The sequence below is a fragment of the Lucilia sericata genome, unplaced genomic scaffold, assembly GCF_015586225.1.
Source record: "Lucilia sericata isolate MDLA Ls3-8-SP2 unplaced genomic scaffold, ASM1558622v1 Contig000005F_arrow, whole genome shotgun sequence".
Lineage (NCBI taxonomy): Eukaryota > Metazoa > Arthropoda > Insecta > Diptera > Calliphoridae > Lucilia > Lucilia sericata.
Genome location: NW_023994046.1, coordinates 443,115 through 683,805, shown reverse-complemented (window position 1 = coordinate 683,805; position 240,691 = coordinate 443,115). Strand labels below are relative to the sequence as shown.

At 29.0% G+C, this 240,691-nt stretch overlaps 4 protein-coding genes and 4 non-coding genes across 16 annotated transcripts; 3 read left to right on the top strand and 5 right to left on the bottom strand.

Annotated features, from left to right (window-relative positions):
• Window positions 1-37,199: 37,199 nt before the first annotated feature.
• On the top strand, window positions 37,200-37,271 carry Trnac-gca. Its single transcript has one exon. It is a non-coding gene; the product is annotated as a tRNA-Cys (tRNA).
• Window positions 37,272-39,067: 1,796 nt separating this feature from the next.
• Window positions 39,068-57,401, bottom strand: LOC119601159. Of its 4 annotated transcripts, XR_005231183.1 has the most exons (4): window positions 51,355-51,495; window positions 39,362-40,149; window positions 39,229-39,293; window positions 39,068-39,171 (listed from the first exon to the last, which is right to left on the bottom strand). XR_005231183.1 is itself a non-coding variant. In XM_037951925.1 (3 exons), exon 2 carries the CDS (start codon window positions 40,143-40,145, stop codon window positions 39,387-39,389), a length of 759 nt encoding a protein of 252 aa, XP_037807853.1. In that variant the 5' UTR covers window positions 40,146-40,149; window positions 56,851-57,401; the 3' UTR covers window positions 39,162-39,293; window positions 39,362-39,386. The 4 variants fall into 4 exon arrangements, 3 of the variants coding, with proteins under 3 accessions (XP_037807853.1, XP_037807845.1, XP_037807858.1); XM_037951925.1 differs by lacking the exon at window positions 51,355-51,495 and adding an exon at window positions 56,851-57,401 and having other exon boundaries at window positions 39,162-39,293; XM_037951917.1 differs by having other exon boundaries at window positions 39,162-39,293.
• Window positions 41,080-41,153, bottom strand: Trnai-aau. The gene has a single exon. It is a non-coding gene; the product is annotated as a tRNA-Ile (tRNA).
• On the bottom strand, window positions 41,938-42,011 carry Trnai-aau. The gene has a single exon. It is a non-coding gene; the product is annotated as a tRNA-Ile (tRNA).
• Trnai-aau lies at window positions 42,309-42,382 on the bottom strand. Its single transcript has one exon. It is a non-coding gene; the product is annotated as a tRNA-Ile (tRNA).
• On the top strand, window positions 45,229-62,817 carry LOC119601251 (brain mitochondrial carrier protein 1-like). Its single transcript, XM_037952077.1, has 8 exons — window positions 45,229-45,531; window positions 58,788-59,299; window positions 59,367-59,499; window positions 59,559-59,876; window positions 61,665-61,848; window positions 61,913-62,150; window positions 62,303-62,435; window positions 62,490-62,817. The coding sequence occupies exons 2-8, from the start codon at window positions 58,884-58,886 to the stop codon at window positions 62,811-62,813; spliced, it is 1,746 nt and encodes a 581-aa protein (XP_037808005.1). The 5' UTR covers window positions 45,229-45,531; window positions 58,788-58,883; the 3' UTR covers window positions 62,814-62,817.
• A 1,584-nt stretch (window positions 62,818-64,401) lies between these two features.
• Window positions 64,402-68,806, bottom strand: LOC119600570 (histone-lysine N-methyltransferase PR-Set7). Of its 2 annotated transcripts, none has more exons than XM_037950889.1 (3): window positions 68,499-68,806; window positions 67,678-68,340; window positions 64,402-67,284 (listed from the first exon to the last, which is right to left on the bottom strand). In XM_037950889.1, exons 2-3 carry the CDS (start codon window positions 67,958-67,960, stop codon window positions 65,219-65,221), a joined length of 2,349 nt encoding a protein of 782 aa, XP_037806817.1. In that variant the 5' UTR covers window positions 67,961-68,340; window positions 68,499-68,806; the 3' UTR covers window positions 64,402-65,218. The 2 variants fall into 2 exon arrangements, with proteins under 2 accessions (XP_037806817.1, XP_037806824.1); XM_037950896.1 differs by having other exon boundaries at window positions 68,464-68,800.
• A 4,193-nt stretch (window positions 68,807-72,999) lies between these two features.
• LOC119600553 (disintegrin and metalloproteinase domain-containing protein 10) lies at window positions 73,000-235,375 on the top strand. Of its 5 annotated transcripts, none has more exons than XM_037950870.1 (13): window positions 73,000-73,787; window positions 92,925-93,490; window positions 166,549-166,732; window positions 180,324-180,445; window positions 207,779-208,152; window positions 211,068-212,145; window positions 215,128-215,268; window positions 218,908-219,032; window positions 227,653-227,781; window positions 229,505-230,223; window positions 230,617-230,782; window positions 231,159-231,228; window positions 231,600-232,085. In XM_037950870.1, exons 2-13 carry the CDS (start codon window positions 93,409-93,411, stop codon window positions 231,803-231,805), a joined length of 3,396 nt encoding a protein of 1,131 aa, XP_037806798.1. In that variant the 5' UTR covers window positions 73,000-73,787; window positions 92,925-93,408; the 3' UTR covers window positions 231,806-232,085. The 5 variants fall into 5 exon arrangements, with proteins under 5 accessions (XP_037806798.1, XP_037806789.1, XP_037806806.1 ...); XM_037950841.1 differs by lacking the exon at window positions 231,159-231,228 and having other exon boundaries at window positions 73,014-73,202; window positions 73,410-73,787; window positions 231,600-234,101; XM_037950861.1 differs by lacking the exon at window positions 231,159-231,228 and having other exon boundaries at window positions 231,600-235,375.
• The last annotated feature ends 5,316 nt before the right edge of the window (window positions 235,376-240,691 follow it).

Sequence of the window (240,691 nt, the reverse complement as noted above, 5' to 3'; positions counted from 1 at the left end):
TAAAACAATAATAAAACTCAAAACCTAAATACAATTACGTGAGACAGTGGCAGCAGCAACTGAGATCCAACTGTCAACAACAAAAAGGAAAACAACAAAAACATTTGCAAGGTTGCATGTTTTATACAAATTGTTGCTTTTATTATTCTATCAAATGGCAACCGACCACTAGTGAAAATGGCCAGAAAAAGTGACAGAGGGCAGCGACAACAACGATGAACAATGTTGACAATGATAAAAACGATGACGATGATGATGACAATGTTTGCCTTTAAGGCAACTATAACCTCACCACAGCAGTTAAATACACACTGACATTATTGACATTTTCCCCATTTTCACACTCATTCTTATTGTTATATGTCGAAAAAATAAAACGAGAAAGAAAGAAGAAACTTTTTTTTTTGACACAATAACTGCGTCAAAATGTTATTTAGCAAATTGCTGCTCCTTTTTTCGTAACTTTTTTTCGTATTTGTTTGTGTAATAACGAGCATGTCTCCGTTTCTTTTCATGAGTTTCATTATTTTCATTTTCTGTGTAAAAGTTGTTACGAGAGTAATCTGAGGAGCTTTTACTAAATATATTGATTGGATTTTCAAGCATTTTTATCTTTAATAGCTTTCAAAGTGAACGAAGGAAACAGCCCTCGTATGTTTGTTTTCAGTTCTGAATCACTGCACTTACAATCGCACGTTAAACAAACACAACTTGTCCACGTATTCCCCGAACTTTGACAAAAATTGGCACACCAAATGTAAAGTAAGAAAGTAAGATGTTTTTTTTTTTTTATATGTCACATATAAAATGATGTGACCTTTTTGTGGGTAATTGAACACGACAGCAAAACACAAACAAGTACGGCAACAACAATACTGTTGTTCACTCCTCAATTATCCTTTTACAAACAACACAACGGCATCGATAAGAGATCCATGTACAAAGTCAACAAACAAACTTACACAACCAAAAAAAGTCAAATGTTTATATTTGCAATAATTATTTGTAAAAAATGCTAAAATTTATTATATTGAGACATCAGCAGCAAAACTTTACTTAACCAATAATCTATTGTATAATAGGATTAAAACAAATAAAAAGATTCGCTAAAAAAAGACAGAACCACTGTACATTAGTTAATTAATTGTACATAATTATGTACGTAGCAAATATTTGGTAAGAGTTTTCCATATTTTACTTTAAAAATCGAATTTTTTTTGTCCCAAAATCTATCTTTGTAACTTTGTCAAAACACGTTTAAAAGCAAAAATACCTTGAATTTCACTTAGATTCCCCTTCAAAAATCAATTCAAGAACCCAAAATTACTTGCAATTTCGTTTAAATACGTTTAAAACATTTCGAATATTTTACTTCAAAGCAAAATTTAAAAGATTGGCCTTCCATAAAAACCATGCATATTTTGGTTTCCCTGGTCATTACTCATACTTTATATTAAAAATTTAACCATAAATTTCCCGAACCAAGATTAATAGTAAAACTGACGCTAAAGTTTTCTCTTACAAAAAAAAAAAACATTTTTATATTATGAGTTTGGTTTTGCAAGTGTTTTTCTATTTTATTTAATAATAAATGGTTTTTAAAAAGCCCTAATAATTATAAAATCGTAATTGTCTTAAAATTAAAGCTATTTTAACATCCGTTTACATTGTCCTTCAATTTCATTAATTGATGCACACAAGCAAAAATAACAATTATTTTGTTTCTTAAAAATGTCCTCGTTCAGCAATTTTAGTAAGTTTTATTATTATTTTATAAAATAACAAAAAATATATTTATAACTTAATATAGACAATAAATATTTGTTACCGGAAACATGTTGTTGTCAAAAAATTTCCGTAGTTAAACCCTTTAAGTAGACAACAGAATCCCGCTTAATTTCAAAAGTTAAATCAATGAGCTGTGACTTAAATGATGAGCTTCTTTAGAATTTATCTGAATTCATTAGGGAATGTTTTTGAATATTTATATGCTTGAGCGTGTCTCCTCAGTTTCCATTTGGTTTAAGTGTGAGTGAAGGAATTTTTAAATATTGGAAAAGCACGTTTTTAAATATATAAATCTTTAAATCTCCATTTTTGCCAAACAAACCATTCTTTCAATTAGTTAAACAAAAAAAAAAAACGATGAAAAAATCTGTAAGAGTAAACAAAATATAAAGTGGAATATTAAATATATTTAAATTTTATTCCGTTCGTTCAGACGTTGTAACAAATATGGATGTAAAAAGTACATCAACCATTTAATCTGTGGAGGTGTATAGGTTTGTATGTATATTTGTGTGTCAATTTAAGAGTTTGTATATTTGTTTGCCTTCATTTTTCCCTTAAATTTTTTTACATACATAATAAAGTTACTTTAGCATAAAATACGAGGGTAGAGTTGAAATTTTGGGTAATATTACTACATATTTCATTTGTTCGAAGTAATTTTCCCAATTTAAAGCTAAAATCGTCTGATATCTACTCTAAATAGGTTTCTGAGTTATAAGATAAACAATAAGATGTGTGAAGCAGAAAATTAACTTCCCTTTAATACTATATTCTAAAAATTTGAGAAGCATATCCACCCCTTTCTGATTCTATTAGTCAAAAGAAAATGAATAAGAATTTTAGTTTATTTATCTTGATCATACTTTGTTCACACATTATTTTTAACTGAATTTATGTGACCCTCGTTCATTTACATAGCTCCAGTTGCAAAAATTTCCCTTTGTAAATCGGATGACATCTTTTTCCTTCGTTTCTTGAAATAAAACAAAACGATATACAAAATATGACATTTTTTTCAGCATCATGTGAACAGCGGAAGTAAGTAGTACAGATACTGGTGACAGGTGCACACGTTTTATTTATTCTTTTACTTTTTAATAATTTCAGATTCTTTAAAGATATTTTTCCAGTAAAATTTGTTTTTTACTCATTTTCTTTTAAGTTTGAGTTAAAATTTATAATTTAAATAAAATGAAATGTTTATAATCTAATGTAAATAAAATTTATGCACATGTCATGATTTTAATTCTTAATTTCACAAGTACAGCTACAAATGTTAGAAAAAGATTTGAGCCCTAAAAATTTCTCTGAAATTTGCCAAAGAAATTAATTTTCAATTAATAAGATTGAAGACGATAAAAGTGACTATATTATGGAAAAACTGTTTCTTTAATTAGTTCAATTAAATAAACCGACTTCCCTTAATTTATGGACATATTTACGACTGTGTTTACCACCGCATTTACCATTTTTACATTCAAAATTAATGAAGTAGAATTTAAAATATTACAAAAGGCATTGAAGAGTAAATTCGTTGTTGATTAGAATAAATGTTTCTAAATGAAAAATCAATAATTATTTAATTAATGCCGGCATAAAAAAGTTCACGTGGAGTTCTGTTTTTTGTTACATATTTCGGAATATAAAAATGTAATAATGTCCTTATTTTTTATTTTTTTTAAACATAAATAGCAAAATGTTAATAGGAGGGATAGTAGCAAACCAGCATCCAAATGAAAGGCACAATACAAAAAGCATTTCTTATGTAAAGTAAAAATACGCACCCATTGAACTTATATCGATGATCCATCTTCTCTTTACATAATACAAAAATTTTGTATGTTGAGTTTTAATTTGGAACCACAGCTTTTGCTATCTATCTATCTATCTATCTATCTATCTATCTATCTATCTATCTATCTATCTATCTATCTATCTATCTATCTATCTATCTATCTATCTATCTATCTATCTATCTATCTATCTATCTATCTACCTATCTATCTATCTATCTATCTATCTATCTATCTATCTATCTATCTATCTATCTATCTATCTATCTATCTATCTATCTATCTATCTATCTATCTATCTATCTATCTATCTATCTATCTATCTATCTATCTATCTATCTATCTATCTATCTATCTATCTATCTATCTATCTATCTATCTATCTATCTATCTATCTATCTATCTATCTATCTATCTATCTATCTATCTATCTATCTATCTATCTATTAAAGATTTTTTTAATTTGGTTTCCCTGTCCTGAAAATGCTATACTATTACTTCATACTTTTGTGCACTCTATAAAGTATCAACTCAACTTATTTAAATTTTGATGAGTTTATTTAAGTTAGTTTTTTATTGCTCAATGACAATTAAACACGTAATTTATTCTGTTTATGGAAATCCTTCTCTCTTTTTTTTATTTTTTTGCAAATTTATTCAACAAACGAAAAACACATAAAAATTAAAACAAGAATGGTTTAAACAATTAAGTTATTTAAATTAAAACTTTACTCAGAAATAAAGAGTGATTTGTAGATTTTAACATTTTGTATTTGTTTAAAATTGCAGAATAGTTATAGTTTCATAAAAATGTATATAAAAAAAAGATATTTTAATTTAAAGATTCCATTTTACTGCTACCGGATATATTATATTACAAATATTTTTTAAAACCCTTAAATGAAATTGTAATATTTTTATTAATGAATTTAAGTTTTTATAGAAATTTTAAAGCTGTTTTCCATGAAATTCACATATTTAAAATATGAAATCAAAAGAAAATAACTTAATCCTGGTATAAAAAATAAACGATAAAGATAAAATGTCTAAAATGCCAGGTAACGAAGTTTAACAAAAGAATTGCTTGAAGGTTTGAGTTCTGGACAAAAAATATGACAATTTAATAGAGACCTAAAGACATGGAAGCTGAGAAAAGTACTTGGAGCCACACATATGTATACACACGTTTACAAAGTGACCCTGCAGTTCGTGGTAATTGGAACTGATTTTGTCATTGTTCCTGAATTTGAGAGCCACAACCGAATACTCTTTTAGTGGCAAGTTCTGCATCATATGGATACCAGATCACTCGTGGATAATCGTCATGAATGATGAAACTTACTTGCTATTAAAATGGAGGAAGCTTGATGAACTTATCTGTACGAATCCAAAACCGCTCAATGCAATTGCATTAAAAACTTAGGCGAGAGAATCCTATACGGTCACTTGAGATAATGAAAGGTAAACGAGGGCGAGAACCCTCCTTAGAATAAAGAAGTTCCACGTTAGTAGGGAAATTTCCAAGAAATTATTTTCAAGAAACTGAGTATAAATAGTCGACTATAATTTCTTTCCTGGTCCAGGCTTGGGAGATAATGATTACATTTTCAAATACAATTGCATTTGAAGTAATTGTAATTGAAGTTTTTTCAATTACTTCTAATTAAAGAATTTCCAAATATAATTATATAACATGTAATTAATTATTAGTAATACCTAAATTACAATTGCTCATAATTGTAATTGGTAAACTTCAATTACAATTAGTGGTATATGACTCCCTCTAAAACAGCTGGGACACGAGGCACAAGTCAATATCTGCGAGTATGAATATATAAACAACAATGAAATTTATCACTTTTATCTTTTAGTCCATGTGTCTGGTTGTTAATGTGTATGAGTAAATTTTAACAATAAAAATACACAACATCATACAAACATTTTTGTACGCTTATATGTCGCCACCATACATGCAAAGTTTAGTAATAAAAACTCAAAATGATTTTTACTGAATTTTGATATTTACATAACTCTCTCTGTACAGGATTAAATTAAATATTCTCGATTTTGGTATATTTTCAGTAAGTCGCAGACATATATATTTTTCGGAAATTATTTCGAATAAAGTTTAAAATTAAAGTTAAATACAATATAAGAGTACTTTTTCCAAATTTTGTACTTTGGTAAGATGGATCAAAGAATAATAAGGTTCTTTTTTGAGGTTTTTCTGATTTGTAAATAAACTCTATAAAGATACTCCTAAATTGAACTAAACTTTCTATTTCAGATGGAAACATCAAAAAGTCTATTTTGTATTTTTGTCCAATTTTTTCCTACTTGCATGTTAGGTACCGATATACATATGTATGTACATTCATATAAACCTATGCACACCATCTTAAATCTCTTTATACTGTTCGCAATTAATCTCTTGCTTTGTTAACAAAGAGGGATTTTTGGTAATAACTTAAGGATTAATAAAGTGTCACCTAGTAAAAAAAAATACCCTCACACATATACATTCGTTGAGTACACGTGTAATTGAACTTAAGTGGATGAATATGAAACGTCAACCATCCAACCGTAACATTTTTTTAATCAACAACAATTCCAACAAAAACAGGCTTCTTTAGTTAAGTTTTTTCCAACGAAAAAGACGACAGACACACTTGCAACGTTCTCCATATCTCAACAAACAATGAAAAAACATAAAACAAATCTACAGTGAGACAATTTGTTGGCTTTGGAAGTTAGTTGTTGTCCCTTTTTTGTCAGCATTGCAAGCAGTTAATTAATCTTGGAGAAAAAGACATTTAAAGTGAAAGTCCTTCCAACAATACTTCTTCTATACACATTGGAATGCTATGGTAATTAAGTTTAATGACTTTATAACCATTTGTCTATTTGACTTTATAGTTTAAGTCAACAATGAAATCTTCTTAAGTCAATTCAAATAGTGTTGTCTTATTTACTTACACCTTTAGGTGACATTTAATGAGGTGTCGAAAACTAATGGCATGTGAGAAAATTTTAAGATATTTAACGAAATTAAAACCAATTAAATTGCATAATACAGCGTTGTAATTAATTAGAACAATATTAACTAAATTTAAACATGGGATTAAATAATCAACATATTTATAATTTTAAGTGCTTTAAAGATAAATTGAGAATCTAAGATAAATGTATGAGTATTTATTTATTTCTTTCTTACTATAGATAGATCACTTCAGAACATTATAAAAAACCTAATAAATCTTACAAATTGTGCAGCAATTATGTGCTTAAGAAAAGAACAAAAGAATCAGTACGATGTACCCACTGTGATGGCAAAAGTTCAATGCTTTTCATTTATTTTTTAATATTTTACCATTTTTTATTGCAAGTATGTAGGTATGTATGTATGTGTGTCATATTTTGTTGTCAGTGTTTTGTATAAAAGTAAAGTACTTGAAAATCCCATTTAAACGCTTTTCCTTGTCATTAATCTCTTCCATGAAAACAAACGACGACAATGACGACGAATACGATGAATATAAACGACAACAACAACTAAAATATGTATTTTACATTTAAACATACCGCAGTCTGATGTGCAGCGATTAGCGATTAAACTCACACTTGATATATCTATCTCTAGACTATGACTCAATATCAAGCAGTTAGAAGTAGATGTCCCAAACTAATGATTTAATTATTTTAGCGAAAACTTGTCCTAAGGGAAAGATAACTGACTCTTTACCGACTTTACCTGCACCGCTGTTCAAATACAAAAGCATAATTGCCACTACAATAAACTATTTCTGGTGAGTTAAGTAGCCAAGCAAGACAATTTTTTTAATCTAAAGGATTAAAAAAGTTTCCTGTAAAACTACAGGGTACATACAGCGTTTACACATGTGCTTACTAGCTGGTGTGGCAATCATTAATCAATAAATGTTAAAGACAACATGGAGGTAAAGAACAACAAGGCGTATTTGCAACATTAATTCATTCACTCAATCGCAGTGACATTCGGCAGCAGTAGCAGCAATAGCGTTAAAATAATGACAACATTGAGGATTAATAGATATTACGCACAACATATGTCTGCAACAACAACAACAATCAAATCAGCTCAACTAAATGATGAACGAAAACCCAAAAATACATATAAAACTGGCTGCCAAAAATTAAATGACAAGAAAAGAAAAGCAGATGATGTGTAAACGACTCATGTGTTGCAAATACTCATACACACCCTACACCAGTGAGTATGTTAAATATGGAATATTTTTTTAATAATAAAGCATTTATTTTTTTTTTTTAATTCCGAAATATTTTTAAAATTCTCATTCAGTCATATTCATAAAGTGGAGTTTGTATGGGGCTTTACTTTTATAAAAGCCGATTTTTGTTGAGATATTAGAACATTTAACATAATTTTGAACTCAAAAGACCTATTTGTAGGGTACGGTTGTGGGTCTTACAATCATCAGGGTAAATGCATAACACCCTTCCCAATATAGTGGTGTAGGGTATAAAAAGCTATTCCTATATTGTCGGGTGTATTTGAAATCAGTGTTTCTTTTCATTGAGAGATAAATATTCCGTATTTTGAATAGGTCATCCAATATTATACGATCATCAATATTTAAGAGTTATTATTTAAGAGTTATTACAAGATTAATCTCCTTAGAGAGACACCCTTTCAAATGTTCTGTTTAATACTTTCATGTTTTTTTTTTTTTTTTTTTTTGCAAGATTTAACAATTTAATCTTTAGCAACACATCAATGAATTTGTTTGTACTTTTAAACTAAACTGTATCTACTTATGACATGAAAACATGTGTAAAAAGAAACAGTTTCTGTCATCCAAAAAAAAAAAAAAAACACAACCACAGACAACGACTAAAAGTCCTATTAGCCAAGTGCAATGATCGTTGATTTTTTTTATTTTAAAAGCATTTTCGTTGCTGCTAGACTTAACAATACAACAGCGCAAATCAAAAAGAAAAACAAAATACATAGTACATATGATGACAAAAGTTATTAAACATTGTCAAAAGTTTAAGAAGCACTAAAGGAAGAAAAATGAAGACAGACAAAAAAGAATCAGAAACATCATTTATTATTTCGTCAGTCTGGCAGGACAGGCATACAGTGGCATTGAGCCATAAAATCTAAGTTGCAAAATAATTCTTATTAATATTAATATTTTTACTTAATGTTCCCACTGTTAGCTACTCTTTATCAATTTACCGAAAAAAATAATACATTTTTTCTTCCATTTATCAAAAGTCTGTTTATGATTGTTATAATTTTGCAACAATTACTTATAAAATAACAAGAATCTTATTTCAACACTTTATCCACAATATTTGAAATAATTTTTTCATTCACCCTTCTTTCACTTCTGTTGAATTTTAATGCAATTTCTTTTGCAACTAATACTAATACATTAGTTTGTTTGTTTTATTTTTTTGCAACTAAATTTGAATTAAATATTAACTTATTACCGAAAAGTCCCACCCCTTTGGTGTCCTTTTTATGATGTTGTCTGTAAATTGTTTATGACTTGGCTGTCTTTATTTAACCATGAACTAAAAGAACTCAAAATTTATAACGTTTTTTCAAGTCTCGCCGCCAATAAACGTGTGTTTAATGAATGTGCTCAAGTGTGTGTGCATTAGGATATTTGACTGAGTTGTAGTTATATGTGTTTGTTTATTTGCCTGTTTTTGAGTGAGCATGTATGATGGCAATTTGCGTTTTAATGTGCTTTTTGTGGCTAATAGTACGAGGGAAATGTAAAAAGTCTGTTAAACATGTAATACCGTGTTTGAACTGCAACACATCAAGGAAACATGCCCCGGGGGGCATCTTGGTGTATTGTAATTCCGGGGTAAAGTGGTGCTACCAGTACCTCTAGTCTGCCTGGACTATAAACTGGTGATGTCACTTCACTCCTCGGCTAGTCCTTGGTATGATATAAGGTCTAACCAGAGAAGACTTGTCCTGGCTGGTCACGGTGAAATCTATATTTCAGGATAAGTTCGGTGCTGTTGCCGAAGAATAACATTTACCTCACAGAGGAGTGACTGTGGGACTAAGCGTTGGAAATGAGCTGATGTTAATTGTATATGATACAGGATGAATGTAGGGGTATGCGGGCCTTGCCAACCCGTATACCTAGATTAAGTGTGTTGGATGTTGTTCTCTATTGAGTGTGTCGGATGAATGAGAAGTGTGCTGTGTTGAATGGTGATGGATCTTATACAAGTGAATTTTCCTTCCTTGTCCAGGTATGTTCAGAGTATACCCTGTTCATAGCAGAATTACCACAGTCTTTCACTGTGAGTAAGAGCAAAGTCTCGGCTTATTTGATGCATTCGTATTTCGGTCTACCGGTTACGTCTCTAGGTGCTGTTGCCGACTCAACAGAGGTCATGCCATCTGTGTGGTTGTAAACGGAAGTGATGTTTTTGCATCTCGGAAGTTAAGCATTAGTCAGAGATTGGATAGCTCGAGTACTTGAGCAAAGTGCTTGTACATGGACCGACAGAACCATGTACCAAAATTGCTACAATTGCTAGTCGTCAAAAAAACTCACAATGTGGATGAAAAAGAAATTAGGCCGTCAAGTCAGTTGTTCACATAAACCACTTCGACATCTTGTCCCACAGGAACCACAACCAATACCTCTAGTCTGCCACGACTATAAACTGATGATGATCAAATTTATCCTCGGTCTTTCCTTGCAATGATTTGACATGTGGTGTAACTACTGCACCAGACTATCTGGTGCTGTGGTTTAAACCAAAAATAGCGGAGAAAGAATGTTGGTTTAAGGACTAATATATCCAATGTCATATACATATGTTTGGATTCTCTCTCCGGTGCTAATGCCATTTTAACAGATATCTCTGGGTGATTCAAAGTAAACCTATTTTAGGATCTTATATACCTATTTGGTATATAGATATATTTTTTTGGAAAATTAAACATTAGAGCAAATGTTCTTAAATCGCACAGTAGATATCAAGGAATATTTTATGTAGATCAGGAAGGAAAAAAGAAAGGAAAAATCAATCAAAAAATACCGAATGTTTACATTGTAATTCTACTGTTAATTTCATTTCTAATAATCCAGATTTGAATTCTTTTAACCTATAAAGTGAGATGTTACTGACTCTAAAGAAAAAACTTTGCAGTCTGACCTCATACGAAAATATGATTTTATACACATTTTGTAGCAGTTTTTATTTCTTACTGTTTCTTTTTTTGTGGACTCGTCGTACGTGTGAGTGTATTTAAATAAATCACTTTAATGTTTGTTTAAAAAACTCTACAAAAACACCCACTAAATTGTTTATTATAAAATTATGAACATAAACAAATTTACACAAAATTTATATTTATTTCACACTCGCAATTTTCAGATATTTTTTTTTTTTGACTTTATTTGCCAATGGAAATTTAATCAATATTTAATGTTTAGAGAGGTAATTTAAAATTTACAAAAGAATTAAAGTTATGAAAAATTATATTATTCATAAACAACATTTTATTTTATAAAAGGTTTATAAAACAAAATTTGATTTATAAAAGCGAGGGTAAATGGATCAGGCAGTTTTATTTTTTTTTTTTACTCAAATTGAAAATACGTGAAATTTATTGAAAAGTATATGATTATTTTCAACGTAACTACATTATTTATTGTAAAATCCATAACTTCAAAACTTCAGTAACAATTTATGGATATTTATTTAAATAACTAAGCTGTATTTGTGTGCAAATTTGTACAAAGTGTGAATAATAGTTTTAATAGTTTCCATCCAAAATTTTCAATATGCGACAAATGAAGATAAAAGTAATTAGAAGAATCCTAATATTTTTATATCTTTGGTATATAACTTTTAGAACCTATTGGATACCACAAAAAATCAACTAACGTCATATAATGGAAAGATTTAATAAATATTCAAATTTCACCCCCTTCATTCAATAACATTAACCGCAATTAAGAAATCTGTGACGTTAACGACTTACAAAGGTAAAATGCATTTTTAAACGATGACGCGGTTGGTTTATTTAAAATTGCGACCACAACTTGTCACTCATGCTTCATTTGAAAATGGTCATTTAAACAAATGGAAATTGTCGTCTTAATGTAACAGAGTTGGAAAATAAAATAAAGAAAAACAATAATAAAACGGAAAAATGTTGTTTTGTTGAAAGTAAAAATGTCTTTAATATGACCTGATATTTTACAAAATAAAAAAATTAGAAGTAAGAAAAAACATGGCACCACAACCAACAACAACAAACAAATCCACGCAAGAAAACCATTTATATTTATTGCGGCGCGGATAATCATCTTAATTGTCGAAGATAACAATTACATTTCAACTTAATCCACAACTAAACTCACTTGAACCAACTAAACGAATTGTAAGAATTGAAGAAAAATATTCGACAATAAAAATTAAAGAAAGAAAAACTAAAAAAATAAAGAAAGAAAAATCTGACAGAATTACTGTAAAACACGAGTAATTGTTGTGCATGACCCCATGACAAGGACTCAAAACGGATTATTTTAGAAGCAGTTTTTGTATTTTTTATTTATTTTTATCGTCACAAACAACAAAATAATATAATCTTAGAATCATAACAACAAAATAATAAAAAAAATAAATCAACAAAAAAATATTAAATGTTGAGATTTTTTTCTTTCAAAAGCCACAAAAAAACTAAAAGAAAACCATCCAACGAATCGAGTGTTTCTTTTCAGATAGAAAGTTTTTTTCCAGGGACCGTAACCGTTATGATTTTTACAATAAAACTCAGAAAATAATAATTATTTTGGATTTTTATTTTTTTTTTGGTGGAAATAATAATTATTTTCTGATTTTTATTTTTTTGGGCAGAAATAAAAATCAAAAAATTATTTTTATTTTTTTTTTGGCAGTAATAATAATTATTTTTTGATTTTTATATTTTTGGCAGAAATAAAAATCATTAAGGTAATATCATTTTGGTTTATTCATTTGTTTGTTAATTTGCTTGATATTTTTCTTTGCTTATTTGTTTATTTGATCTTAGATAGTTTCTTTGTTTGTTCGTTAGTTTGTTTATTTGTTCGTTCGTCAGTGTCTTTGTTTGTCCGTTTAATTGTTTGTTCGTTAGTCTGTCTGTCTGTTTGTTTATTTGTTTGTTCATTATTTTATTTTAAGATGAAATAATATAAAATACAGATTTATTTAGTTATACATTTTATTATTTATAAAATTGTTTCTTTATTTGTTTTGTTTCAAGCTAAAATACGAATTGCGTATAAAGAAGAAGAGCTATACTTTTTTTTTTTGTAATTATACATTTTCAATTAGCTAAATAAGACAATGTGTCCTAAAATAAACATGTATTTTATATTTTGTGTACTTATAACAAAAAAATAAACAAACAATTTTATAAATAATAAAATGTATAACTAAATAAATCTGTATTTTATATTATTTCATCTTAAAATAAAATAATGAACAAACAAATAAACAAACAGACAGACTAACGAACAAACAATTAAACAAACAAACAAAGACACTGACGAACGAACAATGATTTTTATTTCTGCAAAAAATATAAAAATCAAAAAATAATTATTATTTCTGCCAAAAAAAAAATAAAAATCATTTTTTGATTTTTATTTCTGCCCAAAAAAATAAAAATCAGAAAATAATTATTATTTTTTGCCAAAAAAATAAAAATCAAAAATTTAAAAAGCATAGTGTTTTATAAAAATATAGCTCAAAACAATAAAAATGGTATCTTTAAAGTTGTTCTCCTATAATTTCTTATATTTGATTTTTTTCTTTAAAAATTCAAAGATAATAATTATTTACGATCCCTGTTTTTTTTCTCTTTCTTTGCTTTCAACTTTAAAAAGAATTTCTTGTGTAAAAAATGCTGATTTGTATTCTGGTAAACATACGAAAGAAAGCTTCTTTTTAACCACTTGACAAAATAATGAGCTAACCCTTTCAAATTATTTTATTGCCGTTTTAAGTCGCTTTTTATTACATCAATGTTGAACAATTAAAATATTTTGTTTTGCGTCCAAAGTGTAAGTGGAATATTAAATGAGATAATTTATGTGTTTAACTGGATATTTGCAATATTACGTTGGCATTACTTCGAAGCAGTGTAGTAATAACTTACAATTAAATATACAGAGAGGAAAAAATAAATATATACGCCTGGTACCAAATTGTTTATAATTTTTCAATACCATCCGTTGTCAAAGTATATACATACGTACGAAAACACTATGTAATGTTGCCAACATTGCAACAAATCATTGTCGAAATCTAAAATTTTTTACACCTCCATTGTCTAAATGTTAACAAACGTGGTAAGCTCACTATTCACAAACAATCCGTTGCCATAGTGTTGTCGTACGTATGCATATACTTTGACAACGGATGTTATTGAAAAATTATAAACACTTTGGAGTCAATTTGGTACCAGGCGTGTATATTTCCTTTTCCCTCTGTGTACGTACTACGTATGAATAAGTCGATACTTTTAGTCTTTTGCTTTCGAGTTTTATTTGTTACACAAACGGAAATTAGCAAGCGATCGTAATAGTACTTATTTAACACCATATTTGTAAGTGAGCGTTACTTGCCTCCAATGTCACCACCGTGTTGAAATAATGACTTAAAATGTTATTATGTAAGCAAATTTTTACATTCCACTTTACCTTACTTGGTCCCCCGGGGGCATGTAACTTTAATTATAGACCCCATCTAGGTTTTATTGCAATACCAGGGAAAAGTGGTGCCTCCAGCACCTCTAGTGTGCGGGAAACTTTAAACTTGTGATGATCAAATATATCCTCGGCCTTTCCTTGGATTGATTCGACATGTGGTCGAACCAGAGAACCACACAATCTGGTACCAGGGCAGAGTTGCAGACTTTCCGGTATTGGAGAGGTCCCTTCGTGGTTTAAACCAAAATTCGCGGGAAGAGAATGTGGGATAAAATACTGATGCACGGTAAAGACTGTAATTCGGTATAAGTTCGATGCTGTTGCCGAAGTCAACAGGATAACCCACAGAGGAGTGACTATGGAACTAATCGTTGGCAATAAGTTAGAATTAGCTCAACCGTATACCTAAAGTATGTCGGATGTTGTTAAATATGAGTTTGTCGAATGAATGTCAAGTGTGCTGGGTTGAATGATAATGGATGAAAGGTATCTTATACAATTGATACCATTGAATTTTCCCTCTTTTCCAGGTCATGGGTTCATACCAGATTTACCACAGTGTGGTCTCTTGAGTAAGAACAAGTCTTCGGCTTATTTGATGGATTCGTGTTTTGGTCTACCGAATACGTCTCTACGTGCTGTTGCCGACTCAACAGAGGCCGTCCCATCTGCGTGGTTGTAAACGAAAGTGACGTTTTCTCGGAAGATAGCTCGAGATCTTGAGCAAATTGCTTGTACATGGACCGACAGAACCATGTACCAAAATTGCCACCGGCGTTTAAGAACCACAAAGGACGGTTGTGAGTCGGCTTACCCAGTGGTTGAAAAAGTACAACAGTGAAGTAAGGCCAACACGGCAGGCGTTTCGACATCTTCACCTTATTATTGAATGTTTTTGCTGAGATATTATTGAATTTTACTTTACTCACCATCGATGGTACGTTATTAATATGAGCATCAAGGTGTTTTCCCAGCAAAAATTTGGTAATGACTTGACATTACTTTTATTGCTTGATCGTAAAACAAAACAACTTTTTAACTCCCTATCGTGGACGAAAATTACCCATTTTGAACAGCGAATATTTATAAAAAATTTCAGGGCGTTTGGAGCCAATCGTGTATTCAATATACATATAAAAATGGGTAAATCGAATCGAATAAGCACCCAGTATATGTGTCTAAGACTAATGTAAAGGAAAAAAATTATAAACTAGCCTTTTCTTTAGATCCGAGTAATATTTATAACTTAAAAATTTTCCATTCTAATTTGTTTCTTTTTGAGGGGCTACCTATTAGTAACCGAACGAATGTTCGTATTCATTTACAAAGTTGGACAAAAACTGAGTGTTTGCGTTCAATATTCCAAAATTTTACCGAAAAACCAATCTTTCAACAAAAGTCACAAAAATGTACCACCGACTTTAGGTTTTTTTATTTCTATTTACGGATATTACAGCTAAAATATAATCAATTTATTAATACGAAATTGTTTATTTATTCTTTCTTTTTTTTGTTTATTTAATTAAATTGATGTACGTACATATGTATGTATATGTAAGTATTATTTGAAAAAAAAAAAAAAATCCGCCAGTTTTAATTGGATTTAAATACAAATACAACAATAATAATTACTAATATTTATTATAATTTATAATATTTTGTTATTGATCTGTGGTTTTAACAAAAGGTGTTTTTTTTTTTTTTTTGTTTTTTGCGGTTTTATTATATTTTGTTTATACGAATTTGGATTTTATTTTTATTGAACACTCGTCCTTCATTGGCGCATCAAATTTGTTTTGTGTTCAGTATTTGTGTTGTTATTTTTTTTTATTTGATTTCTAATAAATTTTATTCATTGTTTATGTGTTTCTTTAGAGAAATTTATGGAAATTATGATCATAAATCTGTGTGTTTCAATAGACACATGAAGTATGAATTGCGTTTTAGTAGAGTCATACGAATAGTAGTCATTGTCCTGTAGGTCATTTATCTCCCTATAAACAAGAAGTATATTTTTTTTATATTCCAACGACAACTATACTATCGTCAGTAAAATATGTACATATGGATTTGTAGCCGTCTAAATTTGTATCGAAAAATAAATATTCGTATGAGTTTTGAGATTTTCCCTTATTTACAATACAGATTTGATTTGATTTGTTTATTTTATTTTTTATTGGCGAAAATCTATAAAAATCCAACACTGAGGCTTTAATGACTTTTTCACAATAGATATTTATTAACACTTATTTGTGCTTGCATGGACATGTCCTTTACCAACCACCATCCTCCCAGTAGGCCATGGCTGGCAATCAATATTCAAGGACAAATCAATAGTTTTGATATTTTATGCTTAGATGTAAATGTTACATAAGAAGATGGATTTTTTTGTATTATTTATTGTACTTAAAAACAATAACACCTACTAAATATTTGAAGTACATTTATTCAAATTTATAAATTTGCCTATGATGCGAATGTTTGTTAAGAAAGCAAATACCTATACGTAATTTTATAATGTTTAAATTTTGTTTTATCAAAATTACGTTTAATCCCAATTACTCACAGTGGAAAATTACAAATATTAATTTTGATCACAGATTGACTGATATCACTCTTTATACTTTATACTGTTATCACTGTTGCTATACACACCCCAAAGCATACCAATCGGCAAACAATTACATTCTGTGACGATTGAGCCATGTCCGTCCTTCGTACTTATAACTATGTCAAATATAATAATACCTTCACAAAGAATCGGATACCAACGATTTTCTTAATGATCGGGCATTATTTAACCCCATAAGAAGTTCCCAGCAGAATGTTTTATTAAAATTTGTTTGTTCTTTTATAAACACTAAACCATAAAAATCGGCATATAAACATATTTCCTTCCAGCAAATTTTATTAGGATCGATCCATATTTGACACTAGCTCCCATATGAAACGTTTTCAGTTTTTCATCAATGAATTTCTTAAATATATGGAAAATAAGGAAGATATACTCAAAGCTGGTGTAGAATATCATATGGTCTGCCATGTCCGACTTTAGTTTCTGAGTTGTTAATATGTTTTTACATTCGAAAATATTTGATTCAAATCAAAAAGTCTTTGCAATAGAAAAAATAAAATGTTCAATATTTATTTAGTAAATAGCAAAACTAAAAGGAATTTTTAATAAGTATCCCTTTCATTTCAATTTATCTGGATTTGAATGTTCATTAGGAACTCTTTGTAAACCACAATTAAAGTTCAAGAAAACTGAACATTTAAAACTATAAAATATATTTCAAAGAAATAATATAGTTTATTTGGGTGTTCATTTAATTTGAAATTAAAATTTTCAAAATATTTGTTTAAGGGTTATCGATTTTGAAAAAAAGGTAAAATATTTAAAATTAAAATTTTACGTTCAAGGTTTTTAAATTTTGGGATGATTAATATTGACCATAGGAACTCTTCTATTGTACATACAATCACCAACATTTATAAACATAAATATGTACTATTTGTTAGAGTAGTTGTTGTTGATTGTCATCAAAACATTGACCAAAAACTCATTAAGATCAAATAAACAAACCAAATCGGCAACCAAAGCCAGTACAGCCTCAATCATTTGTTAAATTTGTATGTGAATGTGCCAGTGTCAATGGACTTAAACCCCTTATTAACTTTAATAAAGAAAATTTCGAATTAAAATCAACACAAACTGAACGAAGCGAAAAACTAGCAAATGTGTTTTTGGCATTTTTGTGTAAAATGAAATAAAATGACAAATTGTACATAGTTATTGTCAAATATTAAATACAAAAAGAAAGAAAAAAAACTTCATTTAAATTCTGTTAAAACCAAATCGATTTTAGAATTTAAACTAAGTTGGACAAAATTACGAAAAAAAAGTTAAATTAATTTACAACCCATGGAGTTCTAAAAGCGGTTCAAATGTGGTTTTCGAAACAATTTCCGGTGAAAACATCACATAGAGCTTAGTCCTATTGAAGTATTTATTTAGATTTTTTTCATTTATTTAAAATTTATAAATAGATGAAACACTTGGAAAATGTTAAGCAAAACCTTGTTCACATTTTGTATCTATTTTTTCTGTATTTTTGTTAATTTATTTTTGTAATTTAAATGTAAAAAATTCTGTTTCACACGCATACACCCACAAATGGTGACAAATAATTTTGTCTATGAAAAATCAGAAAAAAAAACAAGATTTTCTTTGTTAACTACAGGGTTATTTACTCACTACAGAATTGGTCAAGTACTAGGAAAAAAATGTTTCTGCCTTTTAAAGCTTATTTATCAGCAGCATCTGTATTAGTTGCTGTTGTTGTTTTTTTGAGAGGATATTTTGTATCCAGTCACTTGGTAAATGGGACATCATCGCCAGCACAGCATGAATTTTTTGTTTTTTTTTGGATATTCTTTTGTGTTACCACAGTATTAGTAGTTAAGTGTATAAAACGTTTTAGATCAAGATTAAATTTTAATTTTAAAACCAAAAACCACTCACTAATACACACACTCTACACACATAGACAGACTAAGAGAGAAGAGTATTAGAAATTAGTAAATGATTGACAAAATTTAAAAGAGATTAAAACCGAAATGAATATTCAAGGGAATTGCTTAAATTACAGTAAAAACCTTTTAATAACACCACACTTAAGATCTTAACGGTTATTTCCTTTAAATAAATACTAAATATTTTTCCAAATATGCAAATTACATATTCACCATTCGACTATTTTCGAGAATAAACTGTATTAAATAAAGAACTATTCGTGAATGATTTCGCCGATTAATTAACCAAAAGTCATTAACAATTTGGGTTTACTGTAACAGGTTTATTCAACCAATAATGTGTTCTTTATTCTTAATTACACCTTGTGTGAATGACACTTTATAACTTCAATGCCACTTTAATAAACGGCGGACGAGAATCAGCTGGTGATTTTCTATATAATAATGCCAACATATATTTTTTAATTTTAGTCCTTCAAGTTGCTTGAAAATTATTTTCAATGTCAAATTTTAATTGAGAAAACAGTTTTGTCTTGTAAAGTCATCTTCCTGGAAATTTCTTAAATAATTTTAAGTTATTAGCAACCAGAGATGGGGGTAGTGCACTAATTTTTAACTATCACTAATAATTAGTGGTAGTTCAAAATTATTCACTACTTTTGTTTAAGTTTAGTGATGAATTGAAAAATATAAGCCTCACTCAATAATAGTGATAGTGATATTTAAAATTTTTAACTAAAAATATTTTAAAAATAGTTAAAATATTTGTTTTTACAGCCTAGTGAAATAATTTTTTCTACACTAAATTATTAGTTCAAAAAATATTCCTGCACTATTTTTTTTCTACGGAGAAATGTTTCGCTCAATTGAAAGTTTAAGTTATTAGGTCAGTTTAGAAATGGTTCAAGTCAACCAAAAACTCATTGGACGAATATTATTAATGAATAAAGCTTTCATTATTTACAACATTTCCATGCTATTGCTTAAGAAATATCCAGTAACCACATTATTTTTGCAACTGGCTATCTAAATCTGTATTTTCTATTTTAATAGATGTATCTTTACAAAAATTTAATTATTTATTGTCTTATACCCCATTTACACATACACGAAATCTAGTAGATTTCATTTAAAATCTTTTTCCAAATCTAGTCCGTTTACACTTACTATTCTTGACATTTAAGAAGATTTCATTTTTTCTAATATTTCTTGAAAAAGTGTGTGATATGAAAAATAAGAAGGAAAAATGGGATATTTATCAAAATTCCATTTAAAATAAAAAATAGATATTTGAATATAACATTACCTTTTATTTTAGATTAACTTTTCATTCATGTTTTTCAATTTATAAAAATTTTGTCGACATTTTAATTTTTTTTTTGTTTGTTTTGTTTCCCTCTTTTTTCTTGTGTAGTGTCGTATTTTTTAGTATTATTTAGGAAAAAACAGGGTTCATCACTAAAAACTATTAGATTTTGAGTAGATTTTAACGAAATCTAGTTACGAAGTAGATTTTGTTTTGTATGGGAAATCTAGTTAAAATCAAGTAGATTTGGCTCGAAATCTCATAAGTACTAGATTTCGTGTATGTGTAAATGGGGTATTACAAATTCTTAAATTTCATTTTAAAAAAATTAGTGCAAAGAAAATTATTGCAGCCTTTTGTTAGTTACTGTTCAAATTTTTAACTATTTGAGTGTAGTGCCTTTTTCTACACTACCACTCAATTGAGTTATAGTTAAAAAAAAAATTATCACTAAAAAATATTAGTGCTAAAAATATAAGCTTCACTAAGCTGCTGAAAATTAGTGAAAAATATATTTTTTGAAATAATATTTAGTGCTAGTGAAATATTGATTTAACTAAAAAAATAGTGCACTACCCCCATCTCTGTTAGCAACAAAGGTGGGACCAAAAATTATAATTTAATTTTTCATATGCGAATATTTCGTTAATTATTAGATATATATAGTAAGGGACTAGAAGATTTCATATGCATATCACAGACACAAATTGGAATCGTTTTAAATTTGTATTCATCTTTCAGTCGAGTCAAGATCTAAATTCAAAACTTAAACTCGAAAACACTTCGTTTTTAGGCATATGAAAAGTTCTTAAAATCCCATTAACCCCCTGCTATACGTTGCTGTGTTGTGAACATCTTATGTCCACTCTCAAACTATAGATGCATGCACCTTTATCTATCGAAGGACAAATAAGACTAAAACATGCAAACAAACACCCACTAAATATCAACTAAATATGTACGTGAAACCTACAAATCCAATTGCTTTGTTTAAGGAGTTTAAACCATTTTAAGTATGTATGAACATCCTGTCATTGTTTTTTTTAACAAATGTTACAAATTTTTTTCTTTTTAGTTTGTGTTTGTTGCTTTTGACCTTTGTATTTTGTTTGGTTAAATTTTTTCGTTATTCATTTTCTTGATTTGTTGGCTTTTGTCCTTTGGTAATATTTTTAGCTGCGTTTTTAAATAAATATAAAAAGGAGAAAAAAGTTGACTTTTTCACTTAACCAGCCACAAGTTCTATTTTAAGTAACTAATCTTTTACAATTGTGATTTTCAACAGCCATAAATTATGTTGTTCTTTGCTATTTGGGTTTTATTTTTCATTCCTTTTTTAAAATTTAGGTCTATAATTCTTGTTGCAAAAAAAAAAAAATAATAATAATGTGTATGGTATTTCATTTGTATTTGTTAAATGGTCTTAAAAACACTCGGGTAAAAATTAGGTACTACTATAGCATGAAAATAGTTAGGTTAAGTTGATACATCAAATCCGAAGAAATATACCTAGCCACTATCGGACCTGTTGTGCGCTCCTTATCATTAAAAAAAAATCACTGAACTGGATTACTCAGAAACTCAGTTTCCTGGACGAAATTTTCCGATCAGTGTTAGTCAGGAATGTTATTTCTGGAATAACATCACCTCCAAGATACTTGGATCTAACTTCTGCGAAGAAAGTGCTCCAGAGTTTCACTGTCCTCTCCACATGCTCTTGTTCTCATCAGGGTCACCCCATAGGATCATTTCCACTTCATTATTCCAAGAGGCCTTATGGGATTCTCTCGCCCATATTTCGAATTTAGTCTTTGTTGAGACGAAAGGTTTTGCGTTCGTCAGGTTAGCTACCTCGAGTTTCCTTCCCTTTAAAGCTATTACATATGATGTAAACCTTACATCTGGGAGAATAATCAGTTAAAGCTTTCTTACAATCCAATACGGTCTTAGATTTAAATCTATCACCTGATATCGCCCTAATTGCCTTCTGTCTGTCGGTAAATATATTAAGCACTGTGTGCGCCATATTTATTCTAATCCAATTTACACATTCCAGACTTCTGCCTGGAAGCTTGTGTTAAGATTAGGTAAACGGTGGTATATTTCTGTTTCTAGGTCTTCAATATAGAACCCCAGGCCTACTTTGTCCCCCAATCCGTGTAACAACGGATTCCTACTGGTATTTGCTCAAGTTCAGCTTGATCAAGACATTCTATATATGTTCAGAGTTTAAAATTTTCCGACGTCCGATGATTGTGTATAACCTTCCAAAATGTCTAGTATACATTGGTGACCGCTTTTGGCCAGTTCGCCTAAAGTAAACAGCCGTTCGGCTGTAAGCTCCGCCTTATATCTTAAATATGTTTCAATGGGTGGAATATCTAGCAACGTTTCCAGAGCCTTGGTTGAAGTAGTACACATGACATCACTTATACCTAAGCAGCATGTACGCAGAACTCCCTGTAGTAGTTTGTTATTACACTTTTTGTCCAATGCAGTCCATCAGGGAGTTAAGTTTGTAGTTTTAACAAATATTTTTTCTTGAGTGTTTCTAGAATTCTTTAAATTTATTGTATATTTTTTACAAGTTTGTTATACATATTTGATATATTATCTTAAGTTTCCATTTCGTTTCTTTTTCTGACCAAAGCTATAATTTGTTTGCTTGTTGAATGTGTTCGGTTTGCGTTTTAGCAGGAATAAAAAAATGACTTTTTTGTATAAATTTTACTTGGTTTGTTAAACATTTGGTTTCTAATGACACCACAAAGGAAAAACAAAATAAAAATACAATAATTTGTACTTCAATAAGAGTCCACATTACAATACTCTACGGAACAGAAAGAGAGATTTTTGCAATACCGCTGTAACAAATATTTCTTAATTCTACATCTGAAAACTCGGATTTAAATTAAAATTTAAGAAATGGTTCCTCTTTAAAAATTTCATAATTAATGTTATTGTCTCTAAGTTGATATTTTATTTTTCGAATACTAGATGAAATCCGATTTTTGACTATATCCATAAACTAATATTAAGTGAAATATTTTCAATTATCAAGACGGAATGACATTCATACGACATGACAGAACAGAACAGGGGTACACATAAGTATATGAATCTGTTAGTTAAATAAACTGAGAAATCTGTCCCCATAACAACAAAACCGCCGTAATACAAATTTTACATAAATAATAACAATTTCGATATAAAAATTCCAAAAAATTTAAACACGAACAAACAAACACATACATACATACACATGTATATAAAAAAATTACAAACCGAAAGAGTTAATTAATAGCCGACACATAAACAGTCTATAATCACTTACAAAATAGGACTTTAAAACTTCCATGTCTACACTTAAAGGACATTATTATTATTAACTTTCATTTGTAAAACAAAACAAAAGGACAAAATAGGACAAAAACAGCAAAGGAAATGGTGGGTGAAGAAAAGTACAAGACAAGAGTGAGCAACAAACATAAAAATACTTGAAGTGTTTTGTCAAACGGAAATACGGTGAAATTGTAATATGCAAATAAAGCTCTATTTATTTTATATTTTACTTTATTTTTTTATAAAAATATACGAGTCCATTAAATTAAAAGAAACAAAACAAAAACAAGACATTGAACTTTACATTTAAAATCGTGGCATTTAAATACAGACATTTTTTCCAAGATTTAATCGCTTGTTACGAAAAAAAAAACTAAAAGTATTTTAATATAAAGAAACTTGTAAATTTCCTTAATTCTTAGTATATTAAAAAAATTAATTTAATATTTATTTTATTATAAGTATTTATTGTTTCTTTTTTCAATATATTTTAGGATTTTAATAAAATTAAAAGCTTAGACTGAATATGGGTTAAGTCGATATTTTTCAAATGTCACCAAATTAAAATAATAACTTGATTTTTTTTCTTATTTATAAAAAAATGTGATGAAAAAAACTCCTAAAAATGGACTTAACAAGTTTACGTACAGAGCTAAAGATATTGTATGTATATTCAATGTAATAATCTTTGCTCTTTGGAAGAAAGTTAAAAGCTTTTTAAATATAGTTTTATTAATTATTTAAATTTTCATTCTGAATAAATGCTTGACACTTCACTAGACACTTTTCGATCTGTCCATTATAAAAATAATATCCTACTATTAAAAAGAATAAACTATTGCCAATATCTAAGCATCAAAAGAGTTCGCCAATAATGAAATAGTCCTGAACTATAGGATTAATTTATAAATTTTGAGTTCATTCAACACACTTACAATCTATTTAACCCTTTAACCTTAAAATTATTTCTGCAGAAAAAAGTAACATCATCTTATTTGATATAAAAAAGCAAGTAGACATTTGGAAGAAATAACAAAAAAAAAAAATAATAATAAAATCAAAAGCATTGTGTCAATGAAATTGGACAAAATATATATTAAATTCTATTCAATTGTAATAAATACAAATCGGTTTGTTATTCTGTTATTCTACTAAAAAAATGCATATAAAAATTGTAATAATACAACAAATCTAGCAAAAAATACGACAATCGTTTATTTAATGCTGCGTAAATTTGATAAAACATAAACACATTTTTATACTTATGTATGTATGTATTATATTTAAGACAGCAAATACAATAAATAAATACGTATTTTATAAATACAATAATAATCGTGCAATTGGCTTCATTCTACATGGCGCTACAAGGACACTCGTTTAAAGCTTGAAATATGTATATTTTTATAAATTTTATTTGGTGCAAACATATTTTATCTTTAGATTAATATGTTCACCATGAAATTGTAACAAACAATTCAGTTCTGCTTTTTATTCATTTATACCTTAAACGTTTGCCGTCGGCCATATTTTATTAATCAATAATAAAAGTCAATGAAATTCAATTGTTTGGCGCACATTTTTCTTCACAAAAATCGAAAAGAAAATTGAAAGAAAATCGCTTAAAGCAACAATTGTTTCTTGTTGTTATTGTTGGTTGTGCAACCAAAAAACCACCTCCATTATTAATTTTATTCTTTTATATTTTATCAGTTCTAAATCGGATCACATGCTTCTTCTAAATGTCAACATTTACTTAAGGCTCCGAGTTGCTTCTTTCTTAAAACTTTCATATTCGCATACAAAGAAAACAATTCATTTTCATTTCGTTACTCTTTCCCAAAAAAAAAACTTCCTGGGTGTGAGTTTGCTTAAGTATTTATAATGTAGACAGGGGAGCCGAAAAAATTTATAGCGATTTTTAGAATTATATTTAAAGATATGTACAGGAAACTTGATTGTAATTCCAGCAAAAACTTACATTGAAATGTAAGCTGTTAAAGTGCTAAAATTAACTTACACAATAGCATTTTCATTATTTGAACATGGTGATGACATTGCAGGCAAGTGCTTACCACGCTGGCTTACAAATAGGGAGTTAGGTAAGTACTTACTACACCTGCAAATAAGAAGTTGGTTTTGAAATAAAAATAGCCTCATATGCTACAAAAAATTCGAAAGCAGATAATGAAGTGCTTTATCCGTGTGAAGCCCTATACCACGGTGGTACTTTTGCGACCAGAGCCCCTGTCAAAAAGCCGTGGCAGGAAAAGCACTACTCCAGTTGAGTCCCAGAAGAAACGGGGCTGGTAACCCTATACGACACTCATACAACAATGTCAACGCCTACACCGATTTCTATTAAAGACTTGCCGCAAAATTTGCAATTTTACCACAACTAATCTCGTCAGACAAAACACCACTAAAATCAAAACCTACATCCGACCTCGTCAGACCAATACCTTCCAAATCTCGAATACTCAAACAACACGTGCAACCAACTCTCATTCCCACCCACCAGCGTAATAACACTCAGCAGTCACACTTAGATTCCTTGAATACAAAAACACATTCAATGCGTCATGATAAATATCAGACTGAGTCCAAAATCAAAATCCGAATTCAAAACAGACGCTCCTAACGAAGACTCTACAAATCACACTACTATCCCTTCTACACTGCCACATATTCTATACACATTCACTCAACACAAACTTATTCTCCTTCACACTCAAGCCATCTAATGTCCTCTTTGATCTAGAAGCGATGCAACCACGCATCACTTGGAGGGGTTCCCGCAAGCACTTGCATTGGCACCACAGAGACCGTACGACACACGTACGATACCCCACCATACCGCAGCACAATAAGTTGCACAAGCAACGAAAAGTCCATCGTAAATATGGTGTACAGCACGTCGACTGAGGCCCCATTCACTCCTCAAAATTAGCGGACCAAAGTAAGTCGTAGGTATATTAGATTCCGCACAGTCGAATATTACACTCTTACATTCTTTCGTTTGCCCTGCTCATAAATATTCGCATTAAACATTCAAAGAGTTTATTTGTTTGGTGTTTCTAACAAATGGCTGTTGCTGTTATTGATGTGGTTGTAATACTTAGTAAAAAAAGGAGTTGAGAATTTACTTACACACGCACTCACTTACAAAAATGTTGGTTTTGGCATATTTATGAATATCTGTGCATAAATTACAATTATTATTGTGGCTGGGTTGTTGAACCATTTTAGATTATTATTGTTTATAGATTTTGGGTTGTTATTTTTTTATGAATAAAATAAAACAAGAAAAAAGTAAAAGTTCAAGAAAAACTTGTAAACAACAGTTATTTCATACGAACGAATCCTAACAAATAAAAACCTCATAAATATTTAACTAATAATTTGATGAGAATGAAAAGTAACAGGTAGCACTCTCCCCACCTCAGGATATACACATATACATATGCGTTTGATTATTAAAATTATACACAAAAAAAAATTAAAGATAAAAAAGTTTATTTACGATTAATCGATTATTAAAATTACTATGAAAAAGTTTTAGCAAATAAAAATGAAATGGCCAGAATATATGTATGTATGTGTGTATTCTTCGGCATTTTTATAAAACTCTCACAGACACTTTTATCCTACAGTCAGTCCGGTTTGTAGTGACATCATGGTGAAGGTCATGTTAAATTTAGTCCAGTCTTATTTAAAATTCTATTGCACACAAAATTGTTTGAAGAAGATTTTTTTGGAAAACGCAATTTCATATTTTATCTTTGGACAATTTTTAAAGTTTATTGACACAGATACCTGTGTTGTCATTCACTTTTTTATAATCCTTGAAAAATGTTACTTAAAAAGGTACTTTTTAGTTGTTTATTTTCTTCTTAAAAAAAATTAGGTGAAAAAGATAACAAACAAAGAGTTTTGTAGTAGCACCCAAAGTAAATCAAGAAAATCTTAAATTTATAAAGAATTTTCTAGTTATTTAACACTGGGTTATAGAGAAAATCTAGAGATCGAGGACTGGCATTTATTGATGGCATCTATGGTTGATTTCATTGATTTAAACAAATTAAATTTCAAATTTAATTTACATTTCTGGTTTCATATACATATGTATATGCATGAAATCAGTATTGTTTGTGTTAAAATGTAATTATGTAAAAAATTATAATTAATTCCACCAATTATCCACCGCTAGACACGATATAAAGTTATTAATCCTTTAGATTCTTTGAGACCATTTACTATATTTATTCAACAACATCTACATACAAATTTTAAATTAATAATTGTTTCTTTCCCCTTTTGATGTTGGTTTCATTCTCGTTGACAAGTAATGGACTTATAGAACTTTTGAATGTCCTTTAACCTATAAAACACGTGCAGAATTAACAACATTTGTTAACGACATTTGCGTATTTTTGGACTTTAATAACACAGCAATAAAATAAATCGTAGACTTTCTGTAAGTTATTAACAAAAATAACAAAATCTTTATCTATCACGACATATACTCGTTGTATTAAATGTCTTTGTCATAATTTCTGTACGAATATAAATATTTTAAAGAAACTAACGTTAAAATGATTGATGATTATTGAATAGATGATTTTTCTATTGATGAAATGATTAAATGATTGAATGGCACATGCTAACAAAGAAAATTCTATACAATTAGATGTTGACAGTAGAAGCATCTTGCAACACAAATATACTACTTTATCAATAGACGCAGGCAATAGAAAATAAATTGAAAATATTTTCATCATTTTTCATCTCAATTGTATTTTCTTAGATTGCTTCTATCAATGGAAAAGTAACTTAGCCATACATATTTGAATTATGCACAATTAGTTTTTGCATTACATATTTACTTTTTTGTTCGTGTCTAGTCCAGGCAATTTTATATTTTTATATGTTTTTAAAAATACACCCATGTTTACATTAATACGGACACATGGTAAAAAGTTCAGACAATTAAATTAAGCTAAAGATAAATTAAGCTAAAAATCAAAGTACTCAAGGTTAAAATTTATATAAGGAAACATGAAAAATTCAGTATTATTGCACTTTTTGACTCTGTTACATATAAAATTCTTTTTAATAGACTAGTCGACTGACAAGCCCATATACTTTTAAATGGACTAGTTATTCGACTAAATAATAGTCTACTCAAAAGAATAGTTTTTAGCAGAGTAAGGAGAGCGTTCAAATTGATTTCTCTCTAGAGAGATATTAATTCGAGCGAAATAAATTATTTACTTTATTGTGAATATATCTTTTTTTCTCCTGAGTTTAAATATAAATCTCACGAGAAATATTTAAATTTATAGAGCGGAAAATACATTTCTCTTATGAAACGAGTACAAAAGAATTTATCGGGAGTTTTACGCTCATCTTTTTTAGTTTTTTACGACCTCACACACATGCACATTTTTTTCATAATTTTTTTGTTTTTTACATCGCCGTAAAACAAGTTTTGTCGCACACATTTTTTGTATGTGAGTTTTACTCAAATTCTTTTCATTTCGATATCTCTCGTGAGATGAATTAAAAAATCAAAATACATAGATATCGCTCATGAAGTGAACATAAAATATTAAGAGTTGAAATAAAAATACTTCTCGCGAATTTACTTTACTGAATTTGCTACTGTCGGACAGGCGACCCAGCCAGATCTTTCTTGCATTGTTTAACTAATATGGAAGTGGTAGTATAAGATTGGAGGTAATTGGCTTAAAATTTTAGCGTGTCCATATGATCTTTCCAACTTCAGGATAAATTAAGCCTCGATGCGCTGCAAGCAGATATGGCCATCATACGCAGATTTATAGTTAGGATGTGCAATATAGTGTTTAGTGCTTCCGAAAGACTAGTTCTTAGGGCACCTCTTATCCCAATGCATACTGATCTCTGAACTGAATTTCTTCTTACAAAAGATCCATATATAAGAATAGGACGTACTATAGCTGTGTACATCCATTTAACTATGTTGGAACTCGGTCCCCATTTCATTCCAAACATCTTACGACAGGTGTTTATTAGTCAGTAGACTATTTAATATACTATGTTGTTATGCTAGTAAATAAACCATACCATCGACTAATCAATACTCTAGTAATTAGCCTAGTCAATAGATTACTCCATAAACTTGTCAACAGACCAATCCATAGACTTGTACATTAGTGTGTACCGTGGACCACTTTTTTCGTAGGAATATCTCTCAAACGATGAGCATTAATGTACTGAACACGAGAAAAATAAAGTACCAGCAATTGGAAATCTTGACTCAGAACAATATGTTCAAAAAAATTGTCTTCAATATTTACGAAATGGGTCTCAAAAATTCCGTACTACGTAGTTTAGTAAAACAAAATAAAAACTTCGATTACACATAATTGCATTATTCCGGAATTGTTCAATACGTTATTGTGTTTTAAAATGCAAATATTAAACATTATTCTGGAAAAAATCTATAATTCAATTTGAAGGTTAGCCAAACAAATTTTTTGCATTTCCTTTAAATTTTAAAGTCATAATAAATCATAAATTTCTTAGAAAATTCTGGATTTTTTCAACAAAAGCATGTTTTATTTTTAAAGTTATCCTTAATCCTTGTAATGAAAGTGTCACATTTTCACAGCCACTTTTTTAATCCAAAATAAAGAAAAAATATCTTAAATTACCTTGAAACGTGTTGATGTTGGAAGATAAAAGAAACAAAAAAGGCCAAATCTTTATAAATTTTAAATTATAACGATATTCTTTGTTCACTTTTTGTTATTAATTATCTACTTACTCTTCTTCTAATATTCTTAAAAAATTCTTTAGTTATTTGCCAGTGTTGGCGTAGAGAAATGTCATTGTATTAAAACATTTAATACTTTTTTTTCATTGGAAAACTTGTTATCATCCTCCACAAAAATATAAAATTTCTTAAGAGTAGCGAGCAATTTTTTTTTATTTTTTTACTAACATCCTAATTAAAAATTATTCATCAGTTCACTTTCATAACTACAAGATAGAATTTGTTTTTTATTGTTTAAGTTAACATTTGCTTATTTGTATCTTTCTTTTTCTTTTGTCCACTAACCAACTAGTCAACCATCCAACCATTTAGCCAGTCCTTATTGTTTAAATGTTGAGTGCAAAAGTGTAAGTACTGACATTTTCTATTTGACACCTGAGAATTAGTAAAAGTTGTCTTTTTTCCCTATTCTTATAAAATTTATAGTAATTTCGAGAACTCTGCAAGTACAACAAAGGCTTAAGTTTTTTAACTGCTTTTATGCTTCAAGTACTTTTTGTTTGTAACGCTTTACAAATTTCTAAAAAAAAATAAGTGTACTAAAACTAAATATCTCTGTATTTCTTTCACACAATTGTTTTTTTCATTCAATGTGAATACACTGTACAAAATAGATTTTGACAAATATGAATTATATTTAAACAATTCTTTGGTTTTTTAGTTTTACAACTACAACATGTTTATATGAATATTCTAAATAATATATTACAAATTATCTTAACATGCAATTTTTGGCAGTGTAGTCATACAAAGAGGAAGAAGTTAAAATTTTTACATTAATTTTTAGAAAGTTTCTTTTTATCACTTTGTAATGGCATTGTAAATGGTGTTTGCAAAACAAAACCCATATAAAATTTAAAATTAATAGACCCTTAAACCTGCAAAACTACATGTATGTATATCTAAAGAATTAATAAAATTTACAATAATTGTATAGGAAATTGAAAATATAGAAATAAAACCACATAATGGGATATTTTAATTGTCAATTCAGTGTACAATTTTTGAGTAGAAAATTTTCGAATCTGTTTTTTTTTTTTTTGTTTTTTCCTTTTAAATCAATGTCAAAACTAATCTATATATCGGATATTTCAGCAATAGGAGTGAAACTGACCTCGCAATACTACAACTAAATATCGATCTCCGACCGAAAATAATAGACATATGGGCAATTTCGGGTCAACTTACCCAACATTTAAAATCGATGTTTTCCGATTTGGATCAAAGTTGGACATTTTGGTCATAGTCAAAGTGTGGACAATTTTTGCTAGGACCTATATGTGAGAAGTTACACTCATTTGAATAGAACCCTGTATCACCAAAGTGTCCACCTTTGACTCCCTCTAAGTCCGACAGTTCTTGTCCGATAGATCTAAAAATTAGTGTCTAAAATTCACGTTGCGATCGCTTAGGTGTCACGATTAATGAAAAACAATTCAATCAAAATTACTACACAGAAAAACTATAATTAACCCAGTAAAATTTATCAGACTAACTATCGTATTATGCTAGAGGTAACTTTCTATTCAATACATTACTCTTCCTGGAATAAATTACATTTTCTTTCTATCGCAAGTACTTCTTGTTGCAGGAAAAAAATGTTCTACTTAAAGAGTTCTTAAACATTTTACAAGTTAATCTATATTATGTTGAATATTTTTAGAAAATATAATTTCATAGAATTTTTATTGTTGTAGTATTATAGGAAATGTGTATTAAAACAATCGACTAATCGGACACCCCAGTACACCCTAAAAACACAAATAAAAAGTTTATGTATTTTCTATATACAACATATTTATTTATCTTTGCACTAAGCTGTAGAAATCAATGATAAGTAAAATCCCATTTGAACTTTGTGCAGCCCACACAACATATTGGTCAAAGTAAATAAGATTGTGGCAGACTTGTAGACTGACAATTCCCTAGTTATTATAGCAGTGAAGGATGCTTCATACTAAGTCAAATCATAAATTAGACGTAAAAATGGTTTAAGTCATTTGCCCCCCATGGTTGGCTGGCAAAGCAACAGGACATTTTAGCCACATGATGAAGGTAAAAAGAAAGAACATTTAAGCCATATATCCATTAATTTTGCATAAGAAGAAACATGTGTATTTGGGGGGAGGATTGAAAGAGAATATCCTGTATCGAATGACATAAAAACACAAATCTATGAACTTAAGATACACTCAGTAGTTTAATTTGACAAGGACAATCATTGAAAGTTGTAATGTAGTGATAAAAACTGAAACGCACATACACGCAAAAGTTAAACTCCCACACACAAACATATTAAATTGTATGTACATGTTTGCATATGTATATTTGTAATGATTACATTGACCTGACATGATTCTAAGGAAGCGGAAGTATTCTATTTCGTCTTTTATTTTGCTTTCTTAAATTATTTTGTTTTATTTTAAACAAAATGAAAAGAAATGTCATGAAATAAAACATTCCATAGAAAATCAATGTCATTTTTTCTTAAATTCATTGCAACAAATGTGAAAAGAAACTTTAATTAATAGGATTTTCATCAATTTCTATTTAAATGCAGGGTTTATGTATTTCATTTAGAAATTTCCACTACTCATATGAAACTCGTTTCTTTTCTGGTTTTGTGTTAATTTACCGCCACAAACTTTTAGTCCCCATTTTTCATTGTGATTGATTGCAAATTGATGTTCAAACTTTCGAACTTTTGTATTTCTATATGTTGGTGTATTTTGTTTGCTGGTTTATTTATTTGTTTGGTTGTAGTTAGAATTTGATGATTTCCTTTTACTCTTCCTTTTTTACTTATCGGACTATAATCATGATTTTAACACGAAATTTTGCAGGCTCTTTGTTTAAGCACTCGCAAAAGAAATCCCACACACATAATAAATTTCAATATTCACTGACCATATTTAGTCAGTCATAGAGCAAACAATTCTGGCAGAAAACCTGCTATTCAACCAATCAACAACAACCGCTTATGGAAAAGTACCGTCTACAACTTAAATTCTCATGAAAAACGTGGAAAACTTTATTTAATTTTGCATTTTTTATTTTCATAGTAAAAGGCCTCTTAAGGTTTTTCATTATTTTGCAATTGATAAACAAAAAAATATTTCTTGATTTCATTTATATTGGACAGTGAGTGGCCAAGCATTAGAAAGCTTTAAACATTATATTATTTTGGCACACAGCAACACTCCAACACCAATTGGTAGAGCCAAGTATTAACGGATCCACATGAAATTTGGTAGAGTAATTTGATTTATTATAAAACATGAATATGTCAAATTATGCACTATAAAGTCATTTTCTGAAGGAGCTTATATGGGGACTATTGTGGACCGATTTGTGTTTGACTTTAGAGTATAATTTCTGGGCTTCTATGTACATAAAATTTCTTTGTGGAAAATTTGTTCACGATTATTGCACAATCAACATATTTAAACCGTATTTCGAGGGACATTTGTATGGGAACTAGGTGAAATCGTAATATAAATTTCAGTTCTCTCTCTCTCTACCGTGTTTTTAACAGACTTATAAACGGATGGACCTGGCTAGATTGCCTTAAAATCTAATAAGGATCCGATCTATATATTGTTCCTAGATCTGTAATACAAACCATATTAGTGTAATGTTTATAAAAAAAGAGTAATATTATTTATACACATACTGTATTTATAAAATTCATATTCATGACAGAATAAAACAGTCAATAACACGCAAAAACAGATAATCTTAAGAAAGAGAAATAATATGACCACATTCCTTAAATGATTCCAACAATTTTTACCACATAGTAAGTTTGTGTGTATTTTGATTGAAACATATGAATGGAAGATGAGTATGAATGAATTAGATATTCATTAGCTTTAACGTGGGTGTAAAAATGATTAACTAAAATCGCTGCTAACGAACGTGAAAGTTAAAAAGAACATTGTAATTTTCTTCTTCATTCCAACCACTCACTCACTATTGCCGTTAGTTGGTTGCCCTTGATTTTTTTCCAACAACTTAATGATGATGATGATATGCCATGAGAAAAGTTTTTCAATTGAGTAATCTGCAAAAAAGTTATTTGAAGAAGATTTATATATTCTTGTAATGAATTGTTGTGGATTTCTCAGTTATTTTCTTTTTTCGCATTGATTTTTTCCTTTTAGTTATAAAATTAACAATGTTTATTATACTATTACTTGAGTTTTAATTAATTCACTTAACACTCTAGTAAAGATTCATAAAAAGGTAGTTTATATTTTTTATTGTTAAAAAGTTTAAATTATAAACCAGAACTTTAATGATGGCAGATTATGTTTGCTGGGAGATATAACAGCTGCAAAAGTGCTTTGAAAATGTTTCATTAATATTTTATTAATAACATCTGATGATTTTGTAAAATGGTTTCCTGTAATCTAAAGGTCCAGTAATTAACGCAATTTTTTAAATATTTAAATTGTTAAATGCGCCATTGAAATCTTAACTATAATCTAACGTCCGTATTTATAAATATGTAACACATAGTAAAACATATCGCTCATTTGCTCCAAGACTGACATACATCAAAAAAGATCGTTGTTTTTTTCTTTTTCTTAATTTCTTTGATAAATTAAACCAGTTTTAAATGTCAGAGGTTAATATATTTTTCATGTAAACTTCTATATCCCATACCAGTTAAGAGAATAAATTGTGATTTATTTTTCACAATAAAGCATTTAAGTTAAATTATATTTGCCTCCCATATATGTATTTAAGCAATTTATTGATTAACAACTAATTTTCTGAAAGAGCCTTTATATTGGGGCTGGCAGGATATGTTGACCGATCCTCATAAAATGTATTTATCCTAAATTTCATTGCGATATTAGCCTTTTTTTAAGCGATTTGTGGACATTTAACCCATTTTCTCAAGGAGGGAGGGGTCAAGTGAGGCCCTAGATAACGCATTACGGAACTATTTCTGTTTCAGTTCTCTACATTAAGGAGTAACTATTTTTCGTTTTATGTTCTTTCAAGTTTTTCTATTTAAATTATAAACAAAAACAATCATATTACGATTATTTAATACAACTAAATCAAGAAACACATTTCCCATCACAAAGCAAACATTTTACACCCACACCTAAACTTTAAAGAATTGTGATTATTTAAAATCTTCTTTGCTGACAAAATTGTGATAAATTCTTAATTAATACCATTAAATTGTGAAAATATTTCATCACTCTTAATCCTCTAATATCCTTACTCTTGACTTTTAACACAATTATTTTGCAATAATAAAATTATAAAATATCTTTTCATTTGCATTTAAACAGTCCTGTTACACATTTTTAAAAATAACAACATTCCTTATTTTATTTATAAATAAATATGTATGTTTGTATGTATGTTTTTCTCTCTTGTCTACATTTGAAGCTAAAATTAACCACAACAAATTTAAGTCATTGTCTAAATTTGTCGTTTGACTCGTACACACATTAGGAATGTTGTTTACTCAACAATGTATAAAACTCCCACTTAAAGGACTTAAATAAAACGTACGAATATATGAAATTCGTCATAATAATAATAAGTTTTAATTAAAAAATGCCTGAGACTTTAACCCCGTTAGTCTCATTTTCACCTGTCAAAAATAAATTATTATCTGGATGTAATAATGTATTAGGGTGAGATGTTAGTGTATGAGACCGAGTTAAATGGCTTGAAAACACAAGCACAAAAAGTCCTGTTAAGAATAATATAACAAAAACGTTAATTAAAAACTTTTCGTCATTCAAATTTCTACAGAATTTTCAAAACAAAAATCATACCATTTAGTACAAGTTTCTAAAATGATATGGTTGTTATAAACGATTTATTTAATACGTACTTGAGTTGTTGTAAGTTTATGGCAGTTATTTAAAAAACGTCACAAAATAACTTACAAACATACATACATACTTATTTTCACCCACTCATGAACTCAATTTGTAAGTTACTCACTCACTTAACCATTGGCTTATATACAAAGTTAGTGAGTCAATCTAGTATCTAAATGTAATGGGTTGATGAGAAATTCTTTCAAAGGCGTCATATTTAACAAAGAAAAATGTCAACAGTTCCAAAAACAAACTAAAACTAACTATATAGTCAGTCAACAAGAAAACTTAAGTGTTATAGCGATTATCTTTTTACACAACTATACAAGTAGACACTGTTTCAAATTTTAAATATATGTATGTATATAATACCTATGCATATACTTTGTGAATATCCCTATGAAGGCCCCGAAGAGAACGGATTCTTATCGGATTGTTATTTTTTGGAAGTAACAAAGCAATATTCAAAAAACCTTAAAATTCACCAAATTATGTTTTTTTCATGTTATAACATTTACATTTTAAATTGTACTCTCATCTGAGTGCCTTTCATATAATTTAAACCAATTTATATTTCTTTACATGTTTATTTATGTATATTACTTTGATTTTATAGACAAACTTGTTGCTTTATAAAATCATTTGCCACAAATGCATTAAAAATATTAAAAGATATAAGCTGTTAAATTTATGAAAATTTTATACAAATATGCAAACATGTGTTGTCACTTAATATATTTTACTTTACACAAAAATAAAATAAAATACTATAGGAATGTAAAATAATTTAAATTTATTAACATTTAAAATGTTTATTTAAAAACAGAAGTTAGTGTACTTTGATAATCATCATTGAATTAAAATCACTAACAAGCTATATGTACTGTCAAAGACAACAAAACAACTTTAAATGTGTAGCTATTTTTATTGCTAGAACATAAAAAGTGATCGGTATTGTGTGTGTCAACTAACAATCGATATAAGTAGATGTATAGTCACAAGTTCTAATATGGGGATATAGCTCAGTGGTAGAGCATTCGACTGCAGATCGAGAGGTCCCCGGTTCAAACCCGGGTGTCCCCTGAATTAACTTTTTTAATTATTGAAATCATCAAATATTTTATTAAAAACTGGAAACATTTAAAGTATTATTGAAAATATTTGAAAAATTCATTTAATTTTTTGGACAAAAAATATTCCATATGATTTCAGTATTGTACACTATATATGAACGCTACTAACATACTAATCTCAGTACAATAAGAGAGATATAGGAGTAGGGTATACCGATTTATTCAAATCCAAAAATATAAATTTAGTGCTAAAATTTTTGCAAAAATCATAACTTAATAATAATTGGGACAAAAGTCACCAGGACTAAAAGAATAAAATGAGGAAAAATTCTGGGTGATTCGACTTTTTTATTCCTTTTTCGGAATCTATTTACACTCCAAATAAATCTGGGATTAGTGAAAATTATTTAAAAAGTTATGGACATTAAGCTGAAAACCCGATGAAATGTTTTTTTGAGATTTTCAAACTTTTTGGGAATTGCAGGATTCCTGAACAAAATTAAAAAAAATAGTCAATTTCCTATCTATAGACATATAATCTTGACATTTCCACATACATGTATATATTAAATTAAATAAAATACCTTAAAAAATATCGGAACAATGATTTTTTATATATATTTTGATTCTAAATTTTTTTCAGTTCCACCTATTTTGTTATTTTTTTTTAATATTACAAAAAACCTATTTTGAAAAATCTCGACCTACAATTTGAAACGAACTGACAAAAGCAAATCCCCACTGTATTGTAAAAAAAAGTGTTATTATGCTTAATAGCATACATAACAGTTAAATAACTGTTTAAAAAGTATTGTAAAGAAAATAATAAAATTTTAATATTTGTTTGCCTAAAAACTGAAGTATAAATTGAATAAAGTATGAAATTAAAAAAAAAACACATAAAAAGACAATATTTCTTAAGATCTCGGCAAATGTAAAAAACGTAATAAAAATTATGTTATGAATACATAAAAATAAAGAGCGAAACCAAAACAACGTTTTATGGCTTAAAAATAATGCAAGTACGAGTATATAGAAAAATAAACAATAAATTTTATACAAACATTGACTAAATATAAAAATATATACCTAATAATAATAAAATACAACCAAGGAAATAAATGCACAAGTTCTAACAGGAAAAAAACGAAACCGTATTGTAGAAAAGATTTGCAAGGTTTGCAGAATTAACAAGAGCAAAAATACATTTTCAAACTTGATTATGCCATGTACGAGTACTTGTGTTTTAAACGCGAATTAAAACGAGAAAATATATAAAAACTGGAGGCTATTATTTTGTAAAATACTAGGAGGGAGAAAACTAGAGAGAAATTCAAGGGAATTATATGGAACAATGACATGAAAGTGATTTGTGGTTGTGTATGGATGATACCAAAGTATAGTTAGCTCTCCCCGTTATTTGGTACTAACAGTGCAATGCGTTTTGTATTATATCGACGTTTGGCTGGGAAAACAATACACAAGGCATCGTTTAATGCCACCGAGCATCATTCACAAGGGAGTTGTAGTATAAAATGCTAAATTTCAAACAATATGCAAATTGTTATGTCTATTGTAAATAAAATAAATCGACTTTTATATGCATGTATTTGCAAATATGTATGTATGTTCATATAAAATAAATGGCTAATGATAAAATTTATGGGAAACTAATACAAAAATATACTCGCGGAACTTAAATGAATTAAAATAGAAAATAAAATGAATTGAAATGAAATGATTTACTTACTTGGTAACCATATAAAGTTAGCAAAATTTTGTATCAATTAAATGTGAATTAGTGAGTTTTAAATAATGAGTCTTGATTATCTATTAAGAATGTTGAAATATTGGTAAGTTGAAGATTAACTTTTCTACATTATAGAGTTATTCATTATTCTGATTTATACCTATAAATTAGAAAATTTTATTAGATATTTTATTTATTACAAATGAATTTAAAACACCTTATATTTTGTAAATTCAGGTTTTGATTTCTAAAGTATGTTGATTTAAATGTAATGATTTCAATCTAAAAAGAGAAAAAATATATATTAAAAACAGTTGTGTACAAAAACAACTTAATATTTATAAACTTACCGTTGTGTAATTTTGCTTGTTTTATTTAGGATTTTAAACCAATTTCTCCTGGATTGAAAATTTTTACATTTCTATCATTGACTTTGTACAAAACCTCCTTTGATGAATAATTGCATTCGTAACTGTTGTCGGCCTCGTCTTGTATTTTCTTAATCAACAATTTACCATCTACTTCACGGAATACACCACTTTTAAGTTTAACAACACGGATGTGTAAAGAACCCAATTTGGCCACATTATTATCATCTAGATTGTATATGTCACAATTGCTCATTTTTGTAATGATGGTTAAATTCTCAAATTCTTGCGATAGAGCTACCAGATTATGACAGAATTTCTGTATGTCCTCCTTGGTGGCACCCAAATTGTACAAAATTGCCAAATTATCAATAATAACAGTGGTGTTAATACGGGATGTAAAGCTGTTGCCTGATATTTGTTGCTTAATATCGGCCAACAGTAAATCGGTGAAACGGCATTCATTTGTCAACCATTTGCTGTTAAGGAAATCCTCGGCCATGTCATTCAGAGAGTCTATAACACGAAGAGTTTTACCCAAGAATATATTGCAATTATAGCCCAAACGCATGCCAGCATTAAAATAGTGTTGATAGTTGTGTTGCAAACATACGAGTAAGGTGCCAGCATTGGAAATACGCAAACGTTGACCCAGAATGGAGCTAATTAAGAAGCTTCCATCAATATTGGATTCCTCACTGATGTGTATGAATGATGGCAGTTTTTGCTCATTCAAACCACAAGCAAATAAAACAGAAGCAGCCATTATTCTGAAATTTAAGAAAATAAACAATGAAATATTATTGTAAATAAGTCCTCCAGAACACTATTTTCAATTTGCAACAAATGTTGCTTAATTCAGTTTTAATCAATAAAATTATCAATTATTAAAATAAACAACTTTGAAAGAAAGAATTCTAAAATATTATGGAATACTTTTAGAAAAATGATAAAAAATATCTGTGTCTATACATAATTTATCTCACGATTCAATGAACTTTTGAATACACATTTCACAATGTAATGTGCCAAGAAACATTTACAACGATTTAATTAAAAGAAAAATAGAATGAAAAACCTAAAATTTGCAATTTGAATTTTTTAACATGCCAACCAGGAGAATAACCAACCAACTATGTATGTACTTCAAACAATTCAGTTGTCACCAGATGAACACCACTCAGTACAATAGCACTGGAGGTCATAAAACAATCATGAGGATTTGTTAAGTTTGTAATATTGGTGGATGATATTGTGAGTGGTAGCACTCACTCAGCCTCCCAAATAACTAACTGTGTAAACAATTTGTGACTATTCTGTGTGCAATTTGTACGAAGTAGCTTCATTTTACATGACAGAATTCCAGCTATTATTGTTGCAGTTGGTGGGATGTTTTATGTACTTGTGTTAAAACCACAAGTAATTTTTGTTAAAAGTTCATAAATAAAAGAAAAGCTCGTTTTGCACTACAAATGTCTCATTTTTATTTGCTTTCCCCTTGATGTAAGTCGTTTGGAATTTAATTAATAAATTAGCAAAAACAAAACTGAAAAATTGCATCCAAATCCTTATAATTTAAAAGAATTTTAATTTCATTTCCGTAGTAAAATTTCGGTGTAATCATATATAATAAAAATTTACATACATATTTTCTTTTTTGTAAAAAAAATTATTATTAATTAAAAAAAAAAAAAAAAACTTGGCCCATGAGGGGATCGAACCCGCGACCTTCGCGTTATTAGCACGACGCTCTAACCAACTGAGCTAATGGGCCGATGTCTATCTGCTGTCAGAGTACAAACTAGTATTAGGTTATTGTATACAAAGCAATTGAAAATGATAAATTCATTAACAAGGTAATTCAAATATTATTTAAAAGTTGACAAATAAATTGCCTAACAGGAAGGTTCATATATTCTTCTTTAAACCTGGAAAGTACATATACGTTATGAAAATTTCAGTAACAAACCACTTGAGAATTAAAATTTTTTAAGAATAAAAATAATTTATATTCTCCTGGGGAGGGATAATTTTGTTGTGGTAAAAAGGTTGGATTGACTTATCGTATATCATTGGTAAAGAGGTTTTGTTTATTGTTAAAGTCACTTCCTGATCAGGATAGGATTCAATAAATTTCACAAGTATGCTTTAAAATTAACATGTATGTATATTAGACCGATTCACTCTGTATGGAAAGCAAAAACGTGTTTTTGTTACTCCTCTCAAAATTTACATTGCTTTAGTTTAAGATGATTCCCAAAATATTTTAAGTCTAGCGATGACCGTTGGTGAGCTGGACACAATTAAAAAAAGGTATTTTGGAATTATTTTTTTGAAATTTTTGTTTTGAAACAAAATATCCAATATGTATTATCGTTTGAAAGGGGACCGGAATATACATTTAATGATTCGGTGTGTTGCCGTCGAAATTACAAAAGGTTTTTTATAAATACAGCTATCTCTGATTTTAATGGTCTTTGGCCGAGTTATGATGGCTCAGGTCGGTCGTTCCAGAGGTTCATGTGAAAATCCAATGTAAAATGAAAAAAAAAAACATGTGGCCCATGAGGGGATCGAACCCGCGACCTTCGCGTTATTAGCACGACGCTCTAACCAACTGAGCTAATGGGCCGATGTTTGTCCGCTGTCAAAATAAACACTTGGATTAGTCTGGTGTTGTTATCTTGTTGTTACACACCTTGTTATTTTATGTTAAGAAGATAATTTTAATTAGTCTTTTTATTGAAAATCAAAAAGAAATCGAATAATAGGTAGAGAGTTGTTATTAATGTAGACTGACATATTTGTTTTTCGTATTTATGCATAAATATTATCGGGATTAATTGTTTTAATTCGAGGATTCGAAATTTTAAAATACGTAAATAAAAAAAACATTAAAATAATTTTTTAAATAAAACAAAAAGCGATATGGCCCATGGGGGGATCGAACCCGCGACCTTCGCGTTATTAGCACGACGCTCTAACCAACTGAGCTAATGGGCCAGATGCCGAACGGAGCTCTCAATAAATGGATAATATAATTGAAGTACCGATGCCATTGTATAAAATATTTTTTTATTATAGCCTTCAATATCGAGAAAATGATGTACATATGTATATATGTATGTATGTAAGTTTGTCATTCCGTTAGTAACTTCTACAATATTATTTCCGGTCCCATAAAGTCTATATGTCCCCAGATAACTTTGGGATCCAAATCTTGAATAATTTTGTCAGACTTGCTTTCGAGAAGTTTCATATTTAAAATCAGAAAAATCGGACCATAAATATCGAAAATATGTATGAACAACCTCTGAAAATTTCATCAAAAAATGAGCTTTTGTGGATGCTGTTGAAAAAAGGAAAAACAACAACATACAGCTTCATACGGTAATTGCTGTTCTTGTATTTAGTTTGCTTGTTTATTAAAACAAAGCAGAGCAAGAACAACAGGTTAAGAAATACAGCAGTGATGGGAAATGATGAACAATTATCTTAATCGAAATCTTCATATAGTTTCTCTGAATTAAATATTTTTAAAAATTTTATAATTCTTTAAACAGATTTCATTTAACTTCCAGTTAAGCTGTTATTGCTTGTGATAGCAGAAATAAACCTTTTTTTAAATCTTAAACATTGTATGAAAAATATTTATTGTATCTAAAATATAGATTTGCAAATAAGTTAAACAAATAAAATTTTAAAAATTAGAACTTAAACAACATCATTTTAACACATTCTATTTTTCAAATATTTTCAATGGACTTGCTGTATGCAAAAAGTAAACAGTTAACAACAATAATTATTTAATTAGTACAATAAATAAATATAACAATGTACTACTTGAAAAATACTTGTCATATTATGATAATAATATTCATAAATTATCTCAATAAAAGTACTACAGTAAATAATATCTTTAAAATAAGTATTTTTTAATATATTCGTATTTGTTATCCCAATATTATGTTTTAATCCTAAAACTCATTGTTATCAATTCTGACAAAGAACCAATTTAATTTAATTAAAATCCAAACTCTTCAAATTTGTAGTGCGTGTATCCATTAATTAAATAAATATCTACTATTTATTTTATTTACACGCATTCTGTTGTCATCGAAACTATTTTAAATTATTAAGAGAAAAAAATATAAAAATTGCCACATAAAACTAAAAACCAATTGCAACTGTAATTAAATGATATCATTTTAATTATGTTTTATAATTTTATTTACCAACAAATGGAGAGAGAGAGTAGAGCCACCAATTGTTTATGATAATTTCAATGGTTTTTGAAAATGTACGCGATTTTATTATTTTATAAATTAACAATTGAAAATGTTGTGAAGAAAACCACAATGATGTAGCTGTTAGCTGTTTAAGTGGTAAAATTACAACAATTATAATTTCTTTTTTATTTAAAATGTTATTTTATGTATTTAAAATAATTTTTATTCTATTTCTTTTCATTTTATAATTAAAAAGTTCAAGTGTGTTGGCATAGTTTTCTCTAATATCTGATTGATAAGTCGTAAGGATAAACTGATTAAACAATCCATATCAGAATGGACAGAAATATCTTAATCAACGGTGTAAATGATCCTAACCCGATTGGTATACTAAATATAAAGCGCTTAGATTCCTGCTTTGCGCTGTAAAAGAAACCTTTTATTTTTGGGAAATTATTTATAAAAAAATTATAATTTGGTGGGATATCTATAGAAACGTGTTTACCAATTGCAATGGACTAGCAAAAATTTAATAAATGCTAATAAAAGCAGGAACGTGTAACATACTTAGGTACAAAATATCTGATAAATATATATATTCTAATGAGATATTCAAAAATGCAAAACCAAAGTGTAAACAAAAAAAAAAACACATATACATTTTCTATTTGAAATTATAACCATTTAATAGATAATTTGAACAAAACGTGTACTAGAAATTGTTAAAATGACTCACAATTAATATGAGATTATTGAATAAAGAATATGAAAAATGCAAACAAAAAATATCTCTCAAATAAAAGTAAAATTTAAACAATTAAATAAAACTTACATGCTCTATACGAAATACATAAAAATAAATAAAATGTATATTATTAACTCGTAGTTTAAACGCACTTTTAATCAAAAAACGCCAGGGCTTTCTATAAACAAGCTTTTTTAACTAAAACTAACGATCAATCTGATGAGCATACATATATATTTTTTGAAGAAATCTCCTAAATAAATCGGGAGAGAAATTGATAAGAAACTATTCAATATGATTTTATTTAATAGTCTTCTTTGTTCTCTGGAAAAGATCACAGTAAAAACTTTGTTGTTATACACCAAGCGTTATGGAAGCAAAATAAATGACATGTTGTCGATGATTAGACAAAAATAAAATAGCTAAAGCAAACGAGCATAAGAATCTGCTCACACAACATTCAAGGAAATTTATTTAACATCACTAACACTTAGTTTGCCTTCAATAGATTTTGAAAACAAATTAAAGAAAAACAAGATTCTAGCCATTGTGCTAGAAGATCCAAAATAGTTTATGAAACATTGAATCGTTCAGTAAACATGTCAGCAGATGAATATATAGACAGGTCTATAGAATATGATTTAAACTAATATACGGACTATTCTATCAACAAGCCTATGTAAATTATATTTTATAAATCTTGTATAAAATACAAATTTTGCAATGAATATGGGGTTGGATAAAAGCCCTGCCCTCCATTAAATTTCATTGAGTGTATGTAAACGCCGACTATTTGTTTGCTAGTCTCGTTCGTCTGCCACTAGCTAGCGTTAAACGTTTAGAGCGTTTTTGAGCACTCATAAGTTTCAAAATACGAGTTGTTAGAGCTAACATTAGTTTGTGGTGGCAGGTCGTATGATTCAATACGTTTCAGTTTTTTATACTCGTTTGTAGGGAAAATAAGTAATAAACTGGAAAATAAAATATATTAAATTAAATTAAAATACCATCAAATAAATGTATGTTTTATAAATCATACATTAACATTTAAACAAAATAAAGAATATTAATAAATAAAACTAATTAGTTACAAATTGTAACAAAAGAAATCGACGTACAAAATATCAAATAAACCAGACCAGCCAGCTGATATTCACAATTGCACAAACATTTCCAAGGTAAAGTTCAAAACGGAAAATTATTTACTTTTTTTTTTATTAAGCAAATGTGAAAACAACAAAAGTAATTAACGCAAAAACTTAATGAAATTATCAAAAAGCAAAAAAAAATCTAATTAATATTTTGGATTTTCTTATAAAAAGTAATACTTTATTTTGACAAAACTATCACGCGTTTGGTGTCAACTGTGATTAGAGGACATTATGAGATAGAAAATGTTGTTGTCATTCAAAAAAAAAAAAAAAAAAAAAACTAACGTTTATCTAGAGTGTCTAGAGACAAATGTTAACATTGTTAACATGTGTCTAGAGACAAATGTTAACAGCAAAAATGACGTAGCAATTGCGAAAAGGTTGTTTGAGAAACGTATTCAAATGTTTGTTTTCGTTTACAGAGGTACCAGTATCTTTCGGTTTGTTTATTTGGAAAATTATTTAAAACGTAATGATGTGAAATTTCAAAACATTTTCAAAATATTTACATCTGTTTTCTTTTTAATTTTTGGGTACAGTTCAAACAAAATAACTAAATCTCTACAATTTTTAATTATATAAATTTAAAAAATAAACAAGCAAATTTTAAATGTTTGTGTTATATTATATTTTAGTTTCCGGGGTAATTAAAATATAAAACACCTATATAAAGTTTTCGTATATATGTATACGCATTAATTCAAAAAATTATATATAATTAGGGAATTAATAATAATTATGTTCTCTGTATTGGCCTAGGTACATATATAAAAAGTTCGGTTCCATGAAAGGTTTCGTTTAGAAACGAAAGTATATACATATAGCACTTTTTAGATTAAAAGTTTTTTATTTAAATTATCAAGATAAACAACTTTATAAGTTCAAGTTCTTGTCAGCTTATTATGTTTTATATTTTATTGATAAAAATTTCCCTGACAGCAGTTTACGATAATCAGGTAACATTTAGCTCAAAATTATCTTTATTATTGTGATAAAAAAAATACTTATAATTGAACTTTATCAATATTTTCTTCACTAAAATGAAAGGTATTTAATTAATTTTAGAAATGTTGAAATGAAATTATTATTAGAAAATAAATAAAACTACTTGAAAAGACAAAAACAAAAACATTTATGTTTATAACCAAAGTATCCAATAGGAGAATGATTTCTTTAGTAATTCGAACTTAAATTGTTTATCCAATCTATAGAATATTTAAAGCAAGAAATGCCTAAAGTTCAACAAAACGTTTATTTATTTATTTTAAAAATGTCTAAATAAAATTAAATTTTAAATCAACTTATTAAACTTATTTCTTTTTAACCTGGTAACAAAATAAAATAATAAATTTGTATTACACCCTAATCTCCTATATACATTCAAGTCTATAATGAAACAAACATTATATTGTATGTTTCTTTTGTATACAAATTGTAAATATTGATTGACTTTTACCTTTTAGTATTATTTTATTTTCCGCAAACATAATCACACACATACATACATATGTATCTAAAACATATAAATAAATGTATTTTAATAAAAATGTTTTTTATGTAATGTTTAGAATAAACAGGCCTGATAAGAGTTTCAACAAGAATTCTTCAATTAATAAAAAAAATTAAGGGGTTTGTTTTTAAGGCAATTATTTGAAATCAAACTACATACAGGTAAAACAGCATATCATTAATAAACTACATATGTATATATGTACATATGTATTAAGTATTCAACAACTTAATTTGTGTTTTGAATTTTTGATTTTGTTTTTTAATTTTGCAAATAGCACATGTTATTGGGGAAATATCTGATGATTTTGTGTTTTTCTAAAAAGTCTATATATATATATACATTTATATTTTTTATGATGTTTTTAAACATCTTTATTTATATATGGATAACCCACGTGATAATTTTCGCTATATACAAAATGGAAAATCTGAAAAAAAATTGTCATTGTTTTTCATCATAAACTGACACTACTTCCATACCTTTCCCCTACTTCCATACATCCCCTTTCTATCACTCTGTACCCTCATTCCTGATCTATAAAAATTGTCTAAATAAATTTTCAAATTTATTTGTTTATCAGAATTTTATACACATATTCAGTTAAAAATTTCTCTTTATCTTCTCTCCAGCCAACGAAATTCATAATTTCGTGTGAAACAATAGAAAACGTTTGTGGTCAATGTCAAATTGTAAAAAAAAAATATTGCTAAAATTTTGTACAAATAACAACAAGAGGTACAAAAATATACCAATATAATAATATTTTTATATAAACACACGCTTCTCAAAATGCGGAACATTTTTATAAAAAACAAGCCCCTTATTTCGTCAACAAAATAAAAACAACCAAACAGAAATGTTATGTATTAAAAAAATAATAAAACAAGAGAAGAATTGGGTAATAGCGTGTGTTGATAAATAATTTATATTGTACCTAAAACAAGTATATTTATTTAATACATATTTACTTATTTCGTCTATTAAATTGATAAAAATAAATTTTCCATAACATAATCTCATATGTTAATAATCTTTTTCCAGTGGTCATTTTTATGGATTTTTGAAACAAAGAATGTATTTTTTTTTTTGTTTTAGAAAAAAAAAAATTTTCTATAACAATAATCAGAAATGGTGAAAAATTGTTTGTCATTATAAAAATATTTTTTATCGCAGCATTTGATAAATTTAAACAATGTTTGCAAATTGTTATAAACCCACTGATTGTACATATTTTGTTACAAGATTGAATGAGTTCTACCCAAAATAATTATATTTAAATCCAAATGAATCAATAAGTAACCAGGAAAATTATTTATTAATTTATTTATTTTTTATAAACTTTATTCTATAAAATATTTTTTATAGTGGAATAGTGATGAAGCTAAATAGGATTTAAAACATAAATACCTGTAAAAATATACATATGTATGCATGTATGCCCTACAATGAAGAATTTAATTAACACGAATTTCTTTAAGTTATATAGAAAACCACAGCCAGTTTATTCTATTTGCATAATAAATTTTTAATTAAAACCCAGTATATATATTTTTTTTTGGGATAAAAATACAGCATTTCAAATCTTATGCGCCTCACAACCAGTTTTAGAAGATGCATTTTTAGTGTTAATTTGTAATTTAAATAAGATGACTGACTTTCTAATAACTAATTTTCTTTTACAACGCATCGCACCTTTTTGAATTTTAAATTACAGTTACAAAAGCTGAAAGAAAGACCTATAAAATATTTGAGGAAAACGAAAAATGAAAACAAACAAAAACAATAATAAACTGAAGATTAAAAACATCGTATTGGGATGGAACAATTAAGGTCATTAACCTTTTACACGAACAAACATATGGGGAACTGCTTATAATAAAAATGCAACTTAAAAATTTTGATATTTAAGAAAAATAGTTGAAAAAATGGATTTTATAACAAGGTTTTGAGTATTATATAACCTGTTAACTGTTTTAGTTTATGTTTAGTTTGATCACAAACCAAGAAAATCAAACAAATTAGATTTTTTTCCAATTTTGCATTAATTCATTAACTAATTCACAAGCCACTTTTTAAAATTCTAAAGCCACATTGGGTATATATTTTTAAAATATTTTTTTCGATTAAATTTCGAATGGAATTTTTAAAATTACATTATAACATAACTCCGATTTCGAAATTTTAATGAGTGGCAAATCGGACTACGGGAACGCCATAAATTCCGCGTTTTAGCTATTACAACAACAGCAACAACAGGAAATTTACTTATAAGATTTGTACCATTACAAACTAACGAAGCAAGTCAAATAAAAACTTGTAATAAAAAGTGCAGAGAAGTCGAAAATATAATGGGGTAAAGTCCAAACAAAGTTTGGTACAACTAAAATCTGAAGAAATAGCTTATTGTGCAAAATTCTATCACAAAATATAATTTCGAAATATTTAGAATCCGTGGGAGTGCAAAAAAGAAGAAAAAACATAATTTTGAAACTCAACAAAAGGGCAATAAAGTGTATGTGAGCTTTCTGAAATTAATCTTGCTCATAAGAATGCAAATGTGTGATGGATAACGAGACATATTTTAGGAAGAAATTATTGACAGTCAAAGCATCCGCAAGCCAAAGATTCCAGGAAAAGTTTTGTTGTAGTTATCCGTAATACCGATCATAGTTTATTACGAAAAATTATACCACATTACAGAACTAAAAAAAACAAGTAAGAAAGTATAGTCGGGCGTGGCCGACCATATGATACCCTACACAAGTTATGAATATTAAATGTGATTTATTTTTCATAATAAAGCATTTATCTTCAATATTCCCTTGTTCCGATACATTTAAGCAATTTATGGATGAAAAACTAATTTTCTGAAAGAGGCTTTATATGGGGGCTAGGGGCAAATATGGATCAAGCCCGATAAAATTTTTTGAATATACATATTTATATTTACATAATATTTTATTCTGCTGAATTTCATTGCGATATTTGTGTTTATAAGTTAATTTGGGACAGTAATTTTCTGAAGGGGACTTTGTATGGGAGCTAGGGTCAAATGGGGCCCGATCTTTATAAAATTTGGCAGGGTCATCAAGACTTCTATAAAAATTAGTTGTGCCGTATTTTATCGATATATCTGTATATTTAACATAATTATGAGCTCAGAAGCCCTTTTCGGTGGGTTCTGTTCTATGGGGGCTAGGTGAAATAATGGACCGATTTTAACCATTTTCAATAGGCTTCGTCCTTGGGTCAAATAAAACGTGCGTGCCAAATTTCATCCAATCTTGAAAATTGCGACCTGTATCTTGCGCACAAGGTTTACATGGACAGCCAGCCAGACGGTCGGACAGACGGACACAGTTTAATCGACTCAGAAAACGATTCTAAGCCGATTGGTATACTTTAAGGTGGGTATAGGACGAATATTTTTGTATGTTACAAACATCAGCACAAATCCAATATACCCTCCCCACTAAAGTGGTGTAGGGTATAATTATACCACATTACAGAACTTAAAAAAAATAAAAAATATATAATTTGTCCCAAAGAAACATAACCCTCCAAATTTTCCACAATTGGGAACTTTTTGGTATAATTGAAAATAAATGTGAACTAAAATGGATAAAAATGATCTTAAAACCATAAATACATATGTATGTAGGGTATTCTAATATCAATGAATGATTTAACCAAAGAAAATAAGGAAAGCTAATCGCGAAGGAGCCAATTTTTTTATAAATTTTCTGATTTTAACTTAAAAATAGAGCTTGACTATTTTTTACATGAAAAACGAAGCAAAAATGATGTCTTCTCGCAATTTAAGATTAGAGCGTGCTCCTCCGCACGTGCAAATGTTGGAAGATTTACTTGGCTCGTCCTAGGAATAAAAAACCATCAATTATTTCAAATGCCTATCACATTTTACAGCTTCCTATCGATCCAACTGATGGATTTAACTAAAATAGTGTAATAATCTATACCTCTGCCCTCTGGATATTATACGAGTTGCAGTTGAACATATATATGAAACAGATCATCCTTGGTAATGTGCATTTTGTGCAGAGAATGTTTACTAAAGGAATGGCCCGTAATGATCCTGTCCAACTGTTTAATCAGTATCGGGTTAAGTTTCGGGAATTGTATAGTTTGGACTATATGTCCCGAAATATACAACTCAAATCAGTAAATAAAATTTACAAAACAATTCATAAATTGTATGTAGTCACCCATAAGAACAAACGTTATTAACAAATATTTCCTACATTGTGCAAATCGCGCAAAATCATAAAAATTATGCAAACTTTTATATATATAATAGAAAAATTAATATAACTTACATAAAATCCTTATTAATTATTGTTTTTTACGCACAAATAATATACAAATATAGCACTTTTTTTAATAAAAACACACACAATTCGCAAATTACTTGGTCACTGCAAGACAATCAAACAGCTGATCAGAGCCCTGTGCCGACTGAATATGTCGGCGGCGACTTAAAATCGACTGTAAGCCGGCTAAGTTTTCAACTACGTTTAGTTTTTAATTTTTCAACGATTTTAAATAAAAACGGAATCCGAGAGATCAGAAAGTAGGATTTTGGAAGCAAATATATTGTTTATAACAACAAAACAGAGCAAACTCAAAAGTTGCATGAGAAATTATGCAGGGATGGATAAAAAATTCTTAAAAATTAAAAACAAATCCTTTCTACAAGTTTTACTAGGATCTGCCGATATTTAACCCTATCTTTCATATAAAACATCTTGCAGAAAATCAGTTTCTAAAAAATTTTGCATTAAGAAAATGATCAATAACGTAAAAACAAATATATTTTATTTGTTTATTTACTAGCTATACCCGGTGTGCTGTGCTACCCTAAAAGCAATATAAATAAGAAACCTACTTAACAATTTTGATGATTCTAACTACAATGGTTTTCCAGATATACAATTTGTTACATATGGGAGATTCCACGCAAATTATTGCAATTTCGCCAATTATTCCGAACGTTAATTAAGATTTTAATTTAATCTATGAAAAATTTGAATAATCTAATAGTTTCCAGATATACAAAATTTTGTATTTAATTCATATGGGAAGTGCCAAGCCCCCCATTGAAAGTCCGCCCGTTATTCTCTAAATGTTCTTCAGTAAAATTTGAAGATTCTAGCTCTAATAGTTTCTCAGATATACGAATTTTTCTATTTAATTCATATGGGAGCTCCAAGCCCCCCAGATGAAAGTCCGCCCTTTTTTCTCCAAAATGTTCAGATGAATATTAAAGTTGTTCGTGCAAAATTTGAAGAATTTAGTTATATTAGTTTCCCAGATAAACGAATTTTTGTATTTAATTCATATGGGAGGTTCCGCTCCCCTCATTGGTAGTCCCCCAGTTTATTACCCAAAATGTTTACATGGATGTTAAAGTTCTTCCAGAACAACATCATTTAAAGGGATCACAAAGAGATTGAAAAATATTACAAAAGTTTCACTTTGAAAACATTATTAGAAATTCTAATTTAGAATGTATGAAAACTCGCAACTCTAAAGGAAGACTATTCCTATTTTAGTGGTATTTTATGATTAAAATAAGTAAGGCAAATCATATGTCGTAAAAAAGCAAATTTCGGAAGTGGTCCGATCATTAGATTAATAAGAACGTCACCGTGATTTTCGGATTAGGGACTTAAATGTGGAATTGGATCAATAATATATATAATTTAAAGTATTTTTTTTTTAATTCTACCATAATTCTATCATAATGATAACTTTTGGAATGATGTATTAGCTATAAACTGATTTTCTGTAAGAGGGTTATATTGGCGGACCGATCCTCATAATTTTATTTTTCATAAATGTGGGTTTCGGTTCCTAAAAATGTTTATTTCGTCGACATCGACATTTGAAAGCCATTTATGTGCGTTTAAGTCATTTTCTGAAGAAGATTTCATTACATATTTTCGTTCCAACAAAAATTGTTTTATTATGGTATTATTAAGTACGTAGAAAACGTTAAAATCAATTATTGAAGGGGGCAGGGTCAACTATGGCCTATAGAGATTTCGATTGATATCGAGCCCTTTTTGCAAAATGGACGTAAGCGAGATAAATTTTCGTTCAATTAGGATACTGCGTGTTTAATTTTATGTTTATATATTCAATATTTTAGAAAATTCAAAAAGTACCAGTTAAAGAACGAAAAATTACCAGAAATACTCCAGTTTAAATTTTCATTCACTCAAGTCCCTGATTGCTTAGTTTTATGTTTTTAGGTTCATTATAAAAGAAAATCCAAATAGTACAAGTTGAAGAACGAAAAAGTACCAAAAAGTCCCGTTTTATATGTTCTCACTTACTCCATGTTCAATATTATAGAAATTTCAAAAAATACCTTTTGAAGAACGAAAAAGTACCAAAAAGTTCCCTTTTATATGTTATTGCTTAATCCGGGCTGTACATTCCTAAATTCATGTTTCTAGGTTCAATATTATAAAAAATTCAAAAAGTACCAGTCGAAGAACGAAAAATAAAAAACTCAAAAAGTACCTTTTGAAGAACGAAAAAGTACCAAAAAGTCCACTTTTATAGATTCTCAAGTGCTTAATTACATGTTTCTAAGTTCTAAGTCAAAAAAGTACCAGTTGCAACATCATATTGGGAGCCCGTTATTATGTATTCAAATGTATAAGTTAATAAACCAAAAACAATGTTTTATAAAAAAGTACCAAAAATAGGTACATTTTTCACCCCTTAAACGTCCGAATATCCAAAAAGTACTAAATTTATATTTTTATTTGTTCGTCAAGTTATGAAGGATTCAAAAATATTTTTTGAATGTTCTCTGGTTTAAAAGATACATGGGGTGCAAAAGAAGTACCAAATTACAGTTTCTACCCGTTAATTCCCCAAAGGGGCCGAATTTAAAAAAAGTACCAGACACCTGCCCGCTTATTTTTTAAATGAACGACGATAAGCTTTAAACTGTTTTTGTATCTTTTATAGTTTAGGAGATATGAGGTTACCGAATTTACCCGTTTTTACCATTTTTAACCCCCTAATCATTCGAATTTCCAAAAATCCCGTCTAAGTGGATCTATTTGGTGGGAGACCAACCTCTTGTCTAAATTTCAGCTCTTTAGCTAAAACCGTTTAGGCTCTACGATGATGAATCAGTCAGTCAGTCAGTAACGTTAGAATTTTATATATGTACTAGCTATACCCAGTGTGCTTCGCTACCCTCATCGTAATGGAATAAAATAAATATTATTGTAAATATATATATATCTGCAATATCAAAAAGTCCCCTATTTAAATTTATGTTTATAAATTCAATATTTTAGAAAACTCAAAAAGTACCAATGAAGTACGAAAAAGTAACAAAATATCTCTTTTATTTAATTTCATGTTCCTAAGTTCAATATTATAGAAAATTAAAAAAGTACCAGTTGAAGAACGAAAAATTACCAAAGGGTCCCCTTTTATAGATTCTCATTAACTCCGGGCTCCACATGGTTAATTTCATGTTATAAAAAACACAAAAAGTACCTTTTGAAGAACGAAAAATTACCAAAAAGTCCTCTTTTATATGTTCTCACTTACTCCGGGCTCTACGTACTTAATTTCATGTTTCTAGGTTCAATATTATAGAAAATTCAAAAAGTACCTTTTGAAGAACGAAAAAGTGCCGAAAAGTCCCCTTTTATAGGTTATCACTTAATCTTGGCTGTACTTGCTTAATTTCATGTTTCTAGGTTCAATTTAATAGAAAACTCAAAAAGTACCAGTCGAAGGACGAAAAAGTACCAAAAAGTCCCCTTTTATAGATTCTCATTTACTCCAGGCTCTACATGCTTAATTTCATGCTTCTAGGATCAATATTATAGAAAATTCAAAAAGTACCAGTCGAAAGACGAAAAAGTACCAAAAAGTCCCCTTTTATAGATTCTCATTTAATAAGGGCTCTACATGCTTAATTTTATGTTTCTAGGTTAAATTTTATAGAAAACTCAAAAAGTACCAGTCGAAGGACGAAAAAGTACCAAAAAGTCCCCTTTTATAGATTCTCATTAACTAAGGCCTCCGCATGCTTAATTTCATGTTTCTAGGTTAAATTTTATAGAAAACTCAAAAAGTACCAGCCAAAGGACGAAAAAGTACCAAAAAGTCTCATTTTATAGATTCTCATTTACTCCGAGCTCTACATGCTTAATTTCATGTTTCTAGGTTTAATTTTAAAGAAAACTCAAAAAAGTACCTGTGTAGAACGAAAAAGTAGCGAAAAGTCCCTTTATTATTAATTTCATGTTTCTATTTCAATATCATAGAAAACTCAAAAAGGACCAGTTGGAGAATGAAAAGTACCAAAAAATATCACTTGATACCGGGGTTCCAAATAACACCCCATTAGGATATTTAGTGTTTCTAAATTTAAAAATTTTATCTAAATTGGATCATTGTGGTTGAATAAAATCAAATTTCCCGTTTTTACCCCTTTTGGTACTTTTTCCTCCCCATTAACGAAATAAAAATTCTATTCCAAAAAGTTGCAACATCGTAGTGGGAGCCCGTTATTATGTATTCATATGTATAAGTTAATAAACCAAAAACAATGTTTTATGAAAAAAGTACCAAAAATAGGTACAATTTTAACCCCTTAAACGTCCGAATATCCAAAAAGTACTAAATTCATATTTTAATTTTTTCATTAAGTTATGAAGGAGTCAAAAATATTTTTTGAATGTGCACTGGTTTAAAAGATACATGGGGTGCGAAAAAAGTACCAAAATACAGTTTTTACCCGTTTATTCCCTAAAGGGGCCGAATTTTAAAAAAGTACCAGACACCTGTCCGTTTATTTTTTAAATGAACGGCGATAAGCTTTAAACTGCTTTTGTATCTTTTCTAGTTTAGGAGATATAAGGTTACCGAATTTACCCGTTTTTACCCTTTTTTACCCCCTAAACATTCGAATTTCCAAAAATTCCGTCTTAGTGGATCTATTTGGCGGGAGACCAACCTCCTGTCCAAATTTCAGCTCTTTAGCTTCAACCGTTTAGGCTGTGCGATGATGAATCAGTCAGTCAGTCAGTCAGTAACGTTAGAATTTTATATATATAGATTATGTATATAGATTTCGTGCATTGAATTATACTGTTAAAACATTGTAATGTTCGACTTGAATTCAAGTTTCGTTTTCACTGGAGAATGCTATTGAATTAAAGTGTATTTCAAGACTTGAAATTTGAATGTTTGACTGGAATTAAACTTGTTTTAAACTTTAATTCCAGCAAGAATGCTTATTTGGTATAGTGTGACAACTATAAGGGACCTAAAGTCGACATAAAGCCCACAATGGTTAGTACCAATATTTTGCCCAAATAACATCTACATACCTAGCTAGGTTATATCCTCTAGGTCCGTGAAGACATTCTCTACAAAGCTATAAATTTGTATAAAAGGCGGCTTAACAATTGTTTCTTGTAAATATTCGGCCACCATAGTGTTTGGAGACAACAAGAGCTTCACTGAAAGGCACACCAGACAGACATCGCGCTCTATTATGAGTGTATGGTAGTGATTCTGCTGAGATCAATGGTATAATAATAAGTATGTATCCCAAGGATACCCCCTGAATACGGCAATCAGCTTCCGTCCATTGCCTCTAGGTGATAATATACCATGTCACCACTAGCCGACAGACCACCACCCGCCTAGGTGACTAGGGAGGTATATATGTGGGCATTCTTCCAGGAGACCATCATGATGCCTCCTCTTTCTTGAAAAGACGTTCTTTATAGACAAATAAATAATTAATTAACACCATTACTTACATTTTTTAATCTTCTAGATCTCACAAATATGCCAAATATAGATTTCGATAAACACTTTTGGGTATTAAACGAAAACAAACCCCGCCTTAAAAAAATTTCATCATAATTATTAACAATTTAAATAAATTCAACCCAACACTTGCTGTTTCTTTGTACAATGACCCTCGGTATAGTAGTATAGCATACAATCTTATTAATTTCAATTTTTAGTAAAACAATATTTTTTTATTTAAAGAATATCATTTCAGTCATTTTAGATTTTCGCACACACACAACAACAGATTTTTTTTGGCAAATAAAAAATGCAGAAAACAGCTTGGCGCGAAAAATTCTAGCAGAATTTCTTTTCGCAGTCGGCAGAATTGACATCAACTGCACTTCCCATTTGAAATACACATGTTCGATACCCTAGCCCTTTACGGTATGACATACCAGCAATGTAAAAAGGTGTAGCTCCGTTGACGTCAACGAAGCTGGTTTGAAGTCAAAGCAGCGACTCGAATTAGGCGCGAAAACACGAAAATATCTGAGGCGAAGCATATACATCGAACGTTTAGCAAAGTTCTACACCGGCCAAATTTCAATGAGCGGCTTATTATTAGATAAAAGAAAACTTGCTTAAATGAAAACAAATTAATTTTATATTGTAAAATTCCACAAATTTAGCGAAAGTATTTTGTAAATTGTACAAAATATGGCGAAATTTTCAAGCCGTATTAAGCTGAAAAATTTTCGGTGGCGGCGGCTTTGACATTTTGTTCGGCGGCTAGTCTTAGTCGGCTTAAGCCGAAACGGCGCAAGTCTCTACAGCTGATTCACACTTAGCGGCAGTTTTGACATTTCTCAAACAGTGCTGGAAAGTTATTCTTATTTTAAAATACAACACTTTTGTTTAGCAAATCTCAGCACCTAATATATAAAATAGAACAAGAAAATGTGAGAATTAAAAAAGAACTGAAATAAATTACAAAATCTGTTTAAAATTAATAAATAAAATATTAATTTATTTACATTGTAAAGAATTTTTACTTATGTTTTACTTAAATTAAAATTTATTGCAAAGTCAGATTTAGTCAATTTTAAAACCTCTATGCGAACTTTGCAATTATTTTCATTCTGTCTTTTACTTCCTTTCTAAACAAACTGACATTTCTTTTTCGTAGATATTTGCTCATTGTTTTTCTTTCCCCTAGTCTTCTAAACAAACAACACATTTGGCATTTCCCAGAAGACCGTGAAAATTTCTTTTTTTTTGTGTGTATCTTAAATTTTTTATAAATTGAATACGACGGATACATAGAATATTGAATTTGTAGTGACAAACTTTTTATTTCCGGTGGTTAAAACCACCTTTAAATAAAATTTACTTTAGTTTACGTTCTACGCGTATCGAAAATGCAATAAATTTATTTTTTAAGAAACGAGAGAAGAAAGTTCCTGTAATTATAATTTAATTTATAAGGATCAACATTCCATTAAAGCTAAAACAAAAACATTCCAAAATGTTGCACAAATATTTCAAGTGAAAGTATCCGTCCATTTCGTTTCATTTTCTTTTTGAATAGAAAAGAAAAAAGGGAAGTAAGTACCTATATCATTAGAAAGTGATTGTTCAATACAATGACAACAATACAATTCAAGTAGGTTCTGTCAAGGCCAAGGGTCTTCCTTAATTACATGCGCCACACTCATCATTGTAATGATGATGGAGGTGACGTGTGTTTAAGAAAACTGATAAATTTATATTTAATGTACATTGTACATAATATGTGACGTCATTTAAAAGATAAATTCATTGTATGTACTAACAAATTGTATACATACATTTGTACATTCATATTAATTTATTGATACTAATGTACATACTATTAATGTTTGATAATTTCAGCTTGCTGTTTGTTGTTTTTATTAAATTTATTTTTATATTCTCGTTGCAGTTTTCTTCCACAGTACAACCAAAATACCAACCGTTAAAACATTTCAAGACATCGTCCTCCGTAAAATAAAAATAATATTCGCCAAAAGTAATAATAATGTCTGCCGTACCCGTAGAAAAGTCTAAACGTTTGGGACGTTGGTATTTCGGTGGTTTGGCCAGCGCTGGCGCTGCCTGTTGTACCCATCCCCTTGACTTGATCAAAGTCACCCTACAAACTCAACAGGGAAAATTGTCCGTAGTACAATTAACAGCTAAAGTGGTGAGAGAGCAGGGTGTATTTGCTCTCTATAATGGCTTGTCTGCCTCTGTCTTGCGTCAAATGACCTATTCCATGACACGTTTTGGCATTTATGAAGTGGGTAAGCCCTACATTAACACTGACACCTTCCTCGGCAAAATTACTTTGGCCGGTTTGGCTGGTACTTTCGGTGGTATTGTGGGTACCCCTGCTGATATGGTTAACGTCCGCATGCAAAACGATGTTAAATTGCCTCCAGAGCAGAGAAGAAAGTAAGTTAAGAAATAGCGGCTCACACTTATCAAACTTTTTATTTGTTTCCCCTTTTTCCTCTTTCAGTTACAAGAATGCTTTGGATGGTCTTATTAAGGTTTATCGCCATGAAGGTTTCAAACGTTTATTCTCAGGTGCTACTACTGCCACTGGAAGAGGTGTATTAATGACAATTGGTCAAGTTGCTTTCTATGATCAGGTAAGAGTTAAATACTTGATTATATCCAAACTACTATAATAAAATTCCAATAATTCTAGATTAAAACCATGCTTTTGGAGACTCCTCACTTTGATGATAATTTGGTTACACATTTCACCGCATCTTTGGCTGCCGGTGCTATTGCCACAACTTTAACACAACCTTTGGATGTGTTAAAGACTCGTATGATGAATGCCAAACCAGGCGAGTTTAAGGGTCTCTGGGATATTGTTAAATTCACAGCTCGTTTGGGTCCATTGGGCTTCTTCAAGGGCTATATTCCAGCCTTTGTGCGTTTAGGCCCACATACGATCATAACTTTCGTATTCCTTGAACAATTGCGTTTGAATTTTGGAGCTCTGCCACCCAGCAAACAATAAGTAGACAAAAATCACTACAAGGGATTTAGACTAAAACTAAAACAAACATATTTTCTAAATTCAGCAGGACAACAAATAATTTTTTATAGTTTTTCTTTTAAATAACGAACAAATTTTTGCATAAAAATGCTACTACTCTACTAATAGTTGTAATATTTTTTAGAGCAAATTTACAAAAGATAAATAACAAAACAAAAAAAAAAAAAACTCAAGCACACAAATTTTAAAATCAAACATATTTAATTGCTGTTAATTATTTGCATTTTTTGATAAAGTAATTTCGTAATTTGTTTTCTTATACGCAAATTTACATATATAAACAACTACATGTTTTCTTCTTTTTAAGTAATAATTAAACAGAAAGTTTTAACTATGTAATATTGTAATGATTGTAATGATTGTAATAACTGTAACTACATTTAACATTCCTGCTAATCAGAGTACTAATATGTTGTATGTGTTTTAGATTTATAAGATTTAGGAAAAAGTTTCAATGACAACTTTTATTTTGTATATACTTTAGAATTACAATTACATTTGCGCGCACATCATTTGATTTTTCTATTTTTTGTTAAAGCTTAAGAAAAATATCTTTATATTGCTACTTGTTGTCTATTTAGAAAAGTTTTATATGTTCATGTTTTTTATATAAATGTTTACTTACAAAACTATATGTGAAAATCTTCATTTTCAGTTAAAATATAGACTGCTTTTTTGAAAAATAAAAAAGCAAAAAAAAAGTGAATGAAGTTTGTTTTAATTTTAGAATGTTGAAAAAATGGAGAATACACCTATCGTAAGTACGAAATTTCATAAAGTCTACAGACCGATTTCAATTTTTTCTACAAATTTTATAGAAAGGTTTTGGAAGGTGACTTTATATGCGGGAAGGGTCAATTATGAACCGATACTCAAATTTTGTATATAGATTTTGTTTTGTATAGAACTTGTTTATACTCGTATCTTTTAATAAGTAAAACGTATTTTAATAAGCAAAATCATTTCCTGAAGGGAACCTAGGGCAAGGGACCTTATATGGGCGGTCGGGTCAAATATGGAACAAGCCTCATAAAATTTGGCATACGAAACTTATTTATGTCGAATTTCATCGCTATACTCGTATTTTGAAAACAGTTATGCCTGTTAATAAAGTTGCTTTTCGGGGGTCCATTTGTATGGGCGCTATCCGATCCGGACCGATATTGCCCTCTTTCAATACCAAACAAACCTTACCTATAAGGAATGTTTCTAACTTGCAGCTCTTTCCGTTCGGACTCTATCGTGCATTCAACAGACAGACATGGCTAAATCATCTAAGAATTTAATAATTTATACCCACCATCATTGATCATTGATGTTGGTTATAAAACATATAATATTATTATTGAAGACGATACCTATCATAATACGATTCAATTTTCAAACTTCAGGTACTAAATTTGAAGACCAGCTATTCGTTTTTAGACATTTTATTTTTTATATTCACGTCATATGGGAAGTGCCACACCCACTTGAAATTTCAAAACAAAAATGTAGCCTATTGTTAAAGAAATCGTTTAAAAATTTAGTAGAACAATTTTGTAGCTAGTACTGATTTTTTTTTACAGATTTTATACTTTTTACATTGCAAAACATAATACATAAAATGTAATTGAATGTAATTATAAGTAAATGATATTTCAATATTTGTTTCTGTGTAAGAAAAATAAATATTTCGATACTATTCTGTTATTTTTATCCAAATTTTTGTTCTAAAACTTTTATTCCGATTATAATTAAAAAATCATTAATATTGTATTCCACATGAAAAGCGAAAAACGGATAAATCGTTGGTATTTCGGTGGTATATCCAGTGCTACAGCAGTGGGTGTTACACATCCTCTGGACTTGATAAAAGTCCATTTGCAAACACAACAACTGCCCAAAAAGACGTTAGTTCAAACAATAAGTCATATTTATGCTGCAGGAGGTATGAAAGACTATCTATGGCACAAGCCTATAACTTTAATAACATTAACTATGTACTATAAAAGGTCTGAAAGGATTCTATCGCGGCATGTCAGCATCTCTAGTACGACAACTAACTTATACAACAACACGTTTTGGTATCTATGAATCGGGTAAACAATATATTGATGTCCGTAATATAGGTCAAACTTTGGCTTTAGCCATTACGGCCGGTGTTTGCGGGGGAGTAGTGGGTGTACCGACCGATATGGTGAATGTTCGTATGCAAAATGATTCAAAACTGCCTAAGGAAAAACAAAGAGGGTATTTAAATTGGATTATATAAGTAAAAGACATTAAGCAAATATTTTCCAAATAATCAAGGATTTCCTATTATGTATTAAAAAATATTTTGTTGATGTGATTAGTTCAATTTTTGCAAAATTATATTGATTTTTTCCCTTTGTCTTCTGAAGTTATAAACATGTGTTTGATGGATTGTATCGTGTGACAAAAGAAGAAGGCATTCAAGCACTTTTCAGAGGTGGTTCGGCGGCTGTCTCACGAGGTGTAATGATGACAATTGGACAAAATGTTGTCTATGATTATGTAGGAATTTTATTTTTATATTTTTGTATTAAATTATTAAATTTTTCTTTCCAGTTGAAACGTTTTCTTTTGAGTACAACATATTTTAAAGACAATTCTCCCACACATTTTCTTACCTCTCTCATATCGGGAGGAGTTGCAACTCTTTGTACTCAACCTCTGGATGTAATGAAAACCCGTCTTATGAATGCGAAACCCGGTCAATATTCTGGATTGCTGGCTGTAGCAAAAGATATAGCAAATGTTGGACCAATGGGATTTTTTAAAGGTTTTATTCCGGCTTTTGCTCGTATAGGTCCCCATACAATATTAACATTTCTTATGATGGAGCAATTGCGTTTACATTTTGGATATTTTCCCCCAAATACTTCGTCGTAGCTGCAATTTATATTTTTAATAAAATGTTTAGTTTGTATGGAGTTTTATTTCGTATATGAATACATATAAGAAATAAAATTCGATGTGAAAATAAACAGATTATTTTCGTTTCATTTTCAATTTATTCGAATTTCAATTAACGAACTTGGTAATTTTTTTAAAAATAATTTTTCCGCCAAAAATGTTTTAAATCTTTATTAATACGTTTTTCAAACTCCCTTCTTTTTTAATCAAATCAAAAATATGAAAACATCTTTTATTTGTGTAATTTTTATTATTAAATATATTGGATTTTTGTCCAGTTTTTGTTTCATTATTATGTATGTATGAATTAATATTATTTAAGTTTTTTTGTGCTTATAATTAGCAGACAAAAAATTTAAACTTAAAGTACGTGGGAACAAATAAATGTTTATTATTTAAATAAAATCTATTTTATTAAGGAGGGGAGTGTTATATGGAAAAGGCTGAGAATTTCAAACTAATAACGAATAATGTTGGTATTAATTAATGGACAATGAAACTGTGTTTGTGTATTTATTTGTTTTGTTTTATTAAAAACTAAGAACAAATTAAACAAAATAAAAATATAATAAAGAAAATAATAATAAAATTGTTTTAGTAATATATTAAATGAAGTTTTGTTTGTCGAATTAAAGTTGTCAACATAATACGAATTACAATCGAACAGCGCTAAAACGAACTCTAAAGGACCGAAATTTTTGTGATAAAATAAATATCAGTGCCAATAATTAATTGCATTCGCTACATCCATGTTCGACTGTATATAAAATAAATTAAAATTGAATTATTTTTATAAAATTGTGTAATGTAATATTAATATTTGAGTTTATTGTACATTTAAATAATTTAAATTGTGTATGTGTGTTTTTGTGTGTGATTAAACTGTATGTGCTAAAACAAAAATTATTTAAGTAAAAAATAAACAATCAAATTTCTAACTACTTAATTGAATATAAATAATATGAAATACACTGTCGAAAATTAAATGTAATAATATAATAAAAATATAGAGATGTAGATTATTAAATCAAGTTAAAATTGTTAATAAGAGAAGAAAATTGTAAGAAAGAAACCCTTATACCTATAGACCTTTTGCAGTAGGAGTTGAAAATATTAATAAATTAAATAAATCAAGTTAAAAGAAAAACAGTCATTAATAATTTTAACTTATCCATATAAAGGTTCCAGACCAAATTTTAACATTTGAAATTTTGTGTTTTTATTTTCTAGAAGCGGGTGGGCTAAAAAAGGACTGTTTGTTTATGAGAAATGGAAATAACAATTTAAATAATTTAGCTTTCGAAAGAATTGAGGAAATCAAACTTTTTTTTCATTTATAATTATTTTAGCTTAAGTCTAATTCGAAAAATGTCATTAACAATTAAATATATTTTCTATATAAACATAAAATTATTATTTTTAATTATATTATGTATTATTATATTGTATTAAATTATACTTCATTTCTGTTTACTAAAAACTACATATGTTTTCTTTTATATTTGTTTTGTCTCTTTTTCTTAACGAAACTAATTTTTCAATGTTGTTTTCTTTTTAATTCTGCTTTGTTGTTCTTGTTATTTTTTCTATAATTTTTTTTTTTTTTTTTTTTTTTAGGCGTAGGCATCTTATAAGAGAACCATCATTCATTTATCATTAATTAAATAATTTATTCAATTCTACTAAAAAGTCCTAGAATTGTAGTTTTTTTAGGTCCTGTAACAAGAAGACTGTATGTATGAATGTCAGTCAGTCAGTCGCATGTATGGATTCGAAATTGAATTCAAATTGTTTAATGTTTCTGATAATGAGAAGCAATTTTATATCTAGCATATAGTAAATGTGTTGAGCGCATCTATAAGTATCTCAAATTTCTGTTTTGAACATACAATTTAGAAATCAATGTTATTAAGGTGGAATTGAATTTTGCATTGATTACACAAATCAAGAGATTCTTGTATGTCAATTATTGCTCATGGAATTTGTATTGAAGTTTGTCTAGCTTAAGTCGTAAAATTTAAGTCTCCTATTTTGTCCAGTGTTTTGACGAGGTTGGAGAGATTAAACTCTTATTAAATTGTTCTTAAATTCTTAAAAGAAAGAGTTATTTCAAATAATAGAGATTTAACTTAAAAGCAAAAGTCTGTGGTGTGGTGTTTGAGAACAAGATAATAATGAATGCGTTGTGATTGAAGTAGGCTTTTCTTGTTTGATTTTCAAGTTCTTAGAACTTCATAATAAGTGAGCGTGTTTTGGGTGTGTGTTAGAGTGTGTATGTAGGAGAAAGAGAGTTGAAGAGTGTGGGGATGTGTCAGGCAGGGTGTTTATTGTTTTGTTTTCTTTCCTAGTGTACAAAATCTGTTAACAATAATCATCTAATTCTAAAAAGCCAACCAAGGATGGTGTAAAAGTGATTCCTTGGAGCGATCGCCATAATCATAGCACAGTTCTTCGCCGGCCTCAATGTCATCTTTGGCTATTAAAACTAAATGAGGTTTTTGTTTAACCACCACAACTTTGGTCATCAAGTTGCCATTGCGTGAATGATTAACTAAGCGTCCCAGTTTCCCGGTGTCCTCGGTGGCATCTATGCAATACTGCTGATTCTTATGTTTAAAATAGTACATGTAACAGCCGGCATTTTCATCTAAAGCGTAACGTTTTTCACGTTCGGCAGCCTCTGTGGTGGAGATCAAATCGCCCACATACTCGATGACAAATTCACCACGTTGAAAGCGTCGTTCGGCTATTATTCCACGTCCTTTGCCCTCGAAGTGTGCAATTTTTAGGCCCTCTGACCGTTCCTCTAGAATGGCCTGTTCCAGATTGCGCATCATTTCTTCTTTAACGGCAGTCTTTGTCTTGCGTACACTTCTGCGAACGGGGAAGAAATCGTTGATTTCACGATTTCCATTAGTAGCAGCCAAAGGTTGGGGAGCTTGATGTTTGAGAGGTGCATGTTGAGGCCTCTGAACTGTGTATTTTGTTTTGCTTTGTTGGCTTTTTTGTTTCCCTCCTCGATTGTTTGTAGCATTTTGTTGATTAGTTGGATGTTTAGCTGAATTTAAAATTGACTTTGACATGCCGTTCAGTATGTGAGGGTTAGATTTGTTGTCCGGCGCAGAAATGTTTGTAGCCATATTTTCACATTCCTGATCATGGTCATCAATATCATCCTCGTCATCATTGACCAAAACTACGACAGGGTCTTCGTCATCATCGTGTTCATGAACATAGTGTTTATCTTCCTGATTGGATTGTGTCTGCTGTTGCGGAAGCTGGTGTTCTTTTGTAGCCTGAGAAGGACTTGGATTCAGTCTTCTTCTTGTTTTACAAGCGGCAGCGGTAGTTATGATACCACCCCCCGTCGTAGCAGCGGCAACAGTTGATGTAGTCAAATGTCTTTGAGACTTGCGAGGAGAAAGAGCTGAGGCCATTTTTCTTGTGGAAGGAGAACCGGCCGGAGAAACTACACGAGGCGGAGCTTTAATCGGCGAACAACAAACAATACGATGTGGAGTGGCTGGCTTGCGTCTACGATTTCCTTGTGCCACGCCCGGTGCTGGGGAAGCTTGTACTGAGTCATCCAATGAGGCAGCAGTAGTACTTGTAAACGCCACACCACTATCACAGGAACTATTGTCATTTTCAGGCAACATCATTAGAGCATAATCATGACCATTTAACATTTCTATAGGTTTCTTTTCGTAGCCAAACGAGTCTCTCTTCGAGGGGGAAGCGTTTAGGGAAACAATTTGATTGAAACGTCCGTGCAAAACCGAGGCATTTAATGAAGTGGGTGAAGAAAATTTCGGCTCAACTTCCAGAGTTTTATTTATTTTTATTGAAGATGCTTGATTTGGGGACTTGTCAACATTGAGTGTTAGAACCGGCTCCTGTAAGAATATATTTTCGGTGGCACTTGTATTTGAACTACTGTGTGAAGATGAATGACTGTCAGCCCGTTGTGACGAACGATGATTGGTAAAATCAAAACCATTTGTCATTAATAAAGTCTCCTGGACTTGTTCAACTGGTGTCTCATCGGATATATCGGTGCGCTCACTGTCATTGGTGTCTTCGCTAAGGTCAAATATGAATTCTTGTGGAACAATAACATTGTCGAGACTGCGACGATTTATAATTGGTTGATGTTGTTGATGATGTTGGTTTTGCAATTGCTGTTGATACAATTGTTCTTGCTGATCACCGTGATCGTTATGATGATCATGTCCGTTTTGTTGGTGTTGGTGTTGTTGTTGCTGTGTGATGATTGCGTTGTAATTAACCATTTGTGGTGGTGTTACAGAGGCAGACAATGTGGGTTGTATAATCTTTTGAGGTTCTGGTGAATATTTGTTTGATTTATTATGTTGTTTGGCAGCTGCATTAGCTTTAAAAAAGTTCTCTATGGTGCGTGTTTGTGAGCGCGTTGCCAATGGAACACCTAAATTTAAAGATAAATGAAAATCTGTTAGATTCTTAATTTGAAAAGTTTTTAAAAACTATACAAAGTTATTGAGAATTTAAAGAGATTAAATATACTCTTACTGCTCCTTAAGTTTTATTTATTAGCTGCTAAACAGTAGAACTATTTTAAGACTTATAAATATGAAATTGAGGTTATGTTTTTAAGCATAATTAAGAATATTTCTAATTTGTTTGCTCCCTTTACTGAGTTTGACGATATTGTGTTTAAATACTAAATATTTTAAAATTGCATTAAAATTTTATTCGATCAATTAAATATCAACCCATAAATGGGGTCAGGCATATTAAGGGTGTAAATGAATAAATATTGAATAAGTCAAATAATAAAATATAAATAGGGATTACATACCAATAGTCTTGCCATTTATAGCGCCACGTTCACCCTTCATTTTATTAGGACTTGGTGATTTCATTTTGGGTTTTACTAATCCGTCATCTTCGCTAGCACCACTAACAAAACCATCATTACTGGAGGAATTCTCTTCAACTTTACAGTCTTTTCTCTTGGGACTTGCAAAATATTGATCTTCAAGTAGTTGGGCGTTTGTCAAGGCAACTGCTGATCCATTCTCCAACACACTATTGACCGCTGCTTTGGGAGCCACAGTAGCGCGCGTTCGTCGACGCACCATTTTTTGTGACTTTAAAGAGGACAAATTAAAGACAAAACAAATAGACACTCACATACACACAATTATTAAGGCAGTCAAAATCAGTCAACTGGTCAGCAAAACAACACGCGTTTTGATTAAATCCAGATAAATGTACAAAATTTTATCATTTAATTCATTAAATGGGGGATATGGTGCCGCTTGTTGAATTTTCACACTTCATGTATTTATTGTTCGGTTCTGCAGTTTTTCTTTTGTTTTTAATAATAATGGCCGACACTTGCGTAGGACTTATGATGAGCCACTATATAATTGTCTGTGATTTGGCCTTTCAACTTTTTTTATTTTTAAGATACAATGCGTTTGGTCACGTCTCTCAGCCACCGGGTTTCCTCTTTAATCTAGAATTATAAAAAATCACATTAAGATGGAATTCACTTTTTTTATTTTTTCACTTTAATATTTATTGTCTCCCATTTTTTTATTCGTTTTACAGAATAGCATTATTTTTTATTTAGCCTGACCTGCCTCGCATCTAACCGCACCAATCGTAACATACCCGTGTCAAAAAAACTGTAGTAGTAGCTGCAGAAGAGGAATATATATGAACGGAGAAAAAAATCTTCTGTTTTGAAGGTAATTTTTTCTATCGATGTAAACTCCGGCTAAACGGTTGTAGCAACTTTTAATTTATAAAATATTTGTAAAAAACGTTAAGGCAATTTAATTGGTATATAAATTTCAATTATTTTGTTGAGTTTTATTGTAAAATTTCCGCGCCGTTTTTATAACTACATTTTTTCTTTGAAGTAAATTTTCTGATTTTATTTTACTTGTGCTTCTTTTCGTTGTTTGTTGTTGTTCTTTTGATATAACAGCCAGAAAGAGACGAGCATATAGATAAGCGTTCTATTTTCATGCGAAGTGGAATGAGATGACTAGTAAGGTTGTTGACATATTCAACAATGAAAAATAAATGGTTGACTCTGAGACATATACAAAAGCTGAATGCTGTATTAATATAATTTTATTAATTTCTTTTAGTGATGATGATCCACCGATAACAAGTTATATTATTAGTGATGACACCAATTTATTTTGTAAAAAAAATATTTTTCGTAATTCCCATATGATGTACGAATTTTAGAACCTGTTTGGGGTTGGTTGTTGGTTGAGCGATGGTTGGTGGGGCAGCGAGCAGGTGGAGGGTGGACGGTTTGTTGTTGGTGGGTTGGGGCGTGGTTTCAATTATATATGACCCCTCACCCCACTGCTTTTTGGTGTTTGGTGAATTTTACAAAACGAGGTGAGTTTGAATTTGAAAATCGTGGTGAATTTAAGATAAAAAGTGAATTTTAAAAATCGTGGTGAATTTTAAAAATTGTGGTAATTTTAAAAATAGTGGTGAATTTTAAAAATTGTGGTAATTTTAAAAATAGTGGTAATTTTAAAAACATTGGTGAATTTAAAAATCATGGTGAATTTTAAAAATCATGTTGAATTTTTTAAAATCGTGGTGAATTTTAAAAATCGTGGTGAATTTTAAAATCGTGTTGTATTTTAATATCATGATTAATTTTTAAAATCGTGGAGAATTTTAAATTCGTGGTGTATTTTAAAAATCGTGGTGAATTTTAGAGATTGTGATGAATTTTAAAATCGTGGTGAATTTTAAAAGTCGTGGTGAATTTTAAAAATTGTGGTAATTTTAAAAACATTGGTGAATTTTAAAAATCATGGTGAATTTTAAAATCGTGGTGAATTTTAAAAATCGTGGTGAATTTTAAAATCGTGTTGAATTTTAATATCATGATTAATTTTTAAAATCGTGGAGAATTTTAAATTCGTGGTGTATTTTAAAAATCGTGGTGAATTTTAAAAATCGTGGTGAATTTTAGAGATTGTGGTGAATTTTAAAATCGTGGTGAATTTTAAAAGTCGTGGTGAATTTTAAAAATTGTGGTTAATTTAAAAATCGAGGTGATATTTAAAAATCATCGTAAATTTACTACCGTAGCAAATTTCAAAAAATCGCCATGAATTTGAAAATCGTGGTGAATATTTTTCAAGGTCATTGTAATTGTGGTTCCTAAATGTATGCTCTTTTTCCGAATTTTTAAAACAGGAAATCCTCCAAAGTATTATGACAATGCTGTGGTGGTAAGGCAATGGAATATTTTTAAAACAGAAACAAAGAAATTAAAATATGTAATACAATTACATATTGCGTTTGGAGAACCAAAAAGACTCAATTTGATATTGAATAATTGGTGTTGGCGTTATAATTTTTCGATTCGGCCAAGAAGTCTTAGATGCAGATGCAGCTAAGCAAACTTAAAGTACAGACAAACAATACTAAAATCTATCGAAATTGATAAAAATTTCTCAATAGTTAAAATATTTACTATAAAATCGTATAAATACAAACATGTATATTATATACATGGAAAATAGCTTTGACGATTTAATGACGATTTCGAAAAATCAGTTGACGATTTTTCCCTCGAAATTTGACGATTTTACACCCAAGTCATCTGGCAACTGTGCCTCCAATACATCGTTAAGCGCACACGATATTTTCGGTGACTTTTAATCCCATACAAATTGTACTAATTTTCAATTTTCATTTAGCTATCTAAAATTCCGCAGCAAAACCCTTTTTTCCCTGTGTTATTAAGAGAAATAAAAAATTTTTTTATATCCTTCACCTTCGTGAGAAGAGTATATATAAGTTTGTCATTCCGTTTGTAATTTCCAAAATATAATTTTCCGACCCCATAAAGTTTATACCTATATTCTGAATCCTTATAGATAGCGGAGTCAATTAAGCCATGTCCGTCTGTCTGTCTGTTGAAATCAGTTTTCTGAAGACCCCAGATATCTTCGGGATCCAAATATTCAATAATTCTATCAGACATGCTTTCGAGAAGTTTCCTATTTAAAATCAGCAAAATCCGTTCATAAACAACGGAGATATAAGCAAAAATCCGAGACAACCTCTGAAAATTTCATAAAAAATAAACAACAACAACACTGCTTATTCATTGCCTTTGTATTTTGTTTTTTTGAGTATTTCGTTTCGTATGTTTGGATGGCTGTGTGTTTCATTGCCTTGTGTATATTGTTTTTGTTTCTTGGTACATTCAATTTCGTATGTTTGGATGTCTGTTGGTTTCATTGCGTTGTGTATTTTGTTTTTGTTTTTTTCTGTATTTCGTTTCGTATGTTTGGATGGCTGCTGGTTTTACTGCTTGTGTATTTTTTTTGTGTGTTTATTTCGTTTAGCGTTGTTGTTGTTAATTGCTATTGCTATAATAATGATATAGTCAGGAAAATGAATTTTTAAATACACTATGGTGAAGGGTATATAAGATTCGGCGCAGCCGAATATAGCACTCTTACTTGTTTAGTTAAAATTATTTGTTCTTACTTTAAAAAACACGACCGACCGAGTATTTTGAGTGTGAGCATGTAATCTCATTCAAATAACACACATGGGCAATTCCATACGATTGTATGTAACGTTCGTACGCCTTTAGAGTTGTATAGATTTTGTAAAAATAGGAGTACTTGGAAAACAATTTTGTCATTCTGTTCCATTCAAAGAATACTATATTTGTAAAAGTAATCAATCGTCCCATTCGGAACCTTGATGACAAAAAACGTAAGTGTTTTTATAGTACATGTATATATTTACCAAAATCTGCGAATTCTGTAGATGTATCTTTTTGTTTTAATTTCTTACACTGGGACATATTTTTCATTCGTAATCCATAATTTTTAAATAAAAAAATCAATTTTATTTTATAATGAACATTTTTGAATATCGTATGAAACAGATTTTTGTCCTGAATTTTTTTAGGTTATTAAATATACATATATTTTGGAAATATATGTATACACTTCCTTGTACAACTATCCATGAAAAGATACAGTAGAATATTTGTATCCATCTGCGAAATTCCTGTGAACTGTATTGAAGAATTTTATCCAGTTTGTTTTCCTGGGATCCCATTTTCTACAAAACTACATTAAATTTAAAAAATCTTTGTTTTGTAATAAAATTAGGAGATTATTTATTATAGTTTATTCCAATTCAAAATTTTATCTCAATTGGTCAATTAGTCAACGATTTTCTGGATCTAACTTTTGCAATAAATAAATGTTTAAACATAATAAATCCCTTTAACAAATTTTATATATACACCACTATAGTGGGGAGGGTCCTACCTACACCTTCCATATAAAAGATGTTTAAAATCGGTCTATTATACAACCGGGCAATCAAATAATGCTTAAGAGCTCGTTACTTTTTAAAAGAAGTAGCATTTATACAAAAATCGGCAGATCTAAATTTATATGACCCTAAAACTTACAGCCGATTTTTGAAAAGGTCGAATGTATTTGACGCTAAGCATCCATACAAAGTAATTATAATTCTCTTATAAACACTTGTATTGTGTAAAAATTTAAAACAGAACTGGTTCCAAAATCGTTATTTAAAACGCTTTCACAAACGAGTACAAGTGCTATCTATAATCATGCATTCTACTAAGTTTACAACGACAATATATTTTGACTAATCAGTTGTTAATTGAAACAAATTAAACGTCTTATTTGTTATTTGAAATGTGGCTATTTAACAGAACATTTACTCGAAAAAAAGTTTACATTTGATCGGTTTACGAAGGGCGGTTAGTCGCTTGATAATTAACAAAATTCCGCGAGAAACACAGAAGCTAGTTTTTCTTATATCCTATTTATTTATTTATTATGATTCTAAAAAAATAAATTTTTCACTTACGTACCCATACGAAAAAATACAACACTATGTTTGCAATGACAATCAACCCTGTATTTAAAACAGCTGTACAGGAAACCAAAGAGAAAATGTAAACAATAATTTAAGAGAACTTAAATAAACAAACTACGACTACTGCTGCTCTGTGAGTGTGTGTTGGTGATAATATGCAAAAATTGGTTAAAAGCAAAATAAAAACAAGTTAACAAACACACAAACAAAAACCAGTTTTCAACCATTAAACCAAATAATCAAAAACAGTCGACGGTTGAATGTGTAACGGTGCGGTTCGTGCGAATTACGTTAAAGTTAAACGCGGCGGAAGTCGTGTTTGTTTGTGTGTGTTTGTATGTAAAGAAATTCTAATTCAAATACAAGAAAAATAATAATAAAAAGAAATAAATAAATATCATATAAATAAATTTGAAAATAAGCGAAATAGTAATTGAAATCGAATAAAAAGTATTAATTATAATCACTTGTATATGTAAAATAATTAATTTAGCCCTTAATAATAAATTGTATTGTAGTAAATCAATCAAAAGTATCTCTTACAAAATAAATTAAGAAATTAATGCAAAAAATTAAATTTAAAAATATTTATTAAAAGTTCAATAAGAAGAAGCGAAAAAAGTAATTTTTTGTGTCGTTGTATTTCTTCTTCTCTAGTATAAAAAGTGGCAGCGAGCGAATACCAGAGTGTTTGCGTGCCCGTGCCTACACACAGATACTCACTCGTACATCTAAACTGGGTTTTTTGTTGGCGTACGTGTGTATGTGTATGAGCAAGTGAGTGTACAAAAAAATTTAAGGTAAAAGAATAAAATACAACAACAATAATAATAATAAAAGTGTAGAAGAATGTGAGTGTGTTTTGTTTTAATAAAAAACTGGTTTAGTTAGAAGACAACTACAAGAATACGGCTGAGAAACCAACAAAAATAACAACACGGGTAACATGGTTAGGAGTCGAGAATGAATATAGAAGTTATTAGTAGTAACAGCAACAACAACAGCAATAAGAATAGAAACAAACAAACAAAAAAGGTGAGTTCATAAGCCAAAAAATCATTCTGCCAACTTTTGAGTTTAAAGGCCTCCACTCGGCAGTCATTGAAACAACGGCTTCCACTTTTATTTTGAATAGATTTTCTGTTGCGTTTTATGGTATTTTTGGTGTTTTTAAGAAGATTTCTCAAAAAAAGTAATTTAGAAACTAAATTGAATTTGTCAATCAGTTTATAACAATTTAAAAATATTTACGTACATTAATAAGCATCGTTTGAGAGGTATTCCTACAAAAAAGTGGTCCACGGACATCCTACCCTTCACTTTTATCAAAAGATATGTAGGTAGTAAAGTCAATATAGAGACGTCTGTCTCTGCGTATATTTATTGAAAAAAATGCATCATCCAATTTATCATTTCGAAACTTTTCCTAATTTTAAAATTCTGAAAAGACCCATGACTTCATCGGATTATATTATACAATTTTAAGTATTTCAAAAATGTACATATTTGTTCTTGTTGCTTATTATTAAGCCATGTTTTGGGATGATCGTGGGTTTCTTCGAAAAAAATCAAATAAAATTTGATCTAGATTGAATTTTGAAAAACGGAAAACCCTAGAAAATTTATGATACGCCATTAAAAGCTCCTCTCAAATCATCTCATATGATTTTTTTCTGATATTCACATGAAAAAGAGTTCCTGAATGGAACCTTATATAGGGGCTAAGGTCGGTTATAGAATAATTCTTATTAAATTTGGGATGAAGTATAACCTTTTTTATGCAGATTCGCAGTACTCGTAATTTTCTGAATTCTCCTCATCAAATTTTCTGAAGAGGACCATATATGAGGTGTAGGGTCAATTATTGACAGATCCTTATAACATTTTATATACCGATTTTGGTTCATATAAAACTTGTTCACATTGAATATCATCGCTGTAATCGTATTTTTGTGCCTGTAATTAGCGTTAACGTTATTTTCTGAAGGGGGCTTATATGGGGGGTGGGGTGAGTTACCGACACATTCCGCATGAAATTCGGTAGTAAGATTAACGTTCGTATAAAACTTTCTTATGTCCAATTTCATAACTGTACTTCATAACTCGTATTTTTAAGCCAGCAATGATCGTTTAAGTAATATTCTGAAGGGACTTCATATGGCGGGTAGGGTCAATTATGGACCGATCCTCACCAAATTTGGTAAAGAGATTTTGGCTCATATAAAACTAATTTTTGTTTACTCGTAGTTTTAAGCCAGTAATGAGTGTTAAAGTAATTTTCTGAAGGGGACTTTATGTGAAGGGTAGGGCCAATTATGGGCCGATCGTCAAACAAATTAGTATAGATGTTTTGGCTTGCATAAAACTTTTGTGTGTGGAACATCATCGCTATATTCGTACTTTTAGGCCAGCAATGAGCGTTATAGTAATTTTTTGAGGGGGACCTTATATGTGGGGTAGGGTCAATTGTGGATCAATCCTTGTAAACTTAGTTGGATAGACTTTGGCTCATATGAAACTTATTTATGTCGCAATACACGTACTCTTAAATGAGTTATTCTCGTTAAGGCTATTTTTCGGGGGTCCACATTTATGGGGGTTATCAGAAATGATGGTGGATATAAAAATGAAATAATCTTAACAAATTTGACCCAGCTCACCAAATATTGCATTAATTCTAAGATACAATTTAAGAAATGGTATCTTAGAATAAACTAAGCATTCCCCATACAAGCGGAGCCACCCCACAGTATGAACATATATTTCAGATAACTTTTTTGAAGATTTTGCTCATTTCTCTGCCCTTACAAAGTTTAAGACGTTAAATACACAAGACTTTCCGGGTGAAGCCAAACTTTTCTAAAAATTTTCTTTTGATAAGGTTCGGAACATCCACGTACCATAAATTGCCTTCATTAGTTATTTAGTTTGAAAGGAGGATTCGAAGAAATACATCTATTGGCAGCTCACAACCCCGTAATTATGTATGTGTCCAAAATTTATAAAAATAATATAAATCGATAAGCAAATTAAAAACGAAATATTAATTCAAATTCAGTTTACTTTTAAATTGTTAAAATCACATTTTCTAATTAGACTTACATAAATTTTCAAATTAGTTTGCAAATACATCAGAATCGGAAAAATATTGGTCTCAAATATTGTGTTAATTTGAAAACGTTTGCGTTTGAAGTCCTTTCAAGTCATTTTTTCTAACTAAAATTTCTCATACGTACCGCCTAAGTAAAATAAATTTTAAAGTAGGCGTGGCAAGATAATTGCGAATTATGCTTGAGGTTGTCTAAAATTCGACTCTAATATTTATATTTGTATCCCTTTGTTGATAGTCTTAAAATTAAACTATTCTTAACAACAACGACTACACTCTCTACCCGCGTTTTCAAGGTAGAGTGGAGTCAAGTTTTTTTCATTTATTTTATTTCATTTTTATATACAATTTATTTTATTTTTTATTCTTGGTTGTCGTTTTATTTGGCCATGTTTGTTGATGTTCATTTTATAAGTATTTCTATGGTTAGAAGTCAATGTGAGGTGTAAGTGAGTTCAATTGGGGGCCAACGTTAAAGGTCGCTAACGACAAAGAGACAGAGAAACGGGCAGACAGACAGTCAGTCTTTGATATAAAACGCGAATTGTCAGGATAGCAAAATTCTCTCACTAGTCAGTCACACAAACATACACTTACATACATATGTATACATTCATACATACATACATATGTAGTATACAGTTTATTAACCATTTATGGTCTCATCATTTTAGAACTTGTTGGCTTCCAGTTTGATTTGATGTTTGGTTGTATGATGACGATGATGGTGTTGTTGATGGCATTGGAGTGTGTGTGAGAGCTTGAATCTGTGTGTGTGTATGTACACATACATAAATATAAATATGTGTGTCTATTCCTTTTATTGACAGTACTTGAATCCAATTAGGAAGAAAATTGAATTTCACGCAAATTTCCAATTGGAAAATATTGTATATTGTTCTATGGTGTTTGTTGTTTATTTATTGTTTAGTGTTTAGGGTTTTGTGTTCATTTTAACACTAATCGAGTTTCGCGCAATTTGGCCACAAAAAACAACATCATTATTAACACCATCATCATCTTTGTCATCACCAAAAAACAATAACAAAAACAGCTACAAGAAATATCATCATTGTAATGGATACGTTTGGTCTTCTGATTACAAATAAACACCATGTAGACATCACTAACTGACACAGTTGGGGAAAAATAAACAACATGAACTATGTATCGAATTAATAGAAGAACTTAAGTAGGTACATGAATGTTGATTAAATAGACTCATAGAAAAAAATCTGAAAATATATCTTGTTTTGATTTGATAAATATTATAAAGGAAGCACTATTTTACAAGTTTTTTAATGCTTTCCAAATTTGATTAATTCATTGAATTAAGTTTAATAACGAAAACAACACGGTTTTGGTCGGAACTACAGTGTTGTTTTCGATGGTCTTTTTTTGAACTTTAGAGAATGACTAATTTCTAATAACAGTTAAGTTTTTTGTTGATTTTTTCTTATTTTTAAACTATTTATTGACCTTTTTGAGATTTTGAGAGGAGTAAGGTCAATTATGGACCGATTCTTAAGTAAGTTGGAAATTGATAAAAAAAACTGAACCAATATTTCTCATTTTCAATACCACACAAACTGCTTTAAGACATCAATATATTACAGCCTGCTACAGCTCCCTCAGATTGCGAACAGAGGGACCTACGCTAGATCATCTTAAAATCTAACAATGATCCATATGTATACATTTTTTTTAAAGGGGGAAAAATTCATAAAAACCTCAAATAGGACCTTTTATTTATAAAAAATATTGGGGCCACCCTAATGAACATACCCCCTTTGATGGTGGATATAACAATTACCTGCTAAATAAGATTTTAACTAATTGTGTAATAAAACTCAATTGGCAATAAAGTATTTTTACAAAATTAATTAAATATTTTTATAGATTTTTCGTTTTTCTTTTGTTCACTTTTAACTTAATTAAAATTTCGTTCTAAAACTTTCGTTCCAAAAGATCTTTTGGTTACGCTTTTCTTCTTGTCATTTTGTTTTAACTTGTTTGTGTTTCTTACATTTTTTTTCAAAATTAATCACACCAATAATATTAAGTTGAGAATGATAGCAGAGACCGAACGAAGGCAGTTATTATGAGTGTCTTATTCGGAATTCATGCATGTAGTATTTTGTGTTTTCATTTTATTTTATTTTGTGGAGAGCAGTTTACCTTCAAACCTAGATAAATATGTATATGCTTGTCTAAATAGTTGTGGTATTAAGTATGTAGATACATTTGTATCTATAAACAAATATAAACATGTACTATGTATCTTTTGTGGGTATTTTACATTTATTTATTTGTATCTACTTAGATTTTGCATTGTCATACGTAAAAGCCCAATAATTGTGGTCGGTGTCAAAAGTAGAAAAAATATTTTCTTTGTGCTGTAATAATAAAAAAGGTTTAGCTAGAATTTCGTGAAATTTGCTAAAATATCTAAATATATACATATTTTATTGTATACGTTTTGGCTATTGTTATCTCATAATACAGCACAAACAAATGTTACTTATATGTAGACAAATTTGTATTTAAATCTTGTGTTGTTTGTCTGACATGGATGGTTGACTTAAAACAACTTATTTTTTCTTGTTTTTGTTCATCATCAACGTCTTTTTCTACTTCATCTTTAGCTGTGTCTTATATATTTTCGTTCAATCATCAAACCATCCATGCATCTATTCATCCAGTATTTTTTCATATTCATACATTTCTAGATACAAACATTCATTCATATCATACAATATTCATATAAACATAGATTCATAGATACAATATTCATACATACATACATATTTAAGTCTGTATACATTTCTTATTGTTATTTCTTAGATTAATGTACATATATATGCATGTACGTACGAATGTGTGTCTTTTCTTACAATTGTTTTCATTATTCTACTGCAGATACAGACATTCATTCGCATGTACATCGATACATGTTTCTATGCAGAACTTTAAATAATAAATTCTTTCAGTTAAAGCTTCAACTGACTTTGCATCTTGCATATTAATTATTGCCAATTTGTATTCCAAACAAAATTTAAACCACTGTACTAAGTCAGTGTTGAATAAAGTGTGAGTCATTATTTTAAAATGTATCTTTTTAATCTTCATCTGACTTCTTGATATAAAAACGCTAATACATACATATAAATAAACGAGTTAAATCATTATCTTCTATTAGATGGAAGAATCTAAGTATGTATTATATATATATTTTTTTAAGTAAATTATTTTCCAAATTGTTTTTGTATAAATTTATCGAACTTGCAATTATTGAATACTTACTTCCGAATACTTAGTCGATTTAAAAAAAGAGATTTAATAATTTTTAAAGGAAAAATTCGTTAACGTATGTCTGATTGATTGCAACTACATAAAGTACTGCTCAAAAATATAGCGCACCTTGTTTTAGGTTTTTATTCTTTTTATATTATTACAATAAATTAAGTTAGAAAAACATGATTGATGGCATATTCAAAAACGAAGTCCAGTTTATGTAATAAGTATCAAAATTCCGTGTAAGTCGGCAAAATAACGGTAATAGGGCTTTTTATACAAAACTAACCATAAAAAACTGTTTCATAATTATAGCGCACTCTTTGAAATACGTTGAAACAATATTGAAAAATGTTAATTTATTTTAAAAATTGCAATTAATTATTATGAAAGGACAGTTGTCTATGCTTCTAAATGCAATTTAATTTGATGTCACAAATATTAAGCAGTTGTCTTTGGTTATTTTTGCTGAAATGTGTCTTGTAGTACTAGTAAATTTCTTTATGTCAAAATATGCCCCTAATGGGTCAATAGTCCAATTTTTTTTAATGAGAATTATATCTGACATTGAAGATAACTTTGACATGAAATTTTAAATTTTTTTTCCCAGGTAAACAACAGTCTGACCCTCTAACATGGCAGATTTAAGATTGTGATGATACAAATTGTAATAATTTTATCAAATTTCACCATAACACCTTAAAAAACTTGCTTTTAATGTTTAATAATTATCTATGGAATAATAACACATCATTACTATGATCTGAATATGCTTAATTCTATGCAAGCTAAACCTCACATGTAATGTAAAAAAATTAAGAACTAATCCGCAAATATCTAATATCGTATTACATCGATTTGATAATAAATTTGTATATTAATTAAATAAAAAGAATAGTTTTCGTTCGAATTGACCTCTATTTTCCATTTTTTGAAATTAAAATTTGCATTTACTGAAAATAAAATTTCCATTTATAAGAATTTTAAAAACATTTTTTGGTGGTGTTTCAGTTAGCACATGTGCATGTCTTAGCATCCTTTACTTGGCCTATTATCTTTTTTTTGAACATATTAGAGTCACTAAATTTTTAACCTTTTGGAGAAAATATGATCATATTTTTGGGCCTATTTAAATATAGGCCTAGTTGAAATATTAAAAACGCTCAATGCTATCGCGCGAAATTCAGAAATTTTGGATCTATCAAGGAAATATTCTCATATAACATTGACCAAATTGTTATCAAATGTTTATAAATTATATTATGATTGATTAATTAACGATTCATGTCTTCAGAATTTAAAATCGCTGCATAAATTGATTGTAAAGTGCTAAAAAATTAATTTGTTAAAAAAAACCCAAAATTTTCGCTACACTTAGGCAACTCAACACCAACTGGGAGTAAATGGGTCTTAAAATATAGGGGCAGATGTATTTTATCATCCCGAGATCCAATATTGATAAACATTTCATTTAAGAATATTTTATTGCCAATTTGATTATAAATGCGCTATAATTTTGAATCAATAATTAAGGACTTGTTTCGTAAAATATTTTCTAGCGCAGTTATTTTGCTATTTTAAAATAAATTTCAATATTGTTTTAATAAAGTGGACTATATGCTTTAATTTACCGCAAAAAAAAATTATCTTAAGTTTTTTTAATGGTATAAACAAAAAATTCGCTATATTTTTGAGCAGTGCTTTATGTATATTGCAATAAATTCCTTTAGATCTCTGTTCGATTCTATCTTTATTCAAGTGGGGTAAGACTTTCTGTATATAGAACTGAATAGTGCGTGCATTTGTATCTAATATTTGCTTTATTATCGATGAGATTCTATGAGTTTTCTTGTGTGTATTTGTTTGTATTATATTTTTCTTTATTTAACTGAAAGTGAGAATTTCAATTATTATCAACAACTGAACTAATATTTCAATAAAGTTTTTGTTTAACTTTATTGCCTTCAAATTTAAAGTTTAAACTATGTCAGTTATTTTTTGGTTAAGAAAAGTAGTTTTGTTTTTTTTTTATGAGAGTTAAGTTTGCATAAAAGTTTATCTGGATATCAAAATTGAATCATAATAATCATTACGAATCTATTTCAATTTAAATCAATTTAAAATATAATTTACTTTTTCAGTTCGTAAACTTATACTCACGCCTATTATTTTCGGTTAAAGTCAAGTCATACAGTGCACTCGCGGTAACGTGAACACCGTCTAACGTGAACACCGCCTAACGTGAACAAGATGTTTTTTACATTGACTACTCTGTAACGTGAACAAACACAGAAAGCTCTATAACGTGAACAATTTTTTTCACAATATATGTTTTCTAAGCATGTAGACAACATTGAAATCCATTCATTAAATTCGAATTTTTCAATTTTGGGAATCTCCTTATATAAATGAATGTATATCCCCTAAATTATTTTGTTTATATGGCAAAGAAATTTGAAGTTATGAGTGTAAAAAAATCTAAATGTTTGCAGTTAAAAGAAAAGGCAGACATTTTAGATAGTTTTCAAAGAGGAACAAGTGTGACTAGTTTATCAAAAAAGTATAATGTCGCTAAGTCAACAATATGCAGTATTAAAAAGAAACAAGTAAGAAGTTATAGTCGGGCGACGCCGTCCATATATTACCCTACACCTGTATACGAATAAAATTTCGTATACAAAATTTCCAAAATTTCAACCTGTAGTTTGATTATAATGTTTACAACCCTTTTTGGGGGGTACAGTTGTATGGGGGCTAGGTGAAATAATGGACCGATCTTAACCAGGGTTTGTCCCTGGGACAATAGAAGATCATGTACCAAATTTCATTCAATTATCTTCAAAATTGCGGCCTGTAGTTTGATTACAAGGTTTACATGGACGGACGGACAGAAGGACATAGCTAAACCGACTCAGAAAATGATTCTAAGCCGATTGGTATACTTTAAGGTGGGTATAGGACCAATATTATTGTGCGTTACAAACATCAGCACAAATACAATATACCCTCCCCACTAAAGTGGTGTAGGGTATAAAAAGAAGCAATTTTGAGTTGTGCAAACAACACATACCAAGGACCGGGAAAAAGACAAACTTTAAAATCATCAGAACTTCCAGTTAATGAAAAAACTCTTTACCGTTGGTTCCTCCGAATGCGTGATAGGAATTGGCCTGTAAGTGGTCTAATGTTAAAAGAAAATGGATTTTAATAAAATTTTAGTTTTATATTATAATAATATAAATAATAATAAAAGAATATCACGCTCAAGTGTGTAAAATACAGATTTATAAATTAAAATTTCATATTTTTTTCATGAAATTTGACAATCGCTAACGTGAACAATTTCGCTAACATGAACTCCCTTGGTTTTAATTAGTTCACGTTACCGCGAGTGCACTGTACACACTTTCGTTTCCGTTTCTAACATAAAATACGATTACGGTTTACTTGTATACTGCTTCTTTTATTTACATTTATCTCTGTGGTTTTCTTTATAAAAATTTTAAAATTAATTGCCAAAGATTTGTTTTCTAAAATGCAAATTTACATTTTTATCTGAGTCAACTTTTGAATTAATAAAGTTTTTTTGTTTTGTTTTTTTTTTTTATATAAACACCAACAACCAAAAATACAAAACAAAAAAAGGAAATTATGCATAAATTTATTTGTTAGAAACTGTTTTTGAAAAAAAAAAAAAAAATGCCATTTTGTTTCAATTTTATTAGAGAATATATACAAATTTAAAACTTTTATAAATAGAAAGTTTATTGTTTTATTTTCATATTTGGCAATACAATGTTTGAAAATGTTCTTACTATATTTGCAAATACATACATTTATGAATTAATTATTTTTTTACCTACAAAAGATTGTTAACAAAACATATTGTTTTTTATTTTTTAAATACACAAATACAATACATATTTAAAACCAAATTAGTTTTAACGCTCTTAAATAATAAATTAATTAATTGATTTGAACTTAAAACCTAAAGTAAGAAAGTATAGATAGTAAAATGGCAACATATACCAATTGGTGTTCGAATTTCTTTTTGGGTTTAGAATAAAAAAATAGGAATTATAATAACATTTATCCATTTACCTTTACCTGTAAATATATTGACATTGAGATTTATGGATTATAAATTCAATTTTGGAAAAAGAAAATCAAAATAATCACCAAAAGTTTTTGTAAAAATATCAAAAATTTCAAAAATTTTCTATAAAAAGACAATTTTTAGCAGCAAATTTCTATAAAAATAAATTTTAATGAAAATTTCCTACAAAGAGAATTTATCAAAATATTTTTTATAAATTAAAATTTAGAGTTTTCTTTTAAAGACCCTACCCCCATATAAGGTCCCCTTCAGAAAATGACTTTAACGATCATTGCTGGCTTGAAAATACATGTATAGTTATGAAATTCGGCATAACAAACTTTTATGGAAAGTAGGACTTCCTACCGAATTTCATGCGGAATGTGTCGGTAAATCACGATACTCCCCATTTAAGCCCTCCTTGAGATAATTACTTTAACGCTAATTACGGGCATACAAATGCAAGTACATCGATGATATTCGATATAACAAGTTTTATATGAACCAAAATCGGTCGACAAAATGTTATAAGGATCGGTCAATAATTGGCTCTACACCTCGTATGAAGATAACGACATAAACAAATTTATACTTAGGAATTCCGAATTTAATGAAGATTGATGTATAACTGACCGACCCTAGCCCCTATATAAGGTTCCGGTCAGCAAAGGGTTTTTTAATACTAGTTTTCTTATTTAAAAATACGAGTACGATGAAATTCGACATAAACAGGTTCTATACAAAACAAAATCTATGTACACAATTTTATGAGTATCGGCTCATAATTGCCCCTACCCGGATATAAGAACCCCTTCAGAAAATTACTCTTACGCTCATGACTGAATTGAAAATACTAGTAGAGCGATGAAATTCGAAACAAAGAAGTATTATACAAATCGAAACTTTTCTATAAAATTTTACGACAATCGGTCCATAATTTGTAAATATATTGAAAACTATCGTATTATAAATGCTGTTATAAATCCTAATTAAAATTTTATCGCATTATCAATAATTCGCTACTGATAGGTGTCGCAGTGCTTTTTAAACGAAATCCGTACTAATTTGCTTAACTATCTTAAAATGTTGTTGCATTTTTTTTAGTTAAAACGCCATGGATCCTAGTGAGCAATATTAAAGAAACTCCCAATTAGTTTTCTCAACAAAGTGCAAATAAATTAGTACCAATAATCATAACAAAACCAAAAGTTTTATTTTTTTTCAAATGTTTAAATTAGTTTTGTTTTATTGTTTCATTCTATTACTTATTAATTTGTAGTTTTTTATGTTTGCAATTTGCCATAGTTAAATGTTATTTATGTTTTTTTTTCTTGTAAATTTTTTATTTATAAACAATAAATACTCGCGTACAATATGTACTTACTACTCACTCATTCTTAACCAGTTTTATTATTAAGTTTTTCTACGTTTTTTTTTTTTTTTTTGATTTCTAAATTTATTTTTTTTGCTTCTTCTTATAGACTGCGCATGTTTTTTGCTTTTGAAGAATAGTTTGTTGGTCTTTTCAACAATAGCTAATGTTGTTTTTATTGCTTTTTTCTTCATTATTAAGACTCTATAAAACTGGTTTCTTTCCAGAGTAGAAGAAAAACAGCTGGTTTATGGTTTTTGCCAATTGTTGTTGTTTTTATTTGAGGAAAATTCGAAAACAAAGTTTGTAACAAATTATTTAATTCAAGAGTGCTCTCTTAAACTTAAACTTGCTTAAGAGAATTTCCTATTGGAGTGGGCTTATTCTTGAAAGCAAGAGAAATATAAAAAAAATCAACAAACAAATAAACAGTAGTCTTAGTTGTTGCTTTTCTTGGGGATTATGTTTTGTGTTGAGTTTTCATCATCAACAGTAACATTACCATCACAACAATTGTTGTGTGTATGAGTCGTTGTATCTGTGAATGTTTGATGCTCGCACACACACACACTAATACATACTTTAAGCCACAATATTTTGGCCTTTGTGCTGTTGTAGTAAAATAATAAAAAGTAAAAGATGTGGGTATCTGAAAGGTACACAATAAATAAATGTTTGTTGTTTATTTGGAATTTCGTAAAAAAAGAAGCAAAACATATGAGCAAACATGGCTGATAACTGTAAGTCAGTGGTGCACTTGAAATAAATAGTGTCTACATGTGTTGTAGACAAATTGTAAAAAGTAGTTGTAGGGATTTTGTAAATATCGCTCGAAAAGTAAGTGTGATATTTCTAAATGAAAGTCATTAGAGATAAAAAAATTGATCTTACTTTTATCCTAATATGTAACTTAAAACCTAAACTAGATAAAACCAATTAAAATTACTGTAATTTTTGTCAAATTTCAAAATCGAATCATTAAATTAGGATTCCTTCTTTGCTTTCATTTATTTTGTTTGCACTTCCTTACAACAAAAATATGAAACTTGTTACACATTATCTGTTCGTTTGTTTTTATTTCATTTGTACAATTTGAGTAGAAGTTCTTTATGTCACAAAAAGAATGAGTGAGTCAATGAGAGAGAAAGACAAGAAGGAAGAGAGAGGGCTAATAGAAGTAAGTCAAACTTTTATTTGGTACAAAATTAGTACATACGTACAAAAATAGATATACATATTGCTCATTTACTACAAGACTGGCATCCAAAATTCGGGTACAAAACATCTGTCGTAAAAACTAAAACTCATGTTTTCAAGAATATGAGATAAATATAAACTAAATTAAAATTTAGCAGATAAACACATTAACCTCTATAATCTGAATCTGGTTCAATTTTTCAAATCCCTTGATTTGTTTAAAAGTTACATATTTTAAAAATAGTAAAATGTCATTAAACATTCAAATCCATTTTTTCGAAACGACTTTTTTGGATTATGTCAGTCTTCTAGTAAATGAGCGATATGTGCATACATATGTATTAGAGTGGCCCCGTTTCCACTCTAAACCGCAAAAGTAATCGAAATTTTAAAATTTTGCGGGAAATTTTCAGCAAATATTGACGTCAGGACAAAAATTTTATGAAATGGTATCTTAGAATGAACTTAAGTTTATTTTCGGTGGGAACATCAGCAACTTCCATTTTGGGGGCCACCCTCATGTACATACATACATATGTGCGAATATATAGAGAATTTTTTACAAAACAAAAATAGTGTTTTCCTATTGAGGTAGTAAGTTCATTTAACAAACATTCCCCTACAGTACGAGGTGTTTTTTTTTTTCAAACTAGTGACTTTATGAAATATGTATATCATTATCAGGCCTGTCACAGAATTCTATTCCGATCGAAAGAGGAATTATTTTCGGTATTTTTGCTTCTTCAGAAAAGGAAAGGGAAAAAATCTTTCGGAATGAAACCACTTTCAGTTTTTAAAGTGGAATTGAAATTTGTATGCAGTAAATGTTTTTTCTTAAAGTTTCAATAACAAGAACCTTTACTAAAATAAGATTCTGTTTTTGATAAGCTAATCAGTAATAACACGGACCATTAATAATACGGAAATGAAATCATTCCAATCGAAATGTGTGACAGATCTGTATGTTGATGATGCGATTACATCGCAGGAGTGACATTTGCTTCAAAGTTATCAAATTAAACTCTCTCCAAAATTCTTCAAAGAGTCTGTGAGGTATTAGCCTTTCCACTATAGCAGTGTGTATTTAAGAAAGTTTCAACTTACCTTTTGCTAAATTTGCATCCTAACAAATCCTAAAAAATAAATTATTACATTGATTTTATATACTTACATATTCTCATATGTTTCAATGGAACAGCTTTGTTAAGAAAAAATATGTAAATTTTTTTTTCTGATGTGTAATTTATACAAATAATAATGTATCTAAATGTTTGTTAAGTCCTCCATTCAAGATGATTATTTTGTTGTTGTGTTGGTTTTAGTATCTTCTCCTAATTAAGTGGTTTTGTTATAACTCGCACATGAAATAAACATTGCAGTGGCATTAGTTGCTCTGGATCAAATAACCCTGCAGTATAGTATAGTTATCCACAAACCTATATAACTTTAAATGTTGTGTTAATTTTACATACATATTTTTAGCAGAATTCGTTCATTAGATTAAATAGTCTGCAGTTGAAGCAATGTGTTTACATCGCTCGTCAATCATAATATAATAAGTTGCCTGTGATAAATATGTACATTATGGCATTAGTACCGCGGACTGCTGGGTATATATTTATAAATATGAAAAAGCTGTTTGTGTTTTTGGTGTAGCACTTAATTAATTAATTGCTGTGAATTTGTAACTTTATCACAGTTATTTCTTTCAGCTCTTGCTGCCGTTGTTAACTTTTTTACTCATTCATTGTAATTTGCTAAAGTTATATTAATTTTGAAAAAAAAAGAAACAGTAGCTAACAGAGGAATATGCGATGAAAAACAACAACAATAATATAACAAGTAAGAAATTATAGTCGGGCGAGGCCGACCATATAATACCCTACACCTGTTACAAAAATTAAATGTGATTTTGTTTTCATAATAAAGTATTTAAGTTGAATTGTACCTTGTCTCAGATATACTTAAGCCATTTATTGTTGAATAAAATTGTGGACATTTAAGTCAAATTTTGAAGGGGGCTTTGTATAGGTGCTATGGTCAAATGAGACTCCATAATTATAAAATTCATGAGAGTCATCAAGGCTAGTATAGCACTTGGTTTTGCAGCTTTTTGTTGAGATACGAGTATATTAAACGTAATTATGAATTTAAAAGCCCTATTCGTAAAGTTTACAAGCCCTAGTCAGGGGTTCAGTTGTATGGGGGCTAGGTGAAATAATGGATCGATGTTAACCATTTTCAATAGGCTTTGTATCCATTGCCATAGAAGATCATGTGCCAAATTTCATTGAATTATCATCAAAATTGCGACCTGTAGTTTGATTACAACGTAAACAAGCCCTATTCAGGGGTTCAGTTGTATGGGGGCTAGGTGAAATAATGGACCGATGTTAACCATTTTCAATAGGCTTTGTATCCGTTGCCATAGAAGATCATGTGCCAAATTTCATTGAATTATCATCAAAATTGCGACCTGTAGTTTGATTACAACGTTTACAAGCCCTATTCAGGGGTTCAGTTGTATGGGGGCTAGGTGAAATAATGGACTGATGTTAACCATTTTCAATACGCTTTATCTCCGGTACTATAGAAGATCATGTGCCAAATTTATTGAATTATCACCAAAATTGCGATCTGTAGTTTGATTACAAGGTTTACAAGCCCTATTCAGGGGTTCAGTTGTATGGGGGCTAGGTGAAATAATGGACCGATCTTAACCATTTTCAATAGGCTTCCCTGGGACAATAGAAGATCATGTACCAAATTTCATTGTATTATCTTCAAAATTGGACGGACAGACGGACGGACGGACATAGCTAAATCGACTGAGAAAATGATTCTAAGCCGATTGGTATACTTTAAGGTGGGTATAATAGGACCAATATTTTTGTGCGTTACAAACATCAGCACAAACCCAATATACCCTCCCCATTAAAGTGATGTAGGGTATAAATATGTATATATAACAAACTAATAAAAATAAATATCATTGCAGGTATGCATGGTACAATATAAAGTTTTAGACCACTCTTTGCATTACCAGTGTATAAAGCACAAGTTATAAACATACAAACATATATAATTTAGTTTTTAGTTATGAAGTCTCCTTGAAATTTTCTTAACTTGACTTTGTTATTGTTCGTATCTTTTGTACTCTCGTAGACAGACAATCTGATTTAAACAAATTCGCATATGAGACTGTTGTTGTTTTAAATAGCAAATTTGTGAACGGATATGGAAGATTTGCGTTTACTTAAGTATTTGTTTGTAATTATGTATGTACATATATTCAAGTAATAATTTATTATGAATGAATTCAATTAGGAATCATTACTTGAGTTCTGCGAATATTTATAACAGTATAAAGCGAAAAACGTGTTTTCGGAAAAATCTTTTTTACGATCTTATTTAGCTACATGCTTCATATGTTCTTTAAAAATATTCTTGATTGATTTTTGATTAAAATTTGTTTTTTTAAATTAAAAACTTAATTTTTGTAAAATTTTAATATTTGTTGGTGACATGTTTTTCGAGAAACTCAAATTTTGTGAATAAAAATGTTTTATTTTCAAAATGCTCCCAAATTGAAATAAATTCGGAAATAATGTAGGACGGATGTAAAAGACCAAAGGAAAACAATCTTTATATGTATTTTAGATTTATCACTTAGTTCAGGCCTTGTTTAAGCATTTATACCGCTTTGATTCCTGTTGTTTGTCATTAAAAAGGAACAAATAATAAACAACAGCAACAAGAAGCATGACAGCAACAACATTAAAAACAATACTATCACAATGTTGGTCACTTTTTGTAGAAAATTTAAACATTGTCAAATTACAGTAAAAATATTGTAAAAACAACAACAAAAATCTTGCAAAACCCATCAACTAATGGATGGAGTAGTAAAAGTCCGTCTGTCATTACAAAACAATTTATTTAGTCAGGCACAAATATAATCAGCAACCAGCAATGGGCATTTTATTAAATCGAAATAACATTATACTTGTGTTTAAGATCATTAGAGGTTTTGTCTACTGCTATTTAGCATATGAAAAGCAGGTTTACACACAGTACATTGTCCATTGCCCACCACTGCTGTGAACTCATTCGAGATACATACTGGACATAAACCAGATGGAAGACCGAAGTAGTAGAAAACAAAGAAGGTGGAACAATATAAACAAAATTTTATTTTATTTTTGCTTTTTTGTCCTTATTGTTGTAGCATTATGACACAAGGGACCAGAGAATCATATAAAACATAAAACTACAACAATTGCCACATTCATAATTCATTCATGCCACAACAAAACAAATAAATACTCATTGAAACAAACACACATACACTCCCATGCAAAGTCAAACATAATACAAATACATTTTCACATGGACATACCTAGATATAATCGGACAGACAGATAGATAGACATTCATGCACATGAAAAGGTAGAATTATTTGCAAATAAATATAATAAATGTATTTCATACCCCTATATGTAGATACAGTCAGGTGAAATATTGTAGCAGTCTAATGGCAGGAGATATTAAACAGAAAAGGGTTGCTCAAATGTAAAGTTCTGGTCATTAATAATTTGTTAGTGTTCTGTTCATTTATTAAATTGTGGTCACAAGTAATAAAAACCTAAGTTGAAAAATTCTGCTTTTTATAAAGAGAGACAATATAATTTTAAATTTTGTAAAAAAATTAATGGGAATTTTACGTAAGTAGACTTCGGCCTATACCGAAGGTCAATAATCTGTAATGGAGTTTATAGCAAAAGTAGTAATCGTAAGATATTTACCATTAATTTTATTTTAGCACTCTCTATAGTAAAATATTAAACATTTTTGTTGTGTTTATATAAAAATAAATGTTTTTTTTCTATTAAACAATATCTGTCCTTCTGTCAGTTTGTCTCTCTATAATTTTGACATTATTAAAGTCTTTTCCCTCTTATTATGCATAGTTATTCTAATTATTATTGTTTTTTGTTTTGTTTCTTTTTCTTCTCCTTTTTTCTATTAATATCTATAGTTTAATGGATGAGACACATCAATATCTATGTATATAATTGCATTACAAATAGAAATATCAATATTAAAAAATAACAGTAAAACTATGAAAGAATAATGGGAAAAATATAAATAACTATAGTCAGAGAAACAGAGGAAGAGACACATCACTTAAGTCATTATTTAGTTAAATATTCTATAATCAGACTTTGGGTAATTGTGAGTTAAAATGCAAAGCAAAGGTAAAAAAAATAAACTAATAGCAACAACAACACTGCACTAAGGTTAATAACAAAATTACAGTTATGAAAATAGAAGTAAAAAAGTGCAGAAGAGGAAAACTAAAGAATATTATTATTAAAATATTATATAACAATGAATATAGAAACTGAAAATAAAAACCCCATCCAATACCATAAAGCATATAGAGAGTTAAACCCTGCAGTTTTATAGGTAGTTTGAAAGAAGAATCTAAACAGATCTGAAAAAAGCCTTGTTGTGCTTTCCATTCCATAGTCCACGATCTACGCACTGACAAACTACTACACTACCAACTAAACTAAAGGTAACTAATGGCAAATTTTCAATTTGAAAGCTAATGCATTCGTTCATGAACTGCAGGGTATTTTTATAAATTTTTATATTTTTACATAAATATATACTATGTATGTATTTGAACATGGCAATGTACATATTTTTTATGAGAATTTCATTATTATGACAGTACAAGACGTTGAAATGATAAATTGAAAAAACAAGTTTATACAATTAATAAGGAAATTGTTGGCTGTTTGATAGAAAACGTTTGATGTATTTTAATTAGTTTTGTTAAAAGTTCTTAACCACAAGCCACTACACACTTCCAAACAAAGACAACCTTAGAGCATGAATTGTAGGGAACATTTCCCATAGAAATTTAATATTAAACTACTTCCTTTAATTTATTAAAAAAGACAAGTGTAATTGTACTTATAAGTGTAATTGAAAATAAGAAGTATTAGACTGGTCTAGTCTATAGTCTGGTCTATAGTCTAGTCTATAGTCTAGTCTATAGTCTGGTCTATAGTCTAGTCTATAGTCTAGTCTATAGTCTGGTCTATAGTGTAGTCTATAGTCTAGTCTATAGTGTAGTCTATAGTCTAGTCTATAGTCTAGTCTATAGTCTAGTCTATAGTCTAGTCTATAGTCTAGTCTATAGTCTAGTCTATAGTCTGGTCTATAGTCTAGTCTATAGTCTAGTCTATAGTCTGGTCTATAGTGTAGTCTATAGTCTAGTCTATAGTGTAGTCTATAGTCTAGTCTATAGTCTAGTCTATAGTCTAGTCTATATTCTAGTCTATAGTCTAGTCTATAGTCTAGTCTATAGTCTAGTCTATAGTCTAGTCTATAGTCTAGTCTATAGTCTAGTCTATAGTCTAGTCTATAGTCTAGTCTATAGTCTAGTCTATAGTCTAGTCTATAGTCTAGTCTATAGTCTAGTCTATAGTCTAGTCTATAGTCTAGTCTATAGTCTAGTCTATAGTCTAGTCTATAGTCTAGTCTATAGTCTAGTCTATAGTCTAGTCTATAGTCTAGTCTATAGTCTAGTCTATAGTCTAGTCTATAGTCTAGTCTATAGTCTAGTCTATAGTCTAGTCTATAGTCTAGTCTATAGTCTAGTCTATAGTCTAGTCTATAGTCTAGTCTATAGTCTAGTCTATAGTCTAGTCTATAGTCTAGTCTATAGTCTAGTCTATGGTCTAGTCTATAGTCTAGTCTATAGTCTAGTCTATAGTCTAGTCTATAGTCTAGTCTATAGTCTAGTCTATAGTCTAGTCTATAGTCTAGTCTATAGTCTAGTCTATAGTCTAGTCTATAGTCTAGTCTGTAGTCTAGTCTGTAGTCTAGTCTATAGTCAACAACTTTAGTTTAATACTTGATTTGTGCATTTTGCTCAGAATAACATGCGTTCAACCCACAGTGTTTCTAACGATTTTATAGTTGTAATAAATCCAGTATTTTTTTCATAATAATAAAATTAATTATAGCATTATCTAGATATGTATTTAAATACTAATTAATTCCACATTTTTCTTAATTTTTTTGCAGATTTTATATGTGTGAACGTTAATTTTACACCTACGAATCTATATTAAATCTTAATATAATGGAATCAAATCAAAATTATACAAACAATTAAAAAAAAACAAGTTTGAATATACAAGTAATATTCAACCAAGATTGAAGTAAGAGCAGGAGAGGAGAAAATAATGAAAATTTATTAATATGTTGGTCTTTAGACCAACAACTCAACTAAAATTGCCATAAAAAAATTAAATTGTTTTGTAAGTGTAAAAAGCAAAAAAGAAGATAAAAATTTCAATCATAAAATGTCAATAGTCAAGTCAAGCGAAGTTGAAAATTACAAAAAAAGAAGTGTGAAAAATTTCAACAAATAAAAATAAAACAAGTTTATGGTTTATTTTACAAAACGTTACAGAGGCAACAACAGCAACGTTGAATAAAAGTGAAAAATATTTATTAAACAGAAACGTAACGAAACGAGCCAAAACGAAATAATTTAGCCAACAATATGAATTGGATTATTGTGGCCATAGTGCTGCTTATGGCTCACAAAGAGTATATGGCCAGTCCAACGCCACTCAAGTTGCCCGGTAAGTACAATCACCCATATGCAAGTACAAGTATTTAAATTATTTTAGTTTAAATTTCTTTTAAATATTTTTTAATTTTGCTATCAAAGCAACAAGATATTGATGAAAAGACAATTTACGTTTCATATAAAAAGAGATCAATGTTAAATTGTTTTTCGTTTTTGTTTTCAGCTTTTACACAGTTTTCCTAATACAAAAATTTAATTTTAAATTAAACCGGCTTTTTCTCTTATTTAGCTGTTGTCAGTCATACTTTGTGGAATAAGTGGTTTTGACCATAAGTGTGTGGTATGAAATCAAATTATTTATAATATTTTTTTATTTAGCAACAGCAATAAAACAAGATTTTTTTTTGTAAATTTATTTTAATTATTGCTCATATAAGTGAAAATTATCAAAGCAAAACAGCAACACCGGCAAATGAAATATTTTTAGTCAAACGCTGTCATTGAAAACGAAACAAAGACCATTTTTCAATTTTTTTTCGAAACTTTTTGTTGCTAACAATAACAATAATAACGGACTTTTGTAATGCGTAATGCTCACCAAACAGTCTCGCCGCCCTCCCAAACATGGACAAACAAAAAAAATCTCTAAATGGCAAACAATGAAAGTGACTTTACCAAAAAATAAATATGTATATAAAAAAATCCATATAATAATAACAACAAATGAATAAAATATTTAATTCAATTTGTATGTATTGCTTAAAAATACACAAAATTAAAAAAAGTAATCTTCCAACAATGAAATAAACTTGTTATTTTTTTATTGTTTGTGTTGTTCTTATTTTCTCACTGTATCTGTGTGATTTTGTATTTATTTCAGTTTTATAGTTGTATTAGCTGACATTTGCTAATTGTTAAGTATTGCTCTGGTATTATTGTATCTATAGATACAAAATATAACATTTTATTGCATGTAGTACTCAGCTGTATGTACTTTGGATACAGTGTGTGCTACAAGTTTTCGAACAATTCAGATTGAATATTAACTTATGTTGTTTTGATTTTGAAATACTTTAAAAAAAATGTTTTGAATTCTTTAAAAAGCGGGGGAAATACAATTTTCTACTGATTTTCACCAATAATTTGGACGGAGGAAAATGGTTGAAATCTGTCCATTATTTTGGATTGAGTAATTTTATTTTGCCTTAAAAACATTCAAATTTAGTTCAATATTAAAACTTAGAAAAGTTTGTTCGCAAACTTATTTAGTATACTGCAAATGTTATATTTTTGCTACATATTAGGGTGGCTCAAAATATTTTTGTCTTTAATAAAAATTTTTATAAGAAATAAAAATTACAAATAAATAAAATAACAAGTTAGAGTGTTATATTCGGCTATGCCGAATAATACATACCTACCATCAAACCGTGTGCCGTATATAGAATGCTCCCCTATAAACATTAGATTGATATTTGAAAAGGGTTTAGGTCAATTATGGACACATCTCTTTCGGATTAAAAAAATATTAATTTTTAAAAACAAAATATTTTTGTCCAACTTTTAAATTAAATGCGCGGTAGAGTCAATTATATGCCGATATATTTCGGTTCGTATAACATTTTTAGTTCAGTCAGAAGTGTTTATAGTGAATTTCACAGTTGTACTCGGATTTTTATGACAGCGAAAAGCGTTAAATGCGCGGTGGAGTCATTTTTGTAGGGACCGGTCGTCATAAAATACGTTAGACAGATTTTGGCTTGTAAGATACTTACTTATGTCGAATTGTAGCGCTATACTCCTATTTTGAAGCCAGTCATTTTCTGAGGGGGACCTTATATGAAGAATAGAGTCAATTGTGGACCGATCCTCATAAAACTTGGTAGAAAGGATTTAACTTGCTTGTGTCGAATTTCATTTTTATACTCTTATTTTTAAGGTAGTAATGACCGTTACAGTAATTTTCTAAAGAGGACCTTATATGGGGGTAGGGTAAATTATGGACCTATCCTCATAAAGTTCGGTAAAGAGATTTCCATTTTCAATACCAAACAAGCCTTACCTATAGGAAATATTTGTAGAAAATTTCAACTCTCTAGCACTTTCTCTTCGGACTCTATCGTGTTTCAACAAGCAGACGGACGGACAGACAGACATGGATAGATCGTCTCAGAATTAAATAAGGACCCAGAATATATATACTTTTGTGGATTTATGACCAATATTTCGGTGTGTTTCAAACGGAATGATAAAATCAATATACCCCATCTTAATGGTGGGAATAAAAAGGAGCCGGTGTATGTACAGGTCTATATACATACATTAGAGGTGCCCATAAAATAAGAAAAATAATAATTTTAGTAATTAAAATAGTAATTTTATTGTTTAGTGATAGGGGCCAAGGTATATTTCTTCGGATTTGATATATGTTTAACTAAATAAGTTTTAGAGGTGCCCAAAAATCGATATTTTTTGGGCACCTCTAATGTACATAGCACGTATATTATTGTATATATTTCTATTTTTTATTTATAAACAAAAATCTGACTTTGACATGTTTTATTGCAAAAATTTCAGTTATTCATGTTGATTGTTTTTTGTTTTTGTATTTTTTACGGAGAGGAATTAAAAGCAATAACAAAAAAAAGAAGTAAAATTTAAAACTTCATTTGTTGTTGTGTATAATTTGGAAAATAAATTTGAATTTTCAACATTTTAATGAAAATAAAACAAAAAAGAAAGTTTTCATTTATTTTATAAACAAAGTAAATTAAAAAAAAAAACTAAAATAAATTTAAATTTGTATATTTTGTTCCTGTTGTTGTTGTAGTCCTTGCATTATTTATTGACAGTTATTCGGAAAAAACACACACAAAGACATAAAACAAAAATCGAAATATGGCAACCAGAAGTGTTAATTTCCTGTTAGCGTCAGCCATTGTTTTTTTAGTTTTGTTTATACATTAAATTCAACAAACATTTATAAGAATTCATTGGCTGTTATTTGTTTAAATAAAGATTTTAACGGTATTTTTTTTTGTTAGTAAATAAATTTAAAGTTAAATATAACAAATGCTGTTTGCATTGAAAACAGGCTTAAATAATTTTTCACATAACAAATATTTAAAACTGTAAAAATTCGAAAGTTTTGTTGACTAAACTGAGATTTGTTTGTATTTGCAAATTGTATGATTAATGTGAAAAATTAAATTTAAATTTTAATTATTTGCATTAAATTTAAATGTTAACTAGCACAAACAGTATATGTTGATTTATGGTATACGCACAATTGGGACGAACGACGAATTTCGCATAGCACGACGAACTAGTCGACAAAAATTCTTTGCGTAAATACGTCGAATGGAACACAATCAAATTATTCGTACTGCGAATTCGTCTCAAAATTTGTTTGTTCGAAATTGGAAAAAGTAATAAAAAGGAAAAAAAAATTATATAACAGTTTTAAAATTTATTCGAACATTATTTCGAAATTAGAAAATGTAAGAAATTGGCCTCGAAAAGAACTAAATTATATTTTTGTGAATATCCTCAATTTTCAGATAACAGCTTCAAAATTTTTCCGCACATTACTTCGAATTTTCGAACCTAAATTTAAATATTCCAACAAGTGTACTCCAGACTGCCAAATTTCAGACAATTCGGGCCACGAGAAATGGTTTTAATGGCTTTAAAAATTTTTCGAACTTAAGTTTGAATTTTCGAAAATTTTATTTTTAGTTTTTATGACCCAGAGATTATTTTAAGAGCATAAAAAATTTTTCGAACATAACTTCGAATTTTCGAATATAATTTCGAATATTCGAACATAATGTTGTATTGTCATTAGCTGTATTCACAACCGCCAAATTTCAGCAAATTCGGGCTACCGGAATTGGTTTTAAAACAATTTTCCCCAATTAATTCGTCGTTTGTCTGCGTAAGAAATAGAAATAAACCTATCGCATAGTTCGTTATGTACGACGAATTTCGTCATACGCAATGATTGTGTACATTTTCATATACCCAAGTGTGTTCTATTTCTGACGACGAATATTCGTTCCGAAAAAATCGTCGTTCGTCCCAATTGTGCGTATACTATTAAGTACTATTTTAGAAATATCTACATATCGTCACCTTAATATAAGAAAGACGTATCTGACATTTAAATAATTTTTCGTAAGGCAAAGGAAATTTTATTTAAAAACCGATTCCTTGGAATTATACAAGAAAATTAAAATTTACTCTTATTGAAACACAAAAGTTAGATTCATATTTATTATATTAAGATAACGATATGTTTGTTTTCGTTATTATTTAAATTTTATTCTAAATATCTGCTTGATATTAAAAGCTTTAAAATATTTTCATTTAAAGTTAAATAAAATCGAAACTTGTGTACTTTTTCCTTGTTGCCATGGTCTCATAAATATGCAATGAAATTTATAATTAATGGTCTTTTGCTTAATTACGTTAAACACACAAAAAAAGGATTAAATGTGAAATACAACTTAAATTGAAATTTATTTCATTTTATTTAAGAAATAATACAACATAATGACATGCAGTTGAAAATTAAATTATTTGTATTAAATGTATGATAAATTGAGTATTGATTATGTCAGATTAAGAGAAAGAGCGAGAACGTTAGTCAAGAAACGATTTTGTTTATTATTTTAAGTTACTAAAATTAAAATTTAATAATAATTTTATTATTACCTTAACTAAAGTGGCGGTAGCTTTTAATAAAAAAAAATCAATAATCCGCATTGAAATTTCGAAATGAAAAATAATCTCATTCAAGTGTCGTCAGTCAGTTGTCAAAAGGAAAAATATTATAATTTTTGTCTCTTCTCGCTCTACTTGTGTCAAGTATTTTTATTTAGAAGCATTTTTCAGTGTCAAGTATTATTGATTTGCATTTTGAATGTTGTCGTCGTTGGTGTTGTTGTTCTTTGTACTTGTAGCTATTCATCTAAATGTTTTTGTTGTTTCTGTTTTAAGCTAGAATTCATTATCGTGCTGTTTTACGTACACATTTTTACACTTACTCTGTAATATAATAATAATAATAACACCTATGTATTAGGGTGGACCCCATTAAAAATAACAATTTTATGATACAAATTGTATTATGTATATCGAAATTATTGACACCTTTTTCAATTTTAGAGCATGGGCCTATAGAATATTCGATTCAATTGCAGTGGATTTGACTCAAAATTTTTTAAAATAATAATCGACTCAAATTTTTAGAATTTGTCTAAAAAGTCTAGAATTTGTCTAAAAGTAGTAATAAAATATTTCGAGCTGCAGTTCCTAAAATTATAAATGTTCATATAAAAAACCTCCTTAATATACTAGTATTCAAATTCTTCTAAACCTTCAAAATAAAAGAATTCTTTTGTTTTTCCCTGCATTTCGTTGTTGTTGTTAAAAATTTTACAATATGAATATAAAAAAAAAATATTTATATTGTTTTACAGCTTCAAGGTTTTTTTCTTCTCTCTCTCTCAATTCTATTGTCAAAGGTTTGAGTTGAGGTTGTGATTGTGTCTGTGTCTGTGTAAGTAAATATGTATAATTGTATGGATGTAAATACTTAAAAAACAAGTACAAGAGCAAGGAAAGTACTGTCATTTGTCTCGGCTTTAAGTTGCTGACGTTTGTTTTGTTTGTTGTTTCAGTTTGTCATTGTCTTTTGAATTCAATTTACATTCTATTCTGCTTGGTTGCTGCTTTTCTATTCTATACTGTTCAGTTCTGCTGGCTGTGTTTTTGTTTAGGCGCCAAAACAATTTATCTTGTTTTATTTTTTTGAAAAACATATTTTTATTTAAACTTTGAATACTATTCATTGTTTTGTAATTTTGCTGTTAACTCTGTACGAAATTGAAAAAGTTCTAAATTTGAAAATGCATATTTGAACATATTTAACTTATTAATTCCTTGGGGGCGTAAATAAGTATGTATGTATATATGTGTGTACTTATGGTGGTATGGGGGAGTTTGCTTGTTATTAGCTGTCAAGCTAATAAGTTGCCATTCATTCATTATTACATGGCTCCAGGGTAATTCATCCAAAAGCAACAAATTATTAATTTCCATTTAAGTTAAACTCGAAATGAAGTCCCAATTATGAGTTTGTTTAGGGATGGATACTTTTCAATTTATATTAAGCACCTACATACTTGCAGATAATTTATGTATATTAAGTCTGCTAGTAAGAGAAGAAAAATCCCCAAAAGCGTGTTTTGTAATGTAAAACAAAAATAACCCGGAAGTATTTGTAAAAGGAATTACAGCTCCATATAAAATATTTATTTGGTTTTTGTTTACTTTTTTACAACAATTTAATTATTTATTTATAAACGTTGTACTTTTCTGCGGCAGGTTTGAACATTTGTCAAAATAAATCCATCAGTTAGTCAGTTTAACAATCATCTAACCAACCTTCTCATACAAATACACATAGTAAATTCTTATTAATCATTTATTAATATGGTTTTTTTTTTATATTTCATACAACCATATATAGCAAGTATGATAATGCTTCCTTAGCTAAAAAGTCATTAACCTTTAAAAACTCACCGTCATTATTTTTCTTTCGATAAAAGTAAAAACTTTTTATATGAATACTGGCTGACTGGATATGTAAAAAAGTCTTGTAACTTTTTTTATTTTACAACAATTCTTTAGAGTCAAGTTAAATGTTAAACGATAAAAGAAAACCACAAAAAGAGCAGTTCAGACAAGAGTCTTCTAACTCTCTTATGTTGTTATATTCGCTGGTTGGGTAGTTGGCTGTTTGACTTACGGAGTGAGCCAAAGTGAGTGTGTAAGTGCAGCACCGTATGGTAAGAACTTTAACGCATTTCATAATAATAATTTAAATTGCAAATAATTTATTCATATTACCACCAAAATACATACCATCCATATTTACATCATGTACATTAACACGATGTGTAGATGGATATTTCGATACGCGTTTAAAGAAAAATTGTGTGTGGGTTGCAAGAACAACACTTACGAACATTATTGAATGTTTTAGCTACATATAATATACATACATACATATGTATATTAGGGTATAACTTTTATACAATTTCTTAAAATTTCAAATCGACGCTACCCATTGCACATAGAGGATACAAAAGTACGTCGAAAAAGTATATCACATTTTCCCGTTAAAAAACTTTCCAAGATTTTCGATAAAGTTTTCGATATTTACTAAAAGATTTAAAAATTTTTAATACAAAATCGAAATTTTTTGGTTTAAACAAATGTTATTGTTTTCCCACAACTTTAACAGAATTAAAAATCATGAATGGGGTCTGAAGTTAGTCCCGCTTCCAATTATAGTAATCAAATTAGATAGATAGAGAGATAGATAGATAGATAGATAGATAGATAGATAGATAGATAGATCGATCGATCGATAGATAGATAGATAGATAGATAGATAGATAGATAGATAGATAGATAGATAGATAGATAGATAGATAGATAGATAGATAGATAGATAGATAGATAGATAGATAGATAGATAGATAGATAGATAGATAGATAGATAGATAGATAGATAGATAGATAGATAGATAGATAGATAGATAGATAGATAGATAGATAGATAGATAGATAGATAGATAGATAGATAGATAGATAGATAGATAGATAGATAGATAGATAGATAGATAGATAGATAGATAGATAGATAGATAGATAGATAGATAGATAGATAGATAGATAGATAGATAGATAGATAGATAGATAGATAGATAGATAGATAGATAGATAGATAGATAGATAGATAGATAGATAGATAGATAGAATAGATAGATATTTCGCTTTCTCTGTCCGATTTCAGCATTTTCAGATTTTAGTTTTTTATCAGATTTCAAAACAATTGATTCACCAAATTTAGAATAAAACACCCTAATATACGTATGTACGTAAAGCTATGTATATAATGGATGGATAAATAACCTGACGTATACATGCATTACATATAAATATGTAAGTATTATGTTATATCCTCATTTATGTTTAAATATATATTCGCTTTTTATATACATACATATGTATATGTATAGAGCAACACACGATTAATCATATTTTTATGATGGTTATGTGTTGGATATAAAAATCGTAATAGTACAACTAGAATGTTTCACGCAGTGGTAGATGAAGAAGAAAAATTGTATTTTTATAATATTATTAAAAATCACTTTATTCTTAATATAGCTTTTATAACAGTGATTCTCAAATAGTTAATATAGAGAACTGAGTAGGAAAAACTTAACAGACATTTTTAAAATATATATTTACTGCTTAATGCTGCTAGAAATCTTTCTCATAAAAAATGATTAAGACTCCATGCTCTTCCTTTATTTTATGACAGGTTCACTACAATACTTTTCTTTTTTTAGTTTTTATACTTCTGGTCTTGAGTTCCCTTCATCTATTGTGTTTTGTTTCAGTGTCTGCATTCGTATTTAGATTATTTTTCTTTTTTGCGTATAAATAAGTTACGCTATGACTGTTTTGTTTAGTTGAATCTTATTTCTTTAACAACTTCTTGTTATTTTTCTTTTTTGCTCTTTCATGTTTCGTAACTGGAGGGAAAATTAAAAATGTGCAACATGTTGTCGGTGCTTAACGTTTAAAATTTCCTTTCCTGCTTTTATGCATTTTAATACTTTAGATACTTTTTTTTATAAGTTTATATGTTTGAAAATGTAACAAACTGTAGCTGCATATAAAAGTATACATTCGTTTATACTAACACACATACATATGTATGTATGTATGTTTATATAAAGGGAAGTAGATTCTTAGCTGCTTTTCAACACAACCCATATTTGGTTAATAATATTGTGGTTTTTATATAGAAAACATTCAAACACTCTTAAGTAAACTTTGAGTTTTATACCTTTTTTTTTAGACTCTACCACTGTAAATAGAATTTTATAAAATAAAAATAAATTTCTTTCCTTATTCATTTCCTTCATTGCTTATTCCTGTTAAAGGTGCTTGCTTGGTTATGTGTCTTGATGGGCTGAAAAGCTGGTCAAAAGGCGATATGGGGGAAAAGGTACAGAGTATTAAAACGTGTATTGAGTTTTAATATGGTTAAAATTGAATGAATGTATGATGGCAAGTATAAAAGAATCTATATTAACTAACTTGCCCACCAACCATATTGTGTTAAGCATTTCATTCTTTATTTTTATATTTCTTTTTTTTTAGTTATTTACGTTACATAAAAGGCCAAGTCTTAAAATAATAATAAAATTATACGGATGTTTTACAAGAGTGAAAAAAACGTGTAAAGAAATATATGTATATATAATCGACTTTTTTTATTAACAAGTTAGTAAGCTACAGTCGGTCTTGAAGAATTTTAGGTTTAGGGCCATAAGTTGATAATTCACAAAATCGATGTATTCGAAATATAAGAAACATAAAATATGATGGATATCTTCGGATAAGCCAGAATGTTAAGTAATTTTTAATTTAAGAGAGAGATATATTGTCAACTTAGTATTGCTCTTAATCATATCTAAAAGTTTCTTGATTTGCTTTTTTATATAAATATAAATGTGACAACTGTTGATTTCATCTGCCTACATGTCTACCCGTATTAGAATACTATTTTGAACCGTATTTATAATGGTGTAGGGTAGATAATCGTATTTTTTCATTACCATATAATTTTGTGTGTAGTATTTCTTCTTATTGTTATTATTGATTTTTGGTAGAAATTTCCTTTTGATTCTGCCATTAACACAAACAGCAAATAATAGAAATCGTTTTTCCATTTGACTGACCTTTTCTAATTCATCTTTTGCTAATACACAAATAAACTTTTTCTCTCTTTATGTGTTCGAACATTAGGCAAGACCCTTTTTGCACGAGACATACAAATGTCAAAAATTTAAGAAATACGAAATATCGGCTGACACGACTAAAAGATAAATCAATAATAATACCGATTCGAAAGTTTAAAAGATGGAAACTATTGCATATTGTAATGATTTTAAAACATTTAGTTATTCTTTTCTCGCTTCGTTGGATCAATAAAATGATCTAAAATTTCTCAAATATTAATGAAATATTCAGAACAAATTCGATAATAATGTAAAATACATTTCCATCTTTTCGTTTGAATAAAATTTTAAAACAAAATAATTGGCTATAAACATTACTCTTTATAATCCGAGCCATCTTTATTTAATCTGGGCATGATGTTTGAGTGTGGGAGATATAGAGTGAGAGAATGATTTTTCCCAATTTAACTAATTAATGAACTTTCATGCTTTTGTTTCTTATTCATTTGCCCTAACCGTTATTGTTGTTGTTTTTCAATTTGCATTTTATTTTAATTATTGTTTTTGATATTTGTTGTGTTTTGTTATACAGTTAGTTTCATTGTTGTTGTTGTTGGTATAATATGTGTTTTGTTCTGGTTGTTGGCCTGTTCTAATTGAATAAACAACCATTTTAGCCCGGCTGTTAGAACAGGTTCAATATGCTTATTTGTTTTTGTTTTAATTTCGATTCTATTTAATTCTTTTATAAAAATAACATTAAGTAGAAAGAAAAAAGTTAAATGACCATCGTAAATATTGATGAACTTAACAACCCTCTGTCTGTATGTCTGTCTGTCTGTCAGTCAGTTAGTTAGTTGTTGGTAAGTATATACAAGCAGTTGTCGTACTGTCAGCAACATATTTTGATCATTTATTTGTAAATTTTCTGCAGTTTATACTATTGCCGTTGGCCAACATTGTGAAGGGATGATTTAGGGCCCTACCTTGTTTTTTGTTATTATTTTTGCCTTAAAGTTGTCGTTGCTAAAGATATTTAGTAACTTATTCAGTCATTTATTCATTCATTCATTCAGTCAGTCAATCATTAATTAATCAATGACTTTTTCTGTTGAAGCGATAAAATTATTTTTGCAAACAAAAAACTCTTAATAATGATTCACAAGGAAATGATGATAAAGATGGCTGCGCAACGTAATTGAGAGAATAGAATTCCAGGAAAAACCAATTAATACAGTTGTTGTATATACATTTTCTTGTGTTAATGTATGTGTGTTTATCGAAGGTTTCTTTGTTTTTTTTTTTTTATTTATTTTTATTATACTAAGTGGACTTTTGTTTTTATCCTCTTAACGAAAGCATGAATGTACTTGAATATAAATAAATAAATAAACAAATAAATAAATGTGCTTGATTTGAAAAATCATTAAGACGATTAAGAAAAATAATGATTTTCCCAATATTTTATTGTTAATTTCGAATTCTAGTTGTCTGTCATTGAGGGTTTGAAAAATTAGGCGACTGTTAATGTACATAAGAATTTATAGAAAATTTTAAAATTTTTCTTATATCCAATTAATCATTAATCTGTGCAACAAGACTCACTGCTTATTGAAATGAGTTTTTACATAATTAACATTTTTCACAAGTAACTTTACGAAATATTAAAATCATTGAAAAAATATTTTTTTTAATTATTAACATTTTCTCATCTCCTAAAGCTGTTTCTGCTTTTGACCATGATGTTGTTTGTTGTTTTTTTACAACAAAGTAAACAAAGCTTGTTACTTTACCCCAGACTGAATGGTTGCCAACATAAACTATAGAGTTTTGGAATATTTTTTATTAAAAGCGAAGTTATTTTTCCCGAAAAAAAAAAACAGTTTTCTATAGAACAACAAATCTGTGTTTAATTTACAAACAATATAGTTTTTTGTTAAGGTAGTTGATGCAGCAATTGCTTTTATTGCTGTTCCTCCCCTCTCTCTAACTCTCTTTTCATTGTCTTTTCCTTCTTTTTTTGTAGTGCTGGCAGAGTAGTTTCAAGGATTTATTGTTCGAATAATAATGATGAGGATGATGAAGGTAAACTTACTATTGGTTTTGTTTTTGTTTTTGGCTTTTCTCCAGCTTGTGGCCAATTTCCGTAACATTACTATTGATTTAAAATAATTGAAGAATTCAAAAACTTTTTTTCAATGAATACTTTTACACATATAAGTATGAATGTATGTATGTAAGTACATACATATGTATGTATGTATTTGTGTAGTTTGCAGGTTTTTGTTTTAATATAAAGTACTGCTGCTTTTTTACAAAAAAACAAAAAGGCTAACCAAAGTTTTTGTGTATTTTAACTTTAAATTTTATAAATCTGAATACATGTATGTATCCATTCTAGTTTACATTTGAATATGTATGTATGTTCATGAGGGAGGCTCACAAATATGTTATATATTTTATTTTATTTATTTTTTTATTTTATTTTTTTTATATTTTATTAAAATTAAAGTCTTTAATAGCCAAATGTTTATATTTTATAGAATTTCCGGGAAATTTTGTTTTAGGAAGTACTGTTGGAAAGGTTTTTTGTCGATTATATATCGAACTTATTGATAAAATGGACTTCAGTTAATCGACTTCGCTGTCTATAAGAACACACAACTAAAGAATTGAAAATTCCCATCCTCTTTTTTTAAAGCCCTTCTAATACACATACTTGCAAATGTAAATGATGAGATAGATATTTTCATGACAAGGGCCTTTGAAGTTATTTTGTTTGTTTATTTTTGTTTTAGTTTTTCTTTTGCATAAAAATAACATCTATTTTCAATTAGTGTAATTAGTGGAGAATAAATTGGGTTAAAAATCTAGTTTATGCGCGAACTAAAAATACATCTAGTTTAGCTTTAGATATAAATATCAAATCCATGAAATTAGAATTATAAAGTCACAGATTGAATCGTTAGCAAAGAAATATTAGCTTTAAAAAAAATTTGGAAATTATGTGTAAAAATTTCCCCAATTTAGTTTGACTGCAATATTTGTTTCATTATATACAAACCATGTTGACTTTTCAATAAAAGGGTATATTTGTATTTCTCTCTACTTTATTTTTCAATAATAATAAAAACCCTTTACGTAAATTACATTTACGGTATAAAATCTTATTTTCAATATTGTTATTACTTCTGTAATTCTTTAAAGAATTTATAGTCTCCCTTTGCTGGACAATTAAAATCTGTTTATTTTCTTTCTATTTTTTAATACATTTCTTAAAAAACAAATCTCTATAAATTGTGCAATAAAGTTTCAAAAAGCACAAAGAACCTAAAAATTGGATCATAAAAAGAAATTACAAAATCTATAAAAGGGTTACTTAAAAGGCACAAAATTTATATTCAACTCACATAAAAACAATTTTTCCTTTCTAGTTCTAAAAGCCTTTAACCTGTGCTTTAAGTTGTATTAAGTGAGCAGCAGAACAATGAGAAATAGAAACAAGGTAATTTATTTCTTAAATAATTTTTGCCCACTTTTACTTTTAATCCTGCTCTATAAAATTTTTCACTCCAAATACGTTTAATACTTTCCTATACAATGTATATATTTCAAAAGCCTTTATTTATGCCAGGATTTTGAAAAAGAAGAGAAAAAGGATACAACAGCAATTTTTATAGAAATGAAAATTATACTCGTAAGTATTTTTAGCTAGAGCAAGTTAAAACAATGGATTTCTACCTTAATTATTTTGTAATAATGATTTTGTTCATTGTTTTATGGTCTTTACGCTTTTGGAAATTCAGCCCAACCCTTTCACTATTCCGAGGGAAGCATTTGTCTCATGAATCTTCTTCTACTTTTTGTGGATGTTGTCGGTGTCTAAACAAACTGTTGTTAAACTAAATAGCAAATGTTGTGCTCTGCTCTTTTGGTTGGTAGCTCAGGTGAAAGCTTGGTAAAGGATGTTGCTGGGTTCTGTGAGTTTGTGTGTTTTTTTCCAATATAACATCTTTGTTGTACTAATTATCCTTATTTTTATATTATATTTTTGTTATTTTTGCGCAAAATGAGTGTAATAAATGTGAACAATTATGGTGCGGTCAGTGGAAAATTGTTGTTGTACATTTAATTAATGTCCAAAATTGTTATATTTATTTATGGCAACAAGCGAAAGAGTTTTTTGCAATTAAAACATTTTTAATTTCTTTTAAGATTTAATGTTTTTTACTCGAGAAAATAATAAAGCGAGAAGATATAAATTAAGGAAATTACTTTCCTACACGTGTTCATAGGGGCGTATGTTGGTTTAGAAACATTAACAACAAATGGTTTATTACTCATACGTATGGGGAGAGATATAGAGAGCACAGCGAATAACATTTCTTTTATATGAAATTTTTTGTAAAAAATATATTTATTTTGTATACAAATTTAAATTGTTATCAACCGTTTTACTTATATTTCAAAATTGATTTGAAATTCATTTTAATGGTAGTATGCAAATAAGCTCTATTTCTTTCTATTCCCCTAACTACTAGTACAATATGTATACTATTATGTATGTAACTGTGGCACTGAAAAAGGCATATTTGAAAAACGTTTTCAGTTTTGTGTTTTTCTGGCATAACATTTTTAACTTTAACTTATAAAAAATATAAAAAAACAACACTTAGCAAAAAAAAACTTACACAAAACAAAGCAAATAAAAAACATTTTTACTGAATAGTTTCCTAAAACAACAGTTTAGTTTTATATAAAAATTTTCCACTGAAATGCATATTTCTTCTTTTTTTCATTTTTTTATAAAACAACCATAAAATTGGTTACGAATATTTTGGAGAAGGAGAATAATATAAAAACCTTATACTCAAGGTACTATCTGTAATAGAAAAATTCTTATACATACTTTTCTTTTAACAACGAATATTTTTAGTTTTATTTGAAATGTGTGTATTTAGGTCAGTAGCTTAAAGGAGTAAAATGTTTTTTAATGGGAAACAACATTTAATTTAATTTTAAATTAATATTCCGGATTTATTAGTCATTCTCATGACATTTTTTAGAATCCTCATATTGTTAGTTACTGTTTCAAAGAAAACTCCTGCAAATTGTTAAAAATTAAAGAATTTATTCCTTTAAATAACTATTTCACATAAACTATTATTTGTAGTAGTTACATATGTCGAGGTTATTCTAGAGCAAGGGAGAGAGAGAGAGATAAATAAAAATGCTTGTCATATGCTTGACCTGAAAATAACATTTATTTTGCCTGTATTACATTTACGTTTGAATGAATTTCTGTCTCATTTAATTCCTACTTTTTGCTAAAGCACTACCAAGGGTACAGGAAATGCATAAGTTGTCATATAATTTGTAACATTCTAAAACAATTCCATTAATAATTTTTCATTTCGTGATCCTGTGTCCTTTTTAGAAGACTTAGAATATTGAAGAAGCACATTTTTGAAAAAAATATTTTAAAATACTTCTACTGATCAAACAATGCAAAATTTGATGTCAAAGAATAGGAATAGTGAGGAAATATTTTGTATTGTTTTTATTTTATACTATCAGGATAAAAAGATAACAAAAATGCCATTTAAAATTTTTATCCTTTAACATCTATTTAGGTTTTCATTATTATTTTTTTTAAAAAAATTTCAAGGTTATTTTAGACATCTTTTGATTCTGAAAAAATAAAATGAAAATTACAAAAAATATATTACAACTCTTCTTGGTCATTTGACACCAGGATAAGCAGACGTATTTATAAAATTATTTTTAAATGTGTTCCTTTGAAATTTTCAAGTCCTTTTACAAGGAAACAGGATCACGAAATAAAAAACTTTGAACACAGTTTTGCTTCAGTTAGTCTCTAGTTCCAGACTTAATCCAATCATTTGGTTCGTGTCTAAATTTGAGTGTCGGATGGTGTAATCGATAAATTTTCCTATTTCTATCAGATTTTGAGAAAATCGTAGGACCAAGTCCCTCTGTTGATTATTAAAAATGCATTGTGTCATTTAAAATAAGTATTTAAGAATTTTTTTTAATTAACTATACGTAGTAAGAACGATAATCGAATAAAAAATCGATAAAAAATTCAGACAAATCTGAGGGTCCGTAATTGACAAAAAACTAGATAAATAAACTTGAATTTTATATTTTTAAATTATAAACTATATATAACTTATATATAGTGTCTGACTAGTAGATTTTTAAAAGTTTTCTATCAATAAAGGGTTTTTAAGATTCGTTGCTAATGAATGTAACACGTATTTTTATTCCAATCCACTTTAATATATACGAATGAATGAATTTTAGATTTTTTCTTTAAATATCTAGCTTTTGAATAAAATATATACAAAATTTTTATTAACATTATTTTTGCAATTTTTTTAAATGTCCTAACAAATATTTTTAAACATTTTCCTAAGTCTAAAATATTTTGTACTAAAAATATTTAAAAATTTTAACATTAAATTAAACAATAACAATTCAGCGAAATAATTGAAATATTTTGTTGGTAGAGTTTTCTACATTCCCTATTGCCCATTTAATCTGAATAATGAATATATATTTAGAAATTTAATTAGAGTAAATGGCTGACACAAAAGCGAAAAGCAGCAGCAAACACTTAAATTTATCATAAAAATATTTCTAATGAATTTTATATTGAATGGAAATTGTTTTGTGATAAAGAATCCAACAAAAACACGGCTGCTATTGTGCTTTTACAGTAATTGTCTCCATTTTTAATTATCCTGATATGCTATGTGTATGCTTGCGCCTTTAAATATGCTTGTTATTTTATCACTGAAAATATTAATAAAGTAAACATCCCCTTTCAATTGTAACACTCTCATTAACATCAAACAGATATTTGGTTGAGTTGTAGAGTTTAGCACCATTATCTTTTGTGCGATTTTGTTTTACAAAATTTCGTGTTATTTTTAGCAACAATTTGAATCGCGTGTTGTCTTCTTTATTTACTTTTTTGTTGTTGTTGTTTGATTTCACTTTACAATTCCTTTGTATAGTTGCGAGTATCAAAGTAAATGTTGAATGATGTCTGCCTTTGTTATGTATTTTTTTTTGTATTTTGTTTTGAAATCTTCATTTATTTGTAAGCAAATTGTGTATTTTCTAATTAATTTTTTTTCCTTTTTAACTTGCAACTTATTTTTTGGTAAAATAAACACTTTGATACAATTCCTTATGAATAATCGTTAGGTATAAATAAAAAATGGTGAAAATGTCAAAAAGGTGTAAAGAAAATTTCTTTTAAAATAAAATATTTTTTTTTTAGTTTTGGCTTATTTTTTCTTGTTTTCTTTCTTTAAAATGAGTTTTAATTCAACCCAAGTTATATAAATTATAGAATATTTAATTAACACTTTTATTTTTCTTTAACGTTTAAGTGAATAAGCAAACTTTGCAAATAAGAATAAATTGTCAAGGCAAGGAAAGAAATACACAAAATACACTGTTTCCAAGAAAATATAAAAACATTTATATATTATTGACAAAATCCTGTTAGCAAATAAAAGTAAATATTACCTAATTTGCTAATACATAAACATATTTCTATAATTTTTAATTTCCAATATTTTTCTTTCTTTTGGCAACAGTGTTTTCCCTTTAATATTTTAATTCTCTATTAAAAGCTATTAAGTATTACTTTTTTAAGCGAAGAAAACTAAAAGATTTTAATTCTATTGAAACACCAAAAATATACCCACATAACCCAGTAAAGGAAAAACAAGAAAAAAATGGACGTTTTATTCATTAAATGAAATGAACTCCCCCCATGTTAATGGTCACGCAGCTGTGTATTAATGCACGTTACCCAAGATCCACGCAAATATTTAAACTCATACACACACATACACAAATTTCCACATTTTTATTAAAAGGCGTAAAAATGAATGGTATTTGTGCTAATCCACAAAATTGTTAACCATGTAGGGGTGGAGTTACCATACCAAAAAAAAAAAAAAAGGTTACTAAAAATTCTACATTAGATATTAAGCAGGAATAAAATGTAGAAAAAACGTAAAAAATAATAGAGAGGTATTAATAGGCCAACATTTAATGGTTGAATATGAATGGTTTTTTGGAGGGGTGAAATGAGTTTTTTATTCTTAAAGAACTATATTATTTTTTAGGGTTGTCTTAAGTAATTAATAACATTAAAAATTAAATTTATAGTGTTTTAAGAAAAGTTTTAATGGACACTTTAAGAGCTTAAGAGATTTTGTAGAGTTAAAGCGAATGTAAAAGTATGAATTCATGTTCCCTCTAACCGTTAGAAATATAAAACAAACGACTACTGTACAAACAACTAACTGTTAGGAAATATTAAATGGATGCACATAATTTCATAAAATATTAGTTATAAATTATAATTTTATTATTCACAAGTTACAAACACAAAAAAGTGTATTTAAAATTGTTTTTTTTATTTACGATTTAATTTCTATTGAAAAATGTATAATGCCACCAAATTCCCAACAAACGTGTTTATTTTTCCATTTAGATGGCAAGTAGTTTGGATTTGTTTATGAATAAAAATATATTAAATGTTTATTTTCAATACACTAAACACAACTTAATAACCTTAACCTCTTTACTACCTTATCATTTTTCTTAAATTTCACGTTTTTTATTAGTATTTCTCACTACAATTTATCGAAAGGTTATCAATACAATATTTGTTAAAAAAAAGTGGAAGGAAAACAAAAGAACAATGGAGTGAAATAAAGCAAAAGTAAATATGTCAAGAAAAGGATGAGCTGTAAAAAGAGTGGCAAGAAACAGCAAATAAATTCAATTTTAATACTTGTAAACACACACTTATACACTGTTTTCGAAACTAAAATTCAATTCAAATAAAATCCCTTCGTTTTTTCTTTTATTCTGTTTCAATGAACAGCCAAGATTTGTTTTTTCAATCAACTTGGAAAAAAAAGGGAAACAGCACAAAACAATTTTATAGTTGTAGTATTTATGCATGTTCATGAACACTCACACACATACGTATTGGTGTATGTTTAGGATTGAAAAAAAAAAAAGAAATGGTAAAAGTATTTACATAAATTTTACATTAACTTATAAAGGTTTTAAGATGGATATTTGATGACATCAAGAAATTAGACATGTATCATGCTCTCACATACACACACACACGCTTTACCATTCCTGCAAAATAATTCCAAAACAATCAAATAGAAAACAGAAAACCTAAAAATAAAAAGGATCAATTGTACTGTGAGTGTATTTGTCGTTAAGCTCACCTACCATACACAGTACGTGTGTATTTGTTTTTTTCACATCTTATAAGGCTTATCAGTGCCTATATGTAAAAGGAAAAATAATACTCGGAATTATATTTAAAATAAACTGCTAACAATGATGATTGTTGTGTTTCTGTTTACAATCATAAATCACACCTTTTGATTTCCTTATTTGCTTGTTATTTCTACTGTTCTACATGATTAACCCATTAAATCCATAAAAATATTATTCAATTTTTCATTCAAAGTTTTTTTTTGTTTTTTTTTTTTGCTGAATAATATTATAACTTTTTTCGTTAAGGATTAACTTAAACTTTTTACTTTTGCGTTCAACAAAGTTTGTTTTTTTTCCATATGCGTATATAAAAAACAGATTTTGTTTCATTCGTTCTTGTTCTTCAAATGTCAAACATTAAGTATTAAAGAAAACTTTAGATTTTTACTTTTCTGGTTCTACATAAATAATCAAAATAAATATTTTGGTTGCTTTTTTGCTATATGTATGTATATATGGGTATTTAGAAAACTTTATTTTGAAGATTTAAATTAGCAAAACTGAAAAAATTTTAAAGTTTTTGGTAAGAGTTACTCCCTATGGACGTATGATGAATGTGGCAATTTTGCTATAAATTAATCATACGCCTGGGGTATTAAAATATTAGTTTAAACTATAGTATTTCTTACACTACTAGAAGATAAAATTTTAACATTTCTTCGAGGCACTATTAGATATCACAGTTTTTGCAAAATTATTTAATACAAAATTTCAAAAATATTTTATAAAATTAGTTTTTTTCTTATAACGTTAGAAAATTTAAATGATTAAATATTATTTTATTAGAATAATGCTTAGTAATAATTTTAATTTAATATGTCGCTATAACCACATAATTCCTTTACTCCCTTTAATTACATTTATCTACCTTTTCTCCCACTTTATTAATAATTCAAATATAATATATCAAACCAAACCGTTTGTCAGAAATGATACTTGTTAAACATGCATATGTCATACTCTTAAGTACATTGACATTAAAAATAAAAACCACTGTATTTGTAAGTTCCTTAGGGATTACTTTCATTTAAGTAATTGTTTTCCTTAAAAAAACTTGTTTGTCATTTACTACAAATCCTCTGTGTTTGAGTATAAATATTTTACATAAATACATACATATGTATGCATATATTTACTATGCGTTGTTTTTCCATGTAAATCTATTTAAAATCCCTTAAATTTGATGAAGGAATAAAAATTTTATAATTTTTTAATTCCTTTTAAAATAATGATTTTTTTTACACAAATGTTTGTTTTGTTTGTTATTAAAAAGTTTTTCTGACACTTTTTCATTTTTAAAGTTTTTAAGTTTTTAATAAATACAACATACTCGTAGCATATCAGTATATACATGTATACTGCACTGCGTATTTAAACAATTCCTGTGCTTTTGCAAGTAGATCCTTTAAAAATAATCAGTAGCGAACGAGTGCGAATGATTATGAGATTTAAAAACAAACAAACAAACTTCAACACACAACAGCATATATATGTATATGTATCAGAGGCGGACACTTTTAAAAATTCCTACATAAGTACAAGCCCAGGATTCCTCCATAAATAATTCTAAAAGAAAATAACTTATTAATATGGGGATTGACAAATGTGTAAATATTCGTAAAATCCCCAATTTCTCAAAAAGGTTTTTCTTTGCTCTTACCCAAAATATTAGCAACATTACCTAAAACATGTAAGAGTTCTATAATCGGCTGTGCCGAATCTTATACACCCTTCACCATGATGTGTTAAAAACAGTCAGTATGAATTTTATTACACCCTTTATGGGTTCTCACTTAATCCGGGCTCTACATGCATAATTTAATATTTCTAGGTTCAATATTATAGAAAATTCAAAAATTCAAAAGTATCCAGGATCTACATTCAATTTTATGTTTCAGGGTTCAATATTAAAGAAAATTCAAAAAGTACCTTTTGTAGAACGAAAAAGTACCAAAAGTCTCCTTTTATGTGTTCTGGACTAATCCGGGCTCTACATACTTAATTTCATGTTTCTAGGTTCAATATTATAGAAAATTCAAAAAGTACCTTTTGTAGAACGAAAAAGTAGTCCCCTTTAATATGTTCTCGCCTAATCCTGGCTCTACATACTTAATATGGCTAAATCGACTCTGCTATCTATAAGGATCCACAATATATATACTTTATAGGGTCGGAAAATTATATTATATAAATTACAAACGGAATGACAAACTTATATATACCCTTCTCACGAAGGTGAAGGATATAAATATATTAAAATATTTCATCAATAGATGAGTGAAATTGTACCTAGAAATTCAAATCAACTTTAAAACAGTCCATTCCGATAACTAAAATAATTGGATTGATGAAAAATTTTAAGATCTTAAGAAAACTCAGTTCTCTCAGCTAATATGTAAATTAGCTACTTATGTATATAAAAATTTGTTTTCACAAAAAGAAAAAATACACTATTAATCTACACGACAACAACTCTTAGTAGAGTGTTTGTCTTGGTCTGAGTTTGAGTTTAAGCTTTTAAAATGTATATCTTTGAAATGTTTAGAGCTTTATAAAGACAAATTATAGTTGATAAATGTCATTTTATATATGTATGTCTTTGTATCTGCAAAAATATATGTATACATACATACATAAATGTGTATAACTCTCTATGTAGTTGAGTAAGAGTAAGAAAGTTTTTGGTAAAAAATATGCACAATGGATTTAGATTTTAATGTATTTGTTTAAGTATAAATGTAGCTGTGTGTAGCCAAATGTATGTATGTTTGCCTGTATGTTTTAGTATGTATGCTAAGTGTGTCTTATGATAATTTGTGTAATGTTTTAGATGACATTTTTTTGTCGTATATTTGGTTTTCAATATGGCAAACAAAAACAGACACTAAGTAAAGGCAACTTCATTTTTATTTCCTTCTAACATATACAAATATTTCTTTGTGTCAGAGTGTGTGTTTTATTTGTGGGTTTTTTTTTTTGGTCTTTTATTATTTTGCTCTATGGTTAAGTGGCGAAATGTGTCTGCTAAAGGCATTTTTGGCTTCATTTATATTGTTTATTATTTTTATTTATTATTTTCTTACCCTCTTCTCTGTCTTTTTTGTGTTCCAGTGACATTTTTAGCTACCAAATCTACTACTAACACAACTTTCAACTACACTTATCACTCCCTCTGAAATTTCATGAAAAATATTAGTGAGCCAGTGAGGAGGTTTATCTTTTTATTTCCATTCCTTGTGTTGGTTATACTGCTTGTCCTGCTCGAACTATTTTGTTTAAGAAAACAAACAAAAAAATGAGCCATGAATATTTTGTAATGTATGTGTGTGTGCTTTCAGTTATAAATGTTTAAATGTGGATGTTATATATTTATATATGAATGTATGTGTCTGTGTGCTGGTGTTTCTGTTTCTGCAAAAAATAAAATGTAGTAAATATATTATTTGTTGTTATTGTTGTCGTTGTGGTTATTAACGGTAATAGTTGCGGCCCTTTTTACTATGGCTTATGTGAAATACCCACCAACAACGTGACGAAACAACTATAAATAAGAACAACAACAATAAAAATAATGTTTATGTTTTTAAATGGGTTTTGGAAGATCTCTTTAGTAAATAGTCTCGTGGTAAGAGACTTTCATTCATTTGTTCAGCCATTTATTCATTCATGCCTTCAACCAGTAACAAACAACAATGTAGCAAAAACATAACTTACAACAAACTATGTACTTATGGCCTTTTTCTCCGATTATACACCATTTCGAGAGTAGTTTAAACATTTATCCTATATTGACATAAAGAAGCAAAATTATTCCATGCGATATAGGGCTTGACTCCAGATAAGAAGTAGTGCAGTAGTAAACATTTTCTATTCCAAAGACTAGCCAATAGGCTACCTTCCTGTAGTTCTCCAAAGTCCTAAACTAAGATAACGCTAAGCTGTTTGGAAGCCCATGAACCGCCAATGGGAAAATTATGCCAGGAGTGAAAGGTGGTCTTTCTGGTATATATATATTTATGTATATAAGTTTTTGGATCTAGCGACACTGTCTGCCAGGTTTGAGGGTTAAATGTTTAAGTTCCCGAAATCTGGCACTTGTTCCTTCCATAATTAATGGTGTTATTACTGTGTAGCCCAGTGTTGGCTAACATATTAGTTCTCCAAGAATACTCCACATACGTGTATCCTTTTCCATATTTTGTAGTTTATTTTTAATAAAATTAATGTGTTTTTATAAATGCTTATATTGTAGTAGCAACTATTATAAAAACACTGAAAGAGACCGGGTTATAAATAGAGTAACAGCAAGGAAAAGGAAGTGAATAATAGAATTTCATTTTGGTTGTAAAAAAGTGCATAAACATAAGCTGAATATTTATTTTCATTTTTACTCATTTAAAAGACTGCAAAGGGTAATAAGGTTTTCATAAACATAAAGTTGAAGATATACTTGGTAACTTGGTCATTTATGCACCCATTCATTCATACATTCATTCATTCGTTTTGTAAACATGCAACAGGACATTTGTGTTTTCGCAGAATAAAAAACATACATTCATACATACACATGCAACATCACATACATTTGTGCAGTTGTAAGTAAATGTTTGTGCAACTGGAATCAGTGGTTACATTTGTTATAAAAGAAATTATAGTCGGTAGTAGTAGTGGTGGTGTTCAGTCTGTGGCAGTCAGTCTTATTATATTACTATACTCTGCTGTTGTTTGCCGTTAAAGTAAGTGGTAAAGTAGTAAAAAGTGACTATTTTTCAATTAAAGCTCATATGCCAGTTGCTGGTGTACATTCATACATGCAGATTGTAGTTGTAGAAGAAGACTTGTTCGCTGGTCTCTTGATGGGTTGGCTCCAGTTTTTTATGTCAGAGTTTTTAGTAATTTGTGTAGGTGTGGTTTGGTTCATTGGTTTGTAGCACAGCAGAGCATGTGTGTCAGTGTAAACGAGACTGTCTGTCTGTCGGTGTATTTATCATGGAAAATGTGTACTTGAATGCCTGGGACGCTCGTGTTGTTTAGTTGTGATGTTGTTCTTGTTGTAGCTGTCAACTTTGTTTGGCATAGAGTTTTGAATTGTTTCGTTGTGTTTTTGTTGCTGGAAGTAACATAACTTGTGAGGGAGTTGCCATTAAAAAAAAATTACTTAATAAAGACTTTTGTTGCTGTTTTTTATAACTTTGTTTTTTGCTTTTTAGCTGTTTTTGCTGTCGTCTACATTGTTGTTTGTCGTTTTGTGACTTGAAGTACTTTTTAAGGAAAGTCATTTATAAATTTGATTACCTGAAAGTCTGTTCTTTTACTGTTGTTTGTTTCGTTTTTGTTGCTGTTGCCTGTGGGTTTTTATTTGTGTTGTCTTGTCGCTTTGTCTGTAATTTGTTAAACATCAAAATTATTCATACGCACACACCCTTATACATATGTGTGTGTTTTAAAATTAAAAAAAAAAGAACTGAACGAAAAAAGTTCATAAATACATAAACGCAGAAGAATAATATTTAATTTTATGACCATATCTGTGAGTTTCTAATTTATTTAACTACAAAAGAATAATGCCAAACAAAGTAAGAGCATTTCACCGGGTGAAAATGAATATTAAATGCTCTACAAAATTAAATGAATTTTAAAATTTTGTAAAATGTTCAGATTTTTGGGCCGATTTTTTTTTTTGGAATGATCTTCAAAATTCGTTGAGGTTGTCATAGTTATTTGAATTAATTTCCTCTATTTGTGAAAGCTTTTGGCTGATTTTTTTAAGCAAAATGACGTAATATTAAGTGCAAATTATATGAGGAAGAACAGACATTATTAAACCTAGTTCGATATATTACAAATGGAATGACAACTGGTACAAGAATATTATACTAGTGTAGGGACCATTATTTTTATGTTATTTTCACAAAATAGCTTTTTATATTAAAATAGTTTTAACTGCTTTCACAGTAATTAACTTTTTAGAAATGAAATTTAAATTCAGAGCACTAAAATACAAAAATCGAACAAAGTTGTACATATCATTAACACGTAACTAACTTATTTCTTCAAATATGGACTCAATTTAAAAACAAAATACACAAAATTTATAAAATATTGCTAATACTGTAAAAAATTACTGATTGTCCTTTTTTAAATTTCAATTATAGATAAAAAAGCTTAATTTCTTTTTAAGCCCTTTATCCCATTAAAAATGTTATCAATGTGCAAACCTAGTGAACTTGAAATCAATTATTGGCTCAATGTCAGTTTGTATTTAAATCATGCTTGATGTGCTGCTTGAAATTATTAAATTGTTAATTCCAAGTGAAACCTTTAAAAGATATTTTTTCTCTATGAAAATATTACACTTGCGTGTCACATCTTATATTTTCATTGGAAATTCTGTCTGCAAAGTAAATAAAGTAAAGTAAAAAACATATTTCTAGTGATTATTTTGTATCCTTTTATACGTTTTAATACATAAAAATGTCACAGGACCTTTTCTATTAAGTATGTGTGTTAAAAAAATCTTAGAATTTGTTTTTCAATATTAATCAGAAAAATAAAACAAAAAAGAAAAGAATAATAAAAAATCTTAACCATGGTTTCCTTCGTTTTTGTTGGCTCATCGTTGGAGTGCATAACTTTTTAACGCCCAACTGATATGAAACATTTGATTAAGCAGGAATGATGAAGGATGCATGAACTTGACAGCTTTTTAACAAACGGACAGTTACATAAATAGAATTTTTTACTTAAAACTCTTACATATTGGGAAAATGAGAGAAATATTACAAGCTTTTATTTATACAAAGTACTGATGGTTGTGGTTGGTTGGATAGCTGGCGTATGATCGATGTTTAGTTAAGTGAAAATGTGGTAAAAATGTGTATTAAAGGAAAAATGTACATTTTATGGGAAAATTATATTATTTTTTATTTATCCCAATTCATGGGAACCCTTGGTATAAATAACGCCAAAATGCATTTCATTAATATATATAGAAATAATCATAATTTTAAGGAAATTGTGTTATAATAACTTCCAAATTGTTATACATATTTCCTTAAGGTGTTCAAAGAAAAACTAGCGAAGAAAGTAGAACTTAAAAAAATGCAACAATATTTAAGCTTGACAAAAATGCCAATAGCAAAATAACACTTACCCCACCTACTATACAAGTATTTAAAGGTTGTTTGTTCACAAACACATTTTCATGTACGCCCCACAGTTTTGCCAGAAGTCGGTGTATCACTTTTTGGTAAATTTTTTTGGAAATATTTAATTAATTCGTTGACTTGAATTCTGGGTAATTAAATGGCCACTTTAGTGTTGTCTAGTAATTCTGTTATCTAGCCAACTCAAACTGCAGTGCAGACATACACACATTTTTCATATGAAATGGAGTTCTTCTTCTTTTAATTCAGCTGACTTTTTTTTTCATAAAACTGAACTTAAAACGAACAAGTACAAAAAACAATGGTGCTGCTCCGGTAGTAACAAAATGCAGTAGAATGCAGAAAAAAACTAAAAGTTTTATGAAGAAAAAGAACAACGAAAAAATTAATGTTTATATCCGTTCAAACTTAATGAGATTTTCTTTTTCGTAATTTTCATTTTTTCCATTTTACTTAGTTGTTGTTTCTGTTGTTTTTCACTACACCTCTATGGCATTTTACATATTTGCAACTACACTGCTTTGCATTATTTCCACACCATTCACTTTGTCATTGTTTTGAAGTGCTCCCAAATAAGAAGAGAGTGTTATTATCCTTCGTACTAAAACACAGGCACATACAGACACACATTAACTTTTTCTCAAATTTAGAACATATTAAAAGTAAATGTACCAAAAAAAAACTGTAGAAAAAGAAAAAAGGAGAACAAATAAACAAATGAAAAAGTAAGATACATATACATTTAAGTATGTATACATACATACATACTTATCTAGTATATTTAAAAAATAATAACAGTAATAGCAAAAGTAAAAACAACAACAATAATAATAATGTATAAATGTTGTCTTTAAGGCATATACAATATTTAAACAAAATATTTAGTTTTTTTCTGAAAAACTGAAACCCAGTACTTTTGCAAACCCTGATGAACATTGAAAATATTTAAACTTGTAATACATTTTCTTTTTTTTTTCTTCTATGAGGGCCTTCTTTATGCGACTTGTTTTATGTTTATTATAAATAATAAAAAAAAGAGTAAAAATAACAACAATAACAAGAGCAAAACATGTATTTATTTCTTTATTCATCTTCTATTTCATGTTTATACTGACTGTTGCTACAGCAACTTTTACTGTTCGCATTGTTATTATTTCTGTTGTAATAGTGGTTATTGTTGCTACTGCCAGCTGATTGTTTAATATGACTAGCTGACTGACATTGGCAACATATACATATTTGTTCTTTCATGCTTTGTTTGTTTTTGTTTCTTTCTGCATATAATTCACTTTTATGAGTATATTTTTTAATGCAGCCATGGGCAACGTATGTACGATTATAGTTGTGCTTGGGTGTGAAGCAGATAACAAATTGGTTTTTAAATTATTTGCAAAATGTTGCACAGTTCTTGGTAAAGAATAGATCTAAATACTTAAATAATTTTTTTATGGAAAGGAATACATGTTGTATGAGTAGTCAAATATTACTCATACTGCATGAAGTCCATATAATGCTTGATTTGATTTCTCTGGTACACAAATTCGGTGGAAAAAATATGATAGTTGTGAACTATTGGATATATGGCAATGAAATATCTCATAGTCAAAACAGACTCGTGTCCTCGATCTTACATTAAAATAGATTGTCTTTCAAATATACATACATATGGAGAATTTCATCAAGTGACCCAACTCAAAAAATCGATTTCGACGAAATTTGCAATAAAGTTAACTATTCGATAGTAGGTCAAACACAAAATTTCAGCTCTATCGGTCAAGAACTGCTGGACTTAGAGGGGGTCAAAGTTTTTTGGTCATACAGGGTTTTATTCAAATGAGTGTAACTTTTCACCTATTGGTCCCAGCGAAAATTCACCAAAGGAGTTCAAATAGCTATTTCTTCATTCTTTTAAAAAAATATTTTTAATTTTTAAAATTTTTTTTTATTTTTTTTGCTGAAAAGAAAGCTTATATAATTTATAGTCCCATAATGGGATAAAAGTATTTTTTAACTCAAGAATAACATTTTTTTCAATATTTGGTACTTAATTTTCCCCTATTTTTTCAAAATGGACGTTTTTGTTGTATTTTTTTTTTAAAGAAAGCTTATGTATTTTTTTCAAAAAAGAAAGCTTAGACCATTGACTTTAAGACCTTTGTGATTACTTAGTGGGATGCTAGTGGGATATGTATATATAAAAATATATGTTAACTACAAAATTCTTTGGGTTAACATATTCCCCTTGCATCCCACTAAGTGACCACAAAGCTTTTAAAGGAAGTGGTCTAAGCTTCCTAAAAAAAATGTGCCCGGCCTACTATTCTATAGTACTAACCTTGGTGTAAATTTCATCCAAATCGGAAAACATCGATTTTTAAAGTTGTGTCACTTGACACGAAGTTCCCCATATGTATATACTTTTTCCCTGTTTTAAGACTTTAGACATTTAGATCATATAGACAGCCTGTATAAAAACATTTTAAAATTTCGTAAGACATCTTATCTATTACTTTATTACCCCTAGATTTTGTTAAAAATAAAACGACATCTATAAATTTATATAAATTTAAATTGTCAAGTAAATACATTTGGAATAATTTATTTAATTTCACCCACAACATTTTAATTATTATTTAAAAATTTTAACGAACTTTTTAAATTGTACTTCTTTATTTTGAATGTTGCAATTGCAAAAGAAAACTTTTAATGCAAATTTCTGTTATTTTTGTGCAACTACAATTTTAATACATGTTTTTTTTTTTAAATTTTTTTGCTGAATAAATAATGAAACACACGTGCCTTTTATGTTCGGTGAGATTTTCAAAGTGTCATTATTTTAAGTTGTTGCATTGTATTATTTTATGTTGCGTAGCTTCATACATACATAAATATTTATGAATATACCCAGCAGTTTTATAAGGAATTATTGTATACCTTTTATTCGCGAGGAGTTATTAAAGATTTCTGAGCCCTTTGTATTGCAGAGGGAAACAATCGACTGTTTATTGACTCTAAGTTATATAGCTACACTTTTTTGACGCTTAGTAACGTAAAATCTTTTCCAGAATGGAAATCAGTTATATAAACTAACTAAAGTATTGAGCTGATGAATCTTCCTATGAAAAGCATATCCATCATATGTAATATACATACATAGGTATGTATTTATAAATGATGGTTAAAATCACTAGTAACCCCTAACTACAGGGTAGAGAAACAGAGATACATACTCAACTATACACACATGTATATTCTTAACTCAATATATGTATTTATTTGTAGTTATACTGGTTGTTTTTATTATTTTTATTTTATTTCATTTTATTGTTCGTAGTATTTTTTCGCTGCAAAAATACATGTACATATGTATGTATGTATATTGTATACATGAAATGTAATAAAAGTTTTGCAACTCAATTTTTCCCACAAGTGACATTAATGCATTTTCCACTTGGCAGTTGAAGTATCGCAACAACTGAAACAATAGCATTACAGAAGCAGCAACAATATCAGTAGCAAATAAATATAAATACATACACATAATTGCAAACAACGGCAGCAAGTATATACAAGAACATATTAGTTGCAACAGCAGCAATAAACATGCATGCAACAAACTTAATATAGAGCAAAAACAGAGGGGGAGATGGTTAAAGCGGATCAACAGAATAAAATTATGTGTGTGCAGCAGCAACAACAACAATAATATAATAATATGTACAACTTTTTTTAATGGCAACATTGTTACTTATAGTTAGAACAACAGCAGTAGTGTCTGTAGTTATATTTCTTTTACTCGCGACAGCAACAACAATTGCCACTACAATGTATAATATGTGTGTATTATTAACAAACTACTAGAGAACTTTTTTTACTCGATTATATTTTATAATTTAAAATATAAAACATGGAGAGGATTGAAAAAAAAAAAACTTAAGAAATTATGGCAAAATTTTATGTGGGGTAAGAGAAACAGATAAATGAATGTGAAATCTCTTGAGAGCAGGTTACCGCGAATAATTTGACCACTTAGGGGAGAAATAAGATTTACATTAAATAACAATAAAAAACTTTAATTAAAATGTTTTTTTTTTTAACTTAAAACTAAAGACTCAAAATAACTTGCACACATATCATCAAAACTACTATAGAAGTTTTATATACCATATAAGGTACAATAACGCTCGGACAGCACTGCGGTCCATTGTGATCGTCTTAAGTAAATTTAGCTATTTAATATAAATGTTTGGTTAATACAATAAAATCATTAATTTCACCTGAATACTACTTAAATTTTTAAGCTTTGTTAAAATTTCGCCGAATTTTAACTCTAAATTTTTTTTTTTACATTTACTTTAATAAAATCAATTTTCTCTTCGATTTATAAAGATTCGAGAAAAGGTTCTTAGCTGTCCGACGGAATAAAGATTCAAGCAAACAAATTAATGAACTGCAAATAATTACACAAAATATATTTAATTGGATTTGTAAATGAGTGTAATTTACCTTTTTGTCCTTTTTGAATTTGACAAATTAATCAAAATGCCTTTTAAAATCAATTCCTTCTTTTTAGAAATTCGACGAAAATTACTTAACCTAAACAAATGTTACTGAAATAAGAGTAATGTGAAATGAATTTGATTTTTCTTTATAATAAAATAAAATTTAAATTAAAAAAAACTGGTTTAAATAATTAAAACTATGTCAATTCTCATATAAAACACTACTTGCCATGTATTGTGTCAAATGCAACTTTAATAGGCCACATAATTATTTTAAAATTTCTTTATTTACCGCATTTTACGCATAATTCTTTAAATATGAAAATATATATGTTTACAAGTATTTCTTTTATACTGGCAACACAAATAAATCTAGAAAAATGCGAAGAATCTAGTTTAAGTCACATACATATACAATTATGATTATGACCACTTAAGACTACTGTTACGTCTTCCTTAACAAACATTTTCAACATCAGGCACAATCAAATACTCCCAAGAACAAATTAAACAATTCACAAGTACAGAGTATTCAACTACATACATATTAGATGCAAACCATGCAATAAACATATAAATATGTTTGTATGTATGTACTGCAGCTTGTGAGAAATCGTAGTCAGTAGCTTAGTCAGTCACTTACAATATTAATGCTGAATTTTGGTGCAGCTAAAGATATATACGAGTTAGTATAAAAAGTCTCTGTAATACAGAATCAAATTGCAAACTCAACTTTTAAATAAAACACCTAAATCTGCTTAAGCTAATATAGCTTTTCTGTATAATTGTATTAAAAATATAATCAAATCGAACCGATATCAATATATTAGAATAGAACAAAAGCTAGTTGTCAGTGTTATTCTATCAGAATTTAAATCTGGTAGAATAAATTTTACGTGAGAGAACTTCTTAGACTGTCCTCGTAGTTTATTTTTACAAAATGTAAAGCATTCTCTTGTACTATAGTTGCTTAGCAATGACAGTTGTGCCTATTTGCCTTCTTTCATGGAATATTTCCATCATCTTCTTTAACTATTCACTTTTTTTACAAGCATTTTTAAATCAACAGTAATAACAAACAAATTCGACTACATATGTACAATGTACATACATACAAACTACAGCAGCAGAAAACTCATTCATTCTTATTATTCAGATATATATAACAACATAATATTTTATTGTAATATAGCACAATAACAGCAACAACAACAAAGAAAATTTATAAATAAATAAAAATAAAAAATTCCTAGTTAATTTTTAAGTTCTGGTACAATTAACTTGTCTTTGGATTAATGATATTTATACATCATTTGTGCACTCATAGGGAAATTATGAATAAATTTTCAAAACCCCATTATTTTTGTTTAGTTATAGGAATTTTCGGGATTCACACACATAATTTGTGTACCAGGACTAGGGATGCCAATCCCGAAATCCCGATCCCGAAAATCCCGGGATTTTTCGGGATTGGCAAATCCCGAATCCCGGGATTTGGAAAATAAATCCCGGGATTTTTTCGGGATTAGGATTTGTTTCAAAAAACTGTTTTTACACAATGTACATACATACAAACTACAGCAGCAGAAAACTCATTCATTCTTATTATTCAGATATATATAACAACATAATATTTTATTGTAATATAGCACAATAACAGCAACAACAACAAAGAAAATTTATAAATAAATAAAAATAAAAAATTCCTAGTTAATTTTTAAGTTCTGGTACAATTAACTTGTCTTTGGATTAATGATATTTATACATCATTTGTGCACTCATAGGGAAATTATGAATAAATTTTCAAAACCCCATTATTTTTGTTTAGTTATAGGAATTTTCGGGATTCACACACATAATTTGTGTACCAGGACTCATGAAATTACTAGGTATGTTATGGGTGTATATTAAAAAAGGTCTTTTATGGTGCACTCTCATAGTAAATAGTCAAGAAAGATGTATGAAAAAAAAAAACAAGAAAACAATAACAATATAATGATTATCAAGGTTGGCACACAGACAAAGTGCAACACATATACACACTCACATACATTTGTATAAACAAACATGTACAGAAGGTCTGTCATTTACAAAAAAAATAAAGAGAAAATAAAAACAAATTCAAAAGAATAAGTGAAATATATAGTAGAACTGTTGCATACTTTTATTTTCTCAAATATGAATTAGGATGGTCCTAAAACAAAAGTTAAATGGTGAGCAATATTAAAGGAAATCAAAGATTATTTGTAGATTTTAAAATTTTTTTAACAATATTTTAAATATTAATATATGATTTGATCGCTTAAAATTAATTGAATTAATTTGGGCTACCCTAAAGTACTTGTATAAAAACAATGGTGTAGAAGCCATTATGCATAAATGTATGTATTTGAATTTATATGTATGTATGTGAGTGGAATTATGGTACCCATCCAAGAGAGAGGAAAAAAATTAAAAAGTTTTTCATCATCATTTACTGAGTTTTCTGTTTTGTTTTTCTTCTTCATGTTTTCATTTATTTATAAAAATAGAAATTTATAACAACTACAAATATTTACGAGTACCATTGAGAGAGAAATAGTACATTTAAAGGATGTATACTTAATATACATTAAGGAGCTCCAAGCTTGTATAAAGGAAAAAACTTGGTCCTACAGGCCGTCCCAGGCTAGAATTATTCTAAAACTAAGTAATGCAAAAAATTCAATCATAGGGTAACGTTAGTAGGTGCCGCAACAGCCTTAAAGTTTAAAAATGTAATTACATGGGAATAATTGTATGGTAATATACCCAGAATTAACTTTAAAAAGCACCATAAAGCTTCAGACAGACACTTATTGCATGATATAGTTTAAGAAACCAAAGAACAAGCTTAAAAGCAGACGGACAAAATGCGCAACATAATTTATTTGGAGAACGCTAATAATGTACATACACATGTATGTGAATGAGTAGGTTGTGATGTATTAGAGAAAAAGATGATAAAATAATCTACTCATAACGTTAACAGAAAAGCAAAAGGCTTAAATTAATAAAAATTTAAATTTATTAGAAATTTATATGAAATTTTGTTATTAAGTTGTTGTGTTAGTGTTAGTTAGACCAATTTTCAGTTCATTGATCCATATGTATATTTGGACAACAGCAACATCATCAACTCGTTATGCTGATGAAAAATATTAAACAAATATTTAGCTTTTCCTCTTCGTTAGAAAAACTAAATTCAATGATGCTCTAAGCGCAAGCAAATGTTACTCACTTATACAACGTTATCCATAGATAACACAGGTCAACAAAAATGGACAAAAAAATTCGAAACCCTGAGACCATTTTTTACTTTTCTATAAGATTGAGGTGCGCTAAATCCGAATATGATTTTCAGATTTTCTCCATTACAACTAGTATTGCAGATATCGTGTCCTGAATTTCGCCCAGAAGATATCTCGAAGAAGATATGTCTGATGTTAAGCCTTTATTTTAAAACTGAAAGAATTCATAGCTAAGAGCCAAATATGGCCCTTTTTCCAAAGGCGCCAAAAAGAGCCAAATATGGCCCCTTTTCCATTTTTCCATCACATCTGGAGATAGATGTGATGGAAAAATTCTGTGGCCAGATTCAGCTCAATCCTTTAGAAAAGTATACTTTGGTCTCTGAGATAAAAATTTGTAGGCCTGTGTAATTTAAATGAATTAATAAATACAAATGTATATATGTATGCAAATATACGTACATATGTATGTATAAATGCAGAATGTTAATAAACATACATGCATTTGGATACGTGTGGAGTAAATAAAGAGAGTCCAAAAGAAATTGTGATTATGAACGTTTTGATATGATACGATTTTGATTATATCGCTATTAAACTTGATGGCTAAAAACAGAACATGTTTATTTAACAGCAGCAAATTCTTATTCTAAACAAAAATATCATATATCAACATCTACGAGGGAGAGATAGAGAGCATGCATGAATGGCTTTTGTCAAAAGAAAAAAATTAAGCAAATGTAAATCGATATAAATATAATATCACATGCATTATTTTTCAAAGAATATGTTTCCTTTAAACATGTTGCAGCAACATTATTATATCAAAAAAAAAAAACATTTTATTGTACAAAAAACTATTGCTCATAATTTTTTTTAATAAAAATTAATGTTTGTCATACAAAATGATGCAGCAACATTTTTCTTATAAACATGTTGCCGCATCATTTTTATTATTTTTTTAGTTTTAAAGTGAAATTATTAAGAAAAAAATTTACATAAATTGTATTATTCCGAAAACCAGATTTATTTAAAAAAATATAATTAAAGATTTCAAACCAAAAAACAAAAGTTGCATATTTCTATCTGTAATTGTGTCACTATTGTAATTGTGTCAAGAAAGTAAAACTTCTGTTTTTTTTTTATTTAATGACTACTATTATTTTCGATTTGCTTTTAGTATTTTTCTAAAGAAGACAAAAATTTCTATGACACACTTGAAATCCCAAAAAAATTTACAAACATAACATATTAACAAACATAACATACACACACACATGTACTATTAAATTAAATGTAACAAACATTAAATGTGTATGTATAAATGTTTGTGTTCGTTTGTGTGTAAAAATTAATGTCTACATGAATTCAAATTTTTCAAAAAGAAAAAAAGAATCACCTCAGTAGGTGTCCTCTAAAAAACTAAGACCATAGAGGCTCTGACACGCACTCTAGTAAAAAGCTAAAAGAGCAAAATTAATAGAAAACGTCAACAACCACAACAACTACGAACGAAAACAGAAACCAACCATAAGTTGACATCACGTGACTAGATAAAGATAATTAACGAAAATTGCTATCGATAACAGGTTTGTGTTTTATTTTTTTTTTAGCGACATTCGTTAAAAAATAGAACAAAGAAATGTTGTTGTCGATGGGGGTGCGTGTATAAAAAGGGAAAGATGGAAAAAATTTAAATGTTGAAAATAATAAACGACAGAAATTCAGAAAGCAGAACTAATTTCATACCAAAAAAAAAGCAAAAATTTATGTAGTAGAAATAACACGACAAATAGTTAAAATCGAGGCAGAGAGGAAATTAGTGTGAAAAAGTGAATGACTGACAAGACGCATGGTTGGCTGGATGAATGAATGGATTAATGAATGAAAAATAACACGTTCATCATCATTATTATCATCATGCCACAAAGGTGTATGGCTGTGCTAATGTGGTAAAGAGTGAGTGAAATTTTTGCTTTCATTTAATTTACACAAGAAATATGTATGTATTTTGAAAAGTATTCAAAATATGTATACAGTTTATTTTGATGGAATTAATTCAAAAGAAAATTGTTAAATGTTGTATGTATAAGATAACTTATACATTTGGAAAATTTTTGAAAAGACAGACTATCTTGACTCAGGCTAAAGTGATAAAATATTTTTGGTAATTTTTTCTGCAATCTATTCTATTTTAGTAAACACTCAACTTAATTATTTGAGTATCTCTGTATGTTGGTTTGTTTGTATTCGACAAATTAACATTTAATACAACAAATATTACAAATTAACTAAAATTAGATATAAACAGCAAACTAAATACACATACAAACAGTTGAATGAATGGATAAATATTTTCAACTATAAGATTGTAGTTGTTGATGTTTTTGTAACTTTTATATCATCTCCTCTAGTTGTATTTGTTGTTGGCATATCAAAAACAACGTTAACGAAGGTTTTTTGTTTTTGACGTTGTATGTATGTATTTACTCGCTTCTCTTTATTGCATATGTATGTATGTATGTATGTATGTTTGATTGTTCGTTTGTTTGTTGTTTGAGCAACGTTGCAAGGTTGGCAATATTTTACAGGTGGATTCAACGGAGCATAAATGGCAAATAGAATCAACTAAATTGTAACGAAATGGAATAAAATAAAATGAAATAACAAAACGTTAAAATGTTGTCTGAAATAAATACAACAAAATACATACATACATATTTATTACGACTACAAAGATCATTTAAAGAATTTATTCGTTTTACGTTGAAGGATAAAGTGAAAAATTTAATTAAAATTTATTACGTCTTACTTATTATGATTTATATGTGAAATTCTCAGACAGGAATCAAATCATCAGTATTTGGGTAGAAATGTGTATCTATAAAATAGATTCTAAATATCCTTATTTTTTATATCCGTTATTCTCGACTTTTTCCCTAATTGGGTGAGTTTCAAACAGTTTCATGAAAGTGTTCATCGATTTCAATGGATTTTGTTTTTGGCCCAAAAGAAAGTTTTATATAAAATTGTATTGAACGCAGCTTTAAACAAGTTAGATGGTTATATTCCACTGTGTTGAATCGTATATCTAAAGACACCAACCATTAAAATATTGCCATATATCAATATTATTATGATCATCAAGAGGAATTTAGGAGGAGAATGCTTGATTCAGATATAAACAGAACTCTGCAGAATTCGATTAACACCACACCATCTCGAATTACGAATGTAAACTTTGGTGGCATTTAATAATTTCATTACAATTTCGATAGTTTTCGAATGCCAAAATTTGTTAAATTTCATCACAATAATACACATCTGAAAATCAAATTCATTTTCAATCATAAATCAAGTAATTCCCTATAATATATTCGAAAGCCAATTCCATTTTTAAAAGAATCAACCCTTTTAAAGTTTGATTAGGCCTTAATACAGTAAACGTAAGCTTAATATGACAAGAACAGAGCGAGAGTAAAAGTGGCAGGCAATGACATGTGATGACTGGCACAAGACTGATGTTCTTTCATTTGGCCAAAAGCAATGAGCTCTGAAAATAAATGGAGTGAGTTTTACCCGTAAATAAATGTATGTATTTCCCAGAATTTATGTGTGTGTGTGTATCTGTCTCCTTCTATATGAAGGTGTATTCAACCAAGTTAAAAAAGTAAAACATTTATCCATCTCAAACAGAAAAAAAAACTTCTAAACATAAATAATTGATAAGCTTTTCAATGTGATTAGAAGAGGAATAAAACAAAGAAGTGGAAAATAAAAGTAAAGCTGCTGCTGCTAAAAAGCAAGAAGGGTATGACAAGGATGAGCCAGACATACATACACTCCTGCTACACATAAGAATGTAAGAGTGTTTATATAAAAATTTATTTCTCAGAAATTAATATCAAGTTTTATGAGCTAAAATCATTAATTTATTTTACTTTTATTTTTCGTTGTGTGGGCAGAGCTAAAGACACAGTGAGGGAGAGTTTGTTTTTTGGGGTGGTGGGTTCAGGGAAAACAACAAAATACCATAAATTAGCATAACAGCCATAAAATTGTTAAAATTACAATGAGCTAATAAAACCAGTTATAATAAAAAAGCTTGTTGTTGTTTTTCTCTTCCTTAAATACACATTTCACTAACCATTAACTGCTAGCTTAAGTGAGTTGTTTTTTTCTTATTCTTTCTTCGTTTTTGTTGTTGGTGGTAGTTTGGAAATAAAGAAATATCTAAAGGTAACAAATTTATTAACCAAGAAATTTGCCTGAACTGAAACTCCTCATAAACTTTGATCATTATAAATTTATGCTTTAGTTGATTTGCACAATTTTCAATTCCCTTTATTTTGTAAATTTAAAATATAATAAAAGTGAATTACTATAGAATGAAAAAATACCTATTTGAGAACGATAAAGCAAATATTTTTTTTTATTGCGATTTAACACACAACTTTAACGTTTTTCCCCTTGACTACACACTATCGCCATAAATAGCATTTTGCATTAAAACAATATCTATCTATGGGTGAATGAGTGAGTGAACGAACAATTGAACGCATTTTTTTGTGAAATCAGAAATATTTCATTATTGGATTGTTTTACTACTATTTTGTATATACGTTTCTTATATCAATGACTGATATAAATGCCCCTTACTGCCTCAACCCAATGCCAATATCAATAGCATTCAAATCAATTTCAATGTTACCTTTTGTTATCCCTTTCAAGTGGTCAATTCGAGTATTCTTTTGATCTATTGTTTTGTTCTGTTTGCTATGTTGTATTTATATACGTGTACATATATATACATACATATATAGAGATGTAAACAGAGGATGTGGCCAATTTACAGGATACTGAAATAATAATATTGCCAGCTAAAAAAAAATTTAAATTCAATCTAGTAGTTCTTTTCCCAATTTTCTTTATGAGTCATTATAAATAGTTTCGTTCAAATTGAAGTTCTGTAAACTGTTCTTTTCTCAAGGATATGGCTAAGATATTAAAAATCATAGTTTAAAATAAGTAAGTAGCTAATAAAATCTAAACAGTTATATTATACATTTATATGTTTTAATTCGTAATATAAATAAGGTATCCAATTTTTTCCAAGAATTATTTACTGTTTTCTTTTTTTTTTATTTATAAATCTTGTTGTTTATATTGATTCTTCATTATAAACAGTTGAGTCATAATTTTTTTTATTTCATTATATAAATTTTATAGACTTTTTAGCATCTTTTTTGTCATTGATTCAGTCAATTTTCACTTGTTGACCCAGTTTAATTTTTCGTCGTTGCTGTTGTTGTTTGAAAAGTTATCAAGTACAAATATTGGTAGATTTATTTTATGACTCGTTTCATCACATATGATTCTTGTTGCTTTTTTTTCGAATCCAATATTCGTGTTTAACATTTTTACGTAGAATTTTTGTGTATTTTTTTCTGGTTTGTTTATATACTGTATTTATTTGTTTGCAATTTTAATTGATAGTGTTTAACCCACTTTTTTCTGCGATTTGTTTATTTTTAAGCTAAATATTTACTAAACGAAAAGTTGTTTTAAAGTTTAAAAAATATCGCCCAGAACGACAGCAAGTGTGAGTCATCGTAACAGTATAGCAATTTAATTAAAACTTCAAAACAAAAGCAAGAATCTTATCAGAAATAAGAAATTAATAACTTTAGCTTTCCTTTAATAAAAATTCTTAATTTGTATTTGTATTTCAAGGATTTCTCTACTAACCACCATTTAATTGGTTCACGTTTCATTCATTAATGTAAGAGATCATCAACATAAATTCATCAGAAATAAAAAAAGAAGTTTTATGAAGTAATTTAGTCTTATTAAATGACAAATACACTCAAAGTAAACGAAGAGAGCAAGAACGTTGAGTTAAAAACTCAAATGAGCAAAACTTCACAAACACACACTTCTACAAGCAACCCAATAGTTTTTAAATTGAATTAATGTACCCTTTTAGGACAATATATGTACACAGAGGGCCCCTGGTACCAAATTTACACCAAAGAGTTTATAATTTTTCAATAACATCCGTTGTCAAAGTATATACATACATACGACAACACTATGTAATGTGTCAATTTGGTACCAGGCGTGTATATTTATTTTTCCCTCTGTGTATGTACTATATGTTCGTTCCCTACGTAATGCTGAGAGAAGTAAATTATAAGTTTGGTGTCTCCAAGTAATGCATAAAAGCATCAATCATGGTGCCCGAAATTTCAATAAATATTGTGTAAAATATCTAGTCAGTAGGTAGTTTATGAGTTAAGTTCACATATATCTCAAATCTGATTAAAATTTCCAAAAAATTTTATGCTAAGGGTAACTATGCTGTCAAAACACTGTGGATTACTAAACCTTCTTCTGTATTTTAAAAATTAGTAAAATTCAATGGTCCATTTACTTACTACAAGGACATTAATTTCTCCTAGAACAAGCACCAACGAAATATCTAAATGATACTTAAAAACACTAGTTCATAATCGTAACCACGAACTGCAGGGTTACACTTTTCAATCAAAAAGAGCATATTGCATTAAGGAATAAAGTTGTGCCAACACATTTGGTGTGTGCATAATTCATAATTATCCTGGATGAATGCAAAAATTAAAACAACAAATAAAAATTTTAAAAAATGCAATCTTTAAAACTACAACCACAACTGCTGCAAGCAACAAATAGATGACGACGATGAAGCTGATGATGAGGCTGCTGAAACAGAATTTTTAACTAACAGCAATAAACTTGCAACACAGCAAAATCAGCAGCATAGTAAAAGTAAAAAAAAAAAAAATAAATATTTTTAACAGAAACAGTGACTGACATTAAACCAACAGTGCAAGAGGAAATTATGCGACAATTAATGCAATAAAACTTTTCCCTTTTTTCCTTTTCGCTTTTTTTTGTTGCTCTCTGGCGTTTTACATTTTTTTAAGCATTTTGTCACTTGGAAAAACATTTCACTCACTTTAGAACATCATCAGGAATGACGAAAAAAAATAGAAAAAATAACGAAACGTATACAAAACGGTTGGAAACGGAAAAACTTAGAATAAAATTATGATAAAGTTGGTTTAAGTAGTGCGGAGACAAAAAATATGTTTTAATAACAAAAAATATTGTTCATTATAAAACAGTGTGTTAGCAAAGAAATGTTTTGCATTTTTGTTTAATAACTTGGCCCAGAAAATTACTCCAATAACTAACAATTTATGTTGCCTTTATAAAACCTTTTCCGTAAACATACTTTAAATTTTTATGTGCAATATGCAGTATTTATTATAAAAAAAATATGAAAAACAAAATCTGAACTTGTTACAGAAATATCACACGAAGAGTTTAAAAAGCGTTTAAATACTTTAATTGAAATAAAAATATGTTTATTCATGATGTAAAACAAAAATAACAACAGCAAGTTTAATTACCAACAAAAGTGTGAGAAGAACTGGGAAAAAAATGCATAAAATCCCATCTTTTTTTAAATTCATTTTAATTTTAATAAATGAATAAACAATATTTGCACGCATATGAATACCAAGCTCTCGTACATGCATACATACATATGTATGTATGTATGTATGTGCGTATGTATATTATCCCAGCAGTTCGGTCGGACAGTTTCGAACTTCCTATTTAACCTACCATATAGGGTTACACCTAGCCACCGACTGTCCAGGTGACTAGTTATTTAACAAGTACTTGTTCTACGAAGAAGTCAATCGTCACCCCATAGGTTACAAAGAGTCAGATAAGAGGTGTCCCCTCTCTCGCTTACAAAGGGGTTACTAAAGTGACGATTATCTTCACCCTCATTTACAAAGAGTACATTCGTGACGAAAGACAAATTAGAGCCAACCAGTGAAAATCACTGTCTTTTTTCGGATGCATTGACTCTTTATCGATCTGCAGGGATCTATATGAACTAGGTATGTGTATGGACATTAGGGTGTTTAAGTTTTTACGGGATCCAAAAAGGAACTCTTGACTAAAATTCAAGAATTCTATTTTAATTTTGCTCGAATTGTTTGACCTGTTCTGAAAAATCTAGTATTTAACAAAAACCCCAATTAAATAATTATTCCAAAATTTTTATTTGAAAATCCATAAATATTTTTTGAACCCCCCAAATATACATATGTATATGGGCCACAATTATTAAAGAATGAATTAAAAATATGCTGAATGCAAGCAACAGTGTATATCTGTGTATGTAATACTTATAATGATGTTGACAATAATGATGATGGCGATGCTATGATGGTGTTGGTGGTGGCAATAATGTTGTTGCAGATGCATTTAATTACAGCGTCAACCGATGGCAAGAAGTGCAACCCTATATGAGTATAATTTCCAACTTTTGAAATACACTGAAGCTATGAATTACACTTGTCACTACTACTACAAGTTAAAATAAAGACAATTATATGCATATAGTACATACCGATCCGCGTAGAAATACATATCGCCCATTAGCTACAAGACCAGCATAAATCAAAAATTATATTTAAAAAAAAATCACTCCCTTACTAAAAATAAAAGACTTTTTTGAAAACAGTTAAAACTATATGAATGGTGTATATAAGAAAAATTTTGAGTTATTTCCGTCTTTTAGTAAATGTGCCATACATATAAATTTGCCCAAAACAACATGCAAGATTCATTTATTTTGTTTTTTATTTAAGTCTATCATAATTTTATTGTTTTAATATCTTTTTTTTTTGTTTTCATCAACAATAACAACGAAAATTTGCTGCAATAAGCAAAGTAATAAAAATAATTGTAGTCATTTCTTCTTAAAAACAGACAATGAGAAAAAGAAAAAAACCGCCAACAGTTTTTTTCTTTATGCAACAATATAAAAGCTACAGTAATAAAACATTGAATTTTTAAATATTTTTAAGACCAAAAAAAAAAGAGCAGAGAGTACCGAAAACAAAAGGCAAAAGAATTTTCCCAAATTTAAATAACTGCCTGAAATTAACCAGTAAATACAGTGGTTAACGTAGAAGGAAAATATAGGAAAACAGTGGTTCGTGGCATTCGATTCGATTTGGATGAGATTTGCACCAAGTTTAGTACTTGGATAGATACCCCACTCGCGTCCCATTAAGCGACTATAAAGCCTTTAGAGGAAATTGCAATTTTGGAAACATTGACAGCTATTTTTTTTTGGGAACAGTGAAGAAATAGATATCTAAACTCCTTTGGACAATTTTTGCTAGAACCAATATGTGAAAAGTTAGACTTATTTGGAAAAAACCCTGTATGACCAAAATGTCTCACTTTGACCCCCTCTAACTCCGGCAGCTCTTGATCGATAGAGCTGAACATTTGTATCTGGCCTTCTTTCCAATAGTAGTAACCTTGGTGCAAAATTTCATGAAAATCGATTTTTTAAGTTGGGTTACTTGACACGAAATTAGCCATAAATAAAGTGCTATTTTTGAAACTCTTAAAGTAAAGTTCTTGTGGCATAAACATTGTAGCCTATTGTGAACTAGTTTATAGGCTTTTTTATTTACTAGCCTGTGAACTATTCTTTTAACTATTCTAGAACGAGACCATTAAATAGTCTATTGATTTGTCAGTGGACTAATCTATGAACTAGTTTATAGCCTAGTATATAGGCTAGACTATTGACTATTCTAGAACTAACTATTGACTAGTCTTTGGACTAGCCTATTGACTAGTCTATAGATAGTCTTATAGACTATTGACTTACAAATATAGGGACTAGGTTAGCAGCAGTTTATAAATTAGAATAACATGTCCTAGGGGATATAAAGGTATTTTTCGATTTATAGAACTACAGTAAACATTACAGTAATACTGAATTGTCCCGCCCTGGCCCACAGTGCTAATTTGCTTTAATAATAAATTGTGTCCTCTTTCTCTCTCAACATTGTTTATAAAAACCGCAGCAGAAAAAATCTAAATTAACAAGAAAATTATTTTTAAATTACGTTATTTCTTTTTCATAATTTTTTTTAGGGAAGTTTTGACGGTTTGTTTTCTTTTGTTAATGATGATTGCATTAATATAAATTTGTGTTTTATTTTTGGTTTGTTTTATTTTAATGTTTCCCTTTTTCGTAAAGTTTATTGTTTCTCTTATTGTAGCTATTGTTGCTGTGATTATTATTGGCTATTTAACAGTTTGTAGCTTGTTATTGGTGCTGCTGTTGCTGTTGTTATTGTTTATTATTGAACAATAATAAACCCTGTTAAGTGTAGCGAATTAAATGCGTCAATTTCATGCTCTAATTGTGCCATTTTTAATTATGATTTTTACCATCATCATCATCATTCATAAAATCCACCTCCAAACTCCACCTTACCATACAGATGCATTAGCACAAACACATATACATACATATGTAAGCATTGAAGCGGATAACACTACATACAATAATAATCGAATATCGACTAAATTAGTAGTGAGTGATTGAGTGAGAGAAGGTGAAGAATAAATGAATGGGCCTGACAGGATTTGCAGTAGTAAGAGTTGTAAAATAAATTGTTAAAGGGGTTTACGGTATTACATTGCTGCTGCAGTGACTGCGGCTGCTGACGTTTGCTCTTCATAATTTTGACCACCAACAGATTTTGTAAATATAATTATAATGCACTAACCCACAGACAAAAGCGCAAACACTCTGATATACAAAATCCACCACTACTTACAGCAACTGTTCATACAATTTTTCTTTGGTTTTATTTAATTTTATTGTTGCTGCTTTTTTTTTTATTTGATTATTTTTTAATTTCTATAAAATGAGTGCCAAACCAGCACTAAATAATTGTGGTTTTTTTATTAATGGACTTTGTTTATATGAAATGTGTGTTTAACGCAATTATGGTCATAAAAACAATTCATGCTGGACAGAACTTTGAAAGTATTAAATCTTTTTACTAACAAAATGAACATTATAGAAATTCTTAACTATTATTTATAAATAAAAATATATGCATTTTAAATCATTTAGGTTTATAAATGTTTTCATATTTTGGCTTTATTTTCGCCATTTTACCTTCTGCTCTCCTTGGCAGTAAATTTAGGTATATAAAACAGTTGTAGCTAAGGTCAACAGACCACAATTTACTTTCTCATCATTTTTATGTTCCTTAGAAAAGTTTTTGTTGCCAAATAGTTGATTTTTCCATAGAATATTTTCTATGCAAAATAATGTTTGAATTTTTTCACTACATTTATTTTATGTTTTCTATTCGTTGATTTTTTTTATTATACCAGATCAAAAAAACAAAAAACAGACTGAATTTATTATTCAATTTGTAAGGCGACTTCTTGCAAGTTGAGAATTTTCATAATAAACTTTGTAAAAAAAATAAAAATAACAAATTATAGCAGAAATAACAAAAAGATTGAAATGTATATAAACAAGTTTTGATATAAAGAGTTTAGGAATGTGTCGAATACAAAATACCTTACACCAATTATAAGATCTTCTTAGCGAAATAATACTTTATCAAAGTGTATGTAAAACAAGAGAGTAAAGAGTTCGAAAAGCTCAATAAAAAAAATTGTTCAAGTCATTACAGTTTGTAAAACCTATATGAGGAGTTTTTTCAATTTTCTCAAAATTAGAACTTGTGATGCAGGAAAATATGTATTTCTCGCATGACATATCTTTTTAGGAGCGTTACAAACATCAAGATAAACATATGATATCCTCCCAACATTGATTATAAAAAATAAATATTATTTTACATAGTAAAGAAAAAAAATTCATGCCCAACATGTTGCATGATAATAATGATGAGAATTAGATTTATAAAACTTTTAGGAGACTTTTCATACAAAAGAAATTATTATTTTAATTAATATATATATGAAAAAAAGCAGGCATGGGGGGTAATGATTACACAAAGTAATTCACTACATGGTCAATTACAATCACTTGTTATGTATAATTGGGAAATAACCAATTATAATTATTTGTAATTGTAATTGAAGTTTTTCCAATTACAATTACTTGTAATGTGTATTTGACCAATAAAAAATTACAATTAATTGTAATTGTAATTGAAGTTTTGCCAATTACAATTACTTGTAATTGCAATTGAAGTTTCCAATTAAAATTACTTGTAATTGTAATTTAGGTATCACTAATTACAAAATTACTTGTAATTATAAGGAACAAAATTTACAATTACAAGTAATTGTAATTGGCGAATCTTCAATTACAATTACATATAATTGTAATTGGATAAACTTTAATTACAATTACAAATAATTGTAATTGAAGATTCACCAATTACAATTACAAGTAATTGTAATTGGTGAATCTTCAATTACAATTACTTCAAATGTAATTGTAATTGAAAATGTAGTCATTATCACCCATGCCTGAAAAAAAGCTCCTTAATCGAGCTTTTGAAATTGTACAAAATCTGGTTTTATATTTTCAAAAGTACTGATCATGTCTAGCGGCAAAATATTCTATAATTTCTTCACTTTGGTATGAAACACCCCACAATTCCATTGTGTTATTATTAACAAACGAGTGGCAGAAGGCAGCAAGCAGCATCTGAAATACAGCAGCAGTAACATACAAAATAAAATTTTATTTAAACATTGCACGAATACAAGTTTATTTAAAGAATTTTTTATTAAATTGTATTTTTTTACTTATTTATTTATGTTTTTGTTGCTCTCTCAAAATATAATTTTATTGTTAACATTTTCATGCAATTTGATACTGGTATTTTTTTTTTAAATTTATTGTTGTTGCTGTTGTAGTTACACATTCCATGTCTGTATTACAACACATTCTATAAAAAGTAGCCCGCTATTATTTTTTTAAGAAATCTTTTATAAAAATTCTTGAGCAGAGAAGAAAAAAATCGGGTTTCTTTTATAAACTTGAGCAGACTGTTACCTCCCCCGCCCAACCACGTGTCTTCGGTTGGTTGCTTAGTTACTGGCTTAAGTAAACTTTGTGTGTCAGTCGGTGGGGTCTGGTCTGTCTGTACATCTGTCATCTACTTTGCATTTTAGCTTGTGAATTTTTGAATTTTGTGAATTTTGTATGAATAGAAAATTTGAATTCTTGCTTTAAGCATTAGTTTGAATGACGGTCTGACTGACTTACTGGCTGCTTGAGTCTTTGGAGTACGTTAAATTTGTATGCATATATTTGTTGTTAAGTTGATTTTTATATTCGGTCCTGACTTAAAAATCATGTCAAAAGACATTTGTATTAGAAACATACAAGTGTGTGCAGAAAAAATTTAAACAATACCAACACCAACAAGCAAATTCTTTTCAACTTAACTTGCTGGGTAATGTTTATTAAAATATTTGCAGATTTTGCTTAAGATTTATTTTTGCAATTGCATTTAAAGTAGTTCATCTTAGCTTTTAATATTAGTTCTATACTATGAAATCAATTTGTTTGTGATGTTAAATAAACATAATTAAATTTAAATTTCGTATCAATATTAGAGTATTTAAATAATCAATCCACATACGAGAAAATACAAATTAAATAAATGAAAGAAATAAAACAAAAATAAATTAAAATCTATTATGCAACTCGGTTTTATACAAGAGTTTTGCAAAATACTGTTTATTGTTGCCAAAATAAACTAAACTTAACTGTATTGAACTGTAGTATCATTTAATGCTCATACTAACACTTATATGAATGTTTGTATGTACCGATAAAATAACTATTACCCAGTAGTTGTAAAGGGAGTGTGTGTATCAATATGAAATGGTAATTTTACAAATAGGTCACGTAAGGAAAAGTCGGTCAGCATTTTAGTGTTTTCAAGTATTTTAGTAGGATTAAGTCCACATTTCCATTTTTTTATTTTGACTACTTACTATAAAGTGTTAAAAATTTAGATAAGTTTAGCATAACGACCACGAACTGCTGGATTTTCATTTTTGGCACTCTTATTTAAATATGTCGTAGTTGGTTATTGGTCTAAATTTGCGGTTAATTCAGTCAGTCAGTCATTGAGCCAGTAGTCAGTCAGTCATTCATTCATTTATTTTGATTCCATTCCATTTCTACCATTGTTGCATAAAAATATCACATTTAGTTTGTTTTTGTTTTTACTTAAACAATTCAATCGTTTTTGTTTAGTTTGTTGATTTTTTTATTACTAGTATTTGCATGTTCTCTCTCTCTCCGTCCTTCTCGCTAAAATTCACATGAAATTACGCACGTTATATTCCGACCAAAAAATTTTAATATTTGCTGCACGTTTTTTTTTCGACTAAACTTGTTTAATTGTGATTTTACATGATTCACAAAAACGCAACAAAAAAATTTAATTTAAATAAAAATCTCGAACAATAATAAATTTGCAAAATAAACCCTAAAGAATTAAATGGCATTTAATTTAAAATTTTAATTCAAAAAAGATTATAGAAATATACAAACAAATTATTTTAGTTTCAAATATTTATTTTATAACTAAATGATATAGTTTTATTGGAAGTTGAAAAAAAGTATTTCTTTTTTTTGGAAAAATAAAATCAATACTGCAAATGACCTTGGCTTTAAATAACAAATGCTAAATGTAGGTTAAGAGTTGCAAAATATAGTACTAATTTTATAGTTTTTTTAGTGCGAAATTTTCAAGTTCGTTAATATACTATTTTTTGATGAACATTAAAAGATTTCATAGGATATTGTGAATAATCAATATTTGCTGAAATGTCATTTTAGATTTCCAACTATAAGAATCTCTGAATTCTTCTTTAATTCATAATTTAAGTTCGAAGTATTTTGGATTTAGAGAATTTCTTTTAATTAAAATAGTACAGACTGAATCAAACCTCAGCTGATAATGTAAACTACATTTCAGAATTGACAAAACTTAATGTTTTCTACATTTTCATTGCAATATAATGAATTTCAAAGATTTATAATAAAACCTAAACTAAATATATTATGAGTACTTAATAGACATATACATACATATACATCCACTTAAATTAAGCAAATTATATTAAATTCAATACATATTGTTTGAAATATAATTAATTTACAAAAATTAAAATGAAACTTTTAGTCTATTTACAAAAAGTTTTTTTTTTAATAGCAAAAGCCAACATAATTGTCCATAAATCTATTTAATTATTAACAATTATAATACATATTATTTTGTAATAAATTTGTACTTAAAATTGTATATAATAAATATTTAATTTGAGTAAACAATTGCATATTCTCTGTATTAAAGTTACAATTCCGTGTTCAATCTAAATGTAAATCATACAAACAAGTTAACATACATATGTTTGCATATGTGTAGGTACATACTTATATAGGTAACTAGTTATACCCAGTGTGCTTTGCTACCCTAAAAGCAATATAAATAAAAATCTCTTTACCTTTCATATTTACTTTTCATGGAAAACCCCACTATCATTATACACATTTTTTACTTTGTATGAAAAGTATCATGACCATTATTTATGGCTCGTCCATTTATTTTCTTTAATGTTTATATGGATGTAAAAATTTCCCATATAAAATTTTAGTGTTCTAGCTTTTATAGATTCCCAGATATGCGAATTTTAGTTTTAATTTGTAATCCTCCAATTTATTACCAAATGTTTTCATGAATGACAAAGTTGTCCCTGCAAAATTTGAGGATTCTAGTTCTAAGCTTTTTCCAGATATTCACATTTTTGTATTTAATTCATATGGGAGGTTTCACGCCCCCTATTTCTAGTCTTCCCATTTTTCCTTCAAATTGTTTATATGGATTTCAATGTTGTCCGTACAAACTTTAGAATTTAGAATTAGAATTTAGAAGCTCTAATACTTTCCCAGATATACGGTACCACGCACATATTCCTAATCCGTGAAATTTATTACCCAAATGTTCACATGGATGACAAATTTGTTAGTGCAAAATTTGCGTATTCTAGCTTTAAGCGATTCCTAGATATAAAAATGTTTGTATTTAATTCATATGGGAGGTGCAACGCCCCCTAATGCTAGTTCTCTCATTTTTCCTATAAATATCCACATGAATGTCAATATTGTCCACACAAGTTTTGAGGACTCTAGTTGTACCATATTTCGAGATATTCGACTTTTAAGGAAGTAGGCGTGGCACCTCTCTCACTTACAATTTTAAAGTAAAAAGTAGCCTATTGTTCCTTCTAGATATAGAGGAACATACAGTAACAATTTCAAGAAGATCGCTTCAGTGGTTTAGCCTCCTATAAGGTATAAACAAACAAACATACATTAATTTTTGTATATATAGATAACATAAAAAAGATTATCCTTTCAAATATTATGTACATACATATTGTATGTAGTAATTGTAAAAATATGTTTGTATTGTGTATATCCTGTATTGTATTTTATATGAATGATAACAAAATAAATATTATTAACAATATAATGAATAATTAATTAAATAAATATGTACAGAATATTATAATATTTTATAAATATTAACTTGCATATGTATTAAACTTATGTATGTATGTACATTAGGGTAATAACAAAAATTAGGTTTTGTGGTAGCCAAATTTCTAATAGCGAAAACCTTTTTCTCAGGAAATTTTTGTGCAAATAACTTCCGTCATAAATCGATTTTCGGAAACCTTTCGCAAATAAATTTACATGAACTTCTTGTATAATAATCTACAAGTTTTTTATACTAAAATTGGAAGAGGGAACTTTTCCTCAGAGTAAATATCGTGGCTCAAACAATAACTTTTGTGTAAATCAAAATTTACATTTGAACTTAAAGCCCAAATGGACTACACAAGTGGCTTGACAACATACTTTTTTCATTCTCACACACATTTCACAAACATTGCTCGTACAAACACCAATTATTTTACGTTTTTGTGAACTTACAAAGATACAGATGTCAATTTTTCTTAGAAATGTAAATTTTGTGAAACATTTTTTATTTATGAATATAAACCATACAAACGGGTTGACAAAAATACAAACCGTAAGCATTTGTACAAATACGAAACACCCTCATACACTACATAACAGGCTTGCACAAACGTAAAATATTGGCTTGACAAACGCTTGTGTAATCTATTTGGACCTTTACGCAAACATCTATACTCTATTATGCTCTATGCAATTTCTATGCAATTTTCAAAAATTTTAAAAAAGTTATCACCCTAATATACATTTTAAATCTCATAGACACATTATTCAATTTTTTTTATTTGCAATTAAAAATATTGTAATAATGGCAAAATGTAAAATTATTAATAATTAATAATGTTTTCTTTAAAAAAATATAAACAGATATAAATTTGAATAATCGATATACGATTAAAACAATAACATAATATTTTGTTCCAGAATTTATTAAATTAAAAAAATATTCTTAATCTTTAAGAAATTTTAAAACGATATAGTTATGTTTGTTGTAAGCACTTTAGGACTTAGAGGTATGAAAAAATCGTTCGGTAAACGTTCAAATGTTTACGTATGTATGTATATAGCCCTTTTCAAATCTATAAAAACTTACTTATCACGTATTCATAAATACTGTCTAAGATTTCAATCGTATTTCGATAAACAAACATTAAATGACAAGCGACAAGCAATTATTTTAAGTGATTTTTGTTTTTGTGAAACAACCGACAAACAAATATACGAACCGCAAAATTTCGAAATAAAAATCAATTATAAATTTATGGGGGGAAAGAAAAACTTTTATCAAAACCAAAATCTTTCCAACTGTCAAAAATGAAGTGGAAAATGTCGTTAAAATGAAACAAACGAAATCGTAAAGCAGAGACGAAGGATAAAGAAGAATATTTGCAGTTGAAGTCGTTAATAAATATTACTTTTTCCCTTTTGTGGTGGTACAGATATTTAGTGTATTTTTTTCAGAAAAATTGCTTAAATTATTCACAAGCTTTTTAAAGCTATGTATAAGATACATACATACATATGTATGTACATATATAAAGAATGAAGAGCACAAACTGAAAGAGAGAGTGTAAGAAAAAGGGCAATTTAAGGGCGGGGGAGAAAGAGACATGAGGTAAACTGTATTAAAATGCCAGAGGTTATTTGTATGTAAAAAAAGAAGAAAATAATAATAAATAAAAACGGAAATGGAAAATGTTGAAAATTGCTAGCAGGGCTAATAGGAAATGGAATTTCCGTACTGAACTGTTTTATTGTATTGTGAATGTTTTATTGTGATGAGAGCGTAAATTCGTATGCATGTATATACACATATATGTATGTATGTGTGTAATAGATAAGTGAGAGTCAAAATGTAGTCGAAATAATGGTATTTACATGTATGACAGACATACAGACATACATGCAAACTCTGATGTTAACGAGACAATTTAATCCTTATTGGAATACAGTTTAATAACTATTCAAATGTTATTTAAGTAACAGGTATTGCATACAAATATTTGTAACATTTTACTATTAAATTTCATTATTTTCTCCGAAAATATTAACAAATTTTCAATAAAATAAATATTAATATAAGTTTTTACACAGAGGTTAAAACTACATATACCATAAAGTTATTATTTGGTTGTAATTAGTCATGGAAAGTCATTTTAATAACGTATGTAATTAGATTTTTAACAAATTATTTTTTTTTTAAATTTTTGCTAACATTTAAAGTTTAGTTGTAGTAGATGTTAAAGTTTTAATAAAGTTAATGACGTTGACGTTTTTAATTGTTTAGCCACCGCTGCTGCTGATGATGACGAGATTGCTGAAGCTGATAATTGTTTTCAAACAGGTCTAGGTCTGGGTCGTTATACTTCGGCTTGTCTTTTTTGTTGAATTATAAATATAATAAATATTTTATATTTTTTACCTTTTGAAATTATAATATTTGTAGAAACACAAACACATTTTCATTTTTATAAGAGTCTGAACAAAAAAAAAGTTTTTGTATTTATAATAATTTTACAGAGTGCTTTTGGTATTTTCGTATTTTTGTATTATTTCAACGTTTAAGGTCAGTCTAGCGATTAACCAAGTGATTAATGATGGCTAAAAGTCAGTACATATTCTGTATTTTATTTTATTTCATTTCTCTCTATTGTCTACAATTTGCAACTTGCTTGGCCCGGCTGTTAGTAAATAGTTGTGGCATAAATGGCAGAATGCTGCTGCTGTTGTTGCTGCTGCTGACCAGAATGATAATGAAGTTACCACGAGTATGAGATGAACAGACATTTAAACTAACAATGTAACATATACATAAATCGAATTGCTGCGCTTGTTTAAAATCAATTTATGTTCCCAGTAGGGTTTCTTTTCGATTTACCATCGACTCCCATGTATTTCAAATGTAACTGAAGTACCAATAAAACATTTATTTGTTTGTAATTTATATACTACAACGAAGTTTTTATGTATTACGAATGTTTATATGGATGTGTGTAGAAAGTATGAGTTGTGTTGTGTGTGAGTTGTATTGTTACATTCATGATCTGTTTAGATAATAATTTTTCTATTATTTGTTTGTTTGCTTTTTAATTTATTTGGGAAGAAGCGTTTTTTTTTTTTTTTAAACCAAAAAATTTTGCAATAATTTCCGGTTGTTTATTTGTTAGGTGATTATTTAATCTGTTTGTTTTATTTTTTTGATTAATTGTGTTATTTAATTTTGAAAATGTTGAAGTACATATTATTAATTATCATTTTGAATAGTGATGGTACTTTTATTGCGGCAACTTGAAAATATTACTTTGTAGAAAGTTAAAAAATCAGTTTGAACACATTTGATTGACAAAAAACTTAAAAGTAATTAATTTTCATTATCTCTTTGACAGCTTAATATTAATTGACAAGGAATTTATAAACTTAGGATAGAAATTAGATAGTTCAACCTAGAGCAGCAATTGCTGCTCATCGCCTCTAGGGGCCAAAGACCATCGATATTATATGTATGTAACTATGTTGTTTAAAAACTTTTCACCGGTTTAACTTATGTAATATTTTTTGAAAAACATTACAGACGGACAGACATGAAACTTAATAACTTTATCTGGTTTATATTTCAATGAGTTGCAAAAAATATAGATACAAATTCGGTTTTAAATATATATATATATACGTCTACTTATGTACGTATTTATGAAGTCTGTATTAAAAAAAAAAGCTATTAGCCAAAATTATTATTATTCCTAAAAAATAAATTATTTTCTTCATTTCCAAAATATGAAAGTATGCAATCCCCTAAAAAAAAGATATAAATTATTTTAAAAGTCTTTTCTTTTTATCAATAAATTTATTAGATTTGACATTAGCCATATTATTCATGTTTTTTCTATTATTGTTGTTTCAGTTTGTTTTCAGTTTATTTTATTATTATTTTATAAACAAACACATACATACATATTAAAGCTCATTCATATACATTGTCTCAAAAATTCTAGACTGCAAAATGAAAATGGATTTTACGTGTCAGAAGCATTAAAGAAAAAGACATTGAAACTGTTTAACCTATACACTCACAGCACACCCTTCAAACTGTTTAACCTAGACACTCACAGCACCCCCTTCAAATAAAAATTAAACAAAAGTGTAAAAGACAATAAAACAAACTTTTTATATTTTCAATGAAACAGAAAGTCTTAACTTTGTTTTTAATATAAAATTTTCAAAGTAACAAAAAAGAAAAAAAAAAACAAACATAAATTTCTAAAAACCTACAATGTTTATTATGTATAATATCTACAGCCAATATTTTGAAGTTATTAACTCTTATTTTATTACTTGTAACTCGAGCTATATTTGGAATGACCTTTACTTTTTTGAAAATTATTATACATGCATATGTATTCTTAGGTGCTCCGAGGGATCACTGTTCTTAAAGTTGTATTATACATGTATAACTTGATTTTAACTATAAAATTCATGATAGTTTCGATTAGTTTTTTCTTTCTTTCATATTAAATTTTTTGTATAAAAATAGCACGGAAAAATATTTTCAATTCCGAAATGGTAGCCGAAAAACACAACGAAAAATATATAAATTAAAAACCATACATTATAGAAAATATATAAAAATTCCACATCAGAGACTAGAAATAGGATCAAGACAATACCAATACACACACACATATGTAGAGAGGTCATACTTACATATACTGTGGTAAATATCGTTATAGACATAGAGTGAAATATGCGCGTACATCTAGCCCGCCATATATTATTCTATTCTATTATATTTGCTTTTTTGTTTAAATGCTAAGAGTCATATGTGTTTTTGTATTTGTATTTTGTGTGCGAATATTGAATGATGAGATATTAATGTATGTGTGTGTGTTTGTTTATGTGTATAAATATCCTGTAAAAGCTTTAGTGCAAATATACTTAACTGTGTAGGATTCAATGAATACAAATACACTAACACACATTTATTTGCTACCAAATACAATACACATGTGTTATTTATGCTTATGAACACTACCCAGCAGTTCGGAGGGACAGTCTCCAACTAGCTATTTAACCCACCACTTAGGATTACTCCTAGCCAGCCTACTACCCTATTTTAACATGTCATCACTAATGAGTCAATATATAGTATGAATCTTTTCGTTTATGTTTTTTTTAATTTAAATTTTTTAATTTAATTACGGCTGTCTCCGCCCTCGCTCCCATACAGATTATATAGAAATAACACCAGAGTCTTGATATGATCCTTTGTATAACAATTCATATAAAGCAATCTTTGATGAACAACATACATCTATCAAAAGCGTTCTAATAACCTGAAGCCTTCAATATACGGTGAGTGGAAGGAATTGTTTTCAAAGTTGTCCTCAAAAAGCTACGTCTTCGGTTATTGGGTTACAACCAACATACACACACATTAATTTAAGTGTGACCCCCTGCAGTTCGTCAAAGAGTCAATGCATCCGAAAAATACAGTGATTTCCACTCACGTCTAACCACCTGGTTGACTCTAATTCGTTATTCGTCGCGGATGTACTTTTTGTAAACGAGGGTGATAATCGTCACTTTAGTGTCCCCTTTGTAAGCGAGAGAGGGGACACTTAAAAAACAAACATACGCTTTTTGTCTGTCTCTTCATAATCTATTGACGATTGACTTCCTCGTAGGACAAGCACATGTTAAAATAGCTAGTCACCTAGATAGTCGGTGGCTAGGGGCAGCCCTAAGTGGTGTATTAAATAGGTAGTTCGGTACTGTCCGACCGAACTGCTGGGCCACTACAGATTACCGTATAAACATACATATGTATATGTATATACCGTACATCTGAACCAGTGTTAAATATCTGAATGTGATAATGTATATTGAATAGTAATATTGTGCCATAGCTGTCGATTTTATGTTTAACACTATATGAGTTTGTGGGTGCATGTACATTGTACATACATATGTATGTATGTATTGCTCATATCATTTGGATATTATTGCAAATACTACAATAATAACAAACAAAAGTAGAAGCAGCAGCCACAACAGCAATATAGTTGAAGCTGAAACAGTCATGATAACAACAAAATACATAATGTTGGCCCCATAAAAAACCTTGTCTCAATATTCGCTTTTACAAACTTTTATATAGAATTCTTTAATGAAATTAGTTTAAATTAATGCATTAAAACACACATATAAGAATGTATATTATTTGTAAGAAATATGAAAAATCACAAAAAATAGCCCTTTTCTCCACTGATCAAACTAAATATTGAAGCAAGGCAGAAAATGGGAAAAATGCTCTTATATTAAATAAAACTTTTATTTTGGTTGGGAATTTCAGTAAGTTTTGTTTTGGCTCACCCTACTATAAACACATAGTTTTTCCTTTTTATTATATTTTATTTAAACTTTTGGGTTTCGGTGGTACATCCTTCTTAATATGAATAGTTGTAGAATTCGTTTATTTGTGGGTACGTGTGAAGGGGCATACAAGTATTTGTATATTTTTGTGTTTCTCTTTTTCTATTTATTTGCTTAAAGTTTTGTTAGCCAGCTGAGCACTTGATTTAAACAAATTGTAGCAAATCATAGTAGTTTGTTGTTAAAAAATTATTTGAAACACCAATTAAAGGTATTTTCACATACAAATTTAAATTTAGTAAAATAAGTCTAAATTTTTTTCATTGTTAAATTTCCTAATGTAGGTTGCTGTAGATATACATGTATTATTATTGTTATTGTATATGTTTGTATGTATTAATGTACACATTTATATACATATTTTGTTTTACATCTCCTTGTTCTAATACTTTGAGATATTATTAACGTTGAATAAGTCAGCAATATAATTTGAACGTATTTAATGGTTTCCTAAAACCCAATTGGCCAAGCCTTCAATATATACTTATGTAAATATTTTCAATGATTAGAGCAGGACCAAAGATGTGGAAAAACAACATCTTGCCAAGTTGTTTTCCTCTGCTACGACTTGGTCAACTGGGTTACATTTTTACTCATATGCTAAGCCTATGTAATTGTATATGCATATGTATATGTAGTTGAGAGATTTTAAAGATGAAAAGAAAATGAAAAACTCAAGCATCATCAATCGTGATGCTTATTTAAAATTTCATAAAAACACAAAGATGTTTTTAGTAGAAAAAAAAAAAAAACATTTTAAAAACATAAATTATGCAAAAAGCGAAATAAGATGAACTAATATAAATATTTAATAATTTTGTTGTTGGCTTTTATTAAACAGTTCATTGACTTGTTAAAAAAACCATTTCGGCAGCGAAAAGAACATGTGTGTTCAAGAAAAAAGGGACTATATGACAATTTTTCTAATACGCATGCATGATTGTCAAATTTTTCAAAGTTTTTCTTTGAATTCTATAAAAATAATTGTATTAAATATTATGCTTTACAGTTTGTTAAATAACAAATTATTATTTAATAACAACATTAATTAAAAACTTAGGTTGTTAGGCTCTTTTTTTTAATATATAAAAAAACTTTTTTCTGTTTTGTATTTATAAAGAAAATATTTTATACACCATTAAATCCGTAATTATTATAATGAGTGAATTCAGTTTTTTCATTTGTTGTTTTTGTTTTTTCATCTTAACATAAATACATTAATACCAACATAAGTTTGTATGTATGTTGTATATTTTTTAAACAAATTTTCCATTCATTTGAGCCAGAGCTTTAAATTTATAAATAATTAGCTTTATATAAATTTTAGTTTATATTAACAATTTTTCTCTTTTTGATTTTCAATTAAAACTTTTGATTTTATTGTTTTAAAATTTTAGATAGAATTTCGCAATTGCTTTTAAAATGTAATTGTTTGTTTTCAATTTTTATTTCATTTAAGTTTTTTTTTTGTATAATTTTTCGTTCAATGATTTAACAACAACCAAATAAGCAACTAGAATTAAAAAAAAAAAAAAACAGAATTAAAAAAAAAGAACAGAAGCAAAAACAGAAATGCATCTCACGGCCATTTCGAAAAGAAAACCAGGTCATTAGTATTAGAGTTTTAAGTGTCAGTAGGTAGGTGTATTTAGCATGTATTGGTTCTTTTTGCTGTTCAATAACGTTGTTAACAACATGAATTGTTTTAAAAGTATTTTTAATCGGTTGCAATTTAGTAAATTTAACAAAAAAAAAACTATTAAATAAAAAACAGAAATCCTCTAAAAACTATGTTAGTAAAACGGTTTAGTAGTAATTTTAACTAAAAATTTTCATTTAATCAGTGCATTTTGTTTAATACATAGTTTTTTCTCAGAATTACCAACAACTTAAAAGAAAAAAAAAAATCAATGTTTTTTTGTTTTACACGCATTTTGTACGCATTTGATTTTTGTTTTATTTTCTCTTTGATAAAAATCGATGGACACGCAACTTTGGAATTAAATATTTAAATTCATTCCAATTACCCCTTACACTGACTGGTTTTTGGAGGCACTAACTTGCGGCCAGTTTGCCTGACACTGTTGTAATTAATTGCATTTTCTTAATGTTGAATTTTGCATTAGAATTTGGCGTGTGTCAGAACCATAATTTGTATTTGTAGTCAGAGTTACTTTATGAATACGTAATTTATAATTTGCCAATTTAATTATTGCGTTCATTTGAATGTAATTAAAAGCAGCCTCATTTTCATTCAAAATAAATTTTTCAAACTGTGTTTGACTCGTTTTGAGAAAATCATGCAGAGAGTTGGTTGATTTTACGCATAGATTTGCAATAAAACAAGGATTAGTTGAAATTTTAAATTACTAAACACAACAAAATATAAGAAGCTATATGTTATATGTCAGCAGCTTTCTTTTGGAAAAAAATTTGCTACGGACAATAGGTAATAAGCTACATAGATAAGAAGAAACACATGCTTTTGACCCACTGTAACTCAGATAGTTCTTGAACCATCTTGTCGATAAATTGTGGCTAAACGACCGTTCGAAAAATATCGGTTTCAAAATTTGGTAAAATTGACATGAAATCCCCCATATAAATATGTACATACTTACACTGTTATTTGTAAATGTAGGAAATCGATAAAAATGGATACTTTTAAACTTAATGCAATAGAATTAACCCTCGTATATTGACATTTAAGTATGTTTGTATAAAAGATTTTGTCATATATTTTAGCTTGAAAAATAGAGTTGAGCAAAAACACAACAAACACAAGAATGGGGTCATGCAACAAAGTTGTGTTGATAATAACGATAATAATGATGTTCTCTGCAAGTTTAACGTTCATTCATTTTCTCGGTTTGGTTTTAACAAGTAAAAAAATACAGTTGGTTATTTGCCTTTTGCGAATATCTTTTGTTTCTCATCTAACTTAAAACTGTGATGAGTAACTGCCATGTAGGGATGGAAGCTCTGCTAGATTGTGTATATGTACTTATGTATGAATGAATGTGTGTATTCGTTTTGGCATGTATAGAAGCCACAATAGTAGCAGACATAAAAACAATCCACTGAACTGCAAGTGACTAAAAATGATGCATCACATTGTGTGTATTGTTGTGATGTCATTTAACAAGAAAACCAAATCTAACGTTGCACAGTGGTATAGGAAAAAAAAAAGAGGGAAATAATTCGGTAACTTCTAAACGGTTAATCCGATTTTAATGAAATTTGGTATGCACAAAGAGGAGGTGTTGTCGAGTTTAGGTTTTGAATTTGGACCTTATAGGCCAACCAGGGGCCCGGCGGGGGGTCCTCAAATTAGGACACCTCGGCTATGTTAAATTTTTAAAACGATCCTATTTCTTCATTTGAGTTCCGATTTAAAAAAAATTTCGTATATAGAATCTCCTCATCGAGCACTATAAAAAATGTCGTCATAGCAGTAAATTATCTCTTATAGTTTAGGAGATATTCGCATTTGAAAATTAAAATTTTAAAATTTTTACCGTTCTTACTTTAGTTTTTTGATAATAGCGGGTCCAAATATTCCCGATTTTCGCCATTTCTTTTTTTATTCGCTTAACAACAAGTTTATATATCAAGCAGTGAAAGAATTATGTAAAAATCATGACTGAGTCCAAAGTTATAGGCATTTTAATTTAAAAAATTAAAAAAAGGCGATTTTTTGCCATTTTTTTGGGAAAAAAGTATCTTTTTCTTTTTAAGTTATCTAAAAAGTTTCTAAGAAGATGTATATAGAATTTATACTTTTTGAAAAGCTGACTTTACATAAAATACGATAAATGAAACAAAACCTAAAAATTTTTGATACCGAGGGGACCAGGTCCATCCAAAAAACCCTATTTTTTTATAGAAAATTCAATTTTGAGCATAAATTCTCAAATCGCATAGTCGATATCAAATTATAGTGACCTGTTTTATATGACCCAATATGTTCTTAATCATTTTGTAACGGGTTTCGATAACCCCGCCCCTGGTATGGATATAATAGGCAAAAAACCAAAAAATCCCATTTTTGGGATTTTTTAAAACTTTTTTGGGAATTCCGGGATTTCTAATAAGAAAATTCGAACTTTTTATTTAATTTTAGATTTTGAGTAAAAAAATCTACCTAACTGTAAAATTTCATCAAAAAATATTCATAAATAAAATTTTTATTGCAATTTGAAAAATTTGTATCTTCGCAAAAACTGAATAAAAAACATTTTTTAATTTTTTTAAAAAAAGTATTCCGCGAATTTTTTAATTTTCAAAAATTATATACAGTTTTGAAAAATAGACAAAATTACCTTTCCATTGATATATAACATGCCTACCTAATGTTTTTTAAGTGACAAATTAATTAGGGAAAACTCAACATCTTTTAGAAAATTTACCTAGCACTATTATTTTCATCCATAACGTTAACTCTTAAATTTGTTACATATATTAAAAAATTTTCAGGTATTATTTTTTAAACTGTAATGATTTTTACCCCTATAGGTCACTTTAATAGGTAGCTTATTAAAGTGACCTATTGAGGAAAAATTCATTACATAAGGATACGTTAGACATATTAGGTAGAATATCATAACCCTTTAAAAAATAATTTAATTTAAGTACCTGTAATTAATATATAAGACAGGTTTATATCTGTTTGTAATTATTTGTAATTTTCTAAAGATGGCGATCGTACTAAAAAAAAATGATTTGTGCTCCATTTTATTTGAACACTCTTCAGCTCCTTTTCAAGATAAAGTGAACTTCTTATTGAAATATATTGAAACTGCACATAAAAATAAAGTGGATAAAACTGATATATGTAAAATTGAAAATTTTATAAAATCAGTTGATATAAAACTGAAGAGTGTTCGGTATTCCATTGCTAAATTTCGATCGAAATTTTCTGATTGGCTGGATGAATGTGTAGAAGTTGCTATTTGCGTATCAACTGTTGGTGCTCCCTGTAAGCAGTATGAGGATTTGAGCTCAAAATCTAAGAGGAAAAGGTTATCAACTTCACTAGAAACCTTATCTAACGAAGAAGTTTCGGACACTTTTAAAGCAATGTTAAGAAAAGAAAAACAGCCTTTGGATGCCATAAAAATTGCAAATATTCTTCCAACCGCATCACCAAGACGACTGAAAAGAATTGTAAAGAGTATACCCACACCATCATCTGATACAACGTTCACTGAGGAAGAAGCTATTGCGCTTATGTTGCAGCTGGGATTAAGTCGTGATAACTACATAACGTTAAGAAAGGCGCTATCTGAAAAAGGAGTGGATGTTTTACCATCATATGACAAAATAAATGAAAAGAAGAAAAGCATTATACCACCTCCTATTGAAATAACTGATCGGAAGGCTGTTATTGGACTCGGCGCTCTACTCGAAAATACTGCTTTAAGGATTGCTTCTGACTTTTCTTCAGACCAACTAAAAAAAATAAATTCTTGTGATCTTCAACTCATTTGTAAGTGGGGATGTGATGGATTATCAGCACTCTCGGAATATAAACAAATCAACACAAGTGAATCATCTTCCGAGTATAAAAGTGTATTTATGGCATCGCTAGTTCCATTAAGAATTCGAAAGTATGCTGACAGCGATTCTCCATCAACCATTTTCGATGATATTTGGAAGAATTCGACTCCAGGATCCAAAGCTTTTTGTAGGCCAATAAGCTTTGAGTATATAAAGGAATCCAAAACAACAACGCAAGATTTGATAAATCGTATTGAAGCAGAAATTAAAAACTTGGAACCTATAACAATCGAAATAGAAAATTATTCGTTTAACATGTCCTATGATTTAAAACTTACAATGATTGATGGGAAAGTTGGAAATGCCATTACAGGAACATCATCTACTTGGTACTGCTACATATGTGGTGATAAAAAATCAGAATTTTCGAATATTTCCAAGCAAAGATCAATAAATGAGGAAACATTACAATTTGGAATATCCCCCCTACATGCTCGCATACGATTTCTGGAACATTTTCTACATTTAGCATATGATTTAAAGTACAGAAGCATACCGGAAAATGCAAACAAAAGTGCAAATAACAATAAGGAGTTAATGGAAATGAGAGCCAGTGAGAAACGAAGAATTCAAGAGGAATTTAAAAAGCGGATGGGATTAAATATTGATAAACCACTCACAGGATATGGAAGCACAAACGATGGTAATACCGCTAGACGTTTTTTTAAACATTTTGAAACTACTTCCGAAATAACCGGAATTAGTATGGATTTACTGCAAAAGGTCAATATTATTCTAATGGCGATAAATAGCAAGCATAAAGTGAACGCAACAAAATTTGGAGAGTATTCTACAAAAGTTTCTAAATTACTTTTGGAATTATATCCCTGGAAAGAAATGACACCTACAGTTCACAAGATATTATGTCATGGAAAGGTCATCATAGAACATAATATTCTGCCTTTAGGAGAGCTTACAGAAGAACCCCAAGAATCGAGGAATAGAGACTTTAAGCATATTCATCAGTTTAGCTCAAGGAAGTGTTCTAGGCAGTCTCAAAATGAAGATATTTTTAATAATCTGATTCTATCTTCTGATCCTGTTTTATCTACTATAAGGAAACGTTGGATTTGCTACAAAACGTTAGCATTTGAAAATATTCATGAATTTAAAGATTTACTTTATCTTTTAGATATGGACTACTGTGATACCGATTATTTTACAAAATTATATTAATTTATAAAAAAAAAAAATAAATAAAGACTATTTTTATATAAAATTTAGGTAGTAAAACATGCCTAACAAATGTATGGATGAAAATAATAGTACTAGGTAAATTCTCTAAAAGATGTTGAGTTTTCCCTAATTAATTTGTCACTTAAAAAACATTAGGTAGGCATGTTATATATCAATGGAAAGGTAATTTTGTCTATTTTTCAAAACTGTATATAATTTTTGAAAATTAAAAAATTCGCGGAATACTTTTTTAAAAAAAATTAAAAAATGTTTTTTATTCAGTTTTTGCGAAGATACAAATTTTTCAAATTGCAATAAAAATTTTATTTATGAATATTTTTTGATGAAATTTTACAGTTAGGTAGATTTTTTTACTCAAAATCCAAAATTAAATAAAAATTTCGAATTTTCTTATTAGAAATCCCGGAATTCCCAAAAAAGTTTTAAAAAATCCCAAAAATGGGATTTTTTGGTTTTTTGCCTATTATATCCATACCAGGGGCGGGGTTATCGAAACCCGTTACAAAATGATTAAGAACATATTGGGTCATATAAAACAGGTCACTATAATTTGATATCGACTATGCGATTTGAGAATTTTTGCTCAAAATTGAATTTTATATAAAAAATAGGGTTTTTTTGGATGGATCTGGTCCCCTCGGTATCAAAAATTTTTAGGTTTTGTTTCATTTATCGTATTTAATGTAAAGTCAGCTTTTCAAAAAGTATAAATTCTATATACATCTTCTTAGAAACTTTTTAGATAACTTAAAAAGAAAAAGATACTTTTTTCCCAAAAAAATGGCAAAAAATCGCCTTTTTTTAATTTTTTAAATTAAAATGCCTATAACTTTGGACTCAGTCATGATTTTTACATAATTCTTTCACTGCTTGATATATAAACTTGTTGTTAAGCGAATAAAAAAAGAAATGGCGAAAATCGGGAATATTTGGACCCGCTATTATCAAAAAACTAAAGTAAGGACGGTAAAAATTTTAAAATTTTAATTTTCAAATGCGAATATCTCCTAAACTATAAGAGATAATTTACTGCTACGACGACATCTTCGACGACATCTTCGATGAGAAGATTCTATATACGAAATTTTTTTTAAATCGGAACTCAAATGAAGAAATAAGATCGTTTTAAAAATTTAACATAGCCGAGGTGTCCTAATTTGAGGACCCCCCGCCGGGCCCCTGGTTGGCCTATAAGGTCCAAATTCAAAACCTAAACTCGACAACACCTCCTTTTTGTGCATACCAAATTTCATTAAAATCGGATTAACCGTTTAGAAGTTACCGAATTATTTCCCTCTTTTTTTTTCCTATACCACTGTGCGTTGTTATACAGTCATCATGATCATTATGCAGTTGTAAGTATTTAGTAGTGGATGCAGGGCGATAAATGTATATTTTCGTTATATAATTTAACTAAATTTATTGCTCAATTTAAATCGATAATGAAATATGTATTTCTTCTTAGTTAAGTTTTTGAATTGCATTATGTTTATTAAAACTGTTTTTGAAAAATCTTATGCAACTGATAGTTTTTATAACAAATAGTTTTTATGTTGAACAGCATGTTTAAACAAATATGTTTTAGAAGTATGAAACTAAACTGCATATCGCTCATTGAATAGTAATTACTACATAAACCAAAAAAGACGTTTCGAGAAAAACGATTTCATACGTTTTATGACATTTTACTATTTTTAAAATAGTTTTAAAACTAATTATCGAATTTTAAACAGAAACCCGGATAAATAAAGTTTAGATTAATATGTTTCTAATTTGGCCCATATTTCGTAATACACAGTTCGAAAATCCCGAATTTAGAGTTATACCAGTCTTGTAGTAAATGAGCGATACGTTTATATATGTATGTAAAGTGTCTTAAGTCCTAGTGTCCTAATATCATATTCTTTAACATCTGTAAGGCCCTACAAGGTCTTGCTATGGTATTTTTGATATTTGCAAAATAAAAAAAAAATAAAAAAATTGAATAATTGCAAAATGTCATTACACTAATGCACATATGTGTCCCGTGAAACTGCCTATTTAAGAATCTTATGTAGGAATACCTCTAAATTTTTTTGGTAGGGATCTGATGAGATACTCATCGCTTGAGAGGTATTCCTAGAAAAATGTGGTACACGGGACACCCTAATGCACATATGTATATTTTTGTGTTAAAAAAGTAATTGCATATCAGTGTGCTGTTGTTAATGTTAAAATGTGATTGGGAAAAATTAAATGGGATTTATATTCATCTCGTAATTCCTTTTTGTTGTTTAAATTTTTATTCATTTATTTTTATTTTCATTTTATATTTATTTTTCTGCATTACACACGTACGCATATACATCTATAGGTATGTGTGTTAATGTGTATATTAAGCTGTTTTCGTGCACATAATTAATTGATTTAATTGACTGCCAGCAATTAATCGTAAAAAATTATTCACAACAACAACAACAGCAGCATCAACTTCGACATTAAATGAATATTTACAAAACTTGAGCATGTATTTGGTATGACAGCGTTATTTTACTTTTTTTAATCATCAGCACAAACACACTCTTAAAATCCTGTGCAAATATTACTACACAGACAGAGAGATATTGTTACTAGTATTTATACCCTACACCACTTTAGTGGGGAGGGTATATTGGGTTTGTGCTGATGTTTGTAACATACAAAAATATTCGTCCTATACCTTAAAGTATACCAATCGGCTTAGAATCGTTTTCTGAGTCGATTAAGCTATGTCCGTCTGTCCGTCCATCCGTCTGGCTGTCCATGTAAATCTTGTGCACAAGGTACAGGTCGCAATCCTTATTCGGCCCAAGGACGATGCCTAAATTGTTAAAATCGGTCCATAATTTCACCTAGCCCCCATACAACGGAACCCCCCGAAAAGGGCTTCTGAGCTCATAATTATGTTAAATATACCTGCACAACTAAGTTTTATACAAGCCTTGATGACCTTGCCAAATTTCATAGAGATCGGGCCTCATTTGACCCTAGCTCCCATACAAAGTCCCCTTCAGAAAATTACTTGAATGTCCAAAATTAACTTATAAACACAAATATAGCGATGAAATTAAGCACAATAAAATATTATGTAAATATAAATATATTCACAAAATTTTATTAGGCTTGGTCCATATTTGCCCCTAGCCCCCATATAAAGCCTTTTTCAGAAAATTAGTTTTTCATCCATAAATTGCTTAAATGTATCGGAACAAGGTAATAGAAGATAAATGCTTTATTATGAAAAATAAATTACATTTAATATTCATAACTGGTGTAGGGTATCATACGCCCGACTATACTTTCTTACTTGTTTTATATCTATCTGGTAATGTTGTGGCAACCAGCAAAAGCAGCAAAAATATCTTTCTTATCATCGTCATCATTATCATCATAAAAATACACAACACATTCTACTAAATGAATGTTGCTTGTTTGTCAGTGTACGATAACACACAAAAAGTAACTGCAACAGCAACCATCAACATTAACATCGTCGTCAACATGGGCTTCTGTATTTGGCATCGACAACATGAAGAAAATCATTAACAACAGCAACATCGTCAGCATCATTAACAATAATTTTTACCGTTTGTAGCTGAAATTAAAATTGTAGCGAAACCATCAATCGTTTGCTTCGCACAAAACAAACTGAACGTTAAACGTATGAAATTAATGAAGCCATCACTCTGTCGAATTGGTGCGAAATAATAAAGTAGTCATTATTCTTTCATTTAAACATGTATTATTATTGTATCACTATAAAATTTTTACAGAAAAAAATTGCACACAAACATACATATATACGCATATAACAATGATATTTTATGGGTTTGAATGAAGCAAAAAGCATTAATCAATCAATAAAATATAAATTCTTATTTGATTTTTTAACAGTTATAAAGGTTTAAGATTTGTTCGTTAAAATAAAGAAATTATGGAATAATTTTGACTCATCAACATTAAGGTGATACTTATGCTAATATTGCTGATATTCTCAATTAAAGTTGAATTTTTTCTAAAAACCATACCTTAAAATATTTGTCTTTTCTTGCAAAGAACTCATACAAAAAATAACATTTTTTGGAGTTGTTTAATATAGTAATTCCGTACCTTCCCCGGCACCGTCAGTAGTTAAATATGATAAAACAAGAATTTTCATAAATAATCATCGAGCAGCAGCTAAATTGACATTGACACTTTTTAATATAAACAAGTTTATGAAACAGTCATTCCCAAAATGTGTTTTTTTATAAATTTACCACTACACCATAAAAATATAGTTCATAATTATTATTCCATTAATGTTTGATTAGAGTATTGCATTGAGCTGTAGAACATTGTTCCTTATACATATTTAAGAAACTCTGCAACATTTACTTTCCAACCATATGATGTGTTAAATAAATTTACACGTTCATTTAGTTTTTTTTTTATTATACCATTCACCACTTTAGTGATGGGAGGGTTTATTGGGTTTGTGCTGATGTTTGTATCGCATAGACAAATTGGCTCTACACTCTACCAATCGGCTCAAAATTACTTATTGAATTGGTAAAGAGATGTTTTCCTCCCCGCGTCATGTTTCCTTGATGATATATCCCATCTTGGTGTATTGCAATCCCGGGGTATAAAGTTGCTACCAATACCTCTGGTCTACGGGACTATAAACTGGTGATGATCAAATGTATCCTCGGCCTTTCTATGGAAAGATTTGTCATGGAGTCGAACCAGAGCGTCAGATAATCTTGTACTACGGCTGGCCAGTTGCCCACAGGACTTTGTCCTGGCTGGTCAGTTAATTGAGGTTTCTTCGGGATCCACTAAGTAGCTGTGGTTTAATACCTAAAATCGCAGGGAGAAAATGTTGGTTTAAGGGCTGATATATCCAAATGCTATACCCGGTGCTGTTGCCAACTCAACTGATGTCAACTTATGCTCTCTTACTATTCGCGTAGTAGGGCGCCAATATAGGTTGGGAAATGTTCAGGTTGACATCTCTCTTACTATTGGCGTGGTAAAGCGCCAATATAGGTTGGGAAATATTCAGGTTGACATTCGGTAGTTGTCTGTCATTCCGTAGATCATTCTTTATGATCTGAGAATTGAACTGATGTAAGTTGGTGAAAGATCGAGAAAGTCTCCTTTACCCGTACACCTTTTATTTCAGGGAAGTTCTTGGCATCTCGAGTACTCCAGCAAAGTGCTTGTACTTGGACCGCAAAACCATGCACAAAAGTAGCCACCTGAGTGTTCTTCATCGAAGTCACTCGGAGACGCGTTGTAGACCCTTATCAAGTTCAGAGGATGAAAAAGACCATCATGAAATAAGACCGTCAAGGCAGGTGTTCAGTTAAGCACTCAGACATACTTGTCCATCCCTCTATCCGTCCATTTAATCCTTGTAATCAAACTACAGGTTGCAAGTTTTAAGATAATTTGAGGAAATGTTGCACAAATGTCGTTTAGAAGGTTATTGGAAATGGTTAAAATAGTTTTATTATTTCACCTAGCCCATGTACAACCGTACCTCCCAAATAGGGCACTTGAGCTCATAACTAAGATAAATGTATTAGTATTTCTACAAATTTCAGCAAAACTACGTTTTAACTAATGTGTTGTTTCTAGATAACGAGCGAGTAGTTTGAGCACAAATTTTACTTGTATTTTGTTATTGTAACAAAAACAAAATACAAGTAAAATTTTAACTCAAACTACTCACACGTTATCTAGAAACAACACATAAGTCTAAATGATACTGCCGATTTTCGTAATGATCAGGTTCTCATTTGACTCTAGCCCCATACAAAGTCCCCTTCAGAAAATGACTTCAATTGACGATGAAATTATGTATAAATAACTTTAATGTAAATTACTCAAATTTTATAAGTATATGCCCATATTTCCCCTTTCCACCATTTCCAGAAAATCACTTTTTTGTCAACAAATTTTTAAAATTTTTCGGAATTATACAAACTGGTGTATGGTATCATATGGTCGGCCATGGGCGACTATACATTCTAACTTGTTTTTTTTTTTTTTTTATTTTTGGTTGGTAAATACAAATTTATATAAGCCCACTCAAACTGTTAATATTTAGTATGTAAAATTGTAATGTGTAATTTTACACATTTATACATAAGTACATACATACATATACATATGTAGGTATTTTTCGTGTATTTACATGTGTGTCAATATTAAGTATGAAAATTATAAATGTTAATGTCGCGGTGGCTATTAGAGAGTAAATTAAACATGTTGTACAATTTTGCTAGTTTTTAATTTGTTAAATTGTACATTGATTTTATTTGATGTGTTTTTAATTTTGTATCCATTTCCATTAACAAATAAAAATAAAGTGTGTACGAGTGAAAAATAACTTTTAAATTATTTGCTTTTTAGCTTTGATTTTATAAAAATTTTACAAAATTAATGTATGTATTTAAAATGTATGTATTTTAGCTCTGTTGTTGTTCTTGGCAGTATTTCTGAAAATTCATTTTGCTTAATTTTAATTACTTTCGATTAAAATTGTATTTATTTTTCATAAATGTTTAATTTAATGTAGACTTAATGTATTTTAGGCAGAATTTAATTAATTATAAAATTTTATTTAAGTTTTGTTGTTGTAGGTGCTATTGTTTAGAGTGTTTGCTAAAAAATGAAAACATGTTGCAAAGTTACGCTTTGTTACTTCTTGTAGCATGTTGATGTCGTTCATTTGTTCGTTTATCTTTTTGCGAGTTATCTAGTCGCATGTTCTTTTTTTATGTGACTGACGTTGTTGGGTTGATTCCACGGTTGGTTTGGTTTAGTTCGGTTTTGTTTGCCACCCATGTTCATGTTCAAGTAGATGACGATGATAATGGTGACGGTGACGTTGGTGATGGCGATGGTGATGATGTATGCGATGATAAATTTATTTAAAATGCGTATGTTTATATGAATACTTACGTATCATCTTGTCAAATAAGAAAATTCAATGAAAAATGTCAACGACATTTTATTTTATAAACAACGCAAAAAAATATACGTACTTATACATACATATGTACAAAAAGAGGTATGAACAATGATACAGCAAGCATGAACTGATATGTCTACATATAAATTAAAAAATAGCAAAAGAAAAATAAAGTAAAACGTAAGATATGTATGTTTTTTTTTGAACAAATTTGTTTGTCTTTGACAAATGTGAACCACCTGTGGCAATTGTCACGAAAATTATAAATTATTTTCTTTTTTGTATTTGTTGCTGTGTTTTATGTTTTCTATTTAATCCAAAAGGGAAAATAGAACATGAGTAAAAGTGTCATCTACAATTACATGTAATATGATTAAGTACTTTATCCGATTAGATACAGAATTGAATTGTATGTATTCAGCAAAAATCATGTTTGTGTTTCAAGGGTTCCAAACAAAAAAAAAAAAAATAATTTATTTAAATGTAGAAATAAACAAATTAAGGTATAAAGAAGAGTTTTTTTTGGAATAAATATTTTTATAATATTTTAAGAAATAATTTAAAATTTATTTCAAACTTTTGCAAGGCACTCGATTCTAGAAAGAAATGTCCTTATAAAAGTAGGGTAAACTAAATAAACTTTCATAGATTTAAGCCAATTTAAGCTTTTAAATATTTGTTAATGAATATAACGGAAATGAATGTCAATGCATGCCAATACATACTTACTATATCTGTAGTTATACATATGTACCTTGATCATATAAAACAAATATGTGAACATCAATAAATGACAATTTAGCAAACATTTTCCAATCACTGAACTTTAAATGATAAAATACAGTTATATACTGACTAACAACTATAATAACTTTTATCTATTGCTCACCTTCAATAATTGTAACTTCATTATCATCATTATTATAAAGCTTGTTATCAAGATGAACATGATGATAATGACAATGAGGATGATGATAATAATGCCATTATTAAACATGCTTTGGCTCTTTATTTGTGCTCGGTCAAGTGCATTTCAAATCTCATGCACAAGTGAAGTCAAGTGCAAATTCAAACAGAACCCAAACATAAAAACATACATAGGCACGGGCTCATATGAATTGACATTTTCTCAGTGTATAAACGACTACTTATAATCACCATTTGAAAATGCAAAAAAAAAAAAAGAGAACAATTGCCTGGTTTGTGTTTTATGTTTTTTTAGTTTTTTTCTCTACATTTGTATGCTTAGAACAGAAAATGTCGGTCACCAAAGTCTTCTATGTTTTATTAGTAACCCCACTAGGCGCAGGGACAGTCAGACGCAGTACTTGGTCACTTGCAGCATGTATTGTTATTTTCAACTTCATGTTTTAAAGGGCTTGTATTTTAGAAACATTAAACGAAGTTGGTAATCATTGAAGCGACAGTTACAGAAACATGCTAGCTGCCACTGTTATTGCTGCTTGCTGTGTAACGTGACGCAGCAAAATGTTTAGCAACATATTTTGCATTATCTCTGTATGTGTATATATGTACTATATAAAAATGAGTGTAATCATTGCTGCAATAACAATCGTGAACAAATTGTGTGCAAGTACCACAACAATACCACATAATAGTTACATTACACACCCAAACACACTGGTGTAACTATTTCACTCGTGACTCTTGCCTTATGCCCGAGTTTGTTTGGGCCACAATGTAACAGTTTTGCTTTCTGCTCTCAGCGCCTTTGCTGCTTCTGGTCGTTGAACAACTAAATAAATGAATGTCTCAAGTTGTGGTCATTGCGGTATTTTACAAAAAGTCATACTTACTAACTACAAACAATAATAACAATAATAGAAGTTAACATGCATAATACAAGTAGATACGACTATACAGAGGCTCAAAGGAATTAAATCTTTATCGAAATACATATCTGACGAAGTGAAAGGATCATCGTTATAGATTTGCTGATACTTAAAAGGTATTAGGTTATTATATTCTTTTACACCTCTGCTGTGTTTGAAATTTACAACCAATATAGTAAGTAACTAAAATATTATTGCTTAGTAGTTTGGTTTGTGTTCAACAAAGTGCATTAGTGTCTGTTTTGTATGTAAATATATTTGATTTTATGTAAATTGTATAACGTGTATCCATGTTACGGTTTAACCAAACAAAAATTATAATTTGTCTAACTTAAATAAACGCAAACGAACAAAACCTAAAGAAAATCGAAATGCATTTTGTCTTATCATATTTTGTTTTAAGTTTTTCAATCATTTTTATTAGTTTTTAATGCAGTTGCCATTTGTAACTGCATACAATTGGAATTTGAATTTTCAATTGCTTGCTTGAATTTATATATTTATTGGTTTTTATTTTCACTTTTATCTTTTCAGGTCATACACAAAAATTAACCCCATTTATAAAACATTGGGAGGCAGCAAATTTCGATCGTACACATTTACATGAAGCCCATGAAAAACACATTGAACAGAAGCGACATCGTCGAAAAAGAGACTTAAATGCTGGTGAATATGGACCAGCGCATACCATAAGACTGAATTTTTCTGCTCATGACAGGTGAGTGTATATTAAAAAGATACAGCTTTAAAGGAGTTTGTTAAAATTCTACGATTTTTATCAACAATTTGACAAGGGCTACAGAAAAAAACTATAGACTAGACTATAGACTAGACTATAGACTAGACTAGACTAGACTATAGACTATAGACTAGACTATAGACTAGACTATAGACTAGACTATAGACTAGACTATAGACTAGACTATAGACTAGACTATAGACTAGACTATAGACTAGACTATAGACTAGACTATAGACTAGACTATAGACTAGACTATAGACTAGACTATAGACTAGACTATAGACTAGACTATAGACTAGACTATAGACTAGACTATAGACTAGACTATAGACTAGACTATAGACTAGACTATAGACTAGACTATAGACTAGACTATAGACTAGACTATAGACTAGACTATAGACTAGACTATAGACTAGACTATAGACTAGACTATAGACTAGACTATAGACTAGACTATAGACTAGACTATAGACTAGACTATAGACTAGACTATAGACTAGACTATAGACTAGACTATAGACTAGACTATAGACTAGACTATAGACTAGACTATAGACTAGACTATAGACTAGACTATAGACTAGACTATAGACTAGACTATAGACTATAGACTAGACTATAGACTAGACTAGACTAGACTATAGACTAAACTATAGACTAGACTATAGACTATAGACTAGACTATAGACTAGACTATAGACTAGACTATAGACAGAATTAGGCAATTAGGACGGAAAACGCCTGAGAAGGTGATTCCGGATGTTACAAACAACTGCACAAACGCATAGTTATTTAGGAGGATACTGGTGTATTCTACAAAAAGAAGTAATTTAAACACCCATATTCAAGTATGAATAATTTTCTAAAATATAAAACTCAATTTAAATATCGTCAACAACATCATTACCAGCATCATCATGATGGCAAAAATTTACGCTTGAATAATTTGAAATGAATTCGAGAGAGAAAACGGGAAAAACATACAAGCACACACATAAACACACAAAATATAGCATCAGTTAAAATGTCAAAAGTTGAAAGGCGAGTAAGAGACTTGAATTGACATTAAATAAAAAATAAACGCCATTAAAACCAAAAATTAAACAACAAATCCACAAGGACAAATTGTATGTTGTTGTGGCTGTTGTAAAATAACTTCCGAAATATAATAATTATTTCCGATTTTAAGTTGAAGAACAAAAACATCAAATGAAAGAGTAAAAATTAATGAAAACAAAAAAAACAATTTTATACAAATAAACACAAAATATCAAATGCATAAAACATGACTTTGATGTGAAAATTAAATTTCAAAAAATATGAAATAAAAATGCTATACGAAATTTAACAATTTAAGTTCAAGGTATTTTTAGCAATTTTTTTTTAATTTTCTACAAAATGTAGCCATTTTTCGCAGTGGTGAGGTTTTGCAAAATCAAATCAATATATACTACATATACATACTCCCACACTCCCCATCATACTATACCATATGCAAGTGTTTACATGTATGAGCAACATTTTCAATAAACAGTTACATTACCAGCCAATTGCTTAACAAATGTTGCTACTGCTCTGCCATTGTTGATTTGGTTGCCTCTGTTGTTGCCGTTATTGATTCTTTAATAATTTTTTTTTTTTGTAAATTTTACAGCATATTGCGTTTAGTGCGAACGTTGTTCGGTTACACTGGTTGTTTGTTGGTGATGGTTTAAATTGGTTTGATCTAAATGAATTTTCTACAGCATGTGCAACATGAACAACATCCGGTACTCAAACTTGCACACACACTTTTATATACCCACTATAAATAGTATTTGTAATGTGTGAGTGTGATTGTGAATGTGTGTTTTTACTGTATTTCATGCCTTAAAGCATTATAAAGTATTTCTACACGATTGGGAGCAGGAAATAAAAAAATTACAAAAAGCAAACTGCAACAACCAACAGAAATACAACAAAAATAGAGAATGAATGAGAGAAAAACAAAATATAGAATTTTTAAATGTCTGAATTTTTATCCTTAAAAAAATCAAAATACAATATACACATGTGTATGAATGCCATAAATACAAGTATTGAATATTAATCCAAATTCACACATACAGACAGACACATTTTCACTCATAAACACTTAGTGTTCGTGTAAAGACTCCTGCAGCGGGACTGGCATACAACGATAACAAAACTAAAGCTGTCTACCGGAAATCAATACAAATCCGCAATATTTCCGTTATTGTATGTATTGTATATGTATTACAGCCTGAACTAGTAGTAAAAAGGCGTTATTTTTCCACATAAATATGCACAAACATATACAGTTACAAAAACATACAAAATGCGTTCTACTCTATAAGGACTTTATAATTTAGGAGGGTCGCTATATTATACCCTGAAAACTGTTTTTTTACTTTTTGTAATAAAACTGTTTTTTTTTTTAATTTTCGTATTAATATTTTCTATAGAAAATTATATCACACAACTTTTTTTAATAGAAGATTGAGTTATTTATATAATTTATTCCAAAAGATTTTGTTATATAAACGATTTTCTGTTGAAAATAATATTTTTGGAAACAAAAATGGTACATCTTCCATGTTTATATAAATTTTTCGATATTCTTGTGATTTTTTAGAGTCTAATTTTTATCCGCTTGAGTGTTTTGGGTCCATTAAACACAGATTTGAATAACCAACACTGCTATACACTTGACAATCAACCATCGTATAACTACATATAACCACTTATAAAACTCGTATGCAGAAAAATATAAATGAATTATGAATTATAAGGGAAAATGGCAATTGTAAAAATAAAGTACAAAAAAATAAAATACAACCAATCGTACTTCAAAAGGAAGGAGAAAAAAGTTAAGCAAATCATTCACTGCTGCTGCCCATTGTGGTTGAGGTCTTCCAATATATTGAGGGGGAGTATAACTATCCAACTGGAGTTTTCTCTATAAATTTTTTTTGCGTACTTTGGTAGGGAAAGTTTTTAGACCTATTTTTTCTGAAATTGTTTTCTTTTCTTTAGAATTGTTGATACATATTGTGTATTTGTATGTATAGTTTCTGCTGTTGTTGTTGTCCAAAAGTTGAACAACCTTTTAAGGGAGTGGCAACAGCTGTAAGTAATATTGTGCTTTTGCATTTATTGTTTTATTAATTCTTTGTTTCTGTTTTCGAAAAAAAAAACAATAATAGAAAACTTTCATTTCAAAAAGGAAATTATTAAATATGTATGTATATATGTAGTTGTTGTGTGTATATTTGAGGGAAAAAACTGGCCAGAGTGCATAAGTTTGAGTATCGGTATCGGTTTTGTAAAGTATACTTGAATGATTTATAGACTTAAGGGATTTTAATTATAAGACAATTTGAATTATTTATGCTTTATGAAATCAAAAAAAAACATTTATTTGTAAATGTTATAAATGTGTGTTTATTCTATTTACAATAATACATATCATTTAGAATTAATTTTCTTTAATTTGAGCATTTGTGTATTTTTCGTTAAATTCATAAAATTTTAAACCATTTTCCTTATTATCACAAAATAACTTTCTAAAGTTGTAGCCAAATAAATTATACTCATCCCTTTCACTTATATTTAAAGCTATGTTTTCGCTATCCCTTTTTGCCATTAATAAACCGGAAATTCTTAATTCGTCAGGAAATACTATTTCATGTAGAAAACATTAGCACATTTCCGGTTGCCATTATTGACATATTTCATTGTTAAAAAAACAACATTAACAGCAAAAACAAAAAACTTGTTTGAAAACACACACTCGACATTAAACACTCTTGTGACCTTTCAAAGTAGCAAAGTATTTTAGTGAATTTATTAAATATTTAATGTGATAAATAATATTATTAAGTTAGCAGCAAAATAAGTAGTAAGTAAATATTTTAATTCAAATTATTTTAAATTTAAATTCTAAAGTTTTGTACTCACACTTTGTGACTTTTTACAGAGTACTCTAACACAAATTCCTTATGTGTTCAATTTGTAAATTTTGTGTGTAATTGACATGAAATATTTTACGTGCAATTTGTTACTTTACAAGCAAAGTGCTTATATCTCAAAAGTACAGGAATACATTTTATTAAGCAGAACAACATTTTTGTGAATATTTATGAAAAAATAATTCTAGTCTAAACTTCATTATTTCAAAATTCTACCGCAAATTTCGTCTACGATCTAGTCTATTGTCTAGTCTATAGTCTAGTCTATAGTCTAGTCTATAGTCTAGTCTATAGTCTAGTCTATAGTCTAGTCTATAGTCTAGTCTATAGTCTAGTCTATAGTCTAGTCTATAGTCTAGTCTATAGTCTAGTCTATAGTCTAGTCTATAGTCTAGTCTATAGTCTAGTCTATAGTCTAGTCTATAGTCTAGTCTATAGTCTAGTCTAGTCTAGTCTAGTCTATAGTCTAGTCTATAGTCTAGTCTATAGTCTAGTCTATAGTCTAGTCTATAGTCTAGTCTATAGTCTAGTCTATAGTCTAGTCTATAGTCTAGTCTATAGTCTAGTCTATAGTCTAGTCTATAGTCTAGTCTATAGTCTAGTCTATAGTCTAGTCTATAGTCTAGTCTATAGTCTAGTCTATAGTCTAGTCTATAGTCTAGTCTATAGTCTAGTCTATAGTCTATAGTCTAGTCTATAGTCTAGTCTATAGTCTAGTCTATAGTCTAGTCTATAGTCTAGTCTATAGTCTAGTCTATAGTCTAGTCTATAGTCTAGTCTATAGTCTAGTCTAATAGTCTAGTCTATAGTCTAGTCTATAGTCTAGTCTATAGTCTATCTATAGTCCTAGTCTATAGTCTAGTCTATAGTCTAGTCTATAGTCTAGTCTATAGTCTAGTCTATAGTCTAGTCTATATAGTCTAGTCTAGTATAGTCTAGTCTATAGTCTAGTCTATAGTCTAGTCTATAGTCTAGTCTATAGACTAGTCTATAGTCAGTCTATAGTCTAGTCTATAGTCTAGTCTATAGTCTAGTCTATAGTCTAGTCTATAGTCTAGTCTATAGTCTAGTCTATAGTCTAGTCTATAGTCTAGTCTATAGTCTAGTCTATAGTCTAGTCTATAGTCTAGTCTATAGTCTAGTCTATAGTCTAGTCTATAGTCTAGTCTATAGTCTAGTCTATAGTCTAGTCTATAGTCTAGTCTATAGTCTAGTCTATAGTCTAGTCTATAGTCTAGTCTATATAGTCTATAGTCTAGTCTTAGTCTAGTCTATAGTCTAGTCTATAGTCTAGTCTATAGTCTAGTCTATAGACTAGTCTATAGTCAAGTCTATAGTCTAGTCTATAGTCTAGTCTATAGTAGTCTATAGTCTAGTCTATTGTCTAGTCTATAGTCTAGTCTATAGTCTAGTCTATAGCCTAGTCTATAGTCTAGTCTATAGTCTAGTCTATAGTCTATAGTCTAGTCTATTGTCTAGTCTATAGTCTAGTCTATAGTCTAGTCTATAGCCTAGTCTATAGTCTAGTCTATAGTCTAGTCTATAGTCTAGTCTATAGTCTAGTCTATAGTCTAGTCTATAGTCTAGTCTATAGTCTAGTCTATAGTCTAGTCTATAGTCTAGTCTATAGTCTAATCTATAGTCTAGTCTATATATAGTCTAGTCTATAGTCTAGTCTATAGTCTAGTCTATAGTCTAGTCTATAGTCTAGTCTATAGTCTATGCTTAGTTGTCGTTAATGGAAAATGAATATACTCTGAAAATATTTTTATATAATTCATATTGCCATTATAGAGATATGTTGTTATATTACCACATGGAGGCCTTATAAAAGTTAACTTTTGGCCTTCTTTTTAAATTGTAAGACCAAGACTGTCGATTATGTCGCTGACTGTTGTGCCCTTCTTGTCTAATATGTGAGAGTTCAACTAGTCTAGTCTATAGTGGACAAACATTTGTCATTGGTTCATTAAGGTTCGATATTCCATAGAATTTACTATTGCTAATTTCTTCAATAAATATTTTAAGTCAAACAATTTGATGTAAATTACAAGTTCTGAAGGAAATCTTATAAAATTTCTATTGCAAAATTTAAATATTTAAATTATTAAAACAATATTTTTGTAGATAAATGGAATCGTGAACAACTTTAAATCGTATTTAATTCGATTTGATCTTTGTCTAATTCCCCAAAATAGTTTCTCTATTGAAAGCGCCCGATAGTTTAACGGTAACGTTAGCCAATATTATATTCAAAATATACATATGTATGTATGTATGTTGTATGTATGTATGTATGTATGTATGTATGTATGTATGTATGTATGTATGTAGTATGTATGTATGTATGTATGTATGTATGTATGTTGTATGTATGTCTGTATGTATGTATGTATGTATGTAGTATGTATGTATGTATGTCTGTATGTATGTATGTATGTATGTATGTATGTCTGTCTGTATGTATGTATGTATGTATGTATGTATGTCTGTATGTCTGTATGTATGTCTGTCTGTCTGTATGTCTGTATGTATGTATGTCTGTATGTATGTATGTCTGTCTGTATGTATGTATGTCTGTGTCTTATCTGTCTGTATGTCTGTGTCTGGTCTGTATGTCTGTCTGTCTGTATGTCTGTCTGTCTGCTGTCTGTCTGTATGTCTGTCTGTCTGTCTGTCTGTCTTCTGTATGTCTGTCTGTCTGTCTGTCTGTCTGTCTGTCTGTATGTATGTCTGTCTGTCTTCTGTCTGTCGTTTTTCGCCTCCTTTCCTCATGTACGTCATGTTGTGTTGTATTCTTTTCCGGTTTATATCCTTAAACATTTTTATATATGCCCATATGTATGTACGTATGTATGTATATGTATGTACATATATGTTATGTGTTTATAACACAGAAACATACACATGAAAAATATGTTAAATGATTATACCGTTTTTGATGTTATGCTGCTTGTTGTTGTTCATGTATTCTGGAAATTTTTGTGAGTGTAAGCCGGAATATGTGTATGAATCTACTTCAAACATCTGCATTACTTGTTGTTTATGTTTGTACCAAGAAATTGTTTTCCAAATTGTGTAAAACATGATGCAGGAATGTTAAAGTTGTTGTACTTCTTACCTTTCACCACTCTCTCTCTATGTTTGGTTTAGTTGTTCTTATTTTTTACTGTTTTATTAGGCTACTGCAGCATTTGTTTAAATAAAGCTGGGAAATGAGTGAAAAACTTTAAATTTAGTTGTATTGCAGATCTTTAGTTTTTCATTTATTTACTTTATTTATTTATTTGTTTTTTCATTTAGTTTAAATGGAAGACTGATAAGATTATTATATTTTTTTACAAGATATTAAGGGTTTTAGTTATTTTCTTTTTACTTAGTTTGTTTTTAAGTTTATTTCAACGTTATTATTTTAAGATTGAGTTAGATGATATTTTACTGCTACTTGTTGTGTTGTGTCATTAACACATTTTTATGCTTCTGAATTATGTCAACATTTAAAATAAAATATACATATACAGTTTATGAAACAAACCATATAAAAAATCTATTGACATGCAACTTTAAGGCATTCACAAAGTACTTGTACTACAGTTGCTACATTTTATTTACTACACTCTGAGAAATAGAACAGATTTGGTAAACACTAAAACAAAAGTGATCATATTATACATATGTACATATATAAGGGAACTACGGTGTTGGAAAAAATAATAAAAGAAATTTCATCAAAATTTAATATCCAATGTGAAGAGCTCGATTATTGCCTTTCTTCGATGTTTTTGGTAGATGTCGATTTTATGTAAATTTGATAATCATTGATTAAGTAGTATCTGCAATCGTTTTCATGATGAAGGAATAATTTTATTATAACAAATTTTTTAGTGTTAAACTTCTTGTATATTGCTCTATTACAGGAAAATATTTACATATCGCCCATTTACAACAAAATTTGCATAATCCAAAATTCGTATATTATTTTTGGTGTGAGATCTGGTTTCATTTTTCATTTCAAAATAGTAAAATGACACTAAACATTAAAAGCCTTCTTTTCTCTCGAAACTACATTTTTTGAGTTACGCCGCTCTTGTAGTAAATGAGCGATACGTATATTGTTGTTTGTCTATGTAGAAATATTTATATATTTGCTGAAATCCCTTCATTTATTTAACTATCCAAGAACAACTATAACAACAACAACAGCAACAGCAATTTCACTCATCCATCTATTCATCTACCAAAATGTGAAGCATGCTTTAGTTGTAGAAAAGTAACAACAACAAAACAAAGTAAATGAAAATGACTTTACATCAAAATAATAAAACAACTTTTTTCACTTTGGCATTTTTGAGCTCAAGGCGTGGTGACACTTAAACTACGAAATATTTTATAAAAAAAATAATAAAAAGTATGAACAAACAACAACATCATCATGAACAACAGAAACAATAAAAACAACAACACTTTAATTTTAAGTTTTCATAAAAAAGAAACATTAAAAACAGTCAGTGGATACAAAGAGAGTTTTGTAGGAGCAGGGGCGTTAGGCAAAGAGGTGGATAAAACAAGTGACAACAAAAACATCTTAATAAATATTAAAAAATAAGAAGAAGAGTATCAACAGCAACAACAAAAAAACAAAAACCTCTAAAGAAAAGTGCATAAAAATAAAATCAAGCACAGAGTCATCATTTTACTAAAGCTACAACAGAAAAAAGGCAGGCAGAGAGACAGAAGCAGCTCTTAAAGGGTGCAGATCTTATCATCGATAATATTGTAGGATTTGTCATGATTTTTATATGAAAAAGACTAGATTTACAAAAACACATCAACAGCGAATGGCAGCATAAGGTGTTTAAAAAAATTGTGTCATTAGGTAAATGGAAGTTATAAAAATGTTGTTTTTATGCAAAGGAATGGTTACAAAAGTAAAAGAAAATAATAAAAAAATACATCTTATAAAACAACAAAAAGAATAATGAAAAATATTTCTACCTTTTTAAACTTCAAGAATTAAAAATAAATTCAAGAAGAAAGTAAGATTTCTTTAGATATGATAACGAAAAAAGCTAAAAAGAAATGTTTTCTATTCAAAGAACATTCATTAAAGATTATAAAAAATATTTCTGAAGAAAAGAAACTTGAGACAAACTTGTATAGTGCATACATACACATACATTAAAGTTATGTAATTAATTTGCAAAAGTGTGTACCAGATTATTTTAATAACATAGAATCCAAATGATATAATAATTCGTGTAAAATTCCAACGTCATTTTCCGAAATAAGGTGTGTTTCAGAATTATAAGAACACTTTTTATTATAATATTTTTCATAAAAATGTTTAATAAATTATTTTGGAAACATGATCATCTTTGAACGTGCTTTTCATCGATGTGTAATTTGTCTCCATTTCTTTCGTAATTTCTAATATTTTTCAAATAACAAGTTTGCCTGTGTTTCAAAATTATAAAAACATTTCACTATTTTTTAAAAATTAAACATAATTTTAAAAAATTATTTGGTAATTCGGCCTCCCTTATATTTTAGAAGATTTAATATTCCAGAATTCACACTTTTACTAAAGTTTTTATTATATTTTGATCAATATTTGATGATTCCTGTGAAATTAGATTTTTTCGTAAATTAAGGCTTTCGTACAGTTGATTTCCCAAGTAAACTCGATTGGGTTGTATCCCCAAAAGACTTTCCGTGGACTTTACATCTAGTTAGCACTGCTGACCACTCTAAAGCAGGTGTATTTTTGGTGTTAAAACAGTTTTTGAAAAATCTAATGTTGGGTATAAAAGCATTTTCTTGCTGAAAATTTAGTTTTTTGTTGGACCTTGTGCCATAAAAAGCACAAAATTAATTTCTAGAGTTCTGACATAGGACGTGCTGTTAATTTTACATGAATGGGGTAGTAACCGCGGAACTTGCATAATTTTTAATTATTTTGAATTATTTATTTCTGAAGTTGTCCTCCACACAGTTATTTTAGGCACTGAAACGCCAATCTGAGCTCTTATATTTTTTAAACTCAAAGTTGAAATGTTCATTTTACGAATAATATGGGGTATTTCTCGCTGGGAAAGAGTTTTCTGTCATGCTGATCACTTGGTTTGTGCTTAATTATCACGATAAATAAAAAAATTAACAACTTTGTCAATCCTATCAAATTTCTGAGCAATTTGCCTAAATTTCAAAAGTTGGTCTTTTATGGCCGAAATTTTACCTTTTGCAGGGTCAGAATTAAAAAAATCTACATGGTACATCAAAGCCACAATTTTTTTCTTTATTTTAGGACCAATTATATCCAAGATTTTTGGCCTACTAAGTTGCATAATGGGTTTTTATTTATTTGGTTTTATAATTATGAAACATTAAAATAACGGAAAACTTCCAGAAATGCAACAACAAGAATCTCAAACTTATTTTTTTGTATATGTATAAATAGTAAATGTAAAAATGTATTATTTGTACAAATTTTTTGTAGATCCATTCAATACTTGAAGAGAAATTCGAAAATTATATTTGTTCTTATAATTTTAAAACACACCTTAGAAATGTTTATACTTTTTTCAAAAAGCCTTTTTTATTTATTCACACTTTAGTATTTTTGAAGATAATTTAACAATATTTGCTATATGATCTTCTAGTCTATAGTCTAGTCTATAGTCTAGTCTATAGTCTAGTCTATAGTCTAGTCTATAGTCTAGTCTATAGTCTAGTCTATAGTCTAGTCTATAGTCTAGTCTATAGTCTAGTCTATAGTCTAGTCTATAGTCTAGTCTATAGTCTAGTCTATAGTCTAGTCTATAGTCTAGTCTATAGTCTAGTCTATAGTCTAGTCTATAGTCTAGTCTATAGTCTAGTCTATAGTCTAGTCTATAGTCTAGTCTATAGTCTAGTCTATAGTCTAGTCTATAGTCTAGTCTATAGTCTAGTCTATAGTCTAGTCTATAGTCTAGTCTATAGTCTAGTCTATAGTCTAGTCTATAGTCTAGTCTATAGTCTAGTCTATAGTCTAGTCTATAGTCTAGTCTATAGTCTAGTCTATAGTCTAGTCTATAGTCTAGTCTATAGTCTAGTCTATCGTCTAGTCTATAGTCTAGTCTATAGTCTAGTCTATAGTCTAGTCTATAGTCTAGTCTATAGTCTAGTCTATAGTCTAGTCTATAGTCTAGTCTATAGTCTAGTCTATAGTCTAGTCTATAGTCTAGTCTATAGTCTAGTCTATAGTCTAGTCTATAGTCTAGTCTATAGTCTAGTCTATAGTCTAGTCTATAGTCTAGTCTATAGTCTAGTCTATAGTCTAGTCTATAGTCTTAGTCTATAGTCTAGTCTATTAGTCTAGTCTATAGTCTGTATATAGTCTGTCTATAGTTCTAGTCTATAGTCTATTCTATAGTCTGTCTATAGTCTAGTCTGTAGTCAGTCTATAGTTGTCTATAGTCTAGTCTATAGTCTAGTCGATAGTCTAGTTCTATAGTCTGTCTATCGTCTAGTCTATAGTCTATTCTATGGTCTAGTCTAGGTCTAGTCTATGTCTGTCTATAGTCAGTCTATAGTCTAGTTCTATAGTCTAGTTATGTTAGTCTATAGTCTAGTCTATAGTCTATGTCTATAGTCTAGTCTATAGGTCTAGTCATAGTCTAGTCATAGTCTAGTCTATAGTCTAGTCTAGTCTATAGTCGAGTCATAGTTTAGTCTATATCTAGTCTATAGTCTAATCTATCGTCCTAGTCTATAGTCTAGGTCTATAATCTCCTCCTAATAGTCTAGTCTATGGCCAAGTCTTTTTTGTTTTATAAACTTTTTATAAAATAAATAGTGGTTTATGAATATGGGAGAAAGTATTCTGTATTCAAAAAAATATTTGTCATAAATCTTAATCTCTGTATTCATAAACATTAAGTTTTAAAATAAATGGGAACATTAAATTTATTTTTAAACCAATACAATATCATACTCAAAATATACTTTTTGGTCTACAAAAGTTATATTTGTATAACAGTTTATGTATTTACGCTTTCCATACTGACTGCATTAGAATGTGTTTGATTTATGAGTTGTAGAAATTTGATGATCCAATAAGTTATAAAAATCAACAATAAAAAAAATCGATAGCACTTACTTGAAATCCTAAAATAGCAACAATGTTGCTGTCCTTTATGTACATTTTTTTGTTTTGCTTTTTATTCTCATGTTTACAGCCATCATTAGCCATCTGACATACAAAAATGACATTTTGACAATTAAGTATCTCAGTGCCAGAGTGCTTTCATTTCATTCCATTTTTTGAGGGTTTGGGTTACATCTGGTTCATGCACTAAAAATGAAAAAAGTGAGAAAAATACATTTATATCTTGTTGTCCATAAAAAATAGATTACTATAAAATGAGAAAATCCAGATATAAATATTGAATAGAATGACTTTATGGTACTAAAAGTTTTTCTGTGGCAAAAAAGGTGTTGAAATTAAAACAAAAAGAAAATACATAAAGTAACCTAAAATATTAAAGGGCGATTGTTATGGGCTCATTTATAAAGAACCCAGCAGATACTAATGTTAAATTTAAAACATTGAATAAACGGATAACAAAATATATTTCAGTTTAAATATTGTATATACATATGGATGTATTTAAATCTTTGTTTACTAGTTGGTTGAGAAAATTTAATAACAATTTAACAGTTTATTTTAAAAATTTTCAAATTGTTTTTCCAGTAAAATTGCAAATGCCTTATAAACGACCCATACAAAAAATATATGACAATTTTCAAATGACACGAGTAGTAAATGCAAAAACAGTCGTTTTCTTTTTATTGATTTTTTGGCATTTGTAAATTGAAAGACTTATAAGTATGGGAGTAGCTTCATTTCAATGCTTCACAATAAATACAAAATGTCCCCCGAGTATTTATTTTTCTATACAAATAGAAGATTGAAATGCGTTTCCGTTTGCTATTGTTGTTTGTGTTTTTCGCATTCATACAAACTTGCATAAATTGTATATACAGATGTCAGAGTGTGAGTATGTATGTATGTAAGTCTTTTATGCTGACACAATTATTGCTGACATTTAAGATTGTCAACACTTGTGCTGTCATCAGTTACGACTTTAATAACAAACACACAGATACGTATTCCAAGAGTATCTGTGTGTCTGTTTATTTGTATATTCTTCTTTCATTGTTGGTTTTTGTAAGAATCTATATTTGTGTAGTTATATAGGATGTGTGTTGGTGTATATTTTTGTTATCCTAGTTCTCTGAAATTCTATAGGGAGGGTGGGAGTCTCCTGTTTTAGTTTTACTTCAAAATTTAAAATTTTTTATTTGTGTTTTCAACTTTTTCTTTTTCATTTGTGCATCCGCTCCTTTCTTATGTACTCGTATTTACTTTATCAATATTGTTTTTTATTATTGTTTCTTAACTATTAAAAAGTTATATTTTGTTGTTAAATCGTCGTACTCATATTACTTTATTATTCTAGCATACATACATACATACATATGTGTGTACTTATGCATTTGTCTTATGGCAATGTTTGTTTATTCTCTTTTCTATTTTCTTCATATATTTCCAGGGAATTTCGTTTGGTGCTGCGTCAGGATCCCTTATCAGTATTCACCAGTGATGTACAAATAGAAACAAGTGATGGACCCATGGATTATGATATTACTAGAATATATACGGGGTCATTAGAAGGTAAGTCAAATATTTTGTTAAAACATTATTCTTAAGTAAAAATATCTAAAAGATTTTTTTCATTCAATAAATTTTATTGACACCAATTTTGATGAGAGAAGTAAGAAATATGTGTAGTTGTTAGAACTCCTTTTAATAGGGTTTAGGGTTTTAATATAACAGATTTATTGTTCATAACATTTTCATGTTAATCTAATTGAGTATGAGTTAGTCTTCAGTATTTACCAACAATTTTAATGTTTACCAATGCAGAATTTTCATATATTTCGGTAAAGATTTTTAAGTTTATATTTTATATGAAAAATCTGTCTCAATATCTACATATGTATGTATGTCCGTTTGAAATAATTGGTAAATTTTTTAAAACTTCAAGTTGCTATTATTGCGTGTATTTTAAGGATTTAAAAATCATACTAATTTGTTATAAAATTTTCAAAATCAATTTTTTTCAACTCAAGTACAAAATATGTAATTCTTGTTGTTTTGTAAAGAAGGAAAAAATTTATTACAATTTCATTGCCACTAACCCTACAAAATTTTCAACGAAATTTTTATTTTATGGTCGACAAACAAACAATTTGTATAAACGCATTTTTGTTTACATGCTGCCAAAAGTGAAAATAAAACTACAGAAGAAAAGCAGCAGAGTAAATTATTTTCAGTCTACTGAGGAGACATAAAAGACGCGTTTTATAGGTCTATTAAGCCCAAGGACTTGGTGATTGTTGTACTTCTTTTGTGGGTTTTTAGTACGATAAACAAACTTTGGTGTTTGTCTGTGTATATGAAATTTATATACATACACATACATATGTATATAGCAATTGTCCATATTGTTGTTGCTGTTGTTCTGAGTTAAAATGAAGGCCATGCCTGTAATAACCTAGACAATCAGAAACATAAGTACAACACATATGCACATGTACATATGTACAATAAGGTGTCCCCGCTTGTATGGAGAACATGACGTTTCACAAAATTTTATTCCTGGGGTCATAAATTCAGTCACAGGATAGAAAAGTCCTATTTAAGGTTTGATCCAGCTAACCAAATATTGACGTCAGCACAAAACTTTTTAGAAATAGTAGGTAATAAATAACTGTACTTTCACCTGCAATTTCCATTTTGGGGCCACCCTAATGTACATCCACATACATACATATATGGTCTTAAATATTATATTTAATATATCTACATATACATATGTATGTGTGATTATACGCTACACCACTATAGTGGGGAGCGTATAACGCATTTGAGCTGATGCTTGTAACACCCAAAAATATAGGTCTTACAACCATCTTAAAATATTCCAATCGGTTTTTTATGAGACTATTAAGCTATGTCCGTCTATCCGACTGTATGTCCATGTATACCTCGTACGCACTCTACAGGTCGCAATTTTGAAGATAATTTACCCAAAGACCAAGCCAATTGGAAGTAGCGAAAATTTCACCTAGCCCCCACGCACTTACCCCTTGAGCTAATAATTAGTTTTTCGTCAATAAATTGCTTCAATGTATCGGAACCAAGTTAAAATTCAACATAAATGCTTTATTATGGAAAATAAATCACATTTAATATTCATAATTGGTGTGGGGTATCATATGGTCGGTCACGCCCGACTATACTTTCTTACTTGTTTTGTATATGTATGTGCACATGTATGCCTGTTACATATATGCATAAAAATAAATATAAACATAAAATTAAATTAGTAGCAAATGTGTGTTATTAAATTGCCTAATTTTAGCTAAATTATAGTTAGAACAATAATAATATTGCAAACATTATATAAACATAATAAATAGCATATTTATAACATATTTGTAATTTATATTCGAATCATAACAAACACATCATTATACATATTTACACACTTATATAAAGTGTTCGAAATTTGTTAAATCTTGTTGCCTTATTAATATTATTAAATATTTCATACTGTCTTTAAACGTTTACAATAAACATACCTAGTATTTTTAGAAGTTCCTGTTCATATTTTTTCTTGATGAAAAGGCAAATATTCTTTAAATTAGTTTTTTATTCCATTTTTTGTCCTAAACATTCATTTGAACTTTTCGAATTCAATTTGCGAGGGCAGTACTCTTGCTTACGATAATTTTCAGTCAACGAATGCTTCAACCATTTAACCCTCTAAGACTTCTTTTTGAAGTGCTATCAGATCTGATATTTCACACCAATTTTCTGTTGATTGATGTCGTATACCATAAATAATAGCATCAATTTTACTTCCCATTAAAATACAAATTATTTCCTATTTTCCACCATACAACCCCAGAATTCCGGATACTTATCTTGATTACAGACTACAGAGTCAATTTTTATCAGTTTAATATTAAAATTGTGATAATGGACGGATAATACTTCTGCTATAACTATTGAAAACACTAGGTATTTAAAGTAAGATGAAATATACTTTAACTTAATTAAAATCTATAAACAAATTTATTTGCTTTGAGTTATAATATTTAAAATTAAATTTTTGTTTAAATTAAATTAATTAAATAAAATTTCAAATTACTTTACACTAACATTCTTTTAAATTTAAAAAACCTAAAATTCTTCACACACAATATTTTTAAAAACAATGTTTTGTTAGCAAAATAAAAACGAGTAAGAAAGTATAGTCGGGCGTGGCCGACCATATGATACCCTACACCAGTTATGAATATTAAATGTGATTTATTTTTCATAATAAAGCATTTATCTTCAATATTCCCTTGTTCCGATACATTTAAGCAATTTATGGATGAAAAACTAATTTTCTGAAAGAGGATTTATATGGGGGCTAGGGGCAAATATGGACCAAGCCCGATAAAATTTTTTGAATATATTTATATTTACATAATATTTTATTGTGCTGAATTTCATAGCGATATTTGTGTTTATAAGTTAATTTGGGACATTCAAGTAATTTTCTGAAGACGACTTTGTATGGGAGCTAGGGTCAAATGGGGCCCGATCTTTATGAAATTTGGCAGGGTCATCAAGACTTCCATAAAACTTAGTAGTGCCGTATTTTCTCGAAATATCTGTATATTTAACATAATTATGAGCTCAGAAGCCCTTTTCGGGGGGTTCTGTTCTATGGGGGCTAGGTGAAATAATGGACCGATTTTAACCATTTTCAATAGGCTTCATCCTTGGGTCAAATAAAACGTGCGTGCCAATTATCTTGAAAATTGCGACCTGTACCTTGCGCATAATCGACTCAGAAAACGATTCTAAGCCGATTGGTATACTTTAAGGTGGGTCTAATATTTTTGTATGTTACAAACATCAGCACAAATCCAATGTACCCTCCCCACTAATGTGGTGTAGGGTATAAATATATCAAATACTGAAAGAATGTATTCTAAACCTAAAAAGCTTTAATTAATTCATTGAAGCTACTTTGAAATAAATTTGAATAAATTATACTTGTATTATAAATGCGGCTTTTTTTAAAGAAAAGCAGATAATTAAATGTTTAATTTAAAAAATCCAGCAACTACTACAATTTCATGTAGTGCTACTTAAAAGTAAAAAAATATAAATAGGTCAACTTATTCCACAACAGCAACCACCACCATTTTGGTTAGTTCATTTTAAACTCGCTGCTGCCTGCTTTTCTCTTAATCCTTAAAGGAAACATTAAGATATTTTTTCGCTTAATACGTTCCTGAGACTATTTATTACCCAATTTTATAACAATTTTCTACAATCTACTTCGTGTCATCTCTTTCTTTCCTTCTTCCTAACTAGTATTATTTGTTCTTTATGCATGTGGCTGAATGCCCTCAAACAACCTTTTCGTTCTTTTTTTTTGTACTATCCACAACTAACTATGAGGTAAGTTTCAAATAAAAACTTGTAAAATTGTTGTAACTAATGCTGACATAAAATAACAGCAGGATTTTTAGTGAATAAACTTCATACTCATACTCGCGTGCACTTACACGACACACAAAGGCATTCCAGGATAAAGAGATGGTAAGAGTGAGACCAAACTAATCTTCGATATAACTACTCCATAATGCAGCAATATCAATGGCAAGAATAGTAGCAAAGACACCATACCACTGCCACTGCCAGAGGCATCAGCAGGAGCTTGTAACAGCGACATTTCATACCACATATTTTACGTAAAAGGAAAATAAGGTTGATGTTTAAATAAGAATGTGAATGTGAATTGAGGAGAAGAGTTGTATGTCGTAGTTTAAGTGATGGTGACATGATATAAATACAATCTCTTTGTACAACAACTAAAAACTAAGGCAGATTGTGCTGCCTCTGCTATCCCATGTTGTATTAGAGTTAGAAAAATAAGAAAATAAATAAAGAAAACTCCAAAACTTTGCCTTCATGCTGCTAGGTGGCTAACATCAGATAAACAAAGAATGAATTCTTTTTTTAAATTTCAATTAATTATGAGCAAATAACGATGTATTAAAAGAATATGTTGTTTTACCATAGAAATAAGCTAGGCATAGGCTTCTTTACTAATGGTCTGAATTCATGTTTGAACTAAAATCTAATTCCTTTATAACTCTGCCTTAGAAAAGTTTACCAAATAAAACTTCTTTGCCGCACACACAGCTGGATAAAAAAAATATTGCTTCAGGTTTTCACTTGGATACCAAAGAGAGTTACAAAACGTCAACTAAATAGTTAAAGATTTTATAAAGTTACCTCAATTTTTTTTGTTTTTTACGTTGTCTCTTAACTATTCCATAAAATAATAATAGAATAAACAAAATGGATTATGGACAATTTTTTTATCTTTCGTACTCTTGTAGTCGATTATGTGAAAAGAAAAAATAAGGAAACTAAATTTAAGTTTCTTAGATAATAAAGGTTGTAGTACTAAATAAATTTAGTTTATTATGTTAAAGGTTTAAAGTGGCATGGTCACACAACAAATTTATATCATCAAACTAGAAGTCATAATTGTTTTCAAAAAGAAAAATAAAGATATATTTTGTGGTTAAAAGATTAGGCAGAAAAAGTTTAACAGGTCACCTCTCCAGCCCAAAATCTGATAGTATGCTCTTATTAATGCTTAAATTTTAGCAATCAGTTATAAGGATGATTGACCTTGATCGGGCTTACCGCTGTGGAACAAATATAGTTAGACTAGCTAGATCCAAAATATTTTAGGAAGCGTTATAGTAGATGTTCTGTATATTTGGTTACAAGAAATATTTATAAAAAATTAAAAATTTTGGGCCATTGGATGCAGATCCATCTACATTTCAGCTGACGATTTATGCACAAGAATGAGATACATACAATCAAAGTGATAGTTTTTAATACAACAAAAAATCAAAGTCAAATAACAAAAGCACTTATATTATTTTTAAACACTTAAAATGGACAAAACATGCTCTTGTCATTGTTTAATACTTTATACAACATACATATGTGTGTAAGTATGTCTATTAGACCGGCTCACTCTGTATGGAGAGTTTTTATTACCCCTCTCAAAAAAAGGACTCAAAGATTTTTTGAAACTGAATAAAATTTTGAATAAATCCTGTAAAATAGGATATTTTCTTGAAAACAATCCAGCTTACGAACGGATCACACTAAACCCACAATTTTTTGGGTAACATTTTATGCCATAACGAGGTATATTTTGAGAAGAGTAACTCAAGCTCCATTTTGCGTGAGCCGGTCTAATGTATATACAAATCTGTGTATATGTATGCGTAAACTTGTAAATACAAAGATGCATACTTGTAATGTTTAAACATATTGTTAAATAACAAGTACTCTTAGATACTTACAAATTCACATACACATACATACTAAATGACAACATGCACTCAAAGTCAAACAACTCTTTTTACACGTGTGTAAGTTAAAGCTTTGTATAAACTACAAATACGTGTGTGTGTATGTGTATATATTACGATGCTTATGTCGAATTTTTTCCCCTCCCAATTGCTCCCTTAACCATTCACTTATTCATAATATTAGGTAAAATCTAAAGTACTGTTTTCCAGCCATGAAAAGTTATGCATGTTTGTAGGTGACAACAATAATCATAACAAAAGCTTATAATGTACACTCTTCCACACATACACACACACATGTACTCACATCATCCTTACACTCACTTTTATGCACATATCGTTAGGCTACATCCATGAAACAACAACTGTTTAAGTGTTTACAAGTTGATGGGTGTTTGTACTTAAAATGAAAGCGAGAGTGTGTTTGTAAGTATGTATGTTAAACCCTTTGTAGTTGCTGTTGTGTTAGAGAGAAAAAAATTACAAAAAGGCATTCTAGCCAAGTGCCAAACAACAAGCTGTTGCATTTTTTCATAAATACAAAACAATAAAAAGTCACATTAAGCTCTAAACATGCACTACTACATTGAACTAAACACACTGCTCATATGATGAACTGAACTGCACCCTCTTAAAAAAACAACTACAAAAAAAAGAGGTGGATCGTTGAGTATCTTTTATTTATTTGTATGTTGATTTTCTATAGAAAATAAATAATATATTAATACAAACACCCAACGACATGTATTGAAGTATAAAATTTAATTTAATAATAACACAAAAGTTTTTAACTTTATTGTTTATTTTTACACGAGTTGTGTTGTGTTGTCCCTCATTGACGATGATATTGAGTTGACAACATTGTGTGTGTGTGTGGGTTTTTATAAAGATACAATTTTAATTAAAATATTTAAGAATTTATTTAAACTATTATCTTTTGCAATTAAAATTAAATTAAATAATTCTTTGTAGTCAACTTGTTTTTCATTCAATCTTTATCGTCATGTTTGCTTAAAATTTTACCAGAGCAACGAGGGTTGTAAGAGAAGTATGAAATGTTAGAATTGAATCATGAAATTTCCCAATAGAACAGGAAATTAATTTAATATAATTTTTTACAAACTCTCGTTTATTTTTAAACATTTTAGTTAATTTTCTGTAACTTTTCTAAGAACCTTTTTGTGTCTGTATCATCATCATCATATCCTCTTTAACTTCTTAAATTTTTACTCTTCACAAATTATGCAAATGAAGTAGATTTTTGCCAAAGTGATAACTTAATTATAAAAAAAGAAAATACTCAAAATATACAAGACATTTTACTTAAAGATTTTTACATACTACTTACACACAAACTTATGTATGTAACTGCAGAAGGACATAGTTTTCTTATGTTATATACTAGTGCTTTAACTGTAAGTCTGTCTGTCAGTTTCTGTTAAAGAGTTACTTACATTGTTGTTTGTTAGTTTACAAAACTTAAGATATCGTTAAAAAAAAGAAACAATTTTCTTGTTGTCGTTATTATCTTGGAAAGTATAAACTCTTATCATTTTCAGAAAAACATTTTTAATATAATTTTATTTAATTAAAAAAAGGTTAAGTCGAAAATTATTTATTCATCTATATGTACAAAGAGAAACATAGAATAAAGGCTAATAAATAAATTACACTATGCGACAAAAATAAATACCTGGGAAGTGATACTATTTTTCTGAAAGGTGGATCCGAGTGGAACAAGAATATGTTTTTGAAATTTGCCAAACATCTCCAAAATATTTAGTTACGGGTAAAAAATCGGTTTTCCGTACCTTTAAGCACTTATAACGCAGTAACTTACTTGAAACTGAACCGACTTTAAGTTTCTGCACGTTTAAGTAACCTTGAGAGATATGTCTGAATTTCATCAGAAAACATATTTTTAATTTTAGTTTTGCACCGTTGTCCAAGTTTGGATATGTCTTTTTGAAAGTATTTTATATAGGAACCGTACTATTTATTGAATGATTAGAAACCCATGTTTATTCATGAGTAAAACGCATCATTCTTTTTAAAAATCCGTTAGCAATTAACGACGTTATTGATCTTTTCCTTAATACAAAATTTTTCCAAAACTGATTTTCCGAAAGATGCTTTATAAGGGGGATAGGGCTAAATATTCCTTTATAGTTTTTTTGCTGAGATTTTGAATACAATTTAAACAATATACTCTTAAAATAAATAACTTAATTTAATACCAAAAGTCTTGGCTGTCAGATAATTAACTATGAAATTTGTTTAAATTAATGAATTGATAAAAGAAACCACATTATATTGATATAAATTCTTCAACATAATCCATTAACAAACATATCAACAAACTTTTGTAATTAATATTAAAATAATCTGCATAGAATTATTTTCATTTTGTAGACGAAGCCTATAATAATGTAAATGTCTAGACTTTATACAGAAATCTTAGAAAAATGTTTTAAAGAAACAATTTTGATTATGTGATTAATTGAAAAGAAAACATCTGCTAGTAACCAAATATGTCTTAAACATATTTCTTAACCATTTTATTATATTCATTTCTTCGGTTTAAAATTCATTTTAAAGTCTGTAACTCTGCTCACGGTAGCTTCGCTTTTCAAAATGTACAAACTTTAATCAGATATGTATTTGTTTGTGTTTTTTGTTTAATGCAAAAATCTTGTTCGAAAACTTTTTTAATTTTCTGCTGCCAACGCATAATTTGTTAGAGCGTAAATATATAAAAAAATATATTTACAGTAAAAATTAATAAATACTCAAACAGAAAAATTCTGATTTTGATTAATTTTAAATTAATTTTAGCTTTGGTAAATATTTTCTCAATTCCCCCAAGTAAATAAGTAAGGAAAAAAGTTTTCTGCATTTTTTCAGTGTTTAACAACAACAAAACCAACAACAAGCTTAATAATGCCAATTTAAATTTCAATTTTTTAGACTTGGTTTTATTCACAGTTTTCAATTCTTTTTAATACTTGTTGGGGCTTTCTTGTTGTCTTTTTCATTCTATTGTCAAGGATGTTTTTTTTTTTGTTGAAATGAGTTGGAGTTTATTTAAAATTTCTTTGCATATGTATGAGTGTGTAAAAATCACTTTAAAAATGTGCTCTACTACTGTGAGGTAGTAAAGGGGTATATATATGTATATGTTAGTGTATGTTTTTGCCAGAGAGTTTGACATTTTTATGCAAATTTATTCATGCTACACTCTCCTTTTTTTAGTCTAAAACTAAAGCATATTTTAGATTAGAAATTTTTATATTTTACCGTTATAGTAGTAGAAACTCCTAGAAAGCTGTATGTGGCAAATGAAGAAAAACCAGCTAAAACAATAACACAAACTACAAATAAAACTGAAAATGAATATAAAGAATGAAAGAATTGCACTCAGGTAATGACATGTTATTTGTGGATAAGAAAATTAGGTTAATAAAAAAATACTCACACACCCAAACGCAACAAGAACAAAATCAATTTAAAAGTTTTAGAATAAATGAAAATTTTATGCAAAAAATCTAGGTAATTTTATTTTCACAGGCACTAGAGAAAAACAAAAAGCAATTTAATAAATACTTGATTAAGTTAAAAGTGTTAAATAAAATAAGATACTGAAGACGTATGAGCGATTTTTAAATGAATTAAAATAATGTTGAGTATAAACGATGAAGAGAAAGTTTTAAATTTATCAATTGGTTGGCACCACTAGATGAAATAGGGAACTACTGCAATACTAATACCCCAAATGTATGTTTAAGATTAATGACCGGATATGTGGCTATATATGACCAAGGTCTAGGCTATAGACTACTTTATTGTCAATGAACAATTTTTTATTGACTAATCAATGAACTGGTTTATTAGTTATTCTATGAACTATTATATTGACTAGGAACTAGTCTAGTGGCTATTTATTTATCTATGGACTGATCTCTTGGTAGTCTATTATTTAATTTAGACTAAACTAGCCTATAAATATACTAAACAAGCCTATTAGTTAGTCTAGTCTTTGGGGTATTCTATGACTAAATCTACTGAATAGTCTGCACTCTTTTCTGACTACTTATGGACTAAAAAATCTACTAAATAGTCTGCACTCTTCTTCTGACTAACTTATGGACTAAAATTAACTATGAACTGCTATTCCTGAACTAGTATATTAATTATTCTATGGAGTAGTATATGAACAAGTCTGTTGACTAGCCCTTGGACTAATAAATTGAATAGTTCCCGGAGTATTCTATTTGCCAGAATATATAATGTATGAAGAAAAAGAACTCATTTAAAAAGAACTCATTCTCGGTGTAAAAAAGTTTTGATAAAGGTTAAATAGTACTGAATTTTCCATAAATTTATTAGATTAAACAAGACATTTTAATTACTTCATATAAATTATTCTAATATTTTCATTACCTAAATATTGATTTCATAACATTTTATGAATTTCCTTAAAATATTTTTAAAAGGAAATCGATTTCATTTATAAATGTTTTCCTTATCCGAACCATAATGAATTCACAACAAATCCCAAGACAAAAAATTATTTCTCTATTGTATTCAAACGTTCATACTTATGTCTTTATATGTATGGGTCTGTGAGTATATGAGGTTTTTTAAAGCTCCTCTCACAGAAACAACATCAATACATTTAATATTAAGTAATCCTCTTTTAACGAGAAATACCCTGTAACACACATACATATAAAAACACAGAGATACACATACATAGATATATACATAAAAACACTCTCAAAAGAAACATACAATTACAGGTAAAATGCAATGCTCTTAATGATAATTCTAGAGTATTTCAGAAGGCAGATTTGAAAAAAATGAAATAATATACTTGTAGTACCTACTGCCGTTATAGAACGAGAATCTTTGTTTGTAGGGAAAATTGAAGTATTTACAGAGAATCGAAGAAATACTATTGAATTTGCTTTTATTCTTATATATACTTAAGCAACTATAGGAAGAAAAAGTACATGTTTGTATGCGTATGCATTCTATGTAATATTGAGTTATACAATTATAGAAAGCCATGCAAATTATTTAATTTATCTTGTTTTTAATGGGAAATGGTATCAGTTTTATTGATTTCCTTTTGATAATCCTTTGATAAGGATACAGCAGCAAGAAAAGGCAATTATTTTTGTTTAAATTAATTACACATAAAACTACTAAACTAAATCCAATAAGAAATATTGTTGCAAATATAAATAAAGGCAAACCATTTGTATTTTCACATAAATACTCAACGTTCAACAGAATGCTGATAAAAAAAAATTAGAAATAATATATATAATAATAATAAAAAAAAACAATTAATTTTCTAAACAACCAAAGGGAAACTGAAACTTATATTTGCCAACATTTCAATTCGTTTTGTTAGTTTATTTTATCGCTGCTGTCAAGTCAAAGAAATGAAATTTGTTGACAACCAAACAAGATCAAAAAGTGGAGAGGGAGGTTTGATACATCAGCACGTAAGGGATGAAGAATAGTAAATAGTTTTGTATGAGTGTGAGTGTTACAATATACTTCCAAATTTAGTCTACATATGCACGTAAACTTAAAGGTAGAATGAAGTACATGAGAATGTACATAAACTTTTATAAGAGAAAATGAAGAAAAATTGTGCAATTTCTATATCTAATCGATGGCATGTACGACTTGATCAAATTGACATTAATGAGCAATGTCGACATTCTCTGTATGTTTCAGTGTGTGTGTGTTTGTATTTGTTGTTATATAAATTGATACGTACACAATGTCATACACATACAAATAAATAATAGGTTGCGAGGGCTGATTGTTTAATTAAAACGTTAAGTATTTCATTAATAACTAATTTAGACATTAAACAGTGGACTAGACAGTAGCTCCCAAATGTAGAATATAAATATGTAAAAATAAAAAATTAGAAATAGGATTTTTAAGTGTTTTTTTTTTTGGCATTTTGGAGGGTTAGTATTATTAATTCTTTATTTTTTGTACTAATTATGATCTTAAAAGACCTAATCGGTGAGTTTCTATATATGAGAGCTGTATGAAATACAGGTCGGAATTGAAAAATTCTCAATCAACAAAAAGTCTAACGTAGCGTCGCGAAAAGTATTTTTGTTCTAACCACTTTATATAACAACCCTCGCTTTCCCAACTACATCCATCTAAATACACAGCATCTAGTCATTGAGCCAAATAGTCAACCAAATAACCAAACAGTTAGTAACCATAGTCATGGGCACAGCCAAAACTAATCAGGCTGCATGGCAAGCTGTTGTTTATGGCATCGTCTGTTCGCCTGTCTCGAACGGTAGAAAGAAAATTCAAGCAAAGTCACACGTGCCATGACTGCTTGTAAACATTTTACATCGAGGAAATATTGGCAACACAGTTAGAGCAATATTTTACACAAACATACAGATTTCTTGCTAACAGCAAAACCATACAATAATCATCATCATATAATACACTGTATGTATGAATATGTTTGTAGTAGTTGGAGCTTTAAACAACTAGTCTCACAGCAGAGTTGTGTATTATGGCCAAAGGATTAAGATTGAAGGACGTTTGCTCTAAAATGGAAGGAAAAAAATACTAAAAATATGTTGAAAGAACAGAAAAAACTGTTATTTTCCCTCAATGCAGGGAAATAAATGAAAAAGAAAAACAGTTCCTGTAATAAACGTCATTTATTGATGTTAAGCAAAAGGTATTACACAATATTTTATCATATTTTAAAGAAAATAAATCGAACAAAAACTATTCGTTAAAAGAAGAGCAGTATAAAGAAAAATGAGATGATTTAAAAGTTAATAAAATGTTATAAAATAAAATACAACGCAAAAAAGTGATTTAAAAGTTTTCTCTATTTTGTACAAATTTACTATAGTTTTTTCCGGGCACGTTTCTATGCACGTTTGAATCCTTGTTGCTGTTGTTGTTTTCTTCATTTTCTTACGTATTCAAAGACTGCCTTTTATGTGAATTGAAGATGTTTTTAAAGGATGCTTGTTTATGAGTTGTTGTTATTTGTATAAGAATATATGTGTGTGTCTTTTTAAGTGTATTGCAGATTTATATTGTAGAGTGATTTCCACTTCATTTGTTAAGCTTTTCTTATTCATGCTTATTGTTCTTATTCTTCTTGAAGCAATAATAATAACAAAAAACAAGAATTGCAACTACTAAACATTGGTTTGTCATAAGGTGGCCAGGTGACTATTTACCTTAAGGTGATCTGAATATGATTATGTGTTTAGGCGCCTAAACAAGACACTGATATTGCCTCCAAACCGGTTGGCATCGGCAATATAATTAATTTTGCAATGTTTGAAAAAGCATTATTTCTTAAATTTATTTAATAACAACTCACATAAAAACTTAAATTTGTTCAAAAAAATCTGGCAACCTTAACTATAACAAATTATACTAAATTTGTTGTTACTGTTGTTACTCATACGTACATGGTTGCTACAAACGTACTTAAGTTTTGCTACAAATACTTTTTACTGCTTTGTTTCGCAGCTTTACTTAAATAAACACATAAAAATTGTTGTTTTTTGTAAAGAAGTTTTCTTGGAATTCATCTTGTTCTTCTTTGTTGCATTTTGTATGCAATTTTTCTGCTAACATGCTTTATTAGAACTTATTTGGACTACAGTGAATGTACATATCTGTATAATTGGTCGGCTTAAAAAGAACATAACGTAAATATAATTTTTTTGAAAGCTAAAAAATACACTGATTGTATTTTTTTTTTTTTTTTTGCAAATTAGCTTGTTTTGATTGATAATTCATTGATTTTGTTTTATGATCATTGGCCTAAGTCCCTGTTATTTTATAATGCCGAACACTGATTTTTATAGAATAAATGTATCTGGACAAACTGTTCATACACAAAGTTATTGTATTTATGTCTTTTAAAATAACAGTATGTACTAATATGAGTAGTACACGAATCATATATTAAGTGCATGTTTAAAGCTTTGTATTAGGGTTTCTAATTTGCCAGACTTTTCTCATTTCTTGGAATTGATTCCAATTTTTTTTAACAAAATTTTTAGTAGAAGCAAAATATTTTCTAAAATTAAATTATTTTTGTTTTAGCAATTGTTATGTAGAATTCCCAAAATTTGCCGAGAAAATTTTCACAGGAAAAATTTTCCCTTAAGAAACCCTACTTTGAACCTACAGTGTTTTACACACAAAGACGAAGTTTAAAATAATACTAATTTGTGTAGAAGTTCCTATTGTTACTTTTAGGATTTAAATTTTAGAGTCAGAAAAGTACAGACACAATTATTTTGTAAAACATTAGATTAGATGCAAGTAAGATAAATCGATTAGGAGAAAAGCACATTAGCATTAGTAATATATTTGTTCCGTTCACATTACTAGTTATTAGTTTTGCAAAAGATCTTTTAAATTTAAAAACGAATTCGTAGGGAAAAGGTGTATACTTATTAGAGTGTCCCTGCGTTTTTAAGAATTTCATCTAGGAATACTTCTCTGTCAATGAGTATTAATGTACTGAACACGAGACAAAATTATTTTTGAAAGTGGTCTCTGAGCGATTGAAACTTTTAATCTCTTTACAATATGTTAAACAAATTTCTGCAATCTTTTCACGATGCGTATCATTTGAGAAGTATTCAACAAAATAGTCTTACTAAAAACTAAATTTTTCGCTTAAAATTAAATTATTTTTAACAAAAATTATTTAAGTTTTAACATTTTAGCCAACTAACCTTCGCTTACATACGTACGTATAACTTTTTATACCCTACACCACTTTAGTGGGGAGGGTATATTGGGTTTGTGCTGATGTTTGTAACGCACAATAATCTTGGTCCTATACCCACCTTAAAGTATACCAATCGGCTTAGAATCATTTTCAGAGTCAATTTAGCTATGTCCGTCCGTCTGTCCGTCCGTCCATGTAAATCTTGTAATCAAACTACAGATCGCAATTTTGAAGATAATTCAATGAAATTTGGAACATGATCTTCTATTGTTCCAGGGACGAAGCCTATCCATTATTTCACCTAGCCCCCATACAACTGAACCCCGGAATAGGGCTTGTAAACGTTATAATCAAACTACAGGTCGCAATTTTGAAGATAATTCAATGAAATTTGGCACACTATCTTATATGATACCAGAAACGAAGCCTGTTGAAAATGGTTGACATCGGTCCTTTATTTCACCTAGGCCCCATACAACTGAACCGGACTAATAGGGCTTTTAAGTTCATAATTATGTTTAATATACTCGTACCTCGACAAAAAGCTGCAAAACCAAGTTCTATACTAGCCTTGATGACCCTCATGAATTTTTTAATTATAGGGTCTCATTTGACCATAGCCCCTATTCAAAGCCCGCTTCAAAATTCGACTTAAATGTCCACAATTTTATTCAACAATAAATGGCTTAAGCATATCTGAGGCAAGGTACAATTCAACTTAAATGCTTTATTATGAAAACTAAGTCACATTTTTTTGTAACAGGTGTAGGGTATTATATGGCCGACCTCGCCCGACTATAATTTCTTACTTGTTTTGAGATTAAATATGTTTTTATATTTCAATGCATTCTCTTCGAAAACTTACAAAATCCTTTCTAAACTCAGGAACTAAATCTCTTCAAAATGTCTATTTTGCATAAAGAAAAATACAAAAGAGCAAATAAAGTTTAGCTGCTAAGCCATACGTGATTAAAAGCAAGGATATAAGTTTGAACTTTATTTTGGACTCTTCTTTGTCTTGCATATTATTTTGCTTATGTTGCTCTTTTTTTCTGAGTTACCTTAAGGCGTAACGGCTGAAAATAAATAAAGTGCAACACAAACCCAAACCGACGAACTCGGCAACACACATTCATACATTAATCTAACTAAAAGACTTAGAAATGCATCTTGTAGTCATCAAGAGCAGCAACGACTGAAAAGTTAAACATTCATGTCACACATACAAAGTACAAAATGCACATGTATGTATATTAGCTGGGCTCCAAAAAGGTAATAAATTTTTTGTACATGAAAAAAACGAAAGACGTTTACCCAATTGTATGCTATATTATTTCTTGAGGAATAATACGTTAATTTAATACTGGGTAACGAAATGAAGGGGCCATACTAATAAAATATTATGGATGTATGTATGTATACGTAAAGGTTAACTTTTTTCCTCCACTAATACACAAAAAGAAATTATGGATGAAAAAAATGAGGTATAAAAAGACTTACATAAACGAAACATGTTTAGTGTACAACAACAAAAGTTCAACGTACATACATACATATGTATGTATGTAAATAGGTTTGTGTGGATATGATTCTGTATGCTCTCAGGATTACATATTCAGGAAAATTGTGAGTAATTAATTTTATGCAGCAGCATGTAAAAGGTCTTCTTCATCTTGTGTTTCGAATACAGTTGTTGTTGCTGGATACCTCTTTTTTTGTTTTGTTTTTTGCTCACTTTCTTGTCAATTCTTGTTGTTGAATATAAAAACAACAATTGGTTGTCATTTGTGGTATGTGTCATTTTATGGCATCGCACTTGAATTTACAATGAATGAATGGGAAAAGAGGCACAACATAGCACAACAGGACTAAGATGAACAAAACAAAATAAAACACACGACAGCAACAACAAGGACACATGGAACAACAACTGAAAGTGTAAGCCATTCAAGTCGTCAGCCTGGCAGCAGGCTTTAAGCCAAACAAAAGCATTATGGTCCGCCTTAAAAAAAAAAAAAGAAAAATGTGTATAAAAATAAATATGAATATGAATAAGGGATTTAAGGGTCAAGGACGTTTATATTTGTATCTACATACATACACTCAAAGACACACACCCAAACACTTTCAACTAGTTGTAAATTTAAAAGCTAGAACCTTGAAATTAAGAAAAAATTAAGAAAGCAATCAGGATAAAAGAATTTAAAAATGACAGAACAAGGATATTGTATAAGAAAAATACAGAGGAAATGTAAACTACATTTTAATCTATTGGATTTTTAAATATCACAAAAAATATTTTGTTAACGTGTTAGTAGATGTTCAACAGTATTCTAGTTATACGTGTACAACACTAGTCCTGTTGACAACATTCAATCCTTATTTGAAATTGTATATGTTCACGAAAGATAAGAGTATCTTTTTCTACAGTTTACAATGCTGCTACATTTTGAGATAAACTGAAAAATATTAACAATTTTCAAAAGTAAAAAGAACAATAGATAAAAGCAACAAATTTAAGTCAACACTAGGGTGGTTTAAAGAGAAAGACAATTTTTCAAGAGATATATTTAAAATTGTGAAAAATCTTTAAATATTTGCTTATCCTAACAGCACCCTAATATATTCTGCTTTTCTAAATAAACTTCTCCTTGTCGTTCCAGAAAACATGTTAAATTCCCACTTTGTTGTGAATTTTTTTCCTTTTGTCATCCAAAAGCTTTTTTATTCCAATGATATTTAGTCTAAAGTAGAAGAATTTATGCATGATAGAAATGATAATGGTTATCACCTTCATCATTCCCATCCATATTGTCATCATCCTCATCAGCATAAACATGTCAACCAACACATCAACGCCAATGACGTTTTTGTTATTGTTGTTGCAAGGATAAACTCCTTTTTTGTGTTAGTTAGTTAAGCACATGCACAGCTTAAAAGTATTTAGCATAAATACTTGCTTATTTTACAAGTATTACAAATAAATATGAAAAAAAACTCACAAAAAATGCAAAATATGTGTTGCACATGCATATTGATGACAAAACTTGTACATTTTACTGGGGCAATGAATTCACAATGCAAATTCCTGTGTTTCATCTTCTTTGTGCAGCATGTTGCAAGATAAAATGAAGAAAATATTATATTTACACATTAAAGGAATTAAAAACAATTTAGCAATATTTTCCCTTTCCTTATGCAACAACATGAAACACTTAGAAGGTGTGCAACTACAAAATTTTTGTTGAAGTTAGGTAAAACTCTTAAGCTGACTTCAGTTTTAGAGTTTTAGAAGATCTTATATATAGATCTATAATGGAAAACTATGTATGTATATATATAAATGGAGTAATTTTAGATGTGAAGATGTCGAAGTGCTTTACGTGAACACCACAGCGTGAGCTAACTAGACGATTCACCACCGCCCCTTTGTGCTTCTTACACGCAGGTGGCAATTTTTGTACAGGGTTCTGCCATCCCATGTACAAGCACTTTGCTCAAGTACTCGAGCTATCTACTCGAGTACTTAACTCTCCGTTGCTTAACTTTAGAGATGCAAAAACATCATTTCCGTTTACAACCACGCAGATGGGATGGCCTCTGTTGATTCGGCAACAGCACCTAGAAACGTATTCGCTAGACCGAAACATGAATCCATCAAATATGCCGAGGACTTTGTTCTAACTCACAGAGAACACACATATGGTATGAACAGAGTAAGCCCTGAACATACCTGGACAAAAAGGGAAAATTCAAAGGAATCACTTCTGCAAAATACCGTGGGTTCTCTGGTTCGACCCCATGTAAAATTATTGCAAATAAAGACCAAGGATACATTTGATCATCATTAGTTTATATTCCCGGCAGATAAGGATACTGCTAGCGCCCTTTCCAACGGGATTGCAATAACACCAAAATGACGTCTTTCATCAAGGTAACATGCCTCCGGGGGCAATTTATATGTGAAACATTCAATGTTTATTAAAAATAATTTGATTTGAGAAAAAACATCTGAAATCTTCAAAACATTTAAAAATTTCTAAAGAAATTTATGTGATTAAAAGTTTTCACATGTTTAAATTTCACAAAGCATTAAAATGTCCATTAACATTGCACAATTTCTTGTTACAAAGTTAAATATGTCCACTTAAATTACTTTAACCACTTGTCATTGTTTCCTGAAATGCATTTAATTTGCGAAATGACATGCGAGTTCCTTGACCCTTTTGCATTTAGTATGAATGTGTGTAATAAAGTTTAAACAATTCTAAGCATGTAAGTGTATTTTGGTTTAATTTAAACATACAAACACATGAACAACACATCACCAATGAGTCCAGTCCGTATGTGCATAAAAATGTTCACAAAAAATTTTTCATCAGAAGAAAAATGAAAATTAAGAGAAGAAAAAAAATTGCATCATGTGGTACCAGGGACTTGTCGGTAGTCATTAAAGTGAAAACAGATTTATGACTGAGTTTAGGAAATGTACACACACAATTTTTGTTTGTTTATTTGTATGAGTAGTTCATAAGTAAATGTATGTTTGTAAGTATGTTCTGCTTATGTAAGAATGCATGTGTCAGTTAGTATTATTATCACCCATACATACAAGTATATATTCACACAAATGTTATATGGAACTTTTCTAATGCACTCACTTTCTCTCTCCCCCACTATCAGTGCACTATATTACAGCCCTTTGGTCAACTGAAAGGGAAGCAGCCATGTGTTGTTTTGTATGAAAGTCCTCTTTTAATTTTTCTTTACTTTCGCAAATGTTTTAAATTTCATTCTGTAGACTTGTAAGTAAATTACGAAAATGCGTGTTGGTTATTTTAGTTACACAACTTTTTCCTTATTTTTTCTCCATTTGTACTAGTACAAGAACAACAACAAAATTACACTGAAATTATATGATCTTTTGAGTATGAGTAAATATTTTTATTCGTTTTTATTCGTGTATGTTTATTTGTATAGTTATTTATATTATGTAATGCATACATTTGTATATTGTACATAAATCTCCTTATGTACAATAGAAATATATGTTAGTAGTTATAAAGGACATACGAGTTGCAAACAACAATGGTAACAACAACAAAAAAACTAAACGGCTAAGAAGACTAGAATTGTAACATTATAATATGTACTTCAATTATTTTTCTTTTTATACATGAACAAATGTTGTTATTTTTTACTTTCTCTCTCTGTTTGTTTTTATTTGTTTTTGCCATTGTTGTGATTCCGTTTTATATGTGATTTTTGTTGTTGTTAATATCAGTTCTTTAGGTCATATAAGCTTGTTTTATATTTATTTATCTCACTATTTCCTTCTTTTATTTAAAGAGCAAGAAATACAGTCAGTATAATTCTCATAAATGTAATAAATAGAAATTTAAATTTTTAAAATTTTTTCTTGAATTTTTGAAAAAAAAAACTGATAAAAACTATCTGTTTTTTATGTGTTAATAAAGTCCCATATCTTGACATATCTAAATAGTTCGGCCGGACAGTACCGAACTACGTATTTAACATACCACTTACCGACTGTCCAGCCATTTTAACATGTGCTTGTCTTACGAGGAAGTCAATCGCCACCCTATAGATTACGAAGAGACAGGCAAAAAGCTTAAGTTTACTTTCTCGCTTTCAAAGGGGACACTACATTGATAATGATCAATGATCACCCTCGTTTTCAAAAAGTACATCCGTGCCGAAAGACAAATTAGAGCCAACCAGGTGGTTATACGTTAGTGGAAATCACTGTCTTTTTCGGATGCCGATACTAGATTTCTTCTAAGTAATGCAGGAGGTGGTAGTAGTTATAGAAAAGTAAGTTGTTTGGTAAGCACAAGTCTGATATATGTAGTAATTTGTAAGTCATTACTAGAGTTCTTCTAAGTAATGCAGAGGGTTTGAAGTAGTTATTGAAAAGTAAGTTGTTTTTGTTGGTAAGCAAAAGTCAGTTTTTGCTCAGTTTGAAAACTAAATTTACACAAAATTATTAACTTTAAACTCAGAAAATATTATTACTTCCGTATACTTACTTCAATATACAAATAGTTAATATTTTGGAAAACAGCTACTTTGACTCCTTGTAAAACTGCTGAGAACTCCTGTTTTTATATGTATTACTATTTTTTTTGCACATACATATGTGTAGCGTTGAAACGTGATTTATAAAACCTACTCATACATACTTATACTTCAGCACTTATTTGTACTTACACATGCTTACATACATCTATTAAGTAAATTAAAGCAATAAGAACTCAAATGTGCTTTATTAAGTTCTTAAATTAACCTCATAAGTGTTTAATTATTTAATTAATTCTAGATGAATCTTATTAAAACAATTCTCAACATTTAACTAAACTATTGTCTTATTGTATTATTTAATAATAATTCACATATAGTGAATTAAAGTTTCTTATTAGGGGATTATGGTTTCATATTCAACTGCATATTTAGTATGTAGATAATTAATTAGCTTTCTTTTTTAGTTGCATGTAAAACATACATTTTGTTCTAAGGATGTTTGGGTAAAACATATTTGTTTGCGGCTTAACACTAAAAAATTTACGATTTCGTGAAATTATAGATATTTGGAGAACATCAATTGGTATTTGCATTAGTAGAGAATTGCTCTGAACTCTGCCGTTAAGTTTAGTTTTTAACTGCTTCAATCAAATATCGAATATAGAATATATAGATTAATAGTGTAAAAAACTGATGGAATAGACTGATCATTTTGTCGTTGTAATAGTCACACAATATCACAAAGATAACATGACCAAAATATGATCATCAACGATCAAATTTTGTCCAATATTCCTCAAGCTCAGCAGCTAAACGCAGAATTGGTCACGAATCATTGTCGGAACTTGAAACTGTACAATCAGGACTTCTACAAGAGCTATCAGTATAAAGAAATCTATAATTTTTTATGTTTTTATATAGTAGGGGAACATTACATGTAACGCTATATATATAACGTGCTTTCTATCAATAAGAGTTCATTCTAAAGCGCACGTATAATATCTAATAATAAATACAAGTATTTGTACATACATTCATACATACATATCCACAAGTATATTTGTCTGTGAATGTACTTAATTTCCATTTTATTTTTCAGTTAACACACATGGGATTTTCTATACTTTTCTATATGTATTTGTAAATATTATATGAAAACTCATGCACAGAAATATATAAATACACTGTTATTTTAACAACTGTAATAAAGAGAGAAAAAAAAACTAACAAATAAAATCATTCATCTTTATAAAAATGAAATAAAATCCCCATATTAAAATTACCTGGGAAACCGTTAATATTGTTGGTGCGCTTTTGCTGTATTGCACTCTTTGTCTCTGTGTTTTTGTGAATATATGCAATATATATTATTTCAATAGGGCTGTCCATCATATATGGAGCGAAATTAAGAGAATATAAGATTTTTCTTAATAATATGTACTTGTGGTGGATATCCAAATCCAGAAAGCGGCCGGGAAAAACAAATAAGTATATATATGTAGATATTTTATTCAAATTAATAGTCTAACAATGTAACTTTTTAGTATAGCGTAAAAGATCATTTGAGAGAACCATAAATTTCCATTTTTTTATCAAAAACTTTGAATTAATTTGAGAAAACCCTTAAATAGCTGCTTCTCAAATCATTTGATTCAGCTGTGGAAGTACAAGTTTGATTTATGATTGTTCATAGTTATGGGGGCCATACTAATGTATTTAAATATACATACATACAGCAAGTGTGTCTTTAAACTAAGCCAAGTTAATAAAGTTTATATGTATGCAATATTTGCTTTATACATACAGATACACTCTCATATATACAAGTGTACTTGTTGTGTATACATACATATGTATGCATGTGTATGGGATTGTGTGATTTGGTACATACATACATACATACATACATACATACATACATACATACATACATACATACATACATACATACATACATACATACATACATACATACATACATACATACATACATACATACATACATACATACATACATACATACATACATACATACATACATACATACATACATACATACATACATACATACATACATACATACATTCGTATGTATTTCTAACGATTATTTTGCTCTTACATCAATGGGTAAATACACATGAGTGTGTGTGTGTGTATAGACTTTTACATAGAAGTGTATATTTGCTTATATTTTTGTATTTAAGTAACCGTTTAAACGTTTTATTTAACTAAAACTTTAGCTGAATAAAAACACAAGCAACACTGCTTTATTTTTCCTCTTTACAACATTAAAGCTCTGCAAAGAATTCTTGGCATTTTATTTATTTAGCATTTTTTCTGTGGATTTTTTTTTCCTTCAACTAATTTTTTTCTAACGCAACCAAACTAAACCAAAGTAACAAACCAACACATACTTTTTTCATATACTCTACACAAAAAATTACTTGCTTTTTTACTTTTAGATGTTGTTTGGGTGTGTGTGTGTGTAAAAGGATATATTTACACGTACGTAGATGAGTGTGTGTATATGAAATCCAATTTTTTGTATCTTTCTGTGGCGTAACAGGAAAAAAAAAGGAAAAATTTTAAAACAAACATGCCTCTAGCAGTAGCTATGCACACAGTATGCAACAAAAATGCGATTTATCTATTTCAATTAGATTTTTAAAAAATTGTATAACTTACAACTTTATAATAATACTAAAATATATTTAAAATGTAATTATAATTAAGTTTTCATGGTAATGTTATTATTTAAGAAGCAACAAAAAAGTGTTCTTTTGTTTTGTCATTCACTGTAGATAGTCGTATGCGTATGTATACTGTAAATATGAACTTTTATCTGAGGTTTTTTTTTAATGTATCTATGAGTAAGTGCGTGTGTGTTTGCATGATTCACATGATTGTAGTTTTGTCTATATTTCTCCATTTGTTCATGACGAATAAAATGAAGTACAGAAATATAAAGATTCCTGTGGTTGTTTAGAAGAATGTCTAAAACAAAAAAGGAGCGTACACGTACAATCATATAGACACACACACATACCCACACGCATACACATTTATACTCATTAAGAACAAAGTTATAAAGTTTTTCCATGATGTTTTTTTTTTTTTGCTTTCTCCAACTCTTCGCTTTTTATTTTGTGTGAGAAAAGAATTTGTGAACAATTAGATTTTGTATCACTTAAGAATATTAATTAAGCACATAATTAAGCAATGAAGACTAAAGCAGTGAAAGATATAGAAAACGAAGCATACATATGAAGAGAACGGCATATGAAAAAGTAACAAAATTGACTTGAAAAATTGAACGGTTGACGGAAGTACTATATTGGGAATAAAGTTTACAAATGTGTAACAAATGACAAGATTGGAATTTGAATGATGTATCATTAACTTTCTTAGTAGCTAATACAAATGTAGTAAAGATATTCCAATAGTTACTAAAATGATAATTATTCAAGGAGGCAAGTATTTAATTAAGAAATTGTTTAACCACTTTTATCTAACTGACCTATTAAATGGTTTCATATATTCAACTGAACACATACTTAGATTGTTCACTTAATAATATGACTAATTGTTATACACTCAGAAAAAAAGTCAAGAAATTTTACTAAATTTTAACAAATTATAGGTTTGTAAGTAAACAAATAATATATTTCAAATTTTTAAAAATATAAGAGTAACAATTACAATTTTCATTGTTTGGTTTGGTTTTGAGGCCAAAAAAGGAAGAAACCCTCTTCGGCTTTGTTTATATTAAAATCAAACTTTTGCTATAAATCATGTAACATTTGTAGCTGCTTGAAAAAATCTTAGTTTCAACAATTTCTTAAACTAAACGAATCTCAACCTTCTTGTCCACTCCAAATAATATTACATTTTTCTTGTTTCCTTTTTTGTTTTCTTTTTTGTGGGCAAATGTTTTATACTTTGAATAAATATGAAATAATAAATTGTGAAAAACATTTTATACACAGATTAAAATCATAAAACATATTTCGTTTCTTTTGTACTTCTTGCCACTATTTTACAATAAGTATCAATGTATTTTCACCCTAGTCGCCTTCATCACCACCACCTGCTGCATCCAACACCCTCGTTCTTTTGAATTTAAAAGTAATAAGAAGTGAAATAAAATTTAGCTATAGTTTGCTATAAAATGATTTGTGGTATTTTATCAATGGTTAACGTGTTATTTGATACTAAAAAGTTTTACTTCACTCCCCTCCCCCCTTTTTCACAAAACTTGCCACTTAAATGAGTATTTTCAACACGATACTTAAATGTGTATTAAACAAAAAAACAAGACGTTAAACTATAGTTTTAATAACAAAAGCAGCAGCAGCAACTTTGGTGTACGAATAAAGGACGAAACAGTGTGCAACAAAAGTTGTATTGTGAAATTTAATTTGGAAAATGGAATTTCCAGCCAATTGATTTAAACGATCTAGTAAAAGGGAGTTGGACATTACCATGGCCTGCTTCCTTGCTTCCTTTTTAACTGACTGGTTGCTTACCTTTAGTATTAATTTGAATTAGAGGAGTAACTACCCAGGAAAAATGTAACAGGCAAGAAGTATTGGTAAAATGGAAGTGCTTATTTTTGGGTGAAAACAAACGATATAGACATTTAGCTATAAATCCTATTCAAGATAATAAAATAATGTTATTTATAACGCCCACTCATTACCAGGTAATGTATTTGTTAACTGCATTACTCATTACCAAAACTTGAAAAATTTTAAATTATCTTTTTTTTCCACTAAACACAAGACTAAATAGTTAATAAGTTTCTACAAAAAATTCCTTAAAAAAAATTTGGAATAAAGAATTCAATGATAGTTTCTTAAATAATGTTCGAATACTTATTTATAACACTGTTTACATACATATGTATGAATTTATATAGCATTATAATATATAACTATAAGTACAACATTTAGTAAGTAGATAGCAAGATATTAAATGGAACAAAAGTGAAGACGAACCAAAAAAACTATAAAAATGCATTGAATTTTAGTGCACTTCAATATTGTACTGGCTATGGATTCTCAGTCAGTCGTTGGGTTGGTTGTATATAAACCATAAATTCTTGTTATCGATTTAAGAAACAAAATAAAAAATTATTAACGAGAATATGAGAAAAAAAAAAAAGAACTGTAAAAGAAATAAATATAAAGTCATGTCCTCGATAATAAGTTTTTTTCTACTGCACTTTTTTTTCCATTTTGTTGCTGTTGAGGCAATATTTATTTATAAAAGACAAAAAACCGCCAAACGGAGGTTAAAAATGTGTGTTCAAAAGACTTAAGTTGCAGCAGTAGTTGGTGTTTCTGCGTGGGTTTTGAATCCTTAAAGAATTTATTTATTTTCTTTTTTACTTTTGGGGATTTCGCAGTAACACCAGCCAGAAAATGTTTACAATCAACAAAACAATGAAGCAACAATACAACAACAGCAAAAAATGTGAAACAAAAAAGTAAAAATGTTAAGAAAATCCCCATAAAAAATCAAAGAAAATCTATGAGAATTTATATTTGCTTTTTCGGGGGATTTTTATTGTTATATGCCAAATTGATTTAATGCATAAACTTTTTTGTTCCTTTTTTTATAACAGTGCCAATTTCTTTCCCCTCTTGGGTTTCCTCTTATGGTACACTGTGAATAGTTTTTTCTTTACTTTCTCTTCGTTTTCCTTTTTTTTGGGTTGCAGTAACTCTCAAGAACCTTGTTTTTCTTGTTGCCATTGATTTTAAATATTTTTTTTTGATACAACAATGTTAAACATTTTTCTCAGAATTATTTTAAGGAATTTTGTTTTGTTAGTTTGTTTTTGCTGTTGTTTCTTTTTGGTATTGACAATTTATTTTTTGTTTTACCGCACTCACTGTTAAAAGAAAGCAAAACTTTTCAATCCGTTTCATTTCTGTTATACAAATATTACAGTTGGTATAACAGAACAATAAACCGAGACAGTAAAAGAAGAATTCAATCTATTTAGTCAAGAAATGGACAATTCTGTATAGTTGTAATTTATTAAAAAAAAGTTGGTACATTTTTGGTATTTTACTCTTTTACTAAATTTTAAACTTTATAAAAAGGATTTTTTTCTTAAAATTTTAACTCCGATATTCATTAAGTCATTAAAGGAATAACAATTTACATTCTAACAAATTAAATACTTAAAAAGTACCATTTCTTCTGGCTTAAGTATCTCTCATCTCTATTTTTCATCTCTTCATTTCACTTACTTTTTTTTGCACATTCATTTGGCATTGTGGCATCAATTTTTATTTTTGTGGCAAGAATGAGAAAAATGACAAGTGGCTGAGAATATGGAGTGGGGGAGTAGAGGTCAGTGTTTGTTTTTTCTGTTGTCCATTCTTTTGTAAATCAATTTCGATTGTTTGTTTTGTGTTGGCCATAATAAAAATTGGGGATTGTTTTTTCCGATTTTGTCAAACAACATTAAACCGTAAAGGAATGAAAATTAAGCACTTCTGAGAAGAAAAAGACATTGTTTACTTTTCATTAAAGTGTGAATGGTTTCAAATTGTATCATTATATAAAGTGATATTTAAAGGCAATAAATAATATAAGTAATGAAATCTTGATTTAATTAAAAAAAAAAAAAAAAAACAAATTTAATAAAATTTTTATAAATTATTTTTTAACATATTATTTACATTTTCTCATTTATTTCAGATGATGAAAATTCGCACGTACATGCTATTTTAACCAAGGACAATCTGTTAGATGGTACCATTGAAACACCTACAGAAAATTTCTACATTGAACCGTCTCACAGATATTCCCAGCAGTTGAATGAGACCGGTGTACACACCATTATTTATAAATTAAGTGATGTGGACATGCGTAAACCAGCAGTTGAGGAACCCACCAAATCATCATCGGCCGAACATTGTGCCAGTGAACGTCTTAGACGCAGCATGTTACTGGACGAGCTGAAAAGAAGAAAGTCTAATGGCGAAGAATTTCGAGGGTATAAAGATGAACCTCTGACACCAGACGAAGTAAAATTGTATAAAAAACGCTCGAAAAGATGGCTGCCAGAAGAGGTAATCTTTAAATAATCACATTTAAATTTTAATAAATTTTATGTTTTCAAAATATTGAACGTACTTCCATGTATGTCGCTCTTATACGTGTTTCGCTGGCATTTTACCAATTACTGTCACTATCAAGACAATAACACGATTTCTCTACGCTTTTCTTCTCACTTGTTTAATTTATCGCCACTTTTTTCTCATCTTTTTTTCCAGTTTGTCACTTAAAAAGGAACATTTCTGTACAAGCTTTGTTCACGATTTTTTTTATACATAAGTGCCCTGAACCTTGATTTTTACAATGTCCCAGCAAACACTTACAAGTGCTTTTCACTTTTCAAATGTTTTTAAATTGTTAGCTTTGTAACTAGTTCTACTCTTTAGTGGAACTGATCATCTTATAAACGCAACAATCACAACTATCCCCACAGTAGACTACTTGTGACTTGTTAAATGAAAGGATTATATAGTCTGCTTGTAATTTTGCTGGGATATTTCAGGGCATGTGTATGGATTGTGAGTAAATGTAAAATTGTTTGGTGTATGTGTGTATGTGCGCTCCTGTAAATTTGTGGTTGTGTACGAGTATTTTTGTGTTCCACCTTTTTAAGTTGAGCGTGTGATTACTTTATTATAGAGAGCGTGTTTATTTTACATTATTATTGCTTACCATTATTGTCGTAATACAACAATGACAACAACAACAGCAACAACGACCCCATGACTGATATTTAAGTCACTGTACATGTTACCTCCACCGTAACACCCTCCCATATTCATTCCCTTTTAACTACAAGTTGAAAACAGCAAAAAGTGTAGTTTCATTATATGTCATTGAGCGGTGCTATTTGTCAATTTTAAATGTGCGTTAAACCAATGCTGGGTATATGTTTGGGTGTTTAATTTCTACCCCACATATCCTTTTCCGTCGCTCTCTTTACCTCCTTTCTGGTTTTATTGTGTTCTATTCTTAATGTATGATTTTTTCTTCTTGTTTCATTTTTAGCTGCTGGTCTTTATACACATTTTATTTTGATTGACAGTTAATTTACAAAAATTTGCATAATAGAGTCAAGCATTTTTCACTTCTTTCATTTTTAAATTTTTTTTTCGATGGGAGAGTGAAAAAATCCAGTATTAGAGCTGAAAGTATGTTTGAATACGTTTGATGAGAGCAATTTACATATACTTCTATACTAGCACTCACCCACCCACACACAGTGTTAAGCTCGTTTACATATTTGAAGTGAAAATAAAATCAATAGATTCAAATTTTTAAATTGAATTTATCGAAAAACGTTTGTAACGATAGTTAGCAAAAGGAAAAATTACATAATTTCTATGTAAAAAATACGTGAAATGCGATTGACGTTTATTTAATTTTGAAGCAAATTTAAAGTTAAATAAAAGTTAAATTTATGAAAATCAAGCACGTTTATGGTATGCCAATAACAGTACATTTTTTTATAAAAAGAGAAGTAAAATGGTATAAATACGTGAAGAGGTTCAGTAGATAAAAGTATCGGCTCTCATTACGCTTGGTGAGGTTACGATTATATTAATAATTAACTACAATACCAATTACTTTTAATGAGTAATTGGGCATTATTTTGTAATTGTATATAATGTTATTTTCGAAGTAGGACTTATATTAAATCTGCTGACAATTATAAAACCATCATTAATAAAATCCCATAAAATTATAAACCCATCATTAATAAAATCCCATAAAAAAGCTATTTTTAGTAGTTTAACTTTAAAGCAATTGATATTTCTATTCCTTTATATAGTGGGGACTTAAAATGAACCGATTTAGAACAGTTTTATGGGTTCTTCATTTCAGCAATTGCAGCAATTACCAGTTGATGGTTAATATTGCATACAAACTTATATTTCTAAATGGACTCAAAAGTAATAGGAAGTCATTTGGTACATATTTCACAAAATAAAGCTAATGTTTAAAAATTTAAATTTTAGTAAAGTTGCCTATTAAAACGCCAACTACCAACATTAGGGATTTAGTTAAAACTAACTTATTATGGATTCACAATGAACCATAATGGTCCCCGGGTGGAGTTTTATCTAACTTTTCAAAGGTCATGATAATATTTCCCACATACAAACACTTTATCATTTGTATATGAGAAGAAAAGGACACACAACATAGAAATAATCGGCAACATAAGATCAGCTTATACTGTAATATAATCTTTTAGCCCGCCTTAAAGTATAATCACTTCGTCCACTACCTCGTTACAATTTTAGAGGTTGTGGTTGCAATTTCTAACTTTTATATAAAATATGCAACAACCACACCATGTGATGATAAAGAAATGAAAATAAATTTTTGTTGAAAGTAAGAATGAGTAAATATTAAAAAACAACAACAACACACACAAAAACATACGTTGAAAGACTTGAAAATGAATGAATAAATGACTCAGTTCATGCAATATTTTGTTGTTGTATGAATGTAAGTATATCTACTAGAACGACTATAAATGAAAATTGCAGAAGGGTAATTTTTCTTTTGGCCAAATAAATCCAATTAAAATGTCATTTATGTTTTTGTTGAGAGTACTTACGGCACCAAAGCCTCCTCAACCATTAAACCCGGCAAACCACTTCAAAGAAAAAAAATTATATATAATGGAAACAAGAGCAGCAGCCATAAAATAAAACGAAAATGCACACATACACCAGCAAGAAGTAGATTTTCTCGGGCAAATGGAAAAATAAACTCTTCTCTTCATTTTATATTAAAAAATGTAATAAAGTCGATGACAAATTCATTTCATTTTAAGCTTTATTCAAATTTTCAATCTCCTTTTGCACCTTCATTTACATTTTACAATGCATTTGTTTTAATTCATTCATTCGTTTATGTATTCATTTATTATGTCGGTTACGTTTCCATTTCTTTACAGCTGGCTTCATCTGGTGATGGTCATAAAAAGGATCCGCCGCTACCGTTGGATTTAGATGTTCCCTACAATGATGACTACAGTATTTTTCATAATGCGGATAATCCGCATTCAAAGTATGATGAGAAAACATTTAGTCCTTTAGACAAAACCACCTCAACCGAAACTACGAGTAACTTTAATAATAATAATAATAATAATAATAATAATAATAATAATAATAAAAATAATTATAACAATAATAATAGAAATACTAATACAAATACAAACAATAAGGAAGAACAATTGCGTAAAACGCAACAGCAACAACAAGCATCTGTGATAACGTGGCGAAATGCTGGACAGCAACAACAAACTTATAATACAGTTACAACAACAACATCCACTGCAACTGCACAGCCTAATTCAGCCTCATCATCATCGTTTACCAAGTACAACCGCAACCGTAATATCATTGTTAGTAATTATAATCCAAATAATAACAACAACAACAATAATAACAATAACAACTACAATGCAGACAACATTAACAATTCCTACAACAATAACATAAGAAAAACCTATACAAAACACAAAAATATCATTGTTAGTACCTACAACAACAACAATAATAACAACCAGAATACCAACGCTAGCAACAGATCAGCCTCCTCCTACGACCGTGTTGATGATTTCAGCGATGGCAGCAATTTCTTTAACAACAATTGGACCACCATCTTCATGGGCAACGATCGTCCCATCCACAAGACCCATGTGGAAATCATTACTAAAAATGGTGCCACTAAAAAGCCCAACATAATTGTCAACAACTATAATCCCGACATCATGATGGCACCCAATCCACATAATCCCAATTTCAACAGCATGCTAATGACCAATCTGCTGAGCAATAGAGGCAATGGTGATTTTGGCCAAAGTGATTCAACGAATTCCGGCAAATCTTTGTATGATCGCAAAATAACCTGCATGCTGTATTTGCAGGCGGATCATACGTTTTTTCAGAAGATGGGCTCGGATGAGGCGAGCATAGAGGCAATAACAAGGCATGTCCAGCGAGCCAATGCCATATATAAGAATACAGGTGAGAGGATTAAATAAATGAGTACAAAAACATAAAATAGAAATAGTTTTAAAAAAACATGTTTTATATGAATAACAAACTATTTTTTTTTTCGTTTAAAATTTAGTACTATAGGTAATTTAGATTTAGATTTTCATTTCTATTTCAACTTTGTCTGCATGCAATTTCACACAAAACCACATAAAAAAAATATATCAACCTTAGCTGAGCTGAAACCAAAGTTTAAACCCAATGCAAATATTTCATTTGTTTTGCTATTTTTAATATTTACTCTAGATATAGAAAACTAAAAACAAACAGCACATCCGACCTCCAAGGAAAATATTTATTCTGAATATTCGGAGTAAACAACAAAACAATACAAACTCAATTTTTTATGTACATATGTATTCAATTTATGCAAGTACATATATACATATGTATAATAGAATAGACCTTGAAATTTGCAACATATTAACCTCTTCTATCTGAATCTGGTAAAATATTTCAAATCCCTTGATTTGTTTAAAATTTATTTAAAAATAGTAAAATTACATTAAACCTTTAAAGTCACTTTTTTCTCAAAACGACTTTTATTCGATTATGCCGGTCTTGCAGTAGAAGGAGCCAGCCTAATGCGTGCAATTGCATGTGTATGTACATACGTGTGAATATTCTGCATGTAGTATGTACAACATGCAACAACAAGTTTTTTTGTTCAAAAAAGTAACCTAGTAAGAAAATATAGTCGGTCATGGTCGACCACATGATACCGAACATAAGTTATGAGTGTATTTAAAATGTGACTTATTTTCTATGCTATGTATATCAAATTTTACCTCAATTCCAATATTAATGAAAAACTAATTTTCCGAAAGGATCTGTAGGCTATGATCTAACATAGACCAATTTCAAAACAATTTGGTGAAAGGATTTTTGTATGTTTATGTAAAAGTTATTTATGAAAACGTCATTATGTTTAAAAGTAAATTATAAACATTATAGACCTTATTCAAAAACTAATTTTTATTTTATAAATGGTTTATAAATCAAATTTAGTATGGAAATTTTGTTTTATAAACCTATTATAAAATAATATGTTGTTTATGAATAAGGCCTTATATCTTTTCCTGTCGGACTTTATGTGGGAGAACAGTAAGAACCGATGATTACAATTTGCATAAAACTTTGATTTGCTGATATTTTTAGAAATACTAAAATATTTAACGGATTGGTTAACTTTAAAGTATCGGTTATACACATCCATAATATCTTTGTATAACTACCCAGAAGTTCAACAAAGAGTCAATGCATCCGAAAAAGACAGTGATTTCCACTAACGTTTAACCACCTGGTTGGCTCTAATTCGTCTTTCGCCACGGATGTACTCTTTGTAAACGAGGGTGAAGATAATCGCCACTTTAGTTGCCCTTTGTAAGCGAGAGAGTGTACACTTATATAACAAACTCAAGTTTTTTGTGAGTCTCTTCATAATTTATGGGATGACGATTAACTTCCTCGTAGGACAAGCACATGTTAAAATAACTAGTCACCTCGGCAGTTCGTGGAAAGGGGTTAAAAAGTTAGTTCGGGACTGTCCCACCAAACTGCTGGTTATAGTGGTATAATGAAAAGTTCAACACAAAAACGAATCAAAATCACATTTTATAACAATTGCCCAACTACCACAGACATACAAAGCAAATGTTTATAAGGAAATATATTAATTACAATTTCCAAAAAATCGTAATCAACAAATAGGTCAATTGGTCTTTTTTGTAATATTTTTTTCCAAATAAAAACAATCACTAAAGCTTCTTTCTGTATATAAACTATATAAATAGTTAACCTCCCTGGAATTTAAAAAAATAATCAATTACTTTAGGACATTATTTTAACCAAAAGCATTACTACCCTTTAGTACGACGAACTAGTTAGACAACGACGATATTAGACTGCCACTAGTGAATTTTTGTGGGTTGAAATGAATTCATTTACTGGTTTTGTGGATTTGCATCTTATACATAATATGTAGCCATTCATTTCACTAGTTGAAATACTCCAAAAAGAGTTCTATATATGGCTGTGACGAATCTTATATGCCCTTTACCATATTGTGTTTAAATCAATAAAAACTAGTTTTTAGTTTTTAAGAATTAAAAGAATTATTTAAATTTTTAAAATTTAATATTTTTTCCCATCCCTGTACAATTTATTATCCCTAACTTTGGCAATAACAAAGCTCTAACATGTAGCTAGATAGATGTAGATTTTATAAACAAGCTAAGTACAAGAGGTTGTCTTACAATTTTGTTTATATCTCCGTTATTTATGGAGCGATTTTAAATAATAAACTTCTCGAAAGCTTGTCTGATGGATTTTGCCCGAAGATATATGGGGTCTTCATACAAATTTTAGACAAACATACAGACATGCGGACAGATATATCTACATATGGCCTAATCAACTCTACTATATACATATAAGAATCCTTTAAATAATCAGAAAATTATATTATAGAAATTACAAATTACTTATACATATACCCTTCCCAAGAAAACAATACTGAAACAGAAGCTCTCACCCCTGAGCTTCCGATCTTCTGATTATAACCACAATTTATCAATCGAGAAACACAATCGTCATTTTTAGATTATTGAGGAAAGTGCATTTCACAAATCTAAAGCTTTTTTATCTAAACAGTGATTTAAACTTACTTCTGTTACTGCCTCTGCGAACTGCCGAGATGTTATATTTTCTCTTGCTCATGCAAGTATCTTTATGAATTTTTATTTATCTGTGTGAATGTTAGTGTGTATTATTGTTTACAACAAATACTCGGAATGAAAACAATGATAAGAAAAAATATACATTTAATCTCTCTGACATAAAATCGGATTTATATTTATTTAAAAAATACTCTATATTGATTTTTTGTTATTTTTTTTAAAACTTTTTTTTTAGCTTATTTTTCATATGAATTTTTTCTTTTACATTTCGCAGATTTTAACAATGATGGCAAAGCGGACAATATTACATTCATGATTAAGCGCATCAAAGTCCACAATATGAATGCTGTCAAAGATCCTTCATACCGTTTTCCTGGCAATTATGGTGTTGAAAAATTTTTAGAATTATTTTCAGGTAAGTTCCACATATTACGAATTCATTCAATAAGTTAATTGAATTTTTACATTTACAATTTCACGTATTTCAATTACATTTACACAATTTTTTCTACAAATATTTACTCATTTATCCGGGTGTTGTTTTTATGTTTATCAAAAATCAATAAAGTTTTTATTTTTTTTTCAGTATTTTATTTTCATTAATTACAATTTAATATTTGCATAAAATAATTTATAGAGTTTATTTGTGTGTTGATCTTGCGGTTGAGTTTTTTTCGTGTTTGTGGCATCACTTTTATTGGAAATTATTTAATAGTTAAGAAAAAAAATAACCATTAAATTGTTTATAGTTTAATCACGAAACCTGGTTGGGAAAATAATTGATTTATTCATAAAAATACACTTTTTTACTGAATATTTATATTTAGCTTAGTTTTTTCTTATTTACATTTATTTTATAAATAACTATTGTTAGATATTATTTCATAGTATATTTTAAAATATTTACTTTAATCTTATAATTAAATACAGTCTTGAACAAAAGTTAACATATACTTTGTGCGAGAACTTTTAGTAGTTTGGTAAGTAAAATTCGAAAGTATTTTAGATCTGTGAAATACCCTTATCGAACAGTGCCAAATATCACAATGTCAAGGCTCAGAGATCATCATGCATTGGTATAACAGGTGCTCTAAGAACTAGTCCTTCAGAAGCTCTGAACACTAGCACATCCTACTATAGATCTGAATATTATGGCCATATGGTTGGAAATCAAGAACAAATAGACTCTCTAATATCTTAAGCTAATCACCTCCAATCTTGAACCAACAATCAGATTATATTACCCCATATACGGATTATGATAGTTTTAAAAGTCAGAGTTCCTTCCAGGAGCGAGTGGTGTAGGGGTAACCTACCGAGCGAATATACCACCAGAATGTTCACAAATGGTTCTAAAATGAACTGTGGTGTTGGTTCCTGTGTCTTCTGTGAAGAAGCTGGAATAAGTATAGATATACTTATACCACCGTCTTCCCAACAACTGTAGTGTATGTACTACATGACGTCAATATTCGAGGCAACATAGGAATTTTTGTCGATAGTCAAGCGGCATTTGTCTCACTAAATTCTTATACTACCACTTCCCTATTAGTTAGACTAGAATGCAAGAAAGATCTGTCAAGGCTGGGTCGCCTGTCTGACATTACCCTTGTTTGGGTCCCTGCGCATAGGGACTATTATGGAAATGAACACGCAGATTAGCTTACCAGAACGGGATCTGCTCTTGATATCTCCAAAGCCGTTCCAGTAGCAACCCCGTTAGGTTTTATCAAGAGTAGTATTCTCAGATTCTATCTTCAAAAGGCTGAAAATAGGTGGAATAACCTAGGCACATGTAAGGTGGCCAAGATATTGTGGCCCTCCTTCAATAAAAAACGCACAAGACTCCTTATAAACCAAAGTAGGCGAGATGTATCAACATTGATAGTAGTAATAACAGGACGCTTGGTGCTAGGCAGACATGCAAGCCGTCTTGGGCTACCCTTCAATGAACATTGTCGCAGTTGCAAAGACGGGGAAAAGAAAGAAACGGTCTTCTCTGCGAATGTCCTGCTCTATCCGTTAAAAGAAGCCGTTTTCTTGGCAGTTACTTCTTATATAACCTTGGTGAAATATCTGGATCTAAGCTTAATGATATCCTGAGATTTCTCACTGCTACAGGCTGGATCTAATACCATACAACAATACATCTGACGAATGGAGTGGTCCGGTCAAAACGGAGTCTCTTCGAATCTACTTGACTGTTTGCGCGCAGTGAACTACCACTTTAACTGAACAATCATTTTAGATTTAGTTTAAAAAAAGGATTATTATATATTAATTTCAACATTATGCTAAATTTATCTGTGTTAAAATCTTAATATTTTTCGAAAAGTTTTAAAATTTCAAATTTCAAGGTCTGATATGCAATTGAAAGCCTTTCTCAAGGTACTTTCATATGATAGCCAGATTTCATATCAATCCTTTGGAAGAAATTTGAAAAAAAATCATAAAAACCACCTTTGATATACTAACTCACGAAATATTGACGTCAAAACAAAAATGTTGAGAAAGGCTATCGTACAATGAACTAAATTTTAATTTTCGATGGAGACATCAGCCATTTCCATTTTGGGGCCACCCTAATGTACATACATACATGTGTATGTATTGTATTTGTAATATCACTTTCATGTTTTCTTTACTGCAGCACGTACAAATTTCAACTGAGATTTTATGTGAATGTGTTCTTTTTTGTAAAAAGTAAAATTGTTTACATAGTCGAACATAAAGAAAATTCTTGGCAAAATCAATTACACATTTTGAAATGTTACCACAACAACAGAATGATTGTAACGAAATGTATTTGAATCCTTAGCACAATACTTGGGTAATGGAATTTTAAATAGAACAAAATTTAAGAAATTTTCTTGAAAATTCAAAGAATATTTTTAGGTAACTAAATGAAACAAGTTAAATTTTTGAAATATATGAAAAATAAACAAAACTGTTTAAAAAACTAAATTTTACCAAAAAGCTACTCAAAATGTTTCTTTAAGAAAATAGCAATTAGTTAATAAATTAAATTAAAATATCTGCCCAAAAAGCCTTCTCCTTTTAGCAGAAATATTAACTTTTAAATAACATTTCATATAATATTTATGACCTACAATTACTCACTGCCTGCAATTCTATATGAATTCTATGAAACTGTGGAAAAATGACACTGCAATTTATTTATATTTTCATTTCATTAAAACAAATTCCCAGAAATCTTTTATGGAAATAAAATATAAACAGCTTAAATAAATACACGATTATATTTTCTTTTAATTTTTCTTGAAATTTTTAATTGAATTTACCGAAATGTATTCAATACAAGGATTTAAGTTAAAAAAACATTTTCACTGAAATGTAATTAAGCTTTAATCTTTATTGGAAAATATGCAGGACATAAAAAGAAAATGCAAAACTACTACAGTTGAAAAAAAACGAGAAGAAAACCTTAAACATTACATATATGTAAATCTCGGACAAAATAATTGAGAATGACTGATAAGAATTGTTTGTTTTTGACATATTAAACATGTCTTTAAATGTACATGTGCATATTTCGAACAGATTTTTGAAAACATGACAAGGATGAAAGAAATACAATATGTAAAAGGAAAGAATTATAAGATATTTCTTAATTTATGTTTGGATAATTTTTGAATATTAATAAAGTACGAGACCTAGAACATCATAAGCGACTCAAGTATTTATTACTCATTCGAAATTGTTTCTTTTATGATAGAATATGTTTCCTAAGGAAAATTTGGTTGTTTGTATCCAAAGATGATAAAATCTGTTCATACAAAATTGTTCGCCTTAATTAATTTTCTCTGTGTATGAACTTATACCTCAAACTACGTTAAAAAGAATAAATGTTGTATAACAACTAAATTTTTAGTTCTTGGAATTATGCACAATAAGTACTTGTACATGCACATAAATAATTTCTATACATTTTGGTTTTCTTTTCAAATACATTTTGAAACCATTAAATTTACAATATATACATACTTATGTAAGTAAAGGAGTTCTCATTTTCTCTTTCATTTCTCATTTACAGAGGAGGATTACGATGCTTTTTGTTTGGCTTATATGTTCACCTATCGAGATTTTGAAATGGGTACTTTGGGCTTAGCATGGACTGGTGATTTGAAAAATGCTGGCGGTGTTTGTGAAAAGAATGGGGTAAGTGTTGTAATTAAAACTAATGGAAAATTTAAATATTTACTTAATTTACTTAATACTTTAAATATTCCTTTCAACATTGAAAACGTTTAAAATCGTGAAAAAATAACATTTTTCTTTTTAACAGTTGTAGAGTATAAATATTAAATTACATATTACTCATACGTATTCACGCTTTTGTAAATGAATTATTAATGACACACTCATACGCCATACTGCTGGTTAAATGTAGAATTGTACAGTAAATTGCAAATAAACTGATTGGACATAAAATGCAGTTGTTATTTTATGTTTTCTGTTTATTGTTTAAATATAAAAACAGGAAGAAGAAAACAAAAAAAAAACAATTACAAATTTCGTTGTGATCTTGAAAATTCATTACGGACTTGCTGGCTGCTAACCATACACAACATCAATAGTAAAAACAACCATATTTCCCCCTTCACACTTCTCTTTCTCTAGTGCAGTCTGACAATGAAATACATTCAAACAATATCTTCATTTTGTTCATTTCCTGTGTCCGCATATAAATTGGTTGACTCTGTTGAATGCAACCATTCAGCCAACCAAACCAACAACAAAAATACCAAAAATACAAAAATTTTACATTCAGCCATTTCGGCTTCAGCATAAAAACGTAAAATTTCACAAAAAAAAAATACAGAACAAAACTTTTATTTCTGCAAAAGTACTATAAAATTGTAAGAGGGTTTTTATACAGAATGTCTGAATAAAGTTTTTGCTTCTTCTTTTGTGGGAGAAAGTTGCGGTGGGCTGTTGTTTTTGTTCATTTAACGAATTTTTCGAATATACAATTTTACATTTATTATCGTGTTTCACATAATCACATTTCGACAAAAAGTGAGCAAGAGGTTTGGAAGGGACAGGCTTAAAAATTGTAAAAGAATCGTATAATTAATATTATTTTATGTATATTTAACTTTTTTGTTGGTAAATGGTTAACATTTTGTTTAAATTCGTTATATTAAATTAAATATTTAAGTTTTTAGTAATATTAAGCGGAATAAAATTAATGTAATTTTTATATTACAATAGTACATTATGAATGTTAATTGAATTTAAAATTTTTCTTAATTGAAAGTAGATTTTAAAGAATTTTTCTAATTTTAATAATATATATGTATTTTTAAGCAGATTGATTGCATTTTCTCTCAAGCATAAATATTTAATATGTAATATTATTATTTTAAATGCAAATTTACAATAATATTGTCTTAGTTGAACCATTGAAGTATTCTAAAATCTAAATTAGTTAGAAAAAGTAAAATAGTAAAAAAACAACAACAATATTGAAAATAAAACAATAACAACAACAATTACAATTACAAAATAAATATAAAAAGACTTTAATAATTAAAAACTTTTCTCTGCATAAATAAAGATTGATAAGTTTATACATAAAGTAGTATTTATAGTTTAAAAAGATTTTTTTATTGGATTTTTACTTTTATCATAATTATTGTTATTATTTTTATTTTGTTCTTGTGTTTGTATAAGTATTTAATAAACAAACAAGGTTTACATCAGTATTTATTAAAAATAAATATATGTAGGTCTATAGCCTTTATATAAAATTGATCTTTATGATACTTTCAACTGTTACACATACATATGTTTGTATGTGTTTATTTGTGTGTAAATTACAATTTATAACTATAACTATATTTACGTAATTTCATGTGTGTTTATTACATACATATATACATTTCCATATGTGTACATATGTATATGTTGATATCAGATACATATACATGTCATCAGTATCTTTAACATTAATATTTGTTATTGCTCCCTTTATACTTATCACAACTACTACTCTTTGCCTATATTTCTCCCACACACATACGCACTAGCAAGCACATACATTGTATATTCCAGCAGTTCAGGATAACTGAATTGTTTCTGTCTTTTAAGGACTTTGTTGACAATTTTAAAAATGCGTCTTGTAGTTTGTTTATAAACTTTTCATGGACGGACAGAGGTTAATTGTATCTGATTCGATTAGTGTACCAAGGATTAGTATTACCGGGGATAAATACTATTTTAAATGGGATACATTTAAATGTTCACAAAACTACTGGGATGATGTATTTATGTAAATTTACATAACAAACAAATAATCTCTCCTACAATCTTTGTTCTGTTCAGCTCTTATTGAGTTTAATTACATTTTCATATTGTGTTGACTTTATGTTTATTTGTTGTGCTGTTATTATATTTTTCATATTTTTTCTCCATTATTATTATAAGGACATATAACCGGAATAATTTTTTTCTACGAAAAAAATAATTTATTTTGTTTTAAAATAATGTAATATTCATTATATATAGAAACATGTTTTTGCAACCATTTTTGGAAGTTTGGAGTTGAATTCAAAACGAAGCTGATTGGAATAGGAGTTGTTAGAATATCAACCTATTGTAAAAAGTTATTGAAGCCCAATCTATAACTAAGTCCCGGTTCCTTTTTCGAAATATCGAGTAAATAATTCCTTATGAAATACATATATTAAAAAAAATAAACAAAATTTTGAATGATTTTAAACAAAACTCAAGATAATTAATTAGTTAGTTGATCTTATTTGGTAAAAAATCTCAAATTTAAACCATATAGTGCAGAATTAAGCTGTAATACACGTTTAATTGTAATGTATTTCCCAGAAAAAATATGCTAAAAACAATACACAGATATACATTTCACTCATTCATGTGAAATAAAAATTTAAATTTACATAAATTAACAAACATGCATACATTGTTAAAAACACACACATAACAAGTATTATTAATATTTACATATGAAAATAAAAAAAAAATAAAAGCGAAACTATAATAACACAACTGCTGACTTGCTATCCAATTAATTTAAAATTGCATGTGAACATTTTTATTTTGTCATTAATCCATGCGTTCGTTCATTATTCCGCTTACAAGAGAATAAAATGTATGTGGCGTATACGTTATATTTAATTGAATTTAAAATAATAATTGAAGCAATAATACTCATACGTCTGGGTGGTCAGATTGATGTTGTTGTTAATAAATATGTGCAAGTTGTTGTTTAAATTTTGTTTAAGCCAACATAAAACTCAAGGCTTACAAGTGCTCTTGTAACTATGTGTTACAAACAACAACAACAAAAACTTTTTGTTTTTATTGTTAACAATAGTTAATTTCCCTTAGGTACCAAACAAGTAGGAAAAAATAAAACAAGAACAACAAAAACTGTGATGGTTTTAATGAAAAACAACTAGTTACAAAAATTTGTCATACATACAAACGTATTTACCTTTAAATGTTGCAGTATTTGTTGTAGTTGTTGCTGCTGCTCTTCTTATTTCATTTGTATTTATAGTCCATTGATAGCGTATATTTATTCGAGTCACCCTTGACTTCATTTTACATTCAACATTTATACACATACACAATTTTTCCCCTACGACAAATCCAACAACATTTATTCATGCATTTAAACACACTTACACAATTGCACACATCTACATATGTATGTATGAACGAATGTATTGCTGAATGTATAGCAAACATTTGAAGCATCAATTTATAACATACAAATATGTACATTGGCTGTCAGGTTGCCAGGACATCAGGTTGAAAGGCTGGCAAAGTGGCAGGCAACATGTCTGGTCATGCGACTGTCTGTTTTCCAGTCTGGATGTCTGTTGGGTTGACGGACAGTCAGGTAACCAACCTAGTTTTCACTTTTAATGAAAACGCAAATGTTTGTGTAAACTAGAGTTTTGTCAACAAACGTTTCAATGTAATTTTCCAATTCAATGGCACAGACATCACACACACACAAACATGTATACACATACAGAATTTATGTAAATCTATGTGTGTGTGTACATGAGAGTGTTATAAAACAGGCCAATATTGAACAGTTGACCGTTATGCACACCCATACGCTCTATAAAAACAATACAATTATATCATCATACAATGGATGTAGACACTTCTTGGATACAACATTTTCTCTTCTCTATAATATGAGAAACCATGTGTATCTGTATGTCGAAAGTTATGTTTATATTCTGGTAATATTTAGGTTGTTTTTTTGTTGATATTTAAAATGTGTGAAAGTTTTAGTAATTTTTTATTGTTTACAACGACATCTACATAATATTAATGGTTTAAAGTTTATCACACATGCATACATACATATGCATGAAAATACATAGTGCATTGTTATTATCATGTACATTGTACAGTATATTACAATAATACTGCAACATTTATATTATAATATAAGATTATTTAATCTCAAGTTATAATATTTTCTTATAATATTTCTTTCAATATAAATTTAATTTTCGGCGTATTTGTACCCTACACCACTATAGGGATATTATGCGTTTGTTCTGATATTTGTAACCTAAACCCACCGTCAAGTATACCAGAATCACTTTCTGAGTCGATTTAGCTATGTCCGTTCGTATGCCAGTCTGTCTGTCCGAATGTGTGTCCATGTAAACTCTATAGGTCGCAATTTTCAAGGTAATTAGATGAAATTTGTCACATACTCTCCTTTTGACCCAAGGATGAAGCCTATTGAAAATGGTTAAAGCACCCGAATAGGCTTTTGAGCTCATAAATATGTTAAATGTTCTGTATTAATCCAAAAATCGGCAAAATTTAATTTTATATAAGTCTTAATGACATTGCTGATTTTCGTAATGATCGGGCCTCATTTGACCCTATCCCCCATACTAAGTCCACTTCAGAAAATAACTTGATGGTCAAAATTCACTTATAAACGCTAATATCACGATGATATTTTGCATAAATAACTGATGTAGGCGTAAATTCCTCTACCAAAATGTATAAGAATTTGACCATATTAACCCCCTGCCCCTATATAACCCCTCTTTTCAAATATTTCCGAATTAAGGTAAAAATGAAATTAAATACTTTATTATTAAAAAAAAATAATCAAAATTTTTAACGTAATCACTGGTGTAGGGTATCTATGGTCGGCCATGCCCGACTATAAACTCTTACTTGTTTTCATGAATATTTTCTATAATATGTATAATCTTTAATAGTAGACTTCTTCATAGATTTGCCAAAAGAAAACTTTAAATTTTAAAACTTCAAAATTGCATTATTCAGGAATTTTTACGTATTTTTAATAAGTATATTTCGTTTGACTATGTACCATTCTGTAAATTAGTATGACTTGTCTTATTCGTTAGTCTATAGACTAGTCTATTTAGCCTTCTAATCTATTAAATTGTCTATTTTGATGATTCTATAGATAAGTCTATTAACTAGTCCTAAGAAGCCGAAAAGCGATTAGGTCCTTTTAATCCAATAAAGTTAATTTTTTTGGTTTTACAATATATTAAATTTTAGTTTTAAGTAGTTTGAATTTGGTTTCCTAGTTTTTATAAAAAACGCGGAAAATTACTTTTTGTAGTCACTGTTCGAACACTGTTTTTTTTCCTTAATCGAGTTGTCGCTAAAGTATGTGTGCAATGTAAACAAGCAAATATTTGCTTATTGTTTTTGTGGTTTGTTCAGCGATTTTTTGTTCGAAAATATTCGTACCATATTAACAATAAAATATTATCGGTTAAATTTCATGGTTAATTACACTTACGATTAAATAAAAAATTAACAAAAAATATACTAATATGTTATGCAGCTAAATTATTTTAAATGCAATATTTATATAAACAAAACATAAAGTTCTTGTAGAACTTTTAGTCCCAATTAACACTACTTGGTTGAAATAGTAGCTAACGAAAGAATGAAACTATGAAAGCAATGTTTATCGTTTCAATCTTGATAGAAGATAAATTCTAAAATCATTAAATCATAGATTTGATGAAAATAATATTAAATTTGTCAGTGTATTTATATTAAATAGAAAAGACAATGTCTACTTATTATATTAGAAAAAAATAGTTTTTAACAAATAATACCAATTAAGTATGAACAAAATCCAACTAACCATACTTTAGAAAACTAATGGAAAAAAAGTAACCTTAAGGGCTTTGACAATTCATTTGAATATTTTTTGTTTCTAAGACGAACAATTAGAAAATGCTAACTGTAATGGTTTTGTTAATTGGGCCATCAACAAAATTGTTCATTTGCTGGAAGCTAATACAAAATTTTGTTTGTGTTACATGTATATTTACATAATTATGAGAATATATCAGATGTTGCATTTGCTGAAATTCCAAAAAAATTTTAATGGAATTGATTAATGTCAAAGTTTATCATTTAAGAAATAATTTTTGAATAATTTTGCCATTGAAAATTCCTACATAAGAAGAATATATCTATATCTTCACTGGCAAGATGAGTAATGAATTAAAAAGTATTTATATAACACATTATTAGAAGGACCTTATTATTAGTAAGACCTTCGATGTAATCCAGACGATATGTAGTAGTAATTGAAAAGTATGTTGTTAGGGATTGAAAGCCATTACCTAGTTTTTGTTGGGTTTTAAAGAAAATTAAGTAAATTTTAAAGAAAATTAAGTAAAACAAGTAGAAAAGTATAGTCGGGCATGGCGGATCATATAACACCCTAAACGAGTTATAAGCTAATTTAAGAAAGCTTTTATGTTGAATTTTACTTTAAATTTTGAAGGATTAATTTACGCTTATAACAACTTTAGTTAAGCACAATTTCATCGCTATACTAAAGGTTATAATTCAATTATGGAATTTAAGTCATATTGAGAGATTGTATGGCTAATAGCGTCAAATAAGGTCCGATCATTCAATGTCATTTATGCTCATATAAAACTTAGTTAAGCAGATTTTTGAAGACCCACTAGTGTATTTGACGTAGTTTTGAGCAGAAAAGCTCAAATCGGAAGGGTATATGTTTCAATTTCATTGAAAATTGCTGTCTGTACCATGCTCACAAGGTTTACATGGACAGCCGGACGGACGGACTTAATTGGTATACTTTAAGGTGGGTGAAGAACCAATATTTTTGCGGCTTATAAACATCATTACAAATACATGAATATGCATACAAATTTTCCTTAGTAATTCAACTAATTAATTACTTAAACGTATTCCCCTGTCACTAACTGGAAATTGTATTAAAATACTAAAAATAGATAAAATGTTCCCAATTAGTGACAAATATTATATAAAAAGTTATTATTTTTAATTAAATCATTAGTAATTTTTCAATTTATCTACTCAAAGCAATTGCAATACTCGAACATATTGTTAAAAGTTGAAAAAAAGATCAAGAAATCAATATCAAGTAATGACCCAGTTAAAATGGCATTTCTACACATATTCAGGTGAAATATAACAACTCTTTTATAACAAAATTCTTACACACAGAAAAACGTATTAAGGAGACATACCTAGGTATCTACATTTATACATTTGTACAAACAATTCATACATATTTAAATGTTAGGGTGTTTCTTTTTTACTTTTTGTAACCTTCATATATGTAAGACCATATGTAAATTGAAAGCAATTCTATAATTCATTCTATTGCACTAGTTTTTGAGGACTTCATCGTTTAAAATGAACGAAATTTGTCCATAAATATGAAAATAAAGATTCTTAATTATTTTTTTATATATATGAAAGACAACGTGTATTTCAAACGAAATACATCAAACTACCTTTTATTTTAAGATAAGAATAAAATGTTCCAGATATATTCTAAGATATGGATAAAATTAAGGTTTTTCTGAATTTCCCTCAAATTTGAAAGACATCTTAAAAGAAAACACTTTTCTCTCTTAGATTTAAAGTTAAAATTTCCGAACTCTTGACACTTAATAAAATAGAAAAAATCTTATCAAATAGAACGAACACTCTAATGTTCGTATGTGAATATCCATATCAATATAAAATACATACGTACCGACATTCAGTAAAATAAAATACATTTTACAGCAATTTGCGAAATGAATGTGTATGTGAGGAATGAATAAGGAAAAAGTAGAATTTATTTTTCTTTTTCAGTTTTCTTTTTTTTAAATAACAAGGTAAATGAAAAGTATAGAATTTAATACAGCTTTTCAAAATATATACATAGTATATACATATGTGTATGAAATTTCCACAGAAAAACAAAAGGTCATATGTCAAAATAATTTTTTTTTTAACTAAAATGTCAATAACATTTATTGGTAAAAAAATTATTAAATGTATAACGAATAGAACTTTAAACATTTAAAATCATTTAACACGAATTTATGATTATTTTTACTTATGACTTTTTTATTGCAAACGAGTAAAATTTACTTGCAAGAATGAGAAATTTATGTATAACGTACATTTTTCCATTTGAAATTCTTTTTTGCAAGAAAAAATAAATTGTAGATATTTTTTAACAACCATGGAGGCATAAAATCAAATACTTACAAATGTACTTTTGTATCTTTTCCATTTTAAGCAGTGCGTATAAGTAATATCGTATTCAAAAATATGCATAAATACTTCATAGTATTATTTGTTTGTTAACATTTTGTTTTTTAACATAATTTACTTTTACTCTTATCTGCTAGACTGCAAGTTTAATTATTTTATGAAATATAAAATCTTATGCCTAATTGTTGTATTTCTCTTAATCCTTTTGCAGCATTATCGTGGTTCATTAAAATCCTTAAACACTGGCATTGTGACTTTATTAAATTATGGCAAACATGTGCCACCAGCTGTTTCGCATGTAACATTGGCCCATGAAATTGGTCATAATTTTGGATCACCGGTAAGTGGAAAAATAAAAATATTAATTTTTTTATTTTACAGATTATTATTTTATTACTAAATAAGGTTGTTGGTTTATAGAAAAAAAAAAAACAAATATCAAAATATAAAAAAGTTCATTGACTGAAAAAGTTCCAAAAGTCAGGATAAAAGCAGCAGTTCATTTAAACATAAAAAAGTTCATTTAAAGTTCTAGAAATAAAAACAACAAAAAAGGATATGTGTGCAACAAAAATATTAAGATGAAAAAATTCGTAAAAAATCTCATACACATACACACACTAACATACATGTATGCGTTTCTGTATGTGATTGTGTGTGTGAGTAAAGTTTTGTATACGTATTGTAAAATGCACTTAATGCAATTAGTTACAGTTCGTCGCGTGTGCATAAAATCCTTTATGTTGAACTTTTTTAACAACAGGAACTGTAAAACATTGTGATTCACCCAACATACGTTATATCATGTTATGCACAGTGGTTCAAAAAGAGTTAATTATTATGGAATTTATTTTCACTACACACAAACAGGAAACAGAAAATTTTCCGCCCTCTACGACCAAAAATTCGGGTTTTGATCTTTGAAATTTTGGTCCTTTTTAGATTTTAAAACGTTTGTCAGTCCGTCTGTGTGTTGAAAAGAGCTACAAAGCTTCCACAAAATGACACGATTTGTTTGATATTTAAAATGGGCAAAACTAGTTGATGATTTAAAAACAAGCGATTATATGATTGACCCTAAGTCCCCTTTACCAAATGATTTATACTACGTAACTAAAATAATAATTTTAGGAAAATATATAATAAATTTATATTTACAAATAAAAATGCAACGCACAACATTTCCCACTGTGAAGTGAAACTTTTTTTTATGACTGCAATATATAAAAGCAAAAGAGCGAAAGAGAGTGAGAGTAAATAAAAGAAGGAAACAGGAAGTTATATAATACAGTCAAAGACACACTCACATTCACATATTACAGACACTAACGCATACTCTTCATAAACACAAAAGATTTTTTTAATACTCTAACGAACATTTCACTCACACATACATAAGCCTCTGTCTGAATTCACACAAAAGCAACAGTTTCTTGAATTTTGACTCTTTTTCTCGTTTTTTAACTTATTCCTCTACACACACTTACTCTCAGCAATTATTTGTTGAATGATTGTCTGTTATCGTCTATACACACAACACTACTCACGACTCAAACATCTTTAAGCATCGATTTAATTGTAACAAGGACAAATTACTTTCTCTAGTTCAGTTTCAGTGCAGTAATGCCAAAAGCAATCGATGCAAAAAGGATAAGAGAAAGAAAAAAACAACAAAGTAGATTTCATATAGAGATGCAGGCAACTGATGACGTGAAAAGGATTTGAAATCGATTCAGTTTTTACAAGCAATTAAACAAGGAAACATGGGTTTATGAAAAGTGAAAGTTACAAAGGGAACAAAGAAAATAAATGGGTTAGAATACGTACATATATGTTTGTGAACAATCTAAGGTGGTGAGGAATCCTAAACATCCGCATCAAAGCATAAAGCAAACATTTTAATTGACATCATTTCTTTTCTTAAATGTGTTCAATATGAATTTTATATGCAAAGGAACGCTACAAATTTAAGAAAAAAATTCAAATTTACTTCTAAGTTAAAATATAAAATTTTGCAAAGATTTTACTTTATTAATATTTCCCTTAATTCCACTTATTTACAGCACGATCCCGAACAATGTACTCCAGGTGGTGAAGATGGCAATTACATTATGTTTGCGCGAGCTACATCGGGTGACAAGAAGAATAATAATAAATTTTCACCCTGTTCCCTGAAATCCATAGAACCGGTACTCAATGCTAAAGCTCGCAGTACGAAAGGTTGCTTTACCGAACCCCAATCATCCATTTGTGGTAATGGTGTGGTCGAACCAGGAGAGCAGTGTGATTGCGGTTGGGAAGAAGATTGTAAAGATTCTTGTTGTTTCCCTATGTCACGCCACTCACGCATAGATGAAAAACCCTGTACTCTAACACCGAAAGCTATGTGTAGTCCTTCTCAGGGTCCCTGCTGTACCGGAGACTGTAAACTTAAATATGGCGATAAGTGTCGTGATGACAACGGTTGCAGAGATCCTAGTTTCTGTGACGGTCATATGCCTCAATGTCCTCCCTCCATCAACAAGCCTAATAAAACTATTTGTAACAAGGAATTTGTCTGCTACATGGGAGAATGTACTGGCAGTATTTGTCTGGCCTATGGTCTGGAATCGTGTCAATGCATACCTGGTCCTAAAGATGACAAAATCAAGTCGTGTGAATTGTGCTGCAAATTGCCTGGGGAGGATAATCCCTGTCGCAGTTCATTTGAGTGGAATGATGCTCCATTTGATGTACCCGATATGTATGCCAAACCTGGTACTCCTTGCAATGACTATAATGGGTAAATTTTTATTTTCACTTTTACTTTGTCTCTGTCAGCCAACATTTTTTTAAATGAACGTAACATTTTTTTAATAGTTAGTAAGTAACTGTACAGTATTTTATATGTCAAGTGTCAAATCTCTTAAAATGACCGCATCCATTACGAAATTGCTTAACAAACAGGCAGCCAACCAAGAGGTTTTTCATTTGTTCTATAGAAAAAAATGCTCTTGTTATCTATGACAACGAGTTGAAAAAATATTTTTATACGTTTTATCTTGAACAAAAAATATTAAAATCTAAATGTTAAATATTTTTCATCTCAATTTTTATATGTGTTTTTGCTTTACTTTCTTTTCATACCACTATTGTATTATATCCCCTACTCTTCGTGCCCGATTTGTGACATCAGTTACTGTGATGTCTTCCAGAAATGTCGTGAAGTTGATCCCTCTGGCCCTTTGGCAACATTACGAAAACTACTACTGTCCGAAGAGAGTATTGCAACATTCAAAAAGTGGATGCAACAAAACTGGTATACTGTCGCTTTGGCGGGCATTGGCGTTTTTGTATTATTGGTAAGTAAAACTAACAAACAAAAAATACACCATTCGTAGTACGTAAAATTGACAAAAAAGAAAATCTCTGAAAATATTCTGTAATGTTTTTGTGTCCACCACAATTTTCGATTTTTAGTCGCCTGACGATTTTTTTCCACTTTTGTTCTGGATCGTTTCTGCAGGCGCACATATGTATGTATATGTGAATGTGGACTAAAAAGTTCAAGTGGTCATCACTTGATACGCAGCCAACAAATAACCATTTCATACTTTTTTTCCATTCCTCCAACCCCTCAGTCATGTTATATGTCAATAAGGGAAATGTTTTAATTTTTCTTGCCATTCTTGCATTTTTTGTTTTCTCTATTTCACATATGAAATTTGTCACTCGAAGATTATGAAGTTTGTTGCGAATGTTATAAAAGATGAGAAAGAAATGTTAGAAAATGCTCCTCAGAAGAATAGTAAGTTTTTAACGTAAAACTACAAAACGAAAGTATGTATGTGTAGTATTTGAAAATCATCCTTAACAAACTTAATGCTACAAATATTTGAAACATTTTAAAGTCGTGTTATTTCATGCAGAATCATCTCAGGTGGAAATACTGAAAAAAGTTGTTCATATCTTTAAATGTATTTTAAGCTACAATTAAGAAACCTTTCCTAAAAAAAACATGAATCCGTTGTTAGAAACTTGGTAGTAACTATATTTCGCCAATAAGCATTAAATCTAAAAATCATCGTTTAACAGAAAACATCTTTAGTTTGAAACTTTATTATATATTTATATCAAATTTCTAATTATTAATCTATTTATAATTTTTATTCTCTTTAGATATTGAGCACGAAGCTACTGGCGAAACGGTCAAATCTGAAATTGAAATCTGTCACAATAATTCACAGCGCCACCACCGAAACCGTACGTCTACCCGACGACAACAACGGCGTTATCGTGCATACGGCCGTCCGTACAAAAGTACCTTTCAAAAAGAAAGTAAGAGGAGAACGCAGCAGCTCCAACAACCCAGCCAACAATGGTAATAAATCAAAGATCGGCGGTAGTAAAATCAATAAAAACTCAAACAAGTCCTCTCACGCCCATGCCAGGGCCACCAAAGTTAACGCAAAAAATGCAGCCAATTTAACCACCAACCCAAATACAGTTAACGCTCCTAATAATGGCACTGATGTTAAGAAGCCTGTAAGAACTAAGAAGAATAGAGTATCGGGCAGTACGGGTAAATCAGCTCATAATGTCATTAATGCTGTGGTCAATGCAGAAAAAGTCAATCAAGAGAATCTTAAGAAGTCAAAGAAGAAGAAACACAGCAAGGAAATCATAGATTATTCCTCTCGCACTGGCCCCGCTTTAGGCGGTGCCCCCATTAATCATACCAACACCTTTGGTAAGGTACAAAAATGGTTGTTAGAGTCTCCCATAGTAGCACAGCCACTCTCCCATATTGAACATTCCTCCAAGGTTAGAAAAGTTATGAGCAAGTCACAAAGTACTCCAGAGCGACTAGTGCAGAAAACTCCCACCAAAAGCAAAAGCATGGGCAACCTGTCCAATGAGAAGGTCAAACTACAAGTGGTATACAAACCTCCGTTCCGATTTGCCTTGCGCTTATCGAAGAATACCAAGGTGAAGACTCATGTGATGGGCAACATAAGCAATAATAAATTCAAAAGACACTCCAGAACAGACAATAAACGATCCAGTGGTAGTCATCAAATGGATGGTGGTGGTAGTGGGAGTGGTGTGAAGTCTTTAGGTGAGAAGACCAAGAGGGCTGCCTTATTACTCCGTTCCAACAATGACGAGGACAATCAAATTTTAACCTTAAATGAACCCAATTATGAAACCCTGAATCCCAAAACCGCACCATCCAAAATGGAGAATCCCTTCTATGAAAATATAAAATTTATGCAAACAAACGAAAAGCGCCACAGTGATCCAGCTGTTACAACTGGAGACTCGGGTGCAGCATCAGCCAGTGGAGGTTCCATGACTAATAGTGTAAAACGCTCCTCTAGCAAGTCAAATCTAGAAGCTCATCAACAGCCACAACATTTTCAGAGATCTTCTAGTTCTAGCAACCCCTTTGCCATCATGGATGCAGCACGCAATTCACGCAAATTAAGCGAGAGTAATGCTGACAATTTAAGCCGTAATTTTGGCAGCACACAGAATTTAATCAACAGCAGTCAAAGTAATTTAAGTAAATCAAAAAAACGTAGCAGTCTTAATTTAAAGTCAACTATAAATAAAAACGGTAAGGACCCACCTTTGCCCGCTAACATGCCACCCACTAAAAGAAGTAACTCCAACATGAATCTGAGAAGAGATTCCACCACAAATGCTGTAGCAGACAGTATAAAAGCATCCAAGCATTTGCAATCACAGGCAGTGCCCCTGAGACGTAGTATAAGTAGCTCCACGCATACAAATCAAACGGCTGCAAATCCGCTAGCCAAATCATCGTCGTCATCATCAACGCCTGCTGGTGCAGGAGCTTTACCTACACAACTGCCATCTTATAACGCTCAACGTTCTTCGCGAGCTAGTTTTAGCAATATACCCAGAGCTAGTCTTAGTCTGGTCAATTCGTCCTCCTCTAGTACGGGTAGTAATTCGCCAGCCAACTTAAATACAAGTCACACAAGTTTCCCCTTCAACTCTCAAGCCTCATCTGGGCACAACATGCAGGCAGAACAAAGACGCAGTCGATCTAGTTTACCACCGCCACCTGTACAGCCTAACAACGGCCATCAAAGATCAAATTCTGTAAGGCAGCATGCCCACAACTATCATCCGCCACCACTGCCCTCCACCAGTAGCAATGCAGCAGTCAATAAATCTCAATCAAACTCAAATACAAACAATTCGGAACTGCCATCTGATTTAGAGGTCATGGTGTCCGATATCGAAAATTTGGTTAGTTAGTCAAAAGTTTATAAAGTTCGTCAAAGAGTCATTTCCTTTGTAGGTAGAATACCAATGAATTGATTATGAATTCCTTGCGACTGCTGCTTTAAAATCCACAACCAATCACTCACTTTCACAAAAACCTGCCAAAATATTAGAAAATTTGGTGTTAAAGAATAGCTGAAATACAAACAAAAAAAAACTACCGCCGCCTCACTGCCCTATTTTGGACTCTACATACTAAATAATTTTAAAAATTCAAAACGAAAGTTACTTTAACTTTTGCAAGACGATGGATGGATGGATGAATGAACGAACGGATGGTATTATTTTGATATTAAAGAAACAAGAACAAAAACTACAAACATTTTACGTGTAACAAAAGTTTCTTAGAATTATTTTTGTAAGCGGAAAAAATATAGAAAAAAAAACAACAAAACCTAGAAGACTTATCCATGTCTCCATTTCTCCTCCCTCCCTCGTTCCCTTACTCATCACTGCTATAACAAATTGAAATAAATTTGTTTAATAAAATACTTGATGTTGTAGACAAAGTTTTCCTTATTGAATGGATTTTAAGATTTTCCACAAAAGAGCCAATTGAAGCAGCACATACTTGTGCAGAAAAGGATTTTAAAATTGTTGAAATTAAATTTTTAAAAACAATGACTTTTTAACGATTCAACAACAATGATTGATTTCCCAAATTTCAATTGATGATTTAGAAACAATAAAACAAAACTTTAACAAAAGAAACGCTTCATTAAAGTCACAGGCAGGCGAAATAAATGTGTAAACGAAAGCGAAAGCAATAGCAGGAGGGGACAGATCAAGTTGTCATTTGTACTTAGTTGTAAAATATACTTATTTAGTTCCATCATCCATCATGAATACAATAATACTTCATTAATATGCCTTTTATTAAGGAGAGATTTTGGAGAAGATTATAAAATGTCTGTTTAAAATTGAAAAAAAAAAACTTTAAAATTATTTGGAAATTTTTGAGATATTTTACAAAACATTGTATACTTTACATGCTGGGAATAATAAACTTTTATTGGCGAATGTTTTTACAAATTTCAATATTTTATTAAACAAATTCTACTGAAGAAAGATCAATGTCAAAATATCAACTCTTGCCTTAACAACTCTAATTGTATTTTTAATAAAGTCCACTCATTATTTAAATTTATTTAAATTAAAAAAACAGTAAAATAAATTTATAAATTAAAAACAAAAAAACTCAATGTAAATCCCTTAAAACTGATTTTGAAATCCAAAAGCAAAAACAAAAAAAGAAACTATAACAAGTCTTCAAAACTATTTTGTGATCGTAGTTTATTTATTAATAAATTATTTAAAAATAAAAAAAATTAAAATAAATTTTAAGTCTAAAATTAAAGAAAACTGTATAAATGTGTAAATTTTATGTTTTAAACAAAAAAAGTCTCGTTTTATTTTTAATTTAATTTTTTTTAAATTTTCATTTATTTTAAACTGTATGTATGATATTAAACCAATAAAACAAATTGCAAAAACAAATTAACTATTTAATATAGCATAATAAAATAATAATAATAATAACAAATAAGTTATAAAAAAAAGAAATCTGTATTGTCAACATAGTAACTGAACTGTGTGTAAAATAAATCAATGGAAAATAAAAAAAACTGAAACATAAATATTTAAATATTTTATTATTAATAATTCCGTATGAATTGTAGGCTTAAAAAAATAACATACATTTTTAAACATGTCTTATGTGTCAATTAATGTATAAATTGTAAAAATAACTATTAAAAAAATTAACAAAAAGTAAATAAATAAAATAAAATAGAATAATGAAAAAATTAAATCACAAAAATCTGAAATTAATTTATAGCGGTTTACGTCGTTACATATTTTTCACTTTTAATTTCCTATATATAAATGCATGAGTTGTAATAAGCGTAGTAGAGGTGTCCAAAATATAAGGATTTTCCTTGGATGGGTCTTATTTTGTTTATAAGTATCTTAAATTAACTTCTTTAAATTTTTAGTCCAATCGTATTCGTGCCAGAAATAGACTAAAAAGTGTAATATTGGGTAAATAAAAGGACTTTAAGATTTTCAAAAGATTTTCAAAAATAATGCAATCAAAATTATATATTTTTATAATTTTAAATAAATTTTATCTTCTAGAGAAAGTTATATTGCCATTAATTGGTCTTTTGAACACTAATGGCCAGAAAAGATCCATCCAAAGAAAATCGTATTTTTTTGGGCACCTACAGGGAGCAACAAAATCCTTACATTTCCATTAAATTTATTTATCCTGACATTTACACAACTACATTTATACGTTTGTGTTGTTATGTGTAATTTATAGAATTTTTTGTTTAATTTTGGATTGTATGAATTGTATTGTAAAATACAAGTTTTAAAAAAAAAAAACAAATAGGCTAATATGTCCCAGCAAACAAATGGTGGTTCTGTCTTCAATTAATTAGCTTTAAAAAGTTTTGTACATTTTCATATTTTTTGGGAAAATTATGAATTATTAAATGTATATATTTAAACAAAATTGATATAAGATTATCCGTTCATTGCCGAGGAAAAGCTTTTTTGGAAATTTGGTGTATCCATAAGTCTCAAATTATAGTTAAAAAAAAATAAATTTTTCGAAAGTATTCTCAGTTATCTACCAATATTGATTAAGCTTTCGTCTGACAAATTGTACTAAGATCAATATTGTCAATCGCTGTTGGAGAACTAAGATTCTTTCAAAGAAAATAGTTGTCCACGAGCACTCTACTGAACATTTTAAAAGTTTAGTTTAGTTCATAATTGCCCAAACTGATAATGATTTGTATTCTACTTTTTGCCAAAACCATTGAAAATATTATGATTTTAACAGTTAAAATTATGGACTGATTTTCCTTAATAGATCTTAAAAAGAGTATTGGAGATATTTGGTTTCAGTTAATGTTTAATGCTGACATTTTAAAAAGACTCATACGCAACAGTTTCATACTTAAGCATATCCTTGTGTTAAATTTTACCATTGTTCCGATATCTTTAAGCCATTTATCGCTGAAAACATATAGATCGATCCTCATAAGGAAGGATTGATGGAAGGATTTATGTTTAACTGAATTATGGACTTTTTGTGAATGCTTCTTTGTATGGGATATTAGATATTAGAAAATACTTACATATATCATAAATATGAGCTCAAAAGCCCTATTCATGAGGTTTGGTTGTATGGGCTTGATTAAAAGGTTTGTATGGACATGTCGAAGTGCTTTACGTGAGTAGCTGCCGTGTAGTAGTAGCTTTGTGACACACTATGGACGCACAAAAAACTTTTCTAAAAACTTATTTACATTTATCTTTCAAAAAATATTCAATTAATATGTATTTGGGTATGCAAAATTACTTGAGCCGGTTGTATCGGAGAAGAATAATAAACCTATTTTTTTAAGAGTGATTAAAATGTCTTAATCTTCATTATTCTAGTCTATGTATTGAAAATTTACTACATTATGTCCATTGAGTTCTAAGAAAAAAAAATTACTGGGTTATACATAGTTTCCGTGCTATTTTTTGGATATTTAATTTTTTTAATTTATTTTCATTATTTCCTCATTGTTGGGAAAGACGAAAAGTGATTTGTTAACCCTCTCTTGGTTTTATTATAATTTCCAAAATATTTCGGATTAAATGATAACTGATTGAAGCCGATTCTAACGTATATTGTATCATGCAGTAATCTTTTGGGATAATTTGATGAAATTTTGAATATGTATATTGTTTTGGGGAACTTTTTTGAAATGCTATATACGATTTTTAATTATTAAATATTAAATATATAAAATCGTGCTTTCTTTACACAGTCCACCTCACGAAAAGTTATCTACAGTTCCATATTTTTAGTGGGTACACAGGAATACGAATAGAATAAGCGAGCACTTTTTTAAGAGTCGGTCTAATATATAATTATCGAATGAATGAAATAAATGTATGTATGATTATTGTTTAAAATGTAATTCATATTAAATAAATTTACATATAAATTTATTAAATCAAATAGAATCTATAATTATCAAAATACATATGTATTAGTCAAATACAAATCCCAATAATGCAGATAGACAGACAGCCATGCATACATATGTACATACATGCCTTATTGCATATTTGTATTCAACCATCCTTCCGTCTTCCATTCTATCAAGTGTATATTAGATAATTTCTATATCTGAGAGTGTTTGTATTGATAGTTATCTGTGTATTAGTAATGATAAAAATAAATACATATCTACAAATATGTAGTCATAAATAAACATACAATTTAAAATTCACATATTTGAATCGAAATACGCTTTTGAAAGTATAAATAGGCATATAAAAACATATTAACAAAAATATTTGTTTCATATGTAAGTTTGTATGTATGTATGTATTAATGTCTGTAGAAGTTTATCTGTTGTAGATAAACAAATTATAATGTAATTTTATAATGATTCGTTACTTAGTTTTGTTTTATTTTTACATTTTTTGATATAATACACAGATGTCAATTAGATTTAATTTGAAAATTTGCTTTTTGTAAGTTCGATATAAAATGAAAGCTGATATATGTATATAGACAATGCACCATACATATGTATATGGTTACGAACAATTGGTGTTTTCTAAGCTTGAAGTTCTAAATTTGAAATAAATTCCGAAGGTTCCATTTAGTAATTAATTTGGTATAACCAATTATTTATGTACAATATTATCCGAGTATGTATAAGTTTAAAATTTATTGTCAAATTGCAAGAATATCCTAATATTTTTAAGCCAACCTAGGATCCGCTTAAAATATGGGCCGATGTTCATCATACTTAACATTCACGATTATAGCATAATTAACATATTTAACAGTATTTAGCAGCATTCCGAGTTTCACTTGTAAGAGGATATTTCCCAATTTCAATTCACCACACAAGCTCTTTCTGTTCCGACCCTTTCGCGCTTTTAACATAGCTAGATGATCCTATAATCTTATAGAGTCCAGAATATATATACATACATTTTTGATCTACGATTAATATTTCGATGTGGTACAAACGTAATGACAAAATCAATATACTCTCCACCTTTTTTGATGGTGAGTATGAAAACCCAGCAAAAAATTTACTTCCAAAGAAGCCAAAAGCAAAGAGAATTTACTCCATGGGAATACTGAAAAAGACCTGAAGAAGTGATGATTTTAACACAGGCCTTTTTTATTTGGTTCCAAATGCACTACATCTGAAGTCATTCTCAAAAAGTAATTTTTATGTTATTTTTTTAAAGTTAGAAAGAAGTTAAACAAAGGAGTTACACAGATTGAACTTAAAACCCCAAAAAATAAAATGTCTTCAGTTTTGAAAAAATAGAATTTTGTTTGCTTCTTTGAAAGTCATTAAACATCACATCTACATCACATCTAAATAAAATCATGCTATGCTAATTTTAGCTGGGAATAGTCTCCAATTATCGCATAAAATTTGAATTTTAGTTGAAAATACTGTAATAATTCATAAAAATTATTTATTGTTATTTTTCATTTCACTATTTTAATGTAATTAAAACTTATAATTTCAGTAATTAAAAGCTTAATAATTTTCTAACCATAACAATACAACATAGCCCTAGTACTCCCACTAAATTTTAATATTTTTCATAAAACGATTCAACAAATATTTTCTAGAGTTAAAAAAATCTAAGTGCAAATTAAAAAAGGTAAATGCTACATTCACACTATCATTACCAGCTGCAATAATAATAACAACAACTATAATAATACATTTTTAAAGACCCCATAAAAATATGTTTTGTTTTGACTACCTGTACAGTTCTGATAGTGGCATAGTATAGTATTTGGCTGATTTTTTATTCTTGAACATTTAAAGTATTGTTGATCTCCAATATTAAAACATTTATATGTTTTATTGATTAGTGTTATCATCGCTAGGCTCAAATAATTTTACCACTTCAAAATTCGAGTTTTTTGACCTGAGTAGAGTTATTGTTAAAAGAGGGATTTTTTGCATTTTTTGCAACAATGCATTAAACTGAATAGGCATTTGAGTTTTAATGTTGCAATTAAAATTTTCCCTATACAAAAAATGAGTTTGAAAACTACAAATAAATAGACAATTTCCCGAATCATAAGTTAAGTTTTTCATCAATATTTTTTTGTTTTCCGTTCAGTTGAATTGTACCTTGCCTCAGATATACTTAAGCCATTTATTGTTGAATAAAATTGTGGACATTATAGTCAAATTTTGAAGAGGTCTTTGTATAGGGGCTATGGTCAAATAAGACCCCATAATTATAAAATTCATGAGAGTCATCAAGGCTAGTAAAGAACTTGGTTTTGCAGCCTTTTGTTGAGATACGAGTATATTAAACATAATTATCAACTTAAAAGCCCTATTCGTCGGGTTCAGTTGTATGGGGGCTAGGTGAAATAAAGGACCGATGTTAACCATTTTCAATAAGCTTCGTCTCCGGTACCATAGAAGATAATGTGCCAAATTTCATTGAATTATCTTCAAAACTGCGACCTGTAGTTTGATTACAAGCCCTATTCAGGGTTTCAGTTGTATGGGGGCTAGGTGAAATAATGGACCGATCTTAACGATTTTCAATAGGCTTCGTCCCTGGGACAAAAGAAGATCATGTACCAAATTTCATTGAATTATCTTCAAAATTGCTACACGTAGTTTGATTACAAGGTTTACATGGACGCACGGACGGACATCGACTCAGAAAATGATTCTAAGTCGATTGGTATACTTTAATGTAGGTATAGGACCAATATTATTGTGCGTTACAAACCCAATATATCCTCCCCACTAAAGTGGTGTAGGGTATAAAAAACATACATAAAATTAACAAAACAACAAACGACTCTAGAACAATTAGAGTAACGTTCAATTCTTCGCAAATTAAAAAATAAATAGTATGTATGTATATTGTAT

Excerpts from the sequence above, each read along its gene's own strand:
- LOC119601159 (XM_037951925.1), bottom strand. The coding sequence starts at position 40,145 with ATGGCTGCTTCTGTTTTATTTGCTTGTGGTTTGAATGAGCAAAAACTG.
- LOC119600570 (XM_037950889.1), bottom strand. The coding sequence starts at position 67,960 with ATGGTGCGTCGACGAACGCGCGCTACTGTGGCTCCCAAAGCAGCGGTC. Across the intron at positions 67,285-67,677 it reads TATAAATGGCAAGACTATTG|GTGTTCCATTGGCAACGCGC; the intron begins GTATGTAATCCC and ends CTTTAAATTTAG.
- LOC119600553 (XM_037950861.1), top strand. The coding sequence starts at position 93,409 with ATGAATTGGATTATTGTGGCCATAGTGCTGCTTATGGCTCACAAAGAG. Across the intron at positions 166,733-180,323 it reads AATTTTTCTGCTCATGACAG|GGAATTTCGTTTGGTGCTGC; the intron begins GTGAGTGTATAT and ends ATATATTTCCAG. Across the intron at positions 180,446-207,778 it reads ATATACGGGGTCATTAGAAG|ATGATGAAAATTCGCACGTA; the intron begins GTAAGTCAAATA and ends CATTTATTTCAG.
- LOC119601251 (XM_037952077.1), top strand. The coding sequence starts at position 58,884 with ATGTCTGCCGTACCCGTAGAAAAGTCTAAACGTTTGGGACGTTGGTAT. Across the intron at positions 59,300-59,366 it reads CCTCCAGAGCAGAGAAGAAA|TTACAAGAATGCTTTGGATG; the intron begins GTAAGTTAAGAA and ends TTCCTCTTTCAG. Across the intron at positions 59,500-59,558 it reads AAGTTGCTTTCTATGATCAG|ATTAAAACCATGCTTTTGGA; the intron begins GTAAGAGTTAAA and ends CAATAATTCTAG.